This window comes from Phaenicophaeus curvirostris, chromosome 13 (genome assembly GCF_032191515.1).
Source record: "Phaenicophaeus curvirostris isolate KB17595 chromosome 13, BPBGC_Pcur_1.0, whole genome shotgun sequence".
NCBI classification, from domain to species: domain Eukaryota; kingdom Metazoa; phylum Chordata; class Aves; order Cuculiformes; family Cuculidae; genus Phaenicophaeus; species Phaenicophaeus curvirostris.
The window spans coordinates 4,901,508-5,175,129 of NC_091404.1; the positions used below are offsets into that span (position 1 = coordinate 4,901,508).

The 273,622-nt window shown below is 40.5% G+C and overlaps 4 protein-coding genes and 1 long non-coding RNA gene across 8 annotated transcripts; 2 read left to right on the forward strand and 3 right to left on the reverse strand.

Moving 5' to 3' along the window:
- Nucleotides 1-43,456: 43,456 nt before the first annotated feature.
- On the forward strand, nucleotides 43,457-112,561 carry AMMECR1 (AMMECR nuclear protein 1). Its single transcript, XM_069868070.1, has 6 exons — nucleotides 43,457-43,896; nucleotides 73,560-73,670; nucleotides 99,882-99,996; nucleotides 104,081-104,171; nucleotides 105,451-105,547; nucleotides 108,207-112,561. Exons 1-6 carry the CDS (start codon nucleotides 43,457-43,459, stop codon nucleotides 108,319-108,321), a joined length of 969 nt encoding a protein of 322 aa, XP_069724171.1. The 3' UTR covers nucleotides 108,322-112,561.
- A 2,307-nt stretch (nucleotides 112,562-114,868) lies between these two features.
- Nucleotides 114,869-150,823, reverse strand: TMEM164 (transmembrane protein 164). Its single transcript, XM_069867494.1, has 6 exons — nucleotides 150,432-150,823; nucleotides 138,082-138,131; nucleotides 136,432-136,498; nucleotides 128,814-128,892; nucleotides 120,368-120,468; nucleotides 114,869-119,973 (listed from the first exon to the last, which is right to left on the reverse strand). Exons 1-6 carry the CDS (start codon nucleotides 150,792-150,794, stop codon nucleotides 119,767-119,769), a joined length of 867 nt encoding a protein of 288 aa, XP_069723595.1. The 5' UTR covers nucleotides 150,795-150,823; the 3' UTR covers nucleotides 114,869-119,766.
- Nucleotides 150,824-173,620: 22,797 nt separating this feature from the next.
- Nucleotides 173,621-210,678, forward strand: ACSL4 (acyl-CoA synthetase long chain family member 4). 4 transcript variants are annotated; one of them, XM_069867829.1, is made up of 17 exons: nucleotides 173,621-173,636; nucleotides 175,297-175,364; nucleotides 191,332-191,378; nucleotides 194,590-195,104; nucleotides 195,416-195,593; nucleotides 197,290-197,399; nucleotides 197,492-197,630; nucleotides 199,159-199,309; nucleotides 200,436-200,559; nucleotides 201,305-201,376; nucleotides 203,434-203,573; nucleotides 204,002-204,174; nucleotides 204,367-204,441; nucleotides 204,670-204,861; nucleotides 205,403-205,517; nucleotides 206,205-206,362; nucleotides 208,258-210,678. In XM_069867829.1, exons 4-17 carry the CDS (start codon nucleotides 194,754-194,756, stop codon nucleotides 208,413-208,415), a joined length of 2,136 nt encoding a protein of 711 aa, XP_069723930.1. In that variant the 5' UTR covers nucleotides 173,621-173,636; nucleotides 175,297-175,364; nucleotides 191,332-191,378; nucleotides 194,590-194,753; the 3' UTR covers nucleotides 208,416-210,678. The 4 variants fall into 4 exon arrangements, with proteins under 4 accessions (XP_069723930.1, XP_069723931.1, XP_069723933.1 ...); XM_069867830.1 differs by having other exon boundaries at nucleotides 194,865-195,104; XM_069867832.1 differs by having other exon boundaries at nucleotides 194,868-195,104.
- Nucleotides 210,679-221,165: 10,487 nt separating this feature from the next.
- On the reverse strand, nucleotides 221,166-228,002 carry NXT2 (nuclear transport factor 2 like export factor 2). The gene is made up of 4 exons (XM_069867490.1): nucleotides 227,932-228,002; nucleotides 226,488-226,574; nucleotides 225,242-225,386; nucleotides 221,166-224,348 (listed from the first exon to the last, which is right to left on the reverse strand). The coding sequence occupies exons 1-4, from the start codon at nucleotides 227,944-227,946 to the stop codon at nucleotides 224,170-224,172; spliced, it is 426 nt and encodes a 141-aa protein (XP_069723591.1). The 5' UTR covers nucleotides 227,947-228,002; the 3' UTR covers nucleotides 221,166-224,169.
- A 9,513-nt stretch (nucleotides 228,003-237,515) lies between these two features.
- Nucleotides 237,516-255,436, reverse strand: LOC138726199 (uncharacterized). The gene is made up of 3 exons (XR_011338386.1): nucleotides 255,375-255,436; nucleotides 242,127-242,251; nucleotides 237,516-237,669 (listed from the first exon to the last, which is right to left on the reverse strand). It is a non-coding gene; the product is annotated as an uncharacterized lncRNA (long non-coding RNA).
- Nucleotides 255,437-273,622: the final 18,186 nt, after the last annotated feature.

The following is a 273,622-nucleotide window of genomic DNA, read 5'->3' on the forward strand; positions in this document are numbered from 1 at the left end:
CGAAACAGGAATATAAAACCAGTCCAAAATGACTAATGTATCAGCCAATGGCTGTAGACTTTAGATGCTATTACACCTGGTGCATGGTTGTAAAACTTGGCTGATGTCTCGCAGGGGACCTACTGACAAACAAAGATTTATGTGTTTTGGTATTTATCTTAAATGTTGCATGCAGCATAGATTTGCCACCAAGAAATATCGGGGAAATGGCTACTCTGAACCGTTGAAGCGTGCGGCAGACTAGGCTCCCTGCTTCTTTCTTTCATTGAGGTTTGTCAAGGTGGTGCCCTGGTTCCCATCTAAACTTCTCCACAGGCCATGGCACAAGCCAGGGGGATCATGTTGACACGAAGCTGGTGAAGGGGCTGGAGAACAGGCCTTATGAGGAACGGCTGAGAGAGCTGGGGGTGTTTAGCCTGGAGAAGAGGAGGCTGAGGGGAGACCTCATTGCTCTCTACAACTACCTGAAAGGAGGTTGTAGAGAGGAGGGAGCTGGCCTCTTCTCCCAGGTGACAGGACAAGAGGGAATGGCCTCTCCATTTAATGCATTTGAAAAATGTCCACCTGAAAATCCACAAATGTGTACATGCATCCATCAGGCCCACGGTTATTCTGAATCAATCCACAAGCTTTGCTTGAGCCACAAGTCAAGAGTAATTTTTACAGTGTTAAGGTCACAACCTGAAATTACAGGATGTAAATAAAACCACAGGATAACCTAATTATACCAATCTTTCTGCTATAGCATTCACAGAAGAAAACTTAGAATTTCTCCACTAAACTTTGGTACTTCACATTTCAAATATGAACAGTGTTTTGGGGAATAGAACATACACAGGAAGGTTTAACTTTAATTTCCCACTAGTTTACCCTTAAAACTACCATGTAGCCAGCCATTTCCACATAGTACACTTGTCAAGCGAGGGAAGAAGCCAGCAGAACTAATGTTCTAAAATTTGCATCATCTAAAGCAATGCTCTTTGAGTCATTTGCAGAGAGAAGACGTTGTTCAATACGCTCTCTTACGTTCTGTGTTTATCACAGCTCACCCTTTACAATTAAATCCATTTGCAGGCATCAAAACAAAAACGTTCTGACTTTAGAAACTGCCCACCACCTGCATCATACAGTCACTGCAGTTTATTTTGCAGGCACTTGTTTCAAATGGAAACTTTCTTCAGGTGTACCAAACTTCACTCAGCCAGAGCCCTCGCACTCTTGAGTGGTCATTAAAAGACAAAGGCTGAAAAGGCAAGTTCCTTCCTCCTTTGCAGTGAATGGATTCTTTGAGGAAATGGGAGTATTAACTGTGATACAGCTACCCTTTTTTTCAAATTCTTTCACAAAGAGATCACTGCTTTGGGGACCCACAGGCCCACACATTATTCACAGACCACACACTGGGAGGAGAGGCATTGACCTCAGGTCTGTTACATCACTGTTAGTGTTACTCCACCCAGGATCTAAACAGTTCATTTGGATGAAGTTGCATAAGTTATCAAGAGCAGCCTGCATAATAAGCCACAAACTTGGGCCGAATCAGTTTTTAAAGTCTAAACAGTGCTCAAAGAGTCAGAAAGGCCAACTTTTCCTTAGTTTTGGGGTTTGGTGTTTTTAATAATTCACATTACAGATTCCCTATTTTACAGCTCAGTCCCAAGGAAATGAGACAAAACTTCCATCTGTACTTATTTTTCTCATCTATCATTTAGAGGAATCATACAAAAATCCCTTCTGGAAGACATGGACTCCTGAATTCTACAAGTTAGACATGAGGCTCTGCCTTACGTGGGCAAAGAGCACGGCCTCCAGAGCCAGACCACAGGGCTCTCCTACTTCTTTTGCACAGCTGAAGCAACACAAAGCAAGTGAGAAATTACAAAGGATTCCTTCCCTTGACACAGGAGATCCTTTGGGTGGGTGGATGGATGACAGGGTAACCTACTTTACACAACAAATACTCGTCCTTCCCAGAAGAGGTCTGCTAGGGGCTGTAAGCAACTACATGGATTGGAGCAGACATGATAATCATAGAATCACCAGGTTGGAAGAGACCCACCAGATCATCGAGTCCAACCATCCCTATCAAACACTAAACTATGTCCCTCAGCACCTCGTCCACCCGTCCCTTAAACCCCTCCAGGGAAGGTGACTCAACCCCCTCCCTGGGCAGCCTCTGCCAGTGCCCAATGACCCTTTCTGTGAAAAATTTTTTCCTAATGTTCAGCCTGTAAGAAGTCTTTGAGCAGCAGAGTGAAGGACTGAAGCCCAGCCTTGAATGTGTGCTAAATCAGATGAACAGCCAGAATCTTATTAAGATTGGGGGAACAGAAAAAGACTTGGCTTTCATATTCTTCCCTCTTCAGATTAATGGAGTATAAACCCAGCAAGACTGAGAACTGTGCTTTTGGGTTTTTCATTTCTCAGTCCACTTCTCCTTTCATATGCCCATAGGACAAAGGGCAGAAGTAACAGAGAGGGTTAACAGCTTCACTACAGTTGCCTGGTGTTAAAGCCCGGGCAGATGTGGGCTTTAATTAGAAAGCAGCTGCAAATACATAAACCACAGCAATCTTAATCCAGAGAGTGACAGTGTGAATACAGACCTCTTGCAAAAGCACATACCTTTAGTCTGCACTTGTCTGTGGTTTTAGGCAGACAGGGTTACAGCAGAATTGTATCCAGGAGCTCATAGGAGATAGAAGGAAAAAGTACATATATGTCTAAAAATCAGAAAAGAGCCCTAAGAATGTAAACAGAAAAGAATAAAAATAACCGCATAGATCAAGTTACTCAGCACCAAAACAGAACAGTAAAGTTTTCCATTACCTTTCACAGAATAGAGCTCTCTCACTATGAGCAAGGCTCCAGCTGTTCTCTTTGCTTTCTCTGGGGTATTGGTTATGCTGGACATCCTGTGAGTCCCCCACAACTGGCAATTAAATCTATAATATCCCAGCCCTTTAGGAATTCAGGTACCAAATTTGATGGAAATACTGAGGAGGAGGAAATCATGAACACCAAATTACTCTGTTAATTTTTACCATGGTCCACTGGGTAGAACGTGGAGGTTCCCTTGTTGGGAAGTATATGAGTGCACAGGAAGCAGCACTGCCAGACAAGCCAGGAGCTACGAACCCCCATCACATCTGCAGGCAGCAGCAAAACCCTGCAAACTGCTCCCTGACAATGGCATAAAACAGAGGTTACTCACTTAGGCTCAACGATGTCTTAAGTCCACAAGGTGGTTCATCCTATGTGTAAGTACATGCCCAGGTACTCCAGAAAGAACAATTTTTTGGCACTTCCCAGTATCCACAGAGGAGCATTCAAGTCCTGCCTCCTCGTATGGGCTGCATATGCAGTGTACATGGATGCAACACGCTTTGTATTGTCAGCTCCACCCAGCTGTAGTTCTCTAAACATTTAATGGAATTTGAAGGTAGTGAAGAGGTTAATGATGGAGCAGTTATCCACCTGCAGCCTGTGGAGGCTGATGGTGGAGCAGAGAGTCACCTGCAGCCCGTGGAGGTTAATTGTGGAGCAGAGACTCACTTGCAGCCCATAGAGGACCCCACCCCAGAGCAGGTGAATATGCCCAAAGGAAGCTGTGACTTGTGGGAAGCCCACCCTAGAGTAGGATCTGAGCAGGACCTGTGGCCCCACAGAGAGAGGACACCATGCTGGAACAGGTGTGCTGGCAGGACTTCAGGTCCTATGGGGAACACACAGGAGGATCCTGTTCCTGAAGGACTGCACCCCATGGAAAGGACACATGTTGAAGCCGTTTGTGAAGAACTGCAGCTTGTGAGAAGGACTCACACTGGAGCAGTTTGTGGAGGACTCTCCTGTGGGAGGACCACCCGCTTGAACGCTTCCAGGGATGAAGCACCTACCACTTCTCTGGGCAACCTGTGCTAGTGCCTCACAACCCTCACAGGAAAACATTTCTTCTTAATACCTAATCTAAATCTACCTTCTTTCAGCTTAATTGGGAGACTGAATATTAAAGGGGAAAAACTCCAGAAAAAAAACTGATAGATTTTCTTTGCTGAAGCCTTTTGGGGAGAGGGAAGTAGAAGAAAAGCAACTTTCAATGAAAGTAAAAAAGGGGAGAAGGAAAAGCCTTTGATAGGCTGATAGGCTGAAATAATTCAGGATGAAAATATTTTTAAATTCCTGACAAACATCTGGGCCTGAATTTTGTCCCTTGTCCTTATAACACAAGGTGCCAGAGTTATGGGGTTTATTCCCCCTGAAGGTTGTAAGGTGTAAACCCCAGGACAGGACACCAAATGGTTCCCCTCGCTGATATAATCTTTTAGGGACTGATTCGAAGAAATAAAAAACATTCACAAAAACTGGAGTGACAGTTTGGTAAAGGAAGATGATGAGAGATTCCTCCACCACAATGTTTACACTCAGCTATGGAAGCATTGTGGATCTATCGTTCTATCACAGCCTTCAAGGCAAATTCTATACACAATTATCACAGAGTAAATCTGGAGTATGGGTGTAGTTTTCATGGATTTGGAATTCTGGATGATTAGTTACTGAGATTAACATTACGCAGAAACAAACCCTTCATAAAAGTAGATAAATCTGGAAATGCCAATCACCTACACAGTCCTTAAGTGGGCCTCTGCTTAATGGAGGCTACGATTAACTTCCCATTTCGTTTGTGGATATTCACACTTTTCCTTCATTCCCAAATATCCCAGTGATGGCTGCTGGCACTTGTGTGCACAGAAAGTAACTAGCAAAGTATTTAACGTATTGCATCTTCTTCAATTCAATCAAAGAGCAGGAAATAGCTGTTTGGTGTGTCAGTGCTGCAGGGACCAACTGCCAGCACCTGATGCAGCCCTCAGAGTGCAGGAATTACTGGTGTACGGTGAATAGTTTGTGAGTGAATCGCGCTACCTCCAAATGAAATCTTTCTACATCAACCTTCAGCTATACAATAATGTGCTGCGGCCATTTCCTAACATCTGCATTATGCTGCAGCTACTTTTTTGTGTATCTCCTTTTGTACAAAGCACATCGAAGCGGGCACTGGTGGGAAGGTCAGATTTGTTTTGGAAAAGTCCAAAAGCTCTTTCTGCAGCACAGTTATTAGGAGGACTGTGAGAAGGCCCAGTGGCAATGATATATAGATAAACATCTGCATTCCTTACATACCACAATCATTTTTGCTTCAAGGAGAACTTCACACTTCCAGTGCTAAGCAGATTGTGTACGTGTCAATTAGACACCCAAATTCTCTCTCTCTCCATTTGGTGTCAGGTATCCATTTGATAATTTGCTTTTGCATTATGAAAAGCCATGACTGACTTGATGATCCTTTCTTTAGATTTGTCAAGTTCTCTTGCATGCTGAGCAAACACTTAGTCGACTTACAATACTGTATTAGCTGACTCTTTAGTCAAAAAGTATTCCACTGCATTTCAGAGATCCTCAACTATTTTATGCACTGCCTACTTAAAAAATAAATAAAGATTGAGTTACATTCCTGAGCCCAGGATCCTCTTGCACTATACAAATGTAAGTATTTAATTTGGCATTCCCTGTTTATGTTAGTTTGTTTTAGTTGCTCTGTGTCTTACTCAACCACAAGAATGCAGTATGATTGGACTTATTCAGTTCTGTGTCTCTCTGGCCACTTTTTGCTTCCCCAAAGTAAGAAAAAAAAGGTTTTTAAAAGAAGGTCTAAAAGTGTTTTTTGTTCTTTAGTTGTGAAACTAAAAACTAGACAAACAACTGAAAGAAATTTCATACTGAGAGCCTGCAAATAAGGGCATAGAGTTAAAAAATGAACTGATTGTAGCAGAAGGCTGCTGCTCACCCTGACAGAAACATGTTGGCGATTAGAACAGCGTGACATCCCCTCCAGAACTCTCGCCAGCATAAGCTGGTTTATGGCAGGTACAGGGGAGGAGAGGGAGAAACCACACAATGGACAGCGATGGGATGACCATCCCCAGGAAGGTTTATTCTATCCTGCAAGAGCTGGTATTTACGAAAAACCTGTTTCAGCTCCCACTGTAGGAAGTGGAAAGCCTGCTGTTGGCTGTAGAAGGAGCTGTCACAGGTCACAGGAGAGGCTCAGGTGGTTGTCTCAGCACCACGGTCCCTCACGCCCAAGCAGCAGGACTGACAGGACCTGTTCTCATGGGTCCTTGACCAAGACTGTCAGGAGTGGTTGTCAGTGGCTTCTAATTCTGGTGGGGTTTGCTGGTTGGTTGCAAAAGGCTAGCAGTTGGAAGCCTGAGCTAAAACTCTGCTTAATTTACATTAGTGTTCAATCACGTTTCATATGCTCAGTCACTAGCAACACTGTCCTGAGAGACCAAAGCCTGGCACCTAGTCTGAAGAGCAGCTCTCCGATCATAAGGATTTGTCTACATGGACCTTCATGTAGAGTTAGACCTTAGTGACTTAAGCAGATGCACAAAGTGGGTCTTTCACCTCAAGCAAGCAAACTGTCAAAGATTCAGCAATTACCAAACTTTTTCTGACTCTCCATCCATCCCACAATTTCATTTAGCACAGATTAATTCCTTAATTTAGCTTTTTAAGCAAAGAGTTTTCAAATTACAGGCTGCATCTTTATTAGCAGACATTACTGACAAAACAAGTGGCCAGTAGGAGCATAATTATTGCTTGTGTAAGCCAGTTCACCCCACTGGTTTCAACAGTCCTGTGCCATTTTGCTCCTCTTTAGAAGCTGGCCTTGGTTTTGTAACTTAATTTAAAATTGTTAAATACTTCTTTTTTATCTGAAGGAAATAAATTTGCATTGGCATCGCTATCTACTAATGACATTCATTCAGTATCTTCTATACCTAAGTAAACAGTCCTTGCCTTCAGAGGGGACCTTTTGTCTCATTTCTCCTCTCTGCACTCAGGAGTAAGAAGCAGGTTTGGAAGGGAGGATGAGAACAACCAGGCAGGATGAGGGACCACCTCTAACTGCAGGAAAGAAATGCTACCTGAGCTGTAAGGGGAACAGGGCGACTCCTGTAGGCCATCACACAGCAGAGGAATTTAAAGAAATAACCTTGGCCTCATGGATCTTGAAGGGCATCAGTAGAGCTTAAAAGATACAGGGAAAGCATCTGGAACAATATGGAAGAAACTTCGTGACTGATGTTATTTTCGGTACCCACCCTTAGATTCACACTAGTTTACAAGTACAGAAAGTTTCCCTAGAAAGATATTGAGGATTCTCCTATGAAACAGAGTTTGTTTAGCAAGATAAACTCTGCACAAGCACTCGCTCACATCCAGTTCCACATCGAGCACGCCGACAGCTCCGCAGTGCGAAGTGCATGGTCAGGGTCAGGGCTGGAATGTGAAGTCCAGCCCTGCCCAGACACAGGACGCAAGAGCAAGCCTAGAAGCGGAACGTTCAGGGCAGCCCTGCAGATGCTTTTGCCTATTTCTGTGAAACGTGTCAAACGAACAACCGAAACAAAACTCCACAAGGGGCTGAACGCAGCAGTACCCAGAGCAAGCAACACAGTCAAATATTCAGAAGTCACTTCCAATTTGGAGATGTTATTCGTTTGTAGACACCTGGTAAAGATGTCCAACCCCGGGCGCCCAGTTCATTTGACACATCTAATAGTCTGTTTTTCATGCTGACTTCTACTCCACAAAAAAATCTCTATCTAGCCATAACAGCTCAATAATTTTACTAAAACTGCAGGAATTTCAGATCTTTACATTTTCTAATTGAAAATCGGGTGGTACAAGAATTTGAAATGAAAATTTATTGTAAGTATTGTTTTAGTGCTTGCTTGCTTATGAGCACTGTGAACAAGACTGATTGTATATTCAGTTTTTAAATGCATGTACAGCAAGCATTGCACTAGCAAAACAAAGAGCCAAAAAGGAGAAACATAAAGCAGAGGCTCACCCTTCTGAGACAAAATGCAAAGAAATACCCATCAGTAAGAAAAAAATGATTTGTCACAAGTTTTATACCTTACTGTTCTGTTTCAGGGGCCAATACATAAATGTTTTGCAGATGCCATCTACAGGGAGAACAGGAAAATGAATTTTCATGTAGTAAATAAAATAAATGTGGAAACTATTCCTAAATTCTCACAATTTCTTTGCTTATGTTAGCTGCGGCAAGAAGAAACATGGCCAAGGCAACTGTCGCTTATGCATTTATGTTGAGCCAAAAAGAAGCAGCAGAAATGCAGCTATGTGAATGTTAACATCACTGAGACAGCGATCAAAGAAGAAGGAGATTTTTTATTTAAACCCTGGTCACAAAACTGAGAAACCACTGATATCCTTGAGAAGTAACACCTTTAAACTCACAACAGTAAGATGCTTACACACACCTTAAGCTGTCATACTCCCATCGTTTATCCAATGCTGCCCTCTAGCAACTGAAATCCAGGGCACAGGATTCATGAAGGTTCTGAGAACACGGGCTGTCTTTTCTTTCAAAGTGTTTGCTGGTTGTAACACCTGTGCTTTCAACTGCATTTTACAGCCTTATTTGGTAAATTTTCTACACTGGTTGCATTTCTCCTGACTAAAAAGAAACAGCAAAATTAGCTATTTATTTGCAATGGCGAAAGTTAAACCTATCTGGAGACACCTGCTGCTTTACACATATATAGAGATACATATCTATATACACACATATATACCTGATCTAACTTTGCCCCATCAGAACACCTGATTCCCTGATGCATTATCAAGGAATCTGTCTCCAGCCCTTTGCTTACTCAGTGCAAATTGCACTATAAGGAAAACAGTCTGGCGCCAGTGAACTCAAGCAGTGGCTCAGCAGTGGCTCAATGTGATTTTGAAGTTCAAGGTAATACCTTGTCATTTTTTCAAGCACTACACATACAGGGCACATTCCAGTTCAAGGCTGGAACTACAAAACCCATCCCCACTAGACCACACTCATGGGATCTGACCCATCCCAACGCATTCTGTCTCTCCCACCATTCACCCCATAACTTGTGAACACTCTCTGCTGCTAACTCACTCCACCTGGGAATTAAGATGCTAATAACATACATATTTGTTGAAATAAAAAAAAAAACCAATATTTTTAAGGGCAGTTGTAAACCAAACAGTAATAATTTAATTTCTTCTTTGGCCTGGTAAAATAAACTAAAATTCCCAAACCCTGTGTTGATACTCAGGCTGGCAAAGCATCGAAGCACATGTCTGTCTTTAACATACCCTGAACAGTACCCCGTAGACAATATGAGCTAAAGACAGACATACAGACTTTTCAGAATGCCTGCCCTAAACAGAAGTTAAGATTCTGATCTCTAATTGAATTGAAAGTCACTGAAGAAGTCTTTCATTTAGAAAATCTTGTTCTGATTAGAACAAACCCAAACCAGCTCCAGACCTAAACTGAAGAGAAACATCATTAAATAGTCTGATTAAAAGGCTTCCATGATTCAAAAAATTAAATAAACACAAGTTTTCTGTTAAAAAAAAAAAAAGCAAACAACAAAGTCATCTCAGGGAAAGCACTGGAAATGCTGACAGAACAAGGAAGGTGAGACAGCAGCTGCTGGGGTAGCACGGCTCTTCAGCTACCTGTAAGACCAAATTGTTGTTTGAAATGATGTATTGTCCAAACAGGGCAGCATATTTGATGATTAAGCATCAAACATTAAACATACAAGGAGCAAAGGCATGGTAACGTATCTCCCTTAGGGACACTAGGATACTGAATTACATTTTACAGTAAACTGCTACTTTGCATCTGCTGAGAACTTCACATTAAACTGAAAGCATTTCCACTGACCTTTTCCCCATAAATTTAGACCTTGGGTGGGGTTTATAAGTGACACTACTGAAAAGCATGGTGCAGCAGTGGAAAAATGTGTTACATGGAACAAATCAGTAGATTAAAACCTCTGTTTGTCCAAACAAATATTCTTTTCCATCAACCATAATACAGGAATCCTGTACCACAGTCTTTGAGGCTGATTATGCGGCACCGCCTTTAAATATTGCTTTTGGGTTTCTCTTTTAGACTAACCAATGGGACATTCTTAAAATACCATCAAATTATTTCCCTTGCTTAGTATTAATAACAACAACTCTTGAAATGTTTAGCTTCTTGTCCACATACCAATTTGCTGAAAGATCAGAATTAGACCCACTAGGGATTCACACTGGACAATTTTTCAGTATGTTACAACCAATAATAGTCAACTAGCACAGTTAAATCTCGGGTAGGATTCTCCAAGCCTCAGGAAAAATTTCTACTCTAGTCATGAGAATTTTTCTTGATAAAAGCCCAAGAGATTAGACTGTTGAAGGAAAAGAATAATTTTATGAAGCCCTGTTGGCCACTTTACACATAGATAAATGGGTGTTGGAACTGCCAGGCTATTTGGAAAGGAATGGAAGACCTATCTTACCCAGTCAGACCTCTGATTTAATTACTGCAAAATCTTCTCTCTGGAAATCAAAAGTCTGCATATGCAGGGGTAGATGAGAAAGCTAGTACTAGTACTGAAGATGCCTCAGAATACTACCTATAGTACCTAACGGTACATAATAGAAGTATAAAAATTGCACATAACCAGAAGAATGGTTAAATAAAGTCCTAAATATAGTCCTACTGCAATGCAAACATATCTTCAGGTCCATGCTTTGGTACTTTCCTGATTCAAGATATTAATGAGCACAATGTTTCCTATAGACTGTCTAAACTGAGAAACACAAAACTTCTACATCAATCTGAAATAAGTAAGTTTAGAAATAATTATTTGGATTTACAGCTGTACAATGGAACAGAACCAGGACCATTGTTCTCACTATTTTCCTTAACATGCAGAATAAAACTTCTGGCAGTAGAGTTATTAGAATCCAGGAGTCAGGTGCTTTGGAGCATTCTGGTTTATACTATTGTATAGATAAAAATGAACAAATATAGCGAGGCCAAATTGAACTCTTCATAGCATGGGAATAATTGTCAGTTTGGTGGTTGTTAATAGCAATTTCTTACAGCATTCTCTCACTTTGCTAAGGCAAACCTGCAATACTCAGTCCAATCAGAAACAGAATGTATCAAATTGGTGCCTTAGGGCAAAGAATACAATAAGATGTTTCATTATAAACTCAGGGAAGCAAACTATATCCTTGACGTACTCTGCTCCCAGATGTTGCTGAGCCAATTGATAATTCTTTATGTCTCATGTGAGGATCACCAGCGAAAATCTCTGGAACCAGTCATTAATCAAACAAAGCAGAGCACAGAGTTAGAATTTTTGAAATGGTGCCAAAAGTAGTAGTGGAAATTTGCAATGACAACAATGAGAAACTCAGTGCCTGGAGAGAGGGAAAGGCTGGGGCCTTCCTCTTATTTTATTTTATTTTATTTTATTTTATTTTATTTTATTTTATTTTATTTTATTTTATTTTATTTTATTTTTCACTGTAAGAATCATTACAGAATCTTTCTAGGGATCTCACAAAATCTTTCAGTCAGTCCTCTGTAGAGAAGAAAATCAATTTTACAGTTTCTATTAAACTGGCACCTTACTTGTAGTTATAGAGGATGAGACTCATCCATCCCAATGGTAGGTTTCCAGCTAAAGAAGAAAACCAGAATACAATAGGATTGCCTCTATTCCAAGAGGAGGTGGTCAGAGCCTTGCTAGCCCAATTAGACACTCACAAGTCCATGGGGCCGGATAGGATCCATCCAAGAGTATTGAAGGAGCTGGCGGATGTGCTTACCAAACCCCTTTCCATCATCTTCCAACAGTCCTGGCTGGCTGGGGAAGTCCCACTGGACTGGAGGCTGATGTTGTGCCCATCTACAAGACGGGTCGGAGGGAAGATCCAGGGAACTACAGGCCTTTCAGTCTGACCTCAGTGCCCTCATCGCGCCCCCTGAATCAAAAGGACCATTCCTACTGATTTCAGTGGGACCAAGATTTGGTCAATGTTCCCTGATATTATTAAAACAAGGATTTTCTCAAACCTATTAGCCAAGGCATTATATTAATTTAATGATTAGCTTGTTTTGACTTCAGAAGGCTCTCATATAGCTTCAGTCTTTATTTTTTTTTAACTCCAAGTTACTTCAGGTAAGCTCATCCTTAAAGTTTCATACCACAGAGTAAAGTACTGTCCTCTTCTCTTCCCATTGATCTTACCAGGGCTGGCATTTGAGACTTCTGTTTTTCAAATCATGGACACAGTTTTGGATAATGCAAACTGTCATTTTTGTACCAACTCTATGCAGCATTGTCATAAAACCATAGTTACCTCTCAATCCACTGGAAATTTTCTTACTTCAGTGATTTACACGTGCCAGCCATAATTTTGAAGTTCATGCTCCAAAGGCTCCCTGAACAAGAGGCTTTTCTAACAGGAAAAAACAGTTGGTGACATCCTGCCCCAGGGAGGTGTGTAAAAACCTCCACCTGCATTTCCCAGTTTATTTTGCTCAAGTCTCTGTGACGGAGTTACGGCCACACTGGTCTGGTGACTCAATTGCAATGGTAGAAACAGGACTTGTTTCTCCAGATCAACCAACACCTACAGGCAGGGACTCTAAAACATCACTGGATGCTGCAATCCAAATCCTGATGTGCTGACACAAGGGCAGATGAGTTATTGATCACACTGGACCATACAGCAGGCTCACAACTAAGTCAGTCCTGTTGGAATAGCATCAGTTTTGGGTACTGCTTCCCTTCCTTCCAGGGAAATCAAACACAAAAGCCAGTACTTAGCTTACACTGTGGGTTCTCAGGCAAAACTCAAGTCATACAGTATTAAACAAATGACTGAATTCAAGAAAAGAAGTACAAGAGCATTCAAATATTTAGCTCTCAAAAGCATGTTAGAAAATTTGGATGTACCATGATATAAAGCATCATGGTATACCTTCTCCTTACATTTACTTGATAGGCACCATAAGCATTAGTGTTTCACTGTAGGAACAATGAATGTATAATATGCTAACATCTTTGTTTCCATGCCAAACCACCCATCTGTTCTCCGCTTAGAATTCTGTCAGTCTCTTTTCTTTTCATTTTTGCCCTATGTTATATTTAAGTTAAAAAAAAATACCAAAAATATACATTATCTCATCTATATAATTTATGATCCAGACTCCTAGTACTAATGAAATTCAATAAAGAGAGAATGGAACAAAGAGAGAATGGTTCAGAATACTAAGTTTCCAATTGTTTGAGATGAAGCATTGCTTTATTGTGTTGCATTAGCAACCTCTTCATAACAAGAAGAGACAAAAAGACTGTTTGAATTAATGACCTCATTTGTGGGGGAAAAAACCTCTCATTTTAAATGCATAGTTCATCTGCTAACACACAGACACTAGCCTCTAACAATAGTCTTATGCTGACATATCACTAGCAGCGCACCATACATGATGAATTACCCACTAGCTGTCATTATTACTGCCTATAGGGTTTATTAACTTAAAAAAATGGTCCCTACAAAGTGGTTTGTATTATCACTTGCTGCTTCAGAGACAGAGGTCTACATTAGGAGTTTTTAGGAGATTAGCAATCAGACTTCTGGAGCTCACCATGAAATTTATGACATAAAACGTCCCAACAGTAGTTATGTACAAGTGCTTACTGCCTTTTGTCTGAGAGTGAATGCTACTACATGAGTCATAATTATTTAGGCCACGATTTCTACTATTCTATATTTCCTTTGGTCAGCAGAAATACTTCAGAAAGTGCCTGCTGGGGTATAAGTACAAAGAAAACTACCAGGTGACTTCAGGGATTGTCTGCTCCTCTAGTTCCTAAAACAACACTTGCATCAGAACAGTTAGAACTCTAAATAGACCAAAAAGTCTTCACCGTGGAGCGTTTTTCTCCAGCGGGAAGGTAAGCATTCTCAGCTGCCCTTGTACAAGTGCAATTTAAATGATTATTTATTTTTATAGAACAAATACTTAACTCCTCAGGCCTAAAGGATATCGCTATCAGCGTGAAACAGCAACTGGCATATATTAATTATATTCATATACACAGAGCATCTTCAAGATAAACCGCTCAGATACTCTTAAAGCTTCACTGTGTGGACAGTTCTATCAGAATGATTAAGTGATCACACACCACTGTGGGTGAAGCACATTAAATATTTTGTTCTTCCTACCGTGCCATTATTGTTTACCACATCCTAAAAAATCCTGATGTTAAAACAAAAGCACATTCTGAAGTAAGGACAATATTTGGCTCTTTCCTCAGATGTACAACTGCTTTCCAAAGCAGCAGCTTCTCATAATCCAGCCCCGTGTGGCTCAACTCTAACCCAGTTATAGCACTCAAGCTTTTTCCCTTTTCAGTGTCACTACAAAGAAAGCTGGGGACTAGCTTTTAGTCCATGCTCTGGCAGCTTTAATACTGTCCTAAATAGGTTACTGAGGATTACTTTTGGCACTGCTTGGGAAACTTGACTGGTGTAAAGCCAATGTATCCAGCTTTGTGCCAACTGCTTCTTGTTTTCTTCTAAATCAGGGAAGTAACATAGAAGAAGTGCCAGGGAGCAAGCTGAGGGCAGAGGCTGAAGTACATTATGCTCCGGTGATCTTTGTAAACACAAGGAATCCATAGCGGACACTTACAGACCAGAACAACCTGGAGTAGTCCGTAAGCTATTGTAATTTGTTCTGAGCGCAGCACAGAGATAGCAGTGCCTCCTCCTCCAAGGCAGTGCCAAATGTTCTGGAAATTCTTGGTATTTTGTCTAAAGCATTTATGTTACCCTTCCTTGATCAGAACTTTACCTAAAATTCCTTTCACTCTATGGGACCACAAACAGGTTAAAAGGGTATGTAGCATATACCCCACACAAGTCTGAACTTCCCAGAAGTTAGAACTGTGCAGTTTCCAACACCTCTACCAAACATCACTCTGCCTGACTGCTTCGAAATTTAGGCAATAGGGCACTGCAATAACATATTGTCGTTACATCATGGATATTACAGTTGAAAAGAACTTTTTTTGGTTATATTTCATCTTCCATCTGCTATGGCAGAACTTTTTTTCCATGCTGAACTCTTAAGGGTTAACTGGCATTGGCTGGAGGAGGGGGAAATCAGAGGTCAGCTCCTGTTCTGGTACCAGTGAACTCACAAGTTACTCCTTAAGCATGTGGTTTCATCCTAGGTTCTTCCTGCCAGCAATTTCTCACTTTAATCATACACCCACAGCAACCCAGATCTTTAAATTCAGCAATTCTTTCTCAGGTTTCAGCAAGTCATTGGCAGCCTGAGCTATTTTGGGGATATTTTCTCTACTGCAGATGCAGCTCAGGAAAACGCAGTGAGCATGCTAAAGACCTGCAGCTATTTGCCTTGTACAATTTGCTCATTTCTCTTTATTTCTCTGTTTTCCTGCACTGATCACTTAAAGGACAATCTCTCTTGCAAACAAAATCCCCGGAGCCTGATTAGAGGGACTGAAGGCTCCCAGACACGGATTGCCTGCCAGCCACAGCACGGTAAGGACATGGACACTTTTGGCTAGCCTTGCATTGCAGCTTTTTAAGCTTTGCTGAACGTTTATTTGTGTCCATCGCTTCCAAATCAACACTGCTGGCATGGCAGGCAGTCTCCAGCTCCTGGTCTCCATTTTCATTCCCTAAAATCCTCAGCACTTGTAAGTAACACATTTATACTCACCGTCTCTTTGTGTGTTCTAGAAATCAATGACTGACACTAATTTTGATCAGTTCCAGGGGTTGGGGTTTTTCCTTAAATTTTAGCATTTTTTTTTGAGATCTGTAATTTGTAATCCTGACTGAAACTGTGGGTATTTCTATTGCCTTATCTTCCCTATTTTAGGTATAGTGCTATTCATATTATTTAGCTTAGGAAATTATTCAAATCAGGGAATAGTTGTATGTGTAGTAGATGGAAATATTATAAAAAAAAAGACCTGCTACTGCTGATTTATAGTTCTATCCATGGCTTTCTCATCTCGTGTACCGGCTCTGCTATAATACATTTAAGCTGCCACATAGCCTTGCACTAACACTACAAAGACATATACAGCGTAAAACCGATGCAGCACTACTAAAAATGAATAGGTTTTACCAAGCAGTTCTTTTCATATATGCTCACAGAAATGGATCGAGTAAGCTCTGTGAGCATGGTGAGATTCTGAATTTATGGGACATAGTATTTTATTGAAATACTTGTAAAAATAGTTTAACATCCTCAGATGCTATTGCAAGAAGATGAACACAGTGCATGTCTAATGAATGACAGAAGCTGTAAAAGCAGCCCTTTCCTGTACTTCAGGCTTTTCGGTAAAACTGGAATTGCTTTATGCTTTATCCTTTCATGTTCAGTAATACAATGATTGAAAACGGAGAATTCCCCTGAGGGTTTAATGTACATCATCCAAATATCTGACTGCAACTCTGTGTTTGTCATCCTGTTAAGAGAGGTTTTAGAAACCCTGACTTTGCACTAGAGGTGGGGAGGCCTTCAGACAGAATAAACAATCCAAAGCTACCTCTGTCCACAGCCAGAATAGACAAGAGCATATTGTACAGTTGTAGCTCCGTAGTATTTCCTGTCAAAATGCTGAGACATTACACACCGCAGTGGAAACAAAAGTTAGCACAGCCTTTGAAACAGGATTTTAGCAACTGATTCAAACCTTACCTTTCACCTTTTTCAATATGGGAGAATTTTTTTCATTTTCTAGCTTGCAAATGTTTCTTGAGTGATTTATAAAACTGTTAAGAGGGATGGGGGAAATGCTGTCTGTGCACTTGAGTGGACTGAAGGTGTTTAAAGCCTAATTTTCAGCATGGGAAAAGTTCTGATGTTGATATGCACAGCATTAAAAAAAAGCAAAAGCCATCCAGGATATAATGAATCACAACTCGAATACTAGAAGCAAAATGTAAAAACATGATCTGGCATCAATAGATTTAGGATTTGGCTCTGAAAGTGGTATTTTTGTTTCTGAAAGCCTCTCATCAGTTTTGAGACAATTTCTATCATAGTCATGTTGCTTCTGAGCCTAACACTGCTCTCCGAGCCTGGCTCTCTGCTCCCACTGCTGAGTCTCTGCCTCACTTTCCCTGAAAGCACTCACAATAAATCAACACGATGAAAAATATGAATCAATCCTTCAGTCTATAGTTCCATCTTGTACTCAATCCCAAACGCCAGCACTCAGCTTGCTGGAAATCTTGAGACTCAGCACACTTCCCAGAGATGGGAGGAAGAAAAAAGTTATTATAGCTGGATGTGTTTAAAAGTTAGCAAAGCATTTGATTGTTTACTGCTAACAGAGGAATGGATATGTCATTAGACAAGTTACAAGGCATGCATGTACATCTATACCCCATATTTCTCTCTCAAAACAAAAAGTTACTCTCAGCACAAACAGAAGTCAGCTCTAACGACAGGTCAAGCCTGTGCAGAATTGACTGCTTGGCGAATTCAGTGAGCTAAAAAACCACAGTGCTACACACCTGTACAGAGAACAATCCACATGGTGCTAGTCTGGGCTCATTTTAGAAAACATTACATTAAATTGTGCCATTGGTAAGAAGTATTACTAGAAAGACAACGCTTGTTATTTCACGATCTGCTCAGAAATATAATAATCTGAATAATGAAAAAGCACATGCCATCTACGATACCTTTTTTTATTATTATTTTTAAAACAAACTGTTGCATACAGGAGCTCTCTAGAAGTTGAAAACCCCTTTTTTGTTAGAGAAGGAATACAGACCATGGGGATCAGCAACTCTGCAGATGTTCCCAGCTGAGGACACACTCACACTTTTTCTATGTGTGTGAGTATACATTAAATCATCCACACACAAGACACTAAAGATTGATTTACTCTGTAAATGCATTAATTTATAATTCAGCAGCAGCTATAATGCCAGGCACGCCACAAGTCATACTTGATGGTCCTTGCCTAGAGACAAGTATATATAAAAAGGGCTAATGGATATCAATAAGGGCAATGGCTAAAGTGAAAACCATGCTGACTCATGGTAGAACTTGTCCTAGAGTCAGAACAGGAGTCAACCCACAATTACACCTTCACTTGAACAACAACAAATGTGGGTTCCTCCAAGTTTAATGACATCCTCAGACACACTAAAGTTACAATAAATAAGCCATTGTGCATGGGCACAGCCATGGCAATTGGCCAGTTATGTTCTCTTCAACTGCTTTTTTTAAAATGTTTACTCTTTTCAACATTAGCTTGAAATTCAGTTAAAAAAAAGGTTTCATAGGTCCTGCGAACGGCTGGACTAGAAGTGCCTCTAGTGCCAATGGCTGCATTGACATGCAGGAACTTACTACAACACAACAGCTGATCAGATGGCTGAGCCCTTCATTAAAATTGAAGGACAGTTTTATTTTTCCTAGCTGTCACTTTGCACCAGACTAATTCCATTAAACCAGTTGAGAGACTGGGTTAAGAGAGGAACTATCGAAAAAAAGCAAATAGTACAAGAATTCTCCAAGGACTGGGTCGGGATTTTGATAGTCTCATAGAGCAGGGCTCTGCAACAAAAAACTGTCAAATTCTGCTGGTGATACATTGGGAGGCAGCATTGATTTAGAAAAGAAATACCAGAGTAACAGAAATGAGAGGAAATGTAGTAGAAATTTAAGCCTTATCAGAGGTAGGAATGAACGAATGAGGGAGCAGCCCAGAGTGGCAAGACTCAGACATGTGTGAGGAGGTGGGCGCCAGCTTGGCTGGTCCAGGCAGCTCAGCTTTGTCTTCTCTGGAGCTGCTGAGCCCTGGCAGCATCAGCAGCCCCCAGCTGGCAGCAGAAGCATCAAGGTGCTCTGCAGGCCGTTTCACTCAAATCCTTCCATCTCCATTTCTCCCAACATCATCCCACACCAGCAGCAAGCCTTAGCCTGTGTCTGGCTCTCACCTCAACCTCAGCCCCTGACAACAGAGAAGCACAGGGGTATAGTAAGGGCTACCTGGGAAGGATGAGAGAGGGGCTACAGGGCCTGGACGGCAGGGTGGGAGTGACACAGGAATGAAGATGTAACAGGACCTCCTGGGAGGAGTGTGGGAAGAGACAGGTAGACAAGCAAAGTGCGGCTGCTTCCACCCAGCACTTCCCAGTGATACCATTGGGAAAAAGACAAAATCTTTTTATGGTAGGACTAAAGATGGAGACAGTGTAGGACTGATGGCATTCCATAAGTACAAGTGAGACCCTGTTGGGAATATTAGCTAGTTCTTCTCACTCACAATACAGAAAGATCAACACATGTCATAACAATGAGCCAAGAATGTGAGTGCTATCGGTAAAGACGTGGTTTAGTGGCACATAGAAATGGTTGGACCCAGTGATCCAAGAGGTCTTTTCCAACCTGGCAATTCTACGAGTCTATGATTCTAAGATATAATCAGGGAAATAATTACTTAAGATGTATGACAATGTTGGCCCAAGAATAAACACATCTAAATCAAGCATAGCAACTAGAACTAGGAGAATACCCTGAAGCCGTGAGATGGGAGCAAGAATCCTAACTATCTTTGTTTTAAGATGGAGCATGACCAATTACCAAAAGCGCTGTATGTTTTTTCTTAGTAGCTGCAACTCTTCGACTGCAGTCACTGGGTAACCTTACCTTAACTGCACTGAAAAGAAATAAATCCATTGGGTTAAAAGACTAGATTTCACTTAAGATATCTAATTTGTTGCAAAAAAAACAACCAACCAACCAAACAAAAAAAGTCAAATTGTTGAAACAGGTAAGCTGGATACTTCAAAATGTTACATATATAAAGACTGAGTTAGCTGGATCCCTTAATAATTTTCCTTAAAACTAGCTGGGAAAACAAACCCCTGTTGTCAGCGTTTCATGAATTTCAGTGATAATGCCTTGTAATTCACAAGACAGGCAGATATAATCCCTGATTTCTAGACATTGGCTCAAGTTAAACACAGCTGCCATGGACTTCTTAACCTTACCCATCAAACCTTTCAAACTTTCTTTAGTCAGCTCTATATCTTGTCAGGATATTTCTTTAATCCTCCTGATTCCCAATTGACTTTGGTTTTAGGGCATACAATGATCAAGCCAGCAATCATAAGAAGAAGAATGAGAACCATTAGCAAAAGCTTCTAAAAATGGAATTCATTCTTGAAAGACCAAGCCCAAGTCACTAAGGCAAGTCACAGACAGGTACTAATGCCATGCGGCAGATCCCAACTCCGACTTCTCCTTCCTCTGCCACCTTCTGTTAGTAACTGAAGTCACGCACTTTATCTAAAGGTTGATAATACATGAAAACTACATATCAATGCAGCAATAGCCTACTAAATGTAAATATTACTTTTAACAAGAGCAAAAAATGTAGGCAAAATTTGGCTCTCATTAGCCCTGTCTCTCATATGCTGTGACTGTCTTTCTTGATGCTACACACAGAATTCAGCGGTCAGTCCTCAAAACATCAAGGTATAAAAGGACTGAAAAGAATACTTTTTCTGTCTGGAAAGGAAAAAAAAGGCCTCATCTGGGAAAGAAGAAACATATTATTACCACTAAGTATGAGAAGGCCTTTAGAAAAGCTATTGATCTAGTCATATTTATGTCTAATAATTTAATCATTTTAGAGTTAGTTGGAAACAAATGATATTCAGCACTGCAGAGCATGGCTGACATCACACAGCCCTCAAATTCAGTTCTTTCATGTAGTTTGTCTGTGCTGTTGTTATTAATAGGCACACTAAAACGGGAACTTCACCCTGGCTCAGCTTTGACTCACTGAATGGCCTTGGGCATCCCATAACCTCTGTCTCCACTTCTCTGTCTGCATAATGTATTTGTCTGTTTAGTGACTTCACAGAGTCATGGGGCAAATAAATGAGCCACTTCACAGAATTTTTAGATTGCAATATACTGGCTTCCCTTATAACCCCTGTGCACTTTTGTAATACATTTAGTTCCTGAATTTTAACATAAACTTGCCTTTTTCATGAAGGCAACCAAAACACTTAAACAGGTGGAAGAACTATTAAAAAATTTCAAATTAAGCCACTAAGTATGAATACTTTGAAGTAAGAGAATGAAATTGTAGCCACATAACAAAACTCGTAGTGTCACAGCCCAAAATATCTTTATTTGGTGATGTTTTTAAAAAAGTTCACCATCATTCAGGGGAAAGGGAAGAAAATCTGCACTGCAAAGTGTGGTTTGGGCATACCAGGTGGGAGAAGCTGTCAACCGACCTCTGTTATTAAACAGGCTATATTATTTTGGAATACAAACTGGCTCTGAGTGCAGGAGTCATATGCATTTGATTGCAGCAGAGGACATAAATCCCCAGTGTAGCTGAGATGATCTGCCCAAAAGTAATCGAGTTAGTTATATGCTTAGTTAATTTTTTTCCTGTTGTACACTGAAACTATTCAAATTTTCTATCCTTCCCTAGGTTACTACTTCTCTGCTCCAAGTCTGATCCTTTCTGTCTCAAAGATAGGAAGGGTTGGACTCGATGATCCGGTGGGTCTCTTCCAACCTGGTTATTCTATGATTCTATGATTCTATGAAAGAGAGAAAGGCACCCTCCCATTAAGGAGTCCCTGAGAGGACTTTTAAGACATAGGCATGCAATACCTAAGTGTTCATTTATTTATAATGGGAACCTAAATTAGATGCAAAAATAAATTAGAGTCATCAGACATTAGTTTAAAATGCAAAGATGGACAAAGCAAGCACACAAATCAAAAGTTGAATAGTTCAACATTGATTATTGCATCCGTGAATGCCAGCTGATAATCTTCATGCTGCAGTTTCACAAAGCCCAGATATTGGGATAATTACTGATGCCTCATTAGATACAAACAACTGAATCTTTCAAGGTGGTATTCTTTGGATGCTCGCTCATCCATCCTTTTCTTTATTGTTTCTTATGATTTGTTTTACTTTTCACTTGGATTAGGGTTTAGATTGAAAATGGACAGACAGTAATGTAAAGGAAGTTTTATAATCTTGGGATACCAGACATATATTGAACAAAGTTGCCGTAACTGAGCAGTGAGTTGTTCCCCAAAGACTCCCTCTCAGCTCTGCTAACCAGGAGCACAGATCTCCAGGCAGCACAACTCCCAGAGAATGGTAAATGCCATTCCAGTTCTAATTATATCACTACAGAACTGTAGGAAAAAAAAATCTATTACCCAAATAGGGCTGCATGTAGATATATAAGAATGTATAACATGCCTGGTGTTGGAAGCTCCTTGCTCACTCCACAAGAAAAAAGAATTCAGAGCTCCAATCTATGTCACAGCTTGTGTCCTCATGGAACTTGGCAACAGGACATAGGAAAAAAATCTCTAAAGCTGGTCTAATCACTAATAATAACATGATTATTATGACATAACTACAATTTGGGATATATGTGGTCAGACACTGCTATTTTAGGATGATAGCTCAAATGAGGATGCAAAAAATCAAGAATTCGTTCCCAGCGTAAACTGGCAGTATTCCCGCTGGCTTCAATGGGAGATTTACTTGTTCACCCCAGTTCTTGTTTTGGGTCAGCATCTTTCCCAATGTTTAGGATTGAGTTGCACTACCCTAAGAACTATTCACTCTCAGTTCCAAAGCAAGTATCTCCAGGAGTTGGGAGAAAGGCGTATTTTCATTTAAGTATCTGCATTTAGACAGAACTTTTAGATTTACTGTTATTGGAGTAACTTACCCATAGAAAGAGAAAAGGTCTTAAAAACATAAAATTTGAAAGCCTCAGAGACAGAGCAGTAAGAGACAGTTGAAAAAAAATAATCTATGTGATTCTGTTTTATATCCAAATAATCAGAAAGCAAGACTCCAGAGTTAATGGCTGAGGAAAAACAAAGCTTAACATGCAGTTTGATGGCAATGGCTCTGAATGTCAGATGGGAAAAGGTACAAAGCCTTAGCAAAAAAAGGGAATAAAAGATAATGGAAAATTTGTGTAGGTAGAGCCCCAACCATGATCCTGACTAGCACATAGGTTTGCCACAGAGGAAACCTGCAGTCATGTAAAACTGAAGAAAGAATAGGAGGCCCTGAAATAGAGAATAACAAGGAAGAAAGCAAAGGCAGAGCCTTAGACAGATGTAATCTGCTTGGGTTGTGTAAACAGCAATAATAAATTCAAACAATAAATTGGAATGACAAGTTTCTACATTTTTGTTTTGCAAGAAACAGGATTTTGTTTTCATTGTGATGCAACCAAATGAGAGTTTCAAAACACCAACATTTCCTGAGCAAGGGAAATGTTGAGTTGCACTATGCAAAATACTTTAGTCATGTTAGTCTGTGAATTGCAGTAAAAACCCAAATAGACACTCCACCCTCCTGCAATCCAAACTGGAACAGCAACAAGGTGAGAGGAGCAGTAGAAGCCCACAGCCAAACCAAAAGTGCTGCAACAGAAAGTTCTTGATCCTGCAGAAAGCACTTCACCATCAGCTGGGCTATCTTTGTAGTTGTTGTGATGGTAGAGCTTATATTTAGATACTTTATTGTCTGAGGGATTTTGCCACAGAGCAGCTCTGTGAAGGGAAAAATTAAGAGCAAACTGAGGCAGCCAAGCAGTCCATTATCTCTTCTCAGGAGACAAACCAGTGAATCATTTATGATTACTTTGATAAGCAAAACCACTGGTTTTAGAACTTACCTATAAATACCTTTTTTTAATGTGGCTATTGATTTACTATTTAATGATGCTTGGTTAAAAGATGAGGTTGCCCAAGATCTGTATCCATTACCATTAAAGGATAAGTGCCTAGGACTTGTGGAGGGGTGCTGGTTTGATATATTGCATAAATATTGTGACCACGCATCCATGACTCAGGTCAGGGTGTGTTGCTCAGAACTATAAATGTCTAATGAGTGATATCGCTGAATCACTATTATATATTAACACAGAAAAAGAAATACAAGTTTTACAACTCCAACAGCAGTGTCTGAACTGCTGGCTTGCTTTCATTAATGACCACTTAAATTTTCATCCACTGTACTATTACCTCGCATCAAAAAGACACTGCCTAAAAGGCACTGCGAGTTTCTGCCACTAGAGTGTGTCAAGGCATGTGTGAGGATTAAAACTCTCCATCCTGCAGGTCACAGCACTGGAACTGCTACCTTAGCACTAGACAAAGCCAAGCAGCTGCAATGTGCCATGCCTGCTCAGCTGCTAGAACTTGCCTTAAAGGTTACACTACTGAGAAGAGGTCTCACCTCTTTATTCTGCTGATGCTGGGCATGGGGATTTTCATATGAAGATGGAACAACGCAGGCACCTAGTAAAAGTCCAGACAATTTTAAGATCCATTACACCATGTCTGTGTTTTCGGTTCAGCATCAATGAAATATCCCTTCCAGGCTGAGGCTCTTACTTTGATGCAATAAAATAGCCTTGTTGTTTAGTATTGAAAAGCCAGCACATGTCAATGTGTGTAAACCTGCCCCTTCCCTGCTTCTTTCCCTGCTGGCTGAACAGCTGCAGTAAAAGTTGGGGAAAATCCCCATGTACCTATGCGAAACCATAAAATCTGCTGCTATGCTCAGAAAGGAGGTGCTGTGGTGTATTTAAGAAATCAATTTGAAGAGAAACTATAAAACACCCTACCTTTGATAGTAAAAAAAAATAATCAGAACAGTTAAAATTAGAAACGTGTGGGCATAAAGCATTGCCAGTATCAAACAGAATATGTTGAAATGTACACATTTGGAAATCATAAAAATGAGATTCTGCCTCCATATTTTAGCCAATCAAAGCTTGGCCACTTCATCAAATGTAAAACTGCACTGACAACGCTCCCTTCCTCTCTTCTTGCTCATTTTTGTTTCTCCAGATTACAAACTCTTATTAGCTGTTTCGATGACAGAGGCTAGCTCTTAGAAGTAGTTTTTCACTGTCCATAGTGTAACCCTCTTACTGAAGATTTTAGCTACTAGACCAATCCTAGTAACTTTAAAATACATTTAAAAAAAATTTTAAAAAAACAACACCCCAATAACTACCATATGGGAGAAAGGAATCCTGCACAGAAATTGGGGTTGGAACTGGATGATCTTTAAGGTCCCTTCCAACTCAAACTATTCTATGATTCTATGATTATTTTAGTCACATACATGCTCAAGTGGTATTCTGAATAGTTACATGTAGTAGTTCATTCTTTACTTCTCTTAGGAAAGGTCTGCTAAGCCTTTCTTGGAAACCTTATCAGCTTTCTGGGCTTGCAAAGGCCCACAGGGTTCTAGTGACAATGATGACTGAGCAGAACACCTTCTGAAATCCTTAAGGATCCTTCCAAGTCAGCCACATAGGGTCAATGCAAATAATGGGAGAAGAACCCTAGAGCTGAAGATTTAGAATCATAGAATCACCAGGTTGGAAGAGACCCACCGGATCATCCAGTCCAACCATTCCTATCAAACACTAAACCATGTCCCTCAGCACCTCGTCCACCCGTCCCTTAAACACCTCCAGGGAAGGTGACTCAACCCCCTCCCTGGGCAGCCTCTGCCAGTGCCCAATGACCCTTTCTGGGAAAATTTTTTTCCTAATGTTCAGCCTAAACCTCCCCTTGTGGAGCTTGAGGCCATTCCCTCTCGTCCTGTCCCCTGTCACATGGGAGAAGAGCCCAGCTCCCTCCCCTCCACAACCTCCTTTCAGGTGGTTGGAGAGAGCAATGAGGTCTCCCCTCAGCCTCCTCTTCTCCAGGCTAAACACCCCCAGCTCTCTCAGCCTTTGAGTTGCCCAGATCAGCCTGAGAACAAGAGAGTCCACCCGGGCACCTGGAGTTTTCATCTCCTGCTCTCTAACCTTGCATGAAAATTCAAACGTCATATTTATTAGAAATGAACTGGTGGCTGCCAACAGAACAAGGAACATGAAACAGAGCCACGGGAACATGAAGTATAAAGGGAAGATAAGGTCAGTGTATCCTGAGCTAAGGATACGTCAGGTAGGTATCCCGCAGTTCCATCAGAACCAAGAGAGCCTTCTGCCCGGGCGTAGCCTGCTGCAGTCACAAGTCTTTGCACACCACATTTGCATCCCACAAACAGGAGTATTCATGGAGAGGGTAGGCAACAAAGCCCAGGGTCTAACACCAGCACAGCACACGGGAGGAACTGTATCCTCACACACCAACAGAGGTGAGAGCAAACGGCTTTTCACAAGTCACCAGAAATTATCAGGGCAGCGACTCATGAACATTTTACAAACAGAGCTGAGCAAGTCTTTTCCGGTTCAATAACCAAACCAGAGAGTCAGAAAGAAGCCAGCAGAAACCTCAGTTCACATAGAACTCAGAGAATATTTCTTTCTTACAAAATAAAAACTAGTAGTTCTAACTCAGGGTAAACCTGAGATATTACATTTAATTAAAAATAAAGTGTTTCATGCTATTTTTAAATAAACATATTTCACTTTTTTAAAATTTGGCCTTATTTTAAGTGTATTTCAGTTTCAAAAGATGAAAAATTTCATTTTAAGCATGCTATATCTTTTAAAAACTGAGAACTTTTTATATTTTTCCTATTATTTCACTTGAAACTGTTTGTCTAGTTCAACCTAATCTCTAAAGTGGTCCCAGTCCTTTCAAACCTCTGTTACTCTAGGAATTTAAAAACCATTAAAAATTTTCCTCCAGTTCTGTTCATAAATTCAAGCAACGTCTTGGCCCTACAATCTTGGGGAAGGAAATACTCACGAGGCTTTCTAAAATACCTTTCTGTTTCCTGCCTCTGTGTCCCTACTCGATATTTCTTATGTCCTTGTTCAGTGGTAGCTCTGCCCTCACCGTGGCAGAGTCCCTCATTAGACTCTCTAATTTTCTAGAATTAGAGTGTGAAGGCGAGAAAGTGAACTTGCTCCTTTTATAAAGAGGGATGAACGCCCAAGAGAAGGTATTTAAATTCTGTCCTGAGGCAGAATGAAGTTGATTCATGTCAGGGATTATTTTTATCTCTCCAGTCAACTAGAAGTTATGCAGCAGAGTCTGCATAGGCACAGACGTGCAGCCCTGTTTTGTACCAGGCTCTGACAGTCTTTGAAAATAAAGGGATTTAGCAGCAGGCGGAGCTCTGCCCTCCTGCAGCCCTTCATGCAGTGTTCGGCACGAAGGGTCCCCCAGGCCAGCCACCCAGGAGCTGGCTCTCTGCTCAGGTAGACACTGCATCCACCCAGTTTGCACGGCTCCAGCAGCACAAGCCAGACTTCACTTGCAGATTCCCAGTGGAGAATTTCTGTAGAGGAAGAAGACTGTTGGGTTTGGCTTCTGCATCTAACACCTCACACTGCTCCCAACGTAATGATGATGGAAAAATGGGAAGGTCATGGCAGAATCCCATGCCCCGTCCTTCACTCAAATACTGACACCAAATATCACAGAATCACAGAATGGTTTGGGTTGGAAGGGACCTCAAAGCCCATCCAGCTTTAACCCCCCCGCCATGGGCAGGGACACCTCCCACTGGACCAGGCTGCTCAAGGCCCCATCCAACCTGGCCTTGAACACCTCCAGGGATGGGGCAGCTATGACTGCCCTGGGCAACCTGGGCCAGTGCCTCACCTCCCTCATCATGCAGAATTTCTTCTTAATGTCTAATCTAAACCTTTCCCCTTCCAATTTAAAGCCATTCCCCCTTGTCCTATCACTACAGGCCCTTGTAAAATGCTTTCCTGTGCCCCCTTTCAGTACTGGAAGCTGTTTTAAGGTCTCCTCGAGCCTTCTCTTCTCCAGGCTGAACAATCCCAACTCTCTCACAGCCTGTCCTCACAACAGAGTTGCTCCAGCCCTCAGAGCATCTTCACAGCCCTTCTCTGGATCCGTTCCAACACCTGGAATCCTTCTCTGTTCTTTTTGGGCAGGCTCTGACACAGGGAAGAATACATTCTTCCACCCCTGAGACCTCAATCCAAAGCCCATGACCTCTCCATTGATTTCAAAAATCCTTGGATAAAAGCCTAACCAATTATCTCTGCAGAATAACAACAGGAAAACAAACATAAACCCCCAGAATTGTGACAGTACCTCTGAAAGAGGAATGGCTTTTTCCTCAAGATTTTTTCCTTAAACAAATGGCAGTGTATTTACTAATTTTTTAACAGGGAGAAAGAAGCATGTAAGTTGCCCAAAAGAACATGACATTAAGCTTCTGCATTTCATTTTCATGGCTAGAGAAGGAAAATCAACAAAAAGCTGCTGGAAGAAAAAAATACAGAGCAAATGTTTCCAAGCAGTCTACTAAAATAAATAAATTACTTTGATTTTAATTCTCTTGCACCGCATTTCCAGTGCTTGCAAGAAAGAACGAATTCATTATAAACTAACATAAAACTACATTTTCCTGTCCCACTGGAGAACAAGCAGTGATGTGCAAGCTCATAAATAAGAAATTGAAATGCATTTGTATGTTAATAAACATAATGATGCATATAGCTGAATTTTAATCATCTAGTGAATATAGTTCCTAATTTACAGAGAGTAAGGAACTAATTGGATTCTCCTCATCTTGTCTGTTAGCTGCAAGTATCATGCTGCGTGTTCCCTAGAACCACAAATGGACAACACTCTGGAAAAGAAAAGAGGTAGATCCAGAGGCCATCAAGAACCTTATGATGACAAGTTTTTATCTTTTTTCTTCTTTTCCATTTTCTAAGTAAAAATACCACTTATTTTATGAGACCCCCCTCATCCTTTGAAACAAATAGAATTGAGAATCAGTGAGATATTTGATAAAAAATAGACAAGTATCAAAATAGTAGCTAAAAGGAATAGTTTTTAGACCAAGTCGCATACCCTAATCTCTTTGAAATTTCAGAAAGCACATCTTCACAAGAGTTAAGACGTGATTTGACATTATTTAGTACAAACGCAGATATGCAGTGGATATATGTGTTTTCCTAATTAACCTGTCTGTGAGTTCATGACATTCTGAACGAGAGCAGCAAAAAGCACTGAGACGTAACATGCAAAAATGAAAAAAAATCGAAAATAGTAAAAGAATTCTAGACATCTTTTCTGCTAAATATGTGATATACCCATACTACACTCACAAGTTTCATTCCTTTCTTGGCATGAATTTTTATGGCAACATTACTTGAAAGTAGAACAGCAAGATTATGACATATATTACAAATTTAACACATATAAATAGTGTTCTGACAAATAAATTAAAAAAGATTTTTGACTCTTGTATTATACTTGCCTGTCTTTTTTCCACATTATGAGAGGGATCTCATATCATTCCTTTGAGATAATGACATCTAATAACAGCAGATGAAATTTGCACAGCAGTCTGCAAGAAAGAGAACTATTTTTTAATCTCCATCTTACATAAACAACGCTGATAATAGCAAACCTTCTGGTGAATAAATTATTAGCAATCAGCCTTAATTTGGGTAGTGTATACTATCAGAGCATTGCAATGGTAGACAAATGCAATTTGAGAGAGGTTTGTTCTCCAGCAGTAAAATAACAGGCTGAGGTCACTTTAAACAAATGTTTGAAATGCAGTGTATTATTAGTATTTCAATCACTGTCAATTGCCTTTACTTTCTATAATTATTGTTTCATCAGATTTGGAACAAACATGTTTTGCTATCTGCTGCAAGACAACTTATCGCAAATTGAGGTGATTCAGATTAACGCTTGTCTCATTGTAAGCACATTCTGAAGGCAAGACCTTAATCTTGATGTAAATTATTCAAATCTCCTCAAAACTGTACGTTTCCTTTAAAAAATAAAGCAAATCTTGTGTGAATTTTGCCCTTCCTTCTCAGAGATGGCTGCTCCTCTGATTCTGTTAGTCGGGACTTACCCGTTCAAAGTATTAATTCCTTTCTACCATTTTCCCTTTCCTAATTTTCCAAACGGGATCTTAGTGACCATAGTTGCCTGATTTTGTCACAAGTAACTAATGTACAGCTTTCTACAAGCTTTGTGGAGTGGATTCCCTTTTTCCACAGAAGGGCAATGCAACAGGCCACCCTGCTGTACCCAGTGAATTAAAAGCAAACATTGAGGTTCCACAAGGCCAAATGCAAGGTGCTACACCTGGGTCAGGGCAATCCCCAGTTTCAATACAAGATGGGGGATGATGTGATTGAGAGCAGCCCTGCGGAGAAGGACTTGGGATGCTGATTGATGAGAAGCTTGACATGAGCCAGCAATGTGCACTCACAGCCCAGAAACCAACCATGTCCTGGGCTGCATCAGAAGCAGCGTGGCCAGCAGGGTGAAGGAGAGGATTCTGCCCCTCTATTCCTCTCCTGTGAGACCTCATCTGGAGTATTGTGTCCAGTTCTGGAATTCATAAGAAGGAGATCGAGCTGTTGGAATGGGTCCAGAGGAGGCTACAAAGATGATCCAAGGGCTGGAGCATCTCCCATATGAGGACAGGCTGAGGGAGTTGGGGTTGTTCAGCCTGGAGAAGAGAAGGCTCTGAGGAGACCTTAAGAGCGACCTTCCAGCACCTGAAGGGGCTACAAGAAAGCTGGGGAGGGGGGCAGGGTACAGGATGGGACTGTGTACAAAGGCTTGTAGTGATAGGACAAGGGGCAATGGGTATAAACTGGAGAGGGGCAGATTTAGACTAGACATAAGGAATAATTTCTTCACCATGAGAGCTATGAGGCACTGGCACAAGTTGCCCAGGAAAGCTGTGGCTACCCCATCCCTGGAGGTGTTCAAGGCCAGGTTGGATGGGGCTTGGACACCCTGATCCTGTAGGAGGTTGGAACTAGATGGTCTTTAAGGTCCCTTCCAACGCAAACTATTCTATGATTCTGTGATTGAAATAACTTACTTGCACTCTAACGCATTAGTAATGAACAGAAAACTACCTGATAATGTTTTTCACGTTAATTTTTTGCACACTGAAGTTGGTGATGGCCAGCAGTGGCCTTGCGGAGGGAGCATATAGACTACGTGACACTGACTTTAGTGACTTACACAACATTTTTAAAGCAGACTTTCTTTTGACATCCTGACTTCTAAGAGGTTATAGTAAGATAATGCCATCAGCTTTCCTTAAGTAAAAAATACATATGCTTTCCACTATTATCAGCTGGATAGCTATCACAGCATTTCTCTTCTTGTGCACTTGTTTATAGTAACACCTCAAATACTGACAGTGATAAATACATCATAATAGAACTGGCTGTATGAACACATAACTATCTTTCTGACAGATGTTAAATGTTTTATAATAGAAACATTAAAATTTTCATCAGAAATGCATTCATAATCAGTTTTGCAAAAAAAAACCCTAAACATCAATACTTTTAATTTATTTTTCGGGGGGGAAGTGGATGTAGGACAATTAGCATGAACAGCTATTATTATCTCCTTGGTCTTGGAATCTGTGAGTGTATGAATACCACGGTTCATACCACTCACTTCATGCATCGAACAGGTTTCCTGCATTGTCCTCATGGGGCCCATATGAATTTAAACTCTGCATTAAGGCAATAATTGTAATCAAACCACATACATCAGCCAGCAATCCACAGGACTCATGAAGGAATAAGTTTCCCTAACGCACAATTAGTTTTTATTTATTGGATTTAGGTTTAGGCATTTTTTACCTCCCTCTGTAGCACCAGCTCACTTCTAGTTGTATGGACATACATCCAAATGCTACCCACACAGATCAAGACAGAAGTTCAATCAGATAGTGCCAATACACTTTAAAAATTAAAAATAATGCAATCCAGCAGTGTATAAATCATATTCTTCCACTGGCAGCTATGCAACTTCCAAAGCTCATCTGGTGATTCTTGTTCCAAAGCAGAAAGAAATAATTTTATCTTCATCTAACAGTTTCTTAAATACTTCCATGAACTCTGTATAGCACAAACGGCTTTTCTGATATTTTGATTTCTTTTTCCCTCGTAGTGACAAGTAGAAAAGTAGGACTAGAAAAGTGTACTATTATGCTACAGAATTCTGTTTTGTCTAATACATTTATAGTTTTCATGACCCTTTTCACGACTGTACAGCATGGCTCTCACCCTCCACAATCCTGAGACCCTTTCCTTTCTGCTTCCTCCCTACTCTGCTTTTTTTTGTTGTGACAGCCCTTTCTTTCAAGCACACAGCCTATGTTGGTCACAGAGTCCACCCCAGGATGGGTTGCAGCTTCAGACCACTGAGCAAAATACAAATACAATCACATTTGACTCAGCTTCTTTTCCTCCTGCTGTTCGCATGACAGCACAGGTAATGGCAACTTAGCTGCGTTAGAGCCTGGGCTGCTGCTAAGGAGAAGGGAACTCGGAAAACATGGTAGCAATGTGACTGTAAACTATGTGCACACAAGGTCTTTCATACATCTCCTTACCTCTACGCTGGGAAAAGGAATAGAGAAGTCACATATGGCATTATTTCTCTCTCCCTTGGATAACCAAGGAGGGCTACCCATGGGGTCAGAATTCATACAGAAAATCCCATTCTTCTTCACTCTTCACTCAACCTCCATAAAGGCTACCAAGATCACATGTAAGATTTGGGGAGACAAGAATTCAGCATGTCTTTAAGTGCTGACAGCATTTAGAACTATCTTAATTTTATCCACTCCTGATCTCTTTTCTGTTTATGTCCTTGGTGCAGGAAGTTCAAAGAACAGGATTTTCCTTATCCTCTTTCTCCTCCTCTTCAAGTCCTCTATGTTGTTCTCCAGACTTTGTTCTCAGCATCTCCTGCTTCCTTTGCTGTCAGGCAGACAAGGCAACCTTTGGGACCCATGTGCTCTCAGTGTCACCACTGGGCAGAGGCTACAATTCACAGAACTGTCTCCTGCCAGGCTGTCAGCGGTATGCTAATGTGACAGCTTGCCAAGTTATTTGAGAATGTCACTTTTAGCAAAATTACTGCCCTGAATAGTATTTGTTGTATCTACCACCAGATATCCACCAACTAAAAGCCCCTACAAAATTAAACTCTAATATATATATCAAATGAGTTGCCCCCAGGCACTTATACCATGAGTGCATGTCAGTAGCCATATGTGCTGTAATCCTCTTCTTTATACATACACACAGAATAATCCTTTCATGCACCATGTATCTAATCTGTGTTCTCTGCTTTGGAAGCAAGATTAAACTAGAAGTTTCATACTTGATTCAAATGCATTAAATAAAATAAGAATCTTCATTACTTTGGCTACCAAGCAGTTAAAGAATGTGGCAACTGAGTAAATCATCAGTTTGCCATTCAGTTTCAGCTATATGCTGTGCTACCATTTCATTTCAGGTCCTTGAAAGCCCTGCAGCTGAACTACAGCCGAGTATTTAATGCAGAATTGTATCTTTTGGGGGAATGTGTTATTTTTAAATGCTTAATAATTATGAATTCATTTGCCATTCTTTTTATAAGCAGGGTATTATAATGAACTCATCTGTTATTCATGTGAATGTCAAATGCGTTCCCACAGGAGTTTTATTCTAATTCACTATTAGTTAGTGGACTCATGAAATAAAATGATCTCCATTTTTTACTCTGAACATGTAATGCTTGTTAATCGTTCATCACAGGGCAAATGTATTTTTCTTCAGAAATTTTCAGTTCTGATTTAATCAGATAAAGAACTATGTTTAGAGCAAGGGTACCTTTAGAAGCTGTTGTAAGTAGATTTGACAAACTGTGAGGCTTCCATTTAAAAGGCAATGAATGGGATTGTCATGAGCTAGTATTGAAAAATGTAGATCTATTATGCTATAAGCATATATACTGGAACTACATGCAGTTAACCAGACAAACTGTACCCCAGTATATAATGGCTAACGATATAGTCCTTTGAAAGACACATTTTCAGTAGGCATGAGGTGATCACAGCAGTTTTCATGGAGCTGTTCTACTGCAATAGAAAATTTAGAGGCGAGATACTTACAGTCACTGCAGGATTTGAATGTGATGACACTGGAGAGTGAGACCTTGACCTGTGAAAACAAACACAAAATAAGCAATAGAAAAATAGAGATTTCAGACTTTGATTTGGTTGGTTTTTTTTCAGAAAGTTAAATACATAGGGTTTGTTTATTAAATTATTTTCAAATTTCTTCTAAGTCCCTAATCTAAACTGAACGTTAGTGGTAAGGACTTACACCGTGAAACGAGAGCCTTGGAACATTTTGGCAACAGTTCCTTACATCTCACATACTGTACTAGGCTTCTCCTCAAGTCACACTGACTCCTCCAGTCCTGATAAGTTTTTTTAGAAATCCCGGTGATTTATAAAGATGCAGTTTCAAGGGAGATGGTAACAAATCCAGAATCCCATTTGTAATTGGAACCATTACATGAATAAACTTATAGTTTTACTTTAAAATACACAACCAAAGGTTTTCAGTTTTTTTCAGCTGAAGTTAACAGAAGGTTATGGTTTTGATGTTAAGGATTATCTCAACCACTTTTTTTCTGCACAGAAACGGTCATTTCCTCAAATCAAATGTACAGTATTTAAATCAAAGTGCATTACCCCTGTGCAATCTCTGCAGTTGGTAGGTTATTAGAATATTAACCATGAAGAAACCATTGAGAAAAACAAGCATGCAAAACAAAGTTCAGATGTGAGTCTTCACAATGACAGATATTTCTATACATTAAACATTGTAACTTCACATTTTATAATGGTTAGCAGGATAACATAATGAGCAGCAGTGCTTCCTGAACGCTATGACTTATTTCATAGTTGAAGAAATACTATTTACTTTACTCTTTCACAATACTTTTTACTTTATTTAAATAATGATCATGTTAAAACCAAAAGCTCCGTCTTTAATTGCTGCAATGTCAGATGGAGGGACTGAGTTACATAGATAATGTTAAAATAGGAATGTCAGAAACAGTGAATGAAAAGAAGGTGGCACAGGGCTAACACTACTACGCCAATAATTACGTGAAACTTTGTTGAAGCTTGCACGTTTATCAGCTGCTTTTTATTCAAAAAGAATGTAACATATTAATTTTATACATTAAATAACTGTGACAAAAACTATCACCACCAGCAGGCAGCCTGAAGGCCCTTCCCTAGAGTGAGAATACAAATGTGGGAGGTTAGAAGAATAAGAAGACATACATCTTTGTTTAATGGAATTTGTGTGTGCATGGACATGTACCTATATAAATACCACTTTCCTTGAAAGCAGAGGATAGCTCAGGAGACATAGGAACAGACAAATAATTCATCAATTTACAAGGGAACCTGCAGGTTTAAAAGGCCTGATTTTGAACTCATCATTCTGTAATGGTAACTTCATTGGCCTAATTTGATTTATCAATGTCTGATAGGAGAACTGACTTTTGAAATGGAAAGTACATTGGAAAATATGCTGGAGAACAAGAATTTTACAGAAAGGAAGCAATAAAACTATGAATAACTAACTATGAGTAAAGTGAGGTATTGAGCGCTACTAATTCCCACAGATGCGACTATATTCAGAACCTTGCAGCACCTTGGGTTCAGGCTCGCTAGTGTCCTCTAAAGCCTTATGGATACAAGAAAGAGTTACAGATGTGGTTCACATGAGCTTTTGCTCTCATATTCAAAAGAAAAAATAAAGAATAACCTGCAGGAGTGAATACGAGAAAGCAGATAGGGACGAGGGGGAGAGGTGTCTCCAAAGTGCCATGAGGATCAGCTGCAGTGGGGCTGCACTCACCGATCACCAATGATAAAAGTAATGACTGCAATAAGAAAGGTTTGGCTGGAGCCCTCCTGGCTTTTTGCCACAAAGGATAACATCTGCTATTAATTAACATTCTATTTATATCTCTAGGCTCTTTTAAGACAATGAATTTAGTGCTTTTAGCAGCTACAGGCTGACAGCACAGGAGCACCAGCATCTTTATGGCAAAACACTGGCATTTGTCAGTTTTCTCTTTGTACAGAAAAAGAGAAGGAGAAGTGCAACTAAGTGACACAAATGGTGCTTTTATAAAACTAGTCACAGAAAGGAGGATCGACATGACATTCAGGGCGACACGTACAGATCAGAAGCACTGGAAGGTGTAAGGTTAACTTAGTCATTGAGTATAAAGAATGCTAATACTTCTAGGGAAAAAGGAAAAAAATACACCCAATAAATAATATGCTACAATACTGAAGAAGGAGAAATACTTATGACTGACATGCATATTTTTATAAGCCGCAATATTCCGCTCCAGCTAACGAACATTCTTTTAAAACAATAGCCAAAATATTTCATGTGGCGTGACTAAAAATGTCCAATACAAAGTGATTAGATGTTCCCATCTGGAACAATGGAAGCGGTTCTTGTCCATCTTAAGATTAACAGGTTCTTTTGTAGAACTGAGAAAGGTAAAGGGCAAGCAGAGGGATTCACTGATTTTTTTTGCTGCTCACAAAGATTAAAGAAAAAAGTTCTTCCGTCTTTGGAGAAAAGAACAGTAGATCTCATTTCTCTGAAAGGAATGGAGAGATGACAGCTTCAGAGCTATCTGAGCAGTGTCAAATACCAAAGCAAGGGATCATGAACCTAAGCTGAGAACTGGCCATTAGAGGAATGGAGGTGGAATTCCTTCACACCAAAAGCACCAGCCAGAAGAAATTAAATAATTTTTGCAAGAAAATTAAATAACATTTGAAAAAATGAAACTCAACTTAGTCTTATATCAAAAGGTAGATCAAAATTTATGCCCATCAGCTTCCGTACATGAGAGCGTTCTGTCATCCCAATCAATTAACAATGTTAAAAAATCAATTAACACTGCTAACATTCCCCTTTTCTGAAATTTCTGCTCCTTGCACTAGCTAGATTTACATTAAAGTTTCATTTTGATGTTTTTAGGTGAGATATAAAATTGAGTGCTGACCACTTGGGACTGTTATAGATCTAGTGCAATTCTTGGAAACAAGCAGACATGTAATCGTGCTGTCCTGATCAGATTTTAGTTCTCAGCAATTGCATACTATCCTCCTAATTTACTCATTCATTTGAAACTTAATTATGATGTTTCTCCCTAATATACCTCAATTCTTGTGTCCTATTAGATTGTTTCTAGGTTTCATTAGGGGTGGCTATATGACTGCACTGGATAAACAAACACCTATGTATTGTTCTAATTTTATTTACGTAACACTCGCACTTTAGACTCGTCACAAATGAGAAATGCTATTAATATACATGGTTGCTCTACAATAGTGGAAAACATTTTGTGAAGGAGACCAACTACAAAGAGCCATGTCAAAAAATGTGTCCTAAGGCTTATTATTAATGTATCAGCTAACATAAATCACAGTAGCTTCGCTGATCTCAGTGAAACCATGGTGAATTTATACTGAGAATATAGCTATGTATGCTACATTCTCTTTTATCACTCTACCATGGAAAAGTACATTCAAAAAAGATAGGATATTGCATTCACATCGTATTTGAGGAACAGTCCTGCTCACAGAATTAAGTAAAAATAATTCCATTGAAAGGCTACTACTAGCCTTGCCTTTCACTTATGGCAGGTTCTTTGATCCTTAGGTTTTTCATTAAAAAACTTCTCCGACACCATCGACACTTGTAATGTTTTTGTCTCTACCTAGAAAATTGTCCAGTCCTAGACATTTAGTTTGATAAATAACATTTTAGAATATATGGTGGTTTTTTTCATTTTCTTGGTTTTTTTTGTTTTGGGGGGTTCGTTTTGTAGGGGGCTTTTTGTTTGCTTGTTATAGGTGTTTTGTGGTGTTTTACTTTCAACAAACTGATGCCCAGTTTTGCAGTGCAAGCTCCACACACAGATGGTTTAACAGGACCAAACCCTAGATTTGCGTAAGAGTGAAAAATGCCTGTAAAACAATGTTAATTTTAAAATAACACAGATTGGATATACAGTATGGTGAAATTATAATGTAGCTCAAAATGTGAAACAGGGCCAAGATTCCCGTAACACAATAAGTGAGGACCTTTTGTCTGCTGGCTGGTATCACATCCTGAGATGACTTTATGTACATGATTTTTTAGAAGAGACTTCAATAGGGGCTTGATATGTGGAACAATAGCAGGATGCGGCCTCTAACTGGTAGGAACAATTACTGTTCCCAGACATGTGCAAGTTAACTTCCATTAACTTTATGGGATTTTGTGCACACTTTCTGGCTTAGATTCAGAGCTACCTCTAATTTCTCCTGGGGACAGAGACAGGGAGCGCACTGAACACAGTAACTATTCTGTATAAGCAGAATATAATAAGGAAAGCTCACATGAGCCTCAAGAGTGTGATAGACCAGGTCAGTAATAACGTGAGAAAGTCATACAGGCAAACCCACTTTCTTCCCAGCTACACCCATCCCGCCTTGTAGGCTGCAAGCAAAGGGAAAAGTTGTCTAGACTGTCTCCACAACGGTTGGAAACTTCTCAGACCAAAGGAATTCTCAGCATGTAAATCTTGCAGTTTTATGGCCAGCCCATCCAAAAAAGATCATTATGATGGGAAGTAGAACTTAACCTTTGAATTTTGGGAGACGTAACTAGAGACTCTAGTTCTCTAGAATAATAACTAACAGCTTCACGGAGATGCCAGCTGTTTATACTGTTCAATTTTTGGAGTTCAGTTTTTACAGCATTAACTGTGGTATGATGTTTCCTTTAGTTCTAAGAAAGTGGAAAATTATATATTTGAAAAGAAGGCTTTCTGTTTCCCTTCCCGTCATTCCCGAGCTCTGACTTTTCTACAGTCTCAAGCATAAACCACTTCCCTCCACTTTATGCACTCCCTATCTTTCATCTCTCTCCTCAAATGGCTTTCTTCAACTACTATTTAAAATTCAAACACTTCTCCATAAATAGGTGCAATGCCATTTTAGGCTGTGTCTTCTCATTTTTCACCAGTACTGTTTAAGCTGCCCCGGGCTACTAACCCTCCATTTTGTACAGCCACTTCAATCGGCCAGCACAGATTTTTGTGCAGCCCTCTGATAAACCAGACTGGAAAACTGATTTAGCTGAAAAATAATTGAGGGAAAAGAATAATTGTTTTTCATCTTGATCTTCTGCCTCACATCTGCACAAACAGCTGCATGAATACAACAGAATAGGTGGGACAGGAAAGAGAACAATTAGCTGAGGTAGAGCTGCTTAAACCAACATTACTACTACTGCAGAAATGCACATGGAACCACAGTCTAAATGTGCTATTTAAAGTACCCTTTTAAATCCCTCACCTGTCACAGTGCTTATTAAAAGAATTTATAGTAATAAGGCAAGGATTATATCACTGCTGCTTACTGATGCAGGCCAACTTTGGCTCATTGTTTCCTTCTTCTGATTGTTCTTGTCTTGTAATTAGATTCTAAAATACTGAGAACATAGATCATCTTTTGGCCTCCTTGAGAGCAATCTGACTTCTACTACAGTCAATACAAATTTTACCTCATATTCATAAGTAATTGGATCATGTCTGTTACAACATTATTTCCCCCAGATAGTCGCCACCCTGATTTTTTTTAAGAAGGGCAGCAGCTTTGAATCACTGAGTAATATCTTTCTGCAAATAATTCTGGTTTTATTATAAATTCTCCAACAGCTCTTTTAAAGAATCACGGGTTGTGATTTTTAATTAAAAAATCAATTTCAACATCTCACTTGTAACAAAATTCTAAAATCACTGGGGCTTTAGAACAGGAGGTGAGCAATAGCACTAAACAGCTGGAGTCATAAAGGAAAGCTACATCACACCTAAATTAAAGCGATCTAATTGCACTACCGTACTGACTCTGTTTGTACCGGTAAAAGAGTTTGGGTTTTTTAGACCGATTTCACTCTGTATATTTGACTGCATATGAGGCACAGCACAGTCATCAACCACCAGGAGAAAATCTACTAAAGTTAGCAAAATATAGAAGTACCACATACATGAAGGAACTGAACCATTTCAGGGTTCCTCATAGTAAGAAATGTAAAGGTCTTTGAGCCTTAACAGGAGCAAAGGGCCAATGAAACAGATGTTGCAGTTCGCTGAAGCCATCCTATCCAAAGAATAAAATTTCCTTCAAATATAAATTGAGATTTTTCCACTGAGTTATGAAAAATGTTTTGCAAGCCTGCAGTCCTCTCCACTTCAAGATACTGACAAAAATATTTGATAATACAATTGCATCTCCCTGATGCCACTAAACAATAATCTCCACAGTTGTGCTCGTGTATTTCCCGTTGTCTCTACAAAAGAGAGATTTGGTATACATTACATTGCACTGAGGTAAAACAGGAGCACAGCTACAGGCCAATACAGCAAAAAAAAATCTGCAGAGGTGGAAAAAGTAACAGATTTAGTTTACCCTTTCATTCAGGGACCACTGCAATATAATATTTTATCAAAAAGTGATCGCTGTGCACTATCAGTAGTCTTGATGCTGCATAGGATATCAGTCCTAGCTCTGAGACTTATACTGGGCCTTAAAAATTATCTGTCCCTGTGCAGGGAACAATTTGTATTTGTCTGTATCACCAGCTTTCAAAATTACTTGATATTTTTACAAATGGTGTTGTTAAATAATGCAGGATGGTTAAAAAAAAACCAACTTAGAAAAAGCCAGAATACCTGGAGAAACTATTTTCCCAAAAGCAACAGAAGGTGTCACTGCTAACTGATTTTAAACAAATGAACCCCCTAAGTGGAAAACACTGCCTTTGTTTTGAAAGAAACCTGAAAATCGTTTGAGAGGGGGGAACTGGGTTCCCTTCTCAAGTATTCTCCAGCTCAAAACATAAATATTAGTTTAAAAAATGGAATAGATTGCTTTACACCATCTAGCTCTTCTCTTTTCTGTTTGCCATCACTCCCTGCAGCTGTTTTGCCTCAGGCTACGCTTCACAGCCAAACCAAGGGAAGTTTAGACCAGTATTTGGGCAGAAGCCCTCAAAGGACTTTTTAACCCATTAGGATTAGAGCTCTAGTAACTGGAAAATTTCTCTTTACATCCATGATAATTCAAGATCCAGACAAAATTAAGACCATGGGGATGCCGGAGAAGCCATTTCCAGCAAGACATGTAAAACTGAATCTCTAATTAGTCTGCAACAGTGAAAACTTTCTGCAGACTGCATTGTGGCTTGGATAATGACTGCCTGTCCCTCTAAACCTGGGATATTGGCTTAACTCCATGTGGCAGTCCTCGCTCCCTTGTCTTCCTTGATATGGTAGCATTGCTATTCTGTGTTAAACAGCTGTTACACCCCATGCCAGAGACGGCTGCATAACGATGACGGGTGAGGTGTTATATTCTAAATATACATACACGCAGCTTTTGAAGTGCTTTATGGCTGCTGGCAAGCCTCTCCATAAATACAGATATATTGATACATGAGGCTAATACAGAACACACTTCCCCTCCAGCCCCAGCAGCTCAGTAAGTTTAATTTTAGATGTCTGGAGCACTGCAGGAACTCACACATCCTTCTCCCTCTGGGCTTCTCATCCCTCTTGGTCTCACCATGAGGAAGCCTGGGCTGAAGGCACCAAGGTCCATGGTCTCCCAGGGTCCCGCAGCTTGCCCTGTGGCTGTGGGCCTGCGCTCTGAGCTTGTGGGCTGCCAAGTAAAGCTGTAATTAAAAAAAAAGAAGAGAGAAATAGGAACATAAACCCCATAGCTTTCAGCCCTCACAGTTGCATATTTGATAGGTGTATGCAAGCACTGGCTGCAGGCTCCTAACGCAGCCCCCTCCTCCTTGCTCGCCCTCCCTCCTCTTCCCAAGAGAAAGGCATCTCAGGTCACTTGAATTATTTAGCAGGGCGTTTTTAACCATCTCAAGGGCTTTGCTTCTGCGGAGCTGGGGCTTGTGGGGCTTATTTTTATTTTCATTTCATTTATTTATTTATTTATTTGGCACGCAGGGTGGAGTTGCTCCACTTCCCTGGCAAAAGAAGGAGGAAAAAAAGCTGGGATGGGGTGGGGGTGGAAGGAGGAGGCTAGAGGGGTGGCTGAGCATGTTGGGGGGGGGGGGGAAGGCTGCCCCCTTGCTCCCTCTGTCTCTTCTTCTTCTTTTTTTTCTTCTTCTTCCCATTCCCATCCCCATCCCACTCCTCATTCATTCTGCCCCCTTATTCATTTATTTATGTATTTCTCACACGTGGTGGAGTTGCTCCACTTCCCTGTAAAGCACCAGGGGGGAAAGGCAAGGGGTGGCTGAGCATGCAGGGGGAGAGAAGCTGCTCCCTGGCCCCCCCTGCCTCACCTTCCTCTCCCTCCCACTCCTCATTCCTTCTGCCCATTCATTTATTTATTCGCTCTAACGCAGCTCTCTATGTCTTCCCCCCCAGCATCTTCCTCTCCTCATTCATTCTTCCCCTTTACTTATTTACTTATTCCTCTATTTATTTATTTAACACAGGGAGGGGGGAATTGCTCCCCTTCCCTCGCAGAAGGAAGGGGGGGAAAGGCGAGGGGGTGGCTGCCCCCCCTAACACACCTCTGGCTCTTCCTCCTGCTCTTCATTCATTCTTCCCCGTTATTTATTTATTTATATTAACACGCGGGGGTGAGGTTGCTCCCCTTCCCTGGCAGAAGGAGGAGAAAATAATCACGGGGAGGAGGGTGCCCCCTCGCCTCGGCTCTGCCCCCGAATTTATTTATGTAAAGCATGGGGGGGGGGGGGGAAGGAAGAAGGGGGTTCAGTGTCTGCCTTAACACTTTTAACTCGCTCTGTTTCTCCCTCCACCCCGCAGCTCCATCTTCCCCTCCGTCCCGCTCCCTTTATTTGTTCATTTATTTATTTAAAGTGTGGGAGAGGGCAGAAGAAGGTGGCGGGGGCTGCCCTGCTGCTTTAACTCCGCTCTCTCTGTCTCTCCTTCCACCTCCTCCCCGTTTTTTCTACCCCCTTATTTATTTATTTATTTGAAGCACAGGGGAAAGGAGGCGACCGGGGTGGCAGAGGTTGCCCTGCCCCACCTCTTTTAACTCCTCTCTCTCTCTCCTTCCACATCCCCCAGCTCTATCTTCCCCTTTCTCCCTTCACCCCTCTGGCTCCATCTTCCCCTCCCGCTCCCCATTCATTCTGTCCCCGTATTTATTTATTTAAAGTAGGGGTCGCAGGGGGGGCAGAAGGCGCTTTAACTCTGTCTCTCCTTCCACCCCAGCTCCATCTTCCCCTCCTCCCTCCCGCTCCCCATTCATTCTGCCCCCTTATATATTTATTTATTTAAAGCACAAGGCGGGGGGGAAGAAGGTGAGCGGGGCAGCAGGGGCTGCCCTGCCGCTTTAACTCCTCTCTCTCCGTCTCTTCCTCCACCTCCTCCCGCTCCCCATTCATTCAGCCCTCTCATATATTTATTTATTTACAGCACAGGAGGGCACGGAGGCTGCCGGGGTGGCCGGGGCCGCTCTCCCTCCGCTCTCCGCCTCTTCCCCCTCCCGCCCGCGGGAGGCGGGGCGCGCGCGCACGTCCCCCGGCCGGCCGCCCCCCCCCGCCCCCCCCCCCCCCCCGCCATGGGTCGGAAGCGCTGCGTGGGGGGAGACGGCTCCAAGATGGCGGCGGGCTGCTGCGGGGTGAAGAAGCAGAAACTCTCCAGCTCCCCTCCCTCGGGCTCGGCCGGCCCGGGAGGCGGCGGCTCCCGCTGCGGCGGGGCGGCGGCGGCGGCCGCGGCGGGGGGAGGCGACCCCGGGGCGCCGGCCGCGGGACCCCGGCTGAACGGGCTGGGCGCGCTGGCGGGGGGCGGCTGCGCCCTCTCCCCGCCGCCGCCCGGCTGCGGCGGGGGCCCCGCCGGCCTGGCCCCGCCGGCCGCCTCGCTGCTGTCCTCCTCGCCCGGGCCCGGCTGCAGGAAGATGGTGGTGTCGGCCGAGATGTGCTGCTTCTGCTTCGACGTGCTCTACTGTCACCTCTACGGCTACCAGCCCCCGCGGAGCCCCCGCTTCACCAACGACCCTTAGTGAGTATCGCCGACAGCGGCCCGGGGCCGCCTGCCACCGCGGGGACTGACCCTGCCCCTGCCCTGCCCCTCGCTATCCCAGCCCCACAGTGTCCCTGCGCTGCCCCAGCCCTGTCCCGCAGTGCCCCTGTCCCAGCCGTGTCCCCACATTGCCTGCGCCCTGTTCTGCACTGTCCCCACACTGTCTGTGCCCTGTCCCGCACGGCCCCTGTCCCACAGTCCCCACGCTGTCCCAGCCCTGTCACACACTGCCCCTGTCCCAACCCTGTTCCTGCATTGTCTGTGCCCTGTCCCGCAGTGTCCCCACGCTGTCCATGCCCTGGCCCGCACAGCCCCTGTCCCGCAATGTCCCTGCCCTGCGTGCCCTCCCGTGCCCACCGGAGAGCATCCAGCCCTGCACCCCTGCCCCGTGCCCCCCACCTCTGTGCCAGCTCCACCGGGGGACTCCGGGCTGCGGTCAGAGCCCTCTCCCCATGGCCGGCTGGCACTCGGTAGTGCCCAGGTAGCCCATTCAGCACTGGTTCCCGCACTGGGAGCTTTTAGCGGGGCAGCCTCACTCTGCCCAGGTGTTCTGCCTGAGCACGGGGCCCCCCTTCACCTGTGCTGGATGGTGAGTGCCCGGTGGAGGAGACCAGTCCTTCGAGTCTGGACTTGTGAGCGCTGGGGACCTGTACGTTCCCTGCGCCAGGTGCTTCTAACGCTGCACTGGTCTCAAACTGTGCAGTCCTCACTTTGTAACAAACGCTGAAGCTCAGCTGGCATTAGACATCCTGAGTGATCCACCACATCAAATTCCCAGAGTTTGGCGCTGATAACATGCACACCTGTTACTCCAATCCTTCTCCACCTCTCAAGCCTCCCTGTAAGAGCTCCTACCAAGGGCCTGCTTTGTTCCCATCCCAGGCTACTCTTGTTCAGTGTCTCAGAGCCCCTGTCCTCCCACCTTTGGAAGCAACCCGCTAGGATGGCATTGCCCGGCGTGTGGGCACCTGCAGCCTTGCTGCGCCAGCGAGCCGGCTGTGCCGTGGCAGATAGAGTTCAGGCACTGCAGGGAGTAACTTCCCTCTGACAGGGAGTTGCTTCCTCTCAGCTGGAATGAGTTACCCAGTCACTGCACGCTCCAGGTCTGTTTGAATGCAGAGTTAATGTAAGAGGTTGTTGAAATTAAGTTTCCACTGTTTTACTTTGTTTCTAAATGGGATGGAGCTCTTGTGTTAAGTTTCCGAGCTTCAGCTGAGTCTCTAGTGTGTTGGTCCACCAGAGTGCGTGTTGCCTGTTCACTCTTAAGTATATCACAACTATGGAATTCGTGAGAAATGATACTTTACATAATGAATAGTAATTTTTGTGTGTGTCCTTGACTGTTGTGCTTCCTCACCAATGTGAACGGTTATTGTGCGGTCCGTTTTCGTTAATGAGATATAGCGTATGCTTCTCGATGTTTAACATAATATAGTGTCTTAATGATCGTATTTGGAGCCCTTGCTATTCTAACACCCGGAATCTATATGTCTCTTGCATACTTGCAGCTGCTGTCATGACAACCCAGCTCTGTGGATTCCTACTTAACCTGCCACCCCAGCAAGTCTTCCCTATATGCTCTTCATAACTCCTATGTGATTATATCGGAGTACCAGTAATGAAAGGAGGGCAGGGAGACTCCACTGTGAGTTTCTTTACCCAGGTCTTTTGTAAATCAATGTCTGTCCTTTTGTAGATACCAACTGTTTAGGAGCTGCTGCTCCAAGTAGCCATTTTGCTTTGCGTTGTCCTGTTATCTGTTCTCCATCCTAGAGATGTAGGTTACAGCATCAGCTTTATGCTGTTCCACCCTTCCATTGCTGTAAGAGAATTGGATTCTGTCTCTGTCTGTCTGTCTCTCTCTCTTTCTCTCTCTCTGTAGCAATATTACCTTGCTGTTATGTTTTTTTTAACTATATTGCAGAATGATTTGGTGAACAGATTAGTGCTACTGTCTCTGGTTTTAGGAGTGGAGGAAACTGAGGCAGGGGTGGTGGTCTTGCCACTGAACTGTTTTCCAGTAAGCACTTTGATTCCTTTTAGTAACCAGAAGATCACTTCACCTTTCTTCCACTTCCTGCTTTAACAAGAACACAACAGCACATTAAGTAAAATTAATTGTATTTTTTAAAATTCCTATGTGTGCTGAAGTATTCTTCAGATTTAGTTGCTAGACCTGGTGAAAAGTTGCTGTGTCAACGGGCTTGTGGAAACAGCACAGCCTTTAAAATTAGTGATACCATTTCTTGTGCCAGCATGCATGGTTGCACAGATTGAGAAGTGATCTAATCATAATTTTATTTTTTTCCCTGGTTAGTCTTTACAGAGATTGGTTACCTCTAGAAAATTGCATGGTTTCACAAACACTTGTGCCTGCACAACTGTGAGGTGGGAATAAGCAGACAGATGGCAGAACTGCTGCTTTCAGCAGCCTTGTGAGCTGATTATGTTTGTGCAGTTGGGGAAGCAACTTTGAAAAAGTTTTTCAGTATTACATGTAAAACTCTAGGTTGGTGAATAAATTGCTTCTACCAAGTGTTCGGAGGCAGCATGACTTCTAGCATTCAAAAGATTTGCGGGCAGTTTTATCGATAACTGGATAGCTCACAAAGATAGAATGTTGTCTTTGAAGCTGAGCTTCATCCTGTAGAGCAAAAGAACCCGAATGAGAATGGATGTTTTTCAGTGAATGTGTGTTGCAGCTTTCTGCCTGGAATCCTTTTGGAACTTTTGTCTGTAGACCACAATGTCTGTTGTAAGAGTAGTAATCCAAAATGAGAGTTGTATGTGAATGCTAGAAATATGTTTTTTAAATTGCATTACGTTAATTACAGGGAGAATGAAAGACCCGTAAGCAGGTATCCTTAGGCAAGCATGACTCATTCCTTGCAGGCCTTTGAACAATGAAACTGGGCATGATCAAAGAAGAGCAGGTGGCTGAATCACTTGAACAAGGGGTTCTGATGTGTTTTCTTTTGAACACAACCTGCTTGTGATACCTCTGGATTTTTGTAGCTTCCGGATGCCAGGGTGAGGACCATGGCAGGTCCTCATGGCGGAGTATGGAAGGGAAGGAGATTTGCAGCAATTAGTAGGAATGAGACAAAGTGCCTGTTTTGAAAGGGTGCAGGTTTTAGACTCTAGCACAGCCCATACATGGATGAAATAGTTGGCATTTTCATATCACTGACTGTAGTTCCTGAAGCACAAGATACAAGGTGTTGGTTAAGGGTATTGCTAGGGAGCTGTTGGGTTGGGGAGAGTGATTCATGGAGTCAAAAGAAGGCAGCTAGAAGATACTGAATCTGTCCAGTACCGTCGTGGTAAGAACGTGCTCAGCAAATCCTTCCGGCCACCCACTTCCTCTTCTTGTATAGTCTTCCACTGACCTGCCAACATTTTATTCTAACACTGTCTTAAGTGAACAACTTTCTTCTACCTGTTTCTTCTACGTCTTTCTTCTACACTTCACTTTGAGTTGCTGTCTAAGCTACCCCATCCCTTCTTCACAGGGTATGTTCTGCAGGGTATGTTTCCCCTTGCAGAATGTAAAATTATCCTGGAGGTGAAGAAGCTGGTGCAAAGTCTGAAAATTGCTGCCCCAGACAGAAATTGTCACTTAGACAAAGTGTCATTCAGACACTGTTCTTTGAAACTCAGTTTGAGTGAAGTTCTGGAATGCAACAATTAGTTAAAACCAGTTTGGTTTTTTTTAGAAGTGGCAATAGAAATAAATTGTAAGGGGATACAGGGAGTTGTAAAAACATTCTATGCCGTTCATCTAAGGAAAGGGAAAACAGGTTAGGTTTTTTTCCTGTGGTTTTTACCTTTCTGACAAATAATATGCATCCCTTTACTTCCTTTCTGGTTTGGTCTTGCACAACATATTGCATGCCTCTCCGATTGATGGAAACAATGTCTTTCAAACAGAGATGTCCTGCCTTTCATTGTGGCAGTGGAAAAGGGCTGCCCATCAGTGCGAAAGGGCTCAAGTTTCATGCTGCTGACTACTGGCTTTCTTCTAGTAGGAAGGCGTTTGAGCAGAAGTGCAAGTGTGTGCAGGAAGGTTGTGTACAGCATGGGATGGGTAAATGCAAAGAGGAGGTCAGTTCAAGCTGTGCAATGGGGACTGAGGAGGACTTTTTTCATGAAGAGATTGTTGTGGTTTTGCTCAGTATAAAGATTTTCCTTGGCACACAGAAATTGCCCTTCCGAGTTTTTGATTGTGCACAGTGTCTGCCTCAAGCTCTTCAGCCTGTCTATTTAATTTTGATGTTGACATCCTTGTGGGGAAGACACGGTATGGCAATCCAGCAGGTTAACTCATTTACCAGTTGTTTGCTTCTTATAGTCTCTTCCTGAAGGTCACCTGCTAGCGAGCAGGTTTATTTTAGTGATGACCACCAGTACTTGGCACAATTTGTAAGGCGAATCGTTTGTTCTGCCCCATCATCTTTTACGTGGTAACCAAGAACAAGATTTTGCAGCTGGAACGGCTAATGTGGCAGGCGCTCTGCTTCCCATCTGGCTGAGGAGCTCTTGGGAAAGGTATTTACCGTGAGTGCCGTGGGTCAAATGCTTAGATGATGGCTTGCTCATATCCTCCTCATCTGGCAGAGGTGACTGTGCCAGAGGCATTACATGGGCAATACAGCTGATCTGTGTACCTGTGGTACCTGCTGTGCCTGCCCGGACACTGCAGCCACCAGACGGGAGCCGTGCTGGCAACCACGTTCTTTGCTGCAGGAATAGTCTGTGTGTCTTGACCGTCTTCTATGATGGAAGGACTCTGAATCACAATACTTTCTAGGTGATACCCAGTCCTGACCTAAAGACTTAGCTTGGAAATCCATCAGTTCTTTTCTTCATTCATGACGTGTAGTATTTTGCGGCAACCGTTCTATTTGGCTACAGGACAGAGATAGAGACACTGCTGTGTTGATGTGCCTGACCTTTGTATTTCATTGTGTTTTCAGGTACAATATCTGTCAGTTCCCATATTCTAGGAGACTGTGGGGTGGCAGTACTACACTGACTTAATTCACCATTAGTGAAGGATGGAGCTGTTTAAATTCAATACTGTTTAGAAACATGGAGCTAACTAATCTTGTGCCCATTAGTTTTCACGCTCTCAAAGAAAGCTGTGATACTGCTCATTGAGTGTAAATTGACCCTGTAGTGAAGAAGTGGTTCTAGAATCTGCTACTGGCTATCCAGGTTTTTTTTGCCTTAGTTACTGTGTCTTGATACTGTGTTGGTGCTAGTGGTGGGGGTTTGCCAGTAATTTAGATGGAAATTGTTTTGAATCTTCTGGTACAGTCCCCAAACTGATGTTTTTCCAAAATGTTACATTACTTTCTGAGGCTTTCTTTTAAGGCATTGAAGAAGTGTTAGACTTGTCTGTAGATATGGTAGACATGTACATATGTTAAACATACATGTAAATAAAAATTATATGACTTACAAGTTCATACAATTACACGCTTTTCTCAGTTTCTTGTTTCTTGACTGCAGCCCAACTTCCACTTTCAGTCTCTATAACTTATTGTAAAATTTGAGGTTGGAGGCTTGTGCCCGACCTCTTGCCTGCCTTGGTACGTGTTTCTTTAAAGTGTTTTTGTGAACTTTGCCTCGAAGCTTACAGAAATATGAATTTCATATTGTCTCAAAAAAATCCACCATTCTTCCTCCTCAGTCCCTACCCAGGGTTCGGCTGTACCTATTGATGTTACTATTCCTCGTGTCAGAAGCTTGAGTTGTTGCTGTTCCTCTGCAGGACTTAGTTATGTGGTGGTGGAGGCTTACTTGTGTGGCAGAGCAATGATTTGTGTTTATTGTCACTTTCAGTAACATTACGTAACAGCTATAATGTTTGCTTGGTCATGGCTAAAGATCAACACAAGTCACAAAACAAAAAACACAGCAAGGAAACAGGCAGACAGGGAAGTGTTCTCTTATGTCTGTGTGTCTGCCTGACTTCATTCTGGTTTTGGTGTGTGTCATGTGGTTTTGTATAAGCTTCAGGATTTTCTTCTGATTTAACACTGCCTTTACTGTTGAATATTAAATGTTGGACTATGAAGTGGTGGCTCATTCAGAGTGGTGTTCTGTGGTAGATGTTTTTAGAATACAGCGCAGTAGAAAATGTGTATTTTGGCTGGCATGGGCAGTGCTCAGCAGGGAATTCCCACTGTATATGAAAGCAGAACTGGTGAATGCGTCTTGGTGTGGCTGACGAGGGAAAGGGATGGTTTGGGAAAAAAACTTAACATTTGCCTATAGGTTCATCTTGTGATACGATTTGTGAATGGAGAAAATATTGTTGTGACAAACTCCAAGTTAGGTTAACTATAACTTGAGAGGTTTTTTCTTCATAAGCTAATGTTAGTGAGCTGTTCATATGTCCAAACAGGATAGCTTCTGTTATGACAGAAGATCTCGTCGTAGACAGTCGTAAGGATATAGACCCTGGTTTGGTTTCTTCAGTGAAAAACAATCACCACAAAGTTATAATAAACACTGATTCACTGCAATACTAGTTTTGCAGAAGTTAATTGTTCTCGTACCCCTTGAAGGGTGAGGAGGAGTCAATAGCCACCTCTCCCAGGGCTGTCAGTTTGGTCATTCATTTTTATTGTCCCCTTTAGCTTTAGTTATGTTTATATCTTTTGTCATGTTTTCCTTTACGCTGTCTTGTACTGAAGGTAACTTCCTGATAAAGGTTTCCGTGGATTTTGCGAATTCAGATTTTGTCATTGCTTCTGACATTATGTATTCCTATTTAACCTGCCTCCCCCTGAGAAGAACATGTTTTGGGTCTGAATTTGACTTGCTTCACATGTACATGTAGCTCTAATATTTTTTTTCTAGAGATTGTTGAGAAATTAATGATTTAAGAATGCAAAAATTTTATTTGGACTTACTAAGAGTGCAAAGTTCTGTCTCTTCTTCAGGTGTGAGTTAAACATTGTTTCTTATGACACCTGTATAATGGTAGTGTGATCTAACATTAAATAATAAAATGAGAGAAATCCAACATTGACACTTTTTTGTCATATCTGTTAAGAAACAAGTAGATACCATGTAAGTGTGTGGATGGTTCTGTTACTAAGCCCTAAACATCTGTTTGCCTGCTCATCTCCAGATAGACGAGGAGTAGTTGCTATGCCTGACAACTAAGAGATAACTGGGAATTAAGGTTTGGAAGACTGGGCTAACTCAGTTTTCAGATCTAGGCCAGTCAGTGACTGAAATATATTTACCTAGTCCATAGTTCTGGGTTCTCTCAAGACCCATGCCATAATTAATGGTGCAGGTTTAGTATGCCAAGGAGTCTCTTTTGCTATTGAATGCTTGTTTACAGTTGACTGCAGGCTTTCCATAGCATCAAATCATTGTCTTCAGAAGCAGAAGTGCTAGTATGCCAACATAGAAGTTGTTTGAGCCATATAGTGGTGGTTTCTGTGGTAAGTGTCTCTATGGGAAGCTCAAAAGATGCAAATCATTCAATAATAATAGTAGACTTGTCTGAGTTTGGCCGGTACAGAAACTGTTGCTAGGCTGGAGGCCGAAACAAGTCCAGTCAGGCCCTGACCCTCGTTAGCAAGGTGTTATGAAAATGCTTATGCTTGACCTTTTTTATGGTGTTTATTCTCCTACAGAGTGGGATATTATATTGGTACTCAGCTTAGCATTGCGAAGTTTGCATTTAAATAACAAGATGGGGCAGCTCTACTGCAATCGATTCACAAAATCTCAAACTCATGTCTTTAATAACAAAGCATCTTAAGGAGTGTAGTAGCTGTGAAATGAAATGGAATGTATTTGTTAAGTCAGTCCTAGTGGTGCATTCAGGTAGCACGTAGTTAATAATTTGAACTGAGATTGATAGATTATCTAGATTTCCTTACTGTTTTAGTGCTGTGGTATATGCTGAGAGACCAGAAGCTGTGGTTGTTTTCAGTCCAGCACTGAAAACAGCAGAACTATCTTTCCTGGGCTGCTTGTCTGACCTTCTAAAAAGCCCTTTGTTTTCATTACTGGGGTCTTGGCAAAGGGGATCAGTGTCAAGGGCTTCATTTGTTAAGTGGGATACCCCCCGGCTCCATTGGTCATAAAGGTTTATTCAGGGAGACGATTGTTGCATCTGTCACATCTCTTTGCTACTGCTGTCCCCGTACTGGACTGCACAGATGTTCCTGGGCCTTATAGGCTATTCCTTACGTTTTTGTGATCTGACTGCTCTTTGAGAACTTCCTGGAAGGCAGTGCTTGTTGTGAGTACGTGGATATTGCTTTGCCACACTGAGTACTCGTGACAAAGGTTGCTAAAGTGCTAATTTCATGAGGATGACATCTTACGGAGTGCAGAACAGCTCTGTTGAGTTGTGGCAAGGTCACTGACAGCAGCCGTGGAGATGTATATGTTTTCCTGGAGCACTCCTGCCTTTCCGTGTTATAGGCAGTGAATTCTCACAAGCCTTAATGCTACAGAAAATCTTAGTTTATGTCCTTTTTCCCATTAGCCTGCACTCTGGCATTTTTGGCAAGGCCCTGCCAAGGGCTCTGGTGTCTGTAACATATGAGCCATGGACATACTCCTGTAATTTATCCTTTGCCTCCCTGCCAGAAGAGATGTGTCTTCTTCAGGCCTCGCTGGCGCATGGTGGTTTCCAGCATCTGTGACACCGCATGCTTTAGCAGGTGGTTCTTGGAGTCTGTGTTGAAACAGAAGAGAAAGGAGGAGAGGATCCCTGTCATAATCCTCTTCTAATCAACATCAGAATTAAATAATTTTCCTTGTTTTCTGTGTGGCATTTTGCATGGAGATAAGGATTGTGTGGATGAAGTTCTAGAGTTCATGAGATTTGCGTGTATTGGGGAAAGGTGGAAAAAAGCACATGATCCTACCTTGATGGGTAGCAATTTGGTCCTACTAAGTAAATCTTGTCACTTCCAAACCCTTTTCCATATGACTGTAAGAATATAAGGATTGGGTACCACACCATTTTCCTTACCCTGCAAGTGAGTGCAAGGGTAAGTTCAGCTTCCAGGGAAGAAAGACAAGTTGCAATGCAGTTGTTTTCTGTGTAGGTAAACGTGCTAAAAGATTGACTTTTGGGAAAGATAATGTGCTGCCCGGTAGAGGTCCCTTGTAAAAAAAACCCCAACAAATCTATATTTTTCTAGTCCTCAGTACATTAAAAAAGGTGTAGTCACAGTGAGGAAGGAAGCCCTCTTCAAAGACTGGTGCAGTGCCTGAGGGGAGTGTGAGTAACTGCAAATGTTGTATTCCTCAAACAATAGCGAACAGAACTTGTAGACAAGTCACAAAATTTTCAATAAGTTTGTTTTTTTCAGGATGCTTTTTTTTTTTCTCAGTTTGGGTACTCTTAGTCACAGTATCCTCCTTCATCTCTTGAGGCTACTGTTCAGTGAACTCTGAGAATACTTCCAACAGTTTTAAGTCTTCTAGCACAAGTCAGAGGCAAGACCTTCCAAAATCATACTGAGTAATTGCTTCTGCTTTAGATGACCTGTTTGTCCTAGTTACGTGAACAGCATTCTTCTAAGAATATTTTGGAACTGAGAGGAGGGTATGGTTGCCCACTTACTTCCCTTTAGAGCCAGTGAACTGTGGTTCTGCAGTGAAACAAGATTCCTTAACTTACTGAGTTTTGAAAGATGGAGATGGCAAAAAAGGCAGAAGCAGTAACTGAATAATGATTCTTTCCCTAATATTTTTCTAGTCTACAGCAGCTTGCAGTTTGTGATGTCTTCTATCAGTAATCCTCCCCAGCACTCCACCCACCCCACTCCCAGCCACGGGAGGTTGTAATGACATTTTCATGAGACCAAGTTGGGAGGAAGATCGGAATGCTCTACATGAATGATTGAAATACTTCCTGGGCTATATTGTTAGAAAGGGGATGAAAATCAATATTTTATAGAGCGGCTTCACATACTTCAGGAGTAATTAAAAGCTGATTCTGTAAGTTCGGAGTTTTTCTCTCCTCAGTGGTTTCCAGGTGTTACCAGTTGGCTTCCAGTTGTCTCTAGGCGTTGTTATGGTGTAGATACATATTGGGCAAGTGGGTGCTTTAAAGAGAAGTTGTCAGTAAAAATAGAAGAGTATTACAGTTGTACATTTATGCAAGAGAGTGGCTGAGATTGTACTTGTAAAACTATGGTTCTGCTGCTCTCAGGAGGACATTTTTTGTTTGCAGAGCAGGGCAGCCGCAGTGCCTGGAAGAAGTAGCGTGAGGTCAGCTTGCAAAGGAAGATGAGAAGCTAGGCTGCTTTAGAGAATCAGGAGTAATGGGGAGCTGAAATGACAGGCTCACCCTGAGGTATCTGGGGAAGTCGGGGCTTCCACATCTACTCTGAGATGTCAGAAGACTTCATATTGATAGGTTTTGAAATTGTAGTCTTTGAACAACTTTTTAAGCAAAGCCGGGGTTTGGTGGATTTTTTTTTTTATTTGTTAAAAAAAAAAACAGACCAGCAAAGTTAGGCAGTAGGTGATTATTGCTTCCACAGCTGATAATGTTTATTGCTTATCAGTGTATTTAAATGATTGTTCTTCTATTTCCACTCATCCGAGTTAGTTTCTCCCATCAGAAGAAGGATGACCAGTGCTGCCTGTGGTTTGGGCTTGGGTGCAGTTGAGGGAGTGGCAGCTTCTTATAGCATAAAACTGGATATGGTGGTAAAAGGAAGACTTTGGCCTCACATCATGAGGTAAACTGGGGTGGTAGAATGTGCCAGCTCCTGTTCACGTGTACGGTCTGGCACACAGCTGCTGCTACTGGGGTTGATGCTGTACAAACAGCGTACCTGAGCAAAGTCAAGGATGGAAATCCAAGCTTTGGTTTTTGGCAGAACTCACTAATCATAGTGTAGACCTGCCTGTCATAGGTTACTGAAAGAAAAAATAGGCGCCAACATCCATCTTTCAGGTCTGGTGAATAAGAATTGCAGCCTGGAGTCCAGTCAATGAGTGAGACCATACTTCAATTCTTCTTCCTTGGAAGGCATGAAAATAGGCCTGGCACCTTGAAGCATCTCATTGAGAAATCCCAAAAGGAACAACTCGGACCTCTCTATTATTTTCATGGAATTTATAGCCTTTTTCAGAGTCCCTTAAAAGCCATCTACCATTATAATTGTGTTGATTTAAAAATAAAGAGGCAGTAGGATGGTTTTATCTTTAGTCATCTGAAAAAAAAAAAATACGTGTTCACTGGTTTGGCCTTTAGAAACTTGATTGCCTAACCAATGTACAGAATTAATAACAACAAAATAATATTGCCCTTTAGGTTGGTGATTTGGTCCACAGCTGTTTTATTTCAGTTAATTCCCAGAATAATGATTGAATTATGGTTGTGTGGGATTCGCTTATGGATAGCAAGTTGTTGGGGGCTATTTGGTAGTATTCCAAATAACTATCTTTAACAAAACTAGCAATTTTATACCATGTATTTCTGTGACAGAGTTGTAGCATGCAGTATTTTCGGAGAACTCCAGTACTGCTTTTGAAGGGCTATATATAATTTTGTTCGTGCATGATATAGTTGTAATTTCATGTTAGATACCTCAGAAATGTTGCATAATTTCCAAAGTTAATTTGAAAATGCAGTTAGGTTTTTCCTCTCATAAAGTGGTATCTAGTGGAGAAAAACAAAACAAGACACTAACACACAGGTTTTAATGCGTCAAAATTAAAATGTATCCTAGTTATTTTCCAGTGTTTCCAGGCTGATGGTTTTTGAAATTCAGTTTTGACATTTGAAGGGATCTTGCTGAAGGTGTTCTGTACATAGAAACTGTTTATCTCGTGTGGTGTCGGAGAGAATATTTAATTTTAGAAAGACATGTTTAAGCTTTGTTGTGGAAACACTGTAGTCTCTTTGCTTGAGGTTAATTCTAGGTCTTCCAAAGTTTTGTTTTTTCCTTTGGTATTGTTAGTGTTGAATAGCTGACAATCCTATGCAGTGTATTTGTATCCTGTGAACCACTTGAATGACATTATAGAACTGGATCTATAGTGTCACAAGCTGACATCACTCGCATACCAACTCTGTTGCAGGCACAATTAATGGTGTGAGTATAGTCTGTTGGTTTGGGGAACTATTACGAGTTAAATGCAACCTCCAGATGAGACTGCATGTCTATGGCAAACAAAATATCCCTGTGTATGTGCCCCACACCCATGCTTGCACTACTTGCATTGATCAGTGTATGCTCGCTGTGCTGTTTCTGCATGATAAGTCAGCAGCAGATACTGTGCTGCTTTTTGTTAGGTTGTTTTTTTGCTGAGTTGTAAGACTTTTTTTTGCTGAGTCTTTTAGTGTGCTGAATACCAGAGCTGGCTTAAGGGATTGGGTCTTCCCATGCAGCCTGCGAAGAGATGGGAGCTGTGCAACCAGCCATTATTAATTTTAGGTTGCCAAGAATTGCAGTTTGAGTTGCTTTAGCCTGGATTTTTTTTCTGCTCTGAGAATGTAACTGCTCTCCTAGTTGAGACAGTTATCCTGCTATTGTCTCCAGCAGTGTTAAAGGTATCAGGGAAGATAAACACTTAAATTTCAACCTGCCTTCTTTGTTTGTAGGGGTTTTTTTTGTTATTATTTGTGGACTTGGGTACCTCAGTGACTTTTTTCGGCTTTTGACACCATCAGCAGATTGTGAGTACATTCAGAAACTAAGGAGGAAAAAGCAGTCACACACAACAAGCTTCCTTTCGTGTATCTGGTGTTAGCAGTATTGCCAGTTGTTTGCCCTACATGCAATTCCCCAGTCATCAGAATAAAGCTTACAGGCTGGAATATAAGGTTAAACCAGGTTATGGGATTCTTTTCCCCTGCTGAGTTCATCTGGGTGCACAACGGTGCTTTTAAGCACGTAGTTGCAAACGTTGCAATGTACGGCAAACCTGTGCATCGTGGTTTTAAGATAGCAAAGTTTGCCAGGAGCCTACAAGGTGTAGCAAAGGAATGCGCAGGCTGTCACAGAAAGTCCAGAACTGGTTTTGGGTGGCTGAAGTTTACACTTACAAGTTTTTTCCGAAATAATCCTAATTGATCCCTTCCATTAGACTGTCTTCTGTTCAGCCCAGCTAGGTGTTCAGTGGGTCCAACAACTCAGACCTCAAATTGAGAGGGGTTTGTAAGCTGGGGCGGGGATGAGTTGTGGTCTCAATAGGACTTCCTTGTACAGAAGCTGTGCTTACTCTTTCAACAGACTGTGTAGTTGTCTGTGCGCGCAGTGATCTGATCTGCTATTTCTTTGTAGGGATGAAAATCACGGTTGTTTTTCTAGTGCCAGTCCCTTTAGGGCCTGTTGTGTGCACAGGAGTTACGCTGGCAACCTGTTGCTCAGCAGTTCATCAGTTTCAGTTTGGGACTGTCCTCTCAATGCCTGATGTTGGTGAACTAAGTTTAACTTGTCCATTCAGCCTAATGCCTCCTCTGTCCTTAACTCAACTTGACCTGATCCCTCTGACGTGTACTGTAAAGATAGGTATGAAAGGCTACCTAGGTACTTCAGCAGTAAAGGCTGAGAACGGTCTTCAGTGAACTTCTCTGCGTTGGTGCTGTCACCCCTGTATCCCTTTCACCTTGGTCTGCAAGACATCACACTGGTTTTACTAGTTATTTTTCTGGTTTTGTTGTAGTTAAGTAACTTTGCAAGGTGCTACTCAAACATTTTTAATTATTTATGGTTTGCTTTTGACCTACCATGTGTTGCCTGTTCTCTTTGGGCATTCTACAGTATTGATTTACCCTCCTTCCATCAAGTCTTGGAGATGCTTGTTACTTGGAGGTGTCAGGTGAGGCCAAACACTTGGGCATCCCACGTGTGACTTCTGACATTTCTCTCAGTAGTGTGGACGTGTTTGTAAGCTCCAGTATTAGCATGCTAATCTGGCTGACTCTGCCATGACTAATGTGCATGCCTAACAAGTTCTTCCTGTTCCCATCATGCCTAAATCCTTTTCGTCTGTATCATGGACTTTCTGTCTGAGCCTCCCTCTCAGGCCTTGTGTGTGGAACTGGCAGCATTTCAGAAAGTAACATCCTGACAATCCTGAATGTAAGTCTACTGGCCATTGACCTGAGCTTGCTCTCCACAGCATCCATCCTGTGTTTCCAACACATTTACTAGCATGGATCCCATGGACTACACTGTTTTCTTTGCTGAATTACCAAGTAATCAATGTAGATGCCCTGTGAGGTTGCTGCCTTTGCATCTGATGGGCAGTGTGCCAGCTGGTTGTCAGGTGCCACGGATACTAGACACAGCTAGCTGTAAAATCATCCAGTACACCCGTCTGCTGCTTCTTAAAGTCTGTGGTACGAGAAGGATCGCTTGCTCAACATGAGGCAGTAGTATTGAGTGGAGGGTGGGTTGTTTCCAAGAGATCAGCTCAGACCCAACCTATGAGCATATAAATGCTTGAGATAGCAAAAGATAGGATGAAGCATGGAAAAGAAAACAGGTAGGCAACATAGGAACACTATTTTTCAATGGCATCACCAGTTATTGATAGTAAAACTGCAGAATTTCATGCAAGGAAGTGTTTTGTGATTTATGTGGGGTTTTAAAAACATTTCAGATTTATTCCCTTTTGATGAAGGCATGACCCTGAACTTGTTAGTCTTCAAGTATATACAAAGTGCTTTTTTTGGAAGCAGAGTTATTGTATTGCAGACTGCATCTCTGTATCCATGTGAGGTTGTGTTTGATAAGAGACAGTAAAAGAACTTATGTCCCAAATGAAGATCCACTCAGCCCTGTATGTTTTCTCCTGGGGATGGCCAATGGCAGATACCACTGGAAGGATATAAGAACAAGGAAAGCCAGGAAAGTTGCTGCTGTATCCTCTAGTAATTTCCTATACTAGAGCTAGTGTTTATTGCTTGTCTAATTGTATGGTTAGTGACAGCACGTAGTAACCTGTATGTTACCTGCTCAGAAAATGATGCTTTGTGTGTCGTCTTGATGTCTGAGAGTAACTAAGCCACGTCTGCTGCATACGTACATGCATGCATACGTGACAGGGCTAAGTTCTACAGAAATAGTGCAGTCTAAAGTGCCTTGATTTAATAGTAATTCTTGTGATCCCAAAGATTAATTTATTCCAGGTGTAGGGTTAGTGAAGTCTGAATTTGAAAGCAAATTTAGATTCTGTTAAGGTTTTTTTTTAGCTCATCTTGCAACATTATCATGAGTTTCTTAAAACCAGTACCAAAATAATTGAATGTTTACTAAATTTTCAAAGTTATGCATTTAAAAATGTTTAGATGTGCTCTAATGCATCTTGTTATTGTATAGCTGCTAGTGTTTCAATTCTCCTGCAGGCTGCTGTTATGCAGTGTGCCTGTAGAATATGTAATTCAACATGGAGAAGGATCAATGATTTTTAAAGGAATAGTTTTGAATGCTTGGCTGGCTTTGTCTCTCCTGTCAGCTGACACCTTGGCATATGAATTTTGTAGCTTATTACTGCTATTAAAAAATTCTGTGTCGTTCCATATTTGTCCTAGGTTTCTTTAGATATTTCTCATTCCTTTGAACTGAATTCTGCTTGAGCAGAAAACTCCTATGCGTTAATTTCTCACAGACTTGGCAAATTCTCAGTTATTGGCATAAATTTTTTGTTCAGCTGTGTATGTTGTGCCCCGGGTGCTTGTGTCTCAGTGTGTGTTGTGCATTTGGCAGCTAACAAAAAGCATTTTAAAGGTCCAAATGGATGCCTTTGACTGTGCGTCTAGTGTCTTGTATGTATCAAGTGTGTGAATTTAATTAAGAAAGTTATTTTCCAGAACAAATTGCATACATTTCTGCCTGCTTCTACCCATTTATCTAGCATTTAGAAAGGATGTGCCTCACAGCTAGCTGAAATACATTAAAACATAAGTTATGATTTATCTGTAGCAGAAGAATCCCAGTTATAGCTCTAATAAAATCTTTGTGACCTTTTAATAACTACAACTCCCGGTTTTCACTGATGCCTTCACTAACTGCTTCAGGTATTATTTCAGCAGGACAAAAAAACGCAGATTCTGAAAACCCAGCCTCCCCATTGCTAATGGTCACTGGCAGTTTGGGTAAAAATGTCAAGTAATCAGAAGGAAAAGTTCAGTACTTTCATTGGCAATAGGAACAGACTTTCCTTTAAGGTAGTATATGTAGGCTTTAAAGGTAGGAGTTGTGTGCTAAGCTGCTGTCTGAAATCTTTGCAAAACAATATTTCCAGGCTCTTAGTTTGTAGTTAATATGTCGCAATTACTTGTGACCATGGAATTGCTTGCTCTCTTACAAGAATGGCAGTCGTGCTGTGACACTGAACTTCTAGACTTTTAGTGCCTGGAGAATGCTTTATCAACTTCCAGAACTAATTTTGTGCCTGAATCGTCCTGCTAGTGGTAGAATGGGAAATGTTATACCAGCATCTCAAAACTAATGTTTGCTGCATTCTTGCTAGTAACTTCAAAGGGAAGAAAGAACCTGAGAGCTATTCTTACCTGATCTCTGTATCAGTCTGATCTGTTCTTGAATGGAGTAGAACTTCTGGGGACCTTATGCAGCTTTCTGAAGCATTTTGGATATGCTGTTCTTAAAACATTTAGGTTTGGATATATTTTACTTCATGGAATTTTAGGAAAGGTTCTGCTGAATCCTTTCAAAGTATTAATTGCCAAAAAAAAGCCCAAAACCCATTAGAAGGAAAATGCTTTCACCGGAAATGTTTGATCTCGATTCCAGTTTATAAGTAGAATGATCATAAACTATACATGAGCCTTTTGGTGGTACTGAAATGGTTTCAGCTTCGACTTGCAAAGCTTCCAGTTATATGCCTTGAGGGTGACTGTTAGATCCTTTCAAATGGTCTTCTTTTACATTATTATATCTAATTCAGGGCTACTTGCTCTTCCTCGAGAGGAGACTGCGTAGTGTTGCTGGAGGAAGATAAGTAGTGCCAGTCCTTTTAACTGCTTGTTAATGCGAACACTTGTTCATTTGTTAAAATGTTTGTTAATCTGACCACACTTGAACATGGGGTACATGGGGCTTGAGTTCTTTTTTAGATCTAGAAGCAGCATGTTGACTTCATTTACTCACTTTCTTTGAAAGCTGGGTGGGGCTGTTACTTTGGCTGGGAAGGATCCAGTTCAAAACGCTTAAACTGTAGCCAGAGTTACTTGGTGAGATCTATTTATTGGATCAAATGCAGTGTTTTCCTGGATTTTACCGATACAAAAGGCAGCATAAAATTATTCCACGTCTTCTAGGGTATGAGAAAGGTAGGAGTAGCCAGGGGGAAACACAAGCTTTGCTTCAAAAGTTTTTGTGAATAGTTTTTATTAACAAACCAATAGATTCAATGTATAATCTAAAATTAGTTTGTTTTGATTAAAAGAATGTCCAATGATAAAGGTACTGGGAAACAAAATTATAGTTCTTGGAAATATTTAAGTATGACCCGTAGAAAGTCTTCATCAGGCAGTCTCTGAAGTAATAAAGTTAATAATTTGTAAGGATACTGAATTGATTTATTAACTTCATAAAGTCTGATTTTTCTGCTCCAGTTCATAATTGTGCAATTGGGGAAAACCAATTTGCTTAAGTAGGTCAGAGCATAAATGTGAACAGTTTTATAATGTAAATATAAATATTGTTATATAATTTTATTATATGTTACAAATTGTGGTGTCTTAACCTAGAATACATTGACATTTGTTCTCGGTTGCTTTTGACATTAGAGCAAAAGTTTATAGGGAGGTACAGTCTTCACTCTGCATGTGTCGTAATAAGCACATGTACTGTCTCAAAAGATTAAGCCTTATATTGATGGGTTATGTCTTCATGCTTGCATTCGAAAATTCAAAATCCCCTTTCTCATAAATTTTATTGAGTTTTTGGGAGCATGCTGAGTGCTCCAGAGGTTTTAATCAAAGTCAGCGTTCCAGAATTTATGAAATAACAGCCCATTTAGGAGGAAAGGCCTCAGCCCTCACTGACTTTGAATGGGCACGTGGAATACAATTACTGGAGTATTTCTTTATTTCTTCTCTGCTTTTTCAAAACCTGGTCACAAAGGAAGATTGTTTAAATGTGAAGATGGAGGAAGGACAGCAGTGGAAGGGATAAAGGACAAAAATAAGAAAATATGACAATGAACACAAGGGGCAAAGGGATGAATTTTGAAGCATAATGGGCTTGGGAGCCAGATGGAGGCAGGAGCACCCACTTGAGCCATCAGCTCCCAAGTAAAGAATTGGATTTTTACAAGTATAAACCAATGGTATCTGACATTGAGATCTGCCCATGAGGAGTTGTGTAGAGATGATCTTCTTTGGCTTCTCCATCCTTGCCATTCTGAGGCTGGACTGCCAAGAATGCTGGAATCCCATAGGTCAGAGGGCACCGTGGCTTGGTGACCAATGGGAACTGGCAAGTCTAAACTCACCTTTTCATCACCTTTACCTTGAGCAGTATCAGCAGTACCTGTCCCTGCTCATTTATGTGGTGTTTGTTGAATAAACTATGGTTTTATTTGGTCATTTATTCCCATTCTGTAACACCTGTTCATAACTCAAATTGTGTAAGGCTAGTAATACTTATCAGAGGGATGTTATGTGCTTATGGCTTTGTTGAAAAACAGTTCAGCAACTACTGATTTAGTGCTTAATAAGAGCCAGAATCAACCAGGCAAAGTGCAGAGCCATTCTATCTGCTTTCACACACGCATATGGTGCTGCCCTGCTCAGATAAGCATGTTCCCCTGGAGGTACCTGAGGGATGTCTGTTGTCAGGCTGCATTGCTCCCTTTAGACCTGTACTGAGAGACTTGCAGGCACCTTTAATGGAGAGAATATATACAAGACAATAAGCCTTTTTAAGAAAGGAAAACTGATTGTTGTCTGTAGTGATTTTCGGTGTTGAAATGGAGACGGGTGTTTGGTTTTGAGGAGCATGTTTTGATGTTTGTCTTGCCGGTCAGGACTAGTATTAGCAGAAGTTTACAGGATAGAAAGCTAAACCGACTAGTCAGAGGTAGATATGGAAGAGCGGGGGATCATGGTGCGCATTATCACAGAAAGTACTGTGATAATACCCTGGGAAGGAGCCTTGGTATCACAGCTGCTGTTGTTTTAAAGAGGATGGAATTCCTTGTCCCTTTCTGGTAGTTCCTTTTTACACCACTGGCTTTCATTGTTTGAAGCTAGGAGACTCATTCTACTCAGCAGTCAGAGGGAGATGTAGAAACTTCTTTCCCCCACTGTTCCTTCACTTCCACAGTCATCTTCAGGTCTATGAATTTTCTGGTTTACCTCTCCTTCCTTTTGTCTTCCTCATGTGTACTCTCAAACCATGTTATCCCCTCCCTGTTTTGTGTAGGTGGTAGCTTCATACCACTGTTCTTCATCATTGCAAAGAGTATTTTAAATTTAAAATGACTGATGTTTTCCCATTCATATGCGTGATTCTGAGAAGAAATAGTAAACATTAAGGCTGCATTAACACCGCTGTCGCTAAGATCAGTGGCCAATGTGCTGGAATAACCTTGTGATAGTGCATTAATGAATACTTGGGTTGTACTTGGAAAGACTGTACATAGCTGTAGGGACTAGAAATATTTTTAAGGTTTGATTATTTTCTTCAGTTTTTAATTTAAACTGAAGAAATTATTCTTAAAGAGTATAGCCATGCCTGTATCCTTTCTGGGCTAACTGCCTAGGGTCTGTGTTGGATCCTCACTTAAACTTGATCTTAATATCTTGCTTTAGTGGCTACAGTACAGCCCTAGAGATTGATGTTCTGAAGTTACTTAGTTCTAGATGACTTAATTTAAGTTAATGATTTAGCAGCTAGCCAGATGTGTAAATCTGATATCTGCTGGTTGAGATATAAAGCTGCTTGATGGTCTGAGTATGTGTGGTTCACAAGAACTGCAGCTGGAATGTTGTTGAATCATTGTAATTTGAAGCAGTGTGAGCTGATTAACTGGTATGTCCTCTTGGTTAGCATATGTGTACTCAGCTGTGTCTGCAGCACCATGGCAAACCCATCCCTTTTACAGACTCAATGCATACCCAGTTGAGGTTGTCATTTGGCAATTTGGGGAAGAAACATTCCATTTTACAGTAAAATTTTAGGTGTCTTACCCTCAAACAAGATGTGTAGACTTACAGATGCATCAGTAACCAGAGCAGTGAAGTGAATGATTAGATGACCTGTATGAAAGGTGCCATCCAGGTGCTCTGTGACCTCTGCTGCTGCAGACCGAGTGCTCTGCTGCTGCCACCTGTACCACCCCTTCCTCCCCGAGGAGTATCTCCATGGAGAATGTTATGATTTTGAATTTATGATTATTTCTTTGTGGGACTGGAACTGAGTAATCTCTATGGTCCCTTCCAACTCAAACCATTCTGTGGTATTGCGATTGTATGAAAGTGCAGTTATGCTGTGCTGCAAGTCCTTATGTTCTGTTTCAAACCTACTTGTGGGCTGGCAACAATGAAAGCTGTCTTGAGTATAGAGGTAGGTAAGCCCAGGTTTGTCCTGAGCAGTGACTCTCTGCTTGTGTAGAAGGTACCTTTTTGTTACATCTATTTAATTTCTCTGGCGAACTGTAAATATTCATTTTTTAGCAATGCTAAATAAGCCTGCATATCCAACTTGTGTGATTTCTGAGTAGTTCTGGGGTTTGTTACATGTAAATATTTGTTTTAGCAAAGTGAACAGCAAACTTGGGAACATATGTCAAAGAAATTCAGTTTGTTTTGTGAAGTTGATGGATTTTCTTGTGAGAGTTGGAGGGAGAAGATGCAAAAGAACAACTTTGTGAATACAAAGTAGCGTCTGACTAAGCATCCAATCTGGGCATGCCTAAAAGTCATCTTTTCCCCCTTGCAAATTGTTACTTTAACATTCTTTTTTTTTGGAATGCTGCCCATGTTGCCTCAGCTCAGAAATGCAGCAGTACTACTCCTGCAGCTGAATGAACAGCCACATCATCTGTCTGTGTTCCTGAATTTCTGTGCATTTTTAAAACAGATTTTAATATATTGGATGCAGTCTGAAGGTGTTATCTGTTCACTTTAGAAAATGACCTTCCTGTAAGCAGTCCTCTTATTTTTAACCCTGATTATGCTGTTGTTTAAACTAGATTTTCTTAAAATAGTAGCTGCTTTCTGACCTTCCTTAAGATTAGCTGCTTAGATAAGCAGAACTTACCAACAAATTCACACCTAGCAGCTCAGGTTTTGATTGTGAGGTTGATCTCTCTAGGGCATGCAGTGATTTCAGGAAAACCACCAAATCTACTAAGTCTGCATGGGTAAAGAAAGAAATCTTTGTTTGTTTCTGAAATACAGTAGTTAGAATTGCTCATTTGATCATTTAGCCCTGAGAATGACTGAAAGAATACGCTGTACCCTCAGAAGTGCTTAATATCTTTAAGTAATTCTATAGTATTGGAAGTTAAAAAATTGTGGATCTTGCTTCTGAAGCCAGTAGATTGTGGTGACTGTCTTCGAATCATGTATAGGCAGTAATGAACCTTCTTCACTGACTAAAGGTGTTGAAGGAGTTACGCAATATAGACTGTTTTAAAGAAGTTCCTACAAGGAAGAAGAATGGTATCATGGAATAAATTTCCTTCTGTTTGGGGAAATATATAGGTGTTTTAGGTGCACTGTAGTATTTATAATTCTTGCTAGGTGAAGTCATTATCCTAGCAAGTTTGGGGAATTGTGTGTGTGTAATTGGACGCAGGCAGGGTAAGGGATTTTTCAGACGCTTTACTCAGTAGCTGATTCTTTTTCTGATCCTGTAAAAGTAGTCAAGCAAATAGTGCTTTTTTAACTCATGCCAAAACATGTGTTAAATAGCGCTGTAGTGGAAAAACTAGCTTTTTGTTTGTCTAGGCTAACTACACTGAAGGAGAAACAAAAGTTTTTACACTGGGCTAATCATAGGAAAGAAAGTCATATTTCCCCTTCCTCTGAAAGGCTCATTATGTTGGCTTTCAGAAGAGGAAAAATATCATCCATGGGCTCGTCTAAACTTTCACATCAAAGCCCACTTTGAACTTGCAAATAAGTTGCTGAAGAAACTGAGTCAGAAGGTGCATACGTCCTGAGGTAGATGTTCAATAGCATCTTGAACCTTGCTGAAACTGCTCAGTCTTCTGTTCTTTGAAACAATAAATACATTGACATTTCTGATCTTTATAATACGGTTAATGTTACATGTCTCTTTCTCTGTTCTCCTCTGTAATACTGCTGCAAAGAAGGAAGCACACAGAAATGTAAGATAAACGTGTTCTCTCATTTTTTCTTTTCCAGTCCTGGAGGTTTGTAATGACAGTTGCTTCTCCCACAACTGGACAGATAGTTTTGTGTGTGAATTGTCCCTCTGTTCTCTTGTGTGGCATCATCCAGAATCAGAAAACGAGTCTGCAGTAGAAGGCCATTTGGTCTCATCTCCTGTGAAAGTCTTCCTTACAGTGGCCTGGCTTGGGAGGCCTATGAGGATTCCCCGCTGATGGCAGCTGTATGTCCTCCCCAGCAGTCAGTCCTGGCATTCATGTTTATTTTCATTAGGATGTTTTAAATTGAACACATTACAGTTTGAGTTTTGTAGCGTCTTCTGTTGCCAGATGTTCCCTTAAGTCTCTCAGTTAAGTAACTGGCCAACAATTTCTCTTTCGCTTTCTTCTCAGTAAGTAATAGTTGCTTTTCCTTTACACTCGTGTATCATATTGTAAATTGATAGTCTTTGTTGTGCCTCTTTTTCTTGTGCTTTGCTCTATTTTCTGTCTGTCTTTTCAGTAACTTGATTTATGTCCAGTTTCTTCAAGTGGATCTATTACTGTGATTGGTCTTCTTTGTACCTGTGCCTGTGTCCTTTGAAGAAATTACCTTCTCGTTGAGAACCTGTTGTCTCTTTCTTCCTTTTCTTGCTTCTCTTGCCTTCCAGAAAATCTTATATATTAGTTGTCTACATTTATCAAAATCTGTCTTTATAAATTTGGGGTGGGGAGGGTGTTGCTGTTCTCCCTTATTTCCCTTTGGAGTTTCAGGAATTCTTGTCTTGGCTTTCTTGTGCCTTACCAGATTTTTTCTGGAATACGTCTGGTAAGCTAAACTGCCTTTGCACCCGTTGTGTGCTTGTATGAATGTTACAGAAAGACACTCATCAGGTTTTTGTTGTTGTGGATGACCAGCTCCAGAAGATCACCCAGCAAGTTTCCCCTTTCATCACAAACTGGATAACTTTCAACATATCTGCCCCTCTCCTATGCCTCAGAGCGTAGGTATAGATGCTATCGATAAAGCTATCAGTGTACATGTTCTGCCTCCTACATTACCAAGCTTTGTTCTCTTATGTTGAGCAATGTGGATTAGCTCACTGCATTGGGACATGCAGAAACACCACGGCCTGGAGTGCAGCAGAGTTCAGAGCGCATCGGTTAGCAAGGAGGCTGCTTGCTGGGATCCTAAGGCTGGCATTGCTTGTTCGAGGCTCTGAAGATAAACTTTATTTTCTGTTTCTCTAGATGCTTCTAGTTTGAAACAGTATTCCATGAGGGTTGAGCATTATTCAAAGGTGTAGCATGATCCCAAATAGGATAGAGTAAGCTTTATGTTAAAAATTATACATGTTAAAGTTTCTAGAATTTAGCAACAGTAGCTTGTTCACTCCTGTAAAACAAAGAGGAAGGCGCTGCCATTAGGTCTTTGCTTGTTTCGAGTACTCTCTGGGCATGTTGTATGTTGGGAATCCTTAGAGCTGAGGTGGAAGCACTCTGGGCTGACAAAGGAGAGAGTGTGCTGGCTTTCCAGAGTGACCAATCCTACAGCCCAGGGTGTCAAGTAACATTAGGGCTGTAGAGACCTCCTTCCCTTCTCTGGTTATAAAAGATGGTGGGTTAAATAACAATAATTAAAATGTTTGTCTAAATACCGTTTTAACCTCTCATTTCATCAAGTTTAATCCTTTTCACTCTAAAGTCCCTAGCAGGTTTTTTTTATTACTTGGAAGTCTTCAAGTGAAACCAAAACAATTCTCACTCATTCTTTATAAAAACAGAGAAATATTCTACATCTGTTACCCTTCCTTTCCCCTGTTCTTCCCACATTCCTCCCCTTTTATTCCTTCCTGTCCATAGCAAGAAAGAGAAGCTTCTTGAGCTTCTTCTGGTGGTGCCAGGAAAAGACCAGTGTATTCACACCTCCTGCCTTCTCCCCCCTCAACTTAAAGAATTCCTTCACTTTTTAATAAATGTACTGGCAAATAAAGGCAGCTTGTATCCAGTTTTATGTGAAGAGGCTATTTTTAACAGAGCTTTCTACATGATGTCAGCAAAATCTGTTGGCATGCTGACTCTTCCTGTGATAGCTGACTGATCACTAAACTAGCCTGCGTGCTTCTGCATTCTAAATATTTTCAGTAACATATAGCAAGCAGATCAGTAATTAGTTTAGGTGCTTTTGATTGTAAAACCTTAATAAGGAATATGCTAGGGCCCTGGAAAGCATGATGCACAAAACTATTATTTCTTCCAGTGTTTATACAGGTTTATACCTTGTGCCCTTCACATCAGGCCCTCCAGTTCTTCAGAACTCGTGGCAGATTAATGTTCAAGTACAGTACAGGGCTGTCCTAGTTTCTTGACTAATGAAAATAGTGTAATAGTAGCTGAAGTAAGGCACGGGGTGGCACTCTGATCGGGTGACCTGTGCTCCTGTGCTTCAGCCACACACTTTCTGGCTAGCCTTTAAGGTCAATGTTTAGGGTGTTGGGTACATGCATAGATTTCAATAGTCTGTCAGGGAGACAGACTGTGTAAGCCCTATTTGATGGCAGCAGTTGTGCATAAGGAAGCAATATTAGTTTAAACTTTTACTGTGTTGCAATTGTCTCTGTAATTAAGTTTTGCAATTGAAAGTAGGGAAAACCAACAACATATACCATCCGCTGAATTTCATGGAGTAGTGCCTGACAACCTGTATAGCAAATAACTAAAAAATGGCCTGCTATTTAGATTAGAGCTGTGCAATGCTTTTCATTAAACAATAAATTAGGCCATGTCTGGATGGAAAGTTTATATTCTCCAATTTGCCTGTGAATTTGCTGTGGCACCTGTAAATAGCTTTAGATGGAAAAAAGTCACAAAACACAGACCCTTCTGAAAGAAGAATAAGGTGTTTACAGGTGCTTCTGAGAGTCTGAGTTTGGCCTCTTCTGCTTCTGTACAGTTTGAAACATTTTCCACGAGCTTTCAGCTTTGGAGTATTCAGGTTGCTCTGCATCACTCCTGTTAACACTGTCAGCAGGTTATGTCAGAGGTTCCTGGCACCACAGTGAGAAGTTGGATAACCCACCAGACAAGTAAATTTCCGAGTCTCTTGGTTCAAGAGGGCTCACTCCCAAGCTTGGAGCTGTTTTGCTTCTTAATAAGATGCTTCACCCTGAATTGAGTAAGAGAACTACTTGAAGTTGATTGAGCCCTCCCAGGCAAGTCAGCATCTGCTTTGGTGAATGTTTTTTCAAAAGAACTCAAATGGCAACAACAGTTCCCCCCCAGCTTTCATTCTAGATCGAGAGGGAGCTGGAGTCAGAAGGGTGAGAGCATTCCGCCTGAATATGGTCCCCCCCTTTCTGTGGGATACGTGGGTTCAAACTTTTTTAGGTTTTTTAAGAGAACTCTGATCTCCAGCATGTGATACATATCCTTGCTGTATGTCATTGGATAAAGAGGCTCCTAGCATCACAACTGCTGCTTCTTCTGCTTTTTACTGAGAATTTTCTCTTCTGTTTTATTTCAAGTGCCTGGAGGTGCAAATTTTCATTTTAGGTCTAACGATATGTTGCTCAAAGAAACTCGTCCTTTTTATTCTAAGAAAAACAGATAACAGATGAAAACGAGGATTTTATTTTTTCAACTCCAAAATGTACATATTTATTTAGCTGTTCTTGATCTGTGGAGTTCAGCGCTTAGCCTCAGATCTCAGGTTTGCAGTTGTGATAGACAGCAAGTTTGTCTGTGGTTATTGTCTTTAAAACACAAGAGAAATACTGCAGGCTTGGAGAAAATGGGCAAGCAGCTGAAACCAGGCGTGCTGATAAAAAGCACGAAAACATTGCTAGAAAAAAACAAATTCTTTCCTCTACATAGCTTGTCTAGGTTCTGTGAGCAGGTTTTCTGTTGTCTTTGTTTAGTGCAAGGACAGAAATGCTCTGTAAAGTTTTGAATGGCAGACCGTCCTTTTCTTAGTCTGTGACAATCCTGAAATGTAGCAGTCAGTGTTTCTAGTTCAGAGATGGAGCGTTAATGCAGGTGCAGGACCTTCCTCTAATTCTGTGTTCAGTTCTGGACACTGATGTCAAAGAACGTGAATTTAAATTAGAAAAAAGTGTAGAGAAGAGCTGTGATGGTGAGATTGGAAAGATCTGGTTTGAGAGGAAACTGAATGAACACAACGCATTTGGCTCAGCAAAGTGAAGTCTGAAGAGGCACATGAATTCTTTCTATAAATATGTTGGAGAATAATAACCAGGAAGAGAAGAGAACTATTGAAATTAAAGGACAATGTTGGCACAAGCACAGCTAGGTACAGGCTGACTGGGAAAACATTTTGGCAGGAAATCTGAGTGTTTCCAGAGGTTCTGAACGTCAGTGAGGTTTTGAAGCAACCTTCTTATTTTTCATTCTGGGGGGTTGTCCTCATTGTTTCTAGTAAATTTTAAGATGGAGAACGTAGATAATGAATAGAACTGTATAGTATAATTATTCTTATGATAGCAGGCGCTTTGACAGTCCCTTTCAGCCTTATTTCTTGAATTTTAAAAGTTAGAATCCTCTTGGGTTACTTCTGGGGAACAGGGAGGCAAGTGTAGGGGAATACAGAAGCTGAACGGTCGGAAAAACGAAAAAAGCCTCTAGTAAGATTTGGTGATGTATAGTATGTATGCCTACTGGTGATAGTTCATTTACGCAGTGGATAAAGGTTTGAATTTAGTCCAAACTATGTTTATACTATACCAATAGTACAAAAATGTGTGTATATAACCTTTACTTTTTCCATTGGTACTCATTGACAAGGACCTTCAAAGCAAATCCGAATGTTTCAGTAATCTGTTTGAGATTTAGTGATGGTCTCTGGATGTTTTCTTCTGTTGTCCTTTTAAAGTAGCAATAACGATGCATCTTAGAAGGAATTCCATTTTTACAAGAAAGTAGGTGCGTGTGTCTCACTGAATTATAGCTCTCACTAAGTGTATTACAGCTAATAAATCTCATAATCCAAAGGTAAAGGTCAAGAGAATAATCCTGAAGTCCAATTTGAATCTTATTCAGACTTGTTTCTGAGCGAGGGGAGAGAGTGCCTTCAGTACCATGAAGAATAGTGTAATAACCTGCATTCTACTGAATGTTAGATGATGGTCCCTTCTGGATCCGCACTCTTCAGTTTTTATCAAACAACTTAAGATAAAGGCGCGAGAGGAAGGCATAAAAAGAAATGCAAAAGAAAGATGACTTCAGCTTCCTTTTCTATTTACCACTATTGAAAAAGGGAACTTGTCCAACTTAATCAAATAAGGAGGAAGTTGCTCTACCAGTGGGGAATAGCAGCAGGCTTTGTTAAGTTCAGGATGCTCCTGTGTCGGTGCTGTAGAGATTGAGAGGTGTATCCTTTTCTGCCATCACATGGTGAATATCTTCTGCCACACCAGGCAGAGCAAATGGGATGGAAAGAGGGAAAAGGAATATAGGCTATTCCTTGAGAATCCAAACCCTGACCTGTACCTGCATCTGTCTATCCCGTGGTACAGTTAATCCATCTCTGTTATGCTGTGCAGTGCTTCTGACAGTTTTGCAGTGACTTGAGCTGCTTGTAGAGCTCTTAGTATGTTTTAAGAATCTTAGTATAACTGTAAAGGGAGGTTCTGTTTCACAAAATGTGGAGAAACTTGCAGTTTATATTTTTCCTGATCCTTCTGGTGAGGAGTTGGACAAGACATCGTTACCAAAGGTTGTCTTTGGTGCAGTGATGTGAATCTTACAGGGTGCTCTTGTAAATCTGCTTATTATTTGCAGCTGATACTAGTAACAGAAAATGAGCCTTCCTTTTTGATGCAGCTAACTTGAGTTTTTGTGAACTTTTTCCTGCATCTGTGCTTCTCTGTCTGCTTCCCTCCTTAAGATATATGTGGTTATTGTTTGCTTTGTAACCTTCTGCTTTGCAGATACTAGCCAGGGGTCATTTACCTCATATTAGACTTCTTGGTCTTCATAGCAATGACTATGGGCTGTGCGGAAAGGACACTGTGGGAAACATTTGTAAAGAAAAACAAGATACAATCAGCATGATGATTTGCACATGCATATCATGCCAAAGAACAGTGCCTGATCAAAGAACTTTGGAGAGAAATCCTTCAGTGTGTCCTTCAGTGTGTGTGTGTGATTTTTCACAGGTGCTTTGAATGTCAGATATGAACCTTGCTTTTGTCAGCATTAGTGCTGTGATGGTAGTGTTCATATTAAGAATTTTACATATTTATGCCTGAATCGCCTGTGACTTTCCACAAAAATTATCACCAGATTTAATTCGGGGCTTGAGGGGGAGGTGCTCCATGGTTGGATTCCTTGTTCTTCAGAAATGTGAACCTGCTTGTGGTCAAGAATACTCTGTGTTGTTTAACTAAAATGCCTTTCATTACTTTTATAACCCTAACAGTAAGGGAAAGTGCACTCTGGTTTGTCTAATCCACTTTGATTTGTCTTCTTTCTGGAAAGAGTAAATTTTGCATGCTTTTCTTCTCTGTATGTCCCAACTCATTTGAGGAATAGGAATCTGTTGGAGTTGAGAGGGCTGAGTGTCCAGGACCCCTGTGCACTCCCTGGAAATTTCAGCTTTGTCTGTTTTTCATAGAATCGTTATGGTTGGATAAGACTTCTAAGATCATCGAGTCTTGGACTCGATGGACTATTGTTGGACATCATTTTCCTGTTGCTTGTGTACTGATGAGGTGATGTAGAACTGCAAGGTACTAACTTGGGATTCATGGGTACAATATCCTTTCCTCAGGCAGTTCTTTAAGGTTGGAGAGTGTTCCCAAGTTTTCTTGTCTTCTGAGGATTTCTGATAGTTTCTTGCCAGCTACATTAGAGACAGAAGTGTTAGTGTTCATGTGGAGGAGTGGTTAGTGTTGCAGGGATGTTTTTCCCTTCTGTAAATGGTTCCTTATCTACAGGTGTCTTTTCCTGTTGACAGGAGAAGACTCATGGTTAACAGTGAGGGACGCTGACCATCTCTTCCCAAGCAGTTTAATTCTGTCCATTAATTGTTCTAATAACCTGATTTTCTATTATGTCACATGAGCGATGTTTCTAGAACAGTCAAAAGAGTTGGAAAGGGCATTTGTGAATACTATGGCTTGCTCAGATATAGTGATTTTAGAGATTTGCTCCCCCCACAGATACAGTTATTTTAGAGATTTGCTCGCCCCACCCTGCCCCGTTGCCTGATACGGAAGGATGCTGTTGCTGAGATTTCACACTGTCAATGTGGCTTCTGTGATCATGTCTTTTTCTTTTTCTTTTTTTTTTCTTCTCTAAAACAGCCCACTGTTTGTAACGTGGAAGATCGGTCGAGATAAACGATTGCGTGGATGCATAGGTACTTTTTCCGCCATGAACCTGCATTCAGGACTCAGGGAGTACACACTTACTAGGTAAGATTTTGTTTTCTGTAGCCTTGACTTACGTATTTAAGTTGTCTTCTGAGGAGATGCTAGGTGTGCTTTGAGTTTTTTGGCTGTGTCTCCGTACTGATCCGTGAAAACTTGTATCTCCTTTTGATGCTAAGTGTATTGCCTGGTTATTTGACTACTGGTGTCATGAGGCTATGGTTTCAGTTAAAAAATGTAACTTGAGCCTTTTTCTTTTTATTGGTCTGCAAAACTACTCTCCAGTAACTTATTATAACTGACTATTATAGTATTTTTTCCAGTGTTCAGACAAATTTTAACCTTAATAGTTAATGTCAGGGCAGAAGACCAGAAAGTCAGATTTGGGGATTATCCTATTCACACTTCTAAAACAGCAGGTATTCTCACCTCTTCTCCATCAGGTGCTTCCAATCAGCTGCAGTTAATTTAATGCTACAAATTTCCATTACATGTTACTCTTCAGATACATCCCAGCCCCTGAGTGGGAAGCTTCTGGATGAGGGAGGTAAGTGATGATAATCCTTCACTCCCTGGCAGCATAATCCTTCATTTTTTGATCTACACGTAAATTCATTCACCTTAATATTGTTCCATTTCCTTTGCATAGAGTGAAAACTAATAAGTTTATCACTAGAGCTAGTAGCAAGCTTTCTACTTGTTTTTTTCCTAAGAGTTTTATTAAGTTTATTTTCTAAAGAATCAATGGAATTTTGTTCCACTCAGTTACAATAGACTGTTCATAGTGCTTTAAAATAGAAACTACCTTCTGGCATGTGTAGACCTCTAAAATTGTCATCACTTAGAATAACTGATACCACTTCAGATTGGAGGCTTTCCTGCATTACAGGATCTTCCTCTTTGCTGTTAAAATGCCTTGTCAGTCCTAGTATTAATTAATATTTAAATAGGACATGTTCTTTCTTACCTCTCCCTAGTTTGTTGCAAGCTGAAGTTCATTTCATGCTTCTCTGCTCAGCTTCAAATCAACTGCTCATCTCCTGGAGTCCTTGCAAACTTCTGAAAGACCTAGTTACCTTTATTGTGTCAGTTTTATTTATCGTGTGGTTTGGAATGTTTCTGTAATCAAAATAGTCAATGAGAAAATGCTTATAATAAAATTTAAAGCAATTTCTCTATGAAAGTTAAAAGCGTTAAAATCTCAGCCATTAGTAGTGAGCCAGACTGGAGGAAAAACAGCTTGCCCCCTGCACTGGAGAGTGTTTCATTTAAGTGAACACTTTACACAGTGCCTGATTGAGAACAATGAGGTTGTACAGAAAATTACTCCCCTAACACTAGGGAGAAGGTAGCAGCCAAACCTCAGTCTTTGTTGCTCATAGATTTTTCCATTCTCACAAATGAAATAGGGCTGTACTCTTGCATACCTTTAAAAATACTTATGATTCCTGCCACTGAATTCTAACTCTTAGAACTGAAGTGTATGAAAAGTGATACAAGTTAAAGGGAACTTAAATATTTTCAGTGCAGTATTTAAATGACAGCCACGTGCTGAGGAGGTTTGTACTTGGCTGTTCAGAAGATAGATAGTTCAGTCATTTTCAAGATAAGAGATATGAAACAATATACCAAACTGTTTTTCTAAAATCTTTGAGTTCATCAGTTGCTTTAAAGGAAAATATTATGTTTAGTGGCATATTGGATTTTATTACCTTTTATGGGAAATCTTTTTCATGTTTGTGGTGCCAAAAATATTTCCTGTTGTTTTTTTAAAAAAAAAACAAACTTCAGGTGTGACCACCAAAATGGTCAGGTTCATATCTGAATTTATGAAAAAGTTTTTCCTGTCTACCAGTCACTGCTTAAAAAAAATAAGAGAGTAGGGTTAGCTGATCATTTTCCTTCATGGTGTTAGTCTTTTCAGCTACAGAGATTCCAGAGGGGAGAGCATTTAAGCAATAACAGAAGCAGCTTTGAAACTTGTGGATTTTCAGAGTTTGGAGCTCCACAGGCTTCTCTAGGAGGGATCGCAAGGTAGGACATCATAGCTTGATGCAGCAGTATGTAGGCAATAGACTCCTTAGGGAGATTTTCCTGAAAGAGGAAAAGCAACTTCTTCAGGGATGGCAAAAAAAATAATCAACAGAACAGGTAAAATGAGAATGAACTCCACTTCCGAAAGTGAGACTTGACCAAAATCCTCAGTTGAGGATATAGGCAGATATTCTTCTGATTGATATTTTCAGCACCTTCTGTGGAAGGCCAGCTTTCAGTGAGTAAAATGGTACTGAAAAAGAGCTGTTCTTAAAGATGCCCTGGTGCTTAGCCATCATATCCTCAATTCTCTTCACACATGATGTTATTGCAGTTATGCTGAGTAGTGCTTAGGATCATGATAAATCAAATTTTCCTTAATCCTAGTAGTGATCTCTAGTTGTATATTATATACAATGTGTAGCATGTATGGCTCTGCACACAGTACTGTAGTTTCTTCGAAGCAGCGTAATGATAGTTCATCTAGGAATCTGAAGTGCATTTAAAAAAAAAAAAAACAAACCCAAAACAAAAAACCAACTCAACCCTTTTTTGGCTCAGTAAACAGAACCGGTGAAAATGTGTGACCAAGTGAGTTTCTCTTCCCCATTTTGAGCTCTGAGTTTAGGTCATTACACTGGCATTGCCAGTATGTTCTAAACAGGAAATTTATGTAGAATGATTCATCATTAATTGGATGCATCTGCCCGAATTATGAGGAGGGATGAGAATACCCATAGTTAAAAATGCTATTACTGTATTCCTAGTAAAATCTACATGTTAGAATTCAGTCTTCTCTGCAGTTACATTAGTGAAACATGGGAAAGGAAGTGTATTACATCTTCAGTGGAACTTATTAAAAGATAGACTTGGATATAGTGATTTTTATATAATTTTACTAGGAGGTTAGTTGGATAAAAATCTGTCCTTGTCCAAAATGTTTTACTGTATTGAATATTGTGTATTAGGATGCAAAAAGTTTATCATGGGCAAAATAGTCCCTTAGACCAAATGTGTTAATTTAATATCCCATCTGAATGCATAAAGAAATCCATCCAGATTATGAAAAATACCTTGTGTTTTACAGCTCCTTCAAGAAAATACACTGAACTTGGAAGCAGGTTGCCACAGAAATTCATAACAGGTTGATAAATTATTTTTTCACCTATTCTGTTCAGCAGTAAGACTTAGGTTTTGGCACTGAAGTTTTAAATTCCTGCTCTCTTATACTTGAGATACTGAATTAAGTGTTTTCATTTATTCATTTTAGTTTAGCTCTTCTACCCATTTCATACAACTTGAAGTTGTATTTTATGCCTAGTTGATATAACAACTATAGACATATAAATTAAGTTTTAACTATAAATTAAAATTTAACCTCTCAAGGCTAGAATATATATTTGGTGAGGGAAATAGCAGAGAAGAGGCAGGTATAAAGGGGGATGTTGTATGACAGAGCCTTCTGTCATAGAAGAAAGCAGTGAAGAAAAATAGGAGGACTTGAAGCCTTGACTGGATTAGCATAATGGCTGAAAAGTGGATTTAAATTTTACAGTAATATGTAACCCACCCTCCCTAACTAATGTGGGCTCGTCTCTACAGACAGTATGATGTAATCCATCTTTGTTGTGTGTTCTGCTTGCCACTCCACCTGAGAGAACATGACTGCTGTCAGACACTCAGCCTAGATGTGGCTGATCAATAATTGAAAACAGGGAAGCTTGGGATGAGAAGCAACAGATGGAAGGAGATGAAACCTGCAACCCCACTTTCTCATAACTGAATTTGGATGTAGATTCCATACGAGGGTTTGCCTACCAGTGGCATCAAATCCTGCTCCGTATTTGTCAGCGATCTCCAGAGCCCTATTTCTTGTTACTGCTATATCGCCTGCCCGCTCTCTGACAAGAACATTGATCCTTTCTTCCCGTCCTGCACAGTGAAGTTACCCCTCCAACTGCAAGGCTACAGTACAGCAAACTTATTTAAGGGCTAAAATAAAAAAATAGTGCACAACTGATCGCATTAATATTGATGTTGGCTTTATATACTAACAGCTGGAGGCAAGTATGGTGCAGACAGGGCAGCTTCCTTCTTGTGTTTAGTTGAGGTTACTACTCTGTTTAATTTCTATTTCTTTTTATTAATCATAGACTTGTTCACTCTTCACTGTAATCAGTTCCTGCAGCTCAGCACAAGCTTCCCAACACCTTTATCATCATCAGTGTTGCTGTGAGCGTAGACAATCATAGCCATTGTTCCAGGGCAAACTATATCTGACTGCAATTTTTGAACTGCAGGGCTGGGGAGATTTTGTATGGTCTTGACATTTCTGTTGTGACCTTCACTGTTCACAGAAGTCATAGTCTGAATTAATTCTTGCAAATAGCATTTCATGTATTATTTCAGAGTACATTGTTACTTCTGTGTTGCCCACTGATAATACTTTGCTTTCTGTCTTATTTTTGTGGCTTTGATTTATGGTAGACCACTGCTGAATGTCAGCTTTTTTTATCCTATTACTACTCTGTATCTGGTGGCCACTAATGAAAAATGCCTGAAAATTGATGAATTGAGATGAAGCTTACACGATGACTTTCAAAATCAAACTGTGCAGAAAGCAACATGTACTCTGAGCTCACCAGTGCTATGCTATTCTCCTATGTTTAACATCGTCTTTAAAGCCAGGAGGCATCACGATGCTTTCTTTTCATTTGTACCTTTCCATGAAAAGCAGGTGTTTGCTAGTTCCCTCTGAGTTTTCAGGGTCATCTTGAGGCAGATGGCACAGGTTTTGTCCCTACTAAAGGATGACTAGTGACAGATGGAAGATCTCAAGGTAAGAACAGGTCTTTAGGGAGATCTGTGGTGACATGGTTCTGTTTCCATCCAAGTGGACAGCCAGCCAGCGTGTCCCACCAGGCATGTGAGAACCAGGGGCAGTAGCCATCCTGAATGTGTAACTCCAATCTTCCTCTTACCCCTTGTGATCCCAGTTAGTTGTTAAGTTTTTAGTAGATATTCAACTCACAAAATACTCTTAAGCTTTAATAAAAAGTATCATATGCTGTCAAAGCCTTTCGAGTCGATAAGACTGTAAGCAGACAGGGCTCTTTGGACAGTCACAGCACGTCTTTCACTGACACCTGAGTGACAAGGTGTTTATATAGAGTCTGCAGTTAGGAGTGATTTCGTGGCATCCTGTGTTCCTGGGCAGGTAGGCAAGTAGGGTGCTGACAACTGACAACACTGTACTGAGTGGATTTCCTCCAGCCTGGGTGGGGTCTCTCTGGCCCTAAGGGGAAGGTTCAAGGATGCCAATGATGTTGCAGGACTGTTTCTTTGCTGACTTGTACCGTGAGTGGTTGAGGGTGTTGCCATGACAGGGACGTCTTCCAGTGATCAGTACAAGGCAGATCTGTTCATCGTGCAGAGAGAGTGGTTTAAGTGATTCTCATTGCTTTGGAGCAATCTACAGTCACTAAAACTCCTTAGCAAAAGAAGTGTCTGAGCCAAAGCCAAGTTTGCAAGGGATTTGGGAATTCATAACCACTATAACCTTGCAGTGTTATTGCTCTGAAGAGAGGAGGGAGTTGCTGTTGCAAAGAAGGTGGGAATGGACACAAGGAGAAAACAGGCTGTATCAAAGCAATAAATTAATGTAAACCAATTCTTACTAGACTTACTTTTAAAACATATTCTATCATGACTCAAGTAGAGTGCAAGGGCTAAAGATACAGCATCTTTAAGGCTTTTTATTGTGTGGTTGCAGGGTTTGAGACCTGCCTCAGTTGCAAAAATAGAGGTGCTTCTGTACTATTTGGTGGGTTTGTTCTTCTGTAGATTTTAAGTCTGCTATGCGTGTCTGCTGGCCTGTGCTGCACCTGGTTTACCTTGGCATACAAATCATTTGCAAAGGTAGCTGTCATTTTCACTTTGCTAACAGGCTTAAATGAGTTCTTGGTTTTAGTCTTCCACAGTTGTTGTATCTGGGCCACGTGGCGTTTGTCTCCCCCTGAACACAGTGCAATGCAAGTGGATGCATGGAGCTCTATCGCAAATGAGTGCATTTCAATTAAAATCAGTAATGACGGTCAGAAGTATCGAAGGTCATTTCTGTCAAGCACAGTTAGACATCGTATTTGTTAGAAAATGCAGCCTTTAGGTTGCTCAAATTGGTGAAGAAAAGCAATGGAATTGTTCTAGCTTATAACAGAGGTGGGATGTATAGCGGTGTAATCTCTTGTTGGACTGATGCAGTCACATCAAATTAGATAAGCTTTTAGCATCTGAGCCTTTCTGTAAGTTGTTAGGAAAACCTTTTTTGAGAAGGCAAGTTAATCTTAAATGCAATGGAAGCCTGGTCAAGTGTTGGGAATTTTTAATTATTATAATTTTATTTTTGGTTTGCCATGTAGTTTATTTTCTCCTGTTCATCTTTTGAAGTCACAACTTTACATATGAGATGTGCTGATTTTTCATTGGTGTTTTGGACATTTAATTACAGTCTTAGTAAAGATAAGGTACATTGTGTTAATGTTAATTTTCTCATATAGTCTCTATAGAACTTGCAGCTGACTTAATAGAAGTAAGTCTTAAACTCAAAGCCAGAACTGGGGCTAAGTGTATTAAGTAGTAAACTTTGCTTTACAAAGTAGCAGATAATTATATATGTGTATATTTATGGTGGTGTTGACCTCCATAGGTGTTTATTAATAATCTTAGAACCCCCTTTCTGTTTTCCAGAATGTTTCTGGTAAAATATAAAATTTGGGTATTAGCACTTAAAAATTTAAGTGACAACTGATTGCCTTTAATGAAACTGAAACAAAATTATTTTAACATAATAGATATTTTGAAGAGACTCATGTTTTTTGCCTGCTATGTCATCTGTGTAGATATGATACTTTACTGAAACTTGGACCTCTTCATATTTGTAAATTTCATCCAAGCCAAAAAGAAAGCCAAGCCCTGTTGTTGAACTATTGTAGACATGAATTTTATAAATAACACCACTTTAATTTGGGTAAATACTCAGGTCTGTCATAGTGGAATATAACTGTTTATATAGACTGACGTAAACCCACAATGCCAGAAACTCTAAATGAAGTATACAAATTTGAATTTATTGAGCCAGGCTTGGTTACTCTGCGAGTCAATTCGGTAAGTAGGTCTGTAATGATTTTGTGCACACAGTGCCAGGTCATTATTTCAGGGAACTGTTGCTTAACAGAACTATCTACTGCCTTTTCTCAAAGGGCAAAGCTAAATACCAGACTGGCTCTAGAAGTGGAAAAAACCCCAAACTTTTGCTTTAATGATGAGTTAAATGCCTCTCCTTCTTTCATTATGAAATGAAAATAAAATAACGTTGGTTAGGAGGGAGAGGGAGCATGCCCTAGGGAATATATTTCTTGCACATTGTGTGTTGGGGATGTAGTAATTCTGCCTTAATGTTGACTTTATTTTCTACATTTACAAAATAACAACAAAAAAAGGATACCAGCTTTGTAATTGTTGGTCTGTTTTTCCTGAGATAAACCTTGTCAGACCTTGGACCTAGTGGTAGGTGATATTGTGTTTCCTTAGCAACACTTTCTGAGAGAAAGCGAAGGAAAGCAGTACAAATGGAAGGGCAGTCCTTGGATTATTATCTCTATAAAAGGAGGAAACCATAATGATGCCCTGCCAAAGCTTTTTAAGTAGATGCAGGGTTATCAAATATTGATAACCATTTTACTGTTTTGCTGGGAAAACTGAGTTATAGAATACGAATCCTTTGGCACAGGGGAATACATTACTGCGTATGATGGGATAAACTCACTTTGAACTGACTGTTTAGGAAGGTAACTGGAGAGCTACAGAAAACTGAATTTTAGAATTCAAAATGACAAAATGGCTATGTGTGTATAAAGTGGACCCATAAAGTTTAGAGGGGGGTTTGCTGAGATGTCATGGGTCTTAAGGTCTCAGCTGGAGAATTTGTTGTAACTAAGGAAACTATCCAGTATTAAAATACTTATTTCATCATCTTATTTAAAAGAAAAAAAACCCACATGCATTACAAGTTGAGAGTTTCAAAAATTCACTTCTCAAAAAATGCATGCTCTGAAAAAGCCACAATCCAGCAAAATAACATGCATTAGTTGGTACAATTTGTTGTATTTTGATTAAATCACACATTTCTGAAATTTGATTGAATGCGAATGAGTAACTGGTGATATCCAGGAGTTGCTCAGACTTTCCAGATGGGTTTCAGGGAGGAGCTGTGTCATTTGTGACTCTGGTCTTTCCCACGATGGCCTTGTATTTCGTGTTCTTCCCACACAGTCTCCCTGTGTTACGCTAAGAAAAAGGTGCACACCCTATAACTTTGAAGATGGGGTTCTAGTTGAGTTGAAACACCAGTTTGGTTGAAAGTCAGATTTGTGTTTGTCTTGGAATATTGCTTTGTATTTGGTAGGGAGGGTGGAGTGAGGGGAACTGGCCACCCTGGTTTTCCTAGCAAAGCTCTGCGTTGCCATTACTCTTTATTTTTCCATTACTATAGAATCATAGAATGGTTTGGGTTGGAAGGGACCTTAAAGCCCATCCAGTTCCAACCCCCTGCCACGGGCAGGGACAACTTCCACTGGATCAGGTTGCTCCAAGCCCCATCCAACCTGGCCTTGAACACCTCCAGGGGTGGGGCAGCCACAACTTCTCTTGGCAACTGTTCCAGTGCCTGACAGCCCTCGCAGTAAAAACAATTTCTTCCTTAAATCTAGTCTTCCCTCTTTCAGCTTAAAACAGTTTCCCTTTGTCCTGTCCCTCCACACCCTGATAAAGAGCCCCTCACCAGCTTTTCTGTGGGCAAACTATCCATATTAGTTTGCTGAAGAATACAATATAGGACTGGGGGCTTGCACAGCAGAAAGAGGCAGAGATGAAATGCATCTCGGAGCACTTGTGCTTTAAAGAAAGGTTTTGTGTATTTGGAAACTCTGCTAGGACAGAACGGAAGAAGATGGCATAGAAGTTACCTGCTTCTGGGCAAGTTTCTCCCTCTGGCTGTTCTCAGCTTAGGAGATGTTTGTTCTTACTATAGAGTAAGGGACATTTCCCACACCTTTATTGCTAAGGTGGGGGGCGTGGGTGGTGGAGAAAATGCCCCACTGAACATGCTGGCCAATGCTTAGAGGTGCTAAATATGAGCAGGATGTTAACATAGTTTGTCCCTCACTTCCTCAGATGCTGGAAATTGAGGTGCAGCAGTGGTGTACTGCAAACTGTGCCCAGTAAAATTAAAGGCTTTGTTTGCCTCAAGGAGCTAATTTTTGGTGAAATCTGCTGTTTTAATACAATTTATCAGGGAATTAATCGAGGTCAAAGGAAAAAGAATTGTCTCGGATTCTTATAAGCTGTTAATCTTTCAACTCTGTAGCTTTGTGTGGGAGGCACTGTAGGGAAGGAGTCTCAATTAAAGTTTTCAGTCTGTCAGTGCCTCCTCCATTTAGGTGTTTTCTGATGTTTCCATTTAGACTGTAAAAAGAAGAAATAGCAGGAACTGGGCCTGGGGGACCAGGCTCCAAAAGTCTCTCATTCACTGTAATACAAAGGCTTTGAAATGGTATTTACCATTTTCCATAGGCAAGAGTCATAAGAATTAAAGTGCTCTTGTAAACTGCAGCAGAATTTTCGGGTGTATTAACGTAGTACCAACAGGTACCTGTTTCTGAAAACTATTCCTGTTGACTTGAGAAAGAGAGGAGTTGTGTCCTTTACAGAGCTGTGCAGTTGAAAGGGTAGAAAAGTTCTTGAAAAAATAAACTGTTATCCACCTCTGGTGGGACACAAGCAGGTGTTTAAAATGCTGAAGAACATCTGAGGACATCTGAGCCTGCACACATGTCAGATTCTGAGAAACTGAAGCGGTCTCACAGAGGGGAGACAGGGAAAGCTGACCCATCTTGAATTTCATAATTCACAAATAGCTGAAGTTTTATGCATTGTGCAGGGGAATATAGATTTACTTGAAAATAAGTTGGGTCTTTTTCCTAACGTGATTTCTAAATCTAATATTAGGGACAAAAGCACTTAGGTTTGTGTCATCCCTTTGAATTGCTGATGCACTTTTCAAATTCTTCTGTTTTCAAGTGTACTCCATAGAAGTGTGTGGAGTGATGTATGTGCTTCACACAAGTGTATGTCGGTGATAGCTTTTACTTTAGAAACAGGAATTGAACATTCTTCGATTTCTTAGTTATGTAAATGACAGCGTATTGATACAATTTACAAATCATCTAATGCTGTGAAAGTGTGTAAATAAGCAGTTCTTACAAGTACTTGATGTAGATCCAAGTAATATTTCTAACCTCACATATTCCTGCTTTGATGTGAATTTTCAAAACTTTTAATTAAAAGTTCTCTAAATATAGTTGTAATTAACACACAGAGAATAGCTGGTTCACCGCAGTGGAGAAAGCTCTTTTTGGCCATCAATACCCGTTTCAGTAGGATAACACTGAAATCTTAAAGCAAGGGTATTGGGGGATGAGAATACTGACGGGGAACCTGTGTTTTAAATATAAGATGCAGGTTACAGATTCTGTTAGCTCACATGCTGAAATTTAGGTTGCTGTTCCAGTGCGTTAATCTTTTTTTTTACCGTAGTGCAGCTAAGTTGTAATAACGGGCGAATAGCCAGGCAAGCAGTCTCTCTGGCTAGAGAAGTATAATATATAAATAACTCCCACAAGAACTTGGGGCACTTGTACAGATGTTCAGGAGTGCTCTGATGAACCTGGACTCAGCTCTTGGGAACTTCCCCATCTGTCACAAGATGCCATCCCAGCTCCATTGGAAACGACCTTTGTGATAATGGCAATTCCTACAGATTATGTGAGTCAGTATCTGAGCTCAGGTATATCAGACTTTCACCAGCAAGGAAATGTGGCTTTGTTGAAATGAATAATGTTACGCCTTTCTGTTTTTACTGAATTTTTCAGATGAGTGACCTTTATTTAATTTGGGTTTTGTTTGATTTGACAAGGGAAAAGGAAAGCTCTTGGTTTTCTGAACAGTAGAATTTTTTGATACTTTGTAGTTCAAGTAATTGAAATGACTTAACGCTTCTATAATACCACAAACTGAAATAGGTCCCAAGCTACCTGTAACATGCAATTAATTTGCCACTTTAGATACCAGCCTAATTGCCAGTAACGCTTTCGGTGGTTTATTCATAAACAAAAGTCAGATTAGAAATACATTCACACTGGTGCATTCAGGCAATATTTCTCAGTTTAGAAGACATTGCCTTTTTTCTATGAGAAAACTTGCTAAAGTGAATGATTTTGGACAAAAGTATTTTTTCCTACATAATAAAAAGTTTAAGTAAGTCTTGTTTTTCAAATATTGGCTTACATCTCATTTATCCGAAGTGTCAATGTAAAGCCAAAAACGTTTAGAGCAAGACTACATTCTGGCTCACCCCTGTGAAGGTTTTGAATAAAAAAAGAGATAAGAATGGCTGCATTTAAAGAGTTCTCTGTGTGTACGTGTATTTTTAACATATGTGTTCTCATGAAAGACAACTAAAAGAGCTGCTTCTAGGCCAGTTACTTCTAGATGCTACTGTTAGAAGCCCTGCACATAGCATGTTGGGCTTGCCATGAAGAAAAAGTGCTTGTTATATATATGAACACAAAGAAGGGAAAGAGGAAATTTAGTTTTAAAATAACTGCAAGGTTACTGCAACCTCAGTCCTCTTACAGGGCGTCACTGCTTTTCACTAGAATTATTTTTACATGTTCTGTCAAGAAATTGATGCTGGGTTTGCTCCTGTTCCCAGAAGCTTCTACACTATTTGCAAACTGGTTAGACGGCCCTTTCTCATCTGTGCTGAGGATGCATTCTGCAGTTTGCTCACTTAGCTACAGAGAGGCTTTTCTTCCTTTGACCTAGACTGCTAATCCCTGGTTGCAAAGAGCAGCAGCTGGGCTTTGTCTGTGGAGGGCTTGGCACTGCAGGCAGCCTCATTCATTAGAGCAACCCCCTCTTTGTGTTACCAAAAGGGTAACTTTCTGTTTTCCTGCTCTGAAAAGATCCTCAGGTTTGTGGAAATCTACAATACATGATTTTTATTTTTTTTCCACTTCCCCCTCCCTCAAAAAAGGCAAATTTCCAACAGCTGTTACATATGGTTTCACAATACTGTTTGACTAAAGCATTTCTAGCATTCCAGAGGTGAAACATTTTTAGTTGCTTTTCAGAAAGGTGGTGAAACCTTTTTCTGTTTAAATAGTGAACAATAGATGTGTTGGTTTGTAGCTTTAATGGATATAATTACAAATAAACACGTTTCTGCATTGAATCCTCATTTAATAATCAGGCTTCAGTTGCTCTTGGTCTCATTCCCTTAGTTAAGCATATATAGCAGTGTAAGAAGTTAATGGTAGTGAGAAGCTAAGTTAACGGAAGAACAGGACAGAGTCATTGAGTCATTTGCTGATTTAGGCTTTACTGCAGTGAATGGTAAAACTGCTACCTTCAGAGGGAGAGGAATTTGGCCTGTAGTTTCTCTAAGAAGAAACTATGTAAAACATGTAATTAGTGAGCACAAATGTCACATTTTGGTTAATCTCATAGTCAAACATTTGTGTTTATAGTTTGATCTATGATCTATGCTGTACCTGAGCAGAACTTTCAAATGTATGTAGTGCTCTTGAGTTAAATGCATTCCTTGAATACTTAACTTTGGTTTTGAGGCTACAGACAGATGCAGCCTAGCCTGAACCTTTTGACAGCATTTTTATTATTGGAGCTGTTTTTATTTGCTACTCAAAACCTGTTTTAGAGGGGAAACCTATACAGAGCGACAGCTGGCAGACTTGGAACTGTGTATGGGTTAGTTGAGCTTGCCAAGGTTCTGTTGCTTGGGCATCTTGACCTTGGATACAGGGCTTTGTGGATGCCCCATCCAGTCGCTTCTGTAAGCTGATTAAGCTGCAGGTGGCACTGAATGTGCCACCCCACGTAGACAGAATTGTGACAGAAAATCAGAAGGAATAAAGAGGTGAAATGCTGACCTGTTGTCATGAAAGCGAGCGGCAGAGCTGGTGGCATACAAATTACTTGTGTGTGGAAGATCATCAAGAGAAGGAAATACAGTTGGAAACTTTGCTTCCTGCATGGAGTGTGTTTATATACGTAAAACATGCCCTATTCTGTAATTGGTGATTTATAGAGGTATGAAACAGTCATAGTTTTATCTGTTAATGAGATTCAGGTCTGAAGTGAAAACCTACATACGCGCACAGCCTTGTTTGTTGCGTCGATTAAGGAATTCAAGTCCTGAAGCAGAAATTCTTACGTCTGCATTCTAGGATGGCTTTGTGATAGTAGGAGTAAGTGTCTGGAAATCAAACTGGTTTCTTTAGTGCCTACAAATTCTCATGAAAGGAGGAGTATCTATTTCTTTCCCTGTGGCCTTCAAAGGATTAATCTTGTGCATGTTGTTTTTACTATATTTATATAAACACTGGGAATTAGTGAGGTGCCAGGAGCTCACGTACCAACCTTTGCCCTGGCAGCACTCAGGTTTGCGTCTCCTTGCAGAGGTGCTGCCAGTATGTGTAGGAGATTGCACTTTGATAAAATCCAGCTGGTTTAAACAGCATCCAAGTTGAGTTGTGATACTGATGCAACAGGTATCTTGGGAAACAAAACAGGATGTTATTCAGTGCCCTGTATTAGCAGTGGTTATATTCCAGTCTAAGACAGTATGGACCCCGGGTTATTCTCAATTTACACCACTTGTTCAAAAATTTCAAGCCTGGATTCTGGCAGCTTTCATTTCATTTATCAGGCTATATTCATCAATATCTTCATATTTCAGGATGCTTATATATTTCTATAAAACATAATACAACACCTCAATTAAGTGAATCTGTTTTTCCTTCTCAGTTCAATTACTGCATGTTCCACCATGTCTTTTCCTTTTCTTCTTTTTAACCTGATTATATATATATTTAACTTGTCCCTGATTTTTGTTTAAATGTCCTGACCATAAGACATAGTTTCTGTATTTGTAATAAACACTACCAAAACTGAGCTTAATTGTAAATTTCCATCCCCAGCATTTACTGTCTTGGTTGGTTTTAAAGTGAATCATATTGACAATTAATAAAAGTTCAACTAAGCCATGTTTTTATATAGAAATCTATTTCTGGTGACAAAATTAATCTTGAGAAAGCAAAACATGTCTTTGTTGCAGACTTTCAATATTAAAATAAAATAAACCCTTTTTACAAGCTGCAGGAAACCAAAATGAAAATGTTCAAATTACATTCATGCATTTATATATCAGTGCATTGCTTGAGACATTTAGGATCATATTTTTCCATATGTCCTTAAGATGAGGCTTTTTAAAGTTCAGAAAGAATTAAAAATATTTCATGCTAACTTGGTTTTTTTTAAGATTATTAATTGAATGTATCTTTAGAGGGGAGTGGCGTTTTGTGACTTGATTAAATGAGGGTTGAATTTGGCAATAAAGTGGCCTTAGAGTTTTTTGCCTCAACTTCAGTATCTGTTTTGGGGTGAAGTGGTGATTTTATGTCAATATTGAGGGAGTTGTTGGACGTGAAAAGAATTCTAGAGGCTTCTTTTTGTGCTTTTAGGGGTCTGAGTGGTTCGCGTTGCTCAAGCTGTACGGTTCTAAATGTAATTGATCAGTTCATTTTTGTTAATTATCTAAATTTTGCCATCTGCTGGAGAGCCTTTTAGTGACGTTATAATTCAGTCCAGTTGGAGCTTAATTAGAGCTTTCTGCCTAGTCTGTTATGTGTTCACCAAACAAAAACCTACACAGCTAGCCCTGGTCAGTTCTGTTATTCAGTGTTTAAATGAGCACCTGGAGTGGCTGTGCTGAGCTTGCTGTGTTGTGTTGCGAGGTTGGATTAAGTGCTGTGGATTTGCTTTTTATGTATGGAACCAGGCATTTCCATGGCAGTTGACACCTTTCGGCTTCCTGAATGTTTTCCTCTGTGTGACATACAAATTATCACACCTTTCTGAATTCCATTCTCCTCGTTTCTCCCAGGACTATGATGGATGCAGAGAGGGCGGAGGGGCAACACAAGACAAGGCAGAAAAGAAGCTGCCACCTACCAAGAAACCGCTGCACAAAGCTGCTTTGCCTTATAGTTCCCTGTATGTGGAAAATACTGTTCAGGGTCCATGCTGAGCAATTCAGAGTGCAGACAACTGTTCTGCACACGTATTTTGAACTGACTTTGTGTGGAGTATGGGGTGTATGGAACATAACAGTTACAGCTTTTGGTTGCAGCTGGGCAAATGCACAGTAATTGCACATTTTGTGTTGTAATTTGCTATAAGCTGTGCCTCTCACTGACTTGTTATGTGAAAACTTTGGATTCTGCATACCTTGAAGGCACACCTCTCAACTATTACTGAAGCCTTGCTACATCTTAAAGGTTAATTGAAGGGGGGTTGGGTTTTTTCAGTGTAATAGGACATATTGTATAGTAATGCAAACTGAACCTTCCGTGCTGTGCAGAATTAAAACAGTGTGAGAAAATTGTAGGGTCTTTAACTTGTTTGCTCACTCTTTCTCCAGATTCAAGGAGAAAAACAAGTCCTTCAGAACCACAAAACCGATATAGTATAAGATTTCTGACTTCAGGAGACAGTAAGGAAGTTGAAGCCATAGAAATTTGTCTTCTGTTAATGTTATCAAGACACTACAGTATTACTTCGTGGTTTGTTTTGGGTTTTTTAGTTCTAACTACGTTATATTTTCTGATGGGAGCAGACTGCAGTAGCGGCAGCCTTTGTTATCATATTTTTACACCTGAAGGCCATAATAACACATACACAAAATTGTCTCCATATGTCTCCATACAAGCCTTCATTTTTTTTCCTTGATAGATTCTAACAGTAAGAAAGAAAAATGAATTTTGGGCACTGTGTCCATAGAGCATAACATCCTTGTGGCATAATGATGAACTGGGTTTATTTGGAGGAATCCAGACTGCAGTGGAATATTTCTCTGGGTAATTGTCACAGCAGTAGAAAAGACATCTATATTTTTTCTTCTAAAAAGTTCTGTTTAAATTTATGGAAGCCTTAACTTTTACAGCTTCCATGGTTATGAGCTTTCTTGTGAGAGATTTTGTGACGGTGAGTTACGTGAGGAGTTTGATCATTTTGGTCAGGTATATCCACAGGAGTGAGAGACCCAACTGAAGAACCAGCAGTAGTTAAACCTCCAGGAGTTTCAGACAGTTGTCGATGTGCAGGTGCACAGTGAGCAGGGACACCTCCAACTGGGCCAGGTTGTTGCAAGCTCCATCCAACCTGGACTTGAAACCCTTTAGGGATGGGGCAGCCACCACTGCTCTGGGCAACCTGGGCCAGGGCCTTCCCACCCTCACAGGAAGACATTTCGTCCTAAGACCTGATCTAAATCTCCCCTCTTTCAGCTTGAAACCATTCCCCCTTGTCCCGTCACTGCACTCCCCAGTGAAGAGCCCCTCCCCAGCTTTCCTGTAGGCAAACTAAACATTCAGCTTAAAGTACTTCAGGAGTGCTCCAAACAGTACTTGAATTACTTCTTTTTATTTTTTCCCTTTCATGTATTTGAGTAATATTTAAGTTGAAAGACATATTTAAGTAAATGTTAAGATTTTCCAGTTCAGTGAAGTGTTGACAGCGATCTTTCATTTACAGCCATAAATGCATGCTATTTTTAATTCAGATTTTGTTAACGTTACCTGTGTTGCAGTCTCTGTTTTCAACGTTCTTCTTGAAAGTAGCCCCATTATGAGGGGATTGTTAAGGTTTTGCTGGCTTCTGTCATCACCAGCAACAGCCACTTTTGGTTTTGTTCCAGACAATGAACCATTCTGACATGTTGGTGAAGGGTTTAGTGGGGAAGCCACATGAGGAGCATCTAAAGTCACTTGGAGATTGGAGGAGTCAGCGGGGAGACTTCATCATGCTTTACAGCCTCCGTACAAGGGGAGGAGGAGCAGGCGCTGAGCTCTTCTCTGGCAACCAATGACAGGACCTGAGGGAACAGCAGGGAGATGTGCCAGGGGAGGGTTAGGGAAAGGTTCTTCACCTCAGAGAGTGGTAGGGCACTGGAACAGCTCCCCATGGAAGTGCCAAGCCTGACAGTATTCCAGAAGCATTTGGTCAATGCTCTCAGACCCACAGTGTTTGTTGGGATTGTCCTGTGCAGGGGCAGGAGCTGGACTTGATGATTCTTGTGGGTCCTTTCTAACTAGGGACATTCTGTGATTCTGTGACACTAACATTAACACACGCCACAGCTGGACTTCTCTGTCCCAGCATATCGAAGTGACAGCATCCCACACAGAAAGATGCGAATGACCCCTGCCTGGTTCCACAAGAAGCTGCATGACCTTGTCATTTCTTTTTTTTTTTTTTTTTGCATGTCTTGGATTTAGATGAATAATGTTACCATCCAAGAAGCGTAGGCGTCTCAACTTTAGCAAACTCCCTGAAGATGAAGTTTTTAGATCTTTTAACTTATGAATTCACAAAAAGCTTTGAAGTGTAGTGGTTCTTGTCCCTGTTGTCACTGTATCTGGCTGGGAGAGGAGCTTAGGAAGCCACTGAAGTGAGCACATAATGGTTCCTCTCTGTTTGGTAGGTGGTTGCTCTTTTGCCCAGAGGTTCTTTTTGTCCTTGTCATTCAGCAATTTGAAACTGGCAATAAAAACTCAGTGTATTGGTTTGTCCTTCAGTAATATTGTGAACAAACCTAAGCGTTCTCCTAGGAAAAGGTTTGAAACAGAACACTGTAAACTTTCTGTTACCTGTTTCTGGGTCTACTCCTAATAGATGTTATGTATTTTTTTAATCAATATAGTATGTTATAACATTACCTTACACTATAGCATTCTATCATATTATTATATTTTATTTATAAAATATAATACTACAGCATTGTTATTCCATCTATAAGAAGTCTGACAATATTTAATCCTGTGTAGTTTAGGGGAAAAAAAAGGGAGTTTAATGACTCTTCGTAAGTTCAAACCCACCAGATGTTTTTGCTGGCTTATTGTGCTATGTCCTTGCTGATATTAAATGGTTTACAATTTTCATACTAGAGAGTTAAGGCATTTTGAAGGACATGTAGGCATCTATGCCTACCTACAATAAAGAAGGCTTAATTATCTTATCTGGACAGTGAATCATAGAATGGTTTGGGTTGGGAGGGACCTTAAAGCCCATCCAATTACAACCCCTGTGCCGTGGGCAGGGACACCTCCCACTAGGTCAGACTGCCCAAGACCACATCCAACCTGGCCTTGAACACCTCCAGGGATGGGGCAGCCACAGCTTCCCTGGGCAACCTGGGCCAGAGCTGCACCACTCTAAGAGGAAAACATATCTTCCTAAGATCTCATCTAAATCTCCGGTCTTTCAGCTTAAAACCATTTATCCCTTGCCCTGTCCCTACACTCCCTGCTAAAGAGCCCTTCCTCAGCTTTTCTGGAGCCCCCTTTCAGTACTGAAAAGCTGCTCTAATGTCTCCCTGGAGCCTGAACAATCCCACCTCTCTCAGTCTGTCCTCATGTGGGAGGTGCTCCAGCTCTCAGATCTTCTCTGGACTACTTTAATAGACCCGTGTCCTTCCTGTGTTCAGGGCTCCAGAACTGGACATGGGGCTCCAGGCAGGGTCTCGGAAGAGCCAGGCAGAGGGGCACAATCCGCTCCCTTGTCCTGCTGCTTCCACTGCTTTGGATGCAGCCCAGGACACGGTTGGCTTTCTGGGCTGCGAGCGCACGTCTCTGGCTCATGTTGAGTTTCTCATCCACTGGCATGCCCAAGTCCATTTCTTCAGGGCTCCTGAATGGAGGTTGCCTCTTCTGATGAGCCCTTCAAAATGCGTAATTTATAAAGGTACTAAATTGTCTTTTAGAGGTGTGGTGTTCTTTTCAAAGCTAAAATGACAATCTAAAACAGAATATCAGAATATTCCATCTTCCTATGAAACTGCATGTCTCAATCCAGACAGAGACTGGGAGAAGCTTTCTGGCATACTTCAGCTTTGTGGTGTTTATAAAAAGAAAAAAAAAAACACGATTGAAGAGCCAAAATGCCAGACCAATGCTCTGTTTCTCCCACCTGAAGCACTACTGCCATTACTTGCTGAACTGACTGAGAACTAAACAGGCTGAGAACTAAAGAGGAGTGTTTCTTTGCCAAATGTCGACAAATGTGTATTTCTCTTTTTTACCTCATGACTGCCACTTAGCAACATAATGTACAGGAAGTATAAGTGTTGTTCTTTGCCTTTCTGTCTCCCAAATGTTAGGGAGGGTTCAGGAAAAACACATCATTCACAGTTGGTTTGTTTCCTGGAAATTTTTCCAGTCTGACCGACAAAAAAAAAAAAAAAAGAAAAAGAAAATAAAAAAAACAATGTAACTATATAAATGAATTCTTTTTCCTTGCATTGAAGTGATTTGATGGTGCATGTAAGTCACTCCTTGAAAGAAATCGCCATTTAAGTTGGAAAAACTCTGCTGGTCATAAATAAAAGTTGTTAGAAGGCTGTCATGTGGGTTGTTAGGTTGTCTTGTCTCTCACAGTGGAAAGCAGGAGAATTTTATTCATAATAATGTCACTTTTTGAAGAAGAACATGCTCTGCCAGCCTGATTTATGATGGCAGGTTTCCATCAGGACAATACTGGTGATCTACTTATGTTCCTTGATTTCCTCCCATTGAAATTACTGAATGAAAAAGTAAAAACCTTAACCAACTTCACCAACCAATAACAATAAATGCTGACATACCTTTTCCCGAAACCCTGGCACCAAGTTGTGGGCTCTCTTGTTGAGGTCATCTCTTTACTGTTACTGAAAATGCAGTGAGTTTGCCATTTGTTAGTTCCAGGATATTTTGAATTAACTGGAGAATGATATCTGGACTCTTCGGACTCATTTTATTGACACAGGGCCATATCTTTGTTTTTAAGGTAGTTCTGCTGAGCACAATTCACTCAGCAGAGGAATCCAGGCGCTTGGCTTTTCCTTGCTGAGCTGACTGAGAAGGGGTTCTTGGAACAGGTACTGGTTAGGTGCTTTACCTGCCAGCTGGGAGTAGTGCCTCATGTACTGTTTCTCAGAAGAGGGCAGTAGTCTGTAATGTGAGATCCTTAACGTGTTTTTCATAACTCTACTGATAACATTTGAAGTATTGTTTAGATGCTAAAAAAAAAATATGTTTTGGTTTAGCTGTGTTTGCTGTTGGAAACTGATTGAGAAAACTGACTGTAGCAGAGTGAACTGAAAAAGTAATGGGAATTTTTTTGTTGTTGTTTAAATTGGATTAATTTCATTACATTTATCAGTGCTATTTTGATTAATCCTCTGGGAGCTATGTTTCTGCGTGGTAGGCTGAACAGATTGTGAAAGAGGCTGTCACAAAAAGTAGTTTTTTAGGAGTCGGGGATCTTGGATTCTGTTCTTCCTTCTGTCAGTGACTCACTGCAAGCCTCCTAAATTGCATGAGTCACTTAATGTCTCTGCCTCATTTACACTTCCTACAAAAGCAAATATTATATTGTGCCCAGCGTTTGACTGTTTCCTTTGCATTTCTTTCCCTCATATCAAGTTTAAGTCCCCAAAGTAATTGGGGAACATACAAAATAGTATCTAATTTTACGTAAACTTTTTATCTAGTTTGGGTCTTTTGATGCAGCTGTTCCCAAAGAAGACAGTTAGTGAGAAACTTAATTGTTAATAATTGTCATTAAATAACAAAAAAACCCCATTAAGCATGTAATTAATATCTTCATTCATCTACACCTAAATCCTCTTTGCTACTTTTGATGCTTATATGCTATTAGACATTTTTAAGGATCCCTTACATTCCATCACAAAGATTTTCAGGCACTTCTAAACGGAGTAAAGTAGCTCTGTTGCTATTTCTTATTTCCCCAGTTTCTGCCCCACTATTTGTCCTGCACAATTTCGTTTTCTTTAAATATATTCAATGTTTTTAAAGTGTTTGCAAGCTTTTATATATCCCATATAGAAGGAGAAATGGAACATGGAAAATGAAATTATTGAAAAACATTTCTGGACAGCTTATAGCCAAATAACCTTCACTCAAGGAGAGGCCAAGATTTGCATAGTGGGGCTCAGCTGAAGAAAAACTGATAGTTGGGTAATACTTTGTTTTGTTCTTGACTGGCGATTACTTGATCTTAGTAGGGCACCCCAGACTGCATAAATAAAGTATATTTAACTAGAAAGGCTGTGCATGTGTGCACATGCATTTTGTGTCTAAAAATAGCTTTCTTGGAACAGGATTCAATTTTGACTTCGCCTGCTTCACATTTAACATGGAACAGAACTCCGTGTGGAAAAACTAATGTCCTTTTATTGGCCAGCTAGAATTGCCCTTGCTTGGCACTGTTTCTTTTCAACTCTTGCCTATGATGTACTTCCATTTAGTCAGCAGCAATATATGTAAATTAGTTCTGGGCATTAAGGAATGAAGAACAGATGGCTTAGGAAATGCTTTTTAGATTAGGTTTTTTTTTTCTTTAAAAGTGGTTTTGAACTTTGCCTAATTCTTCCACCTTACTTTCCTAATTATTTCCACTTACCCTTCCTTAATTCGAAGTTTAATAGAAAAATTAGTGAGTTGATATTTTTTTAAATCTGATATCTAATATCCCTGATGTTGTTCCATATGAATCCATTTGTCTTTCTAATGGAATAATCAGCAGAAGAATCTGGCATTGAATAAGGTTGTAAAATCATGTTCTAATGCTACAAAAATAACTTTTCTATCAAATAAACAGAACAAAGTCTCCTCTGCTAATCAAGAATGATGACACACAATTATACAGTGACTTTTCATTCTGAACAGCTCAGTAGTGAGCTTTTGAGGAAAATACGCACTCATTGTCTGTCTTTTATGCTTGCTTGGAACTGGTTAACCAATAGGCACGCTGACATGGTAAGTGAGGCAACAGTTGGGACTGACAGACATCCGTCTTTGTAGAGTCTATGAAGCATCTAAGTGCAGAACCGCTGCCTCTGGAAACTGTTTTTCTTTCTTCCCAGAACAGGAACAACAAAAGTAACAGCTCATGAAAGCTTTTTAATCCGTGGTAAGCGTTGAGATCTGCTGACATTCCTGAGGGTGATGCTGGTCCCTTAATCATAGGGGGCTTAGGTTTTGCACAGTTTGGACAGCCGCCTGCAAGACACTCACTGGTTGCATCCCCTTGTGGTACCGACATCATCAAACGGGCAGTAGGTGGTGATTTATTCACTGTCTGCAGAGATAAAATTTAGGCTTGAGGAAAACAGCTGAATTTTGAAGGGAAGTGTCTCTAATGACCTGTCTCCTGCTAACCAATCATTAAAAACACAAACATGAGAACAGTTAATCTGTGAAGAGATGACATGGAGATGGTCTGCTTATAGGCTTTCAAAAGCTATCTGGAACTGACTAGAGGTTCAACCATGGTAGTAAAAAATGAATGATTGAGATGGTGACTGATACTCTAGCTGTACTATATAGCAGTTAAAAGGTAAGCATTTCTTAGTTTTAAGGTGTTGCATGATGCACTGAGACCAAACTCACTGGGACAGTGTTATATAGTTTTAAGCCAGGTCCTCTAAAATTGGCACCTGATATAATTGCTGTACTGGTTAATTTCATACATTGTGCATAAGCAGAGAGACTATTTTGTGTGTAGCTAACCAGCGTAAACAAATGCTTTCTTGTTGGCATCTCTCTTCAATATTCTTTTGTCCCAGTTTCTGATTGATTGTCAACACCAGTTTATCCAGGTAAAATTTGGGCTTACTTATGTAACAACAGAGACAAAGCTGTTTTAAAAGATGAAAACAAAATGTAATTTGGGGTTCAGAGGTGGGGAAGGGCAGACTTGAACAGCATGAATATTCTGTATTGACAAGTCACAATGATGTCAGACGTTACTGAGATTTCTCATCTTGAGCTGCCAGATCCCTCACTTCAGCAGTGTGAGTGCTAATCCAGGGTACATGCCCAGAGGTGTGGAGTCCTAGAGGTGGCAAGGAGTGCGTTTTCAGCAGGCTGGACAGAAAACATAGCACCAAGCAGTTCTGAAGGAGCTAGGTAGAGGCGAAGTGGCACTATTGTGATAAATAGTATTTTAGTTGCCATGAGGTATTTGTATGAAAGCAAGGTATTAGTGCTAGTGTCATCTTGCTGAATACAGAGATGGCCAGCTAAGCTTGCTGATAGGTGTGCAGTGCTCACTGCATGGCTTGCTTTACCCAAAACTGAACTATTTTGCTGTATGTGTCTGAGGCTTCTGTGCCTTTGTGTGCCTTTGTGCTTCCACTGTGCTCACGTGAAGGTTTCATATCGCAGCTTTTTATCAGCAGTCAAATTTGTCCCGATTCACCCATCTTGGTACAGATCATCATCTCAGCCTTTTGAGTGGGCTCACCGAGACGTGGCTTACGCCTGTAGTGCAGTGTATGATATTTGTTCCTGTACAACGTAAAGTATCTTAAATGAAGGATGGTTTCTCATCTGCTGGTGCATCATCTACTAGCGCAGCAGGTCGTCAAGCGAGTGGGGGTTTACTTTTGACTTTAACCACTGACATTATTGGGATCAAGCTTACAGCCGTCGCAAGCAACAGTTGTCTCAAACTTGAAAATCACACCTGCATTCTGGTAGCTTTAGAAAGAGGAATTGAAAGTCAGATAAAGTATCAAATAATATTTTTTTGTAGATTGTAAGTTCTTACGGGAAATGTATTGTGTGGTAAGGTTGCTGCATAAACAGGGTTAAACCAGTACTTGCAGTGTCCACGCACGTGGTTATCTCCTAAGGTAATAGAGTTTGTTCTTTGTTAGTGAAATGCGTGTCTCTCTGGGTGCTTTTCAGTAGTGTATTCAAATGGATTGGTTATATGATAGAGGTAGAGCATACCTCAGGGAAATGTGAAATGTGCATATAAGCAAATTTGTCATAGCAATGGATTTTACAAGGACTGGGGATTCTGAACATAATTTTTTAGTTTTTAGTAAAAGATGAGGCAAAATATTCAAAGTATATATGCATGAGCTTATTAAATAAAATCATGTAGAGGTACCATCACTGGCTCAAAATAGCTAAGCTGTGAGGAACATGATTCCTGGAGAGCATTCCAGGAAGGTACCCTTGATATTTAGCATTTTCTCTTATTCATTCATTTTGCTAACTCCTGTTACTTACTACTAGGCTAGGTGGACTTCTGTTTTGAGCTGTCCTTGTGTCCAGACTATCCTCCTTTTAAATATATTACTCTTTTCTCCCTGTGTAGAGGGATATGAAGGCTGTTCCTGTTTTCTTATGTTGCTATTGTGCTGTGGCTTTATGAGTTGATCTCTAATGTTGCTCTGAAACCCTGGGCAGCAGAGAGTGGTAACTATGCCTGGTTTCCAGCAGTTACAAAGCTAGGTTTGCAGATCCCATCAACAAAATCTTGGAAAACACCATCTTTTGATAATCCTTCAGTGAAAGTAATTGGTTAAATATCATAGGCATAATGCTTTAAATCTCCTTGGTGTTCCCAGTTCTTCACAGGTCTATGTAGGCCTGTCTGTCCTACATAAATGCCAGAATATTTATCTTGGTCCATTACTTACTGCCCCAACATCTTGCCTCTTATCTGTGGCATCTTTACCTGAGGTTGCCTGGAATTAATCCTCAGTAATGGGTAGCATAGGCTCACTGTTGCTTAATTACATCATGAATTTGATTTCATAATGAAAATCTAAATTTTTTACCTATTTTTTAATTTAAAAATACCAAAGCGAATTTCAGTACTGTGTTGCTTTTGTAATTGTGGCATATCTGGGAAGAAAATCCTACCTTGCCCCCTAAAAAATAAGGGTTCTATTTTATCTCTTCAGCATACAGTATTAATTCATGTTGGGAAGCACTTTCTGGTTATACATATGATGATCCCTCTAGCTGAATTTCATGGTTTTTGCTTACGTGCCCTTTTTTGGTCTGCTTTAATAAAGTTATTCTACTTCTTATATAAAATGGTGGTACCTGGTGCAGAAACTTGAGCCGTATTCTAAACACCACAGCCGTGGCTGTAATTATATCAGCTAATGGCAACGCTGGCTGCATGCCAAGTAAAACGAGTAAGAATTGCTTAATTGGAAGATGAAATAATGAGACGTGTGGAGAACTTGATAGTATTTTAGCAAGTCTCTTAATCTGTAATTCTCTTTACTCCTCACAAAGCTCAGTCAGCAGATCACTGTATTTGTTGGAGATGAGCATGTTTGTGTTAGACAACTAGAGAATAAAAAGTTATGAGATGCCATACTCGCTTTAACTTTCCCTTTTCCAGTTTAACAGGTTCTTAACCACGCTTGTGCAAGCAGGTTTTTACAGCTGTTCTTACTTGTGGTCCTGCTTACTGTCTGTTCACCACTTTGTGTTTCAAAGCGTGCTGGAATGCGCAGACAGCTCCTCTTTGTGTTGAATTTTACCCCATTAGGTGTGTATTTGTCTACAGAATGGAGTATGTTAGCCTGAGGATTAGCTTAGCTGTTGGCAAGCTTGCCTGCAACTAATCATTACCTCTGCTTTGAATATCTTCAAGCCCTGTAGGTTTACAGTTCTTTAGAGCCCTTGGATGTTTAACTGTTTCATATTCACCTCTGCTAGTAAGCGTGAATATTACTCTTCTTTGGAGAATATTCTGCTTGTTTGGATTTCTTTTTCACTGAACCATGAAGTTCTACAGTTTGTGTTACGTGTTTGATTATCGCAGACTACAGAATTTCCCCCTCTTACATTATGTTGTATAGTTTAATTCTTTCTGAAGGGGATTTACTAAACTGCAGCTAGAAGAGCTATTGCTTTTGTCAGTTTTTCCAGAAACTCTCTGCATCTTCATTACTAAGACTATCCCAGTCTTAGTCCCAGTCAGCTTGGGGGTAATGAGCACCACCTGGCTGGCCGGCCACAAACTGAAACAAGTATCGAAGGGAAGAGTTGGGAACCTTGGTCAGTGTGTTACACTGGCAAGTGGATTATCAAACCGGTCATCTTTTCATCAGGATCTTTTTTGCCCTTTATACTCTTCAGTTGATTCATTAGATCCTTGAACTTTAAAAAAAAAAAAAAATCCTTTGAAATTGTGTTTTGTCTTCAACAGTGCCCTTAAAGATAGTCGTTTCCCCCCAATGACGAGGGATGAGCTGCCACGGCTTTTCTGCTCAGTGTCTCTACTCACTAACTTTGAAGATGTATGTGACTACATGGACTGGGAGGTAAGGATGTCAGATATCTTTCAAGAAACTTACTTTGAAACCATGAACATCTGTAGCAGAAGTCACACCATTTAAATTCTCTGCATGTGTTTAGTGTAGTTGTCACTGTTTTGCCCTCTCTATACATTGTTTTGTGCATAGATTCAACAGGTCCATTTGGTAGAACTGTCATCACCTTAAAGGTCTGAGCCATAAAAATGGAATAAACTTTTCTTGTCCACTTATGCATTTGAAGTAAGAGTGGTCTGCAGAGCTGTATTTATGTCTAAGACTCCGATATCCGAGTGATGGTGTCCTGAGACTTCTTCTGCAGCATAGCTAACTGCTGAGACATGGTAGATCCATATTTCCATTCTCCTTGAGCTCATCTTTTTGACCAGCCATTCTTCCAAGTCTCTTCTTTCCCTGTACATATTGGAATTCTTGCCTCAGGGTGCCTCTAGTTTTGCTGTTGATTCTTAATGCAGATACGCTTGCATCTCCTATTGCACTGGAAAGGGTGTACAGTTAGCAGCAACCCAAAAGAAGACAGGTAGGAGGGTTTGAATAGATTGCTGTGAAGTATCATAATAAATAACTAGAATTGACCACCAGCTCTTCCTTACAATGCCTTGTAAGAGATCTTTGCCCTGAAGTTGCTGTTTATCAGTAGAGTAAAATCTGCAGAATTGTACAGGCTTGCTGTGTTGATAGAAAAGGCCTTTCGCCTGTGTGCACTGGTTTAAATATTAGCTTAAATGGTTGTAGCCAACAATGTTGACTGAAAGGTGGCTTTTCATTGTTGACAAAGTTAGTACAGTTTAGAGTTGTGGAAATTCCTTCCTTCCTGCAAGGGCAGCAGCACCAGCGACTCTTGCAGCTTATATTCCTTAGAACAAAGAAGAAAGAATCTTCATCTCAATAATTTCTTCTCTTTGGATGATACTCAGTGATTCCACGTATGTAAATAAGTGATTCATTAAAAAAAGAATGCTTGTCATGAGGCAGAGACTCTCTCCCAGGTAATCTTTTGCCTCCTATTGTTAAATCAGAACATAATGTTTAAGCCCTACTAAAGGTGATTGGAAAGAATCCAGCATACTTGCTATAATGTGAGGCTAAAAAGCTGTAGAATTCAGCTAATAAAAAGTGGGGTCAGATTCTAGTAAGTAGTAATGTTTGCTTAGTCTGTTTCCAAACCAGTCTGTGTACAGTTGCTCCCATAGTGCTCGTTAGGTAAATAAAGGGGAAAGTTACTGCATTATATGCTATCATAAGGAGTATTGTTCAAGTTCTAGGCCAGCTACTTTTGTTTGAAAGCCTTCCTAGCTAATGCTCTAGGTTGAGCTGACAGCCTTCAGTCAGTAGAAGGATGAGCCAGAGACCAAACCAGCCTGCTCTGCTTCACCACAGGGTTACCTGCACGCATGCACTGGTGGAACGGAGAGGCAGGGGCCAGCAGAGTTTCTCACAGTTTAACCACCATGCTGGCAGGCAGGGCTGGACATGGACCTGTGTTTCTCACCTTGAGTGGAGGAGAACGGCAAACTTTGAGTGAACTTTGGGTCAGGAGACAGTTGTTTCCAACACCCAAGAGGTGTTGCGCTCCCCCAGCTCTGGGGTACCCCATGTGGATTCTTAGAACAGAGTCTTTGTTATCTGCCTAATGTATTTCTGAAAAAAATGTTTGGAATTAGTTCATCTTAAACTAATCAGTGATAATTGCGTGAAGTTCTCTTACAAATTTCAGCACAGTAGACAAAACAGAACAAAATGATTATTTCATGATAATTTACTCCACAGTGGACTAGAAGCTTAGATTTCAATGAGACTTGATGTTTTAGATGCTTATACAAATTCCATGTTTAGTCCAACAAAGAATGATATTTCTTCCTCTCAGTGTGATTGGAGAGTCAGTACAAGAGGAACAGATTTGTAAAGTGTGTCCAGAATTTTGGATCAGAACAGCTGAACGTGAGAGTCGCTTAAACTTCAGGTTTTGGAACAATTTTTTCTTATCCAGCTGAGGTAGATATAGAGGGAGGTATGATGGGCAGTAATCTAGCAAATGCCAGAGGCTCTTGGCAAAACAATCAACGTGGTGTGTGTTTGTTTTCTCCCATCCTGAAGGGTATATAAATAAGTTTATATCCACAAAGCACTGGATATGTAGTTGCCATGCTTTTAACCCCAGCCAGACACAAGAACCACGCAGCTGCTCACTCGCTTCACAGTTTTGGCTGGGCCACTGGGTTGGTGTTAACTAACCTGGTGTCTCTCACTGTGTGTGTATCCAGTGTTTGAAGGTTCCACCTCCCATCACTCTCATGTAGTCTTTAACAGTCCATTGTATCGTTTGATTTATTGTGTTGCCTTATTCATTTTGCTCTACATCTTTTTCTTCTACAGACGTGGGCCTAAAAGTCCATTAAAATGGTTAATGGGAAACACCCAGTGCGATGCAATTGCCCACTGCTTGAATGTTGCATCAAACTCACTGGTGCTTCTGGTTAGTTTTCATGAATACTACATGATCGCTATTGTGCAAAAGAAGTTGTGTAGAATTTAGAATCTGATGATCTGACAGATTTGAAGGTGTGCAGAACCTGAAAATATTTGACGTTGGTGCTTAGGCAGTTGAGTACAGTCAGTTACAAAATCACTAGCTGCACGAACTTACTTGGAATAAATTCAGTAGGCTCTTCTTGGCTTCTGACGCTATTTCGTTTTCCTTTCATGCCCTTTGAGTTCATAAGTACATCATCTAAGTATACAGAATTGATCTCTCTGGTGATTATAGATCCATGTTGTGAAAGTTAGGGTTAGGAGTTCTTGGTAATGAAATACCACATTAAAATTTGCAATGAACTAAATTCATTCATCTCTAAAGTAATTTTTCCTGTTTAAGAAGTGTTAGATTCATGGGGGAAAGTTGTTGAGGCCATGGTGAGCCACAAGAAAGACTCTTCCTCCCCTTTCCACATGCTTGTATCATATATAAAGATGGTAAATAAAGTCTTAATATAAGCAAATACATTAGTTGAAGAAGACAGATCGTTGTAAACATTCTTTATTTGGTTTTAGACTGCATGCAGTTACAGCAAAATAGGTTGTCACTGTAAAAAATAACAGCTTTTTTTGATTCATTTTGTGTCCAAAAATAAATGCAGTACCAAATAACGTGATGCCCTTTATAACACAAACTATTAATTCCCACATACAACATTGGGAACTTTGGATTTAAATGGAAACAACATCTCAGTTACGCATGAAAACAAAAGTGCCTGTCTACCAGTGCTTTGGATTTACACATGAAATTCAAAAGCAACTGAAAAGGTACTGGCAACAGAACATCTTATGCTCAGGCATGCTTCAAGTGCAGGTTCTCATGACAGAACTATTGTGCCTTGAAGACAGGGGTGCTTAACCAATCCATGTAAAGGTGCCTGCCTCTTTCTGTTTTGGTTTGAGCTTTTATTTTTTGGTAGTTCAACTTTATACCCACCCAATTAGGAATTCTAGTTTCTGGGGTTCTGTCATATTAGAGTACTCAGTAGCATGGAAATAGGAGTTTGAATCCGAATGCTTTGGACTATCTCCTTTTCCTCATCCTACATGAGCTGAAATTTTCAAGGCTTCAGGCTCGAGTTCACCATGTGATGAATCTTTCATTGTTTAGTTGTGACTCTGAACAAAATTAATGCTCTTAATTGAAGCATCATTAGATTTGCCAGCTGTTTGGTTGCCTGCAGATTCCATCTGGTGACCAGGTGATTTTATCAGCAACAACATTGCTGACAGTGTCAGAGGGAGACAGTAGACTCAGAAATAGAATGACTTTTGCATTTCAGCTGGCTTTCCTTTGGCCCAGAAGTGAAGCTCAGTGGTGGGGCGCTAAGGACCATCTTTGTGCTGCCACTGACCTTACAGAGCTGTAGGGTGAACACCTTTCAGAAAGGCTGCGCTCAATCAGTACCACCTCTTGAAGCTGTTTTTCAATATGGTGTTAACCGCTGAAAGGTTCACATTTGGGGTTTTATCATGTTAGAAATCTCTTGTACCTTCTCTCTTTGCATGTACTAATAAAGCTGCCCATTTCTTGCAGGTGGGTGTACATGGCATTAGAATAGAATTCATCAACGAAAAAGGATCAAAACGCACCGCCACCTACTTACCGGAGGTTGCAAAGGAGCAAGGTCATTGTTGCACTTTATTTCATATGATCTGGTGGAGAATTTAAACATACATATAAATCTAAAATGCAATATTTGACCTTGCACTGATGTCAGATGATGGAGCAATATCTAATTGTAAGAAGACTCTTATATAAAATGCCAATTCCATGCCTGTGTCAGTCATCTTATAGGGTTCAATAAACTGTAGCTGTTATTTAAAGAAGCCATAAATACAGCGTAGCTGTAGGAAAATAAAATATGGAGAGGTGTTGCAGTGCTGTCAATCAGCTTTACAGTTAAAAGCTGCCGTATTTCATATAGTTGTTATAGTGTGATATTAGTGACATGCAAAAACCCTGAGAAGTGATGGGATGTCTGGTCTGTTACCTTAACAGCTGATCAGTTCCTAAATTTGCAATGGTCAAGTTGGGTTTTTTCGGTTAGGTACTTTCTGCAAGTACTTAATTCCTTTTATAAACATTGGCTTCTTGGGTTTTTGATCGATGAAAGGGAATTATTTTCAATATCATAGTCCAAAATAATATTATTGAAGTCCCTTTTAATAGAGGCACAGAGTAAAGTTTGTGAGTTTAAAAAGCTGTAGTAGGTTCGTTGAATAATGATCTTTTGGACTAAGCTATGACCACTCACCATTTGTTTTTTTCTTCCAAGCTTGACAGTGTGTAGTGTCTCTTGATTATGTACATTTGCATTGAGGAATCTATATTTCTAATCCATCACTTTTTTATTACCTAGTCACCTATAGTACAATATAGTGGTTCTGAATTTGAAACATCACTGTAAATTTAAGTGATATTTATGGAGAAGTCTAGTCTCTGAAGTCTGCTGCATACACACAACTAATAATTCTTTTACATTTTATTTATGACTTTATTTATGATTTTTATTTATTAAATTGGTTTTATATAGAAATGAAATTTTTCATACCGTCATAGCCATTTATAATGCATAAAGTGATGGCGATACACGGTCGTACCTGAACCTTTCAGAAAAGCTTAATTTTGTACTTCACCCTGAGTCTAGCATAGTGAGTCCACTTAAGTATTTCAGCTACAAAATAAAAGTACTTGTTGTTTGTAGAGTGAACTTCGTGTGTACAAAAATCCTGTATGTCTTATTTGCTTCAGCTGTCTTTGCTAGGGAAGAATATTCTGTGTTTATGCAGAACTTCAGCAGAGCACATCCATGATCAGTAACCCTGCATTCTGTACTGTATTTTTGCACCATTTTGTCTTGGTGCTGTACATCTACTAACTTTGACTACTGTAAAATTCAACAGGATGGGACCACATTCAAACCATAGATTCCTTATTGAGGAAAGGAGGCTACAAAGCTCCGATTACTAATGAATTCAGGAAAACAATAAAGCTAACCAGGTATGCATCACGGGATACTACGGATAAGTCCTGGGTTTGTAATATTGTGCTGGGTTCATTCCTGGTAAGTGCTTTTTTCAGATGTTCATAGTAAGCTTTCCTATATGTATTATCAGTGTTTCCTTTTTTTCACAACAGCAGTATAGACTTCTGAGAATATCTGTGATATCTCTGCCTTGCACAGGACTTAGTGGCACTCAGCAAGAAAGTAAAGGCTGTTGTTAAAAGTCAGTGTACGTGAATATCAGGGTACCTGCATATTTTGTTTCTTAACTCTGAAAACTCGTAGCAGAGTGTTAGCTCTTGCTTTTTACAGTTTGTTTGTGGGCTGTAATGGACCTCCAGGGGTTGCTGTCCACAAGGATCGCTTGCCATTCAGCAGATGGTGCTGCTGGGAAGTCAGGGCAGCCCCTCAGTACTGGAACAGCAACCTGTTCAGTTCTCAAAGCAGGCATGGGGTCCCTCGTCTCCTGGGGAGTGCAGGTTCCCCTTACCTTACGGGGGTGAGCTGTGCAAACTGAGCATCTCATTTGATAGTGAACGTAACAGTTAAACTATGTCAGGGTATCCTCGAGAGTGAACACATAAATTTAGTATTTTATGTCATGCTCTGCCACTCTCTCACACAAATGTATTTTGATTTTGCTATTTTAATGGGTTCTTGAGGGTTTCTTAGTAGGTGGGAGCCAAAATATTTTAGAGTTAGCAACAGATACTCTGCGCTTAATATTGTAGTTGTATGGTGAAGGGTGGAGGAGGAAACGTATAAGAATGCCTCTAAAACTACATATTTTTGTAAGCTTGCAGTATAAAATGACTGCTGAACTCTAGTTGCCTGTTCCATGCTTGGAGAAATAAGAATTTTTAAAATCCTACATCATAAGGAAGTGTTGACTGTTTATCCTCTTCAAGGAGGCCACACTAGACATACTATTAATTAATACAACTAACAGAATTAGAATCCTTTGTCCAAAACTGTTACCCTTGCTGTCTTTTATCAGCTTTTAGGGACTCATAGGATCTCAAGATTAGTTCTGAAATTGTTGTATATATACATTTCTCTTGTTTCGGTGTCCTGATTTCTTTGGAAAGTCTTCCTTCCTTGTGCTGCTAGGTGAAAGCCAGAGTTGACTTCCTCATCCATAATGAAATCCTTTCATTTCAGGCATTTGAAAATACTTGGATTCTCTTGATTCTTTATGCATTTTTGTAGGACAAAGACCTGAGATTTTGGTTCTTTTCAGCTCCCACATTTGTCGTCTTCATCTACAAATGTTGCTGTTACTTACCAGCAGTTTATATTTAGTCCGGATAGAAGGCAAAGCATTTCTTAGCAAATAAATATGTTCGTATTAGAGGTGACGTATAATTATATTCTGCTGACACATTACAAACAGTAGTATCAAAATAGTAACCATTTCCCAGCATGAGACAGCCTGTTTCAGAGCCTAATTTTTATAACTTCCTGTTACACAGTAAAGCACCTGCGGAAAGAGTGGACTGAGTACTTTTAATTTATTTTTCAATCCTCTATATTAAAAATGCCCTGTGTGTGAATAAAGCTTTAAGCTGATCAAAACTAGTCTATTGCTAGTCTTCACTTCGGGTTAATACCCAGTAGTTCTGGCCATGGTTTGAAGAGGAGACCTGAAAGAAACGTACCAGGTGTAGGGGTCTAAAATGCATGGGAACAGAAACTGCATTTTCTCTTCCATCTGCTTGAACGAGCAGATGTGATTCTGCTCCAGCTGCCTTTGCCCTGCTTTGACCCACTTACAACCAGGTTCATTAACTGCCAGGCTTATGGTTTTAGTTTCATAGTGGCAGGAGATTTCATTCACAAACCAGCTTAACTCGAGTGCAGAGTGCCGCATACCATTCACATCAATTCGGGAGGAGCTGCAGCTAATCTCTCAGCAAATTAACCAGCGGCTATTTGATAATTTAGTACATCATTAACGAATGCTGCTGTATCAAATGAGTGTGGGCACCTTTGGTGCTCTGAAACACGTCCACTGAAGGAAAAAGCTGCGAGCGTAAGGTGTTCTGCTCTGTTCTTCTGGCAGAAAGGCAACAGAAACAAATGTGTTTGCTGCCGTAATTGCTGCGGTTGATAACTCCACGGAAGTTTAAACTCTTATGTTGGGTTGTGAGTGCAAGTGGTTGAGCCATCTGTTGTGTTTTTTTCAGACCTAAAAGAGGAGAGAACAACCAGAGCAGCTCCAGAAGAAAAATATGCTAGAAAGGAGAGGTGGCAGTATTTTAAATCACTGTAGCTGGATTCACCACATCTCACCTGTCAGATCTCTTATGCAAGGTCTTTCGAAGTGAAGTTTGTGGAAATGTGGAATAGTGTTGGTTTTGTGTAAATTTTACACTTCTACAGATAAGTGTAAATGTGGCAATGTGTTCCTTATTTTCAGACAGTATTGATGCAAGTATATCAGAAATATTCTTTGTTGGGGCCTGCATCCCGCTTTCAGTTACACGTGGGTGGCCCGTGTTATCGTGGGACCTCTCTCCATTGTTTTTCAATGGTCCTGGGGAGTCTGGAGAGGTCCTGGTAAACGTTGTCCCATTTTTTAAGAAGGAAGACCCCAGTAATTACTTATAGCTTCCTGGTAACAGTTTTTGAATTTGCTCCTTTGCTCTTTCCTAGGTATCGCAGTGAGAAGATGACGATGAGCTACACAGAGTACCTTGCCCATCGTCAGCATCATCACTTCCAAAATGGTATTGGGCACCCTCTTCCACCATACAACCATTATTCCTGACACTGAGCCGCATGACCAGTCACTGGACCTCTCTGCAGACCTCTTCCCAGGAGACCCTGCCCCCTCTTGGTCTAGCTATCTCTATTACTGTACCATTTTATGATGATAGTTTCCGTTGCCGTGTTGAGGCTGCTTAGCTGGTTAATCTCATCACGGCAACGGGAGGGAAACCTGCGTTGCTACAAAGATCCCATACTTTTTTAATTATTGAGTCACTGCAGATTTTTTTGCAGCATATATAGCCCTTGGGGTTTTTATGGAATTTTAAATTTCTACTTCATTAACATTGAATTATATCAATCAAGGCTTTCTGTGACTGTGGATGGAAGGAAGAGTTTAAGGATTACAGTTAGGGATGCTTTGCTTAGCAAAAAGGCATTCGTGGCTTTTGCATTAATAGATGTGACAGGGAATGAAACATATCAGAATCAGGTATTACACTAGACAATGAATTGCATTTTCGTAGCCTTCTTACTACTACTTACTGCGTGTACAATATCTCCCCCACACAGGAGAGATTTCACGTAGCGCTGTATGTGATCTTCAGGTCCAGCACACGCAGCCAAAGTGTCAAGGCTGGCATGCAAAATGCTTTTTTTTGGACGAGGAGAAGCAATTGCACGTGCAGTGAGAGGTGATGTTAGCAAGGCTGCGTTTTCAGAACCGAGTGGTCTGAATGATAGGGCGTGACATCATCCAGCAGGCCACCGGATACCTCCGGCTCCCGTCCCGTGCTGGAGATGGAGGGCAATCCACCCCCATCAAGGCGAGTCACAGTAATGCAACAGTAATGCAACGATGCCTTTCTGATAATCTCGAATTAGGAGTGACTTTGATTTTGAAAAACAGGTTGGTGAGTAGCAGATGTCATATTAGGAAGAAAATGGATTTAGATTTTAGTGCCTTTGACTATGACATAACTATATACTTATATATAAAATTCATAGAAAAAAATATAGCAAACACGCCAGACATTCTAGCAAACGAGACTGAGTCTGCTCTGGCATCGGGTTTGGGGGGATTTTTTTAAAATGAGGTGTTTTGTTGGTTTTTTTTTTATAGGAAACCTATTTTGGAAAAGAAAAATCCCTGTTTTGTTCTTTCTTCTGCTTTTGAACTTGTTGAGATCTATCGAGTCATGAATAGTTAGATAAAGTTAACTATTATTTAAAAAAGACTGTTGAGAAAGAGCACAGGACAAGTATGCCATAATTTTACATTATTTCATCTATTACAGGAATAGTACTTAGAGCTCTAAGTACTGTGTAATAATTCTCATACCTCTCCACACAGTAGAAGAAAGAAAACCAATTGGAACTTTTTCCTGCTGTAAAAATAGGACTTAGTAAAAGGTTTGTGTGGTGGATTTGCGAGCCTGGTACATGGAAGGAGCGAGCTCCTTGCTCGTGTGCCTGCAGAATTCCCACTAATACCTGCTGTAGTTCCGTGTGTGTTCCAGGGGACAATACATGCTGTCTGTTATCGGAAAGACCTTCCTAATATGAGTGAGCGTGCCACAGTAAGCAGAAATTCCACTTATTTTGAATAATGAATGTAAATATATATGTAAAAATTACAAACAGACCAAGTCAATTTAAATTCAATTGTCAGTAAAAATCAGACTCATGGTAAAGATGTTTCAATAGGGTTTCAAAACGAGACGCGGATAAATTATGCTCATCCCTTGTGTGAGGTTAGCTTTGCCGCTTCATTTCTCTGAAGGTTCTTGTAGAAGGTCTTTGGTTTTCCTTCATCCACAGCATTTGATGTCCAAATATTAAACATTTTCAGTTGCGATGCCTTAATTTATAAGCAGAGGGCCTGAAATTTCAGGAGCCAAGAGATGCCAGCCAGAAGCTGCAAAAATGAATAGATGTTTATACAGAGGCTATTTTGGATGATACTGTTGTCTTGTTTCTACTTGGGGAACACTTTTAAACGGATTCATTGTCAAGCGGAAATGGTGAACAAGTGGCTACCTTACAGAGTTGTGTTGGTTGTTTTCTTGCCCTTATAGGGAAACTGAGCACAAACCGAATCATTCTGCTGCAAAAAAAAAAAGTCATCCGACCCCCCTCGTTACCCGTCATCTCATTACAGCGCGCTCGTGCTGCGGTATGAGCTCATCGTTAGAAGTTTTTTAAATAGCTCTATTATATATAAAATATATATGTATTGAAAGGTGCTAATCAACCTCAAGCAGGTCACGTGACTGGTCATGCGGATCTAAAATCATATCAGATTTTTTAAAGAAAAACCTTCGATATATGCAGATGTTATACAGAATTTCTTACCAGTGTAATAATGATATACTGATGAATAAACAATCCTGCGGGCTTTTAAGGACAAGGTCAGCAATACTTCCCACCATGGCTTGGGGGGGAAAAAGGATAGTTTTGTCTCCTTTTTGTATACAGCATAATGCACAACGCATTTTTGTCTATCTCTTAGTAGCTGTTGCTTAAAAATATAGTTAAAAGGGTGTTATACAAACCGTAAAGGTGTGCTTCTGAAAAACAGTCAGTGCCAGACCCTTCCAGACCAGGGTTTTGTATCACTGATTTAAAAAGCTGTTACGGAGTCTGTGGTCAATCCGATTGTATGATCTTCTGTTAAAAAGATGGGACTGCTCGGTCCATCTGCAGTGTTTCTAGGGCACCTACCTCCTCAGCACGCGAGTGCTGAAACCGCTACGGATTGTCTGCATGCTCGTGGGTCGCTCGTACAGAGCGTGCAGTTCACTGTGACGCGCTGGGACAGGGCTGTGAGCTTAAAGCCGATCAACCATCGCTTGCACAAACGTCGTTCCCCCATGGTTATGTTCAGTGCTCTTTTTCTAGATATTGCTGGGTGCAAATACGGATCTTGAAATCTTACTTTTTTTCATGGGGGGTACTCCAAAAAGAAGTGAAGGTACAACCAAGAAACCCTTTTCGCTGTTGAAGTCGGAATGCTCATTTTTTATAAGCGTTACTCAGTTTGCCTTATTCCATTCAAGAGATTGTTGGGGGTGAAATTCTTTCGCTTAACGTTCCTAACCCCCCTGTTCTGTAAACTGAGTTCGACCGCAAGAGTCAGACTCAACATGAAACTCTCAGTCGTGCTTCAAGTGGCCTCCCTTGCGCCTCGATGCTGCACAGCGAGGCGGCCCGAGCCATCGGCGCACCCCGGCGTTTGTGTACGGACCTCTTGACGTGTCTTCTAATGTGCGGGTTATTGAAATTGTTGTCTGGAGTAGGTTACATCTCTTCTGTGTGTTAGATCGAACCAAAGACGCCTCCAGCCATGCCCAAATGCTGCTCCTAAAGCCTGCCTTCCAGTCCTTACAAAAGCCCTGCAGGATTAAAATGTGTTAACTTTTTTATTTTTGTACAGTTTCTAACTGATTTTTGCTAGTGATGTTAATTGAATTAAGTTTATTTGGGGAGCCTGAGTATCTCCTCCATTGAAATAAACTGGTGACTTTCCTTTTATGTTTAAAAAAAAAACAAAAAAAAAGTTTAAAAAAAAAAAGAGAAACCCGCGTGTGCCTCTCAGATTTAAGGGTTTCTGGTTACATTTATTCTTAAGACCAGCAATGATTCTTTATATACAAAGATATGTTTTCCTCATTTTTTATTACTGTTAAAGAAAAAAAAAAATAAAAACCTCTTTCTTTGCTCTGGACCCAGTAATTGCGCTGGTACATAAACGCACTGAGAAAACAAACTTTTGTTTGAAACTTTTGTAACAACTTATGACTGTTTTTGTATATCAAAGTTGATTCTTTTCAAGATATTTGGATCTAGTTTCTAAGTTATTTTAGTGTTTTATATGTTACAAAAAAAAAAAGAAAAATTTACTTTAAATTGTTCACCAGCATTTTGAGTTACCTTTAATGCGACGGTGACGCAGCGGATGTGGAGCTACCTGGAGTAGCTCGTACGGCCTCCGTCTTTTCCTTCCTTCCTTAGTAACTTGATTGATTACAGTAATATCACAGATTACCCAAACCCCCTTCCTTTATAACTAGATCCTCCTTCCTTCCACATTTAATTGCTATTAGTGTGAAGAAACTGTTGAAATGGGCATTTAATATAAGTATGGCTTAAAAAAGAGAAAAATGAGGAAAAAGAAAAAAAAATCTCTAGAAGGTTCTCTGTGGGTCTGTGAGATATGGCTGTGGAAAGATATTGTAGTAGTTCTAACACTATTGTTATTACCTTTTCAATCATTTACCCAATAAAATAAGGAAAAAGAATCACCATTTCTTTTTATGTTTCTCTGCTTAATTGCCTGGCTCGGTCAGTTTAAGCATTTGCAGTTAGTGTCGGTGTTGAAGGCTAATGACGAGTTTAGGAATATTTTCCTTTATTAACTCTGCCTTCCCATTTTTCTGGCTGCGGGAGCAGGTTGAGGATGGGGGTGTGAGCTGCTCCATCTAATTCAGAAGCGAGTGCCAACCACTCCGGTTAAATCAGCACTTGCAGCAGGAACTGATCTGACTATTTGTCCAGCCTGGGGTCCCTTATCCTCTGAGAGAGAGAAGTGGTTTCAGCTTTTTTAAGCAAAGCTTTGTTGCAGAACCAGTTGCACTGGTGGAACCAGTACACTACGTGTAGGAGCATTATTCACCAGAGTAATGTGGCAAAGTGCACCTAAAAGAATAAATATCACACAAAATCATTTCAATACCCTTCCTTCACGTTATTCTTACAGTATTAGGGGTGATATAAAGAACAGCTTTAGGCTTGCTTTGCTACAAGGGGTTTCTTTCTCTTGCGTGTCCTACCCAGCTTGTGTATAATCTCATGTTGACTGAATTATATGGAAGAATCACAGCGTAGAGTTTGCTCTGGCTCTCGGTGTTCCTGCAAAGTACGGAGAGGCAGGATAGAACCCTTCTCCCCTTCCCCCAGGGCTTTCAGTCTCCACCGTGGGGCCCTTCGTACGCAGCAGAGCCTTGACTTCACAAACGCCTTCAGCTGCCCTGTCGGAGCTCCGGCTCTGGGGAGCTGGTCATGGGGCAGGAAGCCTTGGCAACCCCCCATGCCGACCCAGGGAGATGTTTCTGCTGAGAAGGGAAGGAGCAGGCTCCTGTGAAGCAGCAAAGCCACAGTCCAGCTGACAGCACAACAAAGTGCCCAAGACAGGTGCAACTGGCTTGGAAAACTCTGTTCCCCGAGCCCAGTTCTTAGTGCACTGAGAGATGTTTCCTACCCAGAATGAGTTATCCGCTGCAGGATAGTTCCCAAGACAAAGCAAGAAATTTCCTAAATCTCCCTGCAATTCAGATCTGATTTTAGAAGAGGTTTTGTTTGCCTTTGACTAGGTCGGTGTTGATAGATCTCCTGGCTGTAGAGGCAAAGTCTTCCAAAGCAAACCAATAAAATCCATGTTACCTTTACATGGTGAAGGCTGGTGCAGCTGTGTCTCCGCTTGCTTTGAAGCCTTGAGATAGAAGATTGAAAAAAAAACCTAAAAATCTTACTACCCAAAGCTTCCCCCTCTTGCTGCTTCAGCCAGCGATGCAGTCGTAGTGATGCTTCCAAGGTGGAAACTTGCTTATTCTTACATATATGTTGGCATTAAACACTGAAAGGCTGGCTGACACAGACAGGGAGATCCAGAGGATAATTAGCAGTGCCTGAAAAAGGAAACTGCTTACATGGTTCACTCAGATTTCCACAAAGCACTTCATAGGAGATTTCTACGTAAGCCTATGAATCAACTTTTATATTGTTTGACAAAACCTAGGGTGGGGAATGGGTTCTGTTCCCCAGCTGCGGGAAAACTTAAAACGTCTTTGTAAGAATTCAAGTGGCCATATCCCCTGCCTTCTTGAGCCAGGAACCCTACCCCATGAAATACCTGCTTGGCTGAGCTGTACTGGCTCGCACCATCACGGCCGTCTCTGTAAAGGTGGTTTTAATTACAGGCAGAAACATTTCTGAAGTGCATTTAAACTACTCTGACAATCTCCTACCCTACGTGAAGGCAGAGTGTGAGATTGCCAGAGTGCCTTAATTACAGTAGTTTTCTGAACCAACGTTTGAGCTGAAAATAGCTGCACGTGTTCTGCCATCTTCTACTAAAATGACACAGAAGAGAAAATAAAAGACCCTGCTGAACTTACAGCAAGCACAGAGTAGAGAAAGCATCTGAACACTGTAATAGTTTGCTGAGCTCTACCTGAAAGATACAGACGGGGAATATTTAAACAGTGATAAAAGGATTTCTGTCCTGCAGCGAGGGCTGCCAGTGAGCTCAGGCTTGGCTCGGGTTGAGGAGCAGGTAACAGGCACAGGGAACACTCAAATGCTTCAATCGGGTAATCATTCTCACAGAAAACACGATGTGTACGGCCGACGATGTCTCACAGCACAGGCTGCTTAGCGGAGAATCCATACTCAGATTGAGGATGAGCTGTCTACCATTGAAGTCCCTTGGTGACGCTGTTAATTTAACAAATTAAAGTGGAAAGTCAATTTTGATTTTCCCATCTAGCTAAAAATTCTTAAGCAAAACAGACTCAGCGCCTGGCATGATTACAATGATAACAAAACTGTAGAGTATCCATTAAAATGCATTTATTTATTTGTTTTAATCCAAAGGTTTAACAACTATTTGCCCAGTGAGCTGGACTTAGGGCACAACAGCCAAAAAAACCCATGAGACCAAAATACAAAAACAAGTACACAAATTACCCCTTGCTTGTAAATTTACCTTATAACCAAGTCTTAGCACGTTAAAAAGTTTACAAAATTTATAACACTCATACAAATCATTCAGAACGAACAGCATCTGTGGCAGCTGAGCCTCTCCCCAGCCATCCTTGCCCCTGCCTACCGTTCCGTGCCTGGATAACACGAGGCTGCAGCTAGAGGGTTGGGTAGCTGGAACCTGGGAGGCCTTCCAGCTCTGGCCGTGGGAGTGGTGAGGCCACGCTCGCTGTTCTGCCTGCTGCATCCTCTGCAGCATCAAGAGACGGACTCCGTAAATGCAGAAATAATATTAAAAAAGTAGAAAATTTACCCTGAAGAAAAATAAAACCCATTTTGAAAACAGCTTGGCTTTGACTAAGTTACACTAAAAGCTGCAAGACAGAGTTACGGCAAGATCACTGAGTACGAGATCACAAAAATCAACAGATTTGTTATGAGTCTTGTCACTGTAAAAACAAAAACATCGAAGCTGACCTGCCTGCCCGTAGAAACCTCTGGCCCTCTAACAGGGCTGACGTGTGCCCTCTTCCTGGCTTTTGGCCTTTTCTGAGCTTTGTAAACTGTTAGGACTAACAAAATTCCCAAGAATCCAACCCCTAGCGAAACAATTGCAATGGTGAGAAAAATAGCACATCTACCTTTCCATTACCTACAGAAGCAGAGAAAACAAACGCCTGCGGTTTAGCTGCAAGACTTAGGACTTGAAAGTGCAGAACAGGAATGTAACAGGTGCAAACAGCCATCGCTGGAAGAAAGACACAATTGGGCTTTACAAAACCATATCAAATATACAGAAATATCAAAACCCTGATCGTGTTCAGAAACAGAGGGATAAATCAACAATGAGGTACTCTATAATCTGAAGGTACACAATGACTTTTCCTGTCTCGCGCCTCCAGGAAGGCAGCGGCTGCCTAAGCAGGAGGCGGCTTTGCTTAGCAGCAGCGTTTGTTGGGTCCGAAGCTGCTGCACCGGAACAAAGTACAGGGGAGTGTTCATAGACTTCCCATCGATTCCTACAAGCGTGGCCAAGAGCCCTTCATTTTCACCCTCCAAAAGAAGTAAGACTCAAATTCTTCTTTGGTGCTTAAATAGGAGGAAGTTAAGCAAAAGGATGGAGCTCAAACACTGCACAGAGCGTCCGAGTCCCTGGGCAGCTGAAGCCTTGGCACAACCATCTCGCTACTCCCAGGCTGAATCGCCAGGCGTTACGGTGGGGGCAGAAATTTTGCTAGTTCACTTTTCTGCCTTAGCTGCATAAACACACAGATCAGTAAACAAGTTCACGGAAGTTCACAATGCTTCATTTTTGTGTACAGGTGGAGGCAAATTTAAAGTCATTCACTGGCATCAAGAGTGAGCAATTTCATCGCTCCTTGTTTCTGTTGAAGTGCCTATGGTACTGGAAATTAGGAGAGCAGAGGGTTCTCTTCAGACACCCTGCTACACACCAACTGCTCTGCCGCCCCAGTATCTGCGCTCCACGAGGATTTTTTCCTGGTATCAACAGAAAACAGCAAATCTGTCCATGTCAGGGTGAGATTTTACAGTCGGCTTAAGGTCCTGCTGAAAGGAACAGTCTGGCTGGCTGCATGGTTCCACCTCCTGCTCTGCCCCACAGCTACTGCCAATGTTTTCCTGTTACTACTGTGACAAAAAGGCTCAGGCCCCCGCACCCAGGCAGGGCCAGGACTGACCTCTCGGGCGCACACTGCGCTGCAGTGACGGAAAAATCTCATCCCCAGGTACTGGCCAACACCTTCAAGTTACCGTGACACAGATTGTGTGCATAATATTCACAGGAGAGAGAGCCAGTTCGCTTTCAAGAACAGCCGTACAGTTTTGCTCTGTAGTTCCCAGCATAAGCAAGCTTAAAAAGCAACCAAAGAAATCATCTATAAAGCATAACTGCCTATAAACTAAACCGTTCAGGGAAAAGAAAGAAAATCAGCCTCTGCCCCAGAAGAGAATAACCTCTATGGAGATAAAGTATTCTGGTTTCCCATTCCAACAAATATCCTGCACATCGAACAAGCTCTACCGGATGCACATTCCAAACAGATGGCAGAGGATGTGAAGTTCCACGATAGTAGCTTCATAAGTTCCTTCCCTTTGTGCTCCAGTTCTGACCTGTTCTGCACCTTCTGTGAAGCTCGTGTCTCAGCTGTGCCAGCACAGCTGCTCGTGGCACCAGATCATGAACCAAAAGGAAACACTAACTTTCAAAAGCCTCCATGAAGGGAGGGAGGCAATAGTTTAACTTCTGGGCCCCTCGTGACAAGACAGACATCAAGGGGCTGGAGCACGTCCAGAGATGGTGATGGAGCTGGAGCACAGGGGCTATGGGAGAGGCTGAGGGATGGGGGTTGTTTAGCCTGGGGAAGAGGAGGCTGAGGGGAGACTTCATCGCTTCTCTGCAGCTCCTGGAAAGGAGGTTGTAGCAAGGTGGGTGCTAGGCTCTTCTCCCAAGTAACAAGCAATAGGACAAGAAGAAATGACCTCAAGTTGCACCAGGGAAGGTTTAGGCTGGGTATTATGAAAAGTTCCTATCAGAAGTCAGTCAGAAGGGCTTATAAATTTTGCACTCTAAGCAAACAGCCTGCTCCTGCGGTCTTAGTTGACCCATGCAGGCAATGGTAGCAAAGCGCATCTCTTTCATACTTGGTTTGAATGCCCTGAAGTATGTAACTATAGATAGGAAATGCTGTAATTAAAAAAAAAAATCAACTCATAATTTCATATAACTCAAGTCATTTTTCCAGTAGCTACAATATTCTGAACAATAAGATAATGATATAGGAAAGATTTTTCTTCTTCAAAAAAAGTAACATTAAGAAAATAATTACAATGCTAAATAACATTTGCAAAATTTGGCTGAAATAATTCTTTCGTAATACCAAATATTCCTTCTAAACAAGCCTGAATCAAACATAAGGCATTTTTGCCAAATTCTTGCATAAATAAATAAAGCATGACACATTTGGCAGGAACTCTGGGGAGGGAAGACTCATTGCGTACTTCATTCAGCTGTTCACAGGAGACGAAGTACACTGAGAGGGGCTACACTTTAGCAGCCAGCACCTTGGCACCTCCTAACAACATCCTGGATTTCATCACTGGAAATACTGGAACTGCTGAAATCACTAGCAGGAAATTCTGCCGCTTAGCAACTCATTAAGTGGGTTTCCACAAACGGATTCAGGCCTTCAGTCCCAAGGCTTTCATTCTTCAAGCAGCAACGTATGCCCAGCTTGGCTGCGGCAGAAGTGAAATTCACTATGAGCTTAGACAGAATCATAGAATTATAGAACAGTTTGGGTTGGAAGGGCCAGTCTGTATAACTAAGACAAGTTATATGGATAGTTTAGGTTATGTGAGGTGTTGTCAAGTTGTGAGAGTACAGTATGTTTATTATGTGTATATATACCACACACACCAAGGTGTGGAAGAAAGCCAGAAACCAGTTTGTAAATTAGGATGTGGGACAATATATTTCTGATTGAGATGTACTTTTTTTTTTTAAAATTAGAGTGAAAATATTTGAAGTAGCCATTTGTTCCCTCTCCAGTGAAAGTTGTCTTTATAAAAAAGTAAAAGTCAACCACTTCTCATCGTTAACTTTTCCTTCTTGAGGTATAAATGACTGTAACTTAACTTCAGACTGTATCTTCAGGGGATCCACCGGGAGGAGGTACGATGGTTTTCTTTTATCTTACAAGTCACAGCTTTGACAACACAATGAATGTATAAATTGCAACAAACATTTGTATGACAAAATTCCTGCAGCCCTGAAATAAGCGCTCTGCACAACAGACGCAGAGCTGACTGCCTGGAGGAACATGCTCAAGACTCCCCATCTTTCTGCCCCCAACAGTTTCTCCTCCAGCCCTGAAAAATTTGGACAGGTATTCACAGTTTACTATTTATCATTCCACTTCTCTACATCCTGTTCTCCAAAAGACGTGTTGACAGGAAGAGTTAGTCATACTAGTAAACAGGAATGCTTTCTTTTCAGAAGAGATTTGATGTTCCTTTTTATACCTGTATTATATACCTGCATCTCCAAAGCATCAAGACCTGGTGGGACTTAGCCAGATGTATATTCATCCACAGCAGCTTACAAACTAAGTAGTCAATTAAAAAAAACCCACATATTTTTGAGTGAGTTATTGTTCCCCAACATTTTCAACCAGCTCAAAGAAAATACAGTAGAACCTCACTGTTTTGCGCATAGGACTGGGAGATTACGGGTACATCGCTTCACTGTGACCATTTTGCAACATTCAAGTGCCAAGAGTTAAGCCAGGACGATGCAATTCAAAGATGTGTCCTGTTCACATCAGTGCAGTGGTCCAATTCAGCTCTATTTCATATCCTGTGATATAAGTGTACCTATATTTAATGGAATACAAGTCAAAACGAGGTAGCACTGCCACTCTTTGCTGGAATGTGGATAGATCCTGGCCTCATTTTAAACGGTGGCTTAGCAAGTTCCTACTGTAATCTAGACAAAACGTATAAAACCTTTTCCAGAATAAGGCCACTAATTTTGCCATTGGCAATAGGCAGTGAGAAACAGCAGTTTAAAAAAAAAAAAAACCCTCACTTGATTATAGAGGTGTTTTTGAGGCAATAAACTGTGGGGAGAAGTATAAATGCATTGTCCTCTCATCCCTCCTCTTTGTTTTCCAGTATATAAGTGTCTCTGCTACCTGTAGGCGCTACTCCGTGGGGAGAAATTTCAGTCTATTTTCTTAGCCGGGAGTCTAAACAAGTCCATGCTACATTTATAGAAGGGGACAGCACTGTAAAACAGGAGGATTACAAGCTTCCCATGAGTCATGGTCATGACAGTCTGATGTCCGGATGCCCAGATTCGATACCAGGGCCCATAAAAAGGATCTGAGACGGCTGGGCACAACATGTTGTTCAAGTTCACTTCTGTAACCTGAGAAAGTGACAACAAATACATAAATTAACAATATTTTTGTGTTGCACTCATTCAGACACCAAAAATGGTAATTCTGGAATTACCATAATAATCAAAAATGTTAAGATGGAAATCCTTTGTTCAACACAAGCAGGGCAGCTTTTAGTAGGAAAGCAAATCCAAATTCAGTTGTATACTTAATAGATGGATTTAGGCAGGTACATAACCGATTTGTGAAATATTTTACCAATACTTGTGAGATATAAGATACAAATGCCCATTAAAACGTGCAATTAAAAAGTTTGCATGCAAATAGTCTTATCCATATATATCCGGACACTGAAAAACTAGCCAGTGTCTTCACTCTGAATGTACTTGCAAGCTATCCATTTATTAACCTGCATTTACTTACCAATCCCAGAATCTGCAAGATGCTAAAATGATATACAAACATAAACCCCGTGGATAAAAGAGCCCACCAGAAATTGCAGAGTGGTTCTGGAGTGTAGATACCTTGAAAAGAAAGGAATACATTAGTATTCGGCTGAATTGCTGTGTCCATCAAACACTCATGAATAATCTTCTCTCTTCTCCTTGGTGGATATTAGGGCATCTGGCTTTAGCTGATAACCTCCTCAATACCATCACAGTAATTAATATTCAAGAGCCTTATTTCTTACCTGGAGCGTCCTCCTTCTGCTCCGGCAGTTAAATAAATGTACAATATGTTACCTCATCAAGCTTGCCCATTTTTCAACATCACCGGTGTTTTTTACCTCTATCTTCCTTCTAACACAGAACAACTAAATTATTTTAAAATACAGTAATGGCATATAATGAATCTTCAAAAATCAGGTTATTTATACTTGCTTCTTACGGAGGCTGTGACTTCAGCAAGCACCGAGCTACCCTAGGTAGTGGCAGCTCCTGCACAGCATGTATTAAAGCATCGCCTCATTGCCACATCCTAATTTTATGGCTGTCTAACAACTAATAAAATTTAACTTGCACCAATAATGCTCAAGAATGGAGCTACTGCAAAAGCTGTCAATCCATTAATGAGAGATCGTGCTTTTAATAAATGAAAACAGCTGTGAAGATATTTTCAGATAGACACTACCAAAAAATTATTATCAGTAGATATCACAGATACTGTACATTTTTTTCTCTTCAAATGACGTAGCAGATAACACGTTATTCCTGGCTTCACCTTTCTCTCTCCTCCAGAAACTAGGTTTTGTCAATTGCTGACAAAACACAAGAGCACGTGATCTAGAATGTACTGATGAAATCGGATCCAACAGAAACTCCCTTATATTTTTGGAATTAAAAACTCAAACATCTTATGAGGAGGACAAAAGTAGTTTAAAAATTTCTCAAGCTTCTTACTAGCAGACAAAAATTTCAGTGTAAGATGTAGGGAAGAATATTATTCTCCTTACAACTTTAATAATTTAACCTAGGGACACAAAAGAAAGACATACAATGTTGTGCTGCTCAGCTGCAGAGCTTGAGATGATTACAAAAATACACCGGCATTTTTTATCTGCCTTTGTCTGCTCTCTGATGCATTAGATATTATTAAACGTTGGAATATGCATCCAATACTGAGAAAATAGCAGAGTGCAATATTCATATCAGCCTTTGCTAGCCAGCATACACAGTAATTGCCAGGAAGATTCAATAGACTTCAGCAGATAGGTTACTGGGAACTCACACATGCGTAGCTCACCTTGACAGATCTCCCCAGACTAAAGCTGTATGAGCATGCCCCATACACAGATAAACGTGAATTACTTCTGTTACTTGCTTTACTACGCCACCACATAACGGTACATCCTGTCTCAAGTTTAAAATCCCTCAAGGGCTGCTTTCTCAATCCCTGTTGCCTTTTAACAATTCTTTTCTGCATAGTTTTCTTCCATAGTTAGTAGCCATCATGCCAGTTCACACTGACTTTGCAGTAGCTACCTGAAATAACCTAATTTAAATATCATTTTGTGAGTATTACAAATTCAAAATTACGTATACTTTAGGCTCAAAATTGCACATCTATTCATTGTCCACTCAAAATAACACAGCTCCTCTTCTGCTAGTCAACAGACAGTAAGGAGTTGGCTGAATGCTTGAATGACATCAGCACATACGCACCCCATCTATCACTCACTATGACTTTAACAAGCAGCAATATTCATGTAATTACCCGAGATACAACTGCACACCATGTTTTAGTAAGCAAGCTGTGACTTGGTGCAACCATGATAAATATGAACAAAGAAGCGTAAGATTTCTTATCCAGTAGGTAGGTGAAGGTCAGAAGTGTCTGAATGAGAAGCAAAACTCAGAGGTAAAAGCGAGCTCTCCAGAACTACCTTTAAGTGGACCGTTCTACGGGTAAAGGGAAAAAATGCACAACAGTACAACTCTTCAAACATACTTGGCAAGCGTGATCCAAGGCTGGACCTTTAGAAAACAACACAAGAGACTTTACTGAAATAGCGATGTACTGATTCAACTCCACTGCCTGAAAACATCCGACATACAGCACCACCTTGAATGTGGATTTTCATGAAAGAGCAAGACAAGCAGCTAGCCTTGGAGTCAGAGCTGAGGAGACCATGGCTCTATTTTTGGTTGCACCAACTTTAAGTGACCTGGTTAAGCTGTGCAGAAACTCTTTGTGCTCCCTCCTCAGCTCCAGAGCAAAGAAAACATCGTTTGACTTGCAAAGTTTTTTTGTACTCTCTTTGCAGGTTTAGGTGCATGTTTAACCAAGATGCAAAACACCAAATAATTAAATACGGTACCTGACACAGCTCCCAGGAACAAGCCGAGTAGCGCTATACCAAATGTGGGTTCACCTGAGCTCACCCAGCTGACAGTTCCCTAAGTCATTTCAAAAACATTTGACAAAGCTGGAGGACAGATGGGAGTAGTCAAACAAGGGAAACGCTCAGCAGAGCCAGAATCCAGAGACTTTGATACCTGGGGACTTACAGTGCAGGTAGTATATAAATACTAAAATAGACCAGCAGACCAGCCATGAAACAAGACTGGAGGGAGAAAGCAGTCATTAAAAGACTAAGGAAATTGCACGAGATGACAAAACAGATTAGTGGCATAATTTGGCTCTGAATCCATTTTAAGCTCATGCCTAGCTTCCAGTCTAGTCAGGGAATCACGTTCCAGGAGTCACTTAGGAGAGCTCTTCAGGTTGCTCCAGCAGAGAATTTCACACTGCTACATCCTCTCTGTGTCTAAACTTAAAAAAATACATTAGCAACCCGCAGATTTTTGATCTCACTATGTAATAGAATAATCCCTCCTTGCTAGACTTGGGAATCCTGAAAAACAGTATGATTTTTAGCAGTATCGTTATTTTGACATCAAGGGACAAAAAGGAAACTATGATCTCCCCATGAAAACATTTCAGAGTGCTCTGTATTCCCACCTGTGCTTTGGGAAAGTAATTTTCAATTCATACCTGGGATATTTTCTGTACATTTCTCATTAGATGAATAACCACTATAGATGCTATTTCTCTACGGTTCTGCTATCCAGCAGATGACTACTGAATGGAGCGGTACGCCCTGTTTTGTGTAGAGCACAGTCTGTTAACAGAAACACACAAACAGGAAAGCTGAGACCCAGCTGAGTGGCTGCTTGAATGGTCCGTGTCGGCTTCAGCCAAAGCTGCTTGCTGCTTACACAGGAAACCAATTTCAATGGGTAGCAGTGAGTTCTACTCTCCATTCACTAAGGATCACAGACAATTCTCATGTTATGCACTTTTAGAAACTTAATCCAACTGCCAGTCTTGCACTAATCTCATTTTCAAAAATGCTCATGCCCCAGACAGCTGAGGCTGTTCCAAATCAGGGTCATCCAAATAGGCTGCATATTTGCTCTTGTGCTGAAATAGCATGGCAGTGGGTATTTCAGTTTAATTTAAACTTCTTTATTTTGTTAGCATGGATAGGATTGATTTCATATATATTGAAGAGTCGGGGGTTCATCATCTACTTCTGCAACAGGAATTTGTTGACCTTGAACACACCAAGTGGTTGATTCTGTCATGGAGAGGAGGAGGAGAGCTAATAGGTCTCCAAGTAATTAAGAGCTTCAGTGAAAGAGCTGTACTGCACTTTATCAAGTATTTCAATAAGGATGAAGATAAACTAGATTTAGGACTACCTAAGTATATTCAACTATATAGTGACTATTTTTCCTTGATCATTGCTAAGGTATATTAATAAAGGCTGCTTTACAATGCCATTTAAAAGCTAAGGAAAGATACTGCTACAGGTAAGTGGCTGAGAAAGGGTACAACAGTGAGAAATGTCCTGAAATATGGCAATCCCTCACTCTTACCAGCAAGTACTAACAGCCAATGGAAAGCACAAGTTAAGATCCCCAATTGCTTTAATTGCACTTTTCTAGTTTATAGACACAGGAGAAATGATCCTTCCGTCTGTACTTGGTATCTGTGTTCTACATCTCTCATTAGGTAAGAAATCCAGCACTGCCCTTAAGAAAGCTGGTTGTGCAGAGCTGCTTCTGCCCATCTTCTGAAGCGTGACAGACAGGCTCCGCGAGAGGGGAAAAGAGAAAAAAACACCATCAGCTTCTACTGACTGACAATACCACAGAACATCTCCTCTGATGCCACTTTGGAAGACGCTTAGATCAAAAAAAGGGCTTTATGACTTGAGTTAGATCACTTGCTTAATAAGCTGAAAATTCTGACTTTACTCCCAGCAAATAACTCACCCACTTCACTGTTGAGGATATGTATGCCTGTTCAGTTGTGCAGAGCTGTACAGCAGTGAATCAGCTCTTAAACTACCTGGGGCCAGACCACAGGCCTGTCTGGAATTTGCAAGGCCATTACTATCAGTTTGGGCTCCAAAAGACTCTCCCTGGCCCCTCGCCTCCTCAAAAATACAACCAAATCAAATCACGATCTCCACAGTCTGGGGAGCCTGCGTTTGAAGAGTGACTTTAGAGACTCTGTAGAGGCATTTTGGCAGAATGGCTGCTGGAGACCATCTGCCCCCTTATTTCAAACTCTTGTGGTACGTTATCATTTCCTTACAGGACTCGTGAAATAACAATTGCACTTGGATTAAATTTCAATATGATTTGAAGCTCTGAAATAAGATGTGCATCTAATCTTGTCAAACCCATCCAAAAATCCGACCAAACTAGCTTACGAACCAAGACAGTCGAGACTTGTGAGTCTCTAAGCTGATGCAGTGCAAATTGGATTTTTTTTTTCTTCCCATTATGTTAACAATATACAGTTAGAAAACCTGAGCTGTCCTGAACACCACTGAAGGTCTCTAACACCTTGATCTTTGAAGCTCAGGTTAACGCACTGTTGCGGTTTGAGATGTTACAATTCCTCAGTCATCATCTCCATAAGCCTTCTACCAGCAATCTATACACTTTTCTCAACATACTCCTGTGCTTCACACGACCAGCTTAGTTGCAGGTCAAAGCTGTTAGAGGGGTTTCTAGATCTGCGCTGCTGTGGTTCCTGTCTTCTTCCTTCCACCTTAAGCATTTATTCATTGCACCTCCCTTTGCCCAATTTTAGCACTCATCTGATGAAACAGTAACATAAGAAGCTACAGAAGCATGTGTATTTTTTTGAGAGGGAAGCATGGGCCTCATGTCTTAAAGATAAGAGACAACAGTGACCTACAGCTCTGGCTCAGCCTATCCAGCTCTTTCAGGAATGCTGTGTCCTACCCAGACGCAGGGTTTGCAGGTGATACAAGGTGAGATTAATTCAGGAAGAAAGTTGCCAGCTGCAGATATACTTCATGTAAGAACTGCCTTGAGTTAGGAATTTTCTACGCTGGCCTGCTATATCTGCACTACATCTACTTTGCATGAGTGCCTCGTACTGCAGCCAAGAAAGACTTGAGCAATAGTGCATAAGCATTCATTCTGCCTAGCCTGGCATGCATGTGCACATATACAGGTGTATGTGCATTTGGAAAGAAAATACATTAGCAAGGGAAGCACCAAAGTTTATATTCACTCAGTACAGAGAAGAAGGCGAATGAAAAGGAAGAGGTCTCAATCCTCAAGTGGGAACATCCCTGAGCTTCGCTGTGCAACGCTGAATCCAGAGTTCTGAAGATCTCTCTCAGCAACTTGATCCTAAGCAAGGTAAAGCCCCCACACTTACACAGCAGGGGACGTGAAGGTGATGCTGCCAGTGCAACACGACCTGTCTGCACCACTAATGAACAGCCGGGAGAGAAAGGAGATAAATGATTACAGCCTTGCTTACTGCCACCCAGATAATTAACTTTAACAGGTAATTAAATGTATATGCATGACTGGCATGAAACTTGATTAGCATGTAAACAAACCTGGACATGCAGATCTATATAGAAAGAGCCTCAAAGGAGCTCTGCTCAGCCCTCCTTTGAGAAATGTTAGTAGGAACTCAAACACAACATCAGAAATATTGTCAGACTCCCAGTAACACTGAAGTAGTATATTTTTCCATATGCAATACGTTCCTTCTCATTTTTTTCCAATTTTACTGCCCTTCAATCACTTCTCCCAACCATAATCTAGATTCACTGATGGAAATTTCTATTTAAAATACAGAAATAAAACTGTGTGCTGATCAACTTCAGTGATGAAAAAGCAATTTTCATAAGATATAGTTAGGATAAAGGGTGTGATCCACTTAGAAAGGACTTTGAACAAAGGTGCTAGTGAAATAACAAAATATTAACCCAAGCTTTTAGGCCAAGTAATTTTTCCATCAAAACCCATCCATGAAATCTCCTGTGGCATTAGCCATAACCACTACAGAAGTCCATGGGGTTTTTGCTAATGAGGTATTATGGCCCATCAGGTGATCAGTAGCCAAGTGGACAAGGAACTGAGCAGTTCTTAGTTACACAGCCTAGGGCAATGCCAATAGATACATTTAGCAATTACATTCTTCCAGAAATTTCACTGCTATCATGTCAACATTAGATGGCAGCAAATACATGTAAACTAATAAAGGCAATTAGCAGACTGCCAGCGTGACAACTGCACAACACAGAGCCCTTCAAACTGCAGATACAGTTCCACCCAACCCAGAACACAGGTGCTGAAGAACCCAGAGCACCTTTCCTTCAAAACAAATTAAACTGCAACCCAACCAACCAAGGAACACATCAAGTGTCATCCAAGGCTAAACTTTAAAGCAAAAGAAATAAGTTCTCATATAACATCATTTTAAGACCTAAGACGACCAAAAGTAGTGATTTAATGACATCAGAAGAGCTTGGTTTGTCACTGCCGCCAGCTACTACATGGTTGTTTACACCTTCTCCCCCCTGTCTTCACACCCTCTTCTGCAATGAGTTTGTGCAACTTATATAAATACACTGCACTTAGAATTATTTGACAGAATTTTAAGATGTCAGAGATGGATTAAAATTAAATGTGAGTGGCATATTTCTCAGGCAAGAGAATGAAACAGAATGATTTTCTGAAGTATGATACTTCACTTTGGATCATTTTTACATATTTTCACACAGCAGTGAAAAACAAAAAGGTTACAAACCTACAGTGAAGCGTAAAGGATTTAAGTGATTGCTGGTATAAGCCACAGAAGATCCACTAGAATTGGCGAGGCTCGCTATGCTTGTTCTGAGCACGTGCTAAAGTGTACACCCCATTGCTTGACAGCACATCACAGAATAGTTTGCGTTGGAAGGGACCTTAAAGCCCATCCAGTTCCACCCCTGCCATGGGCAGGGACACCTCCCACTGGATCAGGGGCTCCAAGCCCCATCCAACCTGGCCTTGAACACCTCCAGGGATGGGGCAGCCACAGCTAACCTGGGCAACCTGAGCCAGGGCCTCCCCACCCTCATGGTGAATAAATTCCTCCTTATGTCTAGTCTAACATTGCCCCTCTCCAGTTTATACCCATTTCCCCTCATCCTATCACTACAAGCCTTTATGAACAGTCTCTCCCCAGCTTTCTTGTAGCCTCTTCAGGTACTGGAAGGTCACTATAAGGTCTCCTCGGAGCTTTCTCTTCTCCAAGCTGAACAACCCCAACTCTCTCAGCCTGCCAGTCCCCAAGGTCTTCCCTAAAGGCTACTGAACATCTGGCCCATACACTATGACCTTTTATTTCCTGGATGGCACAAGGCAGCTCTACTGGAGCATGCAAGTGGAGGCACATCAACACTAGAGGGGAGCAGAGCATCGCACCAGAGGAGCACAGGCTGCACTCCTTCCCAGCAGCAACAATCACAAAAGTCACTGGCCAGCAAAGCAGTTCAGGATCCCCACCCTCACTGAACTATTATGGTAAAGGTGACTGCAAGATAGCAGCCTTGTTAGAAGAGGAAACAAGTGAGTGACTTTATTCCTGTAATATGAGTCACTACATTTCATGGGAGCTTCAGGATTTATCTAACTAGCTGACTAATATTTAGGCGAGGATCTAAATAATAATTTTTTTGCCAGCTCATTTTAAGTTGCAGTACTTCTCAAGAGATATTCAAGAAGGCAAAAGCCTTGAAAATACATCCCAACAACAACTTAGAACATTGCAAGATGGCAGAGATAGTACTGAATAAGACAGTGCACACTATGCCAATGCATTCCTGATATCCCTTTGGGCAAAAGACCATTCCTCAATTCCCATTTCAGGGCCTAATGCTAGTGTTCCTTACTTTGGTTACAACTCCAGTGTAACCCAAGTAACAACACAGAGAAAACTCGTAAAAAAGAACAAGAGTAAAACCTGGGACAACCACCAAGCACAGCTTTTTCACTGCACTGGATCAATTCAATACAGACAGAGTAAATTTCCAACCTACCTCCTTTCCGCAGCAGATAGATGGGCACGACATAAAGCATCACATGCTGGATGTAATATATTTCCATTTCAAATGGAAGCTGTGGAATAAGAAAAATACTTGTAAATGTTTTTTCTTCACTAACAACCGAGTTACAAGGAACCATGACAACCCCTTCAGTCCAGTTATTTTACCACCTATACATTACATGTTAAAGAGATGACATTAATGGTCAGTGCAGCCAAAAGTATCCATTCCATTCCCCTTGTTACAAATGCAATGCAGCACTTCAAGCAGACAAATTGTCAAAATTAGCCAGAAGCACAACAAAGAAGGAATAACGCAAGATTGCTCTTTTCCCTTTCTTAGTTAGCATGAATTACCCATAACAATGCAAAACCCTAAAGTAATCAAACCAGAAACTATACACACCCCATGTGACAGTAGACTATTTAGAAAGAAAACTGCTATGCCGTTAGTGGTAGAAATCTAAAAATGAGATCTTTTATATATAAAATTATATACATAAATAAATATATAAAGGTAATTACTGAGGAGGCATGTGCAAGAAGCAAAAGATTTGATTTATACCAAACTATATGCACATGTGAAACTGCTAAGCTTCACCAAATATAAAGTAAAATATAAATTAACCAATATTTTATTGGTTTTAAAGGAACGCATGTAAACAAGCTACCAGCTAGTAGTAAATCAGGTGTTTCTCACTTGCTGACAATTTTGGGAAACTGTAAATTAGTAATTTGTGTGTTTAGTTGAAGTCATATTACTTCTTAGAGGAGAGGTCAGACAGACTGTACTAAAATAATATTGTGCTCAAAATAATTTGAACCACAACTCTGAGTTTAATTTGAGCCCCTTAATCCAGACCCAACTAATTTTATCTCTTTATCAGTCAGAAAAGGTGATGCACTGTATTTGAAAGTTATTCCCACCTGTAAATGCCTTGGCCTGCATCTATTAGTTAAACTAAAGCAACATATTTAAAGCCGAACAGGAGTAAGAAAGATTCAAATTCAAAATTCAGAATTCAAGTTCTTGCGGCAGCTCACTTGCAAATCTGAAAAGACATACTTTTCCACTGTTTTTCAGAAGTGAAAACTAGACAATACCACCACACAAGTACAAAATCTCACAGCAATAACACAAAGCCATCAGGTTTGGTTCAAAACAAATTAATTCTACAGACTAAACTGAAGCCAGGGACAAGTCCTACCATCAAGGCTTGTCTGTTAAAAGAAAAAAGAAGAAGAGCCTTCCTTTTCTGTTATTGTTCTGAGAAACTGAAGTCCTAGCTCTGAAATAGAAACAGTACAAAAATTTCTACATCAACAGAAGTAAAGAGAGGCTGGAACACAGTTTGGTTTTCTTCCCAAACAGTAGTCAATAAACAGCTACTAATGAATATGGTGATCTTTTAAATTCAGCAACAATTCTTATCTCCTGTTTTGAACGCAAAAGACATTAAACCCAACAGCTGGGCTCTGCTAGCCCTGGCATCCCCAGCTAAACACCATCAGTGTCCTGACTGCAGTCTCCAAGATGTTCAGCCAAATCTTGAGAGACTAGGCTAAAAAAACCCTTCCCTACAATCTGCTGGGTTATTTTATTCCAAGTATTCTTTATCAAAACATAAACCCAAGCAAGATAGTATGCAAAAGCAAGAACTTCACAGAAGATTTGAGGTTTCCTGAACCTTTCTGCTGTCCCTTGTTGAAAGACACAGAGGGCAACTTGAGGGAACCCAAATTATTTGCAAAGAGGCTAAAGCAGTTTTTCTAACTAGAGAAAAACACTGTACCTCTCCCAGCTGGAACAGGCACAAAGGCTCCCGATAGAAACAAGACAACGTGAGGCACTCACTCCGGCCAAGGAGCATTCTCTATTTAGTATCTGAGCTTTCATAAGGGCTCCTACACTCACCGAGCTGTGAGGGTCAGCTACAAAAACACAACGCTCGGGGTACTTCTGAAAACAGACTAACAGTTGTTCTGCTGCAATAGCATTGACAATATTTTTTTGTGTGTAAAACAAAACATCTTTTTCCACTATGAAAGATTACTTGTTCTGAAGCCTGGCAAATCATGCAAGTGCGTTTCCTGGTATAGAGCTGCAAAAGCAGAATTCCTGCACAACCAAGCACTCAAGTTGTACAGCCAGGCTACAACAAACAGAAAAAGAACAAACATGAAAGATGAACTATAAAGTTTTGTTGAGCAACTGACTCACCTAGCTCTAAAGGTCTTGCCTCTAAATTGTTTTATCAATAAAACACTTGCTCATAGATAGCAGATAGGTACTGCAGAGAGAAGCTGCAAGTGCAGACAAGGTAGAAGGGATCATCCATCAATCCAGAATTTGAAGAACCTCTTTCTGAAAACAAGTAAGCACTTCAGCAAGTGGTAAAAGTTGAGAAATTAAAGAAAAAAAATCATCAAAACCATGCTTACTCACAGCACAAAGAAAGACAATATTTTGAGTTGGTCCCTTCTAATAATATTTGGCCACAGGCACCTCTGAAAGCCACATGCATTTAAACCCAGATTCCAACAGTCTCCAAAGCAGACCCTCCACATAGGCCCTGAGAGACTTCTCTCCTGGCAGATGCCACTGTGGAAACCTAGTAGCCACTCTGAAGAGCAGTACTTTGCTTCCCTACTCACAAACTGATGATGTTCATGGTATGTTTCTTCAGCCACAGAGAGATTCAGAATCACAGTATATTTGTTACCAAGATAAGACTGTCTTTTCATTAGTATGTGAATTCCAGGGAATTCAGCCCAGGATTCCAACTCACAATATACCCCAATTCTGACAAGTTTTAAGAGAATTATTTTTCTTCGTGTGCTGGTAGGTGGTACGGGGCTGTGTTTTGGATTTGTGCTGGAAACACTGCTGATAGCACAGGGCTGTTGTTATCAGAGGCTCACTGACACAGAGCCAAGGCCGTTCTGTTCCTCACCCCACCCCGCCAGCGAGGAGGCTGGGTGCGCACAAGGAGGTGGCAGGAGACAAAGCCAGGACAGCCAACACCAACTGACCTGAGGGGTATCACACACCGTATGGTGCCGTTCTTATATATAAAGTAGAGGAAGGAGGAGGAAAGGAGACTGTTCAGAGCGATGGCATTCGTCTTCCCAAATCACCGTTACAAGTGACGGAGCCCTGCACCCTTAGCAAGTTTGCAGACGACACTAAGCTGGGTGGAAGTGTCGATCTGCTGGAGGGCAGGGAGGCTCCAAAGGGATCTGAACAGGCTGGACCGCTGGGCTGAGACCAACGGGATGAGGTTTAACAAGGCCAAGTGCCGGGTCCTGCACCTGGGGCACAACAACCCTATGCAGTGCTACAGACTAGAAGTCTGTCTAGAAAGCTGCCTGGAGGAGAGGGACCTGGGGGTGTTGGTTGACAGCAACTGAACATGAGCCAGCAGTAGCCCAGGTGGCCAAGAAGGCCATCTTGGCTTGTGTCAGAAACGGCGTGACCAGCAGGTCCAGGGAGGTTCTTCTCCCTCTGTACTCAGCACTGGTGAGACCGCTCCTCGAATCCTGTGTTCAGTTCTGGGCCCCTCACCACAAGAAGGATGTTGAGGCTCTGGAGCGAGTCCAGAGAAGAGCAACAAAGCTGGTGAGGGGGCTGGAGAACAGGCCTTATGAGGAACGGCTGAGAGAGCTGGGGGTGTTTAGCCTGGAGAAGAGGAGGCTGAGGGGAGACCTCATTGTTCTCTACAACTACCTGAAAGGAGGTTGTGGAGAGAAGGGAGCTGGGCTCTTCTCCCAAGTGACAAGAGGGAATGGCCTCAAGCTCCACCAGGGGAGGTTTAGGCTGGACATTAGGAAAAAATTTTTCACAGAAAGGGTCATTAGGCACTGGTAGAGGCTGCCCAGGGAGGGGGTTGAGTCACCTTCCCTGGAGGTGTTTAAGGCACGGGTGAATGAGGTGCTAAGGGGCATGGTTTAGTGTTTGATAAGAATGGTTGGACTGGATGATCTGGTGGGTCTCTTCCAACCTGGTTATTCTATGATTCTCTGGAGATGGCTGAACACTTGCCAGCAGATAGGAAGTGATGATGGAATGCCTTGTTTGGCTTTGCTTGCATGCACAGTGTTTGCTTTACCTATTCAACTGTCTTTATCTCATTCCACGAGTTCTCTCACTTCTAACCTTCCGATTCTCTCCCCCATCCCACTGTGGGGCAGAGAGCGAGAGCCTGGGTGATGCCCAGCTGCTGACTGGGATTGAGCCACAGCATTTGGCCTGTCCCTACAGAGGATGATGCTCACTGAGAATATCAGGAAAAGGCATTGTTTGGTGCACTGCTGATCTCAACTGAACGCATTTGTTTTGACTTTTATCAGTGTTTTGAGTATTTGAACAGCATTAAATTTGATGTTTATTGCGTCTTATGAAAAGGCACCACTGTCTTCTGGTCACTCAACTTGTTTATGCAAACCAGCTCACGTTAATGATGCAATGATGCAATGCATTTGTGGAGTCAAGTCTAAAAACAAGAATTGCATGAGGTAAATAATACCAATTTCAGACATAATATTTGTCCAGTTCCCTCAGGGATAATATGAGCACTCCTTATCACCACCCACAGAAGGATTCACGTTAGCAAAGAACAGTGTGATTTTAGACCCCACATACACTCATATCAATGCTACGTGCATGAAAATGAAAGATGGAGAAGCCTTGGCTTTAGCACCTACCAGCAACCAAAGCACAACCTCTCAACAGCCCCAATGCAGAATGGTTCCATCATTTCTCCTTGTGCCAGTTAGATTAAGCCAACTTAGATATGACACAATGTGCTGCCATAACCTATTTCATTTTGCTGTGTAGCAACAGGCATTTCAGGCAAACTATTCAGGGCAGTGAATTATTACCTTAACAGCCAACAGAAACCTAGCAGGCAACAATCGGAGGGCCTATACAGAGTGCACTGTAAGTACTGCCCAGAGTAGGATTCTGTTCCTAAAACATATTTAGAATGCGTACCTTTCAAGCCAAATAGTTCTAATAATAGAATAGAGCAGCTTCTGGAAACATTAAAACTGCACCATCTCAGCTGTGTGAGCAGAGACAGCGAGTCCAACACCTCTGGGACATGTCCTGGTTTTTACTTTATCTAAATCAACATTTTCAGGACACCAGCTTGCAAAAAAAAAAACAGTTTTAATCCAGTGGAAAGAGTTTCCTTTAAAATTTGATTAATGCAATATGAAGGTTCAAACAAAACCATTTATTCTCCAAATACTTGGAATCTTTGTGGCAGTTCAACTAATTTCCCTAGCTAGGTTATCAGGAACTACACTGTATTCCATGTAATATAAATACAGAATAAAAAAATAACTCGTATTTTACGCTATGAAAGGTAACAGCAAGGCATTTCAGTGCTTACGACAATACATCATTGTGGTACAATCTCTCGAAGTGATGGGAGCCAATAGTCTCCTGCTTTCCAGTTCCCACTAATCTCAGAACTCTGCCCCAGACATCATCTCCCTCCTCACTTCTACAGTAACAGTCGTGTTAGGTTCCCAGTTTTTCCTGCTCTTTGTGCCCCACACTATACATTACAGCTGTTTACAGACGTAACTAAGCATACAAAATTCTTGTATGAAACATGTACACACTAAAATATGCCTCTTAAAATAGCATAAAACTGAAATTAATAAGTTGAGGCATTGAGACAACAATTCTTGACTGAATCAGATCTATTTTTCACTTAGATACTACAAACCAGAGCAGACAGCATAAAAAAAAAATATTGTGATTTTTCTAACTTCCTACTATGTTTAAAGAGACATTTATTGCTTTCAGGACAACGTCAGTGCAAACAACTACAATAACAGTTGCAGAGCAGAATGTGTGTCTACCACAAGAGAATTTGGGTCAAAGTAGCAGTGCTATAAAACATCACCCACATTATCTTGTGCCAGGAGAAACATTGAAAAGAGAACAGCCTAGCAAGCAGCTGTTAGGCCAAAAATATCCTAAGCTGTATTTATTCCAAAAATATTTGCTCTTGGACATTATCCTTTGGCTCCTCTATCCCTAATTAGGGAGAGAATTTTATATAAGTAGTCTGTATTTTTCCTGTTTAAATTACCACTGCTCTAATATAAATGAGATCTATGACAATGGTAGAGAAAAATCAAGCTCATGATTTATTAAATATTTCAATATTTCATTTTATCCTTAAATGGTTACCCAGAAAAATCATTTTGTTATGCTGAAGTTTATATTTACTTACAAACTAGATAGTTTGAAATACAAAATGCATGGAGATCTCCTTATCATGAGAAAAACACTTGTTTTATTCATTTAATGCCCCTTTAGCAATATCAAGTTCTATTAAAACATAATTGCAAACTGCACATGAGTTGTTACACTATAGAAAAGAATATCTGTAGTTACCAGATTAGGAAGGGAAATGTAAACCTTGAAAGAACTCTGGGGTTATTATAGTACTAAAGCTACTGAAATCTGAGAAACACATGATCCAGCCTCCTGTGTTTTTATGTGTCATGCTTTATGGAAGATTATTTTTAATGTGTAAATGCCTACAGATGTATTATCCTCTCTCCAGTAACTAAACTCTGTCTCAGTGCAAAATTTTATAGTCTTAAGGAGAAAAAGGAATTGTCAGTTTTCAGGTCTCCTAGCTACGAGTGCGGCCAATCCACGTTGCACTTCATCCATGAAGATGCATATTTTCATACCTCATTTTTTTAAGACAATAAAGGATTGCAAACAGACAGCCGCTAACAAGATCTGTAATGGAAACAAAAATCCTCAACAATTTTGGTAGTAATTTACCTGCTGTATGGATATAGGTACAACTACTTTACTCAAACATTATAATCACGTAAGCATATACATTTAAGTGAATTCTATCCTAACAGACATTTAAATAACTCCAACAACAGATTTTTGCAAATAAGTCAAATGACAAGAAATGAACAAGCACGTAGGCACAGCTGCACATGTACATACACACACTCTACAGGTGCATGTATAATAGCTCTTAAAAATTATTCTTAGACTACTTCATATGGCTCAGAATCAGGATAACTTTTCTTGTCATTAAGTCTAAATAGGTTTAAGAATCTCACTAGGGACACCAACATGCTAATTTTTTTGTCCAGGACTTTTATGGCAGATTTGAAAAACTGATGGAAAAAGAAACCTGCTGTCTAATCTTGGGAGGGACAGGGTTCCACATCTAGCATTTTCCATGCCTGAACAATCTTACGTTTACGTGTAGTCTGAAAAGCCTGATACTGAGTCGCGACCACAAGGCCACAACGCTCACCTATGTGAGCGTCTTTCAAAGACATTAAGTTTTCCCTTCATTTAAAGGCTAAGATGGAATACATAAAGTATTTTTTTCTACAATTGGAACACAGCAGTGTTAGCTTTCCACGTAGGTTTATCAACATGAACAAAACTCAAGACTGGTTATTTTGATTTCATTGTAGTGACCTGTACCAAGAAATCTACAGCCTGGTAAAATGAACTTTAAAAGGTCAAACAAAGTAAGGTCTAACACCTTTCCAAAGAAAATCTTTTAGGAATAAACAAAGAAGGAGGAGGAAGAGTACAGTACACTCACCAGGCGTGTATTAACTACAGGAAACAGCAATGCCAGAAGGGCCCCATTCAGCATATGCATCTGCAACCTTTGAAAGAAAAGTGGAGTTATTTTCACAGATGGAAATAAAAAAGCAACTTTTTCACACATTTTATGTAGTATCTCTTCAGTAAAAGGTATTAAAGGATTTTAAAACATTCTTTTGGCTTGAACTTGAATAAAGCCACTGTTAAATGCAATAAACAGGATAAAAACCCCATCTTTAAACATACACTTAAATAATTTCCTAATGCAGGACTGCTTTCTATAACGAGCTTTGGATTCCTAGAAAGCCTGGACTGCCCATTTGTGTCAATCCTGTTCATGATGCAAGCTGCTAAATAGTTGGAATTTTGTTGTTAATTTGTTTTTCAGAGCTTAAAATAGCGTATTTGATAAACATTTTTACTCCTTTATAACTCCATATAAACACAGAACTTCAAAGTAAAGCTTCAGGAATTTAGTAGTCCCTTAAATAAAAGAAGAATTACATTTGTCAAAATGGAACAACAAGTCCTGAGCAAAGAATAAGGCAGGAAAGTAGTATTATAATACTGTATTTTGTAAGCTTTCAGACATCTCTTTCTGAACCACTGTTGCATCACAGGAACATGAAAATAGCATCAGTACTGTTTCAGTCTACTTTACATAAGACACAAAGTAAAGAACAAACTGTCAACAGACAATGCCTGTCATAAACTCTTAGGAATTTAAAAGTAATTTGAGAGGAGAAAAGGTATTATAATTTCAAAACAGCTTTTCAAACACAATTTCTACGCTGTCAGGGAGTAAGGAAACAGACTCATTCTGAAAAACAATAAATATTGCGGCCTCCACCCTGCAACCTGTCTTTCATATATCAAACCCCGGATTTCCTGGACACCAGGTGAACTTTTCACACTCTGAGATGCAGATTTTAACATGGTATCCCTGACTCAGCCCACTCCCTGCCCAACTGAGGAACTGCAGGAAAGACTTGCAGCAGCAGTTATGAGGCACGCCCTGGCATCGTTTTTCCAGTCACTGCCTGGACTAAGACAAGAAAGAGCTGCGTTAACTCCCACAGTGGCAACCACAGCCACTCCTGATGGTCATTCCACCAGGGAAGTCCTGCATCCCTCTCCACACCGTCACTATTAGACCCCTCGGCTGCTCACTGGACTCCACTGCACTCCCCCAGGAAGTTCTAACCAACACTAGAAACTCGTGGTTGCCAAAGAATTCGCTTTCAATATTTAACTTACCCACACAAGTTTAAAACTAGACCAGGCACTGTATGTGACACACAATTACTGATTTTTAGTGAGGATGATAAGGTACAAGGCAGATGGCGTACATTACACAAGCCCGTACATTAATCTATAGGAAGATGCCTGCGTTCTCATCTGTTACTGTTCTAATTCATGCTGCTAAGCAAGGCCAAACCCACCAGTACAAAAGAACCAAGGGCACACGGCTCAACACCCATGATTTAAGCCCTGACCCTTTTTCAAGGTGTCATTTTTCAATCCAACCAGTATGCCTTTCCAACTGGATATATATCTTAACTTTTCATTTCTTAAGCTGTGATTAACTTCTAGAATATATTATGCAGGCAGACAGAAATAAGTAATAGTAAGGAAGAGGCGTTACCTGAAGAGAATCATTGCAGTTCGACATGGAGGACAGGCAAGAAGAAAAATCTGAAATGTTAAAACAAATTTAAATTAATGATATGATCTCTTTTAGACTCCATTTTCTACAGCTCTATGTAGTTCTGCACATCTCAAATAATTTCTAACCAGAAGAACAGTTTACAGCACACAGCTAGAAAAGACTAAAAAGCTTGAACAAATTAAATTCTCACATTACTTACATATGAAAGGATTTAAGCAATACGAGCAGCGTCTAGGTTTTGGCTTCTGCCAACACCTGAGAAATAAGTCAAATTCTAGTCCATCTTGTACTGTCGTTATAAAAGGTCTCCCACAGAACACATTATTGTATTACCAATCATTTTACTACAGTGACTCCCTTAGCTCTCAGTCATGGTCAGGTCCTTGCTGTGCTCAAGACCAAGCACTGAGTGTAGGACCAGCTCGAGAAGACGGCCTCTTAATACTCCCCAAATCTAGCTAGTATTAAAAGAAGATGGCATTGTTCCAAAGGCTGAGATGGATGCACTAATCTAGATAACTTCACTTCCATGGAGACAGGCAAAGAAGAAAACATGATTCAGAGCTGCTTATTTTAACATCAATTCAACTGCAAGTAGCAGTCTCGGGAACTGATGAGGGGAAAAGTAAATATTTAATAATTTCAAGCATGCAAGTCCCTCTGTTATGAAGGATCTTGTAGAACATAAGCCTATCTTCCATTTTTTATAACAGCAGAGAAATCATAACTAGAGTGTTTATGTTAAAACTTTAGGATAATGAAGAAATCTTCAAATATTTCAGCTTTGTCAGCTTAATATCAAGCACTTACTCTCTAAACATGTATATACTTCCTGTGATAAATAAGACTCAACTTCTTAAAAGGGATGTTTTACAAGACACCCTTGCATCCAGTTTTCACAGAACTGTACCATTGGGTAGATTCCAACATTATAAAAAGGTATCACCATTCAGCTCTGAGTAATTAGCAGTCTTAAAATATCTAGTTCACAGCAGACAAGCTCACAAGCTCTAACACAAGTGTTCGCATACTTATCCAGTAATCATATTACATTTTACTGTCCTACTGGAAATAAACCCCTTTGCCTGGCAGGAGGAAGCAGCTATGTTTTGTAAACTAAACAATGTCATATTGAATTAGTGGCACGGCTGTGAAGAGTTCCCAGCCTCTGCTTCCCTGACAGCACTCTCCAGGTTGCACGCACTCCATCTAGCACACATGTTGGCCCCCTTTGCAGGCACAGGGCAGAGCTCTCCTGGAAACAGGGCAGCAGTGACTTTAGAGCACGCTGAAGTAGGCTCCTCCTTGTCCAAGGCAGAACTTGCAATTTAGAATAAATGCTAAGAAACAACTTTAATCTCCCTCTTTATTTTGTCAGCTCTGTTACCTGTTCCATTTTCATGTTACAAATGAAAGATCAAAGAATTAATCAGAAAGCCAAAACTTACAAAAGTACTATTTCAGGAAGGAAAAATAAGTTATAAAATACACATTGTCTAATAGGCTGAATTCTGGTGATCATTACTCCCCTTTAACTCCTTTCTCTCTCTCTCAAAAAAAAAAAAAAAAAGCAGATTTAGAAAACAGTTACAGAGTTCAACAAGAAAGATCAAAAAGCACATAATATCTGTGGATTGATTTAGCACATTAAGACTTTCCAGCCTGTAAAAGACTACAGGCTAATGAGAGCGAGAGAAAGAGAGAGCATGAAATCATGAGTGGCCTTGAAGAAATGTATAGGTAAATCCTAGGCAGGGAGATATTGTGAGTCAGGATGCCTGATTCCCTTTCATCAGCAGAAACATTCTACAGCTGTTCTCAGGCAATAAACTGTGAAGAAACTCAGAACACCAATCTGTCAATCCACAAACTGAAGTTCAGTTTGACCTTGAGAGTCCAGGTGAAAACTAAAGTTCTGTCAATCCACTTCATAACTGCTCTGCAAGGCCATAAATATCACTGTCCATCCCATGAGAAGTATTTCTGGCATGAAGAACTGCCAGCGCTCCCCTGCACAAGCCCAAATACAAAGGTCACGCCGCAACACATGACGGATCAGCAGGGCTGTTGTAAATTGGAGACTGTAAGATACAGAATTGCACTTCTTAGCTATTGCTCCCCTGAGTCAAGATTTTAAAGAGATGAACTCGTGGTTGCTCTGACCTAATCCAGTACTGGGCTGCAATTATTCTTCCACGTTGCCCTTCTAGCCATGCACTAAGAAAAGGAAAAAGCTCTAAATGATATCTACAGGTCTGGGACAGACTAGAAGGGAGAAGGAAAAGGATGGTATTGCTCTACCTGTAGTAATATGGTGTTGAAAGTTTTCTAAAAGAAATGTGTGCAAGCCCATCATTCAGTATTTGATGGAGTTCCCAAGAAATACATTTGGGTTCAGTAAATTTTAAAGATCATTATTTCCTTAAATCTGATCACATTACTCATTTATGTCAGTGTAGCAGGCAGTAGAGCCTGTCTGTAAAAGGACTATTCTGACGACAGTAAGGAGGTAATATTGCATTAGTTCATTCATAAAAATTCTTTGATACATAGCAATTGATAGGTACCACAAAGTATTACATCAGACCTCCACAAACCTCTGCTAAGTTCACTCCCTTTTTAATCAGAGAAAGAAGGAAGTATAGCCAAGCAAGGGAACTAGATAGCTAAGGAAAAAAAACCATCATTTTTCATAAATTCACTTTTAGAAGTCTGAATTTACATAAAATTTACTTCTTAACATTCTCAAAGAAATTCTCAAATATATACCTCCTTGCCAGTACCTACAGTGTATTACAGGTTCCAACAGCTTTGAGACCACTGCCATAAAATAATTTGTCAGGTGCAAATGTTCTCAGTCATCTAATATTGTCTAGTTTCTTTGGCATGTAAGCATGCCACATTCCACCACTAGTTAGGTCTCAAAGATTTTTTATTAAAAAAAAATTCCAAGCCTCTACAAAATATTACTCCTAAGAGCTCCCTTCAGAAGCATTTTAACGACACTATTTTTCAATTAGTACACTGGCAGAGAACGCAGTCTAAACTTGTCATGAAAGGCTTTTCTTCTGCAGTCTTAGTCCTGTTGAGACAGAAACAGACACAACACAAAGATCATCTTGTTTGATCAGAAAGAAAATTAAAAAGACAAAAGATGACAATTCAAAAGGTAGCGCAGAAAGATAAGAACAAGTCACAACTCTGTTCCAGATTAAAGCATCACACAAACAGCACTTACAGCATCAATGGAAATGGTTACCAATGTTTGAGCAGAATTGTTTCTGGCAGAAGGCAGCTAAGCACACTGCAAGTAAAACCACTGCACCTCACATACGCTACACAGATTGCATTTACCTTTCAGCCTGTCTGATGTAGTATCACATTGCAGCGGAGTGCTAATATATAAACACCCCAATCATGATCACTTAACCAGATCATAAATTGGTTGCTCTAGAATACTATTTAAAAATGAAAACTGCAAGGCAATCTGCACTGAAATAAAAACTTTCACCCTTTCTTCAGTGTATCAAAGTACCCTCCAGAGCAGAAGAGAGTAAGAGGCATGTTTAAAAGGATAAGATACAGTGGTACGGTTACGTGTATTTTACCACACATGTCAAAAACTTCCATTTTCCCCCACAACGGTAAAATGTAAGGCAACAAACTTTCAAGCAGCTGGATAATTTAAAAGACACAGAAGACTTTGCTAATTAACTCTAAAATTAAATTTTTAAGTCAGTTCAAAATAATCACTTTTTATCAGAACACAATGGTTTAACAACTCCATCACACAACCTTGATTCAGCATCTAGGTATATGTTAGACGTCAACTGGTTTTGCATAAACTATCAATTCAGCACAGAACAGCCACATCACTTAAAAGCTGTTTGTTTGCCTTCTAGAAGGTAACTGTGGCTTGACAAGTTCAGGCTGCAAAAGCTAAAAAGGGAACACAAATCAAAAGATCATAGAATCATAGAATAACCAGGTTGGAAGAGACCCGCCGGATCATCGAGTCCAACCATTCCTATCAAATCATCGAGTCCAACCATTCCTATCAAAAGATGTTACATTCTTATTGCTAAATAGCAGCAAGTTGAACATATTTAATATTTTAGCATAAAAAACAGCTGCCTTACTGCAGCTGTCAGGTTCAGGGATTAACTAATGTGTCCTGTGAAACTGTTAATCTAACATTAAGAATACTCATGATTCAAAGCAACATTGCTGGCAGAGTGCTAAGTAACACAACAGTAAACGTAGTTTCTGTGTTACATAAAGCAGACACTGAGAACCTAAGAAGCTGCCTGTCCCTCCTTCCAAACTCTTAGTTCCTCCATTCTATCTGAGGATGTAAGGAGTATAAAAGTGGGACCATTTCTATCCTCTACAATCCAGCACTTTGTGAATTATATGTGTTCATTTGGACATTCTAGATCCACCTCCTCTTCCACAGGCTTAGTTTGTTTACTTGACAAACCTCTATTCACCTTCTTCCCTTTTGTGGTCTTAGGTGAAAGGTTTCTAGACTCCCATATTTTAGATTAATTATTAGCAGACGACTCGGGTCTTTCTATATGTGCAGTAGTATTAGTTATCACGTCTTGGGAATTAGCATTTCAGAGAAAAAGTGTCACGGAGGGTATTTTTCTACCCTTTTCTCTAATCGCTATCTGCCCCAGCCTTTCACTAGTCATGGCGTACTTACTTCCTTCCCTGCTTAATGCCTTAGAAAAGCCCAACGATCAAAAACTTATCTAGGGGTAAAAGAACAAAAAAAGGCTGATTTTTTAAAAAATATTCAAAAGTCCAATTTCTTAAGAAAATCTAATTTGCACTGAATTTAGATTAACTTACAATTAAACCTGTCGGTGACACTGTGGAAGCTTATACAAGTTCACAATAAAAATTACATGTGTATATTCACATACATACACTTATGTTACTTTTTCCCAAAGCACGACACTTCATATCAGTTTCCTACAGAAGCAAAACCACTGTAGAAAAGCCCTGCTCTACTCTGCCTTAAGCCACCAATGCCTTTTTCTTGTTACCACTTACAATTCCTCAGTTTGTAGGATTTTACAACAGAAATCTGTAACATTTTAAAAAGCAGGACAATGAATATCTAATAGTTTTATTATTACAGATAATTTTTGCCAAAGAAACAGTAACAGTAACACAGACCATAAAAAACGAGGGCACATAACATCATATTCTTAGTAAAATGCCAACTTAAATTACCAACTACCAAAGTATTAAAATATAAACAATTAAACTCGACAGTAGTTACTTGGCAGTCTGCACAAATGTAAAGCCTTACCACATCTATCTAAAGCCCCGAGGAAGCATCACAAGAAACATCAAGCCCATTACACTCTCCGTAGGTTTCAAATTCACAATACAGAACTTGTTCTCACTAACATCGCCCCAGTTCAAATTGCTGCAGTCAAAGTGGCTGATGTACAACCACTGCAGCAAAACTCATCAGCTGTGACCGGGAGTGCAAACATTTACAGCAGGGAAAGCAGAGCAAGAAAGAAGGGGGTTTTAGAATAGAAATCATTAGATGAAGGTCATCCCAGCCCCTGGAATTTATAAGGTGTCCAAAATGGTTACTGCTGCTATTTGATTTAGTCCGCTGCTCCCCTAAAGTTCTAAAAGCCTCAGGCAGATCTCCCTGAAAAATCAGTTTAAGCTGCGAGCATCCAACCTACATGAACGTGTGTAACTGCTAAATAGGTTAAAACAATCAATCCCAAAAATATGTTAGAGCTAAAAGTGATACAATTACAACACTGGATATTCACTGAAATAATTATTAATAGCTTAAAAAAAAGAAACAAACTAAAAGGGAAGAAAAACTAAAGGGGAGGGAGGAGGAAGAAACAAAAAAGGCCTGCTGTTACTCAAACTACATAGCTAACACCCTGGTCAATATTTGCTTTAAATCTTTGATGATCTCACCAGAACAAACCAATATCCGATTACCTAATTGTTCATCTAATGGCCTTTAGATAACAACTCTCAGTGTAAATATTTGGGGTAAGGGAAAGTTAAGCTTTTTCTTCCAGAATCCAACTGTGCAATTCCTATTCCTTTTTAGGGAGCAAGATTTCTTCTTTTCCATTCCCCATTTTGTTGGTTCTGTGATCCCTTCCTGCCCTATCACCCCATGCCATTCGCTCAGTGATTCCACCACATCACCCTATGCCCTTCGCTCATCTTCATGTAAGACAGACACTACCTTACAGTGACAACAATCACTCACTGGAGCAGCCTTCCCAGGGGTGATAAAAGTCCCCATCACTTGAACTTTTCAAGACTAAACCAGACAGGGTGTGAGATAATCTCATCCAGGCTCCCTTTTCCATGAAAGGTTGGACCAGATGATCTTTCGAGGTCAATTTCAACTCGAAACGTTCTTTTTATACTGAACTAAAAATTACTATTATTTCTGAATACGAACCTGCGTCTTGCCCCATAGTAATATTTCTCAATCTCTCTGCTGTATGCTGGGATTTCCCAAAAATAAGCACAATGCTGAAACAAGCTATATACAGTGTTAAAATTATCACAGAAAAGCTTTTCCTCATCTCAGTAAATACTTATGACACTAATTATGGTATCAGTGAAATCTTCTAAACTTCAGTGGACAGCACGTTTTAACCTCAACAAAATCATTGCTTAGAAAATACAATAAATTTTAACAATTAAGAAAAAACTGGCAGCTATGGGAACCAGGGGCAGATTAAACTAGACAAGCGAGCAATTTCCTTTTTTATTGAAAGCCAGACTAATAGTTCTGGAGCATCCCAGATCCAGTATAGAGGAACTGCTAATCTTTCTCATGACCTATCACTTCACATCTATGCCCCTTCGACCTGCTGCAGTCTTCCCAGTAGTAAAATGCCCTCTTCTGCAAGAAATAAGGCTTGCCAACCAAGAAACTCTAGTGCTTTCAGTGCTTAACTGTCGTTCCCCTATTCTTTTTCATACCATACTATGACGAATTTCCTCTCTAGCAAGAAGCTTTAACAGGAAGTACCACAAGTTAAAGACAGACTTGAATTATGTAGATCTAAAAATCAAGCTGCATGTTTCATAATCCAGTACATTTGGGAGCTGTGATTACACACACCTTCCACTGAAGTAATGAATTTTATGTCTGCCAGACAGCATTTCAAAGCACTGAAAGGACTGTTGACTTTGCCACAACGGTCTCACACACCTCCTAAATGTACTGATTTGGGAACAAATCACCCTATACTCCAAATACACAGCCTTTGTTTTCTCAAATGTTTTGGGGTTTTTTTACCATGCTCAAGGTTTCAAAGAGACAGAATAGGAAACCATACACAAATTAACTGGATTCTTCCAAATATTAAAAACATTCAGGAGCAGTGTATGAAAATTAAATCCAGATTCATACCTGAAAAAACACATTTGACCACGTAAGATTTTTTCCAAGGTTAAAAAAAAAAAAAAAAAAAAGGTGAGGGAGATTAATAATTAGTTATGTTAGAATACATTCCCAATGATGCAGAATTCAGTCAAGCTATGTTTATTATCTGTGTTCCAAAAACAGCCCATTTTTTCCACATATAAAGTACCCTCCTTTGCAGAGCTGATAAAGGACCCAGATCTCTAAAGCTAAAACTGGAAATAATGAACACAGTATTTAGTATTTACTGAACTGCAGATGCACTTAACACTGGTCTTAGTTATGCAAACATCAGATCAAGATCACTGGACGAAACCGGACTCCCCTATAGTTCTTTCCCTTACCTTTTTTCCATCTATCACTTGCACTTTTAGTTTACTTCTCTTTGCCAAAAGAGATCCCTGTTTAAAGGAATCATCCAGCAATATAGGCGCTTCCTACAAAAACATTTTATTTGAGAAATACATCAGTCCTAAAGTGTATTATGAGCAATAATTCAGTGTGGCATTGGAAGAGAATTATGACAACTTACCAGATGAGGTTTTACCACTGAGAACTGATTCTGTAAGAAGAATGCTTGCACACCTCTTCACAAACCAAACAAAAGGTTTCCAAACTCATTTTACAGATTGCTATTAAATCACCATTCCGTAAGAAGGCATTGGCACATTAAAATCAAGGATGTTGACAAGTTACAACAGTTTAAGAGAAGAACTAGTCGTACCTGTCATTTTTGGATTAGGTTATAGCCATGTTTCTGCCACTTCCCTTAACAAGGTTTCAAGATCCTTAGACACACACCCATCAGTGTTCAGAACTGAGCAAGTGTCCTTCAGTGTTCAGAATCTAATAGATGTAGCAAAGCTCCAAGAAATCAAGTTAAAGCTATCAGTTTCAAGATCCAACTCACAAACCTAAAAATCAAATTTAAAAAAGGAAAAGCCAAAACCACAACCACTAAGTTTGCAGAGGACCTTTTGAGAGCTCTTCACCCAAACATTGTTACTCACAAACTCTGATTTGGAGGGCTTCGCATGATAGTTTTTCCTTACATTTTGTTTCCTAAAATTTCTGTCTTGCAGTACAGACAAATTTTATCTCTGGGCCCTGGTTTACATTTGCCTACACTTAATCTTATTGCCTGTTATTCCAGCTTGATGTCTTAACAAGACATCAAGAGACAGTCCATATTTATGCATTTTCATTAAGTTATGTTGATTGAGAGTAACAGCTTGCAAAATATATGTGTCAGAAATTACAGACTGGAGGTACAGGAATAAACCATGATGAACACAGTTTTTTATAAGAACTCTAACTGCTCCTTCACTGAACCTGAAATCAAAAACTGGTATATGAACACAAGCATTTCAATTTAAGATTCAAAATGTATTCAAGAGTATAGAACAGACAAATTAATTTTGATATAATTGGTTTTGACATTGACAGGCATTAAGTTTTCCTCTCATTTCACTAAAGTAACACATTTTGATGTTTATACAGAGGGAGACAACACTTCTCAACAATCATGCTTTGGATGCTGCTAAAAAGTCTCCTTCACAAAACTTTTAAAGAAATCAACAGTCCTGTAACTGGTTACTGGGTGAACCATATTCTGGGCTGTATCAAAAGCAGCATGGCCAGCAGGACAAGAGAGGCAATTCTGCCCCTTGACTCGAGTGTGGCGAGACCCCACCTGGAAAAATGCATCCAGTTCTGGAGCCCTCGGCACAGGAAGGACATGGATCTGTTGGAGCAGGTCCAGAGGAGGCCACTAAAGGAACTCTATCCCTTTGAAGAGAGGGTGAGAGAGTCGGGGCTGTTCAGCTTGGAGAAGAGAAGACGCCAAGGAGACCTTATTGCAGCCTTTCAATACTTAAAGGGGGCTTATAAGAAAGATGTGGAAAAAATGTTCAGCAGGGCTTGCAGCAATAGGACAAGAGGTAATGGATTTAAACTAAAAGAGGAGAGGCTTAGACCAGATCTTAGGAATAAATTTTTTGCACCAAGGGTGGTGAAACACTGGCTCAGGTTGCCCAGAGAGGTGGTGGATGCCCCATCCCTGTAAACATTCCAGGTCAGGTTGGATGGGGTTCTGAGCATCCTGATCGAGTTGAAGATGTCCTTGCTCAGTTCAGGGGGGTTGGACTAGATCACCTTCAAGATCCCTTCCAATCCAAACCGTTCTATGATTCCCCCCTCTCACACTGCTGAATCAGAAACTGACAAAGATTTCCTGCATTTCAATACCATAATGATAGGTCCTAAAATACTCAAACGAATTAAGGACATAACGCTTAGCTGCCTTTTTCTTTTCTGCAAAGAAAATCTGAAGGATAATTTCCAGTTCCAAATATTTTTGGCTTAGTGCCCAGAGCCTTTGTGCTCTGAGGTGAAATGGTCTGGCTGAGGAGAAGGAAAACAGAAATGGAGTGAAAGAGGAGACGTCTACCAACAGCTACTGGTGGCTTCCCTTTGAAGCGATCTTCATTGTCGTAGGAGGTGAAGAGGTGAAACATGCTTCTTTGTTCATCCTAATGTTTAAATGCAGAAGCAGGATTACGTACAAACTACTGTGAGAACAGAAATGAAAAATATGTTTTCACATATTTCATCTCAGCAAAGTGTTACCCTCAGTAAATTCAGTCCAGAAAAAAAAATAAAAAATGCTTGCGGGACTACAGAAGCTATGTACTACATGGAGGATGGAGGCCATCAGCTATCTTTGTACCTAGACTGCAGCTGGTTTCATACTCAACATTAAGCCCAGATATATTTCTAATACATCTGTTTGAGGATGAAGAGGCATGACTTCTGAATTTTGCTGACATACTCATCTTTTCTATTTCACAAATGCTGGAACACCATTTGTAATGAGTAATTAACATATGATTATTAAAAAAGCTTCATAATTGGTCAAAAAGAGATTAAGAACTGCCCATGCCCAATTACAGAGGTCTTGTCTTCCTGATGGAGAGCATTAATGAAGTAAATGATATTAGCTCCCCATTTATATATAAGCACCAGCTTGTGGTGCATACTTTTCATAACATCATATTATAATAACATATCCAGACAACTAAACTATTAAATCATAGTGGTAACATATCCTCACACTCTTCCCAGAGAATTAAGCAGAAATATTTCCAGTAAACGCTGAGTATTGTCAAGAAGAAGAACATGGTTATATTATTCTATCTTAATTATTTCTACAGCTCTTGCATGCCTGTGACTTTGCCCTTCATTACCAACGCTGATTAATGAATTGCACAGCAATTGCTATCACTTCCTGAGAAGCAAGTGTCCTGTGGTGTAAAATACTGAGCTAACATTGCATCACTGCTTAGTAATTTACATAACCTACTAATTAAGTTCTGTATCTGTAAGTTAATTGCTGTAAATGCTTGAGTATTACAGTAAGGGCTTGGTTTTTCCCTCCTGAAAAAATACCCATCTCCCTCTGGTACAACCAGAAAAGATGTTGCCTTACCTCTTAGGGAATGCTCTCTAGGAGTGACTAATAATTGGTTTGACCTGATGTGGCCCGGATCACTTAGCATTCTACAAAAGGAGACTAAGAACAGCACGGGTCCGATTTTCATCCATTACTGATCTTACACATTGTTTATCACACCAGCTTTTATGAAAGCCTTTTGACATTTTCCTATTAATTCTTGATCTCAAACATTTTAAGTTCTCCAATGTTGAGGGTAAATATTAGCAAAATTAAATAAAATAACTGTTGACACCTCCCACTCTTTACCAAGCCCAGTGAAAATGACAGTTAACTACACGCACAGCACTACTGACAAAGACAGTGAGCTTGTAAGCCTTAGATATTGCAGTTCAGTAACTGTTGATGACTCCATTATTTTGGAAGCGACACAAAATACACATTAATATGCATCAACGTGCATCAACAACCAAGCCACAAGTCACTAAAGCACACAGTTTATCCACAGCTATTAAGCCAGAAGAGTTTGTTCGCTCTGTTGATGAGAAACAGGTAACACTTGCTTCCTAACTATTCAGCTTCTAAAATTAGAAAGGTAAAATTACATTGTCTGCACAAGATAAAAAGTAATTAGCTTCTTCAATGCCTTCACATCCCTAAAAGTCACTTGCTTGAAAAAAAATCACATGTAAGTCACATGTAAGTTATTCACTTTTACTATATTCTTGTTTTCATTAAATCTAGTGCAAATTTTACCACTACTGTCATAGATTTCAATTGAGCTGACTAAAAGCTAAGTCAGTTTTCACAGAATAATAGAATCGCTTGGGTTGGAAGGGACCTTAAAGATCATCTAGTTCCACCCCCTGCCATGGGCAGGGACACCTCCCACTGGATCAGGCTGCCCGAGCCCCATCCAGCCTGGCCTTGAACACCTCCGGGGTGGGGCAGCCACCACTGCTCTGGGCAACCTGGGCCAGGGCCTCACCACCCTCATAGTGGCGAAATACCTTCTTATGTCTAGTCTAAATCTGCCCCTCTCCAGTTTATACCCATTGCCCCTCATCCTATCACCACAAGCCTTTATAAACAGTCCCTCCCCAGCTTTCTTGTAGCCCCTTCAGGTATTGGAAGGTCACTATGAGGTCTCCTCGGAGGGTTCTCTTCTCCAGGCTGAACAAACCCAACTCTCTCAGCCTGTCCTCATACGGGAGGTGCTCCGGCCCTTGGATCATGCTTGTAGCCTCCTCTGGACCTGTTCCAACAGCTCCATCTCCTTCATATGCTGAGGATTCCAGATCTGGACACAATACTCCAGACGAGGTTTCTATCAGTTTCTGGCATTCCTACTTCTGCCACGCTCAAACCAGCGACGGGAAAATTGCTCCTGTGTGAGTATAATACTACAAGCAAACCTCCCGCTAGCCTTACCTGCATCATAGTGACCACATGGCAGGGATTGAGGAGGTAAATGACCGTCCTGGTGGCAAACTTGAAGCCCACCTCGAGCCCGAAGACGAGGCAGAGCAGCACCAGCAGCAGGTTCTTGCCCAGGCTCTCCTGCTTGCTCTGGGGCTGCTGCAGCAGGTCCAGCTCCTCGCAGCGCTGCCTCCTGAGCTTCCACAGGGACACCAGGATCTCCACGACGCCCACCGTGAGGAAGACCAAGCTCTCCAGGAGGCGCTGGCGGCCCGAGAGGAAGGCGGCGCACTCGGGCCCCCCGTTGCCGGCGAAGCTGGGGTCCACCCCGCCGTACAGCCAGTCCAGGAGGTTTCGGAGGCCGTAGCGAGACATGGTGCCCCGGCCGGGGCCGGGGGAGGCTGGGCTCGGGGCTCGGCCCCGCGGTGCCTGCGGCCGGAGAGCAGCGGCGGATGAGCGGAGCCCCGCGCCGAGCCCGGCCGAGCCGCCTCTTCCCCTGCCGGCACCGCCCTCCGGCGGGACGCGGCCCCGCCGCCGCCTCCCCGCACATGCCCCCCGCAGCCCCCTTATCCGCTGCCCCACAGCCCCCTTATCCACCGCCCCACAGCCCCCTTATCCGCTGCCCCACAGCCCCCTTATCCGCTGCCCCACAGCCCCCTTATCCGCTGCCCCACGCACCCCCCCAGCCCCCTTATCCACTGCCCCCTTATCCACTGCAGCCCCCGCACACCCCTTACCCGCTGCCTCCCATTCACCGTCCTCCCACCGCCCCCTTAGCCACTGCCTCCCCTTAGCTCCCCCCTTTACCCACTGCCCCCTCTATCCACCGCTCCCCGTACCCACAGCCCCCCCCTTACCCACCGTTCCCCACAGACCCCCCCTTCGCCACTGCCTCCTCTTATCCACCGCCCCCCCTTACCCACTGCTCCCACAGACCCCCTTTACCCACTGCCTCCCCTTACCCACTGCCCCCTCTATCCACAGACCCCCCTTACCCGCTGCCCCCACAGGCCCCCCCGATCCAGTACCCACCGCCCCCCTTTACCCACTGCTCCCTCCATCCACTGCCCCCCATTACCCCCCGCCCCCTATATCCACCGCCTCCTTACCTGCTGCCTCCCCATAGCTCCCCCCTCCATCCACCGCCCCCCCTCACCCACTGCCCCCTCAGACACCCCCCGACCCCTTACCCGCTGCCCCCCACTGCCCACACAGACCCCTCCTTACCTACTGTCCCCCCTTACCCACTGCCCCCCATCGCCCCCTCACAGGCCCCCCCAGCTCCATTTACCCATTGCCCTCCTTTACCTATTGTCCCCCCTTCACCCTTAGCTCCCCACTTCACCCACTGCCCCCCTCCTTCACTCATAGCTCCCCCCTTTACCCACTGCCCCCCTCCTCCACTCATAGCTCCCCCCCTTTACCCACTGCCCCCCCTCCTTCACTCATAGCTCCCCCCCTTTACCCACTGCCCCCCCTCCTTCACTCATAGCTCCCCCCCTTTACCCACTGCCCCCCTCCTTCACTCATAGCTCCCCCCTTTACCCACTGCCCCCCTCCTTCACTCATAGCTCCCCCCTTTACCCACTGCCCCCCTCCTTCACTCATAGCTCCCCCCTTTACCCACTGCCCCCCTCCTTCACTCATAGCTCCCCCCCTTTACCCACTGCCCCCCTCCTTTACCCACTGCTCGGCCGCGGCGGCTCGGTCCCGGCCCGCGGCCAGTGAGGGGAAGGAGGACGCGGCTCTCGGCTCCCCGCCGCCCGGCCGGCCCCTGCCCGGCCCCGCAGCAGCATCCCCCTCCGACGTGCCTGACTCACCCCGACACATGGACGGGCCCCCCGCATTGGCTGCGCGGCCGCTCCGCCCCCCGCGCCGCCTGCGCTGCCCCCGCCCCGCGATGCTGCCCGCGGTGCCCCCGCGGTGCTCCCCGGGTTCCCCCGCGGTGCTCCCCCCGGGCTCCCCCTGCTCCCCCCGGGCTCCCCCAGCCCCACGATGCTCCCCGGGTTCCCCCACGATGCTCCCCGGGCTCCCCCCGCGATGCTCCCCGCTGGCTGTACCACCCAACCTGTTGTCTCAGCTACTGCCCGCCTGCTCCCCTTCTTCCTCCTCCTCTTCCTCCTCCTCGCAGCCACCTGCCCCCTCGGGATCGGTGTTGACCACCCCATCGCACGGGTTAAGTGGGAAAACGACACCTCCCACTGGATCAGGTGCCCAAAGCCCATCCAACCTGGCCTTGAACCCCTCCAGGGATGGGGCAGCCACAGCTTCCCTGGGCAACCTGGGCCAGGGCCTCACCACTCTCATAGTGAAGAAATTTCTCCTTATGTCCAGTCTAAATCTGCCCCTCTCCAGTTTATCCCCATTTCCCCTCATCCTATCACCACAAGCCTTTGTGAACAGTCCCTCCCCAGCTTTCTTGTAGCTCCTTTCAGGTACTAGAAGGTCGCTCTAAGGTCTCCTCGGAGGCTTCTCTTCTCCAGGCTGAACAATCCCAACTCCCTCAGCCTGTTTTTCCAGACGCTGTTCATTTGGAGATGATAATGTCTTGTGTTCAGCATGATCTGTGCTGAAAACATCTCTTCTGTAATCACCTCTGTCTGCAGTCTTTCCCTGTCTTAATGGCAAGGTCAGACAGAGCTGGAGCCAGCTCCAAATGAGCAAGTGTTTTCACTGTTATGAAGCTCATAATAACATTAAAATTAGTTCTTGGAAAGTAATAGAATATGCATAAGATTTCTGGGAAAATGTATGCACGTGCATCTAAGTGGGAAATATATTCTGTAACAGCTGTTGCCTTGTTGCACGTGGTTGATGGAGATCACTCCCTCATGTTGCCCAGGCCTGAAAAGAATGCTCTCTTTCAACAACTCCAAAATTAGTCTTAAAGAGTTGATTTGCCAGCATTTTTGGTATCAGTGCCATGGGCCAAACTTGAGTTTTGAGCGCAGGGTGCGTACCTGCAGCCAGCCGTACCCTTGGCCACAGGCAGCGTGCAGACCCGCAAGGGACTGACTCCCACGTGTGCAACGCTGAGCTTGTGCGGATGAGGTTTGGCTCCTGAAGACAACGGCTTTGTGAGCAGTTGTACTGCAAAAAGGTAACTCTATCAGAAAGGCAGAGGTGGATGGAGAAGTAGGTAAAACAGCACGTTAAAGGGATGCTGTCCAGCTAAGTAGAACCTATGGGTTCTACTGAACAGGTATGACTGAACATACCCTGAGCGCTGTCTCCTACTACAGGTTTTATATCGCAGTCCTTGCCCATAGGACATCTGCAACAACTCACCTGTTCTGTAGGTCACTACGTAATGCCTGTTGCGCTGGGAATGGTTTGTATTGCTGTGTAATTACACCACGTGTGACGTTTTTCTTATTATAACAGTAATATATAACAGTTTACAACAGTAATTATAACAGTTTACAAAGGCTTGTAGTGATAGGACAAGGGGCAATGGGTATAAACTGGAGATGGGCAGGTTTAGACTAGACATAAGGAGGAATTTCTTCACTATGAGAGTGGAGAGGCCCTGGCCCAGGTTGCCCAGGGAAGCTGTGGCTGCCCCATCCCTGGAGGGGTTCAAGGCCAGGTTGGATGGGCCTCGAGCAGCCTGATCCAGTGGGAGGTGTCCCTGCCCATGGCAGGGGGTGGAACTGAATGATCTTTAGGGTCCCTTCCAACCCACGCTATTCTATGCTTCTAAATTTAGTGTGCTCACTTTACCAGAAGCACTCTGTAACTCCATCAGAGAGTCTGAGGTGGGTAGAGATCTAGGTGGAGTAGTGGGTTAAGGGAATGCTGTCCAGGTAGGTAAAACCAAGCTGTCTCATCCTACAGGTTTTATTTCACAATCCCTGCCCCTAGCACGTTGCTCTCTCCACCATGGCCACTCTGGAGCTGTCCTTCACAGGGCAGCACAACAACAGCACTGTCACCAGCCAAACTGTGGGGCCTGCTTAATAGAAAATGAAGGCCTGGTTCCACAAACACAGGGATATAGCTCTGTTGGCTGAGTCACAGGGATTTCCATATAGACAGAGAGGCAGCAACAACTGGTCTGTAAAGCTGGAGGCACCGTGTGCATGTAGTTCTGCTGTGAAAAAGATAATTTCTTGCTTGGGGAAAGAACAGGGATCTTTCAAGGTCTTCGAGGGCTCCTTTCTACACATACGGTTTGATAAGAACTCTTCTACAAAATGCTGTTTTCTGTCCTTGCTAAGGCATCGAAACACTGGTTGTTGATGCAGTTATGCACAAACCTGCTGCAGAGAGTGAATTTGCAGAAAGCGGATGCAAAAGGGTGCGTTTATCCCAATTATGAACAGAATAGAAATAATAGTAAGGTTAGCTTGACCACATCATGAGGTCTCTTGGTCCTGAGCACATGAGGAAGACAGGTCAGATTACTAAGAATGACAGACTACAAAAGGTATGCTGCCAGACAACTGAACTGTCAAGTGTTACAAGATAAAAGCTGCTTCTTATGTACATTTGTACTAAGAGAAAAAGATTAATCCCCTACTCAACAGAAGAAAATCTCTCAAAAAATTAAAAACAAAGCTGAAGTGATTGATGCCTTTGTGCATCAGACTTTCAAGAAATATCACTTGCAAGCAGATAATTAGGACTGGTGATGCTAGAACAAAATTATCTCCACCCAGAGTAGGTAAAGAACAGATCAGGAGCACCCAGATGAACCAAATGCTTTCAGATTGTTTGAGTCTAGTGAATGCGGTTGAAAGACCATTAACTGACTGAATTAAGAAGGTAAATGAGATGCTGGAAAGGCAGAAGAGGCAACTGTTAATTCCTGTTACCAGAGACAGGGACAGCGCCTGAGAAATAACAGCTCAATCAGTGTGAAAAACTCCTTACAAACTATTATTAGCACCTAGATGATAACCAGGGAATGACAGCAGTCAACATGGATCTGTCAAAAATAAATCGCACCAGGTAACTTGATTTTCTCCTCCAGTAAGGACCAGGCCTTGTGGATACAACAGTGCCTGCTGTCAGTTTGATTAGGCTTTTGACACTTACATGACATTTTCATGAAGAAGTTAGAGAAATGTGGTCTGGGTAAGCGTATTACAAGGTCTATACAAAGCTGACTGAATGGCAAGCAGTAGTTTACTATCGAAAGGAAAGAATATATTGCTGTCTAGAGCCTGTCTTCAGTCTGTGCCTTTTTGTTATTAACAATGTAAATCATGGAACAGAGAACATACATAATAATTTTGCAGGTGATGTGAAGCTGTGTGCGCAAGAATTAAATTTTAAGATTGTCTTAACCATTCAGAAACACACTCTTTATAAAAAATAAGGAAGATATTCAGTAAGGTCACGTTGCGTCATAGTTCAGAACACTAGTGGTATAAGCCACCTGGTATAAAGCATCACTGCCTTTCTTCTTCCTCTTGCCCCTCCGTTTCTCTCATACTGTCTTGTGCCAGCATAAGCTTTTCTGGGGCTGTGTGGTCGACTGTACAAGGAAGCTGATTCATACTACAATTACAATTCCAGAGGTAGTTGTAACCTGGAGCACTTTGCTGATCTGTTTGCTCCTGCTTTGAGTCATGGCGATGGATGAGGTGACCTGCTGATTGCCTGTTTTTCTGAGATTTTCCACTCATTAGAAAGAAGAAACATAGTTGATATAAAACTGGATATCCTGGCATAATTGATACTCTTTGCAACAACACAATATTCTTAATTCCTGTTTGGATTGTGATCCACTATGAATGAAAAAGATCTGGTTCTCTGATCTTGATCTGCCAGGTGACTTAGGGACAGTTCCTTCCTTCTCCCTGCTTCAGTTTCTTTGAAAGGCACTGTGAGCTTTACTGAACACTAAGCAATTGCTCTTTTCTGTTTATTAACCATTTCTTCTCATTCATTCACTAAATGATTTAGGATCTTACTAAGATCCATTGTAAACATATATATCTCCTATGCCAATATAAATTGTTCTTTAAAAGCAATAAATACCTGTAACTAAAATGTTTGTACAAGATCATGAAGCTTGTTCTTGTATCTCATCGAACACAAGATTTATTTTTCTGTCTGTGGCTTCTTGAAATATAAAAATGGCAAAATCTAATGTTAATTCATGAGGAAATGGCAGGGCCCTGAGTGTGCCAGTTGTCCTGAAACCATCCGAAGCAGCCTTGTGTGCTTCTGCTAAACTGAGCGCACTAAATTTACTGTTATAATTTTTAAAATGTCACACATGGTGTAATTAAACAACAATACAAACCGTTTCCAGTGCAACAGGCATTATGCTATGTCCTTCAGAAGAAGTGAGTTGTTGCAGACGTGATATCGGCAGGGATTGTGAAATAAAATCTGTAGTACGAGACAGCTCACGGGGTATTATTTACGTTACTTACATTATTATTATTATGTAGTAAATATGTGTTGTTATTATTCTGTTATTTACAGGCTCTTTAGGAAGGACAGGCAGGGGAAATGAGGAGAGGGTGTTGGCCCTCTGTGTTGATGACCAGCTGGAGAGCATGGAGCTCCACCTGGGGATGGATGAAGAGCTACGCAGTATTAAATAGAAGGCAGGGATAGACAATGTTTTGGAGGAGGTCCACTACAGGCTACTGGACCTGGTCAAGTGAGCTGATGAGGCCTTCTATAGAGACTATAGGTGCACCTATGAACTCATGAGCCCTAGTCCTCATGGTGGGCTTCAACCACGCTGGTATCTGTTGGACGTACAACACAACAGGGTACAAGCAACCCAGGAGGTTCAATCTGGTAAGTTGCTTAGCACAGAGTGGCTGTTCCTGTTTTTCTTTTGCTGTTTGTTTGGGTGTTGGGTTTTTTTCTTTTATAGAGATTCTTCCATCAATTATTCTGACTTCCTTCTGTTTAGTCAGCTGCTTGCATCTATTTTTTATGAATTTAAGGAAAGGCTTGTGGTAGTGCAATTGCTGACTTCCTCTCAAGGAATTTTCTTGAGCAGAAGATGAAAGGATGTTGTATTTATGATCTCTGTCCCTGTCAGTTAACTTAGCTATAACATATGCTAGACAATACTGAAAAAAAAAAGTAAATGTTGACTTGAAACACTTCAAAACAGAAGCTTAAAAAGAGCATCATATTTTTGTGTTTTTTAATCTGATGGACTGAAAATAATTACATAAAGCACCAAAAGAAACTTCTTAGATGACAACTGTGTAAACCAGCTTTTGATTGACTCCCATTTCTGTCATGTTTGTAGTGTTTTTTCCCTTACATGAAAAGCTGCAATGTTAACAGACACAAAAACAGTTGGATGTGAACGCAGGGAGAAATAAAGAAATATCATGAATGTGTAAGGTTTGGTTTGAGATAAAGAAAATACAATTTACCATTCATCTGCATATTAATTAGTCTATCCATGTTGAAGTTAAAAGGTTGAGCGGTACTGTCAGTAACAGTTCTAGAGGTTGAGGATGCGCCTGAGAAAAATGATAGGTTTCTTTGTAGGCTCATATGTTCAATGTGTAAAGGCATTCTCTGAAGTTGTTTGGAACTTGGGAAAATAGGTATTTGTTAAGATGAGAGTGAAAATAACCAGTCTGCCATAGAACAAGAAGTGTGTCCTTAAGAAAATTAAACTTCCCATCCAGATGTTATTTATGCATTCTTCTTAGTCTTGAAGTTTCTTGAGAACTAACAGAAAGAAGGTGACTGCTCTTTTTACACATCAGTAACTAAATATTCTCAGGCTTAAAGTGCTCAATGACATTCATTCCCTTTTGTCTTTGTGTTCTGTACGGTTTAGCCATTCTTCAGTTTTCAAGGCATTTGCTTTGTTTCACATCCAGTCTAGCAGCATAATATTGCTAAGTATAATAAAATGCATTTCACAAAGAATGCAAACTCTTCTTCTTGGATGTTCAGCCTTAATAGCTCTTTATTCACTGTTGCCTTCCAAGTGAAAATATTATATTAATACAATGTGCACTTACATATGCTTATACGTACAGCAATTCAGTAATTTTCCTAACAATGCTTAGCTGGTCTTTCAGTGCACTGGACCCAAATGAAAGGTGATCTCTGATATATATACATATATATATACATAGATTATTTGGCATAATAACATCCACGTAGGCTTACAGAAAACCCTTTTAGTTAGGACCGAGTTCAGCCTTGAAAACTGAAATCTACCTTCTGATTATAAGAGACACTGTCACTGCTCATGAATCTCAGCGTGAGAGATTCTGAACACTTGAGTCTTCTCTAAGCTTCTGTGTGGAACTTGCCTTTATTATTAATATCACAGTGACATTTGGTGTACAATATCAGGGAACTGCTATATTTAACATGATGGAAAACAAAGCAATTCCAGAAGACTGAGAAGATGACAGAAGCTTCCCTGTAACCAACAGAGCCGATGCCACCTAGCTCCAAGATGGACCCAGCACTGGCCAAGGCCAAGCCCATCACTCACGGTGGTAGCACCTTATATCATATTTAAGTTAGGGGTAAAAACCACTATGAAACATAAGCTAGAAGAGAGGAGTGGGAAGTCTGCAGCCTTTGGTGATGGCCATGGTGAGGCATGTCTTTAAAGTTTGTTTTAATGGTATTGAGGAAAAATCAGTATACTTGCATATATTCTGTGCAAGTTTATACATTTCATAAAGTGCAAGAGCCTCACACAAGACAGAGGTCATGTTTAAGTTCTGTATTGAAAGGTTTATTTAACCATTTTGTTAAAAATACTGTATGAGTTTAACGGACTCTATGGAATAATAAGCCCTCTAGTGGTTGTTCACCCTCTGAAAGTCTCATGTTGACACTTCAAACTAATGAGATTTTCAACTCTATCAACTAGTACAAGGGGAACCCCCACCCTTTCTTTTTCAGTAGCCACACACTTTTTGTTTAGCCCTTAAGGATAAATCACTAGTTGATATCACTACTTTTCTACACATAGGAAATGAAATAGTAAGAATTGGAGTAGTTCCTTTCTAATGATACATGACAAACCTGCATGACCCTCATCTGTAGGGGAGGCTTACTTTAGGTAAGAAGAATACATGCTTTTTTCTGCAAAAGGCATGACGATGGGACATCTGGTCACTAAGGGTTTGGCAGGAGCCTAGGCACGTCAAACAATTTTAATATTTCATACATCGATAGAACAAGTGTTGAAAAAGTTATCAGTGTTTGCAGAAAGGAAAGCAGGATTTAAGTTCTCCTGAATTTTCCATAGTGGGCTGCTTGCCTAGTAACTGAAGAAAGTCTGCTGGGAAGCCATATATAGCTGATGTGAAAATGTGTTAGCTGAGGCAACTTATCTGTTCTTTGAATAAGGAAAACCTACAAATCTTCTGCTTTACTTTCAAAACAAAACCAGAGGAAAAAACTGACTTCGTATTAGCTGTAGGGTTAAAGGCAGTTCTTAAGCATTCATCTATGTACTTTCTAAAACAGTTTAAATGTCGCCAATATTGGAATTCTGAGACTTTTTTTTTAAGCAATGGAAGTATATTGGATTGTATACACACAGATAGTACATATGTAAGCTAATCTAACAGAGGAGAGGTGTGCAACTTTCTCAGCTGAGGTATCTACTTGGTTGATTCTGCATGAAAACACTGAGTGCACGCCAATAATCACACCTATGCTTCAAGAGACGTTTTTTTGCCATGTGAATATGTTTCAAACTCCTCCTCTCCAGAGGATTTTTAACGAGAAAAATTAAGGTAAACATCTGCATTCTGCAACATAATCTTCTGTCGCAAAACTGCTTGCACTCTTAATTGTGGCTAAAAAAAAATGGAATTGCACAGCAGGTGGCAGCCCAGGTCCTGCTCAATGTTGATGTGGTTCTCACCTCTGAGGAAACATCAGGCTTCCAGGCTTAGAGTGGTTGCTACTACTAAACATAGCAAAAAAAAAAAAGGGAAATTAACTGTGCCACTGGTCTCTGCCATTATACAAAGACAGAGTGGTTTTCAGGAAGATCATTAAAAAACAACCAGTAAAGGATAACAGCAAAACAACTCACTAAGCATTTTGGGGTAGAGCTTGCTGCATTGATCCAAGTTGTGTCTATAGAATGTCAAAATAAACAGTAAATCTAACTATTAATCCTGCTTAAGTACTGCTATGTAGACACCTCGATACATCTGCCTATTAGCAGGAGAAAGCAGCTTCCACAATGTATTTTTTTGGATGCTGAATGTCTTAGATAATCTATGATTCTATGGAAGTATTTCAGAGTCTTAGAATAGTTTGGGTTGGAAGGGACCTTAAAGCCCATCCAGTGCCAACCCCGCGACATGGGTAGGGACACCTACCCCTGGATCAGGCTGCTCAAAGCCTTTTAGTCTAAACCTAGTAGAAGTGAGGATTTTAAAATGCTCAATTAGATTCTGAAATTTAATTCCCAGCTGCTTTTTCCCTCTCCTCCCTTCTCTGATCCTTAAAAGGGGTGTGTGTTAGGGAAAGGGTGAGGCTTCACATCCTTGTAAATGGAGTAGTTTGCTTTGAAATAGCTGGAATCAGGATTGTCAGCAAGTCCACTCATCACCTCCAGGATTTGCACCTGTTCTGTCTCCAGAGAGGCCTAAAAAAAATGATGTTATCACTGAATATTATACATATTGGTTGATTTTCTTACCTAACCTTGGGGGTGGGGAGGAGGAATCCTCCTAGGAATGTATTAACTTCTAGATAAAAACTTGCCAGCATTTATTTATGATTATTTTGGGTTCATGCTGGACATTTTGATCTTGCTCTGCTCAAACTGTTTGTTCGCCTGAATCGTACATTTCAGTATTTGGCTAAAGCATCACTTAATACCCAGGGGAATGTCTTAGAGCAACAGACTTATGAGATTATTAGGCTTAATTGGTATTATTACTGTAGACTTCTCATGATATCGAATGTGGCTTGCTTGTTTTAAACTTTTAAATCCAGTATTAAGAGGAATTGCCTGTAACTTACACCATAAAACAACAATTAGTCTAAAGTGAAATCTTGGGTGGTTGGCTTAAAACTGCTTAAGCCTTCTGTTCATCACAAATCCTCTAGCATTTCTTCTGAACTCCCTTATGTTTGTGCCAACACTTTCTACTGCATCTGGGCCAGACTCGTGCCCAGTGTTGCACCAGAGAAGTCAATGGGATCACATTGGAGATTGATTTGATAATATCTGATAATAGTTCAGTCATTAAAGTTGCTGGCCTCACAGTAGAGGCTGAAATCGATGGAAGTGCCCTATCCAGTTCTCTTGGAGTCTTGTTTTTGTGGAGATATCTGTCCTTGTACTTTTGCTTGTTTCCCCATTCATTATGCCTATTTGCAGATGAATTCTGAAAGGCCCTAGATTTTGTGTATGGTGTGTAAAAATAATAGGAATTGCATTGAGGTAGCATTTGCTGGCTTTACTCCATAAAAAAAAAAAAGGAGAAAATTAGATAGAGGTCTAGGAAATTAAGTGATAGGTTTACCATTAATTGAGTAGCAGCAGTAAAAGGAGATGTTTAGAAATTAGGATGTCCTTTCTGTTTGGAGTGCTTCCCCTGTCCCACAAATAATATAAGCATTTGAAGTGCTGTTGTAGCATATTGGAGAGGTGTAGAAAAGTATGTAACTTTCAAAATTATTAATGAGGGGAAAGGAAGAAACAGTATCATTGGTTATAAATCTGATTTTGTGAGTAAATTTCATCAAGGAGACAGGTGCTTTACCTTTTTTTTCCTCATCTGAAATTCCTACCTGAGGCATTGGACAAAGGTTCTTTCACCAGATAACTAGGACTGACTCTAGACCTCACTATAAAGCTCTGAGGAGAAGGTATTCCACTTTATAAGCTTGTTATTGAGTTTAAGCCTGTGCATGGGCTGAAGGTCATCAGATAACTTCTGCACAATATTGTGAACAGCTGCATATGTTTCAGCTAATTAAAGGTCTGAGAGTGCTTTTAAAATTGAGATCAATTTGCTTTCTTTTCAAGCATTTAATATTGGGTCAATATTCCTGGTATAGAGGAATTGGATGTGCAGAGTAACGTGGCTGTTGGGTTTATCATGGAAATGTTGAATGATGTTGACTGATCTTTTATATTAACAGCGCAAATTATGCAATGAGAGGTCAGTCCTTATTAAACAAGAAATCCATGGAAGAAAGAGCTAGGAAATCAATTTTTTTTCAAAAAAAAAGGTAAGCTTCATTATTTCTGCTCTTCAGAGGAGTAATTGTTTATCCTGTGTAGCAATATTTCAGTCTGTAGGCTTTCTCTCTTGTGGTCAGCCCTTTCTGGGAAAGGAAGTGAATATTAGTGTAACGTCAAATAAAGATGTTGCTTTTAATTCTCCGCTCTTCAGCAGCATCATGTCAAATGTTCAAGCTGAAGTTTCAGACTTCCTAATTGTGGTAAAGGAGTCAGATGTGGTTCAGTATTTCTATGTTCTTTGTACTTCATGGGGTGATACTAAGAAGCACTTCAAAGGTATGTGGAATTGCAAGGTGTTGCGGACACTGTTGTGAAAACGTGCAGTTAAATGTTTGGCTGCCATCAGCACGCGATGGACAACATAAAGAGAAGAGCAAAACTCAGCAGCACAGTTGGTGCTAGCACCATTCAAGACTGGTACTGCAATGGCATGTTAACTATTGCATCAAATAAGATAAAACCAAATTGAAACAGGAACAGATAACTCCTGCGGTTCTGTGGTGTTCAGCCATGTCAGCAATGTCACTCCTCTTGCAGTCATCAAAAATACTTCAAATTTACCCCCTCAAAATATTAGAAGTAGAACAAAAAGGGAGGATTTTGGCAATCCAGTTTATCTCATTGTTTCTGTTGGTTTGTTTGTACGTAATACTTGGCATAACGAGATTTGAGTACTGGTCTCCCCGAGTGTCTAAGGAGAAAGGCTACCTGATCCGTTATGTCAGAAACGTACAGGAGCAGTCTTCCCAGTGCATGTTAATAACTGCTTTATGCATCTTTAAATTCTGTTATTAGCATTACTGACTGAATTTTTACAGCATCTTTGAGCTACCAGTACCCCTAAATTGAAAGAATAAGCAGTTTATTTTAGTGACAGAGCTCAGAAGTTATGCTGATAACTCAGTGATGCCAGTCACTACTCTTGCAGCACATTAAAGCATGCTGTTGTTGCTGCCCAATTTTCTTTTCCTCTTCTTAATGGGCAATAAAACAGGGATCAAAATCTGAAAGGAGTTTAGCTTTGCACTCTGTGACAAGAGGAAGTTTAATCTGGAAGTTCTGTTCTTTAATTTCCTTGATATTGCTTTCCAGGGGATTATGAATTACATGACTTAATTTTATGGCATAACCTTCCACTTGGCTAGATTAACAGGTAATTTTGAAAATAAGCCAGCCTGCCCGACACAAAGATTGTGTGTCCCAAGGAATGAATCATTGAGTGAAACTTTCTTACAAGTCAAACATAGCACCAAAAATGCTTTATACTATAGAAAGGTAAATGTAGGTTGCAAAATCTACTCAACATACATACACGCTACCAAAAACCGTGTCTGTATCTTACAGATACTCCAGGTGCCATTTTCTGAAATAGTTCCCATCAACATATCTTAAAATAGACTCTAGTAATTTGATACCCCTGTGGGATAGGAGCCTAAAATGCCTGTTCCGTTCCTTTATTTATATCTGAAGGTTTCTAATCTAAAAGGACATTGCCGGATTTCCTCTTCTTTTCTCTCTTACCCTGTGTTCTCTAGCTAATGCCTGCTTTTTCTGGAGTTCATTGAAAAGCAAACAAACATGCAAACAAACAAAAAAGCACAGGGATGCTGGAACTGTGTCAGAATAAACAAGTAGGGTTTTCTGCCATTGGACAGTGGAACGTCTTTTGTCCTGCACAGGAAGAGCCCTGGTCTGGAGCTGACTACTGAATCCTGGTCTTTCCTGATTAGTTGCCTTGATAAACTTTCTGCTGAAGGTGTTTTAACACTTCTGTAACATTTGTAATTGCACAAAACCCATTGCAAAACTTGTGAGATGTCTGGGGGGGGCGGTCTGCCCCCTTGTCCCAGCCAGCCAGCTCTGCGTCGGGGAACATGGACTCAAGCCACATTCCCATATGACAGAACTTGTAGTTTGCAGTCAAGTTCAATGGAAGCGGATTGCAGGCTGGAAAGATTTCTTTCTTTCATAAAGAAAAACTAATGCAGTAAATTAAGGGAGTGTGTTCAGATATAAACCAAACTTTGATAGAGAGTAGAGACAAAATTGGTGATATTATATTCCATTATGTGCTTTGTAAGTATCCGAATTACAGAATTTACTTTTCAATATGAGAAATTTGCGTATGAGAAGGAATGAACTTAGTACACCAGCCCAAGACAGATGTAGCTGGTATTCTGGGGGCTCAGAGCTTACCGTTACATATGTAAACCCAGTGTGAAAACAGCTTAGAATTTTTTCTTCTTTGTTTTAAACAATCCTTTAAATTCTGAGAAATATCACACAGATCTCTGCTATGTACTCTGCACTTGCAGTTCCCAGAGCTTGCTGAACAACCTCTGCAGGCAAAGCTAACTGGTACTTAAACTGTGAAGAGGAAAGGTGCTACCGCTGCTGTGCATCATTGTCCTAAACTAAGACTTGTGCTACTCTTGACTTTACTCCTGAAAGGTGTTACTGTAAATACTGATCAATAATGCTTCAAGAAAAAATAGTGATAGTATAGGCTGTTTGTAGCCTTGATAACCAGGAGATAAGCAAGGCAAAGCAGTAACATCTCTTGTTAGGCCCAGTGATACTGGTGGAAGAAGTAATGAAAATAATATTCAAAAGCTTGGTAAGAGATGGATTTGCTCAAGCTGTTTGTCTAGTGACTACAATGCACCTTTTGTTACCCTGCCTGTTCTTGCACTACCTTCTAATTTTCTCAGACTGTAACAAGTCTTTTATTTGAAGATGCTTCTATTGTATATTAATGAAGAAGTTATATCACCTAGGCAACATGGGCTAAAGCAAAAACTCTCCCAAGCATCATCTTTCTTGACTATCATTGTCTAGTAAGAAAATAGGTCTGTAAATGATACTATTCATCCCAACAGAAAGAAACTGTTGCTGTGGTATTTGTCAGCTGTGGGTAATGGATATCTGAGCTGGCCTTCGGAGCCAGATAACATTACAGATAAAGTAGTGGTGTCTGCTTTCAGGCAGGTTTAAGTTCTGAGTACAAGACCAGTAGGAGAAGAGAATATCTCGGAATGCAGCCGTTCCCCATCACAACTTCAGTGTCTGCAAATATTCAGAACCAGGTTTCCATCACAAGAAGTTTACTGCTTCTGCAACTACTACAACAATTACTTCTGCCAACAATTTGCATATATAGTGTCATGAGAATAAAATAAATAACTGACTTCAGGGGAAAACATGTAATAGAACTGCTGACAGAAATGAAAGCCTAGTCACTAGAAGTATTGTGTATATGACACATTCTGTTAATGTTTTTGCATCTACATGATGTAACTTGTAAACCCAAGGAACAATGTGTACCAGTAGGTAGCAGCTACTGATACGACAAACTGATTGTGCAAGTAGAATTTTCTTATATTTTAACAGCAAAAGGGAAGTCAGTGTCACAAGTACATGCACTTAAAGCAGTTAGTGTTGGTAACTTCTTCACAGTGTAAAAAATTGAAATTTGCCTGGACTTTTCATTAGAAGTGTTTTTACTCTACAGATGTGAGTGCTGGGTGAAATCCTTGACCATGTGGGAAGTACTTTTTAAGGCAGGAATTCAAATATCTTTCTGAAAAGCACTTTGTTAAGGGGTACTTCTCATTTTTGTATGTAATTTCTGTTTGTTTTTTTAATGGATAGGCATTTTATGTACCACAAATGTTTATGAATGGAAACAGACCAATTTAGACCCAAAGATTTTGACACTGAAGTTACTATGCAAAGAAAATGTCGACTGGTTGACAGAGAAATGGTACTAAGAAGGTAGGAACTTGTTACTCTGGCATCTTTGTCCACGTAAGCAAAAGCCTATATAGACACCTGTGGATGGCAAACATAAAAGCGTGTGTGCAGAATGTTTTGTGGGTGGCTCCCAAAGGGTCCAAAAAAGGTGATCAAGGAAAAAAAAAATCATACACATTTATTACTCTATTCAGTGTTATTTGCAAAATTGCTGGGCGGGTCTGTACAACTTCTGCAAACTGTCCCGAACTAACATTTTAAAAGGCTCTTCTGGGCACAGCAATCTCTGCAACAAAAAGAAAATTTATCTGGTAAAAATCAGGATCAGTTTGTCCTCATTATTATAGGAATATATAATTATAGCAACAGATGTTCTGGTAGTTATTTACTGTTTGTTTATAAGACTTTATAAGATGTGAATAAATAAATTGCCAATTTACCACCAAATAATTCTCAGAAATTCCTCTTATATGTGATTTTAGATGAATAAATATAGAAAAGCGCTCACAGTCTGACCCTGTTAAGGACTATGACTTAGGGTTTTTTTTGTTTATTGATGTTCCATTTCTTAAAGCAAAGAAACACCATTTAATCTTTGCATAATAGTTAAATTGTTACATAGGAAGGCAGTTATTCTAAAAGGAATAAGTATTTCTTCATGCACTAAAAATGTTTTGGGCATAAGATTATGTCTGTCCTTCATGCAAATCTACTGATGCATATTTGCCCCCAAAACTTACAGGAATGACTGCAAACAGATAAGGAACAAGTTGAGTCATTCTAATCTTACCAACATTGCTTCTCATTTTACAAATTCAGAGGAATACATGCACGTGCAACTGCTCCCTGTGAGAATGGTTTGTAAGGAAATACAACAGAGAATAAATGAGAGAAGAATGTTTGTACTTGCCTGCTACGTGTTCTTTGGAAACACACTTGAAGTGGCAGCCAGCCTACACGCATACAGGAATAGGACTTGTGGTTTTAATTGACTATCATATTTTTATAAAAATTGACCTCTGTTGAAAAACTGTAACGAAGTTAGGGTGAACAAGTGAATTTTTTGCTATCTAGTTTCTAAACAATAAAAAATTAATTGTGGGGGGAAAGTATCAATTAAGAGGTTGGCCTTGCTGCTCCTGTCAGGACAAGCTTCTGCCGTGGCACATGTAAATAGAAAAACTATTGAGGTCAAGGTGCTCACTGCATTTTAGTCTCTGCTCTAATGGATTTCCCAAATGGCTTCATACTAAATCAGGGCACCATAGTGTTTAAAATGTTATGATTCCCTTAAAGAAAATTGTAAGACTCAAGATTCTGATGAGCCAATTGCAGAATAGGCTGAAGAAGTCTTATTTAGCCATATTTTTAGCCATAATCCATCCTAATTTAACACGCTGTCTATAGTAACCCTGGCCTGTTGTGGCTATTGCTACCAGTGATCTTTAGACTGGATCTTGTGAAAAAATAAGGAAATATTTCATTTTTATAGCATTTTATTTTCTTTGTTTTTATCATCTCTAGGCAGAACTAGAACACATTTTGTAATGTGAGAGCTACTTGGAGTCCTCCTTCTAAACACTGCTCAAAGTTCCCTCTAAAGTCCAGAATACCATTTATGGGCACTTTTTTTTGTGCAGCAATATAATGATTGGACAGTTGCATATGATCTACTAATAAGACAAGTAACTGCACCAATAAAATTAAATTCAGAGTGAGAAATCTTTCCCTAGATTTATTGTGGTATAGATCAGGAATATCTCTGTCCACACTGCTTTCCTTTCTTAAAATACATACATTCTTCAGTGCAGAATTCCATGTCTATAAAACATCTTATTTCAGAGCTAATACCCTGCTTCTGATAGGGCTTTTCAGTGTTCTCATAACCTGTACAGTAAGACGCATTGAAACTGCGTTCTCCTTTGTCTTTATGTAGCGTGCAAGCCTACTGATTTCAATGGTACTGTCTATGGAGTGCTGATTTGACCCAAGATCATTAAATAACTACATGCCTAATTGGATGAAAGGATCAAAATCCAAGCACGCCAAAGAGACAATGTGAGTTATCATAGCTGTGGGATCGTGAAGCCTACTGGGCAGCCCCATGCCTGATGAATCAATTGAGTAGATCGCAGCCTCCAAAATGCTGCGGGTACTTAGGTATCTAGGTGATACTACAATAAGTTGTTTCTCTTGCTGCCTGAGCAATTTACTGTTAAGCATTACCTCTGGAAAAGAAAGGAGCTTTAAATTCCACACGGATCTGAGCAGGTAGTGAATGCGATGTTTTTACGGAATACTGATGTTATGTCTGCAAGCAGGTACACGTTTCTGTTTCATGCATGAAATAAGTTTTAAAACAAAGATTTAATTGTGTGATGCAAGTATATGTTCAGCACTCGCAAGCTGCTGTTTATTCTGCATAATGACTCTGAATGAGAAGTCCTGTCGGTGTAGATCGAGTTACCAAAACTGATCAAGGGCTGTTAGATCAGAAGACCTATGAAACTTTGTCTCCAAAAGGCCTAGGATGTTGCCTGCAGATACTAGATGTGATATGGGGTTTTTTTATTCATTATATAAAATATGGAATTAATTATTTTATGGCAACTGTTATAAATAGATTTGCAGATAACTTTCCAGTCTGGTTTCATATATACAAGTAAGAAGGTAACAGAGCTAGCTAGAACAAAAAGCATCAAAGAACAAAACAATTCATAAATTTGGAAGTAGGCCCCTTCTTTTATCCCTCAATTCCCCCCCACTTGAAATTCCTCATTGAAATACACTTCTTTGGAGAGACCAATCATCCTTTGTGTCACCAAATGCCTATGACTGACTGCTATGCTTTTTTTGTTGTGTTTTCTTTTACAACCTGAGAGTCAGTTTAAAAAAATCTAGAGTTAACAAAAGCACATTACTGCTGATGAACAGAGTTAATGTGGAGGTCTAACATGCTTCAGCTTTTTTTATTATGATATTTATTGAGAAGTAGCAGAAATGCAATTTAAATTTAAAAAAAAAAAGGAAGAAAAAGGAACACATTAAAACTTTGCTAGGCTGAGAAAAAATTGAGGTGCTTTTTTTTCTCGTTGGAGAGTACGTGCTATAAAATGGCACTTTGTGTACAAAATTTGTTTTCTGTTGTTTTGATTCTAGCTGTACACTGTGAAGAAACAGGATTGCATCAAAGAAATAGTTGATTTCACCAGTCACTGCTCCTGTTATAAATAAACAACCCACGAGACTCCAAGTATTGATTTACTACCTAGATTAAAAGTGTTAACATTATGCAATCCCTTCGCTGATAGCAGGAATGAGGTGAGAAGCTGTTGACTATTTCCAAACTTGCCCTGAATCATGGGTGAAAAATAGAGACCTCTTAGATTGGCCATAGTCTGTCCTCAGTATACCTACCTTTTTTTTTTTTTTTTGACCTCTATGAGAAGGACAAAAATCAGCATTGGTACAGAACAATTACAGTGTTGGGGAAGTTTGCTCTGGAAGGCAGCTCTACAGGAAAGCTGGGGAAGGGTTCTTTATCAGAGAGTGCAGGAACAGCACAAGGGGAATTGGTTTTAAACTGAAAGAGGGGAGATTTACATTAAACATTCTGAACAATTTTTTTACTGTGTGGGTAAGGCCCTGGCCCAGGTTGCCCAGGGAAGCTGTGGCTGCCCCATCCCAGGAGGTGTTCAAGGCCGGGTTGGATGGGGCTTTGAGCACCCTGATCCAGTGGGAGGTGTCCCTGCCCATGGCAGGAACTGGATGGGTTTTAAGGTCTCTTCCCTCTAAAACCATTCCATGATTCCATGACAGATGCAAAGCAGTTGTAACATGAGAGAAAAATGAGAATCCTTTCAGTTGATTTGGTTTTAAAGACAGTGTGATGTACTGTTACTCAAAGGCAGTTTTAATCTTTGTGGAGTCCTAAAATTTTGCAGAGATGTTACTAAGCTCTTATAGTGAACGTAAGCTTCCTGACAATATGTTGGCTTTTCTTAGCTACCTGTTTTGAAGCCTTTGGCACCAGAATTCACCACTGAGCCTCCTCCTACAGCACAAAAGGCCATCTAGTCCAGGGCCAAGAAGGGGTTGATGAGGAAGTCCCATGGCTTGGTGAGGTTTCCAACAGGGTGATGAGGAAGTCCCATGGCTTGGTGAGGTTTCCAACAGGGTGATGAGGAAGTCCCATGGCTTGGTGGTGTCTCCAATAGGGTGAGCATAAAGAGGTGAGGGGAGAGTTGCACTCAGCAGGAGTGCACGACCTAGAACACTTCAAATCCTTGCAGGAGCAAGAACGTGCAGTCTGAGGCAGAGAGATAGAAGCTCCGACTTAAATTTGTTGGAGGTACAATGAAACTGCACATGGAAAACATCAGACTTCTTAGCCTAGGAGAGAGGTGAATGAGGTAGTAGTGCAAGGAATCTGAGATACAAATCTATAAAACAAGGGGTGGCGTGGAGACAGTTAAGAGAAAATGATAATTAATGATTAGTTAATGCAAAAGTAAAGGGACATACCAGGCAGAAGGCTCAAAACATATAGAAGTGATTTTTACGCAGCATGAAGGTAAGCTGTGGAAGTATATCAAGCTGTAGGTGCCAGAAGTTTACATGGATCAAGAAAACAATTGGATATTTCTTCCATTAATTGGTCTATCAAGAGCAGAAACAGACTATTTCCCTCTGAGCTGCAAAATTTACTCTCTTTCCAGGAGATGGCCAGCCACCATTGGGAACAGTATACTGTGCTAACTTGGTCACTGTGACTCACTGGTTTATGCACAAGACATACTTCCTTACCCAGTAGCAGGATGCCTCAGTAAATCAAAACTCAGTTAATTACAAACTTAAGACCATAGTAAGTATAAGATAGTTGGAACAAATTAAAAGTATGTTATTTTACCCACTTACTCTTTATGAGAAAGATTTAGAAAATAGGCTAATGTGTCAGTCTTTTAGCTGGAAAAGAAATTGTAGGAAGTTTGTGTGCCTAACCCTTTCTAAATAAAGGGGGGTTAGATCAAAAAATTTAGTCTGCAGAAAACAGATGTGCCTTTGGGCATCTTGCACAATCCAGGCCCTCTCATTAGTGATGATCTGACATTAAACAAGACAATGGGGTTTGAATTAGAACAAAGTGAGAGTAGTAATGGACTGCACTGAAATTCATACAGCTCAAGCAAAGGAAAAACCATGCAGTGATTCAGTTCAGCCTCCATCCAAGGAAGTGATGTGCTTTTTGCTCCTCTAAAAATGAGAACTATTAAAAATAACATCCAGATTGCACATGCAGTTGTTGCCAAAAAATTTTAGCCTCCTACAAAGCGTTGTCTTTCATAGGAGCAAGCTCTTGTTACCGATTATAGCTAGTGCTTGTTTAGTAATTTTGTTTTTTTCACACTCCATCCCACTCCATATGGGATGGGGGAGGATTGTGCTGGACTTCTGCTCCACATCTATGGAGTATGAAATGTTTCCTCTGCCTTTATGTGCTGCTAAGAAGTGGCTATATGTCTTGTCCAAAGTTAGTTATTTTGTGCTTTGTTTCTTCTGAGGAAGGCTCAAAACATGGAAAACCATCTGGCAAGCTCTTGGATGAATCACAGGGATATTTGTGGCCTCTGGCTTTTTGAACCGTGCTGTGAGTAATCCCGGTCGCTCTCGTCAGTGCTGCTGACGAAACTCCTTTCTCCTCTTCCAAGTGAAGATCATGCAGGCCTCTGACCCAGCTCGGTGGTCTCCAAACCATCAGCAAGCAAAACTGAGCAACCAGCCGTGCTGCCCAGTCCTGCCAGAACAATAGGGATTTGTGGCGTTACTGCTTCCAGTTAAGCCTGCTAACAAGCGTGAGAGCCTCTCTGTGCTTAGGGGAACCTGGGCTAGAGGTGCCTTTTGCCTTGTGTCCCCAGCCCTCCTGGTCCATGTGCCCCTCACTGCCTGTGTGCTACATCAGCATCACACCATATCCTCGGTCCATTCCTTCAGCCCTGTCTGTGCCTCTCACCATCCCTCTGCCCCCAGCCCTGTCTGTCCCTGTACCCCTCACCCTGACCACCCCTGTACCTCCTGCCCATCCCGCTGCCTCTTGATGTGACTGTCCCTGTGCTCCATGAGCAACACTCCATGCCCTCAACCTGTTTCTCCAGCCTTGCCCATCCCTCTGCTCCATCAGCATCCCTCTCTGCCCGTTTCTGCATCCCTGCTGGTCCCTGTGCCCCATCATCATCCCTCCATGCCCTCAGCTCGTTCTTTCATCCCTGCTGGTTGCTGTACTCCATCAGCACCACTCCATGCCCTCAACCTGTTTCTCTAGCCCTGAGTGTCTGTGGGCCCCCCCACCTGTCCCTCTGCTCCATGAGCATCACTCCATGCCCTCAGCCCATTTCTTCAGCCCCAACTGTCCCCGTTTCTGGATCCCTGCTGGTCCCTGTGCCCCATCAACATCCCTCTGTGCCCTCAGCTCATTCCTTCATCCCTGCTGGTCCCTGTACTCCATCAGCATCACTTCATGCCCTCAACCTGTTACTCCAGCCCTGATTGTGGGCCCCCCTGCCTGTCCCTCTGCTTCATCAGCATCACTCCATACCCTCAGCCTTTTTCTGCATCCCTGCTGGTCCCTGTACTCCATCAGCATCACTTTATGCCCTCAGCCTGTTTCTGCATCCCTGCCTGTCCCCGTGCTCCATTAGCATCACTCTCAGCCCGTTTTTTTCAGCCCCAACTGTCCTGGCTTCTCCAGCCCTGCTGGTCCCTGTGCCCCATCAGCCGCTCTCCGTGCCCTCAGCTCGTTCCTTCATCCCTGCCGGTCCCTGTGCCCCATCAGCATCACTCCATGCCCTCAACCTGTTTCTCCAGCCCCAACTGTCCCCATTTCTGCATCCCTGCCGCTCCCTGTGCCCCATCAGCATCACTCCATGTCCTCAACCTGTTTCTCCAACCCTGATTGTCTGTGGGCCCCTCTGCCTGTCCCCAGGCCCCATCAGCATCGCTCTTAGCCCTCAGCATCACTCTTAGCCCTCGGCCCGTCCCTCCATCCCTGCCGGTCCCTGTGCCCCATCCCCCTGCCCTCGGCCCGTCCCTCCCTCCCCGCCGGTCCCCGCTCCCCCCTGCCCGTGTCCCCCCGGTGCCGCCCCCGTTCCCGTCACGGCGGCCGCGGGCGGATTGGCCGGGGCTGCGGCAGCGCGGGGCTCGCTCCGCCCCCGCCCCCCCCGCCCTCAGCCATTTTATCGGCCGGCGGAGCCGCGGGCCCCGCTCTGCGCCGGGCGGGCGAGGTGAGTGCGGGCCGGGGAGGGGGTGACAGGGGGGCCGGGGCCCCAGCGGGGGCAGGAGCCCGCACCGGGCGGGGGATCCCTGCGGTACCGCCTCCCGGAGCACCGCTCGGTACATCCCGTGCCCCTCCTCGCCGCCCCGAGCATCCTTTCCGTGCTCCCCCCTTTTCCCCGGGCATCCCTCCCTCGCTCCCCCCTTTTCCCCGGGCATCCCTCCCTCGCTCCCCCCTTTTCCCCGAGCATCCCTCCCTCGCTCCCCCCTTTTCCCCGAGCATCCCTCCCTCGCTCCCCACTTTTCCCCGAGCATCCCTCCCTCGCTCCCCCCTTTTCCCCGAGCATCCCTCCAGTGCCCGTTGTTCTCCGTCCTCCCCACCGGGTGCTGTTGCTCCTGGCCGGCAGCAGCATCCTCCTCCACCCTCCTCCTCCTCTTCTTCCTCCTCCTCCTCCTCCCAGGGGATCTCCGAGCTGTGCCCCAGCAGCACAGGCTCAGGAGAGGAGGAGGCTGGGCTCAGGATATGGTCTGATGCTGATGTAGCACACGCACAGACCTAGGAGAGCGTGATTCATTGCTCAGCTCTACGCACAGGGCGCATTTTTCTATTTCAGGCTATACATTTCTATTTCCCATCATAAGAGCGCCCCTTAAAGTGAAGCAAGAAGCAGGTTGGGTGTTTTTGTTGGCCTGTTCCTCTGCGATAAGTTTGGCTTTGTGGATTTTTATGTTTTTTTGAGCTCATTTGCAAATCCAGGAGGAGCAGGGATGCTCGGCGGGTCAGGGCGGTGGGATGCACAGACCTCCTTTATCTAGTGCTGCTGTGGCACCTGATACTGGAACGGAATAATTATAGCCACTTCTGAGCTGTTTTGCAATGTAACCCCTTTTTTCCTAATGCAATTGTTTCATATTTGATTGGTTTTTTTCCGGTGAGGATGCTGAAAAAATACGAATGGAGGTTACAGAGAAGCTTCGTGCAAATTAAGGATTGTTTCATATAAAGTAAATGGATGGATGTGGTCCCTGATGGTTGTAAAAGATGATTGTCTGGATAAAGATAGTATCTATCCTTACTTGGTTGCTCTTTTCCTCCTGAACTGTTGTTGGGCAGCCTGATCCAGTGGGACGTGTCCCTGCCTGTGGCAGGGGGGTTGGAACTAGATGATCTTTAAGGTCCCTTCCAACCCAAACCATTCTGTGTTGTAGCATAAAAATACAAATGTGCCATGCTTTGTCATTTACTGCTACAGGCAAACCTGCATTTACAGCCTTGCCAATTTGCCATGAAAAATTAGCAAATAAAGCTACAAATAAGAATAGGAAACATATGATTTTTTTTCCTTTTAATTAAGTTATGCTTTTTGAATCTTTGAGATTTATCATCTCAGACTAACTGCAATGATTAGAGATGGATTTTTTTTTCCTGAAGGCATGAAAATCTTGTGTTTTAAACAAATAAATCCCCAAACCAGTCTTTGATTCCAAACAAGACAGAATTAGCAACATTCCACAGCTTCAGAAAGGTTTACTTTATACTCTTCATGCATGGATACAAAGTTTGTGTTTTAATACAGTTCTACAGAAGGCTTAAATGTTTCCACACAGAAGTTATTTTAGAAAATATTTAATGGATTTTTGGCTTACCTCTCTTTTCTTTGTGCTTGTCAGTTCCCCTTCATTGTTGCCTGAAACCACAGAACTGCATAAAACGTGAAACGGACAAGAACCCCACTCTGGTAAGGTTTTCATGATGCGTTAATTACTTGGGTATTTGCATCTCATGCGAAGGTTACTTATGTATTGCCTTTAACTTACACTGTGCAAACAAGTGTCAGTGTTGCTTGTTGTCTGCTGATGAAACACTCTAAACTTTAACAGCAGTTATAAATTTTCAGCATAATAAATTAACCAGTGCTCAGTGGATGGCACCTCCTTCTGACATGAGTGTTAGGCTTCAGCCCTTTCATAAAACTAGGGAAACCACTCTTGAACAGATCTCTAAGGCAAGGCATTAGGTACAAATATATTCCACATGCTGTTAAGATATGTATCTAGTAAAACAGATGCAGCCTGTTGTGTTGTTTTAAATGAAGTTAATGCCCAAATGAAATATCGAAAAGTAGGCTGAGCCAACTAAACATGCAAAATCCATTGGAGTTAATGATTAGTAGAGTTAGGTAGTTAGTGAGACAAATGAATGAGTGTTTGCTTATAAGAAAACCTTTCTTAATCAGGAATTACTTAAGCTAAAAATGAGTTGAAGTTAGTTATTAAGGGAAATCTTCATTGTGTGTGCAATTAAGCATGCGGTAACCGTGCTTCAGAATGTTTTCTCGGGAGAGAGTGAGGTTTCATGGAGGGAACTGATTTCCCATGAAACAAAATTTACAGTTTTGTTCTATTTGTCTGTATATTGGATCGTTATTTGGACGCCACAGTGTCTTCCACCTTTCTTTTCATCTCAAAAGCTGGCCAAGCTATTTTCTGTTCCTGCACTCTATAGCAGCTAGAGAGTGAGTGCTTTGGGCTTCATTTTCATTTCAAAGTATTTCTCTTCTGCTTCTAGAGCTATGCTTTAGAGTGGGTAGGAATTATTAATACTTTGCTATTGTTTTTTTTTTTTCTTGTTGTTTTGGTTGAGGGTGGGGGAGGGAAATTAAGATTGGCCATGATCTGCTGACGCTCTGGGTAACATCCTCAAAATCTTGAACTCATTAGACAAGCGCATAAAAATGAAAGCTGAACACGCACTAGTTATTTTATCTATGGCCAGTCACTCGCAGAGTAACTTGTATCACGCTGGGAGTAAAACACCCACTGGAAAGGGGTGTGATGGGTTCCTGTAATGATCTGTGGTGGGTATGAAGCTTGCCAGCTCCAAGGCCCTTTCTCACAGACTGCAGCTTGTGGTCCATGTGGTGGACAGGGAGAACTTTGCCATAACCCCAGGTATGCTGGAACTGCGAGGAGTCTTCCCTTGTTTTATATGAACATGAACTAAAAGATGCTGCATGGAATAAGGCTCGCAGAGAGGAGGCTTCTGGCTGTCTGCCAGAAGAGCCTGGGAGATGTGGTTTCAGTTTTCTTTTCTGCAGTAGGTACCTAGCGTGATCCACACTGAGCTGCTCAGCTGAGATTAACAGAAATAATTGGACAGAACTTAAACAAACTGCAGCAAATATACTTTCCCTGCCCCACTTCGCTATCAGGTCCTACCTAATATTTCATATCTAGTGTATTTGTAATCAAGCTGTAGCTTTAATCTTGTGCCAGATGTGCATAACATTATTTACCTGACTGCGTGCATGATACAGAGGTTAGGAATGAGTGGCGGGGGTGGAAATTCCTGCTGCTGCTGTTGCCCTAGATAGCAACCCTTTCTGCTATTTGGGCTATCGTGCTACTTCTGGCCTGTGCTGCCACAGCTCATGGTGGTTTTGAGGCAAGACTAAACTTGGTGCTTGAACTTGATCTTCTGCAAAGGTCAGATGCGAGAAGTGTGTGTGAGCAAGGCATCTTGGTACAATTGGCTGGAGAGTTCTTTTACAGTTTAGGATGATCCCAAATATAGTAGAAAACGCAGAAGGCACATTAAACCACTTTTCAGTAAGGAAATAAATAGCGCAGGCAGTCTTGAGAAATGGAGGAGTAGAACAAGTAAAGAAAGGTGATTATGGGCATGGGATGGGAGGGGTGGGAAACGTTTTCCTTCAGCCAATGCATTGCCAGAATGTCAAGTTGTATGATGGATGATTTTTAGTTTGTGTATGAGTTGTTTAAGACAGAAGTGAGGTTGGTGTTAATGCTATTCCGTCAAAAAGTCAGCATGCATTTTATTTGCTTTGCTTTTGGATTACTAGCTGTGTAATGTGAAGGATGTGAGGAATAGTCTCCTTTCTTTGCTTCAGATGGAGCTAAGCACTTGGACTTCTCATTGAAATCAAATAGTATTTTTCATCTCAATAAAGTGTTTTGTAAGGAATCCTGAATACTGAGAAAATGTCTTCCCTTTCCCCCAACCCTGTATTTAAATTTTGCATGTTTTTTGTAGTATAGTTAATGCCAAATTGATAGATATTGTGCAGATGGGAGTTCACTAGGCTTCAAGGTGAGATATCTTTATCTCCAAGGTAGAGATAAAGTGATTCGCTAATTATCGCAGATTTAAGAGTCCTGGCTTTAAAGTGATCCGAGGTGGATCCTTGGTTATCACTTTAAATCCGAGACTCTTACATCTGTTATACTGTTGTTCAGTGAGGATGAAACTAATGAACGAGGATTTCCTTCTGTTTGTATTGGTGTGAGTATTGATTCCTTAGAGTTTGTTACTGCTTCATCAGTTGAGCATCTTTTTCTAAAAACCATACATGGAACTTGCCTATTAGCAAAAATAGCATTAATACAGCGTACTCGGATCCTTGTTCACCTTAGCCAGGTGTGGTACCTAACTAGGCAGCATTTTAAATTGAACTAATAGTTAATAAATGTCACTTGCATACTGGGAGACATGACAGTAGATTCAAATAACGTGAGAGGAAGAGTACTGCTCTTTTCTAAACCACTATTCTACGTGTGGGAGACAGCAGACTGTGCAGTTTGGATCGCATCTCAACTGAGGTTTTCCTCTGTACGTGCAGTTACTCAGTTTTCAGCTAAAGTTGCTGCAGTTACACGGCTAGTTTATAAAACTGCTTGTTCGTGTTTGCTGTGCAGCTTTAGAGAAGTGACTTGAGTAGTAATAGTCCCTCCAGCTAAGATTCCTGCTCAATATTGTTCTTGTGTGGCGCATAATGTGTGCAGGGCTGGACCCTGCCTGAGCAGGAACATCCCAAAACAACTTCGTTTCCATGCTGACACTTTTGACCTTTAAACAACACAATTCAAAACAAATGTCAAGCATGCACGTGCTGCTGCTTATTTCTTAACATACTTCCTCCCATTCCCAAATAGTTGATCTCTAGCTATGACTCTGCCCACTGGACCTTTTGCACTTAACTGTCGCATAGAATCATAGAATGGTTTGTGTTGGAAGGGACCTTAAAGCCCATCCAGTTCCATGGGCAGGGACACCTCCCACTGGATCAGGGGCTCCAAGCCCCATCCAACCTGGCCTTGAACACCTCCAGGGATGGGGCAGCCACGACTCCTCTGGGCAACCTGGGCCAGGGCCTCCCCACCCTCCCAGGAAAACATTTCATCCTAAGATCTCATCTAAATCTCCCCTCTTTCAGCTTGAACCCTTGTACGTCTTCTACTCAGCTCCATTGGTGGAAATGGAGAGTAGCTCACAAAATAGTTGAGTAACTGCCCTCCTCAGTAAGTGACCCTTGGGCCTTTTGAAGGGCCTTATTTGCGCAAATCCTGCTCATAGCAGTAGAGGAGCTGAATAAGTTATAATATTAAGTATGTGATACTGTGAAGAGAAATGCTGTTCAGTGTTGGTAGTTGTTGTAAGCATGTTTGGTTTGTATTTCCCAATTCAGGCTCTTGGAAAAGAAATACAAACCGAGTGACTGGTTCCTGCAGAGCACACTTGTGCCCCAAGGCACTTCTTCCACAGCTGTGAGAAAATCCATGTTATGCATTGCAGAACAGACTGAACACCTGTGTTTGGTTTTTCTTTAAGCCTGTTGGTGCAAGGAAATTTTTCTTAGTGTCCCTCAGTTGCACAAATGTTTTTACAGACTGGTCTACTGATAGATCCAGTAGCTTCCCCTGTTCTTGTTTTCCACTGTACCCGTTTCTTGCTGTGGGACCCAAAGGCCCCCAGCTGCTGGCTGTGCTTCTGGGTTGCCCCTTCTACGTCCAGCATACCTGAATCATTAGCAAACTTCATCTATTTGTTTATGTAGACATGAAGCTATACATAGAATTTGCTAAAATAAGAGCTTTCACAAAATAAAAATAACTTATTCCTGTGTTTGGTCTGTACACTAAGAGTCACCCATACAACTTGAACCAAAAAGTTCACTGAGAAAGTTGTGTTTAGAGAATTATTAGACTGCAAATGATGAGTATTCACCCAGTGCTCTGCGCTGTTGGTTTCTCACCCTCAGTAACCTGCAAAGAGCACTTGCTGTCTGTCAGGTTAGGCTACAGAGGAGCCAGTGCTACAAAAACCTTTGATCTAACTTCACACAACGTGGCAGTTCACAATTCTGCACCTATTTAGGGCAGGAAAACATCCGGCAGAATGAGTCTTTCGGCATTTAAGCGAGCGCTGCCGTCAGTGTCTGGTGGAGTTTGTAGGGTTGAGCAAAGCTGGTGGTCAGGTTACAAGCAGACTTGTACTTGCTGATAAGAGAATGCAAGTTCCTTGCTGAAAAAAAACCAACCCAATAGCAAATTGATGTAACCGGTCAGATATACTGAAACGCTTCATATTGCCTAAGCAATCTGTCAGGTGTAATGTTTTGTTGCTTCCTCTCTAGCAGTTGTAGTAATTTATTGAAAAGATCTTATTATATGCAGTTTACCTAAAGTACATGATAAGTTGAATACACAGTGAGTCATTCTCAACAAATGTTTTGTCTTGGAAGCTAGAGGAGTTGAGCAGTCTCTGAAATGTCACTACTGCAAATATTCTAGTTAGATTTGAGCTGGAAACTGACGATCGCTGCGCACTCAATGTTAGCTCATAGCACCCCCCCAAAAACTGATGAATGGGGGCATTGATGTCATAGTTTAAAATGTCAATTCAGAAGTCAGCTGCTGTTTCCTGTGCCATACAGGCAGTTTGGATTGGGGAGATTACAAACTCCTGACCTTTAATAAATGACAAGTTATGCATATTAAAGTGTTTTGGAATATATAAAATTAATGTGTAATAAAAGTTAAATAAGTGTTCAGTGTTTGGGAATGGGGTTTGGGCTTTTTTGTGGCTTTCAATAAAGATAAAAGTCGGTTAGATATCATGCTAGAGCTTTGGGTTGCCTTTTTTTTTTTTCTCATACTGTCTTCCATGGACACACTAAGCTTGCAAAAGCTGCAGACGGCAGTCCTGCACCCTGGCTGCTGGCAAAAGGGAGGGGACAGACCAGGGCAGCAAAAAATGGGTGGAGGCTGCTTCTTTCAGCAGTAGCTTTGGTTTATGCTTGTAGCTGGGGTTTCTGCTTGTTTACAGTGCTTACAAACTTATGTTGTAAGGGTGCAAGTAATCCCGTATCAGCTGGACGGAGCCAAGGTTATGGCTCCCTCCCTGCCCTGGCGCAGGGAGCTGCAGCAGACAGCTGGCTCCACTGAAAGGTTAGGCTTGATCTGCTGCCTGAAAAACCTGCAGCCCAAGGGAACAGTCAGCGTGGGATCCCCGCAGTCCCGACTTGCATTGAGAAGGCTGCCAGAAACCTCAGCTTGAAGACCCTGACTGAGAACTAGCAGGCATGTTGCACTGTTTTCACTTCTCTGTCTGAGTTTCCTTTACACTGAGGTCACATTTATATTAATTCAATAAAGTCACTGGCTGAAGTTGTGTTATATATTAACATTTGCTTTATGTACTAACCTTTTCTCTGCTCTTAGTAGAGCACTGTTGGTTTTTGTTTTGTGGTTGGGTTTTTTCCACAATGAAAACATACATACTAGAAGAATCACAATACTGTGTAGGTAAGGTGCAGTTTTACAATAATACTTTCCATAACTCTGAATGATACATAGAAGAGTTGAGACAGTAAATCTGCAGCTAGTGGTAATGTCAAATAACAGCAAAGTGATACAGTAGCAGAAAGGAAAAATGAAAAAGCAGCAAGAGATCCTGGTTTGTGGTGCCTGTGGTCTTTTTGTACCAGGTGCAGAAGGAGGAGCTGAGGATGGCATAGCTTCTGTCTGCTTGTAGTAGCCCATGAGTTTGCCATTTTGCACATTACTTTCCATGAAGACAGCTGCATATACAGCTGATTCATGCTATTTGCACAATATGGTTTAATACTGAATTTAAAATAGCCTTGGGTTTGTGCCTTTGTTAGATATGTTTAGTTTTCATTATGCAAATGGATTCTCTGTTTATTTCATAAGCATGCAAATGGTTTTGCATTTTTATGAGCTGCTCTGTTCAAACAACTTTGGTCAAAAGTGCTTTCATTATGAAATGTATCACCACAGGGAAGAGGAACAACTGGAAGGTGAAACTAAGCTTGCTGTTCCTCTGTAAAAAGCAGGGTGAGAAAGTGGGAGTTGGAGCAGTGTTCAGAACACAGTGATGCCTTGGAAAGCCACGGAGAGCATCCTGCTTGTATCAGTATGCTACTTTCTGCCTTTCTGGGATTGTCAGTACTCAGTCTGGCTTGTTCTTGTTCAAAGATACATTATCTTTGCTGTTCAGGTTTGTATGAGAGGAGCTGTATAGATATTTCAGTATTTCACTGAAGCACTTTCAGGCATATTTGTATTGCGTGCCTTTAAATAAAAATACCTATGCAGTGTACCTTGCAGTTCCATAAAACTCAACTGACAAGGAGAGCATGCTAAACAGTCTGGCAATTTTAGTCTCACGCAACTGAAAATAAAAACTTGTTCTAGCCTTGAGCTGAGTTCAGGTTATATGAATGCTCAAAGATGGTCTGATGAACGGTAATGGCGTACACAGAGCAGTCAGAAATAAGTATATGACTCTTCACAGATCACGTTACCTAATTAAAAAGATAAGATTGTGACCTGCCTTGTGGTCTTCTCCTTCTCCCATTCCCCCGTGTAAAAGTACTGCTGTTATTCAGGCATCACCTGTGCTCACTTGAAAACTTAATTGTTTGGAAAATAGTTGAACCTGGACCAAGTCGCTGTGAGCTGTAGTGGGGAGAAAGAGGAGCAAGCAATGGCAGTCAGCCGAGGCAGAAAGGTTTTTGGAAGGAGGAGCAGGGCTCTGGGGAAGCCCTCTCTGTGACATCTGAGTATGCAGGTTGCTTTCACTGCTGTTGGATCATAATTTCTGGAATATATGCGTGAAAGTAAGATGCAAACATAGCTTGTGTATATGCTACTTTATACCTAAAGTATGAGATTTTAGCTCTACACCAACTGTTTTAACACTTGTTTTCCTACCTTTCTGAGTTATGGTGTGTGCCCAGGCACTGGATGCAAATGTGAAGGGGTGTGTGTGCAATTTTATTCTAAAAAGCTGTGGTGGATAAAGTTTCTGCTGGCTGTTTCTCTAAGGTAATTTGTTGGTGTTCCTCAGACAGACAAAACAGTTTAATACGTTTGTTACATATTGCTACTTAGTCTATAAGTTTACCTTTCTTTACAAAGCTGAAAATGAAAAATCTTTCAGTAACTTGGATAGCGTTAAGCAGATTTATCTTTAAGAAAGGTGGGCTTTGAATAATGGGTTGCTGAAGCTTTAAAATTGAGGCTGTTAAAAGCACTGGTTTTAACCAAGAATAAATGTTAAAGCTTTTTGTCAGGCACAGTGTTTGGCAGCATGTTAAGTTGTTCAAACAGCTGAAGGCTCTGGAAACAGAATTTAGGTGAAAACATACCACTTGAGAATGATAATGTAATGAGTTTCTAGTGGTGTCCCCTGACCTAAAGTACATGATCATCCTAGTCCATATTTTCAAGTAGCAGCTAGTGTTTTTTAATTGTACCAGTGTCATTGACAACAAACAGCTGACAAAGCTCATATTACCAATCCAGGAAAATGTTGGATTGCATGGTCTGTTTAGGTACATTTATAACCTAAGACATGCCTCACTGTTTTCTTTCTTCTACGTTTTTAAGTGAACTTGCCCTACTTACCTAGAAACATTGGAATTGTAGTGGCATTAAAAATAAAAAGTGACTTGGTGTTTTGTGTACTTGTGAGCAGTAAGATTGACAATAACTAGGGAGTGGGCACTTAAATAATCCTTACTTAAACTTTCGAACAGGGAACTTTGTTCTAATGTCACTATAGTGGATAGATTTGGAGGGGGACTGTGTATTTTTAAGTTAAAAATGCAAATATTTTTTGACAGTGTTAGCTTTTTGAGTATTGCTGCTTTTGTTAACAAATTTAATTATATGTTTTTTATTAGTAACCATAGATTGCGTTGTGTTGTACTGAGGATTTCTCTGTCCCTTTTTCAGAGCAAAAAAGCGCCTAAAAATAAGCTGAAAGAATGGTCAAGAACGTCAGTTCCTGCTTCCTGCTTCCTTCAGAGTTTGTTAAGTTGAAGAGCCCTTTGCTGCCTGTTTAGTCTAATGCTGCACAGTTTCTTACTTCTGCAGTTGTTATTGTGACTCCTGCTTCATTCATATTAAAGGTGATGTAGTTGCCCACATAGCAAGTCACGCTATCGAGCTAGTTGAGCTTGAGCCGTGTGGTTTGCTGCAGACAGTCATTCACAGTTTTTTATGTCTTCTGAGCAGGCAGGGCTTGAGCAAATTCCTGTGGGGAAGCTCGGTGGCTGTGCTAGCGCAGAGCTGTCCTGCGCTGGGAGGTTTGGCTGAGGGGCAGGACAGACCAACGCAGACACCGGCGTGTGCTGAGATGGTTACCACCTCCTCGGCCGCAGCTGGCTTGCGCTGGGCTCTCTCTGCTTCCAGCACGGGCTTTGAGCACGTGATGTTGTGATCCAGTCCTGGACATCCTCTGCTGTTTTGCAAAAGCTACTTGGATATTTTGGACTTAGAACATCAAAAGCTGGCTGCCTCTGAAACTGCACCCTAAACAAACATATTGGTGGCTGAAGTAAGGGTGACAAAGCCTTTTAGGGGGCGGTAAAGTTCAAAGCCACGCTGTTTAAAATGGTCTCAGAGGTCTTTTTTTTTAGTCCATTTTTTTAAACTTATTTTCTCTAAGGGTTGTGCTAGTTTCTACCTCGTTCTCCTGTCTTAGTATGAATATTTATATTTGGACTACACTTGCACTGTTTTCCTGTTCTAGTGGTATTACGCTGCGCAGAAAATGAAACAAAATACTGTTCAGTGCTGTTAAATCTAAAACCTGAACGTGCGCTTTGCCTTGCAGGGGAAAATGTACTAAAATTTGCTTGATTATCTCGCTTCCGTTTTGAAATGCAGATAACAGGTGGATGAGGTGCTCGGGGACATGGTTTAGTGGTTGATAGGAATGGTTGGACTCGACGATCCCAGAGGTCTTATCCAACCTAGTGATTCTGTAAAATCAAAGAACTGTTACAATACAGTAAGTCAGTAAGATTGCCTTCCCTGTTAGAAAATGCCATCACCAGTATTATCTCCCTTGCTGATGGGTAAAATCCCCAGCTTCTATGACTAAATTGGTATATGTTGCATTAGGTTTCATTATCCATGTACAGCTCATCCCCAGACTATATTTCCAGATCTTCCTTACAAAAACTAACACTTGAGTGGTCAAATATTGTCAAATGGTCAAACAGAGAAATGTAGCTTAAAGATATCTCAGTCTATCATAAAGCACATGAAGGTAGCAGAAGGCAAGCTCACAAGAAATTTAAAGTGAACAGAAAGTTCAGCATAAAGTCCTGTCTTAGGTAAATTCTACATGTGGTGATGGAGATCCAGAGGTTAATCTAGGTATGTTTGGCTAGAAAGTGATAGGATAGACTCACCAGGAATCAAGCAATAGATAGTGCTAAAATTTTGAGACCACAATAAAATTTCGTTCCTTAAACATAAAATAGTTATCATCGCTTTTTCATGGAAAGATACTGCAACTCTGCAATAGATTAAAATATGCTTGCTCTAATGCTCCTAGTTTTCATTGACTCTCAAACCATTTCCTCTGCTGCTTAACTAGTTGCACAATAAAAATGAAAAATAGAGATGACACATGCTTGAAATCTCAAGGGCTATCGTCTCCAGTGACCGTGGGTGGGAACAGTTTGTTTAAACTTGTAGGTTTTAAGTGCACATCTAGTCATCTGTATATCAGAACATCTGCAAGGAGGGAATTTCCTCAAATGGCAAATAAGAAAACCTAATTCTTTTTGTTTAGTCACCACAAAAAAAATGAAGAGAGGCATTTGCATTTGGATGTATGCTTCTAAGAGAAAAGGGAAAGTGTATTTCCCAACTCCTCTCGTTGATTCTCCCCACAACATTTTGACAAACCCATAAGAACTTCATAAAAAATCCCTCCCCAGTACACTTTCTGATAGGCTGAAGTCTGCTAACACAGTACACAAGGAGGAACGTTTGCATCTCCCTCCCACCCCTCCTTTTTATGTATGTATTAATTCCACTACCTAAATTATGACCGATGTCGTAAGAAAGCAACCTAATGCCATTGATGAGAGAGGGTGGACTTTTTGGAAAGTAATGAAATATAAAATCGGAATTTGTTGTCAGAATGAAAGCTGAAGAGACCATCAGGTTTTCTGAACTAATACAGAATTATATTTAGAACTTCAGCCTGTTAAATTACACAACAGCCGCTGTTACAAAGACATTTTAAAAGTAGTATATTAACTCTCAGGGTAACTACAGTGAAAAGGAGAAGCTGTTATAGTCCGTTATTGTGTCTGGATTTGAGTAGCACGCAGGAGGTTAATGCTGCTGGACTTTCTCAAGAGAGCACAAAGGGGATTATGAGGATCTCTGTCATTACAGTGTGTGTCTGCCTGCCAGACCAGGCTTGCGTTCGGGCACTTGAACATTTTCCTGTTTGAGTTGCTCCTTTCACGGAGAGGTTATTACAGAGCAATGCCGCTAGATTTCAGGAAATTATAAAGAAAGGAAGTAGCTTGCCCTGAGCGGCTCTCCTATGTCTGTGTCGCTGAGCCTTGGTCAGACAAATCTGTTAGCTGAATCCTTTTTAAAAGGAATGATTAGGTGTTTGTGCTCTCCTGTCTTCTGCTCTTATGTAGTAATGGATAAATGTCATTTTACTTATTATTTCTAATGCATCATCACAAAAGCAGGGACAATTCCTCCTAGGTCACACTGCACAGATGTCTGGGAACAGAGCAGCTTCAAGGCCAGGAAATAAGTGTTAATATTTAATCTATGCAGCTAGGGTAATGCCATTAATGATTTTTTTGCCTTATTGAGTAAAACTTCATTAACGTTTGTCCACCCCTGATGTTATGATTTGATCAGAGCCTGCACTTGAATGTATGTGCTCCAGGAATCGGTGAAGCAGTTGTATTTAGGCTTATGCCCGCTGGACATGTTGCATCTGAATGAACTTTAAAAGACTTTTACCCAGGGAGATTATTTCCTGTACTCCTCCACCTTGGCTTGCAAAACAAAAAGCACCTGATGGGCTAATTTCCTTGTTGTTGAAATGATTATCATAAGCATACAATAATAACATAAGAGGGGAGATGAGCACCCTAATTCTTAAACAGCCTGTTGTCTGTGAATACATTCCTAATACTGAAAGTAAATTGAAGACATAAAGATGAATGCTCAGTCAACCCAGGGAAGCACCTAACACTTAGAAGCAAACGGTTACACCAGTTAAATTTGTACTTTCTGTCTGCAGTGCCCCCCGTGTGACTCTGAAGACTGTAAAGCTCGGTACATCAGTTATTTACTTTTGTTGTGCCCTGAAAATGCAGAGGAAAAAGAGTTTTAACTTTTCTAGGCAAACAGCTCCTGCTAAGCAGCCCAGCTTTGAGTGAATTCCTGCTGTCAAATGTGTTCCAGTTACGAGATACAAGCAAAATCTATAATATCCATTCATTGCTGAGGGAGGTGAAATGGTGGCATAGTTTTAAGTTACCTGAAAGAAGTAACTTGTGTGTTACTAGTTGTTTCCAACGCAGAGTGAAACTGCTTGACTTAAACCCCCACAGAACATTGTGCTGCACTATTTTCATGTTTTTTAAACAGGCTTGGAGCAACTTGATCCAGCGGGACGTGTCCCTGCCCATGGTGGGCGTTGGGACTGGATGATCTGTAAGGTCCCTCCCAACCCAAACCATTCCATGACACTGTGATCACCAGTACAGGCTTGTGAGAGAGGAAGCACTGGAGTGGATGAGCCTCGGGCATTTGCAGTGCAGGTTCTGGATAGAATTTAATGAGGCAAAATTAACAGAGGTGGGACTAGAGGAAATACCTTCCCTAGTCGGTGTTTTCTCCATGGGCAGCTTGCAGTCGTGGAATCTTGTTTGGGCCTTTATGTTTTCTGCCTTTGGGGCACACAAACAGATTTTGCCCTTTCACCAAATATTTGCCAGCCCTCAGGTTACACGGTTAGGAGAGAGCGTTTCACACCAGCCTGTTAGATAATTGAGAAATACTGGGTAAGCCTGGCTGGTTTCCATTACAATAGTTGTTGCAGCAATAGGTGCGTGGCACTTCGCACTTAAGCACTGATTTTTTTTTAATACTGATTGACATTGAGTGCATATGTGTCTGAGGTAGTGGTTGTAAAAGACAATTGTTGTCTTCTTGCACCCAAAAATAACTCTGATCTTTACTCAGTAGCTAAATAAAACATGGTATTAACTACTTTGTCTTTTCAAGCACCTGTGAGAGAGACAAGATTGCCTAATGCTACTTGTGGTTTTGCTATTTCAAATAGAATGTATATATTTAAAGAAGAACCTTTGACTTCTATCAGGATCCACTACATATGACTTCCCCCCTTCCCATTTGTTAAGACATAAGGACCAGTATTTACACTGCATGGACACAGTAAGAGGTCTTGAAAGTTCTCAGGCTTTGAGGTAGTTGATAGAACACAGGAGCATGTTGGAAACTTGCTGGCATTTGATTAGATTACCTCTGGAATTTTCATTGCCCTTTGACGTACGTAATTGTGTAAGAGGAAAATATGTAGAAGTCCACCTGTGAGAAAGGAACAAAAATTGGACTTCATGTACTTTTTTCCTACTATGTGTAACTTGCATTAATATTGAGAGAGTTTGTTTTCATAAAAACACTGATGTGATATAAGAACAGAATAATTTCCCTTAGTTTCTCTTCTTTCAATCTTTCTAACCCCCAAGCAGCTGTCATTAAGTGCAAGATTCTTCTAACTCGTATTGCTATTTAATCCCAATCTTTTCATCTGTAGAAGTGTTCACTCATTCTTGTGTGTGAGGTGTAAATCTGGCAAATCAAGACACGTAGAGAGCCTGGTACATGCATGCATTTGCTTATTGTGTTTAAGCTTGCAGCATCTTCCTAGCAATGGGTATTTGCAGCCTTTCTCTAATTTCTTTTTTAAATCCTATGCTCTTTCAGTTCTAGTACTGGAACAAATGCAGGATTACTGGATATTAAATTCTCTTCCAAGAGATGACTGTAACTGATAACCCATGTACTTCCTCAGGTCAACTTGTGGTTTTTTTCGCTATCTAGGACTACCTTTCCCCTTACAAATTGTGAATGCTTACTGTGGCTTCCAAAATGTTTACATCTGCCTGAATGCTAGCGAAATTCTGGAAAGAGTTGTTCTTACTGCATTGTTTTGAAAGATTTCAGAACTTCCTGAAAGGAGTCAACCCAGGGTACTTAGGCTAAAGCCAGAATTGTGTCTCCATTGGAAGTTGGCAAGAGCTCGGCTGCAGGGGTGCCAGAACTTCCTCCAATGTTGTTTTTAAACCAAGCAGCTTCTCGCTTTGCAGATTCCAGGTTTTCCTCACAAACTGAAATACCACCCTTCCCCATCTAATGTCATCTTTGGCACTAGAAGACTTTCCTAACACAATAAAAAACATAAGTTGCAATCAATGTTTGAAGTAGATTGAAAAAGGATATTTTCTTCTCATCATACTGTTACGTAGTAACTTGTATCCCTGACAAGCTTTTCAACACAAGAGGAAGGACAGCACAGACCGTTCTTCACGTATTACGGTATTAAAACTTTACGGTGTTTTAGACTTGGGCTAATTAAAGCCTTTCCTAACGAAGATAATAATTTGCTGCCTAATTAAAATTAAACTGTCTAGGGTAAAATTTCTAGCCACAGGTACTTCTTTAGGTTTTCAGTTACACTTAGAAATTCTAGTTGTGTGTGCAAATGTTGGAGAAGTTGATGATGTTCTGTTTGCGTAGTTAAATGCCAAGATAATTAGGGCACGTCCTCCTCCGTGAATAGTCACTTCCAGAGGCATAAACCCTCTCCCTGTTTGCCGCATACACTTTAATTTAGTGTGACTATTTAAAAGCTGCTTTTCTGTATTAAAAAAAAACTAGTTTCCACTTGTTTAATACATTTTCAGTTAAATTCATTAAAAATTACAAAGAGAAAGGTGTGTCTTCTGTTCCAGAACCTGTGCTCAGGTTTCAGACTTTATTCTGTGGCCCTGGGTGCAGGACAAGAATAATGCATTGTGTGTTATCCATCTCTGAAGCTTTAAATTAGGATTTCAAAGTCAGATTGTACTCAAGGAACATCTCTTCCATCGGTGGCATTCTGTAAAATGCAGTGTCAGTGCTTGTGTGAGCATTCACATTGGTTCTTTGTTTTCTAGAGTAAACTCGGACTATAGAATTTTTGTAAACACATGGCATAATAGTAATAAGGAAAATATTACCCGATGAGTGATGTTTCTAAAATGAACCCTAACATATAATTGCAAACGATAAATGAACTCTACTCTAGAGAGTTACCTTTTCAAACTTGCTAGAAGCTCATTCACCTGAGGAAAATCCTTGGAAGATGCTGCAAACAGCTCTCTAGGAGAGAAAGTACTGGGTTTTTTTTGGTTTTTTTCTTAGAATGTAGCCGTGCGTGATACACGCAGTTGCTGGGAACATGCATTTCCTACAGCAAGAACTGGAAGTTCTGCTGTTTCCAAAATTGGTAGATAAACATTGCACAATTAAGAGAAATAATGAACTTTGTAAGGCAATGTAATGTCTTACATATCCCAAATATTCTAGTGTTACTTAACAGTTTTATTTTGATGCAGTGAATTTTTTTTTGAGTGCTACACTTCCTTTTATTTGTGATGAAAGAGGAAGTTTGCTGGCAACATAACTGTTGTACTTCAGAAACATGTAATTGGTTTGCATTGGAGGTGTCCTTGAAGGTGCACCAATGTGAACACTGCATCTCCTCCTTTCTCGTGAAGCCTAAACTTAAATAGGAGATCGAAGGCATGAGGTGTAATTTGAATAGCTGCGTTTGGCTTCTAACCAAATGGACTTGGTATGGAAGTACTTCTGCAAGTCCAGTGTATCACTTTGTTATGATTTATGTTTAAAATGTGATAAAGATTTATTTGGCATGAGTTTTGGATGGATCTGTTATGGATTATACAGCCAGATGCAAGTGCCATTAACGCTAAAAACATTATTGTGCCTTTTTTTTAATTTATATGTTGTGCCTTTATTTAATATTTGTAGGAGGATTTCTTAAGGAATGTTTAATGCGGTTTCAGCCCGTAAAAAATATGGTATCTTGCTTGAAATCTTAGACTTATGAGGAAGACTGATAAAGTATAACTGGGTTAAGTATCAGTTCATAGAATGGTTTGGGTTGGAAGGGACCTTAAAGATCATCCAGTTCCACCACTGCCATGGGCAGGGACACCTCCCACAAGACCAGGCTGCTCAAGGCCCATCCAACCTGGCCTTCAGCGCTTCCAAGGAGGAGGCAGTTAAAAGTGTTCTTTATATAAACCCTATACACTGTAGTTTGTAAGCTTAATCTTTTCCAATAATATATTGCTCCCCTCTTTTCTGGGTAGCATGTGCCAGTTTTGTCTAAATTCAAAGGCTGTTCTTTTTCAGGAGCATTAGTGGAGACTCCAAAGATCAATCTTTTCTGCAAGGCAAAAAAACCACCCAACTGCTAATACTTTCTTTTCTCCTGTTTTAATTTAGATCTAATCAACACTTAAGAAAACTCAGTCATCACTGTTGGATAAGTTGTAAGTACCCTTGCATGTGTGTGTAAGTTTTTATATGTTCAAAGGAAAAAGCCAAGTTTGCCTTTTTGGGACTTGCTAAGTTTTTCCAGCTGATGTCTCTTAAGAATTAAAACTGATTTTTGTCGAAATAGAAACAATTTAAATTACAGACAGGCCCAAATTAGCAAAGGTATCCGTTTTTCTAAACACGTTTAAAATATGTCAAACAAATCTGAAACTTGAAAATGAAAGAAATGCAGCCTTTAACTTCTGCTGATGTGCAGATCAGCACCACTGGCTGCAAGTGTGCAAAGTATATTGTACATACACTTAAAATTCAAATATTAGAAGTGATTTCAAGGGGTTGCCAATTCTAAGATAAAACAAACATTCTTTCTCATTAAGACCTTTTGATGATTACTTCATTATTTCATGGGGTATTTTGAACATCCTGATGAGCTTTTTTTTAGCGTGTTAGAAAGTTGTTTCAGTAAACTGTAAAAGTTTTTAAGTTAGTATTCAGCAATGAACAGAGTTTGTTGCTTAGTCAGCTTGACGACCATCTCATGTCTAAACCCCCACGTCTTGTGTGTAGAGCGGATAGTTGACATCAGTAGGATGTAATTTTTCAGACACAGTCCTCTTCACGCAGTCCATTCCGCAACCTAGTTCAGTTTTAAAGACTTAATAATAAAATGTGACTTGGATATTGTGAAATACCTGTTTAAGTCATGACAGTACTGTTATATTTCATTGTGATATTGGCAAGAGGGGCAAGTCCTCCATCATATTCGATAGGGGCAGCTCTTACCCCAGGGACTTCAGTTCAATTCACTGTTGCCCAGGTGCAATAAGAAAGAATGGAAAATATCAGTGGAAAGATGAGATAACCGCAGTAAGTATGTATTAATGGTTACCATTAGTCAATATAGATTTAATTAGAAAGTGGCAAGGCAATCAGTATGTGAAAATGTGATTTTCAGTTCTTTGTATGTGTTTTAATAATATGTACATGGAAAATACTCTGAAAATGTTGTTTTTCAGTGGGTCTACAGCCTGCTGAAGAGTTTGAATATAATTTATAAAATGAATATACAAGAGTTTGAATTGAATGGAAGAGTTAAAGTAAATGTCTTTCTACAGTATTGGTCAGTCCAGAACACTGGCTAAAGAATTTAAGTAAATATGAGTCCATTCCTGTCCTCCCTGTTTAAATTAGTCAGTTCTTGATTATTACTGAGTGCTTTTTACCAGTAGCATTACTTCTGAGCAGGCTACTACTCGGCCTGAATAAAAGCAATAGTACTGTCTCATTATGTTAAACTGTTTGCATTAGTCCAACAAGTCTGATTTTTACCCAAGTTACTTTGTCTGGTCATATGCTTTTTCTTGGAAGGTTAAGAGCAGTGAGAATTCTCCCGGGAGTTTATTTTAATGTGTAACATCGCGTCTAATCACGGGCATGCACTGAAGTTTTCTTACTGTAGTCTAAGCATTATGGCTGGCTTTTGTTTTAAATGCGATCTCAACAGCTGCTTTGGAGCACTGAATTAACTGGAATGAAAATATCATACAAGATTTGCAACAGAAACCAGTAAACCTTTATTTTGGAGAACTGGAGCTTAGGGAAGTAAAGTATCTTTTCTGCTGAGGTTTGACTGCTGAGCACTTGATGGTGAAGAGGTTAACTGGAGCAGAACAAGCATATGTGTTTTAAAAATGACATAGCATTCGCTTTTTATGAAAAGAAATATGCAAATACCCTTTTTTCTGAACAAGTCTGAGCTTAGTTTAGTACATTATGCTATCATTCAATAGTAATTCTATTCTATAGATTTAATTAAGAAATTAATGTAGTGCTCGTATAAGAATCTGCAGATGTGAGTCTTACAGTAAACGCTGTTGATATTGGCTACTACACAACTGCAGATGTTGGCATTCTTATTAATAAACCAAATAACCTATTAATAATTTCCTGTTATGCTGTTAGGAGCAGTTACCTTATTTAACCTGAAATGTTAATTGTAGCCTCCTCCATCACTCGAGGGTGGCAAATATGTTAATACAGGTATATTTTGAGGTGTGCCCACGTTCTTTTAATTCTTGACGAAGCCCTGAAAATTTCCCTGTTATCATCTGTTCTGTTTATCAGATTCTGTCCATGAAAGACTGGGCTTTGCAATAAGCCAGTTGTCATTACTCACCCCCTGTCTGGCTGAGGTGCTGCTCTGCAGTTGGAGCCCCTTTGCCTTTTATTTTTCCTATGTGCATCGTTCATGGTGTGTTTTGCATGCTGTGTTTGTGTGCCACCCAGAATGAAGATAAGAATCTCTATCTTTTACATGCCAGCACAGCCTGGTTACAGACCAGTGGGCTAACCACGACCAGGGCTGGGACTTTGCTCCCACTCGCCTTTGGTTTTTATTCAGACCCAGTTCTCCTTAATGAGGAAAAGGTTTCTGACATACAGACAAAATCTTGCCAAATTTGTGCTTTTTTAACTTGGATTAAATTGGTCCAATTGGATTCCATTTTCCATACTTGGAGTTCCAACTTGCATACACTGAAGTAGTTTTTGGAGGGGGGGAAGGTAAATCTGTGTAAATCCCTTTCCAAGAGTCTGATATTTGTAGTTGAGATGTAATCAATTAAAAATTCAGTTGCCGGGGCAAGGTTATTGAAGCAGTTGTGAAATAGTATATAGTTTTTAGATTACAACGTGTTGACTTTTGAGGACTGTCTATGAAGATACACTTTAATCTGGCTCTAAGTTGATACAATATTCTGAAAAGCAGTAAAGAAATCTAGTGTATCTTTTCCCTGTAGTACAAATATTTAGGGAGAAAACAACTGTTGACCTTTTCCAGAATTGTGCAATTTAGCATTACTCAAGTAGCTTAAACACGATGCTATGATGTGAAGGACAGACTGCATCTCAACAGCCCTGAACTATTCAAACAGAGATAGTGGGAGGAAAAAAAATCTTTGAAAAGTAAATATTCGTGGATGCAACAAACGAGTATGGAAAGGATTCATCCTCTTTGGTATCCAGAGCAGTACGCTGCTGTGTGTATGTGCCTCCTAAATCAGTTACTTCAGTCTCCTTTGTCTTGATGCATTTGAAATGAACTTTTAGAAGGACTAAAAGCAATGGACTGACTGTAATATTACTAATTTAATTATTTTCTCTTTTTTTTCCTGCCCTCTGCTTGGCTCTGGTCTTCACCCACAGGTGTCCACTGTTGGCTTTCAACGGTTACTAAAACTTTAGCAGCTGCTCTGAAAAAGAACTACCTAAGCTTCACTTACTGTTGCTTCTACATCATACCGCACTGCTGCTTTGCTCTTGCCTGCTTCACAACACAATAAGAGATTGTCTTTTTTTAAGCACCTGCAATGAAACTTAGGCTAGAAGTATGTGCCATTCTCTTGCTGCCAGTGTACTTGTTGATATCTGTGTACAGTATGCTTGTATTTATTCCATGGTATTTTCTTACCAACGCAAAGAAGAAAAAGGCTATGGCAAAACGTTTAAAAGCTAAACCCATCTCGGACAAACCTGGAAGCCCCTACCGTTCTGTCACTCATCTTGACTCACTAGCAAACATAAACATCCCTGGCGCCGACACGCTGGACAAGCTGTTTGACCACGCGTTAGCGAAGTTTGGGAAGAAGGACTGTCTTGGGACCAGGGAGATACTGAGTGAAGAAAATGAAATGCAACCAAATGGAAAAGTGTTTAAAAAGGTAAAATTTACAATTCTGTACTTCATTATGATTTGATTTTTAGCTGCTTTTCGTCCTTCCTCAGTAACTGAGGTCTCCTTAGAGTTCTTCCTTAGTAATCATCTTATGAAATAGAACATCCATTTTATAGTAGTTAAAGAATAACAGAATACAGGATGCACTATTTATTCTACTTCAAGAAAAGCAAAAGCAAGCTTTTTTTTCTCTTTTAATGAATGTGTGTGTGCTTGTGGTGTTACGCACCAGCTTGCATAAGCGTTTAGAGATGTACCAGCAGTTCTTGTCATCACAATTGTTTTTGTCCTCCCCAGTTAATTTTAGGGACTTACAGATGGTTATCCTATGAAGAAGTAAATGAGAAAGTGAATCGCTTGGGGAGCGGACTGACTGCCCTGGGACTGACACCGAAGAGCACTGTTGTCATATTCTGTGAGACCCGAGCGGAATGGATGATTGCAGCGCTTGCCTGCTTCAAGTACAACTTCCCTCGTGAGTGCTGCACTTGTTTCCTTCTAATGAATTCTAGAACCATTTCTCAGCACTGGTTTGGCTCCTAAGTATTTTGAATCTGCTGATAATATAAGAATTTCACTAACTTACTCTGCCTGTGGTCTGGTTCTTAGAAGTTTCCAGTCCCTTCTACGCATTGGAGAAATCCCTAAAACTAACTTGCTCACACCTATAACACTGTTTTTTGTGGTTTTATTGTAGTAATGCCCTAGATACTAGAATGACAGGACAGTATGGTTACTATTCAGGTTTTTTTTTAAATACTCTGAAGATGTCAGTAGTTGCATTTCTCCCCCCAAAAGATAGAATGTGTTTATAGTATTTTTGGTCTGTGTCCTGACTTAAACATCCCTAACATGAAATGATTATTAGAAGACAGAAGAATAGTAGAGCAATCAAAATCACACGCAAGTCTGAGAGGTTTCAGTCACGTTTTTAAGCTGCTCAACTTCACGACAATTGTATATGTATGTTGTTTTTCTTAATTTTGTGTAAGCTGTCAGAAATCTCTAATCTGACTTAACACTATGACTCTTATCATTTTTATTGTACTAGGCTGCCTCTTTTTCTTCCAGTATCGGTAGTGGCTGAGTGTGCGAGGAAAAGGTCATACAGTATTATGCAGAGAGGCTGTCATAGAGCAATAACAGAAGAGCTGATATTGCTGTTGAAGTAGGAGAGGATGGTTAATTTGGTCTTGAACCTCGTGCTTTGAGAGGCAGGAAGAATCATCTGTATAACATCACTCTTTTTTTGTCCCTTCCCCATGAACTCTATTTCACAGGACGGTCTTTGGGGGATAGAGTTTGAGACTGCAGACAATACTAATAGAAGGTATTTTTTTCAACAGAGAGATGGTGGGAAGAGGTGAACTCCTTGGTTACCCACAAGGCACTTAAAAGCATCTCTGTAGCCAGTCAGGGTTAAAAGTAACCTAGCAGCATGAAAAACAATCTGATTCCTTAGTCTGATTCTGTGCTTTGCCCCCATCAAGAATTGCATGGGAAGAAGCAAAGTAGCTGACACTGCTGAATGAGCTGCTTGTAGAAGTACAGAGCTTTAAGCCATGACTGGTGCCCTGTGACGTTCGGAACGTCACCTGTCCCCTGAGTTGTGGTTACAGAGCTCAGGGGTAGAACACATGTTCTCAGTTGCTTACTGTGTGATTGCTTAGTGCATCATTGTTGAGGTTTGCTGGATCTCTTTGTTGTGATGATTTCTCTTCTTTTGTAGAATAGTCTAGACTGTTTCAGTTGGAAGGGACCGACAATGATCACCCAGTCCAACTGCCTGACCACTTCAGGGGTGACCAACAGTTAAACCGTGTCACTAGGGGCATTATCCAAATGCCTCTTAAACACTGACAGGCTTGGGGCATCAGCCACCTTTCTGGGAGGCTTGTCCGAGTGTTTGACCACCCTCTTATTAAAGAAATGCTTCTTCTACCACTGTTTGCCTCATTCCAGAGGCCTCTTGAGGCGTAGAATTCTGATGTGGAAAAATTAAAAGCTGTTTTGTTTCAAAATTAGAAATTCCCCCTTTGAGCTAATTTTATCCACCCTCCCCCACACCCTGCTCCTCCTGCAGTGCTTTCCAGTGAGCTAAAGGAAGAGCTTTTGCATTTAGTATTACATTAACATTTCTTCTATGTTCTCTCTCTCCTTACTTCTAACAGTTGTTACCTTGTACGCCACCTTGGGTGAAGAGGCAGTAACCTATGGTCTCAATGAGTGCGGAGCAGCCTACCTGGTCACTAGCGTAGAACTTCTGGAGAGCAAACTTAAGGTAATTTTAGTATCAGCTTCACCTGCTTACAAGCAACCCTATAATAATTTTATGGTGCAGTCAGTGCTAAAAATGTCATTTCTCTTTTATAGACTGCATTGCCACAAGTCTCCTGTCTTAAACATATAATTTATGTGGACAAGAAGACTATCAATAAATCAGAATACCCTGAAAATGTGGAGATTCATAGCATGCAGGCAGTAGAAGAGCTGGGAGCTAAACCAGAAAACTGTAAGTGAATACTTCACAGAGTGCTAATCAAGCAATGTTAACAGTGAAATCAGACCTAGGTTAAGAGGAAAAAACCCACCCATACAGGTCTCTAACACAAAGGCAGTGGCAGATTGCCAGTTCATCCTCTGGCTTCCTTTAAATAGGTGGAAAACTTGTTTGATCTCTATTGTCCTGCACCTTTGTTCAAGTGTCAAGTATTTCAGGATAAAACTTTTATTTTAAACTTCTAAACCTAAACCAGAATATTTTAATTTTAAGACTCCACCTTTGTTTCAGGACGTGAAATAGAATCTGGTGCAATATTCTATTTTCTGCTACTTTTATCTCTTATTTGTCTTATTTTCACTGCTTTTCCTAAGAAAAGAGGAGAAAGCACTTGAGACTTTATTTTTTACTTGCTGACCTTTTTTTTAATCAATCTGTAGCTAAAAAGCATGAGGAATAACCATTACATCCCTTGCAACATTGGGCAGCCAGGTGTGACCATAAACATCTGTTTTAAGGAAGGAAAATCCACACTTAATCCTCTCTCTTCCTTAAATCAGCAGTCTGTGCTTAGCCAGATTTTCTTTCTCTTGAGGAAGAGAGGAGGTAAACTGGCAAAGGCTTTCTGCAGGGAAGCACACGTTCATAAAATCATAAGTGGTTTGGGTTTGAAGGGAGAGTTCCAGCCCCGCTGCCGTGGGCAGGGTCACCTCCCACTGGATCAGGTTGCTTATAGCCTGCTCCAGCCTGGCCTCGGACACCTCCAGGGACGGGGCTTTCATTACAACTGCTTATCTTTGATCAGCTTAAGGGAAGGATACAAACCAGCAATTACCTTGAGGGGTGGTGCTTTGTGGTTCTTCCCCTGAAAACCCTGCTCCCCTTGCAGACGCTTCTGCTGCCTCTCTAGCTCTCAAAGCCATGAAAGCCATGAAAGCTGATGATAATTAAAAATGCCAAGGGATTAAAACAAGAATTAGAAGTCAAGAGGCCATAAGCTTACTGCTTTTCCACTAACTAGCAGCTTATCTGAGGAAAGTTAATTTAAAAAACGAGCCTTAGCTCCACAGCCTTGACTTTGGGAAAGGGACAGAGAAGCTGACTTGCAGCTTTGTAGGGTGATGGGTTGATTGGTTTGATTGTTTTGTTCTCTCAACCTGTTGTTTCCCTCCAACACTGCATTGCTCCCCTGCCTTGCCCTTGGCAGTTTTACTTGGTGTTCAGCAGGCTTTCTCTGTGGAATTTTGAGTCAGCTATAAGACATAATGGGAAAAGTATCAGCCAGGTTGCGTAGAGGCCCAAATACTTGTCATGCCTTACAAAATCTGCTTTCCATCACCTCCTCTTCAAGACCACTAAGCTTTTCATCGCCGACTTCTGCAGCCACCGCCGACCCCTCAGTAGCACACTGTGCTTGCCTTTGCTGAAGTACCTGTTTCACACTGCATGATTACAGATGTTTTCACGCTGGTTACTTACAGAATTAACAATTTAGAAAGTAGATAAGAATCAATAACAATTTTCCTCCTGCATTTTGTAGCAAGCGTTCTGCCAAGCAGACCTGTTCCCACAGACTTGGCTTTAGTCATGTATACCAGTGGCTCTACTGGGAGACCTAAAGGAGTGATGATGATGCATAAAAACTTAATAGCTGGAATGACCGGACAGTGCGAGAGGATACCTGGACTGGGGTAAGAAGCACTTAGTTACCACACGTATGGAGAGACAAAACACAGCCTCCAAAAGCACACAAGCTTATAGAAAGTTTGTTGCTGGCATCAGGTGTTACCCAATTTATTTTTTATTGTGAGCTTGCCATTTTTTAATTTATAAGAAATGTATCTTGTGTTTCCTTGTTTGAAAAGGACACACTTCTAACTCATCTTGCATGTTGTTTCTACTTTTTTTTTATTATTACCCTCAGCTTTAGGTCCATGATGATTTTTTCCACTTGATTTTGTGCATCAGAAGATGCCACTATATAAGAAGATTCCTCATCTTGTCAAGCTTGGGAAGGTTTTTTCAGATGTTTTCAGGCAGCTAGAATCATTTTAAGAAATAAGCCTGCCACGTCCCCTGCTCTAGAGGCACCACTGTTGGTGGACACATGCACTGCAGAATCTGCTCAGATGCACGTCACTGAAATGAGCAGGAAAGCAACAAATTGTGCATTGATGAGAGTAAAACCAACTGCAAACTCCCTCGTGCTAATATTTTGAGGAGATTTTTCATGAATGCGGGTGTGTTTGTCACTGCATTCACGAAGGGTTTAATAGCTGAAGTAAGCTGTGTTGCTCAACTCCCTTTGTGATACGATATAAACCCACTTTGGGGTTGGTGCCGAAAGCTGCTGTTAAGCAACAGCTCGAAGTTTCTTGCTGAGAGATCTCTGAGAAATGATTTCCTGAAATAAGCCTCAGTACTTTGGTGGTCAGCTGTCTTCCTACTTAACATATCTCAGAAGGTGATGTTGTGATGACTGTTGAAGATTTGTAGGTCATTGGTGATTATTTTAAAACACAGGGATTTCATCTTTAATTTGATACCCGAGATGAAACTTCTCATAAGGGGAGGAAATAGCAGTGGGGCACCTAGGGGTCTTTGAATTTCTAAAACATAAGGCAAATCCTATAATTCATACTGATTTTGCTAACGTTTTGTTTGTGGTTTGAGATCACACCCTTGCGTGCAGAAGAATAAGCCTCACTTGTGATCCAAGTCTTTCAAAAAGTAACTAAGCACACAATAAAACTGTTAAGCATTTTTTTCAGTCTACTCATGTGTGATTGTTAATTAGATAATCCTTTCCTTTCCCAGACCCAAGGATACTTACATTGGTTATTTGCCTCTGGCACATGTATTGGAACTGACAGCAGAAATTTCTTGCATCACTTACGGTTGCAGGATTGGCTATTCCTCTCCACTTACACTGTCAGATCAGGTGAGGAGTCGGGGGAAGAAAAGCAAACTTTAGCTTTTGCAGTCTGCATTCTCTTTGCTTAGTGCATTAAAGAAACACCAGTGCATATGGGACACTTCAGAAATGTAATTTTGTTTTCAGAAAATAATACAAATTCATGTTCCTGGTGAATGATAGTAGCAGGTCATACTATAGAAGTCATATTAAAACTTCTATGATACTTGGGAAATCTAAAAAAACCCTGGTGCTATGCATGTTTATTAGGTTATCAGGATAAGAACAGCTATTAATAGATTAGCTGAGCATTAGACTGTGTAAAGTGGGTCTGAGGTTTTGGTCTCATTCATCAGTTCTTTATCCAGTTACTGTTGATCTTCTGTTTAGGCTTTGCCTTTTTTCCATTTAACAATTAAGATAAATAAGAGCAAATTAATGTGGAAAAGAATGCTTCTGTGAGTTTTGCTGGTATACAGATTGCATCAGGCAAAAGAAACTCCTGGAGGAAGGAGAAAGCAAGTGCTGGGGAAGGAAGGAAGATATACAAAGTGGACTTAACCAGGCCAGGCTTGTAAAACATCTAGTATTTTGGTTGAATTTGTTGTTAAACATTGCTTTTTCCATCACAATCGAAGAAAAAATATTTACACAGGAAATGGGGTTTTTTTTGAGGGACAGGGAAAAGATCTAAACAGTGCTAATGCATCACCCTGTTTTCTAAAGAGCTGCTTCATTTTCATAAATTGACATTTTTTTTTCCCTATTACAGTCAAGTAAAATTAAGAAGGGAAGCAAAGGAGACTGTACTGTGCTGAAGCCTACGCTGATGGCAGCTGTGCCTGTAAGTATGCAGAAGCAGATACAGCTAACAAAAAATGATGCTTTCTATCTTTTTCATGCTAGAAAAGCTATTTACTATTTTTTTTCCTCTTCACGCGCAAGTAACTGTCTCTAACATGAAAAAAGCAGAATACAGAAATTCGTTGTCATTGCTTGAGCCAATTACAGATGCTGCAGATGAGCCCAAGAATATCTGTGTGCTGAAGCCAAGACCTTTTCTGATCCGAAACTGTAAATGTGTTTTAGTAGTTACAAGTAATGTTTTACTGGGCTACTGATACAACAACAGGATACAGGAAGTCTTCGACGTTTGCAGTCTGAAACTCCTTTTTGCACAGGGAGGAAGGAGGGTGGCCTTGGCTAAGAGATGGACACTAAGATACAGGCGTTTGGCTGGGTTACGGAACTCTGCAAATTAAGCTGTGCTGCCACGGTTGCTGAGATGCTCAATCTCAGCTCCTTTTCTCCAAGGTAACACTTGGGCAAAGTCTCTCTTGGTGTTCCTAGGACAGGCAGACCATGTCTAGTCAATACTAAGAAAAAATGATCAGGAAACTGTAACTCCCATTGCTTTTGTAGCTGACCTTGGTCTTTGGGTCACCAGGGTTCTGCATTCCACAAGATCTTAGCACTATGGGAAAAACACACAAATGTGGGTGTCTTTTTAAGGCAAAAACCTTCCTTCTATGTCCCAGAACCACACGAGCTTCTTTTATGATCAGAGCACATCTGTGGCTCTTAAGCTTTTGCCACCTGGTGGTGGTGGGTGAGGAGGAGGATTTAATCTCATTCAAGAATAGTGAGTTTGGTTGGATTTGGTTGTTCTGCAGCGTCTTGTGGAAATAGCCAAGAGTTTTTAAATCAATTACTTGCTTGCATTTCGTTTTATAAAATAATAATGGCCTATATATAAGCTTGCTCTTTTTCTTGATAATTAACCAAGTGAAAATTAATGTCTTGGAACCCCTTTATTTTTATAAAGTATCCATTTAAATTCATTTCCTGGGGAAAACTCAAATGCTAGACTACTGGCAAAACCAGCGTAAATTTTAAATATAGTCATAATCCCTCTTGGAAGGACTATATTTCATGCAAGTGCAAAAAATATATAGTTATCCATGCAGATGGCTTCGTGTGAATTGATTGTGATTATTCACGTGACTATTCCTAAATATTAGTTTTAATCAACACTGTAATAAGGGTTAGTAGTTCCTTCCGGCCTTTGTAATTCTGAATAACTTGTCACACCTCTGTAACCTTTCCAAAAAGCTACAATTAATTCTGCTTTAAGATACTTGTCTGGCTTTTGGAAATGAGGGATGATATTTTGCAGGTAAACTGGGCTGAAAATAGTGTACAATTTCTCTGAATTTCTAGTTTGTCTGAATCCCAATCACAAACATTTGAAGGAACTAATCAAAAGCACTAGTGGGAGTGATTTTTAACAAGACTTTGAAATATTAGAGATCAAAATACTAAAATATTGTAATTTTCCTAGCTTTCTTTTCAATTTTAATTTGACTTTTGTTAGAAAGCCCATAAATACTTAAAATCGTTGTAGTGTCTAACAAACTTGAAGGAACCAGCCCTTAAAAACTCTGTTAAATACTTCATCAGACCAAACGCTAAGTTCTATGTATGTCAGTGATCATAAGCTTATTATTGTAATGAAAATGAATTTCTCGTCTGTGATAGAATTGTGGGGATTTTTGTGGGTAATTGGAATTACTGCAACCACTTTGCTTTGAAAGCTGAAAAGCTCATCTTGGAAAAGGAAGCGGTGAAGTGAAATGTCTCAGTTCATTCCCTTGTGCTTGCCGGTTGCCGTGGATCGAGTACGACATCAGGACTCCTAAACACAATAAATCGTGCGTGGTGTACACTAACCTTTAACGAAGTGATTTAGCTAAACCAGAATTTTCGCTCTGTCATATCCATACTAAAGGAAGAATATATTATAAGGGGTTTTAATTTTATTCTTAATGTGGAATTTAATTTACACAGGCTAGTCTATTCTATGTGGTAACTTTCCTTGCTTTTTTTTTTAATGCTTTGTAGGAAATAATGGACAGAATTTATAAAAATGTGATGAGTAAAGTTCAAGAGATGAACTATATTCAGAGAACTCTGTTCAAGATAGGCTATGACTACAAATTGGAACAAATCAAGAGGGGATATGATGCACCTCTGTGTAACATGTAAGTATAACTCAAGTGCACCTTTTGCTTTGTGATTTGGTGAGACAGCCTGAAAGAATCATCCAAGCTGACATCAGAAAATTCCCATCCAACACGCAAAAATTATCTAATGTATAACTGAAATGATCCAAGTTCTTACTGGAAAAGGATAAGATATTTAGTGGCAGGAATGACTAATCTTCTGAACAGATGACTAGTTAGTTTTCATTGGATTGCTTTTTTTTCATAATAAAACTGGAATGTTTGTTCAGTTCAGTTACAGGAATTCCGCCACCTCCAAGTGTTGCGCAAGATCATCCCTGCTGCCCACTAAAAGTCGGTGATAAAGTTAATTTTTAAGGTGTTCTAGAGAGGAAGGATAGATAGGTCTCCTTTTATCAAAGTGAGCTAAGGGAATGATTTTTAATGCTTTTTTTCCTTCTTTCAAGACTGTTGTTTAAAAAAGTCAAGGCACTCCTGGGAGGGAATGTCCGTATGATGCTTTCTGGAGGAGCACCGCTCTCCCCTCAAACACAAAGATTCATGAACATCTGTTTTTGCTGTCCTGTTGGTCAAGGCTATGGACTAACAGAAACATGTGGAGCTGGAACAATTACAGAAGGTAGCTAATGCTTCTGGAAATATATATTTTAATATATATATGAGGATTTGGGGAGGGTGTTTGTAAAGTTAAAACAGCTGTAGCTCTTAACTGCTGTAAAGTAACTTGAGATATGCTACTGCCTTATTTATGGTTTGAGTTTACGTTTCAAATGACCAAAATCTTTGTGTTCTTCCTTGTTCTCTCCCCAAGTTGCTGATTACAGCACTGGCAGAGTTGGAGCACCCCTTATTTGTTGTGAAATAAAACTGAGGGACTGGCAAGAAGGTGAGAATATTAAATGTTTTGATTTCAGAGTAACTAATTCAACCACTGCTCCACTGGTTTCTTTGCCTGTTGGCTTAATTAGGTCTAGCATATGAAATAATTGTTCCTTATCTTTTATAATAGTCATCAGTTTGTGTGCATTAACCTCAAGCTGGAGTTTCAAAATGTTTTCTTGGCAGCAGAATATATAAGCTAGAAGTAATCGTGTGGGGATTTTCTTGTTTTCAGGGGGCTATACTAACAGAGACAAGCCTAATCCTAGAGGAGAAATTGTCATTGGTGGACCTAATGTCTCAATGGGATATTTTAAAAATGAAGAGAAGACAACAGAAGACTTCTCCATTGATGAGAATGGTCAGAGATGGTTCTGTACAGGAGATATAGGGGAATTTCATCCAGACGGGTGCCTGCAGATCATAGGTTGGCATCATTTTTCGATTTAGTAATAATATTGCAAGATCTTGACTAAACAATTCTAAGCATGCTACGGATACTCATGGCTTCGCCAGGGCTAATCTACTTACGGTTACCTGCTTGGGGAATCAGTGTAAAACACATTCCTAAAAGTCCTCCCAGCTGCAGAAAAACTTTAGAAGTGATGCAGCTTCCTGTGACATTATCACTATCTAAATTTAGCACGTGGACTTTATAGAATAAATGTTAGATTAATTTTTTGTATCAATTACAAAGCTTTAAAATGAGTTCCCATGACTTGCATACAAGGTGTGTGACAAGCGTAGTGCCATAGAAACTTCTTTACAGAAGCCTTCATGAAATTGGCAGAATGTGTTTGTGCTATCAGCCACTTTAAAACTTTAATTAAGATGCTTTAATTCATATTGATTAAGAATCTTGCATAGCATTGCACACATACATATATAGCGGCTTTGCAAATGAGTGTGGAAATGGAAAAGTGTAAGTGGAGCAAACTTTTTCTTATTCCTTCCCTGTTAACTCCTAGATCGTAAGAAAGACCTGGTAAAGCTCCAAGCAGGAGAATACGTATCTCTGGGCAAAGTAGAGGCAGCACTGAAGAACTGTCCGTTGATTGACAATATCTGTGCTTATGCCAAAAGGTAAGAGGGGCATTGATTTAGAAACTCCATTTAGGGTAAACATGAAATATAAGCTGTGACTCGCTTCCTTGGATGATATGTTGTAGTTTTCCATGGTTTCCATCAAACAACCCACCCTACCAGAGTGCAAGTTCTAAACAGCATCTCTGAAGTAGCACAGGTACCCAGACTCCCTAAAGCATATAAAAGCTTTTCTGTTGCATTTCTCCTATCCTTATACACTCCAGTTCCATCCCATCCCATCCCTTCCCTGAACCGGCATCGTTATATTTAGCGTGTGTTTTGGCTTTCTGTCAGAATATCAGTGCAAAGTTAATCTGGACACTTTCATGTGACACAGAGCTCTCCACTGAGTTTTAGAATGAGTTCCAGTCTCTCCTCTCTCTCCCCTCATCTTAAACAAACTGCATGAAGGGAAACTGAGGAACTAAACAGATCTGCATTCGTGGAATTATGGCAAAGCACAATAGCGACCAAACCTAATGTTGTAAAACAACTTAAAATGCCTTTGATTAGTCATCAGTTGTGAAGCCTTAATATACATGAAGGATTCTGTATGGGGGAATAGCTACAGTTCAAAAAGCACTGTGGATCTGTGTATATAACATCAAGAAAGTATTTTATGCCCCTAAATGGAAATCTTAACTGTTTGGATCTCTTTTTCTTCCTTTTGCCATCCTGCGGTAGCGACCAGTCGTACGTGATTAGTTTTGTGGTTCCTAATCAGAAGAAGCTGACGGCACTAGCTGAGGAGAAGGGCATCAGTGGAACCTGGGTAGATATCTGTAACAACCCTACAATGGAAGCTGAAATACTGCGAGAGATTAAAGAAGTGGCAAACAAGAGTAAGTAAAGCAGCATATTGTGCTCACCAATTTCTTGGTGCTTACCCAGCAGAAGTGTTCCTCACTGCTCTTTCTTCTTCCTGTTGCCTCTGTATCTGCCAAAACTTAATAGTCTAATCAGAGGCAAAGACCACATCAAATTGTTGCCTATTATCCCAGGAACTGACATGCTTTTTGGTCATATTGACTATTTAATTTTGTAATTTTTTTTAAAAAAAACTAAGAATTTTTTTTTCCCAGTTAAATTCTAGAGGCAGGTTGCTTGTATAACACAGTTAGAATAAGGTCCAAAAAGAGCGGTCAGTTTGGAAGAGAAGTTTAGACTACTAAACCCTATCTCTGAACACCTCATCTACCCATCTTTTAAATACCCTCAGGGATGGAGACTCCACCACTGCCCTGGGCAGCCCATTCCAGTGAAGAAATTTTTCCTAACAGTTAATCTGAACCTCCCCCTGGTGCAACTTGAGGCCGTGTCAACTTTGTCCTCTGCCAATCCGAACAACCGTGATCCTTGTGGTTGTAACGGCTTAAAAGCCTGCGATTCCTTCCTTGCTGTGGTGCTGAATGATCAAATGCCTCATCAGTCCTTCACGGGGCCGAAAAAAAATAACAAAAATAACAAACTAACTGGGGGAAGAAGCCTCTAAAGCACTTGGCATCTCATACAAGTAATAAAACTAGACTTAAGCACACACTAAGCACTGCCTGTCAGTGTAGAGAGGAGAATCTGCCTTTTGAAAAAAAGAACGCAAGAATGAAAGGCACTATTAAATTTTGCCTTTAAAAAAAAAAATTGATCTGTAGGTCTCAGACTTGGGTTTAAACATTTTAATTTCTGTTTTTCTGTCATGAACTAGGCAAATTACTATCCATACAGCTTTGTTTAGTCAAAAAAAATTGCTTATACATTCTTATTGCTTTCTAGATAGCAATGAACCATTGAGATACAACCAACATGTTTGAAACTTTTTTCCGAAACTATTTTAAAGAGAATGTTCTCCTTTTTAGCGAAGCGTATGATGCACCTTCATCACAAGCAGGCAGTTATCTAAACAGATAAATAAGGCCATTACAATACCAGTTTGAAGGCAGAGATCATAAGGGCTCCTGGGTCCCAACTGTGGCGTTTGCTGCCACCTCGAGGTTGTGCTGCCACAACCTCTAGAAATTCAGCCACAGGATCCTGTTTTAGGCCTGGAGGCAGGAGCTGATAGCAAAGTCCATCAAGGGTTGCACACATGGACCCGCACGCTGCCCCGTTCTTGCTGTCCCTGACGCAGTTGCCTGCCTCCTCCCCTGCTTCTCCTCTTCAGCCTTTTGCCTGGGCAAGGGAGAGAAGCAGCTTTGGTTGCAGTGAGACTGTGCACCAGCCAAGCAGCTGCTTCCAGCTGAAGGGAAAATAAGTCACTAATGTAACAAAACCAGAGAAGTCTTTCTTCTAAACTCTAAAAAACGCTTAGGAAGGAAATATTTGAGAATCATTTAGCCATAGGAAGTATAGAAGTACTTCATTATAATTTAAATATGAAGCACATCTAAGTTAATCTAATTATTATGACATTCCTGTAATTAAGGTACAACTCAAGATTTTAGCACATCCTCTTCTGACAGTTGTCTCGCATCTTCAGGCTGCGCACTCATATGTTGCAAGCTTTTGATTTTAGTGTCACATCCAATACAAGCTATAAGTGCACTGTGCTGTTTGGATATTTGCACGCTAGCTGGCACTCAGCATCGGTACCAGATTAAATTTGCTTGTGGCCCTTCTGTAATGTTACTTCGTTAAGTAGGACACCATATTACACAAGCTACAGGGTGCTCACCTTAGACTTTGTATATTTCTTCCAGCTATGTAATCAGTGTCCTGCTTTTGTTTCTTCTTGTCCCTGCAGTGAAATTAGAAAGATTTGAAATACCCATCAAAGTACGATTAAGCCCTGAACCGTGGACCCCAGAGACTGGCTTAGTAACAGATGCCTTCAAGCTGAAAAGGAAAGAACTGAAAAACCATTACCTCAACGACATTGAAAGAATGTACGGAGGCAAATAAACAAATTAGGTTGACCAGAGAGTTGTGCAGACGGTTCCTTCTCATGCCTCAGCTTTGGATGTCTGTGTATTCTGTAGATATCACATGTTCAGAAAATATACCAAATGGATGAATGTTTCTATAGCCTCTATCAAGTACAATAGAGAGTTTCTTACATTCCAGATCTTAATCATTAGCAGATTAGACACTGATGGTCTTCGTAGAGTTTCATGTGATCATCTCCAGTTTTGAGACAGACATCATTATGTGAAGCAGTATGACCAGGTAATTTTGTTATTGTTTCTCTAGCATATTCAGACTGTTTGCAACTTCTCTTTAATTCATTCTGAGGTCTGGCCTGTATTACAAAGAGAAAAATTAATGTAATTGTGACGATTCTTTTCACACAGTAAGATACTTAGTCAGGGAGGAAAAGTATTTCAAAATCTACCCTTCTCCATTTATAAATGAAAACAAGAGGACAACATTAGTCGAGAACTTGCTAGAGATCAGTAATGCACTGCTTGCAAATGGATTCTTCTGCACATCAGTTAGTACCTTGAATATCTACAGTGCCTAAAAAAGAACGTGAAGTACATTTACTGAGATAAAGGTGAACCGAAAAGCTTTCTAAAAACAACTTATTTGAAATTTCATTCAGGAGTGTTGAATTAACTATTTCCATTTCCAACTCAAATGCCTTTTTACTTGCCACTGTATTTTAATTCAAGCAGAGCTTTCCACTAGGACACAGCATGTGAAAGAAAACAAAGACCTGCCCTGCTGCAGGAGGTACTGATGAGAAATCATCACCTGAATGCAGAGTGCAAAACTTGCATCTCGACTGGCAGATGGCAGGGAAATAGAGGGGCAGTTGTTTCTAAGCAGATTTGAAATTCAAAGGAGTTGTGGTTTGCTTTTTGAGGGGTGGGTTTGTTTTTAAGGCCTTGATCCTCTAGACCTTCATGCATATGTGAGTAATGGCACAGGTTCCTTGTATGTTGTTTAGAGGATCAGGGTCTAAATGTCTGTATTGACTTGATGGAAAGGGATTTCCGTTCACCTTTTACATACGGTAAGATAACGAGGCAGCAGAAACCAACAGTAGTTTCCCCCGTAGTCATTTTACTTCTGGAAAAGCAGCCTGTGGCCAGGGAAGCTTTGTTCTATGGAACTTGTAAAAAGGGACAAATCACTCTTTACGGAATTAAGTATAAGAATGTTCTCTTATCAACTGGAAGTCAGATGTGAAGAAGTGGGAAGATGTAATTTAATAACAGTTCATAATTTGTGTGCAGAATCCTGTACTGTGTCTTCTTTTGAATTGTAACTGAGCTCCTGCATCCCTGCTCGCTCTTCACACTTGAACCATAAATGCTGTAAGAAGTGGAGGCTCTCAATACTGTTCTACTTTGCACTTTCTTAATCATTTTATATATGTTGCTTACATTTTGTACAGCTGTGGCCCTCAACTGCTATATATTGCAAATTCATTTTAAAGTATTTATAGATTTCTATTCATAATATTTGTGTTGTGTATATGATGGTTAAAAACAAAAACTATTTGGTATTGTCACTGTACAGAAAGTAAAAGATTTTGTACGATGCTTCTCTTGAACACACTAGCTTGCAATTTCAGGGCAAGTTTTTCCTTTACCGCATGTAGGTGTATTTTACTTTTTTCCAGTTCAAACAGATTTTAGTAAAAATAAATCATGACTATGTACTCATTAACTAAACCCTCCCTTCTCCTTGGGACCAACTTTAAACTTCCCCATGCATAATTTTCTCTGGCCAGTCCAGAACACTGCCAGCTCCTCTTCCAGGAGCCCCAAGGGGAACGGGAAAAAGAAAATCTAGTATATAAAAGCTGACTGTAATGAGTGGAACTACATCAGTTACTAAAAGCACCAAGGAAACGGCTTTTTAAAGAAAATTATTTTAAAACATATATTCTTCCCATATCAGTAGCAATTTTTTAAATGACCCAGTCCTACAGCCTCATTACCGACTATTCCAAGTTTAAAATTGGTCACTGTTAAATAGCCTTTAGTCATCCTGTTAGCGTCACAAAAGTTAAAAAACATGTAAGAAAGTTAACTTGCACTTGAGTCTGTCAGCAGGTTGTATGACTTTGTTTTTAAAATCATGAATGTATTTATATGAAATGTATTTTATCCAGACTGCAGGTGTCTTCTGTGTCTTGGTTGACTGAAGATTGCTATTTTCAATATACACAATGTTAACATTTCAAAGGTGGAATACAGTTTAAATGGTTCAACAAGTTTGTGTTCTGAAAGGTATTTATATATTGCACAAGTTGTCTCTAGTTCCTGTTCAGCACCTCACGTTCTTTCAGCCTCTGAGCAGACCGTAGAAGAACTTCTGAGGAGCAGCAGCAGCGAGCACACGCTACACATGCTGAAAACAAAGCCTAGAGTCCACCTGGTTGTTCTTCTAAGAAATGAACCACAGGTGGATGTGCTGCAAAAGACAAATTGATACAGCATTTTTGGACAAAGGTTACATCAGGCTGGCTTCAAATACAGGGAAGAATTTTATCCTAATTTTTTAATGAATTCAAATTCTTTTCTGACAAAGCTTGTGGGGAAGCAAGAAACAGGATGAGCAAGAATGCCCTTCTTGCATTAAAAGCAAGAATTAGGATGGAGATGAAGTGATAGCATATGACTCCAAAAGTTACGTGACACTTACAGGCGATACCCTGTCCTTGACTGAAAGGACATACAGGATGGGACTGAGGTGTGAGGGAGCAGCTCCTTTACTAAATGCAAGGTTCCAGAAAGCTCAAAGTAGCTGCACATTGTTCAGAAGCAGGTTCAGGATTTAAACTTATCCTTCCAAGTCTGAGAAACAAGTTCAAAGAGAAACAAAATCCAGTTTGGGCACATCCGATACAAGATTCAAGGCTATCTCAAAAGAGGCAGGACATCTAGAGAAAACCAGAACGTACCAGCACATACTTACAGTGAGGCTGGAAAGCTTAATCTAGGAAAAGAGGATTATAGAATCATAGAATGGTTTGGGTTGGAAGGGACCTTAAAGCCCATCCAGTTCCAACCCCTCTGCTATGGGCAGGGACACCTCCCACTGGATCAGGTTGCTCAAAGCACCATCCAACCTGGCCTGGAACAACTCCAGGGATGGGGCAGCCATGAATTCTTTGGGAAACCTGGGCCAGGGCCTCCCCACCCTCCCAGGAGAACATTTCTTCCCAATATCTAATCTAAATCTCCCCTCCTTCACCTTAAAACTATTAACCCTCATCCAATCCCTGCACTCCCTGATCAAGAGCCCCTCCCCAGCTAAGTATAAGCAGAGAAAGTAATGAGTTATTCCCTTAAGAGCAGGCGACGTGGTGTTCAATCAGCTCGGGGCAATTCTAGTGCCCGTTAGAGCATGAGAGGACTTCGAGCTTAACACGATGCAGGGAGCTGCCTGCCAGGTCAGCCGCGATGCAGCTCCCATCACGCACCTTCTGGCTACGTAAGGAACTGGACACAAGGTCACTAATATTCATTCAAGAAAAAAACCCAGTCTATGACATCCTAGAATGAGTTTCAAATAGCCATATTGTATTCTGATGATAAATTAGTGATATTCTGCAATTACATGCAACAGAAGAAATAAATTCTTATTATATATTGGGTTATTTGGTTTTGGTGTAGGTTTGCTGGGTTTTAGTTGGGTGTTTAGTTTGTTTCCCGAGCCTGCCTAGTGGCTAAGATCCATCTCCAGAACAGTAAATCCATTTCCCTTTGGGGGGGCTAGAATTTAAACATTAGAAGCTTAAAAATAACAAATCTTGTGCTGCTTTTGCATAAGAGGCCACAAAGGTGATTTACAAAACACAGTCAGTAAAACCCACAGTCCCTGCTGGCAGGGAATTCTGAAGGATGCACACGGAGTAAAGCTCAGAGATTCTACAGCCACATGAACTTAGCTAGATTAATAAAGAAAACACATTTCCAGTTAACTTGGTGCAAAGCAGGTTACTGATGGCTTTTTTTTTTAAACGTGCTAGGATTGCCTCAGCCCTGGAGGAAGGGGGCTGGTGATGCTAAATACGTGTTTGTTGGCCTGACTTTTTCACATCCTTAAATTCAAATGAGTTCTCACAGAAATGGTGTGTTTGCACCACTGCCTCCCTTACAGGGGCTGTGATATCTGCAGTCTTGCTAAATCTTTACTGGGGAGGGACATACTTTGAAGAAAATCTGATCCATTCTATACTGACAAAGTGTTTTAATGAAGCTGATGATTATCACAGGTAATTTGACCAAAACTGCCTTTAGTGTGAAGCCTTGACATTATAGCAATGCTAATTAAATTAGACAAAGGGAGCTCTGGGCACAGCCTGATCCTTGGAGCCCTCACCTACACTTTTAAACCAACCAATCAAACAAAAAAATCTTGCAGTTTTCATTTGTTTCCCCATTCTGACACAGCAATAGCCTGGTTAACAACCAACAGTGACAAGCTAGAAGTCACTCTGCTTTTGTCACACGTGCTTTTTTTCTGCATAGACCCTCTCCTGTCTCCAATTACAGAATTGTGACCACATCTGCATCATCCCCATTCTGAAGATCCAGCCCCTGAATAAGGATCCCTACCGCCCCAAACCACCATCTCCTAGCATTAAAATGCTAAAGCACAAACATCATAGAAGTTTTACATTTTAAAAACAGAGATAAGAAAGTGGTGGGGGAGCTTTGACTTCAGGTAGTGAGTCTGCATATCATCCAGCACATAACACAAGTCCCAGCTCTGGGAGAGGTTGCTGGGGTTTGTATTTGTTTTAAGCAATGTGGGATCTAACCTAAACATTTCCTGTTGGAAAGAACTCATCTTATTATAAATAGAGTGCTCCCCTAGGGAGTGAACACGAAGAATGGATCACTGCTCTCTACAGCTGCCTGCCCTACTTTACTTCCTTTCAGGTTTAAGCAAACCCAACCTCTCCTGAGCAGCTTGTTTTTCGTAGAATTTAATCAGGGTCAGTTAACCAAGGTCACCCTGTTCCCAACATCAAACTACGATTCCGGCCCTGTCTGCCCTATACAGCTCGGGGTAGTTATTACACCTCCCAAAGCCTCTAAATTTCACTGTGTTTCAGAACTTGCCTCCTAATAGTGTAGCTCTCACCTTGCAACTTTTTTTTCCTTATTAACACCTCAGGCCTCTGCTGTGACCACCTGCAGCAGAACAGCAGCAGCGCTGCCGGGCTCCGACAGTGAGTTCTTTAGGAGCTCTGCAAACAGATGCCAAACCACAGCCCAAGCTCAGCTTCTAACAAGGCAGTTGGACTCAGCTTTACCCTGCAAACAGCCCATCATAAGCATTTACTGGCATGCAGAGCCCTTACCTTCAGAGGAAAGATGACAAGAAAATTGCTCATGTCAACAGAACACATACGAGAGAAAAGCAAATTAAAACCAGCCACTGTGTGAAAATAAAAATATCTATCAGACTCTGTGTTTCGCTAAATAGATATTTGACCCTTCTAACTAGTAAAGCCTATAATCTATTATATTTTCCATTTTATTTCCCTTGTCTATCCACCAGTACACTTTCAGTAGATCACATCTAGGTAATAACAAAGATGCCTGCGACATACCTGAGCCAAAAACTTAACTTAAGAGGCATGATTTTGTAAAAGGACTCCAAAGAGAAAAAAACCACCCATATGCACAACTGAATATGGCTTAGGGACCAGTCAGCAACCTCTCAGTCGTACCCAACGGCTTGTGAATTCCACTGATGCTGGGAGGGAGCAGAGATCACAGAATCATAGAATCACCAGGTTGGAAGAGACCCACCCAATTATGGAGTCCAACCATTCCCATCAATCACTAACCCATGTCCCTCAGCACCTCATCGACCCGTCCCTTAAACCCCTCCAGGGAAGGTGACTCAACCCCCTCCCTGGGCAGCCTCTGCCAGGGACCAATGACCCTTTCTGTGAAAATTTTTTTCCTAATGTCCAGCCTGAACCTCCCCAGCAGAGCTTGAGGCCATTCCCTTTGTCCTGTCCCCTGTCACTTGGGAGAAGAGCCCAGCTCCCTCCTCTCCACAACCTCCTTTCAGGTAGTTGGAGAGAGCAATGAGGTCTCCCCTCAGCCTCCTCTTCACAACTACCCTTCAACTAGCGAGCTCCTCAGTTATGTTTTGCTGATGGAGAAACAAGAAATGAAGCAGCGCAGCTCTCAAGAAATAAAAAGAGGAGGGAAAATATATTGTTGCAGAAACATCCCGATTTCCTAGTGTTATTTCTGCAGTAACTTAAAAGACTACAAGAGAGAAATTATGGAACACCGACTGCTATTCTCACAAACCCCAACCCAGCAGGACGGCTTTCCTGCCTGGTGCTGTGCACACAAGAAAGCCAATACCACACCAAGCTGCCTCTCCAGCTGCCCTTACCAACGGGCACTCGCTCTGCTGTTAAACTACACGCCTCTCCCTGAAAGCAAAGAGAAGAAAACGGGGTGGACTGTGACAATCGGCCCTAGCCACCTCCTGGAAACGGACAAAGAAGCTGCACTGTATAAAAGTGACTCTAAATGCTGGAGAGATTGTGAATCTGTAACACGTGCAACTGCCACGTTCATCTCCAAGCATGACAACTGAATTTTAAAAGTTAACAGATGAAAAGAAAACTGAGAGGAGGGAAAATCTGGAGCCTCAGAGCATTCATAGGATTTCAAAAAAAACAAAATCACAATTGCAGGGACAGAGTTCTAGAAGGAGAAAAAAAACCAAACAGAGGTATCTTACCCGACTGCTGCAACCTCAGTTCCTCTCGAGCGCAGACACATGGAAGCAGCTCAGAAACCTGCCTGCTAAGGTTACAGTCCTCTCCAAGCCTTCCCACTCAAGGAAGAGATCCTCTTCAGGTGACTACCAACTATTTCAATTACTCCAATTAACCCTGCCTCTGGTTGTCTGACCCCCGCAGCTGCTGCTGCTCAGGCTCCTGTCCCCCCTCCGCCCTTCCATCCAACCCTTCCTTGCTTTTCTCCAGCAGAACCTCTCAACAGCAGATCTGCCCCACGAACCTGCCCAGGGCCATCTCCTGGCTCCGCTGCAGCCCTGCCAGCACAGGGCAGGGTGACAGCCCTTGCCCAGGCGGCTGCGCTCACCGAGCCCATGGGCTTTGCCCCAAAGAGCCCTGCAAGCGAGCACAGCTGAAATGCCTGCAACCAGCTTCTTCCCAGCGTCATTTTGGTGGACCAGCATGTTGCCAAGCATTTAATTTCATCAAGGATCCCCTGTGCTTCAAGGAGCCTGCTAACGGCTCTCAGTTTGGATGGTTCTCTGAGTGAAATGGAGATATTTCTCCATTCTCTCCCAGCTCCCTCCCAGGGCAGGAGGGAGCCCAGCTGGTGCTCAGCACCTTCACCTGCTCCTAGGCATCAGGGCTGCTCACCTGTTTTCTACAGAATCATTTTTTTCCAGCTGCACCTTTCAAACGGACTATTTTGCGCCAGGAGAGACGTAGACTGGATATTAAGAAATATTCCTTCACTGAAAGGGTTCTCGGGCACTGGAATGTGCTGCCCAGTGCAGTGGTGGAGTCACCATCCCTGGAGAGATTTAAAACCCATGCGGATATGGCGCTTAGGGACACAGTTTAGTGGTGGCTTGGCAGTGTTAACTTGATAATCTTAAAGGTCTGTTCCAACTGAAATGACCCAGTGATGCTGTAAAACACAGCTCTGAGTAACCAGGCAGTCAGGCTGTGCCTGACACCTCTCAGGTCTAGGTGTCCTCAGATATCTTGCTTGAGCCATTTTATCTGGACTTCAGGCATGACAGGGTTATGATCAGAGAATGGTTTGGGTTGGAAGGGACCTTTAAGTCCACCCAGTTCCACCCCTGCCATGGGCAGGAACACCTCCCACTGGATCAGGGGCTCCAAGCCCCATCCAACCTGGCCTTGAACCCCTCCAGGGATGGGGCAGCCACAGCTTCCCTGGGCAACCTGGGCCAGGGCCTCCTCACCCTCACAGCAAAACATTTCATCCTAAGATCTCATCTCAATCTCCCCTCTTTCAGCTTAAAACCATTCCCCCTCTGCCTATCCCTGCACTGGAAGCTCCTCTAAGGTCTCCCTGGAGCCCTTCTCCAGGCTGAACCCCAACTCTCTCAGCCTGTCCTCGCATGGGAGGTACTCCAGCCCTAGAATCATCTCCTCCTCTGGACCTGCTACAACAGCTCCAGGTCCTTCCTGTGCCGAGGACACCAGGACTGAACGCAGGGCTACAGGTGAGATCTCGCCCCAGCGGAGGAACTGGCTCCTCTGGATCTGCTCTCGCTCCATGAACCACATGGAGACACGGGCTCTGCTCACTGAGGGGGATGGCTCACTGTACATCCTGCTCATCATGGTCTTCTACAGGTGTCTGGATGGGGCGCTCATCCTGGCTTACACCCGCTCGAGGAAGCAGGAGTCCAAGCACGACCCCTACCACCCCTACATCGAGCGGGACTGGGGCCGCGGTGCGGCCACGGGGCTCTGAGCACACACCGGGACCCGCTCCTGGTCCATCGCCTCCAGACCCCCAGCTGCTCCGGAATGGTTTGTACCCACCCCAGTGCCCCCGTCCCTCTCTGAGCACCGGGGTGGAAGGGTTCAGTCCTGCTCCATCCAAGCCACGTCGCTCTGGCTCGTGCGGGAGCATTTATACGTGCAAAATGCGCTTCAAGACTGAAATTGTTCCCTCAAGGAAAGCATCCGTACCTCATTTCGGCACCATGGATTTGCCAGAGCACACTAACATTCAAATCCATTAATGCCATCCTTCCACACATGGATACCATCGTCCTTCTTCCAAGAACATCTTTGTACGAGGTAAACGTGAAGATGGAAATGATGCACAGCAAATGCTTTCTGCACAAACAACCCAGGCAGGCAAAGGCTGTTTCGGGTGCTCCAGCCATGTGAACAGTCCAGGGGTGGGGTGGATTTTTCAGGTAAAGATTAATGAACAATTCCAAAGAACCAGCACCTTCGCTAGGAATGCTGCACTACACAGTATAAATTACTATTTGGGTTTCATCCAAACCACACTGCAGGAAAAAGCAGCTTTGACATTAACTTCAAAGGAAGAGAGATTTTGATGTTAGACTTAGGTTTCCTATGTAGCATTCAAGCATATTCTTTCCAACAGCAAAATGGTCTTAAGTTCTTCTTATGCTTGGCAACTACTGTATGTTGTTATCTCTACTGTGTCTTTGTAAACTGGATATCTGAAGTGATGAGTTTAAACATTAAAAATGCTTGTGAAGACCGGCAGTTATCGAGTCAGCTTTGTCATTGTAGAAAAAGACTGTAATATCCACAGGCCAAATTACAAAGTATCATTAGATATCAAACAATATCTTGTGAGTACCTAGACATTTTAAAAACTGAAAAGGAAAAAAAACCATGATCAAGCTCCAGAAACAATTACAGCGCACGCTCTAGTCAGCTGCCTCCACCTGCAAGGATTCACAGTATCTCTGGAAAATACAAGTGCTACGTTCAACCTGTGCTTTTTGAAGAGCCATAAGCAAGAAATATACACATATATATACACATGCACGTATATAAGTCACTGAAGCTGACTGTCTAATGAACTTTCACACTGGGACAACTAAAACACCGTAGCAGCCCCACTAGTAGATTTTCTGTGAGGATTTCCCTCATTATGATCAGAATTAAGGTGACTGCAACCTGAGTATCCCCCTGTAAGAAGGAGGGAATCATTACGCACATCCAAACCATTTTATTTAACCGGCCTCTGTGATTAACTTCTCCCCTTCTGCCTGACCACTGCCAGTCAGCAGGACTCTGCCCTCCAGGAGGGATTAGACACTAACAGCTTTGGAAGTTTTCAGGAGCTGCAGTGCTAACTGCCGCTGCTGCTGCTGAACTTGTCTAGATTAGACAGGAAAGGGCAAGGGCTGTTACAGTTTTCTGAGCAGCAAGGATTGCACATACTAAAGCTTCAATGCACTGGGCACTAAAACATGTGCTGAACGTGTTTTATTTAATATCAGCTGGTTACCAACTGTTCTCCACTGCTTCAGCCTATGGACAAATCTGAGAGACTTTTGTGGCAGTCCCTCTGAGTCAGTGTCCAACAAATACCCGTCGTTACATAGCTTCATAATCCATCCATTTCTCTGCTCCCCTCCTCGAAAAGCAAAGTATGTGCAACGTACAGTATTTGGGTCCTACCTATAAAAAAAGGCTTCCCTTATGAAAAATTTACCCTTCATCACAAATAAGGAAAGGACAAGATCTCCTGCCAAGTAACTAACAAAACATCTAATGCTAATTACCTGCTGTTCTATCTGTACCTTTCAACATCTGACAGAATCACAAGGTCTTGGTGAACTGCAGTAATCTGTGATTTATATCAGACCATCCATTCTTAGTTACAGTTCAGCCAGATGTTTAAATAAGGTAACACCATCGTGCGTTACCTGTAGCTCACACTGGAACAAGATACACACCATATACAGAGATATGCTTAACTACAATATGCATCTACAAATACTTAAATATACAAATTTAGTTTGCTGTATACTGGGGTTTATTCACACCTTTCTAATATTCATGGTGTCTGCAGTAGATAACAGCAGTAAAATACAAACTGTTTTTATTCCCTATACCCGTCTCACACCTGAGCAGTCATGAGGGAATAATAACCAGCAGATACCACTACACAAATTGTAATTCCATTTAGAATCATAAGCCCCTTGTTTATTTATGCCATTACTGTCAAGACAATGTAGAACCTCTAACTGTAAAGACAGAATGTTTTTCTTTTACATTTTATCTTTTTCCCATAAACACACAGTACAATTTCTTGTTATAGTCCATGTACTTCTTTGAATTGCTTTAAATCACAAATTAAAGATGAAAGTGTACCACGGGATAGTTACTCAGGGGAGTTGAGTCCTATGGGACTCTTAATTGACAACAGAACTGCCCTCTGGAGTGAAGCCCTCTGTTTTCTGGACTCTCCAGTGAAAGCAACACCCATAGAGCTCAGCTGGAAACAGGAACCCTAGGAAATGAGGTTAGACTGCCCTACCGAGCAGCGCTGCCCCGCGACTGGGAGAAACACAACAAAATTAAACCTTTTAGAGTTGCAAAACTTCAGTCCATCAGGAATTCAAGCCTGCTAATAAATTCAGTTACACCTAAGAACTCGCAATTCCCCTGTGGATCATTCCATCCACATGAACCTAAGGATTCAGCATGGATGCACTGAGTTCTGAAGAAAAACATGCTTTAGACACTCATAACCTAGGAACGTGCTGCAGTTGACAAAAGGTTTCACTGCAGAGCTGATAATGTAAGTTCACATCAAGTTCATTCGTACTCTGTTAGCATGAATACACACACCAAAGTACTTGAACACCCAAGGGGAATTCCTATTGTGGCATACAGAGGCCTTGATAAATAAATAATAAGCCCAGCAGAAATTAATTTATTTCTGTTTGTTTCACAAAGCCAAATACATTGTGTACTGGTCAAAAACCCTGAAAAACCAAGAAGCTGCAAACCCACCGGGACTGAACTGAATTAGGTCATAATACAAAACTCAGCCCCTGCCATCCAACAGGCTTTTCCCATCAATAGTATACTCCAAGGCCCCAGTACTACTGATGCAGGGCAAATTGGCCAGGTAGTCTCCACAGTCCTTTTCAATCACTGGACACAAAAGATAACAAGATAGCTTTATTTCTGTTATTAATCCCAGCCTTCTGAAGGAATATGCTCAGCTATCAATTATCTACTTCGTCTCAGTTCGGATCAGAAAAGAAAAGCTTATTTAGAAAGCCATAACTACTCTTTTCTTCAGCCCAGGGGGAATACTGAAAGAGCAATTTCTGGATTCCCTTTCAGCACACATGCAAAAATACCTTCTGTTTTGGTCCTAACTGTGATTTATTTTTCCCAGAGCTCCTAAACCTTTACACTGCATCAGCTGTCAGAGCCTTGCTCAGAACAATTACAAAAACTGACTGCTTGCAAAGACTCACTGAAACCTGCACCTCAAGCACAGCAAGAACCGTATAACAGATTTGGCGTTGTTTCTAGAACATGTTTCTGGAGCGATGGCTGTTTCCACACAAACATTTACCTCACATTAATGTCCTCACCATTTTGTTGCCAGCAACTAAAAGCTGCTTTCTACACCGTGTAAGTAATCTGATGTTTTAAACAGCAATAAAGTGATTAAATCATCAGTTATCACATGAACCATCCCTTATTTGAGTGTTTCATTGCTTCTTAGCAGAGAAACAGCAGAGGCACAGCAACATGTTCTCAGTGAAAGTACTTATATACCAAGCATCTGACACAAGCTTTGTTTTACTTGTCCAGGTATTTGTTGGACAGCAGCCTAAATGTCAGTAGATTTTAGAGAGAAACATCCATTTCAGATTGTTCCTCTAGCCAGTTCAATACCACTTACGGCTTGCCAGTGCTCTTGGTGAGGCATTTGGTATATGGTTATTATTCCAGAGACCTATTTTTTTACTGCAGCACTGACAAAGAGCTCACAGTCAGCCTGTCGTGCAGTGCTCCAGCACCGTGCTGCAACCATCAGAACATATAACTCACACCTAGAACACAAGCAGTAAGAATAAGGAAGGCAAAAATTATTTCTGGTACTTTTAAAGTCATAAGAACAAACTATGATAACTTGTATTACAAAAAAAAAAAAAAAAGCAGAACATCAGGCAGGGTTTTGAGTTGTGTTTTAGTATAATTTTTTTAATTATTATTCAGAGGTCTTAAACAATTTCAAAAACTTACAAAATATTTTCAAGTGTGGAAAGTCATTTACTGATAAAGCAGCATTTCTTTATAATGCATTTTTCTCCAATCAGGATAAGTGTACAAATATCAAACCTATCACAACAAATCACCTTTCTCCATTCCAAGAAACAGCACAAGTATTTTAAGTCAATTTAACTGCAGTATGCCAAAAGAACAAAGCAACACAAAAATAACAACTGATGAAGACAATACAGGGAATGTACACAAAAGGGAAGATCTACCAAGTCTTCAGTAGCTGCAAGTTAGTATGTGAAGTGCTCAGCTCTTTAGCTGCCTGTTTCACTGACCAGTTGCACTTGAGTTACTCGGTAACAAAGAGCAAAAGATGGTAATATTAACTCCTGGTTACAGCTCAGAGAATAAACATCTTCACTTTATAGATGCCCATTGTAAATTTCAGATATTATAGCAGAGTCAGCAGAGAGACCACTAAATCAGCCGGATGGTTTTGTACTGAACAGAATAAGAAGTATTTGCATATTCCCTTCTGGTGATTTCAGCACAGAAGTTTTAACCAGCAGCAAAGAGCTGCAGCATCCCTACCTTCTCCAGCTGGTATGGAAGAGATGTTATGTTTGTGCCATTAATTACTCAGTTGTAAAATCACTGATTTAATCCAATTGCTACATTATCACTTTGTATGCTCCTTAAAAATATTTTGTGAAACAGCATTTTCAGTTATTAAGAGCAACCACTCATCATGGGAGTACTGACTCACCCTAAGCAATCCTCACCCAAGAGGATGGAAACAGGCAGCACACCACTGGCCCTTCTCCCCAGGCTGAAGCATCCATGTTCTAGTAAGTTTCTCTCCAGACCTCCCTGTACACGTACCAAACCCAACGACATATCTCACTAAGTAAGAAGTTGAACTGGAAACTGGGTCAGTTTTTTTTTGGTTTTGGGGTTTTTTTACTATTAATTGCAGAAGTCAAATTTCAAAGTAGCCTGAAATGCATGTGAATAGTATGAAAATATGTCAGAAGAATAACATCTGATTCAAACATTGCCTCATATAGTCTAAATATCTGCCTAGAAAAAGCTTAAAAATGACTATATAAATTAAAACTTGAATAAAAATATCCAATAAGTATTTATTCCCAGGGCAAGCTTATCAGGTAAAGCTGTGAGTGTATGTTCTGGCGACAGCCTTCAAAGTTCAACAAGCAAATGCTGTAGTTGCACCCGTCACTGCATGTCAAAAGTCAAAGCCTGTTTTGTGTGTGCAAAGCAGAGCTGCAACACTACTTACACAACCAACAGCAAATTAAAAAGAGAAAAGCACCCCACACGAGTGCCACAGTTCAATAATGCTGTACCAGTCACAGGCAAGTTTAGGGTTACATTTTCTTTTTAAATTTGTAAAAGAAATACAAATCTATGAACCTTGCATACACTTAAGAACAAAGAGTGCATAAATAAAGCAAACCTTTCTTCACTGCGTACAGAAATAACGTATTTACAGTTTTCAAAAATTCCAGACTTCTTGCATTATTTTGCAGGAATTCATATTCTTCAGGCTGAAAAATAGTTACACAATAGTTCAGAACATAAACAGCTTCTGAACAGAGACAGGCCACCAATTTTAAGTTACTGATACAAAGACCAGAGTGCTTTAAAAGTAAATAAACCCAAACATTTCACTTAAACATCCCATTATTTGTGGGATTACATAGCAAACTACAGATGTTTTCAGATGTTCTACACAAGTTAGATATTGCTTGTTTTCACAGTTCTCCCAACTTAGGTCATGAAGAGCTGCAGTCATAACTGCTTTTAGAAGTGTATCAGCTTGAAACAAATCTGCTGATACTCAGGTTTACTCTTTAGATCCCAAGTTAAGACAGACAGTCTTAACCTGCAGTCTTGAAAACTATTTTAAAGCAGCTGAAAGCTTTAAACTGCAAATTTAAAGCAAGACACCCGCCCCCTCAATAATTACAGGTAATATTTAAAAACAACATGAAAAGTACAGTAAAAATTTGCATGAGAGGAATACGGTATTTGTGTTCAGAGCTGTTTTTCTAAGTTGAAAATAATCAAAGCACCTGTTCTGAATAACAGTACTGAAGATAAAAGTTGAAGGCTTCACAGTAATACACACTTTCAGTGCCACTTTTTTTACTACAATGTTTCCTGAAAAGACAGCAGGGATTCAAAACTTGCAGACTGAATATGAGAAAAATAGTACAAACTTCATAGCAACAGAAATAACAGTTAAAGCAAACAAACTATAGAACTGACCTATTTTGTACACTGTAAGACTTCAAAAGAAAAATGATCAGTTTGAAGTCCTTCACATGCCTGTGACAGGAGCTGTTGGCATAGGAGCGCTGAATCATTCAGCACATCCTACATACGAATCAAGTGTAAATCAACTACAACCAAGGTCTGAGGAGCTCAAGCCAAAATGAAACCTGGTGAGATTATTTAGTCCTTCCATATTACAGAAGGTAACGTTAGCTTTCCAATGACCAGGGAGCTTTCAGAATTCCATCTACACACCACAAGCACCTTCTTTAAAAGAGGGAAGATGCTACTGTAAAAATAGATCTTTTCAAAGTGAAAGAAAAAACTACACGCTTGGTCAAATTTGTACATTAAAAGGATTCTGAGTAGAGTTTGAGCACTACATAGAAGAAGTCTGGAAGTGGCAGCTCAGCTGCATGTAAGGCATTTTAGGAATGATTCCAACACAGCTCACTGCCTTCAGCATTTTATTAGGTTCGACTAACACGAGAAACCTCTCACATTTTAAGTTTACCACTAATCCCACAGTCACCGGGATCAACCCTGAAACATCTGTAGACGTTCCGCAACGGCAGACGCAACACGAAGAGCGATCGTTCCCATACGTGGAGCTCATTTCAACCTGTTGAATGAGAGGTCACTTCCAGTAGCCAATCCTCACTAACTGGCCCAGTCCTGAAAGCGGAAACAGTCACTGGCAATCTTCCATACTGTGTTGGCAGGTGTGGCCTGCGCTGTCAGCAAGAAGTTCTGATTGAAGTAGCGCTGCTTGTCACCATCAAATTTTACTGTCCCACTTGTCACCACGAGGACTGTCGTCTGGCCTTGAGTAGCTTGCTCTTCACAAGGAGAAAAAGTATAAAGAATACAACTCAAACGAAGACTAACAGGCAAAGAAGTAGGAAATGTACACAGAAGTTTCCTTCCATTCTTGTTACACCAGTTGTAGGCCAACAACTGGTTACACAGTCGTGAAAACACAGTTTTCTTGCATCATTTCTATACAGACAATGGTGCCTTCGCTCACCAACGCTGCTTCCTAATGGCCTATTTTAATCTTGTGCTGCTCACTTTAGAGTACTATAACAAACACTTGATTTTTTTCCTTGGAATAAACTCTCATTATTTGAGATCTATATATTCATATTTAGCAAGTTGCATACTGTTTTTCCCCATTAGAGATTATATCTTTTTCACAGCAGAGCAAAGCAAGCGTGCTTGACCACAGGCTTTTGCGTAACTTCTATTCCCAAAATATCTACTAGCAGTAATTTATTAACTTCTCAATTGTGTGTGCCATTTTTAGCAGTTGTTAATCAGAAATCTAATGAACGTAACATCTATTCCATATGTAAAGAAATCTAAGCACACATGGGTTAATGACTTATTCCACATTATACTGCAGGTGAGCATCAAAGGCTACAGTAGATGTCTCTTGACTCTCAGATATTGTCAAGAACAACACAACCTGATAAGCCAGACTTTTTCAATACAGAAAAAAACATCACATCTGAATATAAGAGTAACAAAAAAGTGTTTTCCCAGACCTGAGAAGTGTAGAGCTGCTGCATCTCTTGATTTGTGCTTTATGCAGAACTTGGCACTTCAACCCCCCAGCACTTTCTCTAAGCTTGTTCCAAAAGAAACATTAAGCACTACTATAACCGCGGTTCAATTTCAACAGTTATAAAAAGACTGGAAAATAAATAGATAAACTGTAATACGACCATACCATGAACGGGCTGGCAGTCCAACACATTAACCTGGAATTCACTAGATGGCAACATTTCAAAAAATTTATTCAGTTCTTCTTGCCCGGACACTGCGTTACCATTCCAAACCAACGTTGCTTTGTCCAAATAAAGTCTTGATAAAGCCTGAGTGATTATGAAAATACATATTTAGGGAAAACGTGTGAACACATACACTGGACAACTTAGAAAAGAATGTTCTTTGAATCTTTATGTCCTGAATTACTGATTCCTTCTGTTATTTTGGTAAAACGCCCTCCTGAAATACCAACTCCTTCTAACAATTAGTAGTCTTGACCAAGAATTACAACTAACTGACACACATTCTCCTTTGTAACTTGCATAGTGACTCATATGCATCCAAATTTAAACACTAATGAGATTCCTTTAAATCCAGTCACGGAACTAAACAAGTTGCTAGCAAAAGGTGCTAGCAATTTTTTTCCCAGAAAAAATTATCACTGATTTTTTTGCAGGGGTTGCATAACACAGATTATGCCAGAAAGTACAATTTCAGATAAAAGGAAAGTTAACACCAGGAACAATAGAAAGGCAAAAGGGTCAGCTACTGGCAGGAGCAGACCAGGAATTCCCAAATGCTTCCTATGCTGTAACAGCAGTGTATCTGCCCAGCTCTCCCTCAAGCTGTTGCCTGACCAACTCATGCACAAGGTGACCATGAAGTAACATGCAACTGCTGCTATTTTCACATAATGTAGAACTATTAAATTACAGTACATTTAAAATTCCAAAGAGCAGTCTCCACAGCTCTCTTTTGGCGTAAATATATATGATACCACATCAATGTGGTTCGTGGAGACTTTCAGAGGCAGATAGAGCTGCTTCTGCTTTATCCTCAGGCACTACTGAAGCCTCCCAGAAACAGAAGGGATAAGCGCTAATAAAAGAAGTCTGGAAAAAAATAAGCCAAATCATGACCTCAGAGACAAATCTGCCTGTGCTGACCAAGCCCTATACGTGTAAAACACAGTCAGACGCAAGAACTACCACCATGAAGAAGTCTAAGGCACTTTCTCAAAGTGTCCTTCTACAAAAAAGCGAACTGCACAGTAACAAAATCCTCCAATAGGGCAGCCTAAGGGTCTCAACCTGGCCCAGACAATGCATGGTAACCGACTTCCCAGGGCTTGGGAGTGTAATGCTTATTAGAAAAACAAGCAGAAAATGCATGAGACGGTTCTCACTGTTGTCAAAATATATACGTACCCTTCTTCTTTTATCCATTGTCTCATAATAAATGTTGACAAATTCATCTGCAGCTCTACAAGCTTGATCCACGTAGGTTTTGAAGTCCTAGAGAGAAGAAATCACACCAAATTACTAAAGTTACGTGATTTTCTGCAACCTGGTCATCTATGCAATTTCTCCAGCAAGTAGTTTTGGTTGGTCTTCTCCATCCTCACTGACAGATGATGTCAAATAACATTGAAATTGATTCCAAACTCCTTTCCTACTTGCAGGAGGTACCAGCTTTAAGCCAGGTCACAGTTTTAGGATTCTCTTTTAATGCTGATACACTTATTGTACTTAAATTAAAAATATTTACATTGAAAAATGGGCTACAGTTGACTGAAAGTGGTGTGAACATGCAAGCATTCAGTGAAAATATTTGTTGTGGTGATGGCTGCTCTGAAACAAAATTAAGGAACAGAATTTATTCAACACATTGCTGAAAATTAGCAAGAAAGCCATCACGGTGTCATTTAAAAATACCATCATATGCACATATATAAAATGCAATAACATATATAACTTTATATACATAAAAATGAGAGAGAGAACGTGCACATACACTGGATGTATTCCAGTATCAATCACTCCAGTGCTACATCCACCAGTAAAAAACCACTTATCCTCACATCTCATTATTTTCCTTATGTCTCTCATTTTTATTCATCCAAAGGCAACTGCTGCCTGTGCTGTCGAAGCACTGCACTGGGATCCCTTGATCCTTTACAGACCCTGAACTGCGACATCCTGGAAAGCAGCGATTCTGAATTTCCCTCAGGTTTCTGCTCCACTGCCTGACACCCTCACTCGGGAATCTTTCACAGAATCATAGAATGGTTTGGGTTGGAAGGGACCTTAAAGATCATCCAGTTCCACCCCTGCCATGGGCGGGGACACCTCCCACTGGGTCAGGTGCCCAAGGCCCATCCAACCTGGCCTTGAACATCTCCAGGGATGGGGCAGCCACAGCTTCACTGGGCAACCTGGGCCAGGGCCTCCCCACTCTCATGGTGAAGAATTTCCCCCTTATGTCGAATCTAAATCTTCCCCGCTCCCACTTAAAGCCATTCACCCTCGTCTCATCTCTCCTTGTTTAAAGTCCTTCCCCGACTTTCCTCCCAGCATTTAACAGAAAACCACCGACCAGAAGGAAAAAAAAATAAGCCCTTGAGAACCTTAAGGGCCATTCCGAGGACCCAGCCCAGCCGCTGGCCCCAAGGCGGTGTCGACAGAACGCGGCGCCCACCGCTCGGCCCGGGACCTCCGCACAGCGACAGCTCGGCGGCCGGCAGCGGGGACCGGGGGGACACGGGGGACGAGGGGGAAGCGGGGGACGAGGGGGACACGACGAGGTGGGGGCGACATACGAGGGGCCGGGGGAGCCGAGGGCCGGGAGGGCGCGGCCCGGCGCGGGACTCACCACGGAGGCGGCCATGGGGAGCGAGGCGCGCGCGGGACGGCGCCGGATGGGGCCGCCGCTTCCGGCCGTCGCTGCCGTGTGCCCGCCAAAAGGGCTCGGCCGCGGGCCCGGGCGCCGCCGCGGGTTCCGGGGTAGAAACGGGCCGGGAGCGCCTTACACGGTGGAATCGTGGAATGGTTTGGGCTGGAAGAGACCTCAAAGCCCATGCGGTTCCACCACACCCCCCCCCGCCATGGGCAGGGACACCTCCCGCTGGACCAGGCTGCCCAAGGCCCCAGTGGAAAAGAGCTCTGAGTCCCCCAAGCCCAGCTGCCAGCCCAGCACGTGTTTGACCCCTCCAGGGATGGAGCCTCTGCCAGGGCTTACCAGCCAACCACCCGCAGTTTGCTGTCTGACCCCAGGGAGGGGGTGTGTGAGGAAAAGAGCTGTCGGTTTGTGCTGCTTGTGAAATAATAAATCAATATTTTTATGGATAAAAAAAAAACCACATGAGTTTGGGTAATGATCTTCAACAGCAGTCAAAGTGAGGGAGAAGCCTTACATGCTTTGGCCCGGTGGCTGGCGGTGTTTCAGTGACCTACAGGTGAGCTTGTGAGTGCAAACAGGGATGCAGGTGCCTCTGGTACCCTGGCACGTGCCATGTACTCAGCTGATGGCACAAGTGCAACATGCAGTCGCAGGTAATGTGGCCCTAAGTACCACACACTGTGTCTGCAAGACCCTGGATGTCAAAATAGGTCAGCACATAAGCACCGTGTGCCTGATTTTACCTAAATTTTCAATCTCTCTGTGTTTTTCCTCCATGCGCTTTTTCTGCCCGTGGCTGCGGTCACTCAGACAGAGACGTCCTGAGATCCTCAGCTGCTGTGTCGCACAATGCACCCAGGCTTACGCTCACACTCCCACCACGGAGAAGAAGTGGGCAAGTGCACAAAGGAACCTAGCACTGTTTTCCAGGAACAAGCAGAGCTGAAAGGTTGACTGGTTAAATCTTCATCATGTGGTGAATAACAGGAAAAGATCTGATGGGACTCAAGAGGTCTGCAATTAATTGCTAAATATGATCATAGCATCATAGAATCACAGAATTATTTAGGTTGGAAAAGGCCTTCAAGATCATCAAGTCCAATGCTTAATCTAACACTGCCAACTCCACCACTAAATCATGTTCCCTAAGCACCATATCCCCACATCTTCTAAATCCTTCCAGGGATGGTGACTCCACCACTTCCCTGGGCAGCCTTTTCCAAAGCTTGACAAGCTGTTTGGTGGAGGATTTTTTTTTCCTGATATTCAGTCTAAACCTCCCCTGGTGCAGCTTGAGTCCATTTCCTCTCATCCTATCACTTGTTACTGGGGAGAGGAGACCAAACCTACCTTGCTACCACCTCCTTTCCAGGAGCTGCAGAGAGCAATGAGGTCTCCCTTCAGCCTCCTCTTCTCCAGACTAAACAATCCCAGTTCCCTCAGCTGCTCCGGACCCTTCCCCAGCTCCATCACCCTCCTCTGGATAAACTCCAGCCTCTCACTGACTTTCTAATTGTGAGGGTCTCAAAACTGAATACAGGATTTGAGGGGTGGCCACTTCCCTGCTCCTGCTGGCCACAGCATTTCTGATACAAGCCAGGATGCTGCTGGCCTTCTTGGCCACCTGGGTACACTGCTGGATCATGTTCAGCCACTGTCGAGCAGCACCCCAAGGTCCTTTTCTGCCAGGCAGCCTTCCAGCCCTATTTTCCTACTTCCTCAAGCCTGTAGCGTCGCATGGGGTTGTTGCGGCCCAAGTGCAGGACTTGACACTAAACCCTGTTAAATCTCATACAGTTGGCCTCTGCCCATCAATCCATGGTGTGGAAAGAAACTGAACACTGAAGGTGATAAACACTCTGGGAACAGAAAGAAAGCTGCATCTGTGGCAGGACTGCAGGGAGAGGAGTGTAGGTCAGGGCACGTGAGGCTGTGCCCTTTGGTACACTGGATCACATCCAGCGGTGTCAGCTGTATACTAATTTGTCACGGCCGTGTAGGAGTTGTATCACTATGAAACAGCACATCCTGCTGAACGAACAACTGCTCTGCGAGGACTGCTTAATGCAAAAGTTCAAACATCCTCCCCTTGGAAATCTCAAGGGTCATCCCACATCATCCTTATCTATTTGCCTGGAATTCATTTGCCTGTATTTCATAAAACCTCTCTCATATAAAGAACGATCATCGGTTTCCAAATAAAAAAGCAAGGCATTGAAATATATTATTTGTTCAAGGTCACAAAGGGAGACAGATGGAGAACTTAAAACTGCAGTTCTAATCTTTTACCTTCACCATATAAACATCTTTACTCCATTCTCAGATATATCAGCGTAAAATTAAAAAGGAATCAATCTGATCTGATATGTCCGTTACCTATTTAATGTTCATTTTTATCATATTAATGACAATATGTTTAAAAAGGTAGCATCGTGTTCCTTTTCTATAAATCAGATTTATAATAAATGACCACTGTAAATCCTAGCAAACTGAAGGAATTATATTTGTGTTATCACAGAGACTGTGAACAATCTGGACAAAACAATAGAAATGAGAAATCTGTAAAAGCATTACTTCTTCATTTACTCACATGCATCTGTGAAACCTGGAAGAGGAACTGGCTTAGCACAAGCCTGGTCGCTGGCAGATTGTGCAAAGTTCTTTGTATCTTTCAAACACATTAAACTAGGTCTCTGAGGAAAAAACTTTTTAAACACTCATTTATCAATGGCTGCTCCAACAAAAGATGTAATACATAGAGAATAAAACCAGAAATAGTAGAAACTAAAGTAGTTAATTAGTTCTTTCTATCAGGTCAGGATTTTTCTCTAGGTATTATCCTTTTTTCACTCTGAAATACTTGACACAGTGGGATCATTGTAGTTTCTTTCGCAACAGTCAGTCAGAAGAATGCTTCTTCAGCAGGATTCACTGCAGATTCTTCACTGAAAATTAGGAAGGTAGATAATTTGAAGATTCTTTACACCTATTGCCTGCTTGCCTTAGCACCAGTCATTATTCAGTGGAGTAAGGTGTCACATGGAAGGTGACTTGAAAGCATAGGTACGAATTTCATTCTCAGCTACTTCTGAAAATGACACAAAGTTTTGGATACCATTTTCGAGTAACAACTTCTTGTTGGAATCAACTAATTGGGGGAAACATTAAGATGAAACATTCTTAACACCAAGCAATATGCAAGACCTGGTTCGATGTGTTACTATGAATGCAGCGCTCGGTGGCTCACTACAGTGGCCAAAATTTATTCAGGTGTAAACTTCTTGGAAAAACAGAGATTAAAACAAAAACCCAACAACTACCACTTCAAGATTTAATTAAAAAATAAGAGCAGCAAGAAATGTTAAATAAGTTGCAGATGGTGCAGAATTTCTTAAAGGCATTAGAAATATGGGATAGTCTGAATAAATGCAAGTCCAGAACTCTTAATAACAGGCCAGAATCAGAAGTACAGGGATATCCTCAAAAAAAGTGTTTCCAAATGTAGGAAAAAAACCCCATAAAGTTTGGCTAGTAAGATTTAAAAAGGAAATAAGGCAAATAAAAAATAGTTGGAGTGTCCTATGCAGGGCCAGGAGTTGGACTTGATGATCTTTGTGGGTCCCTTTCAATCAATTCTGTGATTCTTTGAAACATTTTACTAAACAGAAACGCTCCGGAGTAAATGTGTCTTCAAACACATCAAAAGGAAGAAGTCTTGCCAGAAAATCTGTACTGCCAACAAGTGATCACTGTGCACCAAAAGAAGACAAGGCTGTAGGAGAAAGCTAAACAAATTCTTTGTGTCTTTGATCACCATGAAGGAGTTTATGAAGTATCATATATTAGAGCCTTTCTTAAAAGGGAATGAAAAGGAAGCGTAATGTCAGTACTAAAGGTGTTAGAACAAATCCATAAAATATGCCGTGACAAGTTATATGCCGGCTTACATGCTCCTGAAGGACATACTAACTGTGGCATGTAATTAATTTACAGTAGGCTCTGTCCTCCAGGAATGAAAGGTGGTAAATTCGAGGCCAGCTTTCTTAAAAAGCTCCAGGATGTACCTATAAATCTGATGGCTGTCCTATGCAAAGAGGTGGAAATTATACTAAAAAATTTAATTGGTAGGTTCTTGGATAAACACAACATATCAGAGTAGACTCAACATAGTTCTTTAGGGAGAAATTATTCTTTGCAGATTCAGTACTTAAAATAAGACAAGAATAATTTAGGTAAAGACCCTTCTAGTGAACAGTTTTTGTTCCACTAAGTGATTTCCATAAAATTTCAGGTTTTGCTAACCCATTATTCTAGAATTAACATGCTTGGAAGCACTTAAGTAGTTTTTATATGAAACAATTTATTTAAATGTACAATTCAAAGCACCATTCCAAATGATGTTAGTGGAATAACCAGGCTTTCTGTTTAAATTTTCTCACTTCTTTACCCAAGCCCGGTACTAGGAATCTTTGTAGCATTTTGCTGGCATTTCTGCTGATTGAGCACAACAATCTCCCAAAACACTAACCTAAGTCTGACTCTCTGACATGACATTTTCTACTTGGAAAGCATCAGTTGCAGAGGAAATAAAGGAGTCCATCTCAAACATATCAAAGATTTTCTGCAAGATTCCTCCTCCTTCAGTTGTTTTCCTTTGGGTGTTTAAGTCTTAACAGTAGTATGAGGAGATGGAATTTCCACTCTGTGTTGAACAAATTATAGCCATACTGTGTGTTGGCCAAATATTCCCTAAATACGCATTTGGATCTAGTTCAAGTAGCAAGCAAGTGTAACTCAATATCTCTCCAGAGGCCCAGAAATTACTAACAGTTTCTCAGCCTTTATCTTCAATACCTGAAGCCATGCTCCCCAATCCTTACCACTGCTCCCCAATCCTGTCTATTCCTGAAGGACTATTTAAGATAGAAATGCCAAAAATGACTCAGCAGCAATGACACTGAACTGCCATGTAAAGTTCAAGCAGTTTACATCAAGATGATTCGTCAAAATACCTTTACATCTGAAGATGATTCCTAGAATATGCAGTGCTACTACACCCACTTACCATATGGAAGGGAAATTTTGAGTTAGTTTAGATCTTACAGACAAAATTGGAGGCAAAAAGTGTCATTTTTTGAAATAGCTGGGATCAGCTATTACCACTGTGAGATGAAATTAGATACATGGGGTATTTTTGATTCTACAATCAATAATGCTAACCTTTATAATAATTAGATGCTGGAAATCTTCCCAAATAGCTGACATTAAGAACAATTAATTAAAATTGTAATCAAAATTAAATGGCAAATAAGATGACGTATCTCTGTATCTGTATAGAGATAGGATGCAATTCTTCAAAGTGACTGCTTTAAAACTTCAGTCAAATTTACTCAAAATATCATAACTAATGATGAGTAAAAATGCATTAAGCTTTCAAAAATGCATTCAGCCGTCTGGATTAGGCCAGATTTTCTTTTGTTTTCCACAGCTGATCAATTAAAATCAATTAAGATTGATAGCAAGAAGCTGGATAATTTCAGAATCACTGATAAAATGCATAGATTTTTATTGTGAATTATTTTGATCCTGGGCAAATAATGATCACGGAATGAAAGTAGAATTCAATCTGCAACAAGATGCAGAGCATTCATATTTATCCCAACAGATCTGAACTGTTGATTTTAATGGAAATTGGGAGTGGGTCTCAGGTGCTCAGCATATTCGCACTTTGACCTGTATGCTGGATACAAAAATACAGCTAAAGCTGGAGGCTGGATTTATTAAACTACCGTGGATGTAAGGAGGCCTAGTTTGGCCAGTTCGTTATCAACATAAAAGGCACAATCTGTATTTGTTACAATCCTACAGGGACTCTGGACTACGCACCGCTCCACCTCAAATTCCTGTCATACCAGAACTGGAGGAATGTAATGACTCTGAGCCTGACAAATACCCCTCTTGTTTTTTTAAAGAAAAACAGGAGTTTCTCTATATTGAAGTGATAACCGTTCCACTGGGATACAGTGAGATTAAGTACAAATAACTGCCCTATTTTAATCCATGTCAAAGCACTCCCAAGTGGGATAAATTTTCAGAACAGGTCAGTTCAAAGCGTCACCACAGTTGCTAGTTAAAAACATTTTAAAAGCCTATCCATTTCAGTAGGTAATGAAACATTATTTGAGTTCTTATGAAGATCTGGCCAGGTAAGCGTATTTGTGTTACAGCTGATTCCATGATAGTTAAAGGTAACAAGCTGATAGCCAAAGTGTGTATATGTGCACACACATTTATATACTAAAGAGGGGGAGCTTATACTCTCACCTTTAAGGTTTTAGTTTTGTTTGTGAACAAATTTTCACTTTTTTGATCAAAAGCAATTCTCCGTCCCAATTTTCATATGTCTGGTTTTTTCCCGAGTATTGTTGCCCTTTCAGAAAATAGAGACATCTTTTAAGAGCAATCTTATTTAGCTTAAAATAAATGTTAATTAAAAATTATTAATAATTTTTGGATCAGCTGTAGATGGAGTACTAACCACTCCACATTGCAGATTTGATAGATCTACTGAGCAAAGTTCGCTCTGATGAGAAAGGTCTGCAGGGCTAGAATTATGGTTTCTATGCTGTCTGAAATTGTTAATTCAGGTCAGTTTGTAGCAGATTCTAAGCTCAATTTACATTTGGCTCAGACTTGAATGCTGGGCATCAGTAGGTAAGCCACAACAATTATTAACTAGTTAGCAGGATGACTTAACAACAATCAAACACTAACTAGTATTTCTCCAGGCCAAATATCACTGTGACAGTTCAAGAAATCATTTTCCAATGAAGAACCACGTACTTCCAGCTGGAAGTAAAGAGTTTTGTCACTTGGTTTTTTTTTTCATAAATGGAAGAGTTACAGAGATCCTATATGATTATTAACGGAGTGCAAGCCTTCAGATTTGTAAGAAAATTTTTTCCTTTTACTCCCTGAATGCTGTAAGAGATTTGGCATTGTCTGTGCATCTGAGCTGTGGTTCCGTGACCAGCTGAGGTGGCACAACAGCTCTGCAGCAGAGGAAGCAGCAGACCTTTCTTTCAGACTTCCCCTGCTCTCTGTGTTATCTATTCCCTCTGTTCTCACTATCAAGTTCACCTTTCACAGAACTAGGCAGTAGAAATGGCTACAGGATTGTAGCATTTTTTAAACACTCTTCCAGTTTGTGTAATAGGAGCTCTTCTAGTTAGACAGGCGAGGGTATTTTCAACACTTACATATGTATGAAATCTTTTTTGACAGCGTATCTGACTGCTTGGAAGCCTAATTCTATCTAAATTTGTACATGATTTATCCCATTATTGATGGGATAGCATCAATATAGTGAAAATACACTCATTAACTCACTGTCGACTGTGATGCTTGTTAGCACATCTTCTGCTAAAAACTTCTCTCCATCATTAGACAATAAACCACACTGAGAGCGTGCATAAACTCACTGAAATATAGAGTGGTCTCTCCTCAATGTTGGACACACTGAACCGATAATTTTAATCTCACATCATACTAATTAGGAATTATTTAGTAAAGGCAATGAAGTTTGACTGTGGTAAATTTTCTTAACGTGAGGAAAGAATCAAGCTCACTGTCTGCACTTTAGGAATGTGGATAGCAAAGGTGAAACGTAACTCTAAAGTAGATTAATTAGGTTCTCACCAGAAGCATAAACAACTAAATTGTTTCAGGGAAAATGGAACCTATTTTATACTTCTTCATTACATAGATAATGACACATTGATTGGAAAACAGTGAGATTTCATTGGCAAAGCCAGTACATTTATTTATATCTATTGAGTTACTTGTTAAATTATACAGGACAAAATATTGCACTGGACTTTACAACCTGCCTATCTTAATAGCTTGCTAGCATTCATTCCATAAGCTTCATCTATATATCTCATTTATAGCTTCATGGAAACAACAAACTAAATCAGTGGGGCATATTAATTCTATACAAATATTCATTCTCTAGAAGAATGGAAATCTTCACTGAAACAGATTCATCCTCATCTAGAAGCCCCATCCTGTGGTCCTTTGTGTGGGCAGAGCAAAGTGGTGCCCAAGCCCAAAGAGAAATGGGCTGTATGAATGCCTGGAACGACCTAACTAACGGTGATAGAATAATGACAACTGAAAGAAAGAATCCACTGAGTGACACACAGCACAAAATAAGCTTTACCACCCCAAAGCATTGAATCATATACCTTTTGCTTCACAAATACTTGAAGAAAGATAGTTGGAAGGCAAACCGATGTCAGTGGAACACTTAGACAAGAGCTATGGAAACACAGACCACAGGAAGGAGAAACAGAAAACACATATCACCTCTTTTTCTGATTGTATTTTCAATGCTTCAGTTAGGTTGATTGTTCCTGACAGATATATAGATCAGCAGATGGTGGGAGGCTGATTTTTTAAATTTTGCAGCAATTATCCCTTATTTTACAGTTTGTCATAAACATGTTACAATGTACTTTTTAGAAAAGGAGTTGCTTACAGAAAAAAAGCTTTATTGTATTATTATCTCTTCCAGAATGTTTTACAAATAAATGTAAGCCACTACGAATATTCAAGTGGGATTCAATCATCAGATGTTCCTTCTTTCCCCCTTCAATATTTGAGAAGATGAAGGTTTAGAAATATGTCGTCTCATTTTAATAAGGCAACACTCATTTTTTGGTAAAGAAGCATCTTGGCTGCCAAGTGTTGATTGAAACCTGGACTAGGTTGTGAATTTCTACTAAAACCTGGAAACAAAGGAAACTATTTTGACCTGAGTACCAAATGCATGTAACAATACAAAACACCACCATAAATATAGGTGAGCTTACAAGACAGTGCAATACTTTCTGTTAATTTAAACTGCAAGGACAATGGTACCAAGTGTTCCCTAAAATATCTGTAGTCCAAAAGTCAACTGTTAAAACAATAGCAAAACACTCACTACCTCTAATGGAAGCCAGATCTGGCCTTTGATTTGTTTGTTTTGCCTAAACAGGGAATAAACAAAGTTTCTTCAAAATGTAACTTTAATCACTGCCTCAGTTACACAGCCTCATTGCTCAAGCTCCAGTGCTAGCAGCTATCTTGGCTAAATGTCAAACAATTCCATCAGCTCTTTGAAGACAAATATTAGACAGAGACTGCATCTGAAATAATTTCCCCAAGCACCATTCAATTAACCTACTTGCCTAAAAGGTGATGCACAAATCAATATTTTGTAACAGATGCTTGTGTTTCAAATGAAACTAATCAATAGGCATCAGAGCAATTTCAAATTAAAGATAAACACAGGCAAAGTTAAATTATTAACCAGTTTATGTATCAAATGCATTGCAACTTAAAAGAGCTCTTAGTTTGGGCAGGGTGTTCCCCCAGTTGCAATTTCAACATATCATTGCTTTTCTTTAAATTTATTGCTTTTATAAAATAAGAATAAGAATAAGAATAAGAATAAGAATAAGAATAAGAATAAGAATAAGAATAAGAATAAGAATAAGAATAATTACTGTCCAAGCCTGGTGTGAGTTCTCCCTGTAGGTCATCCAGCAACTGTTCACTGGAAGTGTACATTCAGTTTCCTCTGAATATATCAGTTTACATATTTGGAATTTCTCTGTTTGTTTATCACAAGCAGTTTTTCTCTTCCTATTCTTTCTAGTCTTGTACCTAAGGAGACAGAAACATCAGAAGACTCACCTTGGAGCTCAAAGGATAAATTTTAGCACCAGTGTGTGCTATTTTGTACCCACAAATGACTCAAGGAGATGTCAGTGAAACAAATATAATCAAACACGACTGCTTGAACAATAAGAGAAGTTTCCTATTCTCAAGCCCATTAACAGGATGGGTTGTCAGTGATGAAGGGAAACTGTATGAAATAAGCTGATTCTCATTTGTGTTTTCCTTTATGCTATAAATACACCCTCCAATCAAATTGACTTAAGCAAGACATAGGACATGCAGAAACACTTCCACTGAATTGTCTTGGTTCCATAAAATCATTGTCACTCTTCTTGTTGTCTTTGGTTGCAATAACAATTTGCTCTCTGTCTGGATATGTGTTAATAACTTACTTTCTGCACTTGGTGGGGAGAAGATAACCCAATTATGCTAAATACAATATTCTGTAAGTCACTTATGAGTGAGCCCACACACCTTTCCTTTTTACCTCCACTCTTTTCCAGGTTCTGTTTCTTTATGGAGACCCAAAGCTACGTCAGCATGTAACCTCTGATATAATAGCCTAATCTGTTTTTCTATTGACAACTTATAACCTCTGGAATGGATCTCTTATAACAGAAAACACATGAATCTTCCTGCAACATCTTTACTGCATTTACCAAATACTCAGTAGTATGAATTCTCATTCCTACTACCTTTATTAATAACAAACTGTAATCCTTATTTAAATTTCAACACATTAACGCACCATTGTGCAAAAATGCTTTCATAAGGACTGAGAGCAGAGTGCCCAAGTAACTGGTATAAGTGCCATCAAAATAGCCAAGAAAAAGCCAATGTGCCAATGCTCTGTTGATTTATTGCAAAGTAATGCACCTGGACCCACCAGCTTTCATATATATTCCATCTGGAGCAACAGCTGTTTACTCAATAGTTGTCATATTGGCTGACACAAACAATTGCTGGTTAAATTTGTCATCAGTGATTCTCTGTGGGGTTTGAAATACTGGAAAATGTTACATTTTGTTCCCACCCTTAGGTTTTGAGCATTTTTTCTTATATAATATGCAGGGTTCTCAAACCAGATTTTATGCAGCTGTGCAACTCTAGTAAAAATAACAGGTCCTGTAGCATCTCCAGAAAGCTCAAGGTGGTTCACTGTTAGCTAAGGACGCCTAAGTAAGGGGTGGTGGAAAGTAATAGTTTAGCAGATCAAATTATGTGGCAGAGAAGATGGAAGATCACATCTCAGATCGCCAGGGTAACAACATTACACTAAGAAACACGTTTTATACAAACTATGGGAGAGAAGAGAGAGGGAAATTCCAGATCATGGAAGGTATGGAGGATCTTACAACAGCTGGAGTTGGGGAGTGACCTTAGGGAGTCATAACTGTGGGGAAAGAACAAATATGTTTATCAGGAATGTTATTGGGGTATGTGTTGCATGAAACAGTGAAATTTGAGTACTAGATGAATGAAGCAGCACATTATTACATGGTTGAGCAACAGAATGATATTTCCTGCAATGAAGATATTCAACAGGATATGAAGCAACATTGTGTGATAGGAGAATGCTTAGAAATTGAGAGGTAGATCTGAAAAGTTTAAGAGCACAGAGAAGCTTTGAAGATGAGAGTTGGTGAAATCATCATACAAACGTGTGTAATGAGAAAACATGGAGATTGAAGACAGTCATTCTGAATAACTGAGAGAACGTTTCTGAAGAAACAAGAGAACAGAAGCTCAAAACAGATGTTTTACGAACTATAAGAGATCAGCATCAGGAGAAAAGGTAATGAAAAAAGTAGATCAAGGATGCATCCTGAAAAAAATGCTTTTAAGGTAAAATTCAATGGGAAATAATAGAATCAGTAAAGCACATAATGGATGGGAAATCGAGGTAGCAGAGGTAGTACCTGCCAGACAATTATCCACCAAATTACTTCTTTCTATGTACTGTTTGTGGCACAAAGAAGATGGAATGAGTGAAAATATTCAGCATGTTAAACTTCTCACAAATTAGAAAAAATCAACGAAAACTCTCTTTCAAAAACCTTTCCACTAACAGCATGTGCTATCAGAAGCACACGTGTTTTGTGAAACTCTAGGGTGGAGAGTCTGTGCCACACAAGCAGAATAGCCCTGTCCTTGAAAGGACCTGCTTTCCTCCTACCTGTATGAACCCCTGGCTTCTTGATGCCTCATAACTTACTTTTTTGGGGCTAAGCTGAAGATTAAAGAAGACTATATAGACAAATTTAAGTGATGCTTTTTGGATCAACAATGTGGAGTTATCATAGTAAGTCACCAAAAATCTTATTCCTCCAAAAATGGGATCAGATTAAACATTACAGAACTCAAGGAATCTTTAAGGGAAATCTCACTGTAAGAGAACCTGGTCAAAGCTAGAGAGCAGATGCCTACACTCCCATCTTTCAGTTAAAGAAGGAGAAATCTTTTACCGATGTTATGTTGCCTGATGCCAATCTTTAGATTTACTGAATCGAGAAAAGACAGACAGAGATGGAAATGTGAGCGGTGTTTTCCCCGACATACGTGTTCCTCTCCCGACAGGTGGCACCGGAGCAGCACCCTGAAGCAGTTCTCTCCACACCAGCACTAGCCAGGAGAGCATTGCCTGTTGCCACACTCCAGGGATGATTTATGAAGTCAGGCATGGGCTAAACATTCTTAGCCTACCAAGTGGTATATGATTTGTGACCGAGGTCAAACATCAGGGTGACATTTAGTCATCAGATGTCAGAGTAAAGTCTAAAGGACAATATTTGGTGCAATATATTTACTTTCAAGCAATGGAGGAACTTAAGTTTCAAAGAACAAGGGGTGACAAAATGGAAGGCACGAGTATATTTGTAAATGTTCACTACCATAGTCACATGTCCATATTTAGTTGTCAATAGAAGTGTGGCTTTCGATTGCCTGAAATTCATTTTTAATGTGTTGATCATACCAAAACACTGATGAAACAACATCCTGGAGAGCAGATGTCAGAATTTCCTGTCCCAGAACTGTCAAAACTTAGAGCACTTTCATTCACCAATATGGAAAAGAAACCTTGGCAGTATTGACACTAGACGACCCAGACATTGAAGACTGTTTGGAACCAAGGAAATTTTGTCATTGGTCTGTGGAGGCTTTGAGTATATCCTTCTGTTTCTCCTACCACAGAGAGTTCTGCAAAAAGAACATCTCTCCTCAGCAGCTTAGCTGACATTACAATGCTAGTCTTTTGCTAGTGAATCACACAGCCCTCATGTACTGAGAGCGGCACTCACTGGTGCCCTGGTGTATTCACAGCAATGTTCTATCTTCAACCAAGACTGCAAGTATTAGTGTCAGTGGCTTTCTGGTTGGTCTCATTTGAGAAAGGAGACACAAATGTGCACAAGGGACGTGTTCTAATTTTTATTTTTAGACAGATCTTTACAACCTTGAACAACTATCAAGTAAAAGAAGAATCCAGTGCTGTAAACAGTCTGAACTAGAAAGTCTAAGGTAATTCTACTTCAGACAGTAGGATCAGGAGATTGCAAAGAGTTTGTGAAGCAAAATGCACGGGGCTTCCTCAGTCCCATTTCTGTATTGTTAAGAGTATGTCTCCTGTTGCCATTCACCTAAATGTAGGTGCCATCTGCCTACTACTGTGAAAAATCTCGGTGTCAGTTGCTTTACAAGTCTGTCTGACTTTGAGACTGTGCATATGCAGGTAAGAAATGTTACAGCATCCTGAAGCAGGCAATGAGAAGTTATAACTTCACTTATATCCCAGAGAAGACTTGAACTATCATGATAACATACTGGTGTACATGGAAGAAGGCTTAGAGATTAAGATCCTAGAAAGAGCAATGTTCTGTCGGTTCTCTCAGGTTACTTTGAATTGTTTTCTTAAGGCAGCTTGTTGGAATTATTTATAGCAATTAGATGCTTGTATAAAATGTCAATAAGCCATGTTTTTTTGGGGGATGATTTTGAAGTGAAGCAGATAGCAAACTACTGTATACAGATTCAGTTTCTCAAAGTCAGACAGCACCTAACACCAAATAACCCTTCACGCTACTCTCCAGCAGATATGCCAAAAAAAATCAGCAACAACCATTTCAGCATAGTAATTCACTTACTATGAAAACCACAGTCATAGATTTTACTGAGAGAAAATCACTGGGAGGAGTACGTGACAGTGTTGTACTGCAGGGCAGAACGCTAGGAGGGAGGATATCTTCTTGCAAAGTGAAATAGTGAGGTAATGGTAACTTTATTTTACAAACTGCATACACATCAATGACAACTTTAAGCTTAATGTACTGGAATGTCTTGAAATAACAGAAAAAGAATTAATCTGACCAGATAACAGGCTCAGAACACTGTTAATGACAATGCCAGCAACAAAACCAAGAGGAATTTTGTAGGCTTACACTGACCTGGTTTGCAGACCAACATTCTTTGCGTGTGTGTCAAACAGTTACTTATTTTCTCCTCCCCAAAAAGGTTAGTATAGGAAAATGAGTCTACCATGTGCTGCCATCCACTAGCAATGCTGTACGTTCTGTAAGAAAACAGATTGGAAGGTACTGAATATACTTATAAAAGCACTGCACTACAGATCAAAACACTAACTGTCCTGAGCACTCTGTTATTGTGCGAGCAAAGCATTCAGTGTTTGTACTTCCCCGAGCAACACCCAGCAGATTGGTGGGACTGGGGAAAACAGAGGTGTGGCCAGAACTCTGTCTAGTATGAAATGATGGAGTTGATGATCATACGGTTTGTTATTTTGTCCTTTAATAAACTTCTCTGCACGGTCAGTGAATGCATGTTTCTCCATGTGATATGGAGTTCTGCTAAAACCAGTAACCACCATTTAGCAGTTCCTGTCGACCAGTACTGTTTGGGGTTGCAAAACACCATGGCAAGGGTCAGATTTGACAAACCCTAGATGCATCACCAAATGATGAGCATTGTGTTACTGAAGTTCATTATGTGATGTCATGCTATTAATAATATTGCCACTGATTTCTGCAGAAGTCTGTTGGGTCTGAAGCCATCCCATGATCTCCACTGTCTGTTACCTGACTCCAGCACTGGTCTAGCTGCCAGAACACCTAATGTTCATCCACAGTACATTTGTACACGGCAGTATGTGTTCTACTCTCCTTATTTGTGTGGCACAGCTACATATCAGCCTTCACTCAGCTTTTTATACTGCAGATATGTTGTCCTACAGACCTTTCGCAACATCTGCTCCTCCCTCTCTGCAGTCAGCCTTGACAAAGCTTTCAGCTGGGCTCAGGAGGCAGCACCACAACACTTTTTCACCACAGTACTGTCTCTCACTATCAATTTACTACAAAGAGCATTTCTTTTGTTATTTTCCCAGTGTGCGCTATTTCCCTTGGACTTTTCAAGGGTTTCATTTTGTAAAACACACAGAACTTTCCTATTCCCATTGGCTTCTGCGGATTATAAATATGTCAGCACCCTGTGGGACAGACCCAGAAAGTTTACGTAGGCTTTGCACCTGCAAACCCTCAGTGAATTGAAGCTGTTACGCTGCCGGCTTGTTCTCTTCTTTAGACATTTCAGGTGTACACTTTGATAGCAAATATTTTAATACAACTATTTTAAAAGTTCTTGTATTTTGTTTTGATTCTTTTTTTCCTTTTCTACTTTATTTTTCTTTGTGTTTAACTCCTTACACTTTTGAGTGTCTGTGTTTTCCCAAAATACATCTACTATACTTTATCTTTCATAATGCTTCCTGCAATGCCATCTTTGTTCCAGCTTTCCCAAATAATAACTTTACAAACTCTTCCTCACTCACAAACACAAGTGCTTTTGCATACGATGCTGCTGCTCAAGCAGTGCTTTCCTTCAAGTGGTAGAAGAGCTATAACTCAACTCTCCTGTTACGAAGTATTTAGAACTTTAAGAAACAACAGGAACATTGGGCTGATATTTCCTATGTCCTCAGACTAAGGATAAAATAAAACATGAGTATATTTGGAAAAGTTTCATACTGCAGTTTTTCAGATTCTGAGGCCTGAAAATTAAATTGTGCTTTCATCACTAAAGAATATTTTTGATGTCTGCCTTGACTACAACTGACTCAAAAATAGCTTCACTGTTGGATTTCTTTCTCCTTTGAATCTATATCGCAACTAAGGAAGTTGTAATTCTTAATAAATAAGCACATAGGCCACAGAGGAACCAGTGCTACTCATTGTTTAGGGAAATAATTTGACATTTAATGAGTTCTTTATGACAGCTGAAGAGAAACAATTCATGTTGGGAGGGCCTCTGGCACTTCCTTGTAGCAAGCACAGTAGTTGTGTTTTTTCATAACACAATCTTGCATATTTACTAAATTGTATGTGTTCATGTTACAGTGACTTCTGTTAGATGAACAAATTAAACCAATGTGTAAAACTAAACAACTAAAAGTAACTAAAATGCTATATATGAAATGCTGATTCGGTATTGCGTATCATGCAGAATGCTCTCATGGGAATAATTTAAGGGTAAAGGGAAATTTGAAAGAGGAATTATATAAAAAAGTGAAATTAGTTAGGGATTCTTAGGTTTATCACTATGAATTCAATCAGGAATTACTTTATACCAGAGGAATAATTATATGAGTAGTGGAGAGTCTTCTGGGTTTTTTTTTTTTATTATTGTATTTTTATTATTCCTGTTCTCCCTGGTTTGGAAAAACAGTCACTGAAACAAAGTGGAGACCTGGAAATTTAGCCTCCCATTGATTTATTGTCTAGAAAAAAGAGAGGTGGAAAAGAACAGAAAACAGACAAATAAAGGCTAAAATGCTGTGTTAAATTCAACATAAACTAATATAGTTTCTTAACCTTCTTAAGTTGGTTAAACGTTGTAAAATCATTTTGATTTGCTCTTTAAGCCTGTTCCTGGCATGAAAATAATTCCAAAGGATGGCATGATTCCTTTTCAGAATGGTTGTTACATGAGGGCTCAGAAGTTGCTCTGGGAATAACAGTATCGTATAACCTCTGGGCATTGTGTTTCCCAAACTTGTGGTTAATTACTGACAATTTCAGATAAATGAATGCTCAAAAATTTTCTTTTTCATGTTTTTATAGAACTAAGGTATTTGATTAAATCCAACTAAGTGTTCCCCTGACTAAACTTCTAGGCATCATCTAGATAAAAAGAGTGCAAATCGAATCAGTGGTGTGCCAGAAGACCCAATTAAAAAGAAGTTGTGCATTTGTTTTTTACAGTCTCTTTTCTAATCTATCAGCTAATAGGTAGGAAGGCGTTTAGTGACTGGACACAGCAGAAGCAGGACGGTAACACCAAGGGTGCATCACTCCCTGTCAGATAGGTGTGAGCGCAGTATCCGTGTATGGAAGCAGACAATGCAGACTCAAACACAGGCTCTTCCTTTCCTGCCAAAGGGGACTGGAATTGATCTGAAGTGCAAAAAGAGGCAGAAACCACTGACTTCAGTGGAATGTGAGGCATGCTTTCTCCTTTGTTTTCCAGCATGTTTGACTATTAAAACACTATCTGTAGCTTTGGATCTTTCCAACTATAACATTGACCAAAGCTAAAAGGTGCTGAGCCCTTCCTGCTAAGGTGCAGAGCTCCATTAATTCCTCTTAAGGCCATGTAACAATAAGGGAACAGCCTCTGACACTGAAACACGTTTGCAGCTTTCCAGCTGTAATGTTCTGTGTAATAAAACTGCCCTGCTGGTACTAAATCTAATCAGTACCACGTGCCCCAACTCTCATGTAAGCATGTTTTGGAGAATACTTTCTACAATAGCTCATCTGTGGATTCAACCACAAATGAAATGTCTTGCTTATGTTGCACTCCCTTTCCTGCCAGCCTGCACAGAGTAAAATGAAATGTTTCTTCATTTATCAGGCAGCCTGTCTCTCTCTCTTCTTCAGTTTAAACATATTCAGCATCCCTCCAGGGTTTCTAAATTCCCTACATGCACATATATGCATACACATGAAAATATAAATACATCATAATAGTTTCCTGTTTCCATGCAAATTGGAAACAAACATGGAATACTTCTGACTTTAAAAGCCTTTATGGAGTATTCTGTCACTGAAAAGCTATTGGTTCTAATATATACATAGCTGAAGTCAACAGAGCCATATGAATTGCCAAGTAATTTCTGTAACAAAACCAGTATCTCCCTAGCCAGACCTTAAATCTGGTAAAAATATGTAAACTGCATATTTTTAAAACTGAAACTTATCTAGCTGTTTTCTTACCTATGCTCTCCTGCTATTAACCACGTCACCTAGCCACTCACCAGCATCTGTAAGGAAGCTTTCTATCTGCACTTAGAGCTTATTACCGTTCCCTAGGAAAAGTGTTTTGGAAAAAAAACAACCCGATTTTTATCCTCCCTTGGTGTTAAAGGCTTACAGGTTCTTCTTTCTATTCTCTCTCTTTTTATTTCATGGATTCCTGGGAAAAATGGGCTTTTCTTTCATATTGGCCTTCCCATATCTTTTTCTGTGCTGAAATTCTCTGTTCCTCACACTTTTAATTCAGTTAGCAACATATAAAGACAGCATAAGTTCATCTCAAATAAAACCAACAAGTTAAGCAGGCTTTATAAACAATTGAGATAGTTAATGGTAAAATGAAGTCCAACATGAAATTATCAGGATTATTAAGATGTTATATTTTTTTTTTTTCACTCCAGGGTTTATCTAAATGATTGAATTGCCTATATAACAAGTTTTGGGGTGTGTTACTGGGCATACTTGGTTACCAAGAGTCAAAGTCCTAACGAAAATCATTACAGAGTATGAACTATTGTGGAGTAACCCTCTGGTACAAGGAGACCTACAGTGGCTTAGCCATGTTCCAGGGAGAGCAAGAACTATCTATGTGCTGTATTCCTTCTTCTCATTCTCCAGTCAGCCAAAAAGTGCAGAGAAGCAGACAGCGGGTTAATCCCTGGTTCTGCTCATGACTAGAACATTAGTGAGACTGTGTGAGCTCAATTAAAACCCAAAATAAATGCAATTTTTTTCAAAAGTGCAATCTTTAACAGGCAGCAAAAGACTTCTGCCTCTTTCATAGGTTACCTGAGTTGCTTAAGAATGGCTCATAAAGAAGTCTCCTGTTAGCTGTAAAAGATTATACCTTTTCAGGTTTGACTAAGGGTTTATATTGACTATTATTTAACACCTGAATATTTGAATGTCTCCTTATAAAAATTAAAAATAAAAGTTTTCTTATTGTTATATTAAAAAATAAAACAAAGTTCCCTCCTACTTCACCTAGATAAAAAATGTGGGTTTTTTTCCTATAAGAGAATTGTTTTTATACAAGGGCTAAGTCTTGTTAAATTGAGTTTAAAGCAATTAACCTATTTTTTGCTGTCAGATTTAATTGTAATGTGACCTAATTGAAGACTAAAATCTGCGATACACCTGTATGAACTACCTTGTTGTACTGAGGCTGAGAAAACATCACAGCTGTAATAGGCTGTGCACAGGGGAATTAAACAAACTCAGCTGAGAGGCTGCTGCACTTTTGTATAAGTATTTTGGAGGCTGACTATTTCCAGGAGATAAAATGTTGCTTTGTTGATTTCAGTACATGTAGAATGAGCCTTTTCTAACCTCTCCCTTGGTAACTGCCAATGAAATGACTCCAGAAATACATTATTGTTAGATATAAGTGAAACAAGCAATCTGATTTTAAGGAGTGATCCAAAATCTAGGGAAAACACAGAGAGAAGCTGTATTTTGATAGCTTCCAACACATTGATTTCTCATGGTTTCAGGCAGCTGCATTAACATATAGGTCTTGCTCTCTCTACCATTTGATTATCACCTTTTATTATGAAAACATATTTGGAAGGCAACAAGATGCTCCTGTGAACTGAACTGCTGTTACCAGGAATTCTGTGCCATATAGTTCATCCCTTTTTTATAGACTAGGAGAAATCATATGATCAGAAATCTAGTGCGTAATCTGTGTTGTGTTTTGGTTTAAAAAAATATTTGTAAAACTCTCCTTTTTTTTTTTAAAGACAGCTTTTTCAGCATTTAAGGAAGTTACACCTGTAAACAGTTTGAAGATCTTTTCAAGTATTTGTTTGGAGACTGCCCAGATGTGTCCCATTTCTATTTTAGAGTCCTGCTCTAAGTTACAAACAACCAAAAGTGGGAGGTTTTGATACACTGCCAGTAGAGATACCATCTTAGATAAAAAAATACCCAAGTAACCATGTTTATTATTGGCCAAGCCCCCCATCCTCAACAAAACCCAGTTACAAATACTGTGTAGGAGCTTGATAGAGCAGAAGAGTCACTTGACTAGATCAAGGTCTGTGGCATTTGTCATTCCGGTAGAGCCTGTTTTGACTACACTGGAGAACGCACAGGATGATTGAATATTTTGGATTCTACCTCTTTTGCCTGAAAAATGACCAGCAACTAGGACCATCATGTTTTGACAGATGGAGAACAGTTGTTCAGCTGATTCCGTAAGAATGTGTTGTTTTCTTTCTGGTTTGGTGGGTACTCATGACATACTTGCACCTCTGCTGTCTTTAAAGTGCCCTTCATGCTGTAACTGGTAGGAGCAGGATAGAAGCGAGACAGTTGAAATTTGACCTACAGCTGAACTCGACAAAGAGAGCCTATGACCCCATAAATTCTGCAAGCTGCGAAAGACCATGGCTATGTCAACCGATTCATTTCTCTCTTACTGGAAAACTGGCTTTGCCACAGTAACATGCTGTACTTTAAAGGTCACAGTGAACAGGGCTCTGATAAATCAGGCTTGACAACCACATAGTGGGTCCATGATAACATAACAAGAAGCTTTAAAATAAGTAAACAATGAAGTAGGTACAATAGCCAGAATTCTATTTTAGCCTGATTGGAGCAGAAAAACTGTAAGCAAGAAAGCAGCACATTTTCTGCTCTCTGGGCCATTTTTCATGTGCCCGTCACAGTATTAATTCCAGGAAGGAAGGAGTCTCATACAGTTCTCTATCCCCTACAGTTACTACTAGATACATATAGATAATCTCTTCGTTTCTTCAGAAAAAAACCTTCAAATTCCTAAAAAGAAATCATGCTTCAGATTTATTGGCAATAATGGTAACTGCAGTTGTCACCTATTAAAAGACTGAAAATCAAATGGTGAGGTCAAATACATACAAATAAAGATCCTCTGGAATAACAAAGCAATGTTTGATAGATGACCAAGTTTGCAAGTGAGAGAGTTTGGCAAGAATATGCTTCTAGCTTTCACAGAAAGCCAATAAACAACTGTTTTACTCTCAAGATGCACTAAATTGAGTATAGTGGTGTTGATTATTGCTTTCTGTGTGTTTCAAGTATGCATAGACTCACACTTTATATATAATATATATATAATTTATATAAAACCAGCTTTAGTGCATACTCAATCTGCTTGTTTGTCTCAGCAGTCAGAAGGGAACACGCTGCATCCACAAGGGCTTGCTCAAATTTTTGTTTCTTACCCAAGTTCAAACATAAGCATTTCAATAAAAAAAACCCCAACACATATATTGAAAATCCTGCCTTTGTGGGACATCCTGTTACATTTTGGGTTAATTTTCTTCGTATACCAATGTTGTAAAATAAGTCTAAATACTGAACACCCTGTATTATAATTAAATTAACAGGAAGATACAGATGTTCAGCATTAACCAGGATCTTAGTAATCAGAGAATAACATCTGTTTATCAAACGACTGATGCTATATCCTTAACTACCCATATGATTGAGATACTATGATGTTTTGGGTTCAACTGCATGCATATTTTGTTCTTTATCTCAAGCTTTAGTCTGAAATTAACTTATTGTACCTCAAATTATTGCAGACTACAGACCGAATGAAACAAAGTCAGAGTCTCTTTTCTCCCAACTTCTTTGAGCTACTGCAACAATCCCAAGAGTGCTAAACCCAGCTAATTAAAGTGAGATTATGTTTGTTTTCCATTAGCACAGCAATCACAGTGTGAGAGATTACTTTGCTACAAAAAAAAGAGGTACTTGGATATGTCTATGTTATAATATAAGGTACACTGAGCTATTGCTACCTTGAACTAGTATTTTTTATAACATGACACACTGCCAGTAGAGATACTATCTTAGATAAAAAAAAAAACCAACCAAACAAGTAACCATGTTTATTATTTGCTTTGAATCATAGAATCATAGAATAACCAGGTTGGAAGAGACCCACTGGATCATCGAGTCCAACCATTCCTATCAAACACTAAACCATGCCCCTTAGCACCTCGTCCACCCGTCCCTTAAACACCTCCAGGGAAGGTGAATCAACCACCTCCGAATACAAACAATTAGATTATGTTTAAAATTAAAAGTAAGACTGGGATGCCCAAATAGCCTGTGTGTAATTGTGAGTACAAACTAGATCCTCTGACTTGAACAGAGCAAAAAAACATGTTTCAGGATGGCTGCTGCAGTTTTCTCCATAAAGAAGAGCTTAGATAAAAGGTACAAGACCAAGCAGAGAGGCCAGAAAAATGTCAACTGATCCACTGTAGAGAAGCTTGTCAAAAAATGTAAATAGTTCTGCTTTGATATCACAGATAAAGCACTTCATACAGACCAGAATGTGAGGTTAATTGTATGTGACTTTTTCATTGATGTGATATGAAAACTCCCGAGGCGACTTCTAAATTTGATGTAAGACTTCCTTTTCCTCATTTAAAGCTGAATGATTTCCTTCTATGGTTTTATCAATGGGCCAGAAAGGCTGATAAGATTCCTTCCTTCCTCTGTTAGATATGTTTGGACTTCTGCCATCCCATCTTGAAAAGTAATACATTTGCTTTCCTGTTCTGTGTAGAAGCAACAAGTGGGAGGCGAATAGCTCCATTCATAAAATGTATCTGGAAAATTAATGTAAGCAATAGAAAATCAGACTAAGAGACGGGTTTCTATATGAGCTACTCAGAATCTCAGCCACTGCACCTCCAATTATCTACTGCTCTGAGAACAATTGCGAGAGTGCTATGAAGAAAACCTCTTCTCACAAGACTGCACAACTACAAACTACTGTGAACTCCCTTCATAAGGGAGGTAGGAAGGGTTCTAAACTCTTCTCCTGCCTCTCTGTTATTATTCCACTCTTCCCTCCTCCTCCCAATCACACTTTTGATATGGAGCTCTATCCTTATCAGTTCTTTGCACACTAGAATGAAGTAGGAGTGAGGGAGATGAAAGCATGACCTCATTTAATCCTGCACTGTGCCTCTCCTGTGAAAGAGAATTTCTAGGGCTGCAGCCAAAAATGAGTCTGCACTTCTGTGGCACAGCAGGAAAGCTCTTCCCCTTCCTACTTCATTCCCAGAAAAGGAAGAACAATTTTGGATTTAACAGAATCTTCAGTATTTATCATACATGCTCTTGCATCCTATATTGGATTTCAGCCCAACGTGTGAGTGAGTGCAGCAGCTACAGGGAGCTTGATACAGCTCTTGTATATAAATGTTAAGAGGTGTGAATCATTAAAGTTATCTATTTCCTAAACAGAGGCATAAAGGCAGCAGCTGTTTTTACAAGATAAACAATATCACGTCCTCCTGGACCTAAAGAAAGAATCAGTCCTGAACTGCTACATCTTGCTTTAAATAAAAAAGACATCCATCAATTAATATAAAGTTCCCATCAGCTTTTTTGTGTCAGGTTGAGCCATATTTAATTTCTGAGACAATCTTCTAATATGATTAGCCTCAGTCTGATGTAGTGTTCTCATTTCTTTGCCAAAACCACCTTCTGCAGCACTTAATGCAATCTGAATTTGAGGTTTCTTCTCCAGAAATGGCTGTATTTCATTGAGGAGTGATCTCTCCTCATGTGGGTGTGAAACAGTCTGTTGTTGCATCAAGGTTCATCAGCCTGGAATGCAAGGGTGCTACAATGGGGCTTTTTCACTGCCTTTCTCCTTTGGGTCACTCCAGCTGCAGCAGCATCCCTGATGCCATCAGCTGGTGGTGCCTACGCATCCTGAGACATGTGCCCATCTCGGTGGCTACTTCCTGCACCTTCCTCAGGCCCTCTTACATTCCTGTTGGAACATTCCTCCCTTTCTCCTCTAAGTTCTCTTAAATTTTTGTATTCCAGTCTCCAGCCTCCTTGTTCTTACTATTTTCCAGCCCACTGGGAGCCTGTTTGGATCAAAGCACAATGTATGCAGGGTGCTTCCAATGCTTTCCTTATGAGGCTGTACTAGAACTATCATGATATCCTTCATGGTCACTCTCAATCCCTACTCCAGCAAATACTGAGATATTGCAGAGCTCTAGAAAACCTGTGACACGTCTCCTGCCCAGAAAACTGTTATGGGAAGCATGGCTGCCTATGCCTATGTTATATTACACAAGGGATTATTTTCATGCAATGGCTTTTTCTTAGGGGCAGTATCTCCACAATAATACAAATACAATATCAAAAACTAAACAGGTTACTTTCAAAGAAAAAATACATACATATATAAGTACTTCTATACCTATATACGGACATGTATGTATGCCCTTACCCATATATACCTAAGAACTTACATAGAAATGGATTCATTGTTTTGGTTTTTAAAATTTTTTAAATTTAATAAAGCCTAAGCAAACAAATTCTATGCTTCCAAGCTTCAAAAAAAAAATTGCCATCCATTCAACTGCTGACAGTGGCAGTTGTAAAAATATGGAATAATTAAATTCCTAAATCATGATACAGTTAAGTTGAAAATGGCTTGGAAAATCTGCACTTCTACTGAAAAGCAGCCTCTTGAGGAAATTTAAGAGTTGAAGTCATAATGTGGGCTACTTACTACCAGATTCATTAAAGTTGAGTTTTAACGCTAAAGTGTGATTTTTTTTAACTTTACCACAGCAAAAGGCAATGCAAATAGGGTAAGAGAAGCAACATATTGAAAAATCTTGCAAGTAATTTGGATTAATTTTCTGTGATGTAAAAATAGTGGTCTGGGTACAGCAGCAAAATCCAGGAATTGCATATTTCCAATTCTGTCTGGATCAATCAATGGCCTTAGGAAAGCTCTGTTAACCTATCTGCCTTAGTTTTTCAAAATGGAGAAAGTTCAGCAAGAAGCATTGATAATAATCCAATGAAATTTTTACTACGAAAGAAGAGATCAATAACTTTCAAATGGGACAGAAAGATTTTCCCAAACTGGTCAGTTAAGGAATAATACCAAAAAGAGTATAGGATAAAAAAAAACTGCTTCTCTTGTGGATAGCAGCAGAAGTTGGACCTCCACCAAAAAGGCCTAAACAATGTAGCATAGACTGAAAATACACAGGTTCTACAGAAGCAGAAACATGTCTTAAAATTCTATATAATTTTGTAAAGTATCAGAGCCTTTCTTTGGAAATTTTTGAAGTATATAGAAGAAATATAATTTTCTGTCTATACTGATTACCACGATAATGATTATGAACTGATACTTATAGATAGCTTTTAATTTTCTACTAGAATTGGAAAGATATCTTTTAAAGAAAGAATCAAACTTCTATGCCTGAAGCTGTGTGTTCCTTGTTGTTTAGTTTTTACAGTAAAATTTTACCTAGCAAGTTCTTTGCCCTGCTTTTATGCTTGGCAACTTTAAGATAACATACAGTAAATAGACGGATTATGGAAGATGTGTGGACATCATGTTGTGTTTGAAACTGACTCTTGATCTTACAGCATTAGGAGACACCCTTTTTTGTTTTTGTTTTTCTCCTCTGTGTCACCAAGTTGTAGCTTCCTGGGATATTATTTTGACATCAATTTTAAAAGCATGCAGAATAGCAGCAGTCAGCACTTCTGAGAAAGATGATGTGGCATTCTCTGCCCCCTCCAAACCCCAACAGTATCAGTAAACACTTGTGTTTTTTGAAACATGCTGCTGTTAGGCATCAGAGACAATCTTCATATGAGCCATAGCTGTGTGAATTCACTGGCAGAAAGATAATGCAGATCACAGCTGGATAAATGCAAATTTATCTGACCTGCTCTTATCCTGTACCCTGACTGAACAGCAGGTTTTGAGTTTCTTTGAATATCTTACACTGGCTTTCATTTCCCAGCATTAGCGGAACAGTTATTATTTTAATGTTATCCGAACTGTGATAGCATCTAGAAACTTCAGCTATACGAGGTGCTGAGGGATATGGTTTAGTGTTTGGTAGGAACGGTTGGACTCGGTGATCCGGTGGGTCTCTTCCAGCCTGGTTATTCTGTGATTCTGTGATTCTGTGATATTGTGATAGCTCATGTATAAGGTAATAAACGATAGAAGCACTCATTTGCTCTGCTGAGGCACAATGGTCCCCTTCCTCGTAGACTTTGTTCATCAGTTCCTAAATGTTCCAACTGATTTTGTTTCCAGTGATTATTCTGGGAGACTATTTCACAATCTAATAGGTCTGTCTGTCACAAAGTTCTTCCTGCTATTCAGCCTACATTTTCCATTTCCTTTTTAAAGCACAATGTTTCTGTTTCTATTGCCCAATACAGCTCTTAGAATGCAATCTCTGTTAAGGGCCACAATGGGGTTTTGAATGGTTGGATTCTTTCACATTTGGGATAACTTTACAGGAAGTAATATGCTTCTCATAATTTTCTCTTTGTGTATTTTGAAGTACAAACTAAACAAACAACTATAATGAGCCATTGGGATGCTCAGCAACAGAAGAGTATCACCTTGTAGTTACATAGAGAGTAAAACTTCTTTATCCTAGGCTTAATCTGTAATATTTACTTTCGATACTATCCTGTTTGCCACTGGACTGCTGTCGCTGTCACCATTCCTACATAATTTTTTGTTGGCCACTCACCTGTGCAAATTCTCATATTCTTACCCTTGGTCAAAAATGTTCAACCTGTATTATCTTTCCTTTTCCTAGTTAACATTAAGTTAATTTATTTTTGGTTTATAATTTGGGAGAAGATGGAGACGATCTGGACTTTTGCCCATATTCAGACTAGATCAAAGGCTTTTAGCACCTGGCTGTTAAATCAGATTTGTCTGTGATATCGGGGGAAAAAAAGAGATGTGCATTTAATGACATTTTTGGTAATTTGACATAGTAACTGGCAACTGTGGATCTCTGATAAATTTTAAAGAGAAATTAAGACTGTTGCATTTAATGTCTCATTTTTTAGATTGCCTTTTTTTTTAAATTAAGTGGCAGAAGAAAAAGAAAAATATTCCTTTATTTGTGGGTTAGGCATATTTATATTTTTTAACTCTGTGTTTTTCCTAATCCTTGAAGTGCCTTCACAGACACAGTCTGAGATTAGATTTAAAGGACTGAATTAATCCCTGGACCAAATTTACTGACAAATATCATTGTACATGAAACAAACATTTAGTTCCCCCCAAACTTTAAAAGAAGATGTGCCAGGTCTCAATAATTTAATATATTTAGTAAGACTAAACTCCTAGTGACCTCACTTTTAAAAACTTCCTGCTTCCCAGTCAATAAATCTAAACCACAGCAGATGGAATCATTATTCTATGGGTCTCTCTATGTCTGTTGGTCACTGAATTCTTCTGGCAGAAGAAATCCTGCTTGTGATTAGAGTGGAAGCACAGTGGCTGCCAAACATCTGTGAGAAATTGAACACTATTCGTTTATTATCTGAAACCTGAGTGGACGACTCATTGTTGGCCTCTTCTGTCTAGACTGATGTTGTTCTCCACCCCCGTCTCCATGTAAAAGGGTCAGCCAGGAACCTGCAGGACAGAAGGAAAATGGTCCAAGGCATGAACACTTTCCATTCAAGCAGTCAGAGGTCTCCTCCAGCAGTAAGAGGAAAGCATGATTTTAAAGTTGACAGCTATGAAAATAAAATGCCTGGCAGAGGTTCTAAGAAAAGGTATGCCCTGGTTTTAACTTGTATTACGTAGAGGACCTCTGAAAGTGAAAAAGCATATGCTATGCTCAAGGTCCCTTGCAGCTAACGCACTGGAATAAGAGTAAGTTCATTTATGCCTTCACTTTATTTACAGTCCTTTCCATATGAAGGCGCTTTTTTAATCACTCAAAATTTCATCCTTACTTCTTTCGTTGGGTTTTTACCTCTAATAAGAACCTGTCATACACAGAACACCGTGGCATGTTAGTTAAGCTTCCCAAATTATGCTCAGGCTGAAAGAAGATAAGCATTATAGTCCTTCCTTTGACAAGCTGGTAAAGTGATTTATAGCATGTATTTTTAGAAAAAGAAAAAACAACAGCGAGGAAGAAGTCTAAATTTCCATGCTAGAATTTTGAATTAAATGCAACCATAGGTAGTTAAAGGCTGAATTCTGAAGTGTCAATTGTTTAGAAATTCAACTGAATTTAATTACTAATTTACAACATAAATGAGGCTAGGTAAGAAGTTGAACATATATAAGACTATTACCTCCACTGGTAGGACTATTACCTCCACTGTATCAGCATGGCCATAATGAATTAAACACCAGAATACTGGCAAACTGGAAAGATTTGGATTCCATTAATGAATATCAGCATGAAGCCAGCACAGCACAGTTAAAAGGTCAAGATCTCAACAGAGGTGATTCCCAATGAAACTGGAGAAATGCCACGATAGATCACAATATCAACGGCAGGAAGTTGGAGAAATGTGATGCTGATGGGGTCTCAAATATTTGATTGGTTTTGAAAATCTACCATTCTTTGAAAATAAGAGCTGTGCTTCTACACTTCAATTTCTGTCTTTTTCATCTGTGAGGCGGGAGGGTATCAGCTTGCAAGATGACCCTATTGTTATTTAAACAAAGCTTTTAGCATTTAATCATTATAATACAGTTTTGTACCAAGTAGATTAGATACAAGAGTTTGTATAGTAACAGCTGTGATTAACATGACAAAATGCCTCCTTTTTAGTTCCCATGGCATTATCTCTACAGAGAACTGGATTTTTTTCCTTTTAAAATTGTTAACTAAATCTGTGAATTCTATTGTACCTTTATCCATTTTAATAGTGTAAATATTCTGACTCAAAGGAAGTGCTTTTTGCTTTTAATGACACAATATCTAATAGGTTTATGCTAAATCCTTAATCATATTCCACCTGTTTAGCTTTTACTCTTGGTTATAAAACCTGAAATGGTCACAGAACTGAAATCCTGGAGAAAGGTCAGAGAGACAGTTAAAAAAAATAAAGCCAGTACACATAACTGCAATGAAGATTGGTGATAAGCACATCACAGTGGGTGTACTAAGCGCTCCGTACAGTTAGGACCACTCTAAGTTTGTGTTGAAGTTTGGTATTTGACTGAACAGAGACAAAGCTTGTAAATACATTACAGCTTACTTATAGTAAAATTTTTTCTTGCCATAGAGTCTAGACCTAACTGAGATTGGAATTCAGATCTTCGTAGATACTATGCAGTTAATATGCTAGATAATATTTAACAAATATACCTGCCCAAGAAAACATACAATCTAAAAAGGATAGAGGAAATCTGGAAAGAAGGTGGTATTTTTTTCCATTTTACAACTTGGAAACTAAAACATAAAATGGTTTCAAGCAACCCAAAATACAATGATTTCTATGGGCTTTGGCTAGACTCGTGGATTATATCAGCATTGTTTCCAAATGTCACCTCAGTAACTGCCAGACAGTACACAGTACAATGCAAGGCGTTTTGGCAAGATGGTGCGATGATGCAGGCTGCTCTGTGGAATATGTGATAAAGGCAGCAGAGACATCGCTGACTACCACAGAAGTCTGCAAAGATGCAGTGGAGAACTCTGTAAAACTAGGTGTTTCTGGAGGCTTTCCTTAGTTTACTAACAGTGTGTCTTTATGACTTCCCAAGGGCAATCAAAGTTTCAGATCATAAAGGAATTTGGCTTTAAGGACACTATCATAAGCATTTTTTATCCACACACAAGATAACTCAAGCATTTGCTTTTACACCTAAGCTTCCCATAATTCAAAAATCACCTGTTCCTCAAGTTTTGTATCCTTAAGAAATTAAATGATTCAGTTTATCCTAACCTATTCAAGTTTGTATGTTTCTCTAGGTCTCTGAAGTCTGCAAAAGTAGATTAAGACATCTCATAAAAATGCACATGACTTCAAGGAAAGTTGCATGCCAGGTGTGTCTGTAGAATCAGACCTGATAAAGTGCTCCTTTTGCTCAGACTTCATTTTCCAGAAACTCCTTGGCTAGTCTGCTACTGTGCACATGATCCTGGGTACATGTGCTTGAGCTATACAGACATTCCCTCGACACCCTGAAGTGGAGGGTATTACACATTATGGAAGACTGAGAGAAATTCTCATTCCAGTGACTCAAGAAGACTATGGTTAATGAACCAAATCCAAAACACTGCCAAATGAAACAAAATGAAACTAAGGAATTCAAAGTTTTCTGTACATTCCATTCTTCACTAAAACTTTGTCAGAGTCAGCTCATGCTTTCTGCAAACACAATGGGTTCATGATTGCTAGATCTAATCTTGTACATTATTATTTGATTTTAATCGCTATTTTGAAAATAAAAATGAATTTTGATATATTATTTATATTCCCGTGTAGTCCACACTTCATTTCATAATGTATTCTTAAAAATTTTAAACTGAAACGATTCATCATTAGTATTGTATTTTCCATTGTGTTTATACATACAAAATCACAGCACTGTTATTACAAGATTTCTGATAAGTGTGGAGCAATGCACTTGCAAAAGATGTGTTCACTGCTTTCAGTTTTCAGCAGGGCATAATAGGCCAATGTTTGAAAGCTACAAAATAAATATACCTTTTCAACCTCAGATTAATAAAATGTCTTAGCCAGAGATTTTAACAAGTAATATCTAGCCACAGGACCCCTGAAAAATCAAAGTTCAACCCACTCAGTGTACCTTACAAAATAGTCTTTCATGCTGCAGGTTCTGCAAACTTTATGTGGCCTGTCAAAATCTGCACAATAGGTCAGAGATAATAAAGTACATTTTCTATATTTCAGTGTTCTATGTGTTTGTTTCCTTATTGCACTTGCTGTCCTTGAATTTAAACAATACATTTTGTAATCTTGCAGCCTTTGATAGCTGCAGTTTCTCTGCCACTTAGTTCTTTTTAAAAATGCCTATTATAATCTTTCCTCTTTCGTATGCTTTGAAGCCTCAAACACTGTAAATTACCTGCCTTTATAAAGTAATGTGCAGATATGAGTAGATATTTAGGACTAAGATCAGAGTGCAATAATTATGATAATCTTTAAAATTATTATTTTGGTATTCTTTCTATCATTGACAATATTCCTCATATTAACAAGCCACATTCATCTCACCTCCAGCAGAGAATTTACCAAAGACATTAGGAAAAAATTTTTCACAGAAAGGGTCATTGGGCACTGGAACAGGCTGCCCAGGGAGGGGGTTGAATCACCTTCCCTGGAGGTGTTTAAGGCACAGGTGGACAAGGTGCTGGGGGACATGGTTTAGTGTTTGATAGGAATGGTTGGACTCGATGATCCAGTGGGTCTCTTCCAACCTGGTTATTCTATGATTCTATGACATCCACAGCATATTGACACACAGAGAATGAGTGCAATCACAGTATGAATATTATGCTAACATTGCTTTAAGATTACCAGCTTCTTCTTGTCATTTTTTACTGCCTCATTTAAGAATTAAAGAATTCAACAATACAAAGGTGTTTTTTAAACAGAAACCTATAGCTCATGATCTACGATTTGCCACTAATGTGAATCGACAGTACTATATGATGCCTAGCTTAATCAGTGAAAAAGCTCATATGAATTTCCAGAAGCTTTAAGCCAGACATTCAACTAGAATCTGTAAAAATCATTTCAAACAATTCTGAGGCCATCAGTTCTTCTTTACATGGCATACCAACCTGCCTTATTCTTTTCAGATTAGCCTTTTTTTCTCTTCTGCCTGGGCCCTGAAGGCTATATTATGCATAAATGTGTATAAATTGTATTTGCGTATTATACAAATACTCATCCCATTTCCTCTGAAATTCTACTCCACGTTCAGTGCTTTTATTCTACATTGACTTTTAATGCAGATTTGTCCCACTCCAGACTTTTTAGCCATCTGCTTACCTTACCCAATTTATTCTAGTACATTTACTCATTTATTTTACACATAGACACCATACCAACACATACAAAACTCTTTGCTGCTGCCCTCTGCCCCAGTTGCCATCTTTCCCTTCTTATGTGTTCAGCTCACTGGAGCCCTGATCTTGCAGCACTCCCACAAAGTATAGCCACAGATTTGAAGACTGAAGATAAAAGTCAGCCCTTGAGAAGTATTAGATGTTAGGACCTTTGGACAAAGATGAGATGACTCTGATCTGCCTGACAATTTGTTTCATATCATCTTTCTGCAGTAAGCACTCTTTTGGTGGGTTGAAGTGCCTCCCTTTCTACTAGTACACAAGTTAAGACCTCCTATTACAAATCCTAGTCTGCTCTCAGTTTGTCATTGTTAATCAGGAATTCTTGTAACATAGAATCATAGAATCATAGAATAACCAGGCTGGAAGAGACCCACCGGATCATCGAGTCCAACCATTCCTATCAAACACTAAACCATGCCCCTTAGCACCTCGTCCACCCGTGCCTTAAACACCTCCAGGGAAGGTGATTCAACCCCCTCCCTGGGCAGCCTGTTCCAGTGCCCAAGGACCCTTTCTGTGAAAAATTTTTTCCTAATGTCCAGCCTAAACCTCCCCTGGCGGAGCTTGAGGCCATTCCCTCTTGTCCTGTCCCCCGTCACTTGGAAGAAGAGGCCAGCACCCTCCTCTCCACAACCTCCTTTCAGGTAGTTGTAGAGAGCAATGAGGTCTCCCCTCAGCCTCCTCTTCTTCAGGCTAAACACCCCCAGCTCTCTCAGCCGTTCCTCATAAGGCCTGTTCTCCAGCCTCTTCACCAGCTTCATTGCTCTTCTCATACAAATACAGATGTGTTTGTATTTTTAGCACACACTATGCCTTCTCCATCTGCAAGACACTTATTTAAAGCTTCTCTTTTCTACTGGCTGAACTGTTCTATTATTCTCAATTGATTACATGGATTTATTACCAGAAGGCCAACCGTGTCCTGGGCTGCATCAAAAGAAGCGTGCCCAGCAGGGCGATAGAGGGGATTCTGCCCCTCTACTCTGCTCTTGTGAGATCGCACCTGGAGTATTGTGTCCAGTTCTGGAATCCTCAGTATAAGAAGGAGATGGAGCTGCTGTTGGAACTGGTCCAGAGGAGGACTACAAAGACAATCTGAGGGCTGGAGCACCTCCCATCTGAGGACACGCTGAGAGAGTTGGGGTTGTTCAGCCTGAAGAAAAACAACCTGTTTATGCGGAACAGTTTCTTCAACTGCTAAATTGTTCGGTAGTCACGTGTTATGGAGGCCCTCTATTCCCAGCACACACGACAGATGCCAAGTACAGTACAGTGCTAGAACAGGGTGTAATTGTAAACTTTGTAGTAGCCACCTCTAAGAAGATTACGTGTGAACACGTAAGTAGAAAGGAGAAAAAGAAGGGAAGAGCCAGGCAGCAGAGGTGCAACGTACCAGGGGTGGGTATGCTGGTCATAACAACTCAGCTAATCAACAGCCTAGCCTCTCTCCCGCTAAGCCGATGTTGCGTTTCAGTTGATAATGCAACTTCTCAGCACCACTGTGGTTCAGGACAAGTTGTACTTGGCAGACCGCCACGGTGCTGAGTGATCCTTCTCCTGCAGGATTCCAGAGCTTCCACAAACACAACAGGTCACTTTCCCCTAATGTGACATAAAAGAAAGAGATTGAAAATGTCAGTGTTGACACTGGCTGCCTGCTGAAATCAGTATGCAGAACCAGGCTCTGTTTACAATGCCAAAGTTAAACGGAAATCACACAACTCCCTCTTCCCCCAGTTGACTTCACCTCTCCCACACACAGACAAGCTACCACACTGCACAGCTGGCTGGAGGCTGAAAAGAATGGCCACGAAGTGATGAATTTGCATAACTCTTAATGTACACACATCTAGCTTTAGGATGATAATGGTTGAACACCAAATGCTATATTGCCCTGCTGCCACCAGGGATAACCTCACTCTACCTGTGGCACTGAAAGGAATGCAGAAATACCTAGCAACACCCACTCTGGGTGTTTCTCTCAGCCTTCTTATCAGTGAAAACACCTTCTAAAACATTTTGCACATTTGAAGGATTTATTTTTTCTGTAAAATATTCAATAAACGCGAAGTAGTATTGTGGCTGTAAATTAGTTCTGCATGGATTGTCTCGTTAATTCTTGTACAGTAGGAAATGCCTTAATCTCAACCATTTGGCTTAGTAATGCCCTTGAAGAGACTTAAACAAATGTTGGAGAAATACTTTTTTCTTTTCAGATCACATTAATTTCAACATCGCTTTCAGATCACACAAGTAAAACCAGTTCTTGAAGTCTGAATGTTAAGTACAAATGAGTAAATGGCACACAAATAAATAGATGATCTGCCAAAAAATATCTCGTTTCTATTGTTGGAAAAATGTGGTCACAAAGCTATAAAATGGAAGATGGAAATCGTTGAAGTGCTTTGGAAAGTAAAACATCAGCGTTACTAGTGATATGCCACATATTATGCTTCAGAAGAGGATATGCCAAAACACACAGGGGACTATTCATTTAGCTTGAGCAGGTGTACAGTGAACTAGATTTCTGTCCCAAAGTGGTGCTGTGTTCACACCAAGGAGAGTGAATTCTTAAAAAAAAAATTAGAAGAACTAGATCAATTCACACAATTGCATGTATGGAAAGATGAAAAATCTAAATAATAGAATCATAGAATAATTTGGCTTGGAAGGGACCTAAAAGATCATCCAGTTTCAACCCCCCTGAGATGGGCAGGGACATTGTTTCAACAGCTCCAAATCCTTCTTACATTGAGGATTCCAGAACTGGACACAATACCACATCAGTATGGGTTTGCTCCTAAAATCAGGATGGTTTTGCTCCTAAACAGCAAAAGCCTCAGCAGGCCAATCAGTAAAGAATACAACTACATGAATGCTAATAATATTTTAATTATGCATTGTCTTTTATATCCCATTATTTTTACATTAATGAGTAAATGAACTGTGAAAAGACATTGGAAAACACAGGGGAGAGAACAAACATCGGTTACCCAGTCAGCTTTTTGGATTTGAAGGATTTCTTTTATGTCACGTTTCCGTAGTCCAGCTGTGTGGCACCAGCATAAGCTGGCCTGCCACTGACTGCTTATATTGTTTGTTTATTTGCACCCACTTGTGTTAGTACTGAAGCTGGCTGCTAACAAACGACCCTGTCTCCATGGACTATCTCCTCCATTTGCTACATTTTCTGAAGCTCTAAGGCAACTGAATACGGAACTAAAACCAGAGTCTTTTTTTGAACCCTTACAGTACATTTAGAAATTTAGTCAGTCAAAATTTCTCCTATTGTAGAAGTGGGATTCCAGATCACTTAGTATTCACAATCATTTTGTTCTGAAAACAGTAACAGAAACCTGTATCAGCTACTTTTAATGGAATGTTGGTCTTAAAAATATTACAGCTTTCTTTTGATCTCAAATATTGTTTAATAAATGTATTCTTAATTTGTATTCTTTTGATATTACACTATATACTATTCAGCAAGACTCCTACTATAGCAGTACAAATAATGAAAATGATACATTCACCTCCTGTGCTTGCAACTCTTTATCCTGTTTCTGTGAAAAACTGGTCTAGTACACCGATTCAATCCACAACTAAGAAGTATATTAATGTTTATGTATGTTCTTAAATCACAGTTTATAGTACGGCTAAAATTGGACTCTCAGTTGCTTTTCTGCTGCTGAATTTTTGAAACTCTGATTACACTGGCCTGACCTAATGCATTTAATAAACATGAAACATTAGAAAATAAGGAAAAAAAATAGGATTAACTCGTGTTAACTGGTGTTCTCTTGTTTATTATACTTTAATGACTATTACCACAACTGCTTGATCCACTTTTCCTCTGTGGATCTAAGGATGGAAAGTTTGAGTAGTATTTCTTTTCCGTATTTGAGTCTAATACCCCCCAGTCTGAGAAACTGAAATCTCAGAAAGGCCTCCTCTTTCACAAATATGTGAAACCTACCCAAACAACTGAAAAAATAATCAGGTAGCTAGGCTGCACTGAGCTACATAACCCTTCACAGCTATAAAACCAACTGTGAAAACTGAAGGCCGATTCTTCCCCTATCCTTTAAACACTTATTCACCCAAGTGAGGACCTTGCCTTTTAACTTATGACAGTTTAACTTCTACGAGAGTCTTTGTCACGTGTGATTTTTTAATTGGCTTTTACAAATAAAAGTAGACTGTATCAACTGTTTTTTCCTCACCCGCTGAGTGCCTTCTTTAAAGATTTCAGTCACTTTGTGACAAATGATGAGTTGACTCTTCCTGAATATATAATATTTTTTACTGTGTGAACTTTTTCCATTCTTTAAGTAGTTTCTATTCTAATAATTCACCTGGTACAGTTTTCAACATAGCAGGATTATTGTCCTGAGAGGAAAACATTATGCATACTTCCTCTTGCATATCACAAAGACAGACTTCCAAGACAGACTTTAATTTAGCCATAACAATTGCTCATCAGTTACCTGTTGAGACCTTACATAAATCAGTACGTTGCATTTGAATGTTAGGTGGCTGATTAGAGAACTTCCAAAATGCTGGATCAGATTACAAAAAAGCAATTCTCGCTACTGAATTCAGAGTGTAGGAAGTCATTCAGGGTAAAAGAATTCAACAAAAAATCTTATAAAAAACTTAACATGAACACACCTGAGTTAATTAGAAAATTTTATATATGTTCTATTATCCTATTTTGATCAGTGGTTTAAAAAATCAGAGCGGTGTCAACCAGCTGTCTGACCTACAGCCTGAAATGTATCATGGAAATACTCAAACCTGTCTTCAGGAGTTGGTTCAGGTGCCAGAAGCAGAAGCAGTTTAACTGGGGTGTGAGGGAATTCGGTTAGGCAATTTACCAAACAGAACCCTACCCTTGTTTAAGATGACTCAAATCATCCATTATAACAATAACTCAGGAATGCTGGGCAGTTTACAATGGAACTATCATGTTTTTTTATCCAATAACAACATATTAATACTTCATTAAGATTCTCTGAAACCAAAGATTTGCCCACAGTACTATGGCAAGCACTGCAGAAATACCTGCCACTACCCATGCTACACTTGAACTGGAGGTTACAGGGAATGTTTACCTAGCACAATGTTGGGCAAAGTAGATGTGTAGCTATTTTGCAAAGGTTGTTGACCTAGTAAGTCTGAGCAGAGTTCTCTGTTAATGTAGCTATTCTGCTTTCAGGACCTGAATGCTCTCTGCACTGCACAGCACCAGGTAAACATCCCTGAGACCCTCTGTTTACTCCTGGATCAAGAAGGGAGAGCAGAACAATCATGCCAGCTTCTCAGGTCACCTTTCTAACCTAAGGTCCCTCAGAGGAAATACTTTCGTTGGCAAGAACGCAGACCGAGGTTTTAAACCCATCCATTATTAGGCTTCTTCACTGAGGCTACTCACTGCTGTCTAAAGAAAAGCCAAGCTGTGATGTGTCCCAGCTGAGGAGCAGCCTAACATCACAGCTAAACTTGTTCATTGTCAGCTTGTGTCAAAAAATGCTAGTGTTCCTGCCCATTCGCTCCTGCTTCCAGATTCACAGTCTCTTTTACATCACGGAATAGCCTAAAAATGTTGACATGCTATCTCCAAATGCTTTCTATAGAAATTAAACTGTTTGCTTGTGTCTTACAACACCCATGCTTACAAAGCAGAAGGTCTTGCTCAACCTCTGCTGCTATACCAACAGAGAATCTTCTGGCCATTAAGTCTGTGAAGCCTAAGGCTAACTGTGCTTGACAAATACAGATTTATTTTTTTGTCCAGATACTACCAGGCTTCTTTTGTGAAAAAGTGCTTCTAACTACACACTCTCAGTCCTTTGTTCCTGATTCCTTTTCCCATAACACTTAGATCTTTCCAAGGTTAATATCACACCATGACTATATGTAGAATATTGCATAAAGAAAAGTTGAGAGTACGAACAGGAGACAAAGTGCATATTCAGCAAAACAGTATTGTAACATAAGCTTTGCTTCTTAATTTTTACAGGGATCTTGTGCTTCTTTTTTTTAAAAAAACCCAATATTTTGTTGTTTATAGAAGAAGGATTTGATAACTGGGTATAATCATCAGTAACAGCTCAAAGCAAAAATTACTCTCAAGTTGGGAAAGATACCTGAAAGGAACATTACAACTTGCCGAAATCCTGCAAGATTAATATAATAATAATAATAACAACAAAAAAAAGGTACATTGTAAGTAGAGGTTATGGAGCTGGTAGTGTTCAAATCTAGATACAGCACTGAATACAAGGTATGTTGTTCCTATAAACCATACTTCTAGATTAAAAGTGAATGGATTCACAGACCCACTACCTCATGTAGCCCTTAGAGTGCACCACATTTCTGTCTTGTAGCAACCAGCAATGAGGCATTAAGCAATTGGGTTGTTACTTTAGCTGTGGTAGGACAGAACAGGCGAACAAAAGGTTCCTAGTGCTTCTGTTCCTTAAATTCCAGCCTGCAGTCCTAAGAGGGTCTTGGGGTTTTTTTCATTCTCTCAGGCTTAACTCACAGAATCTGCTATCCTTGATTCAGTAGTATGTCTTCACTGAAAAAAAGCAAATGGCACTTCCGCCAGCAAAAAATCTAAATCAGACCCACACTTAAAGCTTTGTCAGCTTTCCCTTGTGTTTTCAGTTCAACAACAACTCCTACAGAGCTCTGCCTTAAGAAAAATGGAAAAGATCTTCTGTTGGGTCTTGCAGGCTGGTTTCGGCAACAAATAAAAATACAGTGCATTCCTCCAGGGAAGTATTGATATGAATCATCCCATTTAAGAAAAGGTGTATTAGAAGAGAATGAATCATTGTTTTCTCCATGCAGTACTCCAGCACGTTGTAGGTATGAGCATTATTCATCCAGATGTGTAGTAACTACACTAAAACACTCCGTTTAAGTATTTTAGCCATAGACGCATTCTCCTTCTGGAATTTATAACTACACTGCTTTGGGAACAGATATTCTTCTCTGTAAATACTGACACAAGCAAAACCACCATAAGCAATAAAGTCAGCGTAGTATTATCAGGTACGTATAATTTTTCTCCTGGCAGTCTGCTCACACAGACTGAAAGCCTTCAGTCAGTCACATTTGATCTTGGGAACTAAACATGTAGATGGGAGATCGTAAAATACAGAAACACAGCTGATGTAGAACAAAAAATGTTTAGTATTCAATACATGTTAGGCCTCAAATATCAAGGATTGACTATATTTAGTCCCACTGGTGCTGCTAAACTGACATGCAAGTAAAAGAAAACAAAAATAATGAATTCCTATGCTCTAGAAATGTAATTTCACGGAAAAATGTTTTTTTCCATTTCTAGGAAGGACAGACAAGAAAATAAAAATTATTAGGATTGCTTCTTCCTTCGTGATTTCAATTAATGATGAATAAATCTGTAAACTATTTTAGTTTTCAAACCTGAAAATATAGTGCTAACAGTTTAGTTACAAGCAAAGACATAAGTTCAGCAAATAAGGAATGAAAATGTACGTCAAATCCCACATATATCATTCTTAACGTAAACAAATGCTTTTTACAGTTAATTACAAAAAGGGGTCTATTAAAATAAAACTAAAAACATCTGCAACTGAGTTGTGTATAGAATTTGTCATTCCAGTGATCGAATGCAAGATAAATAAAGCATTTAAAATACCAATCTTTTGCCAATAAATTACTTCTTCAGTTCACTATTGGGTAAATAGTGCTTTGATAGAGCTAATGGACTGCTGGAAACGTAATTTGCAATTAAATGCATTTAAAGATTTTGAAGGGACTGACCCTGTCAGTGCATCTGAGCTGAGCATAGGACCTTTGTGGATGAAATTAACTTCATAAGGTGTGTCATGTTCTCTACACATCCACGGCAGATGAAGTGGGATCTCCCCAACAGGACATGTGTACCCTCTCAAAATTAGGTTTGTCCATATTTGCATAGTATGTAAAAGGAAATTAGAAATCAAGATTCTTTACCTGATTATTTTAATTATTTCTATTTAACTTTGTTTAGTTTGCAGTTTAGTTAAATGGATTTTACTTGGTCTTTTAACTATTCATATTTATTGTCTACAGAAGATTAGAAAACCTTCTTTTTAAGAAATTGTGCTTCTAGATTCAATTGTTCTTAGAAATTAATTCAGAAACCTTTTATGAAATCACAGAAAGCAGTCAACCTGTGGAGCGCGCTACTGTTGTTCTTTGACCACAGCTGGCTGTGCTCCAGCCCAGTACACTGACTCATGAACTAGTGCCCTCTCTTATTCTTATAAAATCCTGTTCTTGCGTGAGTCAAAAGCTTAGGATTCTCTTAAACAATACATTTCTGGAGTCTGGTTTTTGGTTGTTGGCTAATCACCTGTGAACTCCCTGCAAATATTTCAAAGACAAGCCAGAACAGTTGTGTTGACTCAACAGTGCACTCTCCCACCTTTTGGTCAGGTAATGCACACAAGAGGAGTCTCTCTCATCACAGACACTGTCAAGAGGCCAAATTCTGGCCCTTTCCAGTAATTCAGAAAAATAGCTCTATTAGATGCTTTAAAATTTAGAGAAATGTATTAAATCTTTGGAACTCTTGCTTCTGCTTGTACAGGTAGGGTCTGGCACCCTTTATAACCTTCAAATAAAATCCTGAACACATGGGAACACAGGAAAATTAAGGCCACTTACCAAAAACTCCACTACATTTCCTTTTTATAATTGTAAATATCTATATCCTCTTAAAAATGTTACTTTCACCAATTTAATCTTAATATTTTTCATGCATTGATTATTACATATGCAAAAACATTTCAGTTTGTACAGACAGATAATAAACAATTATTTTAGCATTCAAGATTTAGCAGCTAGCCCAAATATTTATTGACAGCTATGGAAATACAGTGCAGAGATTTTTTTGTGTGAGCATTTAAACAACAGAATTCAGACTACATATACACATCCAAATACATTTAGAAGATGCTTGTGAAAAATATGGTCTTTATCAGAGGTTCAACAGGGCAGGCTTTCCCTGATAAATTTGGAATCAAAAAGTTACAGGTAGAAGTTACACCACCTCTTCAGTTTTGAGCAAATTTATAGTTGAATTTTAGCAAAGTAACTTCAGACACCACCAGCTTTCAATTCTTTGATAACGTAACCGGTTGTAGCTTGCCAAGCAACATTCAGAAATATTTCCTGTAAAATGAATCAAGAAATCATTCAACAAATATGATCCTAGAAAAAGTGTACAGTATCATATTTGTGTGAAGGCACCAACGTTCAGAGATAATGCAGGTGACAAGCTGGCGGAAACACCAAATTTCAAGATACAAAAAAAATGTCAATTAGTATAAACATAAACTGTAAAACATTTCCTATCTTTATTAAGTGGTCTGACTTTCTATGAAGCTGCCCTAGATTTATTATGCAGCTAAGAACAGAATTAGTCTCAGAGCAAGAGGAATTAAGTACTTTGATATTTTCTGACATATCGTAAGTAATATTTTTGCAATGAAAGCAAAATTTTCCCTCCTTTTCTGCTCTGAAAACTGTAAGACAGAATTCTCTTTCCATAGCTTGCAGAAGGAAAATTTACTAACGTGCACAAGCATGAGACTCCAACCTGGCCTCCCATTTTAGCCTGCACCCACTCCCAAAATAGCAGTACTTGTGCTGCTCAGTGTCAGTTCACTCAGCAGCAGCTTTAGTGAATATGTTTTATAATGTCATGCAGGCACAGGACGAGGAGGATTTTATTAGCTGTCCAAATAGTAAAAATATTAATTTTAATTCACAATTGGACAAAAAAATCAAACCTGTTTAGCTAAGAAATGTAACATTTGCTCTGAGAATGAATACAATTAAACATGCAAATGCAAACATGAGCAGCTTTTCAGCAGTCTTCTTAGATCTCTATACTTATTCATTACTCCAACACATAATTATTTTAAAAATATCACAATGGCATGATATTATTGCAGAATGTTACCTGGCATTCATTTGAAAACTAATCTCTGTCAGTTCTCCCATGAAATAGGAGAAAAAACATTTTCTAGGAAGAAACCCCACCCAGTTAAAGTAGCATTTCTTCTACTATACAGCAACTTCCTTCACTCCGAAAAACTGGAAACATATCAAAACCTCCCTAAACCCGCTGTTTTTCTTTTTCCATGTAAGTATGCAGAGGAAAAGACAGCTTAAGTGATTTAAGCATGAAGGGAATCCAACAGCCCATTATAAACATTATATTACACAGTCTTTCCAGAAAGCACCTAAGGAGACAGGAAATTATACCTGATTGCAGATATCTGTCATACTATTCCCAAAAGATATTATAAAACACTGTTCTCATTTTTTAAATCTTTAGATTCATGATAAATAATAATATTAATTAGCTTCATTAATGACATTTAAATGTTATTGCCACATAAAAGCAAACTAATTTGCAGACATTCTAACTACACGTTATAGTTGCTTTTGCCTTTTATGTTAAGAAGTAGTTCATAAATGTGGTTGATTTCCAGAGCTTTTGTATTGAAAATTTGTATGCAATTTTCATTTTCGAGAGTTTCAGAAATTTACTCTTCCTTTTATCTTCAGCAATCTCAATTCTATTTGAAGATATTTATGCCCCGGATTTGTCTCTGTCTTTTTTTTTTTTGTTTGAAAGATAAAGTTGACACTACATCGATGACAGAGCTAAACATCAACAGGAATTAACTCCTCTGGATTTTAAAGAAGCTTCAGAAAAACAAGAAAATCAAATTCCATCTAATATAAACAAGGATTATTTCTACAACGTGGTTCTGAAACTGCATCAACAAAGGTGAATTTTACATCATATTTTAATTCTCAGACTCAGAGCAAATTTTATTTCAGAAAGAATGCAATTTCAAAAGTGCAACGACTGCTCTCCATGAAAAGATCTGTCTGTCTTGTATGATTATTAACTAATGTACTAACAGACTTCAAACAATTTTTGATTGATTGTGTTTAAATGCAATCAAATTTTTTTTAGCCCTGTCATTAATAGACTTTGTCCTTTTATCTTCCCATTTCACTTTTCTACGATTCCTGATTTTCAGTTCATCTGAAGCACTACTTCTGGGATTTATATTAGTGTTGTATATAAGATACAATGAACATTTACCTAACTTTTTCATTTTCCTTCCATCAATTTCCCCCTTAATTATTTTTACAAGTAAAAAAATTTGGGAGCAACAAAGAAAGATGGCAGAAAAACTGTAATGTTGACCATATCCTCCTACTGACTTGGGCTGAAGACAAAAGAAAAGGAAATGAGCGATTAATAAGAATAACTAAAGTATATTTATACTGCTTTCATACTATATCCCATTGTCAATGTTTTCTATTGCTGTCATGAGGATACTGATGTAAACTCAAGACAAAAAGCTTTCCTAAATGTGATGCCGCATGTAATGGATTCAAATTGAAGCCTAACCACAGAATGAATCTGGGATCCAATTCTAACAGTAGGATGTTTCCTTAACACCACAGTGGGCATTACTTCAGTACTGACTCAGCTATAATGATGAAACCTATTAAGCCACTGACATCCTTTCTCGTAATACGATGAATTTTTCTTAAAAATCTCCCATTCAAGTACAGACGAGACCCAACTCTGCAGTTTCTGAGATATTATGTGGTCCCAACTCAAGCACAAAAGCATTTAAACTAACATACTTATTAGCTTTCTTAATGTTAAAGTGATTAACATGTTACCTCTTGCTAATCTTGTGACTCAAAGAACAAAACATTCAGCATTGCTCATTTCTGGAGTTTTGCTAGATTTATTTACTTTTTTCTCTATTGCAGCAATTGCAACCTGTATGAAATGAGATCCTGAAAGAGATACCATGCCTACAAAAATCTTTTTCAATACCCAAATCTATATATTTTAATTACAGAGACGTAGTCGTATACAAGTAGTAATCCAATTTATTACTTCAAACCCTATGATACACTTACTGCTACCGCTGATTATCTAATGACTAAATCTATTAATTTAAACATCCGTAATTTATGTTTATCAGTTCTATATTAAGTTTCTTCTCCGCTCTGGAATACTTGCTCCCTAGTGAAGATGCTTTGCACGTGGATATCAAGCATCATTAAACAGACATCCTGGCAGACCTGAATTCACACTGCTTGTGTTTTAAGCTGAGGTAAGCCAACCTGGGACAAACAATGTGCACAGACTGGTTAACCAACCATGTTGAATGGTTAGACTTCTTAGTCTGGGTACACTACCGTGTTAACATACCTGTATGGCTTCTGGATGCTATACAGGGTTTCTTAGCTCTGTGACAGCTGAGAATTAATGCTTAGTCAAAGTAAGATTGTGGCTGGCTATCTTGGACTACAGGAAGAAAAACCTGGGTTGTCTGCACAGACATGCCCAGACCCATCCTGGTAAAGATTTCAAAATGTTTATAATATATTTTACGATCTTGAAATAAATAGATAGGGCCAAATTCTACTCTTACTTACACAAGAGCATATCAAAGAGTAACTCTTTCTTTCCATGTTTAGTTTGCGATTCATTAACTTCGGGTCTGCTCCAAATCTGCACTAGCCCCAGTGAAAGAAAGATCTGCTTCTATAACCTGGAGGTGGCAGAAGCAACAACTCATCCATTCCAGAAGCGATTCCGGCTCAACTTGTACTCCTATTTACCATTAAGATGGCAACATAAAGACAGAGGACTATAAATTTTTGACAGAAAGAGATTCACTGAATAAACTAGGATTAATATTATGTTTAGTTAATTTGATTTTAGAATGTGAAGGACTAATTAAGGGTGGCTAGAATATTCCAAGAATAAGCAAATTATTAAAGACCTCCCCTTACCTCTCCCCTACACATCTTAATGCCACCACATTCAGTTTTATTCTTTCAGTTCCAATCTTGCTACTAGACAAATGATTGCTCCCACTCTCTTTATGTGTGGTATTCTTAATAGGTAAGGAAATATTTTTCCCTTCCTTCTTTTGTTCTTTCTTTCCTCATTTTCCCTTAACTTCTCAGATTCCAATTCGATAGACTTCTGCAGACTTTAAACTACCTTGCATATCAGCAACACTTTGACGTTAAATAGTGTTAGCAAGGTCATTCTGACAGGACCAGAAGCAATATTTGTTTTGAAACCGAGTGCTCTGTTTAAATCTGTTTATTTCTGAACTAAATGAGGCACTTTGAGTTGTCACGATGACTCAGAGCAAAGTTGCAAAGCCTCAGTTCTACAAAGAGATTAGTCACCTTGGTATTTTGCACTGAGCTGCTCTGAGTCAGCTTCAAATTGTTGTACACAGAATACCTGGGTAGCGCTTCACATGGTGCAGGTAACTTTAGTGCAAATTCCTGAAAGAAAAGCCTCTCTATATTTGAGAAAACAACAGTGTGAGCCTACCTCCTCCAATACCCCACATATGAATGGAGTTTAGAGTGAAAAAAATTATAACAGTGTGAATGTTTATTTAAACTTTTTCCCCCTCAGCTGAGGAGAAATTTTAGTGTTAGCAGCCTGAATTTAATAAACTCTGACTGTATGAAACAATTGGTTGAGCTGTGTCCTGAATTCGTGAACTATTTCAAGGATTAGAAACTTAGACACAAAAAGGTGTACTTTATTTTTTTGTCATTAAGACACTGGAAATATTTCTTCTGCTTTTTAATTTTGGCAAAACCAAG

Excerpts from the sequence above, each read along its gene's own strand:
- AMMECR1 (XM_069868070.1), top strand. The coding sequence starts at position 43,457 with ATGGGTCGGAAGCGCTGCGTGGGGGGAGACGGCTCCAAGATGGCGGCG. Across the intron at positions 43,897-73,559 it reads CGCTTCACCAACGACCCTTA|CCCACTGTTTGTAACGTGGA; the intron begins GTGAGTATCGCC and ends TCTCTAAAACAG. Across the intron at positions 73,671-99,881 it reads AGGGAGTACACACTTACTAG|TGCCCTTAAAGATAGTCGTT; the intron begins GTAAGATTTTGT and ends TGTCTTCAACAG.
- TMEM164 (XM_069867494.1), bottom strand. The coding sequence starts at position 150,794 with ATGTCTCGCTACGGCCTCCGAAACCTCCTGGACTGGCTGTACGGCGGG. Across the intron at positions 138,132-150,431 it reads ATGTGGTCACTATGATGCAG|ATTTTTCTTCTTGCCTGTCC; the intron begins GTAAGGCTAGCG and ends TTAACATTTCAG. Across the intron at positions 119,974-120,367 it reads TCTTGCAGATTCTGGGATTG|GTTACAGAAGTGAACTTGAA; the intron begins GTAAGTAAATGC and ends TCACTTTCTCAG.
- ACSL4 (XM_069867829.1), top strand. The coding sequence starts at position 194,754 with ATGAAACTTAGGCTAGAAGTATGTGCCATTCTCTTGCTGCCAGTGTAC. Across the intron at positions 204,175-204,366 it reads AGCTGGAACAATTACAGAAG|TTGCTGATTACAGCACTGGC; the intron begins GTAGCTAATGCT and ends TCTCTCCCCAAG. Across the intron at positions 204,862-205,402 it reads CGGGTGCCTGCAGATCATAG|ATCGTAAGAAAGACCTGGTA; the intron begins GTTGGCATCATT and ends GTTAACTCCTAG.
- NXT2 (XM_069867490.1), bottom strand. Across the intron at positions 225,387-226,487 it reads CAATGGATAAAAGAAGAAGG|GCTTTATCAAGACTTTATTT; the intron begins GTACGTATATAT and ends ATAATCACTCAG. Across the intron at positions 224,349-225,241 it reads GGACTGCCAGCCCGTTCATG|AGCAAGCTACTCAAGGCCAG; the intron begins GTATGGTCGTAT and ends CTCCTTGTGAAG.